A 285,751-nucleotide genomic window follows, 5' to 3' on the forward strand; every position below is an offset into this window, starting at 1 on the left:
GGTGGGAAGCCACATCCCCCGACCTGCTCAGTTTCCAGATGAGCTTTAGCTCCTGAGACAACTCAAACTAAGAGGACTCTTTGGGCTCCATGTCGGTGACTATAGCACAGAGCCTACGACCGTCAGGACAGGATTGGCCCAATTGCTGTCCCCACCCCTCCTCCCTGCAGATGTGCTTTGGAATCATTCTTACAGAAGATGTGCATTGAGATGTACAATAGGGTGGGGTAGTGTGCTGGTCCCGAGGGTTAACCGTGCGGCGAGGTCTGAGTCCAGTCTGAGGTCGAGGATGCAGTATGGAGGCTGTCCGTCAAAGCTGAAGCGGGGTCCAAGGCAGGGAGTCGGGTGAGGTCAGGAACTCTGGCAGGAGAGCAGGACAGGGTGCAGTCAGGAACAGGCTACCAACAATGTTGATCCCGCAACCTGGGACTGGGGCTGGCTGGCTTTTATCTGCCCCGAGGCACAGGGCGGCCCCGGTCCACAGGTGACTCGCCTCTCCTGGCCTGGAGGCGAGCACTCCTTCTGTGGGAACTTAGTTCCCTCCGCCTCTCTGTCCTGAGCCTCAGCAGCTCAGGAGAGGCTGGAGGGTTACCGGACCCAGAGGCAACCTCAGCTTCCTCTGACGGGGCTGAGAGTGGAGCACCTGCAGGCAATGGGTCCTCCATCACCTCAGGAGCCAGAGCAGACTCAGCTGGTGCCTGCACCTGAGGATCCAGCACAGGTGAGGACCCTTCAGGCTCAAGCCCCAGCCCCGGCTCAGCTGGTTCTGGAGGCGGGGAATCCTGTGCAGGCTGGGATTCCTCAGGTTCTGCCTCCGAGTCCGAATCCCAGGCCATCACAGATAGATTGAGTGGGGCAGGATTCTGGACTGATCCACTTCATACTGCATTGTGTGAGGGGGTGTAATCTTCTCCATGCAAAGAGTTCCTTGCCTGCAGCAGCTCAGTACATCAGGGAGAAGATTATGCGTCTCCCTCAATCTCCCCCAATCTATGTGATGTGTAGAAAGCCCCTAAATATATTGATTTTACAAGACTGCTTGGTAGACAACAGCATTTTATGAACACGCAGTTTGAAATATGTACATAGCTGGGCTCAGCTACAGAGATCAAAACAAATGCATGAAAACATCCCCTTGGCCATAATCCCATCCTCTCTCTTACCTACTTCTTTTCCAGCCCCACCAGCAGGTGCTCCAGAACCACTTGCCCTTGGCTGGTACAGACCTCCCTTAATCCTGATTGATAGCCTTAAGTAGCCAGCAACCATTCACAGCAGAGCTTGGGAAGGCCTGTTCAGCCCTCAATGGGGTTTTGAACCGGCAAAGTGGCTCTTTGAAGTGGAAATGAAGAGCTGGATGGGGGATGGAATGACAACTGAGACACTGTATTGGAAGACGGTTGCTTCTCTCAACCCACAAGAGGAATGACATCTTTGCAAGGTGGAAGGTGGGAGCAGGGGGTGGAAGAAGAAGAAGAAGAAGAAGAGTTTGGATTAGATATCCTGCTTTATCACTACCCGAAGGAGTCTCAAAGCGGCTAACATTCTCCTTTCCCTTCCTCCCCCGCAACAAACACTCTGTGAGGTGAGTGGGGCTGAGAGACTTCAAAGAAGTGTGACTGGCCCAAGGTCACCCAGCAGCTGCATGTGGAAGAGTGGAGACGCGAACCCGGTTCACCAGATTACGAGTCCACCGCTCTTAACCACTACACCACACTGGCTCTCAGTGGGTGAGAGGATGGGGCTCATTTCCTGCCTTGCCCATGCTCACAAAATGAGCAACAGATCCACAGATTCATGCATTGCAGGACTAGGTGAAACCTCAGGGTCACTTCCAATTCTACAAGTCTCTGATTCTGCATGTGTGTAACAGGGACTCTTCCCTTCTAGAGTGAATGATTTGCTTCCTGAGCATGAGGGCCCAAGTGTCAGGCTGCTGGTTGGAAAAGGGAAGCAGTGGAGGTGAGAGAAGGCCCGATCACCCCAGCTAGTACTTTCATGAGGCAGCACGGACCTGCTGGACTCCCGACAGTCCCAACAAGCATGGCCAGTGGCCAGGGATTATGGGAGTTGTGTTGTAACAACATCACATGAGGCAATTTCCCCATCCATGTCGTGCAACATACAGTCGTCAAATAATAATAATAATATAATAATTTATTTATTTATACCCCACCCATCTGGCTGGGCCTCCCCAGCCACTCTGGGCGGCTTACATAAAAACCAAAAATACAGTAAAATATCACAGTTAAAAACTTCCCTGAACAGGGCTGCCTTAAGATGTCTTCTGAATGTCAGGTAGTTGTTTATCACTTTGACATCTGCTGGAAGGGTGTTCCACAGGGCGGGCGCCACTACCGAGAAGGCCCTCTGCCTGGTTCCCTGTAGCTTTGCTTCTCGCAATGAGGGAACCGCCAGAAGGCCCTCGGCGCTGGACCTCAGCGTCCGGGCAGAATGATGGGGGTGGAGACGCTCCTTCAGGTATACTGGACCGAGGCCGTTTAGGGCTTTAAAGGTCAGCACCAACACTTTGAATTGTGCTCGGAAACATACTGGGAGCCAATGTAGGTCTTTCAAGACCGGTGTTATATGGTCTCGGTGGATGCTCCCAGTCACCAGTCTAGCTGCCGCATTCTGGATTAGTTATAGTTTCCGAGTCACCTTTAAAGGTAGCCCCACGTAGAGTGCATTGCAGTAGTCCAAGCGGGAAATAACCAGAGCATGCACCACTCTGGCGAGACAGTCCGCAGGCAGATAGGGTCTCAGCCTACGTACCAGATGGAGCTGGTAAACAGCTGCCCTGGACACAGATTTGACCTGTGCTTCCATGGACAGCTGTGAGTCCAAAATGACTCCCAGGCTGCGCACCTGGTCCTTCAGGGGCACAGTTACCCCATTCAGGACCAGGGAATCCTCCACACCTGCCCTCCTCCTGTCCCCCAAAAACAGTACTTCTGTCTTGTCAGGATTCAACCTCAATCTGTTAGCCGCCAAGTCTAATGGAATCCGTTCCGCAAGTCCGTTTGACTTCCAAAATGTTCAGAAACCAAAGCATGGCTTCTGATTCACTGCAGGAAGCCGCGGAAGCCCCGTCGGACGTTCAGGTTCCAAAGAACGTTTGCAAACTTCACTTCTGGTTTTGCGGCATTCAGGAGCCAAAACATCTGAGTACCAAGGCGTTCAGTATCCAAGGTTCAACTGTATTCTTTTTCTTAGGTGCAAATGTTCATTTGGGACCCTACCAGTACTGCATGCAGGCCACGTTGGACTCTGGACCTCATGGTCCTACCCACTTTTTAGATGCAATGTGTATTACTTACTCCCAAGATGTGCTATGCCTTGCTGCATTGGGGTCCCTCCTGATTCTGCTGATTTTGGCCCTGGGCTTCTGCCCCAAAGTCCATCTCTGAACTGAAGGTGGCAAAGAGAAAGCACTTTCCCACCACACAGTGCTGTCCAGCAGTGCTCTTTAAGAGTGCTACACATTCTGCTTTATGTTGGCCCCCCTGGGGTGATCTTAATGAACTGTTGGCAGCTTGCTGTGATCTACTTGCTTGGCACTTTGCAGATAAAATCGCTCGCATCCATTCCAGCTTGAGCACCACCTCAGTGACGGTACAATTGCTAGATGGCCCACGAGAGGCATCTCATCACTATTGCTCGAATTTCTTTCAGTTCTTCTGGCCTGAGGACAAAGACAATGTCCTTGGCAAGGTGCAGTCTACCACCTGCATGTCTGGAGATGAAAGTGGATATGGTCCCAGCAGCCTTGAATTAGGCATTTGCTAATTTGTTTATCGAATATTTTAAAACAAATACATAGCTTAGCAGTCCTTGAGTAAATCCAGCAGAGTTGAAATAGATAAGAGTTTTCAATAGATAACAAATTGGATGATTAAAACGATGTGGCTTACGTGGAGTAGTAGAAAAGCAAAAGGAACCAGGAAAAGGGTGGAAGGGAAGTCGTATGGTATAAGTATACAGGCTGTATTTGGTACAAAGTTGTAAATGGGACAGGGAGAGGGGAGGGGGGTTAAATATGCTCTTTGTTCCTGTTTTTGAAGATGCAAATAAAAAGGGGGGGGGGGTTAGGTGTTTGCTAGGCCACTTCCAAGAAGCCCTCATTGGATCCAGATCGTTCTTCCAAATATCAGCCAGTGGTGAAAATCCATTAAGGCAAGGTGTGCAAGGATCAACTCCAGGCACACTTGGTTGACAGCCAGTGATTACTACCTTCACTGTTGGAGGCAGTATACTTTGGAATACCGGTTGCCCGAAACTATAAGAGGGCAGAATCCTGCTTGCCTGCTTCCCATATGCATCTGGCTGGCCATTGCGTGGCGAGTTCCCACCCCCCCAGTGGAAATAAAGACACATGACACAATTATTTAAGGTTAATGAGCTAAATATGGCCACGACTTTATTGCTTACAGGTGATGTGCGGTATTGGCTTAGGCATTGGTCCTGACCTACTATCCGGCTTCAGCCCGTCTACTTGAAGTCTGGGAAGGGTTAACCACCAGTAGGGGGAGTCCTGCTGATGCACATCAACTAGGAACTCCCCCGGGGTCACCGCTCAAGGCCGTGCCTTAGGCCCTCACCTCCATAGGCTTTGGACAGGGCCACGCCCCCTGGAATCCTATCGGACTACCCTTCAATATGCGGGGGAGGCGATGCGCTTCCTGTTCTTATCTGGATTGACTTTAACTCAGCTTCTGCCACAGGTGTGCCCTGAAATCTCCTGGAAGCAGTGCAATCTTGTTGATTCTCATGGACCTCTCAGAGGTTTAAGTGTGGTACCCTTCTGAAATCAGTTGTGAGTTGTGCCAAGAGATGAGCACCTTGGAGAAAAAAAGAAGAAAAATAGAAACATTCCATATAACAATCTTAATCCTCAGCATAAGGACAGCTGTTCATTCATTAGCTCCCAGTAATATAGAAGCACCCATCACTCTTCCTGGATAGTGAACAATTAGCTTAACAAAGGATGGACCCCCCCAGCATGGACCCCCTCCTACATTATGTAGGGTCTCATCCCTACTACCCACTCTTATAATCAGATATTAAAAGCTGTCACACTCTGGAACCACCATAGGATGGTGGGGGTGGGCTCAAGTGGCAAGTCTCCTTGGCACCGCCAACCGATTGGCTAGAACAAAGGGGCAATAGCTCGGCGACCTACCCAAGTGGCAGCTGTGGCGTCCTATGAGCACTGAGCATGACAGAGACTGAGACAGGATTGGTCACGAACAGGTATCTTTCTAAACCCATGCAGAGGGTGCCCTGGAAACTGGCTGTCACCCAAATCCGCTCCTTAGTCCTCCCACGCAAACATTGGGAGGTTTTCTGTGCTAGGGGGAGGGCGTGCTATTTTTAAATTTATTACTACTCCTCTCTTTGTTTTCCTTTTGAAATTTTTCGCCCCTAAGAATTTTGCGCCCAGGACAAGAGCCCCAGTGGCTCTGCCCACACTGGGGACGATGTGCATGGTCCACAACTTTCACTCCGGCCGAAAATGTCATGCCCTTTTTCTTTTAGATATAAATAATAAGTCTGTCATGTTAGGAGTCAGTACTTTTGAGAGCTAGCGTATTTGGCAGGCCTGAGCAGAGGCCCACCCTTCGCCCTGGTCCCCGAGAGGAGAGAAAGGAGGGGGTCGGTGGCAGAGAACCCCAGGCACAGAATTGGGCTGCCTGTGACTATTTTAAGTCTCCGAACATCAGCGCTGGAGCTACAGCTGTCAGAACCACTTAGTGGCCAGGGCTGGGGTTCCAGGGTGTGTGTGCAGGATGAGCACCAGTCCTTGCAGGGAATGGAAGCCTCTGCCTAGCCTTACTCCTCCTCTGACAGCCTCTGCCTTTTAAGTGCTGCATCCTGGTTGCTTTGACAACTGCAGCTAAGCAAGCCACATTCACCAGCAGCCCAAACAGGCCTTCTCTTCTTGCCTCTTTTGCTTTCTTTGGTGCCTTTGCCTGGCTCTGGTAGGAAAGGAGGACAGCCCAGCAAGGAGAGAGGTCCCTGATGTATTTGCATGCCTCCCTCCCACTGCACAGTTTGGCCACCCTTTTGAACGCATGGTCGCAGTGATGGGAGAATACAGGTGATGGGTAATGCTGTAGCAGCAGCTGCCTGGGCGTGGAAGATTGATTCACCTGTAGTTGGTATTGTACAGAAGTAGAGTGTTGGTTGTTGTTTTTCCATTATTAGTTGATCTGCACCCCCAAAGAAGCAGTGGCGATCGTCTGATCTATGGAGGAGTTCAGGTCCAGACTGCAGAACATTAGGCCCGTTGGAGAATATGCTGGTGGGACATCATCCCTTTGACTGCTGGTTGAACCAAGATTCTGGGGCATCCTGCTGCAACTGCTGTGAAAGGAGTGTGTGTGTGTGTGTGTGTGTGTGTGTGTGTGAGTGATGTTTTAGAGCAAAAGCATAGAGCAAGTGTTGTTTTTTAAATTCTTTCTCAAGCACTCACCCAGTTGAAGAGATATTAGCTGATTAATTGAACATTATAAATGGCACAATGAAGGCAAATGACAAAGTAGCCTTTCCTTTACCTCCGTGAGAGATGTTGGGGCCTATTGTCAAGGCTAAATTTAGAAGAAGAAAAAGGAGAGAGACTTGGCTAAGAGGTCAAAGTCCATCTGACTCAAAGCCAATTGGCAACACCCTTTTTTTAGGTCTGTTGCAGAACCAAAGGTCTTTTTGTCCCTGAAGACCTGGGCATTGTCTCGCAGCCTTCCAAGGTGCTCTGATAGAGCCATTCAGAGTGCTCGCTATGCTGCCACCCAGCAAGAGTCTGGATGCCAATTCTTCAGCTGCCCTTTAATAATAATAATAATAATAATAATAATAATAATAATAATAAATTTTATTTATACCCTGCCCTCCCTGGCCAGAGCTGGACTCAGGGTTGCTAACACCAATAAAATCACTGTAAAATCATAATGGGGGGGGGGGACCAATTTAAAATACAGGTTAAAATCCAATTTAAAATGCAGCCTCATTTTAAAAGTAGCCGATAGATCAAGACCATGAGTCCAAACCAAAGGCCAGGCGGAGCAGCTCTGTCTTGCAGGCCCTGCAGAAAGATGTCAAGTCCCACAGGGCCCTAGTCTCTTGTGACAGAGCATTCCACCAAGTTGGGGCCAGTACTGAAAAGGCCCTGGCCCTAGTTGAGACCAATCTAACCACCTTGCGACCTGGGACCTCCAAAATGTTTTCATTTGTGGACCTTAAGGTCCTCCGCGGGGCATACCAGGAGAAGCTTCCCCCTTCCACTGTTCTACTGCTTTAGCATCTTCCCATGCACAGTCTCCCTAATGTAGCCGCCACCTTCTCAGCAACTCTTGATCAATTACCTCCCGATGCATCACCTTTCTCCTTGACTGTGTGACACGACCTGCGTTTCAATGCGCAGCGGCCTGCAGCTCTGTCTGAATGGAATCCTTGGGTACCAGTTGTTGTGAATTACTAGTGTGTGTAGTAGATGTGCTGCAAGTACATCTCTCATAAAAATATGCAGAGCATGCTCCCAACTTGTGCTGAAATAACATTATCCAGGAGTGATTGGCAGGGGTTGGGGGTGGTGGCAAGGAAACAGTTTAACCTCATTCCCCTCAGGCTACCCTGTTTCAGGTTTCTGCTGCACCCCTTTACGCCTCCCTGCAGATCTGCAGGCTTGGGGCCCTGGTGCCTCCCTCTCGGCCCGCTTGCAGCGTGCTGCAGCCTCCGTTGCATCCCAGCCCTTCCTGGCGGTTTTGCTCCGCTAGCCCTCAGCTCAGCCTGCTCATCTTTGCCAGCGGAAGAATAAACATGGACAGCTTTGTATGGAAATTAGGCCCCAGTGCTAGTGCCAGACGCTAATGTTAAACCACAGTCTGCTGACAAAGCTGAAGGAGGATGCTGGGCTTTTTCCACAAGAGGCAGTTCTAGCTGGATTCCCTGTGCAATCAAAAATGGCCCTGGAGGAGGGGCTGCTGCTGCCGCCGCTGCTTCTGCTGAGGATTCAGCCAAGACCAGATTCATGCTGGTGGGAATCTTCAGCCTTGATGTGCTTTAAAATGTGCTTAGTTTTCAAGCACGGACCAGGCACCTGTGCTGGATGATGTGCAGGCCAGATTAGGGCCCCCCTGTCCAGGGTGCTGAACACCAACTGATCACACCTCTGAGTTATCCTCATTTATTTTCATGTTCAAGGGGGTGAAGCAAGTGGAAAGAGAGTCGGCAAGCCCTGGCAAAAGCAGGGATTCTTGAGTCACCTTCCTTTGATCTTGGTGACAGTGTTCACCTACGTGTGCTGGCTAGGGCTGTGATCAGGACAGCTGTGGGAGGCTGGTTACCCACAAGAGCTGACATGCAGCTAGCTGTCAATCAAGTATTTACATCTCTTTGTCATCTCTGAAATAAATTCTCTACGTGATGTCATTAAAGACAAAACAAATGAAAACCTACAGTGGTGCAACTGAATGCAAACTAAAACAAAACTAAAACCAACAAGCCAGCTTAACTCTGCTCGCAGTTCCATAAAGAAACCTATCACTATCCACAATAGTCACAACTTGGGCTTACTCAAGGTGAGGTCGTGCAAGCCCTCACCTGCTAACAAGGCTCTCTTCTGCCCCATGCATAGGCAGAACACCCTCTTCCCCAAGAAGGTGAGCATACATACATTTGAGATTTTAATAGCAGGAGGAGAGCAGTAACATCTCCTTGGGCATTCTGCCTTTGACCTGAAGGTTGCCATAGTAATGTATAGTCCTGTACATCAAAGTCCTGCTGTCAAAGATTTGGCTGGTTATTTTGAATCAATGCATGGACCTCTGCAGCTCCTGGCCATGTGCCCATCTCCTCTCTGACCATTTTCACTTCCAGGTTCCTTTTTCCTCCCAGACTGCTGCCTCATTCCTCCAGATCAGCCCCCCTTCCTTTGCAGTTCTGCCTTTGCAAGCCCCTACAACCCCTTTCTCCCCATCTTCCCAGGTCCTTCTATCTACTCTCCAAGATCTGAGCAGCTCAGGCAGTGAAAGGCAGAGATCCCTCTGTCTGCCCCTTTAGGGCAGCTCAGCCAACCACAGTCACTGGCTTCTGCAGCACCACAAATTTTCTAGTGCATGTCAACGTAGGTTGAAGGGACAGTTGAAACAGCAAGCTGCAGAACTGGAATTCATTAACAGAGCCAGAGATGAAGAAAGATTATGGGTAGTTCTCTCAGACACCTGACCAGTAATGGTCTCCCAGCTGATGTTACTAAAATGGTCTAACGTTCATAACTGGATGCATTGGCAAATGTGGGTTATGTTCAGATAAGAAACTGAAACCAATGAACAGCCATTCCTACACAAGCACTAGCTCCTGTACCACACCGCCATGGCCTGGCTGGAAGCAGAGGAATGCTGGGTGGCACTAGCTAGGGAAGCAAGAAGGGAAACCCCCAGGAGAAGGTGGCTCAGAGCCAGGGGGTTGGTGGTGAAATGACAATGAGTGGTCAGAGGGAGAAGAAGGAGCAGACTGGGAGGAGGAGGTATCAGAAGCTGAAGAGATAACAGGGTTTAGTGAGCAGGAAGAGGCTGTGGCAGAAGGCAGCCCGGAATTGGAGGCAGAAGCAGAGGGGGTGTGTGTCAAGGGGCAGAGGGAAGGCAGGCTGCTGAGAAGTCAAGGAATCTCCCCCCTTCTGCTAAGACCAGCTCCCCTCCTACTTGGTCTCCTAGAACATGGAGAGGAATGAAGAGAGAGGAGCAAAGAGAGACAAGAAAACATAGCCATAGGCTGCTGGGGAACGAACCTAGGGAGGAGTCTCAGAGAGCAGTGGGAAGTGGGGGACCTTCAATCCTTGCAGCTGCCTCATGGGACAAGACCTACTAGAAAGAGTTGCTGTGATCACTAGGCCTGCACTGTTTCGGTTAACTCCACTGACACCAGGTGTTTTATTGCTGACCTACTCCTGACTCCAGCCCTCCCCCACTCACACACGAGTCCAGTGGTTGGTAAAAGACTTTGCATGTCAAAAGGAAAAGCTGTCCCTACTATGATGCATAGGGATGCGGGTGGCGCTGTGGGTTAAACCACAGAGCCTAGGGCTTGCCGATCAGAAGGTCGGCAGTTTGAATCCCCGCGACAGGGTGAGCTCCCGTTGCTCAGTCCCAGCTCCTGCCAACCTAGCAGTTCGAAAGCATGTCAAAGTGCAAGTAGATAAACAGGTATCGCTCCTGCAGGAAGGTAAACGGCATTTCCGTGTGCTGCTCTGGTTCGCCAGAAGTGGCTTAGTCATGCTGGCCACATGACCCGGAAGCTGTACATCGGCTCCCTCGGCCAATAAAGCGAGATGAGCGTCGCAACCCCAGAGTCAACCACGACTGGACCTAATGGTCAGGGGTCCCTTTACCTTTTACTATGATGCATAGACAGTGAGAGGGGGAGGCCTGCTGCCCCCCATTCCCCTTTCTTGTGCTTCCCTGAAGGGCTCAGTAACCTAACTCAGGATTTGCCTGACCTCCCACACTCTGTGGCAGGTGGCCAGGCAGGGAAATCCCTCGCATGATCCTGTCCCAACCACAGGGGACTAGAAAGGCAAGTGGTATTTACAGCAGAGGCTAGATGGACACCTGGCATCCTTCAGCCCTGGAGAACCCTGCTTTCAGCAGGGGCAGGGTTAGGGTTGGGCTACATGCCCTCCAAGGTCCCTTCCAACTCTGCAATTCTATTATTTGTTGTTGTTGTTGGGGCAGGGGAAAGAGCCAGCACTATGAAGTAGATGAGCAGGGGAAGGAAAGCCTCCTGGGGCTATCAAGGCGGCCACTTTGAGAAACAGAATATTGAACTAGATCACATCACACAAACCAATTTCCGGCCTTTTTAACAGGTTTTACATTGACATCATGGAAGGGGGAAACACAGCACATGCTTTCCATGTCATTTTTGTCCTGAAGTGTAGCAAGGGGAAACTGGAGAAGGAGCCCTTTCTGACCGCTGTGTCAGCTGAACTATAGATGCTGCCAAGCTTCTTGCCGAACGCAGAAGGGGCACCAGCCCGGAGACCTCATTGTTATCACTTCAGTGCCAGGCAAAAACATGTATGTTTTCCAGGACTCTATGTTAAAGTGTTCTTTAACTTTAAATAGGCAGTCAAATTAAGCTAAGTTAAAGCATTCTTTAACTTATATTTATTTGACTGCCTATTTAATTTGGCTGGTCTTGTTATATTTGGTTAATTTGCAGCATTAGTTTGTATATTGTTGTTGTTGTTTGCTGACTGCTGGGGTTTTTTTTGTTTCTTATTGCTCTATAAGCCACCCTTGGGAACATAAACCTGCATTGAAGGTGTGGCATATGATTCTTTAAGCAAGTAAATGTGTGAAAATGACCATTTAGACATTAAAGTAAGGTCACTTGCTAACCCACCGAAAAAGGCTAGTTTGCAACAGCTCTGAAATTTGGCTGCCCTCACTCCCGTCTCTTATATCCTCTCCATTCCCTGCCCCATTGCAAGTAGAGCTGCTTCTTCTTTGTTCCTTAACCCAACCATCCCCTGTAATATTCCCCAGTCTAGCCATATGGCTCCTTGTGGAATATACATCTTTCCCCAAGCCAGTTTCTGGGGTCACAGCTAGCACCTGACTCCTTGACGTGACCCAAGGGGCCCAGGCCCAGCCTCCTCATTAGAGAAAAGACATGTTCCTGTCCCCAGTTTGGCTAGAGGAGCCCCAAGAGTTAGGGGCAGATGAACCCTTGCTGGGATAATTGCTGGCATATGTCTTCCTCTCTCCAGCATCCAGGCTTCAGAGGGAAGAAACAAAGTCAGCATCCCATAGACAGAATACAATAAGCCTGGAATTGGAAGCCCTCACCGCTGCCCCCAAACAGGGAAAACATGGATGCTTAGACTCTGGTCTCAAGGAAGAAAGGTTCCCGTGTGTTAAGGATGAAATTGGGGCCCATAGCAAGGGGAGGGAAAGGAATAAGAGGCAAGCCCCCTCTTCCAACAGGCAACTAAAAGGCAGGTGTGATTCACAAAGTGATGGGAGTCTTGGAGAAAATATCCCGACTTCTATCAATGAAAGAGATATTGGAATCGTGATGGGAAACTACCGTAACTGAAAACATGCTGTGTCAATCTGCTGTGGCTACGAAACAGGCATGCTAAATGCTGAGATTATTAGAAGATGGAAAGTGAAACTGCAATTGAAAATAAAACTGCAAAGGCAAGAAAACTATGCTATGGTCACTTTTGGCACAATTTACTGTACAGTTCTGGAGGAACCATCTACAAAAGGATATAGAGCTTGGAAAGGTGCAGAACAGAGAAAAGATTGAGGATTTGGAGCACCTTCCCTGTAAGCTAAGTATATTTACTTACACACACACACACACACACACACACACACACTGCAGATCTATCACAATCGAAGGTTAGAAAATTATAAACTGTTGACTGGAAGAGAGAGGGAGAGGAGAGATCCTTTCTCCCCACCTGCTCCACATATTGTCATAAGTTCTAGCTGGAGCAGAGGTGAGGAACCTGTGGCTCAACAGACATTCTTGGACTGCAGCTCCTGCCATTGCTAGCAATTGACCATGCTGGCTGGAGCCAATGGGAGTCAAGCCCAAGAACATACGGAGTGTGGCCAGTTAGCCACCCCACTTCTAGATCTAAGACTGCACTGTGAGTGTAGCTATTCTGTGTGAAATTATTTTGAGCAGGCTCCTTTAGAAACATGGGAAGTAGAAGTAGAATGTTACTGAGTTTTGTTCTCATCTCAGGCAGAAGAGTTACATCAGAGGCTTACTTCTATCGATTTCTTTAATCTGTTACTTTGCTTCAGTATGAGCCTTGCGGGCAAATTAATCATCAAAACAGGTAAAGCTCATCCCAAACCCAGCAAGCTGCTGCTACAGAATTAAGCTCCAAACTTCTCCAAGAGAGGGAGAGTCAGAATCCATGGAATACCCGTAAGTTAATGTGATCTAGTTAACTACAGCAGCATCAGATTTGCGGGGGTCTACGCCCCACCCCTTTGCCAAGAAGCATGGAAAGGAAGTCAGAATTCTGCAACAGCAGAGTGCCTATTATTCAGTGAGAAATAGATTACCTGCACAAGAAGAAACAAGGGATAAACCAAAGACTGGGAGCTGTCTCTGGTGCTGAAATTGATTGTGAGCAAGAAAATGGCAGAGGACCCATCGCCTCTGGTTCTATCCTTGCTCTGAGGTGGGTGGAGGAGAGGTGGTCCTTCAGAAGCCCCTATGGCAGCAGCTGGGGGAAGGGGGCACCACTGGGACCCTCTTCTTCCCCCCCTCCTCTCAAGGCATGTTTGTTGCTCAGAAACCCCCATGGGCACCCTGAGTTAAGCTGAATCATGTTTGGAAGCCCCAGACATTGTTGATTCATGTGCCCCACTCCATCCTCTTCTTCAATTCCCAGAGCCATAGGAGCAAGTAGCAGAGAGGCATCTCAACATTGTGCAGGGAAAGTTAGCTGCACTATAACTTTACCTACAAGTGTGGAACTGGGTGCTTGTGCCACAAATGCTAAGTGTCATGTGCTTAGGGAATAAACACCCATATTTTGATGTGTTGGGGAGCAGCGTAGGCTCCTGTTCTGCTGAGGGATGTGGTCAGACCATGCATTCCAATAGAGCCTTTGCTTGATGACAATGGGGTATATACAAGCCCTGCCCCATGGGGTGGGAACCTCTGGCTATCCAGATGTTATTGGACTGCAACTCCCACCATCCCTGACCACTGGCTATGTCCAGATGTCCATGTTCCCCACTCTTGCCCTACCCACTTGGTTTACTTACCTAAATAGGTATGAGCTGGTAACACTTGGTTGGCACTGGGTTCAAGACAGAGAGATGCCTGGGCTCCTCTTGAGACATAGGTTCTTCCAGATGTTATGCACTGGGAGGCAGGGATTCATTAACCACCAAGATACATTTTTTGGTATGTTAAAGCAGGTGCTTTGGGGCTTCTCATAATGTCCTTCTTTTCTAGGTACATCTATCCAATTCATTGATGCATTCACAGCTCTTCGAATAATAGTGCAGCAGTGTAAGAAAGCCATATGAGAATGAACACTAAAAGTAGAAGTTCTGATGAACTGGACTCTGGTCCATGAAAGCTTATGCCATTTGTTAGTTTTTAAGATGCTGCAAGGCTCAGGATTGATTCCGCTGCAACAGAATAACACAGCTACCCCTCTGGAAATGAAAAGTGATTCAAATGAAGAGAGAGAAGTAACCATGTCAGAGGAAGACAAGCTGGGCTTCAGTAAAGGTGAGGAGCTGCAGCAAGCAAGAGAACACAGAACACAGAATTTTGCTGAGTGAGAGAATGGCAGTCCTAGACAGAGAATGGAAGTGGGAGGGGAGGGAAGAGAGGCGCTATGGTGCCATGGTGTTACCAACAAGTAGCAGAAGGCTGTGGGTACAACTAGGGACAAGGATTGACTGAAGGACAGAGGGAGAAAGAGGAAGGAAGGAAGGAAGGAAGGAAGGAAGGAAGGAAGGAAGGAAGGAAGGAAGGAGAACACAAGTGAAAAGATAAATAGATAGGAGAAGTAGGATTTATAAGAAAGCTGTCAGGCTAGAGTAACACACCCAAGCATTCACTTCAGTCACTTGAAGGGTACTGAACAGATAAAGGTTAGGGAGTGAGTGGCACTGTGGTCTAAACCACTGACCCTCTTGGGATTGCCAATAGTAAGGTTGGCGGTTTGAATTTGCACGACGGGATGAGCTCCCGTTGCTCTGTCCCAGCTTCTTCCAACCTAGCAGTTTGAAAGCACACCAAGGCAAGTAGATAAATGTGGCAGGACGGTAAACGGTGTGGCAGCTGTGGCAGGAACGTAAACGGTGTTTCCGTGTGCTCTGGTTTTCGCCATGGTGTTCTGTTGTGACAGAAGCGGTTTAGTCATGCTGTCTGCGGACAAACGCCGACTCCCTTGGCCTGAAAGCAAAGATGTGCACTGCACACCATACTCGCCTTTGACTGGACTTAACCATCCAGGGGTCCTTTACCTTTATCTTTTACTGAACAGTTATGCTGACCAGCAGAAGATATCATCTCATTTTTGCCATGCCTTGCTTATTTGAGTAAAAGCAAGGGCAACTTGGGGTTCCAGGCATTGACATCTCTGGACATTCTCAGCTTGGCATTTCCCAAAAGGAAAAATCACACCATCACTCATGGAAGAAACACATGATTTCAGGTACAGTGAATGACCTCCTAAGTCAAGTTATTTTTGGAAACCAAACAAAGCAGGCCAGTTACATTTCAAATTAGACAAAGAGACTATGCAGCTGAGTCATTATGGTCTGAAAGAAGAGAAAGTGATCATCATTACAGGGGATACCTGAAGGGAGTTGTCTGGTCCAACTACAGAAGATAATGGCTGTGGAATGCATGCAAAACCCTTGGTGAACTGAAAACAAGAGGACTCAGCTTGGCAATTCAGTATAAATCAAGCATTATTTCTATGGCCAATATCACATATTTTTATAAATACACAAAAAGGGAGATTTTTACTTAATGGTTCTGTGAGGTATGACATAGTGCTGTTACTTGTCCCGAAGATGTGGAGGCTTAGTGATTTACCGTATTTTTCGCTCTATAAGACGCACCAGACCACAAGATGCACCTAGTTTTTGGAGGAGAAAAACAAGAAAAAAAATATTTTGAATCTCAGAAGTCAGAACAGCAAGAGGGATCATCCGCTGCGCAGTGAAAGCAGCAATCCCTCTTGCTGTTCTGGCTTCTGGGATAGCTGCGCAGCCTGCATTCGCTCCATAAGATGCACACACATTTCCCCTTACTTTTTAGGAGGGGAAAAGTGAGTCTTATAGAGCAAAAAATATGGTAACTAGATAAAATCCCACTCAGGTTTGAAGATCAGAGAAGCAACCCGCATCCCCGTTAGGAATGACAGCCATGGAAGTAGCTGTTAAGACCGAGCAAATGTCCTGATCCATCTGCATTGTAGAAGATGCTTTCATGTTGGGGTGACTCATGATCTGGAGAATATGCAGCAGAGCGTTCACAGAGAAATTCAGTATTCCAAAATCCCTCTGTTGATTCATAAAACTTGGGTTTCATCTTTCTTTTTCTTTAGAAAATTTGTATCCCACCTTCCTAATGCATTCACATTGCAGCTTACAACAATTAAAATGCAGTGATTTTACATAAAAAATACACCCCTCCTCCTCCTCCTCCTCCTCCTGTGATCACTTGTAGTCAAGTAAGATTGTCTTCCATGAACTTCCATGAACTACCATGGTCTCAATAGTGAGTCCGTAAGTGACTGTGGAGGCCATTTCTGGATCCACACGTCCTTCCACTGTGGGAACATAGGTCTCCAGGCAGGTGTTGATCACGGTGAGAGTTTGCCAAACATGCCTTTCTCTTAGCACGCTTCTCCCTTTCATCCTGAGTTTCATCCTGAGTTCAAAGCCCATGACACCTTTGGTAAAGGCTGTTCTCCAATTGGAGCTCTCGCAGGCCAGTGTTTCCCAATTGTCAGTGTTTATACTACATTTTTAAAGATTTGCCTTGAGAGTCTTTAAACCTCTTTTGTTGACCACCAGCATTACGTTTTCCATTTTTAAATTTGGAATAGAGTAGCTGCTTTGGAAGACGATAATCAGGCATCCACACAACATGACCGGTCCAACGAAGATGATGAAGAATCAATAAAAAATACAACAACGACATAACAACGGAAACAAGCTCAGCAGATAAAAAAAAGATTAAAAAAACCTAAACGGAGTTTGTCATGTCATGTGCTAGGGAAGACAAAAGCTTTTCAGAATAGAAACATTTACACTAATTGGAGGAGTCCTACTGAACTTTCTGGGATCTGGTCATTTGAAGCTGCCTTATATGGAGTCACTCTAGGACACAGTGCTGTCTTTTTTTTTAAAAGATATTTATTAAGGTTTTCAGAGTTTATACATTATAACAAAAAGAGAAGAAAAAACAAAAATGCAAAAAGGAAAAGCAGTTAAAAAAGAGAAAAAGAAGAGAAAAAAAACACACATATAAATTCCATTTACTTATTTTCTTTTAACTTACTTTCCAGACCTCCTCATACCACCCTTTCTTATATTCCAGTTTAAATTGTTTGATCAGCAAATCCTCACCATTAGATCTTTTACTTATCTCAAAACCTTATTTTCTATCTCTTAAGCATTACAGCTGAAAACCACTTAATTACTATCCAACATCCTTCTAGCATTCCTTAATTTTACAGTATTTCTGCAAGTAGTCTTTAAACTTCTTCCAATCTTCTTCCGCCGACTCTTTTCCCTGGTCTCGGATTCTGCCGGTCATTTCTGCCAGTCCCATGTAGTCAATCATCTTCATCTGCCAGGACACAGTGCTGTCTTCTCTGATTGGCAATGGCTCTCTAGGGTCTCCAGTAGACTTCTTTCTGAGCAATGTCACTTGATATGCCTTTAAGTGAAGCCGCTTCAGTTGAGCTTGGTACCTTCTACATGCAAGGCATAAGCTTTGTCACTCAGCTACAGCTTCTTACAAATTGCCCATCAGCTTTAAGCTGATAAGGAACCCAGGTGAGCAGCCAATATGATGGTTGCTAAGCCTATCATGGAGGTGGGAGGTTGGTCGACAAGGGCCCTGGTGACATGTTTGCACAGAAAGTTACCTTTCCCTGTGCCCACTCCACAGCTCCCTGCCCTCTGCAGCAAAGGGATCACTCTCCTCCATGATGAGCAGGTGAGATTCTCTGCAACTACCTTGCTCCCAGAGGTGTTTGGATTGTTAGCATCACTGACAGAACCCACTCCAGCTCCAGCTGCATCTTGGCAACTGCTCTAACCTTCTCACTTGAAACTGAAAGTGATTTCCCAGGCCTCTGCTGGGTGGATGGTGAGGGGTTCCTGCTGACAGTCCTCTCTCCTCGATTTCCCCCTTGGAGTTTCCCTTTAAAGGACTCTGTTGAATGCCTCTCTTCCTACATGAAAGCAAAAAACATGCGAGAAGAGTGGGCGTGGGCGTGGTTGGTTTTGGTTCCTCTCATCCGCAGCGCAAGCTGTGTGGTTTGCAGATCTCCCCAGTGGAATAGGCCCGGCACAGCTATAAATCACCGGACGTGGATACAAAACCGTTACCTAGTTATGTGTGTTTGTGTGTGTGTGTGTGTGTGTGTGTGTGTCTCTCCCTTCCCTCCCTCCCTCCGCTGAGACTAACTGTAATCTTCTCTTCTCTCTCACCCTCCATCAGAAATGGCGATGCTGCTGAAAATGAGCAGATGCCCACAAGACACAGCACGATACCTCCTGAGTGCAAATGAGGTAGGGGGCTTCACTGAAAACCAATCCTCTTCCCTTAGTTGTGGCAAATGTCCCCACCCACTTGAAAGCTGGGGAGGGGGGGAAGATAGAGGGGCTGGAGGGGCAGAGGTCGGGACTCAGGGGGTGCCAGAGATGGCATCTGTTTAAAATGGTTCACATTGATCCTCCGAGTGGCTAGAAGCTCAGCTGCAGGGCGCCAAAATGGTGGGAAGCAGTGAATTTTGCAGATGAGAGCTTGACATTTTTGCTGGCTGCTTTCTCTTTGCTCTGCACAGGAGTTCCTCTGGTAGGTGGAAGTTGGCAGGGCGAGGGTGGGGGGGGAGGGAGATCTGTTGATCACCACAGAGGAATCACAGGGCTACACAGGCTCAGAGGATTGAAGAGATCATCCACAGGGAAGCTAGATGGAGAAAACAGCTGTTGGTTTTTGGTGAAAGGATGTTGTTATGTGTAACCCTCCTCAACAGTCTGACCAATGTTGCATAGCAAAGCAGAGGACAGGGCAAGAAGGAGGAGCAGGGCGACATACCTCTAAAGATGCTTCCAAGAAACAGAAAGAGAGAGAGAGAGAGAGAGAGAGAGAGAGAGAGAGAGTGAGTTTTCAAAACAAAAGCTCTCCAGAGGTCCAATAGGCTGTTTCTGCTGGAACATGACTCCTGGGTGCTGATCTCAGTTTGGCAAGGTGTGTGTCTGTGGAAGAGAGCAGCGGGGAGCCTTGTTTTCGTTCCTTTCTCAACCACAGCTCAGAATGCAGAGTCTGATCTACTGATACAGGAAGAGGCTACTTTTGAAAGGAAGTCACATGATAATAGGGAAGGACGTTTCGGGGTGCAGGACTTCTGGAACACGCTCCTGAGTCTGGGGTGATTGTTCTCCTTGTGGTTTAAATGAGTACTTATAGGGGAAGGAGCAAAGATCTGCGAAAGGCCCTGTGTTCTGACCTACAGCCATGGTCTCTCTTCCATCCCAGTTCAACCTTCTCTTGCATGAGAAGGAACTGCATGATGGGCCATGGAGAAGGACAATATGGTCCAGCAGTTTCAGAATCACGACTTGGTGGAAGAGCTATGTTCAAATCCCACTTGCAGAACTACCTTGGCAGCCTGTTTTCCAACCTGCCTCAGTTTTCCCATTTGTGGAAACGGGAACAAAGCACCCATTGCCTTCCACAGCATGGGGAAATTGAGTTTATTGCAGTAGAACTTTTTGGTTTCTTCTTGAAGTGCTATATAAGGAGTGATAGCAATTGGCTGGTAGTAGGACTAAGGTGATGTTGTGTAGGCACTATGGTAAATGATGGGGTAGGGGAGCCAGAAGCCACACCCCCTAAGTGTGAGTATGGAGCAAGATCTTCCATTCTGTACAAAAATGTGGCACTTAATGTAACAACTTCATGGTGAGAACCAGCACCTATTTTTCTAGAAAAAGAAGCCCTGACTGCAGGTCTGCAGGTCTGGTAGAGTCAGAGGTCAGTGCCAGCCAGCCTAGATTCATTATGGCTCTCTCAACAGTTATTAACCTTCTGCTCTTTGAGGGAAGACTTTGATGGGGGCGGGCAGTGGCTTTCCATTTTTCGATTTGTACAATTTGGTCTGGTGATCATGGCAAACACTGAGGCCCTCTTTCAGACCCACTTAGCGGTAGGTTGAATGACAAGCAAGGGTGGTCATATTGGAATAAACTCAGAGATTTCCAAGGTCATTGGCTACTGGAAGGTAAATAATACAAGCAAGAGATGATAGAAATATGTATGCGTGGCCTGCAGAAGAGAAAATTGCAGGTAAGGCCATGCTGGCAAAAACAAAATGACAGAACCATGACAGAATAATTGTACAGCAGACCTACTGAGAACATGATTTCAAAGGCTTAATACGGTAGAACTACTAGAAACCAAATCAGCACATGGTTGTTGTTCTACAAAGAACTAGAGATCATACTGTACAAATCTTGCTAATGTTCTGCCACAGATTTTTCTGTATGCACCCCATCTACAAGGGCTGCAGGGAAGAACTGGGATGTGCCCTTCCCTCCTGCCGACTCCTTGTAAATAAAAAGGATTAGTGTTATCTAGTGCTACCCAAATCAAAACATCACAAGTCAAAGAAAGAGAGGCTGAGACAAGTTAAAGTAAAAACACAGGCCACCTCTAAAGATAAAAAATGCAAGTGCTGGCCAATCCTGGAACAAGCAGCTGAGCCTACAAACAGCCACGTTTTTAACTCATCAAACTGAACAGCAACAAACAACACATTGAAAAGACCAAAAAAAGCCACCCTAAAACAAGCCTACCAACAAATTTCTGGGACACGTTTGCAAACAGACGACCTCGCCTGGTGAAACACGGCAGTACCAAGGCCAATGGAAAAGTGACAAGAGGCACACAGAGAGATGAAAACACATACATCCCCCTTGCTGAAATTAGAAATTCTGCAGTCCCTGCAATTCCACATGCTCGACTCCAGTTTGGTGAATACTTGTGTCCAGGACATTACCCAGGATCAAAATTTGGCAGCAAAATTCTGACGCTGTAAGAGAAATTAGTCAATTGGAAGATTAGGAAAGGGCTGTTAAGGACAATCCCCAAGTCTGGATGGTTCTCATGCACTCTAACAAAGTACACTGATAGGAGGGGCCATGGCACCAAGGGCATGCAGAAGATCCAGGTTCAATCCTCAGGATCTTCAGGTAGGACAAGGAATGATCCCACCCCTCTGAGTGATGCTGCAAGTCAATATTAAGCTAGATGGATTCAATCAGTGGTGTTTCCTACACTTCCATATTTTTATTGGAGTGCAGAGGTTAAGGGGCTGGGAAACCCTTGTTTCACATGGAGCCAAGAGAAGTGTATTTACACTACAGATTTCAATGGGTTCAATAGCTATTCCCTCACCATGGGGAGCCCTGGGAATGATAGTTTTGTGTGAAGGGGGTTAGCAACCCCACCAAGAAGGAAATCATCAGCATCTTCACCAAACTACAAATTTCAAGATTATTTAAGGGAAGACCAAGAAATTGCTTGAGGGTGGGCTTCTTCTGGGGGGAGCTGTCTAGGCAGGTAGGATCCTTAAGCAGTAGCTGCCTAGTCTGCCCCCCCCACTTAGTTTATGGTTACCAGATTTTTTTCAATGATTCCGGTGACATTCTTTAATTATTATTTTTTAAGCTGAGTAGCAACAGGGAGTCAGTAGTGGGGATGGTGAGGCAAAAGACCCTGGGCCCAAGCACACATGCATATTGTATAAAGGTGCAAAGCTCTTCTTTCGCACCCTGTGAAAAATAAATGCGCAGAGTTTTTAAAAAACTGGGCAACGGCCGCCCACCCGCAACTCCTGGGCCTCCCCCAATCAGTCAAAACAAAGAGGGAAGGGGGCAGGAGATCTGTACCGCCGCACGTCCTCAGTTCCCCTTTGGCAGTGGTGGCAGCAGGGGCAATCAGCAGCCTGGAGCCATTTTTCCTCACTGGAAGTCCCCATATGCGCACAAGATACATCATATGGGGACTTCCACCAAGGAAAAATGGCGGGCACCACGGCAGCGAGCAGCTCCTGAAGCCAGCCAGAGCCAACTGGTACCAGGCTGGCTCTGGGCTGCTGTGGGTGCCACTGCCATGTTTCCCAGGGACAGATTTGCAAATCTGGGGACATTCTGGGAACCAGGGACATCTGGTAACCCTACCTTAGTTCTAATATACCTGAATGGATTCTCAGGTGCACAACGCATCTCTGGGATACTTGCTAGAGTAGGGAAATAATAATGTTCAGGACCTCTGTGACAAAAAAAATATTCTCAGTTATATATTTTTTAAAAAACAAAGCCAAGTTCAGACTTGCCTCAGGCAAACAAACAGCTATCAGGTATGTTTCATTTAGAAGCCCTCAGTGTTGGAGAAACTGTGGGTCTCTTTATAATAGAAGGAGCTCAGTTGTTTTTTAGTTGGATGAGTAATTCTGTCTGGGGGTTTACCAAGCTGGTGCCAAGAGATCACCCAGGACACTAGAGTCTAAGTTGAACTGTACAGGAATATGGCACCTGATTGGGTATGATATGCCATTAAATAACTCAGTTGTGTGAGCCGGGGTGTGCAACTTCCAATGTAATGCTTTTACATGCAAAATGGGCAAGCGAAAGTTCAGTTGTGAGGACAGCTATTTTTGAGTTCCCTGACCTAGCTGTGAACACTTGCTTACTCCACAGTCGCCATCTTGCTGTCTGTGCCCACTGATTCTTGAATACCAGGGAATCAACTTTCAGCTTCAAATCTAAGCGTGGTTCCCTTGTGAGAGATATCTGCCCTTTCTCCCTTTGGCCAATTCAGCATGCATGTATGGGCGCCACCTCAAAGCCCTGCAAGAGAACCGGAGTCTGGAATATACATTCTGGATTTCAGTTGGAGCAATTTCCTTTGCAACCAGAATCAGTTTACCTGGCATGGCTGGCTCTTATTCCAAGTGTCCCTTGCCAATATTGCAGAGGATGTTGGAGGGCAACTAAAGAATTGTCCACCACTGCTGCAGGGATGCTGCTGTGGGGGGGGGGGGCAACTTGTGGATCCCGTGCAGCTTCACATGGTTTGATAGTTCTGCTCCAGCACTTTCTTCATTGTTCCAAGGAAGCTAGTGTGCGTATGTGAGGAGTGTGTGTGTCTTCTCTCTCTCTCTCTCTGTCTCTCTGTCTCTCTCTTAGAATCATAGAATTTCAGAGTTGGAAGGGACCTGAGAGTCATCTAGCCCAACCCGGGGCAATGCAGGGATTTTTTTTGCCCAACGTGGTGCTTGAACCCACGACCCTGAGATTAAGAGTTGCCATGCTGTACTGTCGGAGCTATCCCAGCTCTTTCCTCCTCCTTCCACCATCTCCCTTATCTCCCCCCACCCCGCTTTCTGGGGCAGGAGGCGCGAGAGATTTCTCTACCACCTGTTCTATGCGCCTTCTATGGCGCCTTCCTCGCTTTATCTCCTCCCTGGGCTGGTGGGTGGTCTAAATGCCCGTCTGAACGGGCGTCTGCAGCGGGGGGCGGGGGCGGGGAAGGGTTCACCATCGGAAGATAAAGGAAAGGGAGAAGAAGCAACGATTCAGAGGGGGGCGCTTCGTCTCCTTTCCTTCGCGCATTTCGTTTTGCCCATCGTTACCTCCCCACGCAGCCTCTCCACCGTGTGTGGTGGGGAGGGGGGGTTTCTAAGCGGAGCAGGGAGGAGCGCGCCTCCGTGATGGCTCGCCGCCGCCAGCCAATGAGCGGGGGCCCTGTCAGTCTTGGGGGGGGGCTCATAAAAGCTTCTGGCCCGGCAGGTGGGGGGCCACTGAGGGGCTGCGCGGGCGGCGGAGCGAGCCCAGCTGCCGCGGCCGGGGCCCCCGACGGACTAGCGCCTTGCTCGCGGCCAAGGACAGGCCCCGAGGGGGGGCCCGGAGAAGAGAGCGCCCGCCCATCCCCCTCTTCCCCCCCCCCGCCAAAATCCCCGGGTGTAAATAGTCAAGGGCGTTTAAAGGACCATTGTGTGTATCTCCGCGAGTCGCTCGCCTCCCGTCCGTCCCTCCTCCGTTCCCCCCCCTTTTTAATTTCCCCCCTTAAAAAAAAATAATCCGCCCATTTCTCTCTCTCTCGTTCTACTCCCCCCCTCCCGCGTTCTTTTCTTTTTCTGTTTTCTCCGCTCCGTTCTCCTCTCCTCTTAACATTCCTCGCGGCTCCCTTCTCCGGGCTAAATCCCGCTTCGACGCCCATCCTTTCTCCTTTTCCACTTCTTCCGCTCCTTCCCCGCCTCCCTTCTCCTCGGGAGGGAAGCTGTTTTTATAAAAAGAAGGGTTTTTCTTCCCTCCGCTTCTCCCCCGCCCCCCCCCCCGGGACAGCAATTTATCCTCGCTTCCTCCCTCCCCCCCACCTCACCCGGACGGTTCCCCCCCCCTTATTTTGTATGCGCCACCGTCGCCGGGGGGTCCAACTCGCCATCGATCGGGAAGGCAAGGCGACCCCCGCCCCGCACCCGGGGCCAATCCGTTCCGACCCGCCCCACCCGAGGAGGAGGAGGAGGAGGAGGAAGAAGGGGGCGAAGAAGCCCGATTCTAGAGCCGTCCACGGAGCCGCCGCCGCCGCTGCCCGGCAGGATCCCGGCGCGCCCTAAGCATGGTCACTGTAGGTATTTCGCGGCTCCGGCGCTCCTTTGTATGCTTCGGGGGCGGCGGCGGGCTGGATGGATGGATAAACGGGGGAAGGGGGAAATGTAGCGGAGACGGCGCTCCGGAGAGCCCTGCCCCTCCCCGCTGCTCGTTTGGGGGAGCTTTGGCCTTGAACGGGGAGGTGAAAGGGAAGGCGAAATCTCTGCCGCGGTGGCTCTCCGCGGGCGCACTCGCCCCCTTCGCCAGGGACACGCGCGCGCACAAGGGGGGCTCTTTGGAGACTCGGGAGCCTGAAAGGATCCATACGACGCCCTTCCTTCCACCCAAAGATTGCGGGCGGGCGGAGAAGGGCTAAAGAGCGTGTTCACACGAACACACACACACGTATCTGGATTGTGTCAGCTATAGTACATTGTGCAGGTCCGAGAGAAGGGCGAGCCTCCCTCGGGTTTTCCTTGGGGAGGGTGTGCGTATTCGAGTGCACGGCCGAAGCGGAGCTTGCTGCGTCTCGGAGGACGATGGAATCGACCATAACACACCAAAGCATCTATTATAATGGGGGGGGGGTTTCCTATCCGTGTGGTTGATTTTTCCCTTGGAGGGGAACGGTTATGCAGATACAACAGTCCTTTCCTGCACGCATCCATCACCGTGGAGGTCGTGCAAGAAGAGGAGAGAAGGACATTTTGCGCTCCCCCCCCCCCGTTGCCTCCGCAGAGTGGCCCAACTTAAGGCAGATTTCTAGCTCAGCGGTTTGCAATTCTGGATGCAACCCGACGGGTTTCGAGAGATATTGCGCGTAGGAATTGGGAGGGGAGGCGGTGTCTGGGGGTTTTGTGCGCCTCGGTCGCTTCGGGGTGTGTCTCTCTCGAGCTGGCCGCGGGCAACCGTTGGTGCTTCGCGCACGTCTGGCTGCCGCCATGCAGGCGCGCGTAAGGCACGCCGCTTTCTTGGCTGGGTGGGATCGCCGCCCGCGGGCCACCTCGTGCTCGACGGGGCCGGGAAGGCGCGCGGTGGCCCTCTCCGCATGCCGCCCTCGGGCGCGCATCTCCAAGCGGCTCCTCGGAGGCGAGGAAGGAGCTGCTGCTGCCCGCTGCCTCCGCCAACGGTGCCTTGGAGAGGGGGAGGGCAAGCGGCGAAATGAAAGCGATCCGGCTTGCCACGGGACGGGCGGGGGAGCCGACGATGCCGTTGCAAGGGGGCTTCGTCTATCTAGAACCTGCATTTCTCCGCTGCTGCTGCTGCCGCCGCCGCCCCTCTGCACGCAAGCGGGGGAGGGACGCGCCGCCCTCCTTGGCGCGTTGCATTTTGTTGCGCGCTTGCAAATGCCATCCTTTTGAAAAGCAGCATCGCGCTCTCCCTCTCCCCCCCCCCCGCAACCTCGTCCTCTCTCCTAGAGAGACGTTCCCATCTGGGCCCCACCCCACCCCCCGACCCACCCACCCCCCGCGAGCTGGAGAGCCAGTCTGCAGGCAGGGGGATTGCAGGCGAACAAAAGGAGCTGGCGGCAGCATTTCAGGGAGGGGTTTAAGTGCCTCCCCCGACGCACAATCGGCTTGTACTGAGGCTGTTGCAAATGCTGCCAGGAGGAGGAGGAGGAGGAGGAGGAGACGGGGTGGAAATGCGGAAAAGGGATGGAGGGGACGCGCGCGTGTCTCAGGCGGCGGGAGAATAGGGGTGTGAGATGGCGAGGTTGGGTGAGCAGTAGGGAGGAAGGTGGCAAGACCCAGCGGGCTCCGTGTGTGTGTGTGCGCGCGCGCGCGCGCGTGCAAGGGAAGCATGGCATGGGTGGGTCTGTGACCAGACTTCCCTCTGTGCAATATGCGCCTGGTTGCAGGTAGGCGGGGTGGGGGCAGATATGAGTGCCTGCTTATGCCACATTTAGGGTTTAAAAAGGCGGGGACCACCGTAAGGGGAAAACAGCCTTTGTAGATGACACAAAGCCATTTTGACCTTGTAGCGATTGCTCAGTTGTGCACTCCTGCCGTACTGCAATGTGCACCCCACCCTCTGGGAAGCATGGGCATGGAGGGAGAAAGGAGTGGGGTGTGTGTGTGTAGGGCTGGAGTGGTGGCTTAGATGCATGTGTGCTTTCTTTCTGTAATAGCTGTATGCACCGCATCTCACTTGTGGGTGTAAAGGCAGGAAGGGGGGTGGTAGAGATAGAGAGAAAAGCCACAGGGTCAGCAATGCAGCAGAGAGAGAGAGAGAGATGGAGAGGAGGGGGAACTGGGTTCTTAAAGTTACAGTGCAAGAAAATGGCAGCTTGAATAGCCTTTCCCCACTCACGCAGGCAGGTTAAAGGGTCGACTTCTGCACTAGGGAGGCTAATCTGTGCCAAGGTTGGGCACACTATTTCTGCAGGCAGTTTGGATGGGGATCTGTGGGGCCTGGAGCAGGAGGGGGAAGGCCTTAGCTTGACGCCAGACAGGTTGAGCCACCATCCCTTATTCCTGGTGAAACTCCAGCAATCTCCACAATATGGATTACAGGGCAGAAAAGAGAGACTGTCATCTACAACCCTTCACACCCTGGTTTAGATTTTGAGGCATTGTGTGAGGGAAAGGGAGAGGGAGAGAGACCTGCAATAGCTACTTCTACATTTGGCTAGTGGCAGTATTGTCTTCCCAAACGTGGTTACCAACACCATATTTAAAATAAGCAGCGCTGTTGTGATGCCTTCGTGTAGGTGTCCATGTGATGTCTAGTTATTAATTACATTTGCCCTACAAAAAGCTTATGGCATCATAAATCAGTTTCCAAGACTTCTAGTTGTCTTTTGTTCCATCAGACTGTCACAGCTGCCCCCCCCTTGGGATTTGGCTAACAAAATCTTAAATTGGTTGGTCTTCCTCTTATGTAAGGCCATTGCTGTTTCCGCTTCACAGATGGTTAAACTGAGTCTGGTTTCTGATCAGCTGATGGTGACTGGGATTTGAACCCCGAACCAAGGTCAACCGTGCAGTCCATTGGAACCAATCGACTCCTCTTGGATTTTGTGCTGTGTGTGTTGTTTTTATTTAATATGGAGCTGCATGCTCTGTGTCTTCAGTCAACCTCTGGGCGAATAATTCTATCACCTGGGCTTCCTAAGGCTGTGAGATGAAATACCGATCATGTAGAAACATAGAGTAGCAGGGTCATCTAGTGTAACCCCCCTGCAATGCAGGAACCTCAACAAAAGCATCCATGACAGATGGCCACCCAACCTCTGCTTTAAAACCTCCAGGGAAAGAGCAGAACTGAAATCCTGCAGGGTGTAGCTAAAATGGCCTTGACCAGTACATGGTCTAAGCCTTGTCCTTTAAGCTGGCAAGGAGTGTGCAGTCTGCCAGTCATTCCAGAAGGCTCTGCTCTGCTCTGCTCTCTCTGTCTGTCTGTCTCTTCCTTCCTTCTTCAGCTCTTCTTTGCCACGTATGCTTTCTAAGGCTCTCCGCTACCCACCTTTAGCTGCCCACCGAAAGACCCCTTTTGGGTCTTTCCTCCCACCTGTCACCTAGGGGCACAACCCAATCCTGGATCACTTGGGATGGGAAAGAAAGGCAAAGGGAGAAGGGGAGATCACAGGAGACACAGGAAACAGCTTAGGATGTTTCAGCCTCTTTGCAGGAAGGACTCACAAGGTTCTTCCTCTGCCCAGGGCCTAATCCCTTCCCACGTCAGAAGGCCTCACCCAAAGCTTTTAGTGTGGTGCTAGCAGCCAGGGGCAGGTGGGTGGGGTGGAGCAGGAATGCCCCCGAGTAGCAAGTTCAGACAGGAAATTGGCCCTTTGGGGGTTCCATCCCTGTTTCTACGCAAGGAAGGAGCCAGCCGGCTGGGAGCCAGACCTCCTCGTTTCTGTTAGTCGTTATGCGCAGCTTGGGGAATGGGACTTAATTGTGTTGTGTGAGATGGTCGCAGCTGCTGTGCTTCACCATTTGGCGTGGCTGAAGCCTGGCCCAGGCTCTGTAAATAAACATGCTGTTTTTCACTCCTCGCTTTCCTTGTTTCTCCACTGTCTTAAGGCACAAGGTGGCAGCAGCCTTGCCATTCTCCCCTCCTTCCTGACCCTAGTAAATCAGGGCTACAGGCAGGGAAAGTGTGGCATTCAACTAAGTGCTCCTGTGTCGTGGGGTGGGGGAAGAACACAGCAGCTCACAGGGTGAGCTATGTTCATTAATTTCAGTGGGTCTACTCTGGGTAAGACTTGAGCTGAATAAACTTGACATTTTCTCAGTGTTATCAAATGGCTTTGTAATTAGTAGCCAACAAATGACCATGTCACCTGGGCTGCTTGTGGTTTATATGGCTAGACTACAACATGCCAGGAGTGCACATAATCTTGTGCAATATCTTGGATCTGGTACAAACTGCACGTTCTTGAGAAATGCACCACTGAAATCTTGGAGGGTCTTTCATATGGAAACATGGAGTTGGTATCACTGACTTGGCTGGTTATCCCAGTGTTGCTATCTTACTTCTAGATTCTAGGCATGCTTTGCTATGTCTCCTAAGGCTTCTCCTCCTAACACTTGGCAAAAACAAAGCAAAAACTACAGAAGTCTACAAAAGCAAATAATTGTTTCATTGCAAAGTGTGCCAGTTTGGAATTTATTTCTGTGTGTGAAATTTGCACACTGAACCTGGATACTTGGTGCATAGTATGGATGGATCTGATTATCAGGTGAGGAACCTGTGGCCTTCTGGATGTTGTTGGACTCTGACTCCCATCATCCACAGCCAGTATGGCTAGCAACTAGGGATGATGGGAGTTGTAATCCAACATTTGGACGGGTTCTTTAGCAGTGTCCCACATCTTCTGATTAAGACCATCAGGAGTCCACAGGTGACCTAGGCAAGTCGCTTGGAGACAGGACGGCAGCGCACACTCTAGGATTAATTTTAACACATCACCTGTAATCAGCATTCGAAATTTGGCAGGTGCATTTTGCACCTGCCTGTCAACCACTTGCGACCAAGTTCAGGCGCCAGGATGCTCCCTGACATCACCATCTGGAGGTGCGTGCCTGAGGATCCTTGGATCTTGACTGTTTTCACACACTAGCAACACATCCTGTAGAATTCCTTTATTTTATCTGCATAATCAGAACCGAAAAGTCATAATGGAAAAAATATGATCTTTGAGTTGTCTGGCCCCCAAATGGCAACTAGGCACTCTGTTTTGGCAAATGTAACCTGGTTTAAGTAACCATTTGGCACCTAGTTTATATATCTGAGTTTTGTAGCACTGTCTGCAGTACTGGGGAAACCTCCTTGGTGACATTACAATGCATTTTAGGGTCCACACCCCTTGGATAGCCTAGTGTGCCATTGGGTTTTAAGCGTTCCTTGTTTCCCCATAGTCGACCGCCTTGAGCTTTTGGGGTTGGCACTGCAGCAACCTGATATATTTGCTGGTCTTCCACCCTTACAACATCTTGACAATGTTCCACATCCACTAAAAAATATCCACACCTAATAAGGACCCCATGATCATGTGCAGAGATTATGTTCTCTTTGCTTTCTTGAGACATTATTGTGGTTGCCATTAGCTGTTTTGTGTGGTGCATTTTTTATTTTTTATTTGTCTTAGGGAGAATGATGTGCCTGTGATTTTCACCTCTCCTTGGGGCAGCTGGCCTTTAATTCAGTTCTTCATGCTCTCTGGTTGTTTCATGCAAGCCCAGGGTGGTGTTTTGGGGCCATTTTTCAGTTGGCTTTTGATTATCATCTTCTCCTGTCTCATATTTCCAGTGGTTGTGATGGTTCTTGGCAGATGCAGTTTTCTGAGGGTTGTCTTGTTAATTCTGGTCCTGGAACTAGAGTCGCAATAGACCATGTAGTCTGGATTGGCCACTCTGTAACTAAACCAAATCCAACAGATGCCCCATTCAGCCTCTCCTTGAAAGGTTTCTACAATTTTTGTAGAAATATGACACACTTAGAATACTACAAAGCACTGTGCTTTATATGCTCAATAATATTATAGGCAGCTGGTTCCATTATGCACTAGGAAGTTCCCCCCATTGTGTCTGTGTGTCTTCTAAAGCTACCTGCTTATAGGTACTCCATGAATAATTGCAGCCCTTTGTGTTTTGGCATCATTCTCTTGGTGGCTGAAAAGGGTGCTTGTTTCTTCTGGCCTTTGGTTGCTATTTTGGGCTTACATGTGCATGGACTTGCAGGACTTGCAGTTGTTTCTAGTTAGTCTTTTCCCGTAACTTGCTGTGCCCCTGTTCCAATTGTGCCCCAGAACACATTCCTTTTTGGGGGCAGCCGCCAGGAACTCTTGCAGAAGGGATGCCCTTGCTAACTTTTGTTTGGTGGGATTTCCCTGCAACTTCAAGCCATTCACTCTTCTTGCACCTGGATGCATCACTGGTTGTTCCTTCCCTTCCTTGTCGGTTTTCTAAAGTCCGACTCAAAGCACTCTGGCCCTGCCATTGCTCAAGAGGCTGCCATATTCCATGGCTTTCAGTCACAACTCATTAAGTTCTGTCCCAGAACATTTCAGATTCAGCACCATGAAAGCTCAAATTCTCAGAATGAAACAAATGACGTGAAGATCAAGTTGCTCACGTGTCTATTTTACACAATAGGATCTGTGCTCAGGATTTTGGTGTTCAGGATTTATATATGATGCCGAGCAGGGGAACAGAAAGCATGAAGGACATAGAGGGCATCAGGACTACGCAATGGATGGACTGATTGATGCCCAACCCTGACCGCTGGAAACTCATTCCACCTTTGGCTTCAGATGTTTAGTTTAACTGGATCCTGCCCACATGGTTTTAAGTGAAAACCTAGAGCCATATTTGCTGCATTAAAAACAAAATCTGTGGCAGCTTAAAGATGAAAAGAATGAAGAAGGATTATCTTTTCATAGACGAGAGCTGGGGAGGGCAATAAAGGAAATCTGGATCTTCTGATGGATCACTGGATGATTTGCAGCAGAACGACTGGCAAGAGTTTCTGACTCTTAATTGTTAAATAGCAACAACAAAATGGCATCCCTCCAGCCTTCTAAAGTAGGCCAATCCCCTAAGCTGCAGTAACTCACTCCGGTACAGATTTGTATGTTTATGTGCAGATCATCTCAATGCTTGGGTCCCAGTAGACCCTTCCCCTGACCTACCATGTTCAGCTGGTTGGGCCCTCACCAGCGAGCCACTATTTTGCAACTTGCTCTGGTTGGTTCTCCTTAGGATTTGAATAAAAACAACAACAAAGTAGAGCCCACAAGCCTGAAGCCTGCCCTTACCCTGGGCTTGGAGGCAGTTTAACCAGATGCACAAAGTGTTCTGTACTCCAAGCAAGCACAACACTTTTTATCAGGTTGGCCTCTCATAGCCCCTGAAAGCGGATGCCACAATAAATCCGTGGGTCTTTCAGAGTCTCTTCCAGGGCTTAACTCTCAGGTAAGCGTGCATGGGATCATAGCCAGAGACTCAAACCTTCAGATTTCAGAAATGTAGGCTTATACCTTATTGTTCATCGTGACCCCAGTTTGACCCAAGAGTTTATTTTGCCCCCCTCAGGGGCTTTGGAGATCTTTGGTGAGGGCGATGAGAGAGAGCTGCTTTCGAGAGCCCCATCCCACCCAGTGCAACGGCCATAATGCTCATGGTGCTGTACGGACATGTCGTTGGGCAGTTGCGCTACTAAGTTGGCGATGGACGCTGACTGGGGTTCCTGAGGCGTAGCTGGAAACCGTCTCCCCCCTGCAGCCCCTCCTTCATTTCTAAACCCACTCAATGGGCACCGTCGGACTGAGCAAAGCAGCTGGGCCTTATCACGCAGGGAGCATCGCGGCCTGGCCTCACAGCACCCTGAATGCTCAATTTCACGCTGTGCATGAAATATTCAGTGCTTGCTGCCATGTTTGCGTGAGAGGGAGCAGGCGCACCGTTTCTCCTCCCCCACCGCTGTGCCTTCTGCCTATCCATTATTCAGCGGCTTTCATCAGGTCCCTTGGCCCTGCCTCACAGACAGGCAGAAAGGGGGGGGGTCTCCTCCTTTCTGCCCTCAAATCTCTTCCCTTTTCTCCTCCCCCACCTACCGCCCCCAGCTGTTCCATCACAGTGGCTTCCCTTGTGCTTTCAGCAATGACCAGCAATCTAAAGGGCAAGCGACCTGGCCAGTTCTGGTGACCAGGGCTCCTCGGTTCTGAGGGAAGAGAGCGGGGGGGTCTAAGGGGATGCTTGGAAGCAGTGGGCAAGCAAGCGGGCACTGGCAGGAGTGAGGCTGGGGGCCAGAACTCTTCTGAGTTCTGCTGCCAGCTCTAGGAGGAGAGGAGAGGAAAGAAAAGGAAAGAGCACTGCTTGTTATATAACTGCTGCAAAGCTCCACTGGACAAATCGAAATGACTCAGCAGCTTGCCTTCCGCTGTCTTCTCTGAACAGTAAGGAAACACGGGTATCTGCTCCAAATCACAACCCAAGTGTTGACAGATGTGCAAGCGATGGTGGTCGCTATCCCCTGCATGTGGGTGCAGTCCATTTGATGGCGATGCTCTTATATTCTTGCTCCTCGTACATTCGCTTTACCTTTGTTGTGCTCCAAGGACATCAGGGCAGGCGGTATATATATAATCTCCTCACTCCTCCTCCTTTTAAATAATAGTCACAGTGACCTTGTAAAATAGGTAGGCTGAGATGGAGCCTGGCCCAAGGTCATTTGCTGAGGTTGGAGGTCAAATGGGAATGAACCCTGCACTCTCCTGTCTCGGTTCCAGTACATTATCTGATTGATGGATTATGTGTGTGGGTGAGCTCTCTCTGTGCTGAAGGACAGTTCCCTATTGGCCCTGCATAGCTTCCAGTTCTTAGAAGCACAAGGATGCTACACAATTCCATATGCCTCATTTCTATAGGATTTGTTAGGCACCATGCCTCAGCACACACTTGTGCATCATGGATGCATTACAAGATGTTTATGTACCCCAAGGTTGTGATTTTGTGTGTTAACCTGACAGACTGTCAGTTGTGATGTCCAGTCTCTTCATATCGATCCAGGCATGCGCCAAATCCAGTTCTACTGGCCCCAGAATGCTAGGCTTTGAAACTTTTCAGTGGTGAGAGCACTTCCTGATCTGTCAATAAAAAAAGCAAGAAGTGGGTGGTGTGGAAAAGGAAGGTTCTGATCCGAGAGGTACTAATGTTTGCTCAGAATGTGAGAGTAATGAGGTGTCCATTTGCATTTCCTGTAGTCAAATCCAGGTATCCACAAAGCAGCACATGGCACCAGAAGCAGCATTTAGTGCACATGTGGCTGAAACTTCACAATGCATTGCAGACTCTGCATTTTTTTCTAGCACAGTATCGGAGGCTTCCAGCAACTAACCTTATGCAGCCAAATAAGCCTAGGCCTTAATGATCCCTTTGCTGCTGTGAACAAGCAGCGTGGGGGGGTGTGCCCACCAAAATCTGCATGCCGCACAATTTGTGCTTCTTAAAAAAATTAAGTTCAGTGAAAGTCTTCCGCTTTCTGCTATGATGACGACATATGTGTTGTCTGCTAATACGTCACAAGAAAACTTGCAAGGTGTCTTCTTTTTGGTTTTAAATACTTAAAAATATGCTCAGTGTGTTGACAGATGATTAAGTGGGCATTGCTTTTCCAGTCACTTGAAAGGGGTTTAATTGCTCCCAACCAGTTAATTGGTTTAATGTTGCAGACCTACTGAGAGCAGGTTTAGAAATTTAAAAGGCTTGGCTGAGCAGAAGCCCTTCAGTCAAGCTAGGGACTTGACGACACTCTACCGAAATCCCTGTCCAGCAGCTGAAATGCTAGTCAGTGCTCTTACCAGTCTAAAGTTTCTCAGAGGGAGCAGATCTATGGGCTCCTGGTTGCATTATAATTTCATATTGCAGACCTTCACTCATGAACATAGTTAGTGCATGATCTAACGCTGAGCGTGACATTAAGCTTTCCTGGTGTGTGTGTTTTGCATGTCATTTTCTCAAATTATAATCTCAGAGCCATATTCATGTATGCACACATGTGTGCTTTGTAAGGTGAGATTGATAGGTCCGCCCTCCCCCTAGTGTATGTATGCTTGGAAGACAGATCCTCGCTTCTGCTTTCAAATACTTGTGCTGGTCTGGAAGAGAAGATTTACATAGCTATTTTCCCTTAACAAAATGCAGACAGCCTTCCCTCTTTTTTTGTGCCGCTTGTGTAATAATATTGAACTTTCCAAAGGGCAGCGCAGTGGAAGGACGGAAAGGCAAACAACACTATATAGAATTTATTTGAGAAAGTTACCTCCTGTGCAGATACGCTGAGCAAAAATCTGTTTACTATATAGATTTAAAAACTCTGGGTTAGCGAGGATCCCAGGAACCATATGTGAGTGGGTGTCTACTCCTCCATTTTATGCTATGCTACAAGGAAATGGTCCACCCAGTTTGACACCTCTGTTCCCATATTGCTCAAACTTCCTCCCCCAGGATAGGTTGGGGGGGAAAGGGAAGTTGGGTTTCCCTCCCTTAAAGAACTTGGGAGTGTGAAGGGAAGGGAATGTAGCTGCCATGACTAGGATTGTAGCCCCTATGTTCAGCTTCTGATTAATAATAATAATAATAATAATAATAATAATAATAATAATAATATAATCCTGCCCATCTGGCTGGGTTTCCCCAGCCACTCTGGGCAGCTTGCAGCACATAAAGAATTGTAAAACAATACAAGGTTGCCTTCAGATGTCTTCTAAAAGTCAGATCATTGTTTATTTCCTTGACATCTGATGGGAGGGTGTTCCACAGGTTGGGGGCCACTACCGAGAAGGCCCTCTGTCTGGTTCCCTGTAATCTCACTTCTTGTGGTGAGAGAACCGCTAGAAGGCCCTCAGTATCCGGGTTTAACGATGGGGGTGGAGATGCTCCTTCAGGTATACTGGGCCAAGGTCATTTGACTGGGCACAATTGGGAATCGGTCAAGGCATCTGACCAGATAGGACAGCAAGGAATACATTTTTGTAAGCTTCTATAAATCATTTGTGTTCAGACCTTCCGCAACCTCCTGGTTACTTAATCCAGGGCCTGAGAGCTAAGACTTCAGTGGGTCTGAACAGAATCCTTTGGGTTGGCCAATTCATTGGGAACTTTGGGTTTTCATGAAATGAAAGCAAGTAATTTAATTTATTACTGTATTTATTTACTACTGCGGAGGGGTAAAGGCAGTGGCTGGTTATCTTTCTTCAGTGCTGAAATGACTTGAGCAGCCTCTTTAGTACTACCTGTTTTGACAAGGAGGCGGCATCACCATTCATTTCCCCATCTTTGGCGGCAAATTATCTTAAACTGTTCCTGAGGATCCTGAAGCAGCACAAAGTTCACTGAGCAGAGCTGTTTGTGGAGGAAGGGGGAAAATAATCTGGTGGTTTTTTTCTACCTCTTTGGGCCTGTGGTGGTTTAATACTCATGGACAGTGCAAAACTTGACTCTTGTTTCTAGCAGGAAGATTTTGAAAATGGCTCTTTTTCTGAAGACTGCTGATCCATTTTTTAAAATCCTAATTCGTTGCCAACCAATTAAGGTTTTTTAAAAATGGATCAGCGGTCTATTTTTTGAACCGATGAATAGATTTAAATACATTTGCACACTGGAAAACCTCCTTGGATTGTGGAGGAAGCACGACAGCATCTCAACTGCGAGAGCTTATAATTTAGCTAACAATAGGTGCCAGCCATCGTCAGAAGGAAGATCCATCTTTCTTATTTTCCTCTTCACCAAAATTGAAGAACGCACAAGACCCTCCTCACATTAATCCATTGTGGGATTACCTGGCCTGTAGAGATCACGGTCTCATCCTTAGTGATGATGCTTCTTGTGCTTTAAAAGACCCATGAGAATTCCTGCTGGTCATTCCAAACCTAAGAATTAGCACTGAGGGTCAAACTGCAGGTCAGAAATGGACATCATAAAAGTGTGCGTTTGCAATGAGCCACCATGTTTCAGTTGCAGAAAGCAAACCCTGGAAGATCCCCATCCAGGCTGGCACCACCCTATGAGGAGGTGGATTTCCTTCCCATGCCATTTCCCTACTGAGCATCACCTCACCAGTACAGTGGTATCTCGGGTTACAAATGCTTCAGGTTACATACGCTTCAGGTTTCAGACTCCGCTAACCCAGAAATAGTACCTCGGATTAAGAACTTGGCTTCAGGATAAGAACAGAAATAGCGCAGTGGTGGTGCGGCAGCAGCAGGAGGCCCCATTAGCTAAAGTGGTACCTCAGGTTAAGAACAGTTTCAGGTTAAGAACAGACCTCCAGAACGAATTAAGTTATTAAACCGAGGTACCACTGTACTTCGATTTGCCCCCGGAAGTTCTCTTTGTAGTTAACAGCAGTGTCAGGGCAATTGTGGTGGTGCGTGCTGAAGGGCAGGGGAGACATAGCGCGATCCTAATCCACATCCGGGCCCCATAGCAGGTTCCTTTGGAGGAAATAATGGTTGCAACATCACAGCGTAAAGCAGTGGCACCAACTTGAACAAAATACAGTGGTACCTCAGGTTAAGTACTTAATTCGTTCCGGACGTCTGTTCTTAACCTGAAAGGTCTTTCAGGACTTGTGTTATATGGTCTCGGCAGCCACTCTGAAACAGTAGGCCACTTTTGAAAGTGGTGAAGAGTTGGTTCTAACTTCTCATGTTGTAGTTGGGTACCAACAGCACCCATCAAGTGCTCATAGAATCATAGTATTGTAGAGTTGGAAGGGATTTCAGTGGTCATTTAATTCAACACTCTGTAGGAATCACAGTTAAGGAATCCCTGACAGATAGCCATCCAACCTCTGCTTAAAAACCTCCAAGGAAGGAGGTCCACTACCTTCCAAGGGAGTCCATCCCACAGTCAAAAAAAGTTAGAAAGTTCTTCCTGATGTTTAGTTGGAATCTCTTTTCTTGTAACTAGTTTCCATTGGTCCATCTTCTACCTTCCAGAGCAGGAGAAAACAAGTGTTGAAGGTTTTGCATATGTAAAAATTGCTTCATGGCCCCTTATAATACTAAGAAGCTTCTCCACACTCCCTGCATAACCTCTAAGTACTATATAGAGGCATTTACCAAATTATAATGGGATGTGCTCATTATAGGTAGTCCTTGTGTGCAACGTGTAAAATGAGATTTGGATTAATCTCATGTCAGTTTGAATTTGTTTTGCATCAGTTGTCCAGTAAGATGTATTCAAGAGCTTGCTAGGCTGCTCATGAACTATACACTAAGGAGGGATTTAGCCCAACGGGATGAGCATGAATGTGGAGGATCTTCCCTCTCCACTTTATGTTGGAATAGTTTTGACTAAACTTATTTGACTAAGTTTCAAGTAGTGCTTTTACAGTACACTTGGTAGCTGAAGGCCAAAGCACTTAAACATCCCAGCAAAATCAAAAAGGATAAGGGCAGAATACACGAGCCAAGCAGAGGAAGTTCAAGGTAAAAGATTCCTAATTTGCAAGAGCCATTTGGCAATGGAACACAACTTTTTAGGGAGGCCATGGAATGTATTTTGAAGCTTTTAAAAGATGCTGACTTGGTCTTGAAGTTGTTTCCATCTTGCATAGTTTAGGAGGCCACATTTCAAGGTGTCATTTTGAAGTGGCTTGGACCCACACATGAATGGCAAGAAGCCACTAGCTCCAGGTTAACATGCTTGGGGACACTTGACTCTCGTCCCGTTGCTAAAAGCAGTGCAGCCATTCTTTGATTTCCCTAGTGTTAATGGCAGCCCGGAAAGCACTGGAGGAGGGGAGGAATCATTGCAAAAGTGCTGCAGTTATTAGCGCATCCACGCTGCAGCCTCCAAACATGGCAAGACAGGCATGTGTGCAAGTGTGAAAATCATACAAACATTTTTTAAATGCAGTTTTTGCATTTAGAGTCTGAGTCATATCAGGGATTGAGGGTGTGGGAAATGAATTGAGGATTAAATCTGTAGGTGTAAATCTGAACCTTCTATCCCATGTGTGTGGGAGAAGTATTAAAGCAAAGTAAAGCCTTTTTAGCAGAGTAAAAACACTTGGAAGTTTTGCAGTTTATTGAAGCTTAGGAATTAGGCAGTTATACCCTTTTATCCCTTCTATTTGTGGTCTCTTGGCCTTTCCCCCTTCACCACCGTTGCAGAGAATGAACCACGTTTTTGTAAGATAAACAGAAAAAGGATTTACTTACATTTCAGTGCAGGCAGCAAATACAGCAGTGTGCAGAAAAATACTTCTGAGTTACAGTAAAATAATATGCATTTGTGATTTTGGCTGCAAACCCCAAAGGGGAAAGTTTTGTCAGTTAGAGGGCTGAGCTGGGTGATTCTTTGACAAAGGTGTGACTGACTCAGCCAGGAAAAAATGGTTTGTGTTTCACAAACAGGCATCCCGATTCTCAAACCAGAGATAATTGGAGGTTGGTAATTAGTTCCAATCTACATTTAGGCTGCAGCAGCTGGTATCTTCTTTTGTCACCTATTGAACTGACTAGGGCAGAGAGAAACATGGCTGTTGTATTCCACTGAAGCACATGGAACGAGTCTAAGTTTCATGACAGAAGCAGGCATTACACCCCAGTTTCATTGACACACTCTGCTTTGAGGTGCCACTCAAAGGTTGTCGTCTCCAAGCAACTATTAGGTTGTGCGGTTCGACAAGGGAGCAAGCCTGATATAGCCCCAGGTTCTTCCTGCCTTGCTGGAATAAGTTTTGGATCCTTTTCAAATGGAAATGGAGGAACTTAGGTTGTGTACATACTGCTGGCTTGAAATGCAGCTAGGTTACTCTCTCAAAGCTGGCTTGGGGAGAAATGCAGAGGGTGGAATTCAACATAGCAGTAAGTAGGGTACTTCCCCACTCTCCTCCCCACACACCTCCTAAACCTGTCCTGGGGATTCCCCTAACCCTCCGGAGCAGATTTAATGGTTACCCAGGGTGGGGACAAAGGCCCTTTGAATAAGCAGGCCTCGTTTTGCTTGCACAACAACTTAGTTGAACCCACCCTGAATTTCCAAAGAAAACAAAGTACAGTGGACCCTTGAGTTACGTACCACTCTGGATGCATAACTTCCGGGTTTCCCCCCGCTCACATGCACAGAAGTGCTCTATCATGCTGTGCATGTGGGCAGAAGCGGCGCCTCCAGTTACTGACTTTTTAGGTTAAGTACAGACCCCCGGAACGAATTTACCGTATTTTTTGCTCTATAGGACGCACTTTTCCCCCTCCAAAAATGAAGGGGAAATGTGAGTGCGTCCTATGGAGTGAATGCAGGCTTCAGGCAGCTATCCGCAGACCTTCGGAGCCCGGTGGGAGTTCCCGCCAGGCTCAGAAGGCTTGCGGATAGCAGCAAGCTCCGGGAGCAAAGGCGAGGTTGTGCGCAACCTGGCCCCGCTCCCGGACCCGTTCTGTAAGTGGACCGTTCTGTCCACTGTAAGAAATTCCTCTGTGTCCCCATCAGCTTGGTGTTCTTTTGTCCTAGTCATGACACTAATATCCCCACATATTCTAGTCACACAAATCATGTCCCCAGCCCTGGTAGTGTTGGTTTGAAAGTCCCACAAAGAATGCAGTCATGTGCTGAAGCTTCCCTACAGATTGTTGTTTTCTGAAGCTTCATTTGTACAAACAGAGAGCCTGGAACAAACGTGCTGGTCCTAAAGAATGTGTGGAAAGTGGCAAAACGTTTCTGAAGTGGTTCAACCGGTGGGCTTCTGTCACAGAAATAGGTTGGGAAGGGAGTGGTGGAATGACTGGCTTTGCAGTAACAAAAACTGTGTTTATGGTATGAGGAAAGCTTTCCCCCATGTTTCCCATGAAGACTTTTAGGTGGTAGGCGGTCAAGTTGTTGAGTCAACACAGGCCCCTTCCTGGCTTTAACCTCTGTGCTGTCGCGATTGCCAGGATGCGATTCCAGGGAGACTTCTTATGGGTGCCACCTCAGTCTCACAGACAATGCTCTCTGCATGGATTATTCCTTGGGAGTGCAGCTGTTATTCTCTGCCCAGCTCATGAGCTTGGGAAGGGACCACAACTCAGTGATACAGCACATGCAGAAAGCTCCAGTTTTTATCCCTAAAATCTCCAGTGACAATTATCAGGTAAGCAGGGAGAGGAGAGAGACCTCTTCCTGAGTTCCTGGAGAACTGATGCCAGTCAGAGGAGGTGGTATTTGGACTAGATACAGCTACCTATGCTCACAGTGGGTCCTTGCCTACTGAACAGGTGGTAAAAACACTCAGGGGTTGGTAGAAAGTAGAGTACAGCGGTACCTTGGTTCTCGAACGGCTTGGCTCCCAAGCAAATTGGCTCCTGAACTCCGCAAACCTGGAAGTGAGTGTTGCAGTTTGTGAATGTTTTTCGGAAGCCGAACATTTGATACGGCTTCCAATTGAGTTCAGGAAGCTCCTGCAGCCATTGGAAGCCGTGCCTTGGTTTTCGAATGGTTCCGGGAGTCGAATGGACTCCTGGGACAGATTAAGTTCGACAACCAAGGTACCACTGTACTAGCAAGTTTCTGGGGGGCTACTTACTCCCTAAGGACACAAGTGGCGCTGTGGGTTAAACCACAGAGCCTAGGACTTGCCACGGTTCGAATCTCCGTGAAGGGGTGAGCTCTCATTCCTCAGTCGCTGCTCCTGCCAACCTAGCAGTTCGAAAGCAAATCAAAGTGCAAGTAGATAAATAGGTACCGCTCCAGTGGGAAGGTAAACGGTGTTTTCGTGCGCTTCTCTGGTTCACCAGAAGCAGCTTAGTCATGCTGGCCACATGACCCAGAAGCTGTACGCCGGCTCCCTCGGTCAGTAAAGTGAGATGAGCACTGCAACCCCAGAGTCGGCCACGACTGGACCTAATGGTTAGGGGTCCCTTTACCTTTTTACTTACTCCCTAGTGGAATGTGTGATGTTAGGGGGAAAGGTAGTACCTCTGCTGGGGGACACGCTGTGCTCCTTCTGGGGTAGGTTGTCCACCTTTGGTTCCCAGCCTGCCCATTTTGGAGAAGGAAAATTCTGGTCCTAAACTTCCACTGGCTTGTGGGATATCTTTGGGAGAAGAAAAGCTTAAAGAGTAAACCCTACACAAATCTGGAGTGGAGTCTTTAAGATGGTTGGATAGCAGCTTGTACACCACCTTCCAGCAAAGGCCAAGAGGAGAGACTTGTCATCTGGGCAGCCCAGGACCTCCACACGCACTGGCCAGTCTTGTGCCCTGGAGAGGACACTTTGGTGCTGCTAACACAGTGATTTGACTTCATCCCCAGAGGCCCTCTCCAGTGTCTCTCAAGACAGACAGATGCCAACAACTTATCCCCTACTTGGTTGCTGGAACAGAAGTAGCAGTGGGCCTTGCAGAGTTCTTTGGGAGCTAGACTATGTCATGCTATTCACACTTTATTAAAAAGCCTATTTAAATTGGCTTCTTTTAATCTGAAGAAAAGGGAAACATGGGCCCCTAATTTGGAACGTGCTGTTGATCTGGACCCTGCGCCAGTTTCTGCTGAAAATGGTACCTTCTTGGCTTGACGTACTTGCTACTAGGGTGCCTTAAAGGAACAGGACAATTTTCAGCAGGAAGATGTCAAATGTGGTCCCCATTCAGATTGGGAGTTTGCTCCCAATCATCTTGTCTTCAAAATGCAAGTGTCCTGTTTAGATTTTTTTTTTAAAATTAATGTAATGTGGTATTCCCTTCAATATTTTTCAGGAGGAGTGCATTGTCAGGGTCATTTAACACAGACTGGTTGTTTAAGAGGATTAGACAGATTCTTAGAGGATAATGCTCTATTGTTGACATTGGAATAGTAGTGATGGCTAGTAGCTTCTACATACCAGTTGCTGGAAACCATAAGCGTGAAGGATGCTCTTGAACTCAGATTCTTCCCTTAGGCCAGAGTTTCCAAAACTTGGGTCTCCAGCTGTTTTGGGACTACAGTTCCCATCATCCCTGGCCACCAGTCCTGCTAGCTAGGGATGATGGGAGTTGTAGTCCAAAAACAGCTGGAGACCCAAGTCTGGGAAACCCTGTCTTAGGCATCTGGTTGGCCACTCTGAGGATGCTGGACTAGACAAGCCACTGGCGTGATTTAGCAGGGCTGCTCTTACATTGTTAAAAGCTGGTGAATGTGATTTTTTTCTTTTCTTTGTAAATTGTGGACCAAAGGGCAAAAGTTAGACCATGCGGGTCCGAAATGTTTGGCCTGATTATTTTTTTTGTTTAGGTCCCAGCTTAAAGAGTTCATTGAGTAGCTGTGACTGCTTGTGGAACTCAGTGTTAATCTGGATACCTGGCATCTCTTGACAACAAGACCTCAGTGAAGGTTACGGTATCTGTTGTTATGGAAGAAGCTCAAGTCTGCAGCAGCAGCTGATGGAGAGCTTCCTCAGCTGGGAGGGGGACCAGCTGGGAGGCTGTGGGAGTAGCAGTCACGTCCATTTCGTCATGATGCTCCCTGTTGATGTGAGCAAATCATGCGTTCCAATGCTGAGAAGAGAGGCTAAGGAACCAGGTTGCTGTTGTTCCTTTCCATTTGTGGCAGCAGCCTCAATTCCATTCAGAGAGAGCTCTTCCTCTGGTCACAGAAAGCTCATTTGCTTTCCCCAGCTTTTCCTCATTCTGTCTCTTGCTCTGCAGTGTCTTGTTTTCCTATTTTCCTAATCTCAGTTATTTGGCTGCATTAAGCAGCTCTTGTGCAGCCACACAGAAGTGACAGTTGGGGCCTGAATGTGAGGTGTTCTAAATCTTGAAAGGGACAGTGTAGCACGGGACTGTTCCCCAGAAATGCAATTACGCCTGGGATTGTTTTGCATTGAGATGGGTGCTCTGTTGCAAAAATGAGCCATGTTAGTGTATAGATCACAGAATTTTAGAGTTCGAAGGGACCACGAGGGTCATTCCACACCCTGCAATGAAGGAATCTACTGCCCAACGTGGGGCGCGGACTCACAACCCAGAGATTAAGTCTACTGATGGAACTATCATATGTGTGAGTACATCAGCATTATGCCAGTGGTCAAAGGGGTGGTGTGACTCCCTCAATAAGGAAAGGTTAGAGAATTTGGGACTTTTTAGTTTAGAGAAAAGATGAATAAGATGTGGCATGATGAAAAGTTGTTTATGATTATTATTATTATTATTATTATTATTATTATTATTATTATTATTATTAATACTCCGCCCATCTGGCTGGGTTTCCCCAGCCACTCTGGGCGGCTTCCAACAAAATAGTAAAAATACAATAAAAAATAAGACATTAAAAACTTCCCTAAACAGGGTTCCTTCAGATGTCCTCTAAAAGTCAGATTGTTGTTTATTTCCTTGATATCTGATGGGATGGCATTCCATAGGATGGGTGCAACTACCGAGAAGGCCCTGTGCCTGGTTCCCTGTATCTTCACTTCTTGCAGTGAGGGAACCACCAGAAGGACCTCGGAGCTGGACCTCAGTGTCCGGGCTGAACAATTACGCATGGCATGGGGAAATTAGATGGAGAAAAGGTCTATCATAAACTTAGAAATTGTGGACAACAAAAGAAGCTGAATGTTGGAAGATTTAGGACCAATGTTAGAAACTGAGATATGAAAGCTAGGAGCTAAATGGCACCTTAAACCTACGTTATGGATGCAACACTGCAATGTCTAGGTACAGTTTTTTATAAGAAGTATGCAAAGCTGAAAATGAATGAACTGCAGTTAAAAAAATTATGTTCATTTTTCACATGGTCTAGTCCTTCCCCTTCTCACCTTCCCCTAATATTCTTAAGAGGGTCTCTTCTCCAGTCTTCAGAGAGTAGCTGGAAGTGGGGAGGCAGAAAAAGGTCCCCCTTTCCTTCCACTCTGCAGTTTTAATCTGAAATCTTAGGCACAGTACTGCGTCCAGAGCTCAGAAACTGCTTGTGCTAATGAAATTCCCTGTCTCAAAATGCGCCTAGAACAGTAGGAGTTTTGAACACTGTTTAGGACAGAAAAAAGAAAGTACTTCTTCACGCAGTGCATAGAACGAACTACGGAACTCCCTTTCACAAGAGGCAATGGTGACCCCTGCCCACGTCTGTGATTTGCAGGGGTTTGAACTAGTTGACCCTCGGAGCCCCTTCCAACTTCTATGGATGATCTCCTGGGATTCATGAGCCATAGGTGGAGGTCCTGCACACATAGACATGCCTATGTTTCGATGAGTTACAGGTTACTGTTCGATGTTACTAAGCAATTGCAGGTTTTGCTGAACTGCTGGAGATCATCCAGCAATCTGCCAGTAGATCCAGTTTTACATTCCTTCTCCTCCCTTTTTGAAAAGGGTGAATAGTTGCCTGTGTTGCTAGGTGCAAACTCTTGAGAGCAGCCCTGGGCATGGTTCTGCTCCCTAACCACATTTTGCTCAGTGGGCCTTGTGTGGGACTCCACAGCTACTTTTAGTTTTTCACAGTATTGTGAAGTTCAGACATTTCACATCAGCAGCTCAGCAGCTCAGTAAACCATCAGCTTTGTCATAAAGTCCTACATAGTCCCCTCCTGGGTTTTCCACTGCCTGGGCTGTGGTGGCAATAGAGCTGTTTGGATTTCTTCTTCTTCTTCTTCTTCTTCTTCTTCTTCTTCTTCTTCTTCTTCTTCTTCTTCTTCCTCCTCCTCCTCTTCCTCTTCCTCTTCCTCTTCCTCTTCCTCTTCCTCTTTTTCCTCTTCTTCTTCACCATCATCATCTTCCTCTTCTTCCTCCTCCTCCTCCTCTTCTTCTTCTTCTTCTTCTTCTTCTTCTTCTTCCTCCTCCTCCTCCTCCTCCTCCTCCTCCTCCTCCTCCTCCTCTTCCTCTTCCTCTTCCTCTTTTTCCTCTTCTTCTTCACCATCATCATCTTCCTCTTCTTCCTCCTCCTCCTCCTCCTCTTCTTCTTCTTCTTCTTCTTCTTCTTCTTCTTCTTCTTCTTCTTCTTCCTCCTCCTCCTCCTCCTCCTCTTCTTCTTCTTCCAGGCTTTCCCCCACTAAAACAAGGGTGAGGAATGGAAGACGTTGCTTTTAAAAATAAGGTGCGATTTTTCACATAATCACAAGGTTCCCGGAATGGAGCTGTTAAGTACATACACTTTGAAGGCTTCCTCTTTGAGATGCACAATAAAAGCGTGAGAATAACTCAGCACCAAATGGGGATGGGCTAGAAGGCAGTAAAGCTCAGGATATCTTGGTTGGTGGGGCTCTCGGAGATAATGTGAGGCCTTGGAGTCCAAGCTGGAAGAAATCTCTCTGCATGGTCCAGTGCTGGGAAAGACATGTGCACTTCTAGGGGTCAGATATGCCACATGGCAGCATGTAATGTAATGCACAGCGCATTAGCTTTTCCCTTTCCCATCAGGTATGGGCCTGCTTGGGTGAAGTATGTGAAGGCATCATCTATACCAGGGGTCAGCAAACCTTTTCAGCAGAGGGCCGGTCCACTGTCCCTCAGACCTTGTGGGGGGCCAGACTATATTTTTTTGGGGGGGGGGAATGAATGATTTCCTATGCCCCACAAATAACCCAGAGATGCATTTTAAATAAAAGCACACATTCTACTCATGTAAAAACACACTGATTCCCTGACAGTCTGTGGGCCGGATTTAGAAGGCGATTGGGCTGGATCCGGCCCCCGGCCTTAGTTTGCCTACCCATGATCTACACCAACCCCAGAGCTCTTGTTTACAAAGCTGCCTCTCAAAGCAGTAAAGTTATAAGGAAAGGATTATTTAAAACTCACAGAAGTTTGCAGCAGTGCATCTAATTTTGAAAATAAGAAATCAACCTAGTTTTCTCGTAAATCATGATTGATGGAATAAAACATATTTACAGGTTATCTTTTAAAAAAATAGATCCAGTGAATTTCCGGGAGGTGGGGGTGGATCCCACAATATATGCGTTTACTGAAAAAGTTATGCTTCTAGCATATTAATCTTACTTTAGATGCACGCAACACCTGAAGCAGCATTTATGCATTATTTTTAGTATACTATAATATGTGTGTTTGCATATGGTAGGTGAACTCTATTCCAAACTTAGGGAGCTTAGGACTTTCAAAGCTAAAATCAGCCCTTTGGGTGATATCCAGTTTTACTCATAGCTCCTGTTGACTTGGCATCTCAAGTGCTCCCACCAACTGAGGAAATGAATGACCTAGATGCATTTCAAGCTGGTAATGTATACACAGCAATACTCAAGAGTAGATCCATTGAACTAAGCTGACATAAGTGACTGAAGTCCATTAATTACAGCATGTCTCCTATAAGTCTGACTAACATTGAATATTGCCTCTTGAATTCATGACCTCGAGTGATTTGGCACTTTGAAAGCACCTCCCAGAACAGAAGAAAAAGTTTCATTTTAGCAGGGGGTTCAGGGCAAAACATTGTTGGCAGCTAGACTGGTGACTGGAGCGGCCACTGAGACCACATAACACCAGCCTTGAAAGACCTACATTGGTTCCCAGTACGTTTCCGGGCACAATTCAAAGTGTTGGTGCTGACCTTTAAAGCCCTAAACGGCCTCGGTCTAGTATACCTGAAGGAGCGTCTCCACCCCCATCGTTCCACCCAGACATTGAGGTCCAGTGCCGAGGGCCTTCTGACGGTTCCCTCGCTGCGAGAAGCCAAGTTACAGGGAACCAGGCAGAGGGCCTTTTCGGTAGTGGCACCTGCCCTGTGGAATGCCCTCCCACCAGATGTCAAAGAGAAAAACAACTACCAGACTTTTAGAAGACATCTGAAGGCAGCCCTGTTTAGGGAAGCTTTTAATGTTTGTCAGACTACTGTATTTTAATATTTTGTTGGAAGCTGCCCAGAGTGGTTGGGGAAACCCAGCCAGATGGGCGGGGTATAAATAATAAATTATCATTATTATTATTATTATTATTGGGACCAAGAAGGGGTTCATAGAGGTTTTTAAGCAGAGGCAGGATTTCCATCTCTCATGGATGCTTTAGCTGAGATTTCTACATTGCAGGGCATTGTATAAGAATAATTTTATTATTTATATCCCACCCATATATTGCACTCCAACTCCCATCAGCCCCAGGGTAGCATAGTCAGGGATGATGGGATTTGGGGGTCTAGCAACATCTGAAGGGCCACAGGTTCCCCATCCCTGATATGTGCATCATCATGCACTCATTCATGGTCACTCATGGCTAAAGTAACTCCTACAGATGCAGTTCTTATTTGAAGGGCCTTTTGATTTCCTGAAATAGAGCAGGATAGATTAGAGAACTTAACAAACAGTCCTGTCCCAAACCCTGAAGACTGGGGAAGCTGCGAGTCATTGGTTAGTAATAATTATTTCTGGCTATGGGGAAGCATAGTGTTTGGGTTCTTCTCACTAGTGTCATGAAAGCAGAAGTAAGAGAAAGTTAACAATGGGCTATAGCAGGGGTGCCCAAACTTTTTTCAAAGAGGGCCAGATTTGATGAAGTGAACATGCATGAGGGCCGACCAAAGTTGTTGAGCTTTTTACGAATGAAGTTGTTGACCTTTTTTTTAAACAATTTTACCATAAGTTGCTGTGCTTTATAAGGATTTTATACTGCCATGGGGGCCGGATTAAATCGACCAGCTGGCCAAATTAGGCCCCCGAAATGGACTTTGGGCATGCCTGGGCTACAGAATGCAGAATGTGGCTCAATGCAATGCCAGCACGGAAGCAAAGTAACTACAAGTTTCAAGATCTCATTGTGTGTCGTCGATAGTCGCCTGCTGGGACAGGCTGTCCTCAAGGGTCTCTGGGTGTTGTGTAGTATTGTTTATTAAATGGAAGAGGGCATGAATTCAGTTGCCCTTCCCCATTTGGACGGTGGATACAGACAACATCTTTGTCTAAAATTCATTGGAGCAGGGAGAGGAGCTGCATGTGCAGCGTGACACCCGTGTAAGGTGCATGCAGTGTTTGAAATTTGCCAGAAACGTTTTGCACCGTGCTTTCAACCACTTGCGACTAAGTGAAGATGCTCAGGCACCAGGATGCATGCCTGGGAATTATTGGATCTGGACTGTTTTCACACACTAATACCCCACCCTTCTTAAACTCTATCAGTTATATTTTATCTGCACAATCGGAATGAATTTCTGGAACTAAAAGGCTTTTTTCTGTGCAGGAGCAGGAGCAGTCACCATTATGAAAAAAGTTGGGATAAGCCAATATCGTATGTGCACTGTGCCTGGACCAAGTGGCTTTTCTTCTTTAAGTTCTCAAAGTTCTTAATCTAGTTCAAGGTTGTCATCTGAAGCAGCCAGTTGTTTAATTGAGAATCAAGCACAGTCAGTCCATCACTTGAAAAATAAGATTTTAGAGCAGTCTTGCTCCAAAATGGCAACTAGACATTCCGTTTTGGCGACTGCAACCTAGGTTTAAGGAGCCATTTGGTGCCTAGCTTATATATCTGAGTTCCTAAGAAACACAGAAGCCCGATTCCACATGCTGTATAGCTCTCACTTCCCAATTATTTTCGGGAGATACGCTCTTAATGTGCCATGTTAATACAAACCCTTGCTTATCGTTGGGTGCTTGAGAGCCACCCCACAAAGGAAGACCCTGCATGCACATATTGCCAGGAGTACCATGCTCAGAAAGCCACAGGAAATGAACATTCTCTGCCCTTGAGGTGTGTGTGTGTGTGTGTGTGTATGAAATAAATCAGTGTAGAAAAAATTGAAAATATATATACTCCGAGTACGGTGGATTTTGCCTCTGATTAGGAAGAACATGGGACGTGGGTGGCACTGTGGGTTAAACCACAGAGCCCAGGACTTGCCGATCAGAAGGTGGGCGGTTCGAATCCCCGCCATGGGGTGAGCTTCCGTTGCTCAGTCCCAGCTCCTGCCAACCTAGCAGTTCAAAAGCACATCAAAGTGCAAGTAGATAAATAGGCACCGCTCCGGCGGGAAGGTGAACGGCGTTTCCATGCGCTGCTCTGGTTCGCCAGAAGCGGCTTAGTTATGCTGGCCACATGACCTGGAAGCTGTACGTTGGCTCCCTCGGCCAATAAAGCGAGATGAGCGCCGCAACCCCAGAGTCGGCCACGACTGGACCTAATGGTCAGGGGTTCCTTTACCTAGGAAGAACATAGTGTATGCAGTCTAAATGCTCAAATATTAGAGAGGACAATCCAGGAGTCCAGCTTTGCAGAAATCTCCTCCTGCTCCACCTCTCACAGTGTAGAAAGAGAACCAGGAATTCTGACTTTTCTTCCCAACTGCTGCCCAATCATGAATGACCCAGTCCCCCCCCCCCCCGCACGAAGCAAACCTTCCTCTCCTTCCCCCACCCCCACTCCCAGCCAACCTTCTCCTGCTTCTCCTCCCCGATTGTCTTCCACTCTCCCTGCAGTTTCCCTTTCTGGAGAGGAGGGAACTGTGTGTGTCATTGTTGGGGTGGGCGTGTCGGATGCATGTAAGAATAGCAGCATTCGGTGGCTGGCAGTCCTTGTGCCTCCTGTCGCCTGGGCACTCAATGCTGTATTGTCCCCAAGGCTCGGCTGGGCAGGCCATTGTTTTGCATGCCGTGCTTGTCTCCGTGTGGGGAGAGGGGAGGAATAAAGGTGGCAGGGGGGGCATTTGTGTGTCTGCTTTCCCCTTACGATTCCCCCCTTATTTTTGCACAATAACATATTATGATGATGCCCACGTTTTTGATGCAGAGAGACGGATGGGGTCAGGACTTCTGAGTTTGTGAAACTGGGCATGCAAGGCCCAGGGCATTGGACTGTAGACTTCTTGGAATCTTGAGATGGCCTGGGCCTTGCATTCCCAGTTTCACAAACTCAGAAGTCCTGACCCCATGCATCAAAAACGTGGGCATCATCATAATATGTTATTGTGCAAAAATAAGGGGGGAATCTTGGGCAGTGAAGAGGTGTGGTAGTGGACAGAGGGGGTTGAGGATTTCTTCAGTATCTCTTGGCACTAAACTTCACGATTCTAAAACGACTTTCAAAGGTAGTTTAAGCTGGCACAGTCTGCAGACAGCCTTGACAGTTCCTCCCCCAAATCCTGGGATGATAATAAATGTGATCTCTCTCTCTCTCTCTCTTTTTATGCATCTTTTCGGTGGCTGAGCAAGTAGGGCACATTTCTGCAGTCACACTTAGCAAGTGGCTGGGTGTATGTCTCTGTGTGACAGGGAGGGAGGAGGAGAGGATAGGATGCCTGATTCTCAGTGCACTCTGCCAGCCCAAATGCCCTCGCAGGCACCTGAGCCTTGACCGTGCAGAGCTCCAAGAGGGCCAGCCAGGGAACGCTGAAAAGTCTTGCATTTCTAGCAGCTGGAGCTGGATGGGGTTGTTACAGCACAAAGACACGAAGCAAAGGGGAGAGAGGGGGTTGTATCTGTTAGCTGAAGCATGTCTGCCATGTCAGAAGGCACCCTGTTCCCCCACCCCATTGAGAGCATCGGGGGGGCAGCTCCTCCTGCCAGGGCATCTTTCTCCCCCCCCATACAGAAGAAGAGGGGGGCTCTTCATCGGCAGTCAGATAAATTCTCGGGGGGAGGGAATATGTCCTGCTATTCAGGTTCCAGCCTCAGAGGCCATGGAGCACATCCACAGGCTGCATCCTTAGCTTGATGTTCCATTGATGACACATTATGGTGGCAAAGACCCCGGACTCGAAAGTTCTCTGCTCTTCTCATCTTCCTTCAGCCACAGACAGGGTTGCCATACATCTGGGGAAACCCTTTTGGGAGCCAACATGCCCATCTGGGCGGAGTTTTACATTTTAAAGGAAATGTCTGGGTTTTGGGGGCTCAGGCGGCTCAGGTTCGGACTGCTCTGCACGCCACAGCTGCTGCCAGCCTGAGTTGGGGAAAGAGGTGCATGTGGCTGCTGCCACCATGCCCATGCACCTCTTTTCCAGGTTCAGGGTGGCAGCGGCTCGGGCTGTTCACTTTTTTGCTCCTCAAAATTAGGGCAACCCTAGCCACAGACTAATGAGGTGGCCTGAGAGGGCCAGTATTTCGTCAGTTGTCCTCATTTGCAAAATGGGCGTAATTGTACCTGTCTGCCTTACATAGGATGCGGGTGGCGCTGTGGGCTAAACTAGAGAGCTTAGTGCAAGTAGATAAATAGGTACCACTCCGGCGGGAAGGTAAACGGCATTTCCATGCGCTGCTCTGGTTCGTCAGAAGTGGCTTAGTCATGCTGGCCACATGACCCGGAAGCTGTACGCCGGCTCCCTTGGCCAATAAAGTGAGATGAGTGCCACAACCCCAGAGTCGGTCACGACTAGACCTAATGGACAGGGGTCCCTTTACCTTTACCTTTACCTTTACCTTACATAGTTGTTGTACCGATTCCTCAAAGTACATTCCCCCCTCACTTTCAGGGTTTCATCTATGGCTTCTTCCAGAATACTTCATTTCATTACTCCCCTGGCTTGCTTTTCTGTCCCCCAAACCATTTCATGCTATTGATCATGCTGAGTCCTTGTTGGACTTTTTTGGAAGTCCTGCCACCGTTCTGGGTTGTTTTTTAAAAGGGATGTGTGTGTATCTGTAAACCTTGGAGTTCCCCCATCTCTCCCTCTGTTTTGGCTGCGTTAGGATAGGCATTTGGAGAATGTGTATACATTAATATTATGTAAATTTGCACCTCACTGTTCTTCCAAAGAGTGCGGGACAGTGTTTTCGCTTTGCAACATCACTCTGAGGTCCACTGATTCGTCTGAGGTGGCAAGTGCCTCGTGTCCAACATCTTCCAGTGAGCTTTGTTTAGGATGCCCCCAACTTCCATAATCATGACGACTGGTCATGCAGGCTGCTCTGTTCTGCTGCACTGCACGCTGCTCAGTATGGCCGTTTGCTCAGGAAGTCTTAGGATGACATGAGAGGACCCCTGTCAGTTTACAGCAGGCTTCCTCAACCTCGGCCCTCTGGATGTTTTGAGACTACAATTCCCATCATCCCTGACCACTGGTCCTGCTAGCTAGGGATCATGGGAGTTGCAGGCCAAAAACATCTGGAGGGCCGAGGTTGAGGAAGCCTGGTTTGCAGGACAAACTTTGGCCTGACCCAAGGGGCTGAGTTATAGATTTATTTAGGTGTTGAGAAGACACAATGAGCGGGTATTTTCAGATGCACCTATCTGGCTTGTGAATGCTCGGGGACAAGGTGCATTTCCTGGGGCTGTCGTGAATGGAGAAGGCCCTGTTTAAGAAGGAAAAAAAGCTCCGAGGAGCAGGAGGAGGAGGTTTACTATTGCCAGCGTTCTTAGTTAAGCTGTTACCTGGCATAGATAATTTCTTAGGTAAAACATGCAACATACCCAAAATTTATTGCAAAGTATAGTGGTACCTCGGAAGCTGAAGAGACAGTGGCGGAGGAAACCCCTTGGGCACCTGGAGCAGCAAACATGATGTGCACCCTGGGGTGGGACAATCTGCCCACAGGGGCGCACCGATCCTCCCGGGGGTGCCAGCGCTGCCTGCCAATTGCGCAAATATGCCCGGTGGCAAGGGCTGCATGCTGGGCGTACAGTGGACACTCGGGTTGCGAATGTGATCCGTGCGGGATGCACATTCTCAACCCGCAGCGTTTGCAATCTGCAGCGGCACGTCTCTGCACTCATGGGTTGTGATTCGGCGCTTCTGCGCATGCGCAAAGCACGATTTAGCGCTTCTGTGCATGTTTGATGGCCGAAACCCGGAAGTAACCTGTTCTGGTACTTCCAGGTTTGGGCGGTCTACAACCTGAAAAAATGCAGTCTGAAGCGTCTGTAACCCGAGGTATGACTCTATTTGCACGAACAGCGGTGGGATTTTCATGACGATTGCACCAATCGCGAAAATCAGCCTGCTGGGGGTGCCCGCGCCGCCATGTTGATCCGCCCGGGGGCATTTTGTCACCCCCCTAGGCATGACACCCAGGGTGGACCATACCCACCCTTTGCGACGCCCCTGTGAAGGGAATCGATTCCGGAAGTCCGTTCGACTTCCAAAACATTCAGAAGCTCCTGCAGCCAATCAGAAGCCATGGAACCAGCGTCGGACGTTTGGGTTCCAAAGAATGTTCACAAACCGGAACAGTCACTTCTGAGTTTGTGGCGTTTGGGAGCCACAGCGGTCAACTTGCAAGGCGTTCGGGATCCAAGGTACGACTGTATATTTAGGTACAACTGTACATATATGTATATATTTTAAAAAAACTACTCCATCATACCTCCACCCCAGATTTCAGGTGTCTTTGTGTTGGCTCCCGACTTCCTCTCTGACATTGCAAGGGGTTCTATAGTGCACTGCTCTGGTTGCACGATGCAGGTGGGAGTGGGACGGAGGTGGGACTCCACTTGGCAGACATGTCCCTGAATATTTCCTCCTCCACAATGGTCTCTGTCAGCTGACGAGCTTGGCTGGGAGATGGCAGCGTCATGCAGCTGTCCAATTTAATTCAGGGATGTGCGCTTACCTCTGGGATGGTTTAGATCTGTATCCGATGCTTCCTGGTGAGCTTCCGAGGCTTCTGGCCCCTGCAGTCTAAATCCCTCCTCCAGCCTGGCCTGCTTCCCTCTGCATTGCAAATGGGTGTCACTAGGTTGGGACACTGAGAAGCATCTCCTGTATGGTCAGTCGGATGCTTAGCTGTAAGGGATTTTTTGCAGTTCCATTCCGGGATCACCATTCAAAGTCGGGAAAGCAAAACATCGTAAATGGGTGCCACTTTTGATATCCCCGATGGCAGTCGTGCAAATACCACATAAAAACAAAAACTAAGCTAAACTAAATCCCATTAAGCAATTTTGCTCTGGTGAAATGAAGGAAGCTGTAGTTACCTAGTAGGTTTTGGTCTCCAACAATACAGTAATTTCATCTCTTTGGGTGGTGTTCAGCTAAGTTTAACTCATAGTGGACCCACTGAAAATAATAGACTTAACTTAAAAGGTAAAGGACCCCTGACAGTTAAGTCCAGTCGCGAACGACTCTGGGGTTGTGGCGCTCATCTCGCTTTAATGGACGAGGGAGCCAACGTTTGTCCGCAGATAGTTTTTCTGGGTCATGTGGCCAGCATGACTAAGCCGCTTCTGGCAAAAACAGAGCAGCACACGGAGTGGTACCTATTTATCTACTTGCACTTTGACGTGCTTTCAAACTGCTAGGTGGGCAGGAGCTGAGACAGAGCAATGGGAGCTCACCCTGTCGCAGGGATTCGAACTGCCGCACTTCTGATCAGCAAGCCCTAGGCTCAGTGGTTTAGACCACAGCACCACCCGCGTCGCTTATACCTAACTTAGCCATCGTCTAACATTGTGTATGCCATCAAATGCCAACAGTGTCCTTCAGCTCTCTATATTGGACAAACAGGCCAAACCTTGCGCCAAAGAATAAACGGACATAAATCCGACATCAGGAACCACAAGACAGAGAAACCAGTAGGAGAACACTTCAATCTCCCAGGACTTTCTATACAAGATCTCAAAGTAGCTGTTCTATTACAAAGGAATTTCAGAAATAGACTGGAAAGAGAAGCTGCTGAATTGCAGCTTATCACCAAACTTAAAACCATGGAGAGACCTGGTCTGAACAGAGACATTGGATTCTTATCTCATTATACATGACAAAGCCATTTTTTACCTTCTCGCCCCTTGCTTTTTCCTGTAAGACCTATTGCAGTCGTTAAGAGTCGTCAACAGGCTCATCACAGCTATCTGCCAATCACCCATTCCCACCACCCTTCTGAGTAATACCCCTCCCCACCTTCTCACTATATAGAAAGGTCTGGTGACTTCTGTTTCAGTGTATCTGAAGAAGTGTGCATGCACACGAAAGCTCATACCTAGAACAACTTAGTTGGTCTTTAAGGTGCTACTGGAAGGAATTTTTTTTATTTTGTTTTGACTATGGCAGACCAACACGGCTACCTATCTGTAACTTAGCCATGTTCATTAATTTTAATGGGGCTTGGATACCACCCTTCCCTCGACCCCATTAGGAAAAGCCCCAGACCATCCTTTAGTCCCAGGAGGTCACAGTGGCAGACAGAGAGGGAAAAAACACTTCACCTTTGCAATGGGAGTTTGGGCTCCTGTGTGTGTGCCAAGAACATAAAATTTGACCAAAGGTTCCTTCTGGAAAGGAAAGGGCTTTTTAAACCTCATGGTATGCACCCCACCATGCCCCCAATATATAAGATACTAATAGCTGTTAGGAGCTCAAACAGGTCTGTATTCCCCTAGTCTCTTTTTTTGTGTCTCCTCCAGTTGACAACCATGGCTCTGCATTCTGTGATTCATCCGTCCTTGACATTCCATAGGTCCTGGAAGTCTCTGAGCAGTCTTTATTCAGTTTCATTAAAACTGCATTTCAAGATGCACAATTACAGGGAGGAAAAAACAATAGACCAATTAAGCACCTAAACAAAAAAACAAAACACAACCAACTCGGGTGGAAATTCTAGGGGACAGGTAGGCATGTAATTGCAAGAAAACTGACCCTTGCAAGACCTTTTTTTTTAAGCTTTAGAATTTGCAAACTAAATGCTTTTGCAAATCTGGGGAATCTTATTTCTGAGTGGCCTGTTCCACTGAGAGAGGGTTTGACAGGTCAGAGGAGGATAGAGGAATAGACACACTATCACAAGCTTGCTTGACTTTGCAGTTGTTTTGGTTGGCGTGTGCGATGGGCAGTTTGGATATTGTGCAGTTCAACCATTTTATTGTTTTGTTACTTCATATTCTCTCTTGATTGTTTGGCTTCATAAGCTGCTTTGGGCTTAGATCTTTATAGAAAAGTAGGCTTTGCCTTGTTAAAAATAATAACCACAATGGTGTCCCTTTTTCATGGCACCTGGACCATCCAAGGTCAGAAATGGTGGACTTCCATTAGAAAGGTTTTCCTTCCATTGCTGCATCTACTGGGACATCAGTGCCAACCAAGTTAGGCATCAGTATGCCTAACTTAAGCTCCTTACTTACATATTTATTACATTATACAGTTGTTTTTAGGAAGCATTACCACTCAGAAGCCTTCCAAGTAGCCTCTATGTTTACATCCTGTTCTTTATCTTATTTTCTGATCTGAAACACACATACACACCCCTGCCTGGATTACTGCTCTTGAGTGGTTTTATTTTAGATTCCATATTCTGTTTATGGTTCAGTCCCTCATCTTAAAGTTTACTTGCTACACCTTACCTTTTATCATAATTTTGTCTTTAAAAACAACAACAACACACACACACCTTCCAGAACATGTCATCCGATGAAAAGGCATATGAAATTCAAAACACATCAGAGCAACAGGAGCAGCAACTAATAATACTTAACAAAAACTGCAAAGAGAACAAAATGCGGTCAGATCTTTCTTCTTCTTTGTATTGCTCTCGTTCTTTTCTTTTTATGAAAGTGGGATCTTTCCCTTCCTCATTCTTGTTTCTGGCGTTAATCTTTGGAATTCCCTCCTAACTGCTAGTGAAATCAACCCAGCCTTCTGTTCCGAACTGTCTTGAGTCCCATTTATTTCAGATAGTATATTCTTAATTGTTCAGCACAGGATGATTTTTTTGTCTCCTTTTCCAATTCTCCTTTTTCATCTCTTCCCCCCCTTTTCATTGCATGTATTGCTATTTTTCCATAGTCAGCCTGTGGGCAGCATCCTGTCATCTTGAATATTTTGGTACAGCGCCTAGATAGTTTTTTAGATTCTTGATGCATAGCATTTATGATTGCCAGATACAAAGGTGTGTCACCATGAGATAATATTAAAGTAGGTACAAAATTTGCTCCCTTGTGCAGTGGTTGTTGGTTGTTGCTGTTTATCAAATTTATATCCCACCCTCCCTCCGGTGTGGTAAACGGACCCACAATTTAGAACAAAGCAAAAACAGCAACATCTAAAAGCAGTTTCAGTTACAAACACTATTTCATTTCGTAATCTTGGGGTTGTTGACTCCAGCTGTCAAGAATCAGGGTGCCATCTTGAAAACCATTTATTGATCATAGCTTAGTGTGGACAGAGGAACATTGGAAACCTGTTTAGATACAGTGCTGACCTTTGGGGAGCCATCATTGCTGGATGCGAAAAATGAAAACTGGTGTTAAGATTTTTGAGCGGGATCTTAGCAGTTATTTAGAAGGATCCTGCTGCCCGTCTATATTCCACGTGTGCTATAGAATTTTGCCAGTCTTCTGCACGTTTGTGGCTATTTGGGGGGCAGCAACATACAATATGTAGAATTCCATGCTGATGTCCCGCTTTTATTTCTCCCCCACCCCAAACTAGAGCAATTCCTTGCAACGGTGGCTTCTCTACCTTTGCGAGATTTGTCGAGGCACCCTAGCAAAGAGTGCTGCTGTTAATACTGGCGTAGAACAAAATGCCTGGTTTTCTTGTTTACATCCTCGTTCTCCTGCTTTATATCAAACCGGGCTCTTTTTCCATCAGTGCCTAGCATTGTCTAAACTGGCAGGGGCTGCCCAAGGTCTCAGGCACAGAAGGGCCTAATTCTCATCAGCTGCTACTATCTGGTTCTGATTTTTCCAGCACCTCGCTTAACTGCAGAGAATGCAGACATCACTTTAAAACACCCGTACCCTGTAAAAAGGGCGCTATCTCCATAGGGGCAGGGGGCTGAACAAGAGGGGGAATGTGTGGGTCCCAGCTCTCTAATCACAGCTTCAAGAGCCGCACCTATGGTGTTTACAGACCCCATCCGTCCTTTAGCAACCAGATTAGGGGTAGCAGCTTAAGCTGCCATGGCATCACACAGTGAATGGCTGCCATGGCAACCAGGCCTGCAGGCCCCTGGGGCCAGCAACCTAGGACAGATGGCTGTCATGTGGGAAAGGGGGTCCGGGTGGACAGGGGGCTAGAGAATAGACCCTGGGGGTGTGCATATCTCAATCCAATTCCCAACCCCATGCTTTCCCCTGCCAACATATGTTTGTTGGCAAGAGAGGGGGAGTAAGGGGGGCAAATCTCATTGTGTGGCTCTAAAGAGGATAGAGAGTGAGGATCATCCCAATTAAGGGCTTAGCAGGGCTAAAGTGGGCCAGAGCTTGAAAATGATACCAGATTAGGCTGTGTGATCCCAGCCTGTGGGTAACTGGGGGAGCACAATATCTTGTCTGGAAGGAAAACAGGAGGTAGCTGTTCCAAAACTGAGGGCTAACAGCTCCCCAAGACCTTCCTGCCTAATCTCCTTTCTGCCTGACCTTCCTGAAGTCTTTCAAATTATACACTGTTTAAATATTTCTGTATAACCAAATACAGTGCTTTTTTTCTTAAAAAAATGTTTAGGGGTACTCTCATTTTGACTCAAGAAAATCTCAATTTTATAGTTCATATAGGGAAAGATCAATACAGTAAATCGACAAGAGTACAAAGATTCACAAAATGTTTAGGGATATGTGTACCTCCTAGAAAAAAGCACTGACCAAACGTTCTAGTGGTGAACCGCCCTGAGATCTTCGGATGAAGGGTGTTATACAAATTTAATGATGATTGATAATAGTAATTTGTACCTCACTCTTCCAGGAAGCTCATGACATCTCTTCTGCTCACTTGTTTCATTTCTGCACAACTTTGCTTCCATCTTAGAACTCAAGTGATGACGAAAGCTAGCAGCTTGACACTCGAGATCTAGCAAGCTTCAGCACTAAGTGGGAATTTGAGGTGATGCCTTTTAATTTGAAACCCAGTACTCAAATCACTGCATCACATAGTTGACTTCCTGTCCCAAAATGAAAGAACCATGCTTTTGTTGTTGTCGTTTAGTCATTTGGTCGTGTCTGACTCCATGGACCAGAGCACGCCAGGCACTTCTGTCTTCCACTGCCTCCCACAGTTTGGTCAAACTCATGTTAGTAGCTTCGAGAATACTGCCCAACCATCTCGTCCTCTGTTGTCCCCTTCTCCTTGTGCCCTCCATCTTTCCCAACATCAGGGTCTTTTCCAGCCAGTCTTCTCTTCTCATGAGGTGGCCAAAGTATTAGAGCCTCAGCTTCAGGATCTGTCCTTCCAGTGAGCACTCAGGACTGATTTCCTTAAGAATGGAGAGGTTTGATCTTCTTGTAGTCCATGGGACTCTCAAGAATCTCCTCCAGCACCATAATTCAAAAGCATCAATTCTTCAGGCATCAATTCCCAACTTAGTAACCTTCCTGAACCTGGTTGTACCCGGATGCAAAGGAGAGCAGGACTTCTTCTCCTTTTAACAGTTATGTTTTAAAAAAGGAAATTTCAGCAGGTGCAGCTTTGCTTATCCCTACATTACAGTCTGCACCTGCCAAATCTCCCTCTTGTGCACAGCTATTAAGAAGGAGCAGAGGTGCTCCTGCTGATGTCCTTCGCAAATGAACATCTTGCATCCAGGAGGGAGGCAATGCTTATTTTTCTTAAATCTCTGGGACAGCACAGTGTTCTGCAGGTGCATCTCTGTCCACAGAACATATCCTGGGCTTGAAAGCTATTTTGCACCATGTCTGGGGCAAAAGGAAAAACAAAAACAAACAGCAACAAAAAACCCTAGCACAGTTACCATAAGATTACGTGCTAGGTAATGTATGGATAAACACTCTAGGCTCTAATGTATATTGGCCCAGCATAGATAAAGTTTGGATTTGGGAAGGGGGAAAAAAGAGTTTCTGGAGAATTGCTTCTGTCAGCTCCATCCTTGCATCCATTTCTTTCTCTGTGTCATTCTCCGGTTACATAAATAATTTGATTATTTCCCTGCTCACGCATGCTGTCTCTGGTGAGAAGCATTAGACATCCTGTTATGTCTAAGCTGGACTTCCAAAGCTTTAAAAAAATTTCTGGAAATTAAAAGTGAGCGCAGTGAAGAGCAGCGAGGGTGCTGGGTCATGAGAACACGTCTTGCATAAGGAGACGAGGAGTGTTTGGTGCTCCTCAGGCAGGCAGAGCCTTCACAGCAGCCACGCAATGTCATCAGCGGCATACAAATGCTAGCCTGGATTTCCCCCCATTGAATTGGGATTTCTACTTTTGCCCGAGTCCTGTTTGTGATACCAGAACGACCTGTTTACAGTATCAAGTACCTGTCTTGATAACTCTGCAGCATGGTTTAGATTCAGCATATCTTCTACTCCCAATTAAGTCTCATTGAGTTCAGTAAGAAGTTACTCTGCACTTAAAGCCACAGTCCTAAACATGCTTAATGGGGAGTGAATCCTGTTGAATACACTGGGCATTACTGCAGACAGAACCTGCACAGGATTCCCCTTTAGGCTTGTAGCCTTAAGGAGCCCATTACTTTACTTGCAAGATGAAAACAGGTTACTTTAACAAGTCAATCTGCATTATAAGGATGGAATTGCAGAATTGATGTAACCCTTCTGCATTAGCAGAACTAGTGGTGGTTAAACACAATATGTCTGGGAATCACTATAGGGTAGTGATCCTGCAAATCTGGCACCCTGAAGGATGCTGTTCATCTCCTTGCATTGCTAACTCCCAGAAGTGACCTAACCTGACCACTGTCTCCTGGTAAGCTACAGTGATATTATAGACTGGAGGTCAAGTGAACATTGCTGCCCCACATTGTCTTCTGCTGCTTCCTGTGACCCCAAAACTTTGGAATAAGATTCTGGTTATGACCTATGAAGCCCTAGGTATCTTAGGCCCAGGCTGTCTGAAGTACCATTTTCTCTCTGCTCAGGCACAGAAATGTCTGGGGGAGGCCCTTCTCTCAGTCCCACCCACCCTTACAGGCACGTTCACAGAAGACGGCCATCTTGGAGGCTGCTCTTTGACTTTGGAATTCCCTTTCCAGAGAAGCTACACTTGGCTCCCTCCCATCTGCAAGTGAAGATGGTTTTATTCTGAAGTGAAAGCTTAACGAAAGATCTGTGCTGCTTTTACTATCTGTAGTTTAATAGATTTGTTTTAATTCCATTATGGCTTAATGACTTTTTAGCTATCACTTTTTACAGTGGTACCTCAGGTTAAGAACTTAATTCATTCCGGAGGTCCGTTCTTAACATGAAACTGTTCTTAACCTGAAGCACCACTTTAGCTAATGGGGCCTGCTGTTGCCGCTGCGCCACTGCTGCACAATTTCTGTTCTCATCCTGAAGCAAAGTTCTTAACCTGAAGCACTATTTCTGGGTTAGCGGATTCTGTAACCTGAAGTGTATGTAACATGAGGTACCACTGTATATGTTTTTAGTTTTCTGTGTTCTTATTTATGCTGTTTTAATTTTGGCAATCTATGTTGAGTCTCAGTTCTGGGGGAAAGGTGATGATGATGATGATGATAAAATGGGTGCCCCATTTTTCTTCAGTTTTCCTGGGTCTTTAAAATAAAAAATATTATCATTACCTTTCTTCATATATGAATTGCTTTCTCCGAAGCATATTGAGGCCTTATTCACAAGACAACAGAAACACACAACAACTATCAGTCTCTGCTGCCTGCTACTCATTTAAGTCTCTTTCATATCTGCGTGTTTCTATATTTTGGGGCTGCTTCACAGATTACATTTTGAGGTGGCTACCTAAAAATGCCACGAGTAGCATTTCAAACAGAGCTATCACACTCCTAATGGGGAGCTTTGAGTAGCTTCCGCTTCCTGTTGGTGATGCTCACTGGCAGAACATGCACATCAGCCCTGAGCGGGTATCATATCCTTTTTAAATACTGTGTAATGTCTGCTCTATTTGCAGCATCGTGACAGTGCTGCTTTCTTCCCTTCCTGGTGGTGATACTTTAGGGGTAGGGCTGGGTTGAGTTGAAAACTGAAGCAGGGAAGCCAGCTGCTTCTATGGTGCCTGGCTTTCATGCTGCATGTGTTGCGCAGAATCATTGGTGGAGGCTGGTCAGCAAATTGTTTGCTGCTACACAGAACTATGGAGAGCGATTGCAGGCTGTGTGATGCAGAGCCATTTTGAAAGAAAGCACTTGGCCGTGACAGCTTTATGTACCTAGGATAAAAAAAACTCAGGCAAAGGGCATAAACCCACTCACTTCACAAAGAGGGAGATGAGACCTGAGCCAAGAACCCCCAATACAAAGCCCAGTCTGGAGAGCCCACAGTGTCCGACCAAAAATAAAACAACATGGGATTGATTCAGATATTGAAATCCCAAGGAGCCCCAGTTCATGTAGCAAAGGCCCTATTCATGCAGTGCTTTTGAGCATATTAAAGGCAATTGGCCCAGGATGAAAGTCTCAGTGTGTCTCTCACCATATAACCTAAGGTAGCTTGAACCAAGATGTGGTGAAATTAGAAATGCACACGTCAGAGTATTTGAGTCTCAGCACACCAGTACTCTGAGAAACCCATCTAGTATTGATTTCTAGATGTTAAAAATGATGGTGCAAACAGCCACCATGGTGGAGTGCAGTCTGAAAGCCTGAGTCCTTTCCCTCTCTTATTTTTGGATTTTTGACGCTGAGTTCTCAAAGCCATTGGGGGAGAATATGTATTGATAGTGAGACTGCATGTCATTGATTGTCTTTGGAAGCAGAATTAATGACAGGTCCTGCAGGCAGCGAAGCATTTTCCTTTGATGCTATGCAATCCTGGCCTGAAGCTGGAGATAATAGCAGAATCGATGGCCTGATCAATAGTTTAACAGGGAGCCATTGCACTGCTAGCAGAACAGAAGTCTGCTGGAAGGCAAAAGGGAACTGAGCCCGGGCACAGAGGCTTTGTGGAAATCAGGACAAATGTGGGAGGAGGAAACTTAATTGTGCCACTATTGCTTGAGGGAGGCACCTGTAGAATGCCTGGATTGTTCTGCAGATGCAATTGATTTCCCCATCATGCTCCCAACTCTAGGCAACAGACTGTTGTTGAATTGGTGTACTGTATATATTAATGGATTCATTGATGCAAATGAAAAAATGGTGAAGTTGCCAAAGACTATGTGACTTCTGACTGCAGTGATGGGGAACATAAACTTCATAATGTGAAATACAAATAAAATTTCTGGATAAAGAAAATAATAAAAGGTAAAATGTACAGGGTGACTAATGTAAGCAATGGTAGTTGTAAATGAATATAGACAGATAATAAGAATTGTATATACAGGAGGATTTATTTGACTATAGACGCCCTATGGACAAATACGAAAGAAGAGCAATAATATACAAAACGGATGAAGACAATGCGAAAAAGTTAAATGTGGGAGCAGGTGTAAATGTGAAATGTAATACAATATAGGTATGTGGAGTGTACAAATGAAAGTCAATAAAGAATATTATGAAAGATGGGGAACATATATATCTATACATGTGGGACATAAAAGGTAAACAACCCCTGGATGGTTAAGTCCAGTCAAAGGTGACTATGGGGTTGTAGCGCTCATCTCGCTTTTCAGACCGAGGGAGCTGGTGTTTGTCCACAGACAGCTTTCCAGGTCATGCGGCCAGCATGACTAAACCGCTTCTGGCACAATGGTACACTGTGATGAGTGCCAGAGCACACGGAAACGCCGTTTACCTTCCCACCACAGCGGTACCTATTTATCTATTTGCACTGGTGTGCTTTTGAACTGCACGGTTGGCAGGAGCTGGGACAGAGCAGCGGGAGCTCACCCCATTGTGCGAATTCGAACTGCCGACCTTCTGATCGTCAAGCCCAAAAGGCCCAGTGGTTTAGACCACAGCGCCACCAGCGTCCCTGTGTGGGATATATCTGTGGATGGATGGGGAGCTGTGGCTGACAGTGTGGAAGTTCAGGACGTTCAGGTGCAGTACTATTCTTCTCTCTCTCTCTCTCTCTCTCTCTCTCTCTCTCTCTCTCTCTCTCCCTCTCCCAGTCAGAGGTACTTTGGGATAGTTTGAAATTCTCCTCCTTCATGTGGATCAGCATATACAAATGACCAATGGGCAGATTTTTCTTCTTGCCTGTATTCCACACACTCATCCCAGGAACTTTCGTTTAGGGATCAGTGGAATCCCCTCTGTATATTTTGTGTGCCTGTGGATCTGTTGCGCATGCTCAAAGGCTCTCTGCCCCACACTTTTAAATCATCACTTCATACACCTGCGGTTCCACCCCTGTGTTGAAAATGGCTTTCAGGACTGTATTACTTGGTTTTATCAGATCCCACAGGGTTATAGCAGAGTTGGTAACCTCGGTTGTGTGTGTAAGGAAGCAAACATGTGGCTCATCTGAGCTGACATTTCTTCATGGCTGGTGCATTTATTAATGGGGGAGGGTGTTTTCCATGTCTGTCCTCAACTCCAGCATTCCCTGGCAACTTTGCTTTGAAAAACAATACTGCTTTGTTTGGTTAAATGGGCTTTTGATGACCAGGGAATATACCATTTAACCTGTGTAATTTTGGTGTGTGTGTGTTGTGATTTAATGTATTGTCTCCTGTCCTGGGCCCTTGACATGGAATGGGCTATAAATAAAAATAAGTGCAAATTCAGTAATACAGTGGTGCCTCGCAAGACGAAATTAATCCGTCCCGTGAGGCTCTTCGTATAGCGGTTTTTTCATCTTGCGAAGCAAGCCCATTGACAGCTTAGCGGATTAGCGCTATTAGCGGTTTAGCGGCTTATCAGCGGATCAGCTGATAAGCGGCTTAGTGGCTTAGGAAAAGGGGGGGAAAGGGGGAAAACCCCCGCAGGAACTCGCAATACATTTCGTCTTGCGAAGCAAGTCCATAGGGAAATTCGTTTTGCGAAGCGCCTCCAAAACGGAAAACCCTTTCGTCTAGCGGGTTTTCCGTCTTGCGAGGCGTTCATCTTGCGGGGCACCACTGTAAATAGTTGTAGAATGCCTTTTGTGTGCTGCACCTCACATGTATTATCCCCTCCATCTTGGCTCAGTGGGATAAGTGGTACCTGAGTAGCCAGGAGGCAAAATGCCTCTCCAACAAAACAAAGCTTGTCAAAGGAACTTCGGGATGGTTCAGAACAGGAACCCTGATCCATCCAGACAAACCTATGGCCAACCAGATCCTTCCCATCACGACATCCCTGAGATCGCAAGCAGAAACACCCAAGCCTGACACTGATTATTGGGTTCTGCTTTCAGTTCCTTCATAACAGTAACCCCCTCCCCCCACTCCCTCTTGTTTTCAGCAGATAATCAGCACAATGGAGACCCAAGTGTCCAATGGTCCCACAAGCAACAGTTCCCTCCCCAATGGGCCACTGATTAGTGCCAACGGCGCCACTGATGACTCCAAAACTAACCTCATAGTCAACTACCTACCCCAGAACATGACACAGGAAGAATTCAAGAGCCTCTTTGGAAGTATCGGAGAGATTGAATCCTGCAAGCTGGTTAGAGACAAAATCACAGGTAAGACAATGTGGCGGTGGGGGGCGGGGAGAGGGAGAGATCCTGGCTCTGGTTTGACCCAGACATCACGATAAGCCACAGTATGATGATGATGATGATGATGATGATGATAAAAACCAAACAGCTTTTGAAGAGCTCCAACTGGTTCCATTCAAACTGAGTTGATGGTCAACCAAATGGCGAGTGGGATAGTGTACATTGGGGCAAACAGAACTCCAGAACTCCATGTACAGTGATGGAGTCAGAAGTGGCAGTGACTTAACCTGAAATTGTGGCAGATAGCTCGGTTAAAAATGTCAACGCCATAAGGCAGCATCTGTGGAAAAAGAGGCCTGGAGACCCAAATCCCATGAAGGAGGTAAATATGTTAGGCATAGTAGGTGCTGACCTTTAAAGCCCTAAACAGCCTCATCCCAGTATACCTGAAGGAGCATCTCCACCCCCATCGTTCTGCCTGGACACTGAGGTCCAGCGCCGAGGGCCTTCTGGTGGTTCCCTTGCTGCAAGAAGCAATGCTACAGGGAATCAGGGAGAGGGACTTCTCAGTGGTGGTGCCTTCCCTGTGGAACGCCCTCCCACCAGATGTCAAAGAAATAAACAACTATCTGACTTTTAGAAGACATCTGAAGGCAGGTCTGTTTAGGGAAGTTTTTAATGTTTGATGGTTTATTGTGTTTTTAATATTCTCCTGGGAGACGCACAGAGTGGCTCGGGAAACCCAACCAGATGGGTGGGGTGGTAACAACAACAACAACAACAACAACAACAACAACAACAACAACAACAACAACAACAACTGGAATTTGCTGCCATAAAAAGTGGCAATGGGCACCTGGTTAGCTGGCTTTAAACTGGGATTAGAGAAATCCATGGGGATTTTTCAGTGGCTAGGAAGAAGGGCCATATGGAATCTCAGGAGCACTCAGTAGTGGTGGTGGATGGCTTCCTGGTACTGCCACTTACGAGGAGGAAGAGGGGTGATGCAGTGGAAAGGTTGGCACTGTGTGGCCCTCGTCCCTCCTCTGATCCTCCTTGGCAAATGGCAGGAACTCGTCTGCCAGGAGGGCTTGAGTGTGCAGCTGTGCCCTCCTCGCTGACTGTTCCTCCAGACCAGTGGAAGCACCCCTCTAAAGACCAGTTAATAGGAAGCAGCAGCAGAGAACATTATAGTCACCCAGCCCTGTTTGTGGGCTTCCCAGAGGCATCTGAATAATAATAATAATAATAATAATAATAATAATAATTTTTATTTATACCCCGCCCTCCCCAGCCATGACCGGGCTCAGGGCGGCTAACAACCAATAATAAAAACAAGTTGATTAAAATTAAAATTAGTAGGATTCTGGGCTAAAAGGACCTTTGGTCTGATCCAGCAGGCCAGTTATTATGCTTAGGATGGTGGGATTTCATTTACAGCTTGTTGTGGTACATGAATTAAGCTTCTCTGTTTGTTGTGGACCGGGCCAAATTTAGGTTTGATGAACCCCTCAGCTACTGAAGGTAATGGGCCCTTTATATGTCCAGCTGTCCTTTGTCAACAACAAATTGCCACTGTTTTTTGTGTTGAATATATGCTATAAGGTAATTTATGGACCTAATAGGTATCTAAAGCCATTTGCACATGTTGCCATGCAACCCGTCCATGCAGAATGTAGGCACCCTATATATAGAAATGAGCAAACCATTGATATTTTAGGGAGCAGGCTAGCAGGCGGGGCCCATTACTTTCATCATAGGAGCCTACACAGCAGAAAACAGTGTTGCAGTTTGTATGTTTTATTTTAAATGTTTTTTATATTATATTTTGGAAATATACATCCAGGGTTTTTTTCCTTTAAATTTTTGGGGCCCCCAAGAGAGTGGGGCTCTAAGCTATAGCTTGTTTAGCTTATACGTAAACCGGGCACTGGCTGTGGAGGCCTTAAGGAGCTTTTGGTAGATTGCAAATGGATCACAGGCCTGGAACTGTAGTGCATTTGTGCTGCTCTCAGGATTTGCTATGTCGTCATTTACTATCGCGATACACCTTTTTTTTTTTTTACGATAATGACAAGCTAGCTGTGGATGGAATATGATGAAAAGAGACTATAGCAGACCATGAGGTGGCATGGAACTTTTCTCCTGACACCGGTATTAAAGCTGCTGTTTACCAGGGGCCGGGGCATCACAGGGTGGCAGTGAGATTGTGACTGCCTGGGCACCTTGGCACCTCATGATGTGCGCATGTGGCCCTGATGCCACAGCTGTTCTCCCACTCCCTGTCTCAACCTTGGGTAAGCTCTTACTGATGCCAAGGTTGGGAGGGCAGCTCCACAGGCTGCTACTGAAACCAGACGTTGAGGTACCGGTTCAGATTACCTGTTGCATTGGCTTGTTGCTGGTGTTTGTTCAGAGGGAAGGTCAGATTTGAGCACCTGATATTTACAAATGGCAAAGCTGTGTCTGAATTCTCAGCACATTTGTGCAGCAAGTAAATTTGACAGCCCCCTTTGGGGGGGGAGAATACTAGCTTTGATTTGTGGCTTTGAAGATAGCAGTTTGTGACTTTGAGTTTGGTTTGGGAGGGGGCATTGTCTTGAGGTTCAAGTATACAACTGAATAAAGAAATAGTCTGGTTTCAGGCCATCTGGTCCTCAGAACTAGCTACTTGATTTTATTGTTATTACTTACTTCCATTTAGTTTGCATGCGACCTTTTCATGTGAAATACAGTCAATCAGATCCCAAATGCCTCCGTTTTGGAACGTTTTGGCTCCCAAACGCCGAAAACCCAGAAGTAAATGCACCGGTTTCTGAATGTTTTTCGGAAGCTGAATGTCCGACGTGGCTTCTGCTTGAGTGCAGGAAATTCTTGCAACCGATCGGAAGCTGCACCTCAGTTTTTGAACATTTCGGAAGCCAAAAAGGCTTCCAGAATGGATTATGTTCGACAACCGAGATTTGACTGTATTTCCAGAGAGGAAGCCTTCTCCTTTTGCAGCTGTTAAGGAACAAATGAAGCCAACAGGACTTTAGTAGCACACCTTTCTCCCAGTGGCCTCCTTTGCGCAGGAAGATATGTCATGTTGATTATCAAAGGCCACTCAGTGAATTTCAAATTAAGCAGAAATTTGAGCTTAAACTTTGCACACCCTGTACTCTAGTTAGGCCTGATGGGGATCTTAATTTAGCCTGCAAGGCTGTTATCCCCAGGCCATGGCCACCTGTCCCCCACCTGACATCATACAAGATATCAGGTGCGGGGAAGGCAAAGATGAAGATCTTTGCCGAAAGCAGCATTTGCAGGCTTTCCAAGGTCAGCTAATTGTCTGTGCCTAGCAAACTGCCCACACAGTTTGAATCAAACTGTGCAGCAGGCAGAGTCTCAGCAAACAGGAATGCTTCACCTGACATAATGGTGACATCAGGTGACTGTCAGGTGGGCAGCTTCATTCTCCTGTCAAAATGGCTCATGGGGTTTGCAGAAGATCTGGTTCCAGCCCACTGACCTGATCCAGTTCCCTATGCTTGCTCCAAAGACTGCCGTTTAATCTAATTGCCAAATCCAGGAGAGCAATTGTCACACCTCTGGACTGCTGATATCCAGGGTTTTCTTTCTCTCCTCCTTTCAGATCCAGATGCGATAGCTTCTATTTACTGTTTCTAGGTAGTTTTAGTATGTAATCTGTCCCCTGTTGTGTTGCCACCAACATTCTATAAAAGCAAGAAGGAAGTCCAAGCTAAGCGCAGTTAGCAATTTATTTGGCTCGAAGTCACATTCTGTTCTTTGCTAGTATTAATCCAAAACTCATCCAGGTGCACCGAGCTTCTGTGCAACACCTTGGCAGTGTGTGACCGGCCACATAACTCAGAAGATGTAGTATATACTTAGAAATCCAGGCAAAATCTGACTCTTAAGTAAAATATCAAGTTTAATCAAAGAAAACTGAAATATCGACAGAGAATTTGTAGCATTAAAGGAAGGAAGCACATGCACACTGACAGATTGATAGGCATTGCTGGGATACAAGAGGGTCAGCATAGCATGGAAAGTACATTGGAATTGCATGAGGTTGTATTCTTAGGGTGCAAAACTAAGTTCCCTGGGAGGGTGTTCCAGGAACAGTAGGGTATAGTGGAGCTCTCTGCAGCTGGAGAGGGAGGTGCCTCGCTGTAGTAGCATTGCTCTTCTGTAAGCACCAGTGCTCCAGCGGTAGGTATGCTCCAGTTTGCCTTCATATTGATACCACTGGGAGGAAAAACACAAAACGGGTGGAGCAGTACAGGATGGCAGGAGAAAACTCTGCCCCCCCCCCGCCACCTTCTGGCATGAGCCCAGAGAGTTCTGAATTTGGTGGTTCTTGCACCACAAATTCATCTCCTCCTTGCCCCATTGGATTGTTCTGCCCAAGCCCAAAATACCCTGACTGCAAATTGTCTGTTCCTGACCTGTAGTCGTTTCATGGATGCAGAATGAATGTGGTCTCGCTGGAAACAGCAGCAAGTTGAAAGGGGCAGTCCAGAAACTTAGTAAGATACTTTATCAAATTTTTTTAAAAAAATCTCAAAAACTAGAAAGAGGGACTGGGTGGCATATTTTATAGCGAATTCCAGTCTTTCCCCCCTTTGGGGACTGTAATGTAGATTCCAGATTTAAATTCCTGAACTACAAACTTTGTCACAAGCAAGTTAGCAGGGAAATGTGTGTTTAGTTCCAATTAGTTGGAATGTTTCGATTGTGCACTTGGATGTAGCCTTTGTCACATGGAGGTGAAGATACCATTGTCATTCACTAGAAACCAACCTTCTTCAATGGGGGTGGGCCTTCTTCTTGCCCACTGAGTGTCAGAATATGGCTGTCTGTTGCGCTAGGGGCAAAATGAAACTTGCCATGGAAGATGCCTTGAAGCATTTCCCAACATTATTTGTGTGCTGTTTGATTTTTGGTCATTGTGGGTAAGCGGAGCTGTTGTTTGGAAAGAGGGGTTGGCTACCATCTGAGGCAGAGGTCCAGATGCTTCGCTTCTCAGCTGCTCTGCTTCCAGAAGCACCTGGTCACTTGTGGGCTGAACTCTCTGGTCTGGCATTGCTACTACTTAATTCCATAATAAGGCCATACTTAACCACCATTTGATTGAGGTTGTAGGGGGCGACTTGGTGTGCATACTGAGACCTGGGTGGGTGAACTGGGTGGGTCTGACCAACTCAGCTCTGCTACCTTGGGACATAGTACAGTACTAAGCCAAACCAGCGAATCTGGGTCTGTGTGTCACCATCGTCCATAGGACTTCCATCCCCTTTACCAAAAAAACTATTGATCTTCAGGTGGGCTTGGAGGACCATGCACCTGGTATTGGGCCAGGGGAGCATACTGGGAGTGTACCAACCACTTTTCTTCTGCCCAGCAGCCTCCCAGACTGAGTTGGCCAAAGTGATCTCTAGCATGGTATTGGAAGCCCTAGGTGACTTTAATATCCACACGGAGGCTGCTATAGAACTAACTCAGAACTTCATGGCCTCCACAGCCACCAGGGGGCTGTCTCAAATGGCCATCGGGCCAACTTACTGCCCTTAATTTACAGACTTAACCCAGAGTGATGTGAGGCGTGGCCTGAAGTTGGGGTGTGTGCAGGGCAAATCATTGTCATGGTCAGACCACCATCTGGTAAAGTTTGGACTGGTGATGGCAGTTCCCCCCTGCAACTGTGATGGGCCCATTTGGAGTTTCTGCCTTGAAGTCTGATGGAAACTGATGGATTTCTGAATGTTCTGGGGAACTTGGCAGCAGAGGCCGATGATCTTGTCCAAACCTTGGTTTCTATTGTGGAACGGTGAGATGAGACACAGCCTCTTTGGTGTTGTAGAACCCAGTATGCTCCCTGGTATTTGGAGGAGCTGTGGGCTATGAAACAGGCTGGACAAAGTCTAGAGCTCAAGCGGTGCAGAAGTTCCCTTGAGGGGTCAACCAAACACTTACTGTGCATCTTTTTTGCCTACAAGGCATTGAAGAAGATGCATTTTGTGCCTCAAGCAGCTCACCACTGGAGCTCTTCTGTGCAGTTTGGAACTGCTGACTCACACTGGAGCCCCTCAAGAACCTGCTTGAGACCAACTGGCTGCACATTTTGATGATAAAGTTGCTTTAACTCTGCATTTGTGGCAGGTTCCGATGGCCAAGCCTTGATGTGTGGTGAGATCACCTTCCACTTAAAGGTGCTTTTGGCTCTCTGCCCAGCCATGTTGTCCCCTTGATCCCTGTTTCTCTTAGCTTACTAACTCTAGCAATGGAGCTATGACTGGTTGGGTCCAGAGTGTGGTTAATGCTTTGCCGCATGTTGGGATGATCCCTGTCACTTTGGAGAAGGCGGTGGTCCAGCCAGTTCTAAATAAACTAGTACTGGACCCATTGGTTTGGACAAACTAGCTACCAACTAGCCACAAACCCCCCTTATTTAGGGAAGTTGGTAGATGGTTATGGTGGAACAAGTTCAGGCATTCATGGATAATACAGTCTTACCTTGGTTTTCGAACAGCTTAGTTCTCGAATGTTTTGGTTCCCAAACGCCGTAAACTGGAAGTGACTGTTACGGTTTGCGAACTATTTCTGGGAGCCAAACGTCTGATGGGGTTTCCACGGCTTCCGATTGGCTGCAGGAGCTTCCTACAGCCCATCAGAAGCTGTGCTTTGGTTTCTGAACATTTTGGAAGTCGAACGGACTTCTGGAACGGATTCCGTTCAACTTCCAAGGTATGACCGTACAGACACATTCAAATCAGGATTCAGACTTAGCCATGGGAACAAATTGATTGCCCTGATGGATGACCTTTATTGACAATGGGACAAGGGGAGTGTGAACTTCCTGTCACTCTCTCTTTCTCAATTTCTCTGTGGCTTTTTGATAGCATTGTGACCACGGTATTCTCCTGGAATGGCTCTGTTGGTTTATATTGTGTTACAGTGGTTCTGCTCCCTGCCTCTGTTCTGTCTTCATTTTGGAGAGTAGCACTAGACAAGGGTCAGCAATTTTTTCCAGCGGGGGCCAGTCTATTGTCCCTCAAATCTTGGGGGGGGGGGCGGACTATATTAAAAAAAAAATTAAAAATGAACAAATTCCTGTGCCCCATAAATAACCCAGAGATGCATTTTAAATAAAAGGACACATTCTACTCATGTAAAAACACGCTGATTCCCGGACCATCCGCGGACCGAATTTAGAAGGCGTCCTGAAAGCCACACTGTTTTGTTTCCAATGCTATTTAATATCTAAATGAAGCACTTTGGAGAGTGGTCATTAGCAGATTTAGGGCAAGGTGCCATCACTGTGCTGAGGACACTTAGCTCTGTTTTCCCATCACATCTGACTCAGAAGAGGCTGTGCAGACCCTGGATCAGTGCCCAGTTGCAGTGGTGCACTGGATGAGGAGAAATAAACAAAGTCTGACTCCGGGCAAGACAGAGCTCTGTGGGTGAGTGGCTGCCATGTTTGTGAACTTTGCCTGACCTGGACAGGGTTGCATTCCTTCTGAAGGGGCAGATATGCAGAATCCACCTTTGCCGCTGGAGACACAGGTGGCCCCAGTGGCTAGGAGCATCTTTTATCAGCTGAACTCGACTGCTGCAACCATAATTTGGGCACAGGAGTCCAGGTGTTGGTAATTTCAAGGCTGGACTAGTTCAGAATGTTGCAGCACGGTTGCTGGCAGGGGTGAGAACCAACCAGAAAATTATACTTCTGCTGAAAGATCTGCACTGCCTGCTGATTTGTTACTGGGCCAAGTTTGGGGTCTCATTTTTAAGTATACGAAGTTCTTAGAAGCTTGGAACCAGTTTACTCAGAAGAATCGCCTGGCTCCATATGGGTTTCTTTCTTTTTATATGTATAAAAAGGACCATGCTCTGGTCCATGGGGTCACGAAGAGCCGGACATGACTAAATGACTAAACAAACAAAAAATAAAAAGAATAATTTTTATTACTTTTACAAATACAAAGTTATAAACAGAGAATCAAAAAGTATATCCATATAAAGACATTCCTCTGAATCTCCGGACTTCCTCCCATCCCCTCCATGGGGTCTCGTTATAAACATTTAATACTGCATATTCTTCCATACTCCGATTTTTATAGATTTTTATATCAAACCATATTGTCCATGGTAATTGTTAAACTACAAGTGATATCAAAATCCTGCTAATGTTTCCATCTACTTACAGTGGTCTGCTAAATAACTTACAATTTTCCCCTATTCTTTTATAAAGCTTTTATCCTCTTGGTTTCTGAGTTTTCCAATCAGTTTTGCCATCTCGGCATAGTCCACAGCATGGACTATAGACCATATGTGGCTTCTTAATCATTTTGATCTGCAGAACTTGCACTTTTCCAGGGGCCCAGATGGTTGTTTCAAATTTATGAGGAGTTGATATTTTGGTGTGGCATCACCAATACTTTGGAACTCACGGCCTGTTGACACCCACCCCATACTGCTGTTTTGTTGTTGTTGTTGTTTAGTCGTTTCCGACTCTTTGTGACCCCATGGACCAGAGCACGCCAGGCACTCCTGTCTTCCACTGTCTCCCGCAGTTTGGTCAAACTCATGCTGGTAGCTTCGAGAACACTATCCAACCATCTCGTCCTCTGTTGTCCCCTTCTCCTTGTGCCCTCCATCTTTCCCAACATCAGGGTCTTTTCCAGGGAGTCTTCTCTTCTCATGAGGTAGCCAAAGTATTGGAGTCTCAGCTTCGTGATCTGTCCTTCCAGTGAGCACTCAGGGCTGATTTCCTTCAGAATGGAGAGGTTTGATCTTCTTGCAGTCCATGGGACTCTCAAGAGTCTCTGCTGTAGAGACATGCTAAATTTTTTTTTTTTAATTTCAGCAAGCCTATTCAGACATAAAACATAGCTACATATGCTTGTTTTAAAAAATATTTGCTTTCTCAGTGTATTGTTAATAAATATTGTATATTATTTCATATACACTGCTTGGAGATTTCTTTTTTATTGAGTAGTTTATATATTTTTTCTATCCCCCCCCCCTAAATAAATAAACAGCCATTGTGGGAATAACAGTTTGGATTGGGATTGTGGTGCAAGAAATGAGGACTTAACCCTTTCTCATCGATTCCATTTCTCTGATGTAAATTGCTCACCCCCTCCCCTCCCAAATTACTAATATACAAGCATCTAGGACCCTCGTACCTACGGGACCATCTCTCCTGGTATGCGCTGCGGAGGACCTTAAGGTCCATAAATAACAACACTTTGGAGGTCCCAAGCCTCAAGGAGGTTAAATTGGTCTCAACTAGAGCCAGGGCCTTTTCAGCACTGGCCCCGACTTGGTGGAATGCTCTGTCACAAGAGACTAGGGCCCTGTGGGATTTGACATCTTTCCGCAGGGCCTGCAAGATGTTCTCCCCTGGCCTTCGGCTTAGAATCACTCTGACCCCTTATATAGGATTTGGTATATAAATCTTAGTTTGGATTTTTTGCTGGCCCATGTAGGACCAGCATGGATAGCTGGCTCGGGTGAATATCTGAGGTTTCCTCCCTTTATGGTCTTGATCTATGGGCTGCTACTAAAATGAGGCTGCATTTTAAACTGTATTTTAAGCTGTGTTTTAATTAACCGTTTTTCCCCCCATTACGTTTTATTGTAATTTATATTTGGTGTTAGCTGCCCTGAGCCCGGCCCTGGCCGGGGAGGGCGGGGTATAAATAAATTATTATTATTATTATTATTATTATTATTATTATTATTATTATTATTATTCTACAACTAATGATGGTTCCAGGTGGGAGGGGAAAATTAGCATCAAGAGAATTGACATGGGAAGGGATTAAAAACCCTCCCTCCCTCCGCTTGCTACAGTCCTAATCGCCCCTGCAGCTGCTCACAGCCTGGGCAATCAAAATATGCTGGGAAATGCAAGCTATATCTCGTTTTGCCCTTAGGCAAATAGGGCAAAATGTAATTTCCACAATTACAGTTAACATTAATTCAGACACTGAAATCTGGGTATCTTAAAGCTGCTGTATCATGCGTTAAAAGTGATGAACCTTGGAGTTTCTATTAATAACATTTATCAAATTGGATATGTTATTTTAATTGTTTTTTGAGCTGTGCAAAACGTCAAATGAAATCTATTATTTATAGCACAGAGGCATATTTTGTCTGATCTCATATATAAAAATCTATAACTCTTGAGATTGTCCTCTGCAAGTGTAACATTTTGGTGATTTTGCAGTTTGAAGGCGTCTTCGGTCTGTGTCTGAAGGTGCAACTTTTGCTATGATGTCTTAACTTTTGTGAAGTCAGCAGCACAACGCTCATGGCACGGTTGATTTTAATATTAACGAATCAAAAAAGAAAATTGACAGAATCTTGTTAGAGAATTAAAAAGTGTCACACTACAATTTGCATTTTCTGTTATATGTCAGCGGATCTTACACATTTTTCTACTAAAACCCGTATACTGGTTTGTCTGCTTGCTGCAAGCCCCCACATTTTCTTACCTTAAAGCCACTGTGTGGAATAGAGGTGGGGGGACCTGATGGGATCTCAGCTCCTTTCTGCTCCAGCCTGCAAAACTGTCAGGCAAAGATGATGTGAGCTGTGGTCCCATCTGTGAGAGGCTCCCAGATTGAAACTCAACCATTGCCCTGGTTGTGATTGTTGTAAACAAAATCTGTCCTTCTTCCCTTATGGGGTATCCAGGAGCCCATATAGAGTCCTTAAGTGGGTTCCCTATCGGTAGGAGAAAATAACAGAGGCCAACCAGAGAATATTGAGAAGCAAAGCAGCTACGAAGCCTGATCTTTATTAAAGTTGTTGCAACAGGGTGCTCCCCTCACACGCAGGAGGAGGGAGGAAGACCCAGAACAAAGGTGTGCCTGCCCTTATACAGACATTTTAAATTCCCTGCTCTGGAGCTCAAGACCACCCCTCCATACATCATACATACATCACAGCAGGGGTGTAACCCAAGACCACCCCCCACAAACATCATACCACAGAAAAGGCAGTCTACAACAGAAATTTGAATGTTTTTTTCCTGTCTGCCAGGTTATCTGAGAATGCCTTATCTGATTGCCTCTCCCAGTAGTCTGGCCATTCCTTTGAGATGGTGATTACCCAATTCCTGAGACAATGGGAAGGTTCCCTCACCCCCTCCCTCCTTGCAGAGAAAACATTTGGTCAGTTTGGGAGTCAAAATGGTTTCAGGGCGGTCTCCCTGTGCTGCTCCAGAAATGTGGTCCCCATATCTATGTACGTGCTTGGTTGGTACATTTATGAACATTTATTATATATATATAAGACTTTAAATTTTTATTACATGACGTAAGCAAAGCTGCGAGGGGGGGGGGGCGGCGGTGATGTGCACGTAGTATTACTTGGAAGTTTTTGCTTAAGAGTCTGCAGCACTTTTTTAAAAAGGCAAACCACCTCTCAGTTTAAATTTCAGAATTTAAGCAGATGAGTAGGTTTCCTTTTCAGCATGTGAGGAACATTTCAGAGAATTCCCCCAGCTAGTCATTGTCATCAGCATAATCAAATGCTGAACTGGGTGGTCCTGTATCTGTCAGTTTGGCAGTGGAACAGGGCCACCTACAGACAGAATACTTTCTTCCTGCTTCCGCAATAGACTCCCCAGGTAGCAGCTCAAGGAGGACTGAGCCTGCATTGTAGCCTCCATCAATGCTGAGGATGTCAGCTGGGGAAAAGAAAAGGTGTGGGGAAGCAGTTGGCCTGCTTGAGGCCCTAACCGAGAGGTAAAGGTAAAGGGACCCCTGACCATTAAGTCCAGTCACAGACGACTCTGGGGTTGCGGCACTCATCTCGCTTTACTGGCCGAGGGAGCTGGTGTACAGCTTCCGGGTCATGTGACCAGCATGACTAAGCCGCTTCTGGCGAACCAGAGCAGCACACGGAAACGCCGTTTACATTCCCACCGGAGCGGTACCTATTTATCTACTTGCACTTTGACGTGCTTTCGAAGTGGTAGGTTGGCAGGAGCAGGGACCGAGCAATGGGAGCTCACCCCATCGCGGGGATTCGAACTGCCGACCTTCCAATCGGCAATTCCTAGGCTCTGTGGTTTAAGCCACAGCGTCACCCACGTGGGCCCTCCACACAAGCTCAGTGCCAGATTTATGTATAATCTAAACAAGCTATAGCTCAGGGCCCCACTCTCTTGAGGGCCCCCAAAAAAATTAAAGGGGAAAAAAACCTGGATGTACATTTCCAAAATATAAGATAAAAAAACAAATAAAATAAAACCTACATACAGCAACAACCGTTTTGTGTTGTGTAGGCTCCTTTGATGTAAGTACAGTGTTACCTTGGGTTATAGACGCTTCAGGTTACAAACTCTGCTCACCCAGAAGTAGTACCTCAGGTTGAGAACTTTGCCCAAGGATGAGAACAGAAATCGTGTGGCAGTGGCGCGGTGGCAGCAGGAGGCCCCATTAGTGAAAACGCACCTCAGGTTAAGAACAGACCTCCGAAACGAATTAAGTTCATAACCCGAGGTACCACTGTAATGGGCCCCGCCTGCTAGTCTACTCCCTAAAATATCACTGGTTTGCTCATTTCTATATATAGGGTGCCTACATTCTGCATGGACTGGTTGTATGGCAACATGTGCAAATGGCTTTAGATACCTATTAGGCCCATAAATTACCATATAGCATGTATTCAGTGCAAAAAAAACCAGCAACAATTTGTTGTTAGCAAAGGACAGCAGGACATATAAAGGGCCCCATTACCTTCAGTAACTGAGAGCCTCATCAAACCTAAATCTGGCCCTGCATACAACACACATGCTCTCACGCATACATACAGAAACACAGATCACCTTCCCCATTTTACACGCAGATACCTCCTCAGCATAGTGCTGCGATTGGTGCAGAAGCTTTAAGCCTCAGTAAGCTCACTGCTGCGGTGCGGACATTGCCCCGTTGCAACTTTGGGCTGGGTGGAGTGGGTTAAACCTCTCATCCTAGCTCAGTGTTGTGATTGGGGGGTGTTTCCAGTGGGGGGCTGGTGAGTCACTTCAAAGGGCTGCCCAGTTTGATCTGGCTTGTGGGTTCATTATATCTGCCCTGATGGTTTATAGCAACCTGGAAGTGGAGATTAAAGTCGGGGCATGCATGCAATGAGGTTTAAAAAAACAAGCATGATTCCCTTAATAATTACTTTATTGTTTATACCCTGCCCATCTTGCTGAGTTTCCCCAGCCACTCTGGGTGGCTTGTCTAAAAACATAATAAAAACATCAAGCATTAAAAACATCCCAATACAGGGCTGCCTCCAGATGTCTTCTAAAAGTCAGATAGTTGTTTATTTCCTTGACATCTGATGGGAGGGCGTTCCACAATGGGGGCGCCACTACCGAGAAGGCCCCATTAGCTAAAGTGGTGCTTCAGGTTAAGAACAGTTTCAGTTTAAGAACGGACCTCCAGAACAAATTAAGTACTTAACCCGAGGTAACACTGTATAGCTCAGTGTTTCCCAACCTTGGGCCTCCAGCTGTTTTTGGACTACAACTCCCATCATCCCTAGCTAGCAAGACCAGTGGTCAGGGATGATGGGAATTGTAGTTCAAAAACAGCTGGAGGCCCAAGGTTGGGAAACACTGGTATAGCTAACAAAGCAGCCAATACAGTCAGAAAACACTTTTCGCAATCTTGATGGAAAATTCACTGAAATAAAAAAACCCGGGTGCTGTCTTCTAAAAGTCAGATAGTTGTTCATTTCCTTGACATCTGTTGAGAGAGCATTCCACAGGGCAGGCGCCACTACCGAGAAGGCCCTCTGTCTGGTTCCCTGTAACTTCGCTTCTCGCAGCGAGGGAACCAGCAGAAGGCCCTCGGAAGAGGACCTCATTGTCCGGACTGAACGATGGCGGTGGGGACGCTCCTTCAGGTATATTGGGACAAGGCCGTTTAAGTGACCAAGGAAATAATGAACCGTTCCTCACACGCACCCTGGAACCCCTGCATAATCTCTGAACAGGTGGGAGGTCTAAACAGCAGCAGCCCAGAGGCCCAACACATTTTCTTTGAGTCCCCGCTTGTTTCTCTATTAAGGCCTTCTGGACTAGGGACTGTTACTCAAGAACTGCTGCTTCTATTAATAAGAGTCTGTGCCTTTCTGAAATTAAATGAGGCCCCCTCCGATCAGTAGCTTGATTTTTAGTAGTGCTTTTGTTAATGTTAATTTGTTGTCTAGTGCTCCTGTTAGCCCAAAACAGGATTCTGGGACTAGTTTCCAGATCACTCTCATTCTAATAGCCGATGGAAGGGTTGCTAGAGCTGAAACCAGTTTGTTTAAAAATACTCCTTCGAGAATTTATTAGCAAATGCTGACCATGGTCATGTTTCTGACACCCAGTTACATAATGATGTGAGACCCTCCTACTAGGGCTCTGGGACCTGAGTTTGTAGGTATTCTTAGGTTGTTGAGGATGGTTGTGTCATTGGCTGAAACATAAGGCGTGTTGCTATGCCCTCCTGAATTCGCCTATAGGGTGCATTGCCCCTAGACCATCGGCTTCCCAAACTTGCATCTCCAGCTGTTTTGGGACTACAGTTCTCATCATCCCTGACCACTGGTCCTGCTAGCTAAGGATGATGGGAGTTGTAGAACAAAAGCAGCTGGAGAGAGACCCAAGTTTGGGAAGCTCGGCTCTAGACCATTAGCTTCCACATCTGACTAAAGTGGATGAAAAGAACCAATTAAAAAATTGCATGCTGCCCCAAGACTGAACTACAGACAGGGTGTGGGAGAGCCAGTCTCTGAATATTTTTGGTTTAGCTAAAATGCTTGGTAGAAGCTGTCTTCTACCAAGTCAGAGCTTATCCACACTTAACCTTTTGCCCCACAATTTCTAGGGGCTTTCTTTGCAAAAACCTGCTCTTTACTGCTGAATCAGAGCAAACAGTGATTCAGGTTTTCCATGGAATGCCATTTGTTCTGATTCAGCAGTAAAGAGCGAGTTTTCTTGGGGAAAGGATGGGGGGGAGGGAATCAAAGTGCTTGAACCTTTGCCTAGAAAGCTCGGGGCAAAAGGAAGTCTAAATGAGCCCCCAGACAACTGGTCCAGCTATTCAGTAGTTTCAGCACTGATCGGCAACAGTTTTCCAAGCTTTTAGGCAGAGGTCTCCCAGCCCTATACAGAGGTGTCAGAGACTGAAATTGCAAATGAGGTGCTGTACCATGGTGCTATAGGCCTTTCCCATCTATGCACACCGTACTTGTGTGAATTTGATTGGACAACATTATATAATAGACAGGCACCATATCTGTTGTATTTTCGGTGGCCTGCTTGAAGACTCTCCTCTTCCAACGAGACTTTTAAAGTGCAGATCCTATCCAGTTTCTCTGTACTGGAATAGTTCTTAAGATGCTTTAATTGTTTGATCCCTTGTGTGTTTGTCACCCTAAGCTCCTTTGCAAGGAAGGACAGGGTGTAAGATTAATAAATATGTAAATACAATAAAGAAGCCATGGGTGGGGGAGAAAGTGTTTAACTTGTGGACCATTTTTCTGATCAAATTTTGCTCCCACCAAGCTGCTTCCTCACCTGCAGGATATAAATATCGGATCCCTGTATCTTCTCCCTTGCTTGAGAAAAACACAAGTGTGTGAGGGTCAGTTTGGGGAGGGGAAAGTGTTAGGCACGACTTTCCCCCATCTCTGCTGTGGTCAAATTTGCCACCCCCACACCTGCTTTTCAATAAGGAACCAAAAAACCCCAAACCATCTGGAGATGGTCCACAGCTCTCCTAAATCATGTCTTTTGTGGCCCCCAGGATAACTCAATAGGCCACACTTTGTATTCTGAGCAACGCAGGCAGGAGCTGAAGGAGTGAGGGGCACAAAATAATATACTGCAGTATTCACAAGATAGTTCTGAACCCACTGAAAAAACCCTTATATTCCAATTTTAACCTTTATATTCAGATGTTAAAATTGCATCAGACTTCAAGAGCTTTAAGCTTTCGTTTCAGCTCTTTTGAAAATGCTACCTTCACGTTAATTATTCACTTCCCCTTTGGTTTGAAATAAACCTCCCTTCTCCTTTTCTGTGTCTCTTCCTTCCTTCCTTGGCATCTCCTCCACTGTAACCTCTTTCCCTTCTTCCCCACCAGGGCAGAGCTTAGGCTACGGCTTTGTCAATTATGTTGACTCCAACGATGCTGATAAAGCAATCAACACGTTGAATGGGCTCAAACTACAGACAAAAACAATCAAGGTGAGGAGGGCTGGCGTGGGCGGGCAAGCTGCCCTCAAGGTGCCTTCATGAAAGGAAGGCCGGAATGGATATCTGAGTTCAGAAGGGGCATGGACCCTCTTTCCTTTCATGCACAGTTGTGTTTCACTGCCAGGGACTGTGCTGAGGAGGAATGGTGGGAGCCTCCCCCCCCCACTCAGGATCCTGAATCTTCCCAGCAGCCATGGGACAGTATAGATTTGGAACAATGGTTTGCAGAGGGGCATAGTTCAAAAGGCAGAAGTTGGGAAGAACTGGGTGATGAACAGCTAGGACAGCCTTTCTCAACCTGTGGGTCCCTAGATGTTGTTGAACTACAACTCCCATCACCCCTAGCTAGCAAGGCCAGAGCTCAGGGATGATGGGAGTTGTAGTCCAACAATATCTGGGGACCCACAGGTTGAGAACCGCTGAGCTAGGAGAAGAAGAACTGGGAGAGAGAGAGAGAGTTAACAGACTTTGTTTCGCTGGAAAGCATCCATCTGCTCAGCCCAAGGTCAAGGAGAGCAGATAAGGTGGCTGCTCAGAAAGCACAGTGGTTGCGAGATCAGGTTGCAAGGAGCAGAAGTGACTAGGGAGGAAGTGGGTGGAACCCTTAATTGGGAGCACTTTCACTCCGAGGAATGGATTCTTTGTTCTTTTGCTATGATCATTAAAAATTCTAACTGGTAAGAGACTCCTTTCACTTTGTTCTGTTTATCTACTGACGGGGGGGGGGGGGAGGAAGCCGAGTCCCTGAAACCTGACATTCACCCACTCAGGGCCTTCAGCACAGAATATGGGGTCATCCAGACATTCTTTTTGTTGTTGTTCCAGGCGTTTTCCCCAGAACTCACATTTTACCACTGAATTGGGGCAAATGGCAGACGGGGTTTTTTTTCAGACTGACGTTTGCAGTAAGACATTGATGTTCCCAGGGAAAGCGCTGGGACAAACAAACTGCTCGGACACAGAGCTTTAAAACCTGGACCTGTGCCTAGAAAAGTGACATGAAAGGATGTCTGGATGAGCCCTAAGCTATACATCTAATCAGGGTTTCCCATACTTGAGTCTCCAGCTGTTTTTGGACTACAACTCCCATTATCCCTAGCTAGCACCACCTGTGGTCAGGGATGATGGAACTGTAGTTCGAAAACAACTGGAGACCCAAGTTTGGGGAAACCCTGATCTCAACGAATCCGTGCAAATGATGGAAGGAGGCCAGAGTCTATGAAGGGGTGTAAAGGCAGAGTCTGGGTGGCAATATTGCTAGTATTGTTAATGATTATTGTTAAAGGTAAAGGTACCCCTGACCATTAGGTCCAGTAGCGGACGACTCTGGGGTTGTGGCGCTCATCTCGCTTTACAGGCCGAGACAGCTGGCATTTGTCCACAGACAGCGTCCGGGTCATGTGGCCAGCATGACTAAGCCGCTTCCGGCGAACCAGAGCAGCGCACGGAAACGCGATTTACCTTCCCGCTGGAGTGGTACCTATTTATCTACTTGCACTTTGACGTGCTTTCGAACTGCTAGGTGGGCAGGAGCAGGGACTGAACAACGGGAGCTCTCCCCCGTCATGGGGATTCGAACCGCCGACCTTCTGATCAGCAAGCCCTAGGCTCTGTGGTTTAGACCACAATGCCACCCGCGTCCCTCTTATTATTATTACCACACAATTAATATGCATGGCACTGTGAAAAGAGAAGTTCCTGTCTCAGGTTGCTTACAGAGGAAAAGGATGGGAGATGGATGTGAAGGTAGGCAGGGGAGGAATAAAGGAGGAATCCTTGGCTCCCCTGGAAGAAAGTGGAAGCTGCTGGGGTTGAAGTGGGAGGTGGAAACAGAAAGCTTTTTCTTGAGAGTGTTTGTAATTCTGCCCTCTTTGCCACCAGGTGTCCTACGCCCGGCCTAGCTCAGCCTCCATCCGTGATGCCAATCTCTACGTGAGCGGCCTACCCAAGACGATGAGCCAGAAAGAGATGGAGCAGCTGTTCTCGCAGTATGGGCGCATCATCACCTCCCGCATCCTTGTCGATCAGGTCACAGGTATTAAGAAGTGCATAAGTACCCTGCCACCAGTGCCACTGGTGGAAAAAGATTGCCAAAGGGACTTGAGCAGAGCAAGGAGAGGATTTATCATAGTCCTGGGGGTCCTTCAATCGGAGCAGGAAGGGTTGTGCCTAATTGGGCATGTGCCTATAATGCTATCATTGTAGGACATCATGTGCCTTTGCATGGGCTTGCGCTCTGATTTGCATATCCTTTCTATCGCACTTGGTACATGGGCTCAGGCCTTGTCCACACAGGCAAACAAAGGTTGATTCTTATGTTGAGGATCAGTGGAATTTTGCCCGGATTCCATATGCATTCTGCAAATACCCCAAAACACTCTTGCTTATACAGTGGAACCTTGGTTCTCGAACTTAATCTGTTCCAGGAGTCCGTTTGACTCCCGAAACCATTCAAAAACCAAGGCGTGGCTTCTGATTGGCTGCAGGAGCTTCCTGCACTCAAGTGGAAGCCTCGTCGGATGTTTGGCTTCCGAAAACTTACTTCTGGGTTTTCAGCGTTTAGGAGCCAATTTGTTCATCAGCTAAGCCGTTCGAGAACCAAGGTTCCATTGTATTGCCACTTTGCATTTCCCAGGGCTAAATTAATTGTAATCTGGGGCCTGGATTGAGCCTGGACACTCATTTTCCTCTTGCTCGGTGCCTCAAATTCTGTGATAATGTCACAGGTAGCAAGAAAGGCTTGGACTGAAGGGTATTGTGCATGGCATTTTTGCACGTAACACTAAAAAATGGAAAGTGTGAGTGCAGTCATGGAAAAAAAGGGGGGGATTAAAAACTCATGTGTTATACAGATGCGCTCAGCGGAGAGCCAAAATTGGCTGCAGTTTCTTGTTGAGTGTACGCACAGCAACAAATCTGGGTGTTTTTATTTTGCAATGTGTGGAATGGGACACATGCCTGTACAGTTCAACTCTATAGTTGCGTGTTCCTCTCAAAAAATCAGTATGTGCCAGACTTAAAATGAGAAAAGAATACACTATTACCCCTCCATAGATTTTTTCTCCATTATAGCAAGGTGGGAGGGCGGGGGGTGTACATAGTATTGGCTTTGCAAGCACAGATGCAAACCCAAGGACGTGTGCTAATAATAATCATAATAACAACATCATCATCAACGTACTTTTCGCTCCATAAGACACACTTTTTCCCTCCTAAAAAGTAAGGGGAAATGTGTGTCAGCGGCGTAGCATGGGTTGTCAGCACCCGGGGCAAGGCAAGTAATTTGCGCCCCTAACCTGCCGCCGCTGCCAGCTTCTTCTTGCTGCTGCCTGGGCTGGGGTATTTACGGTAAGGTAGCCATGGCGGCGGCAGCGGGTCCGTGTCAGGTGATCTGAGGCGAGTTGCCGCTGGCGCTGCCGCCCAAACGACGCCACTTGCCCGGAGGAGGAGGAGGAGGGCAGAGAGGCGAGGAAAATGCAACATGGCCCAGCAGCTGCAGCAGCGGCGGCGGGGCTGTGAGGAGGGGCTGCCTGGCGCGCCCTCCGTGGCACTGACGCGTGGGGACTGCGGCGAGCGCTGAGAGCTGCTGCCTGCCAGACGCCTTCAGCCCAGACGCACGCACAGCTCGTTGGTTCCGCGAGACATGGGGCTCTGCTACAGCCTGCGCCCGAGGCTCTTCGGCGACTCCGGAGGCGGCGAGCATGCCCCCCCAGATGTTGCGCCCGGTGCGGCCGGCCCCCCCATGCTACGCCACTGATGTGTGTGCGTCTTATGGAGTGAATGCAGGCGGGAGGCAGGCAGGAAAAGCCCCCAAGAGCTGTACACAAGCTCCGCGTGCTCTTTAAAGGGAGCGCGGCTCTTGCTGGCTTTTCCGCGAGGTGGGGGAAGAGACTGAGGGGCTGCCCTCTGTCCCTTCCCCCACCTCCCGCAAAAGCCAGCAAGAGCCGCATGCTCTTTAAAGAGCCGCGCCTAGCGTGTGTGCGGCTCTTGGGGGCTTTTCCTCCTTGGGGAAAAGCCCCCAAGAGCTGCAAACATGCTCCACGTGGCTCCTGAAAGGGAGTGCTGAGCAGAGCCTGGGATGAATACAGACTCTGCTCAGCGCTCCCTTTAAAGAATATTTTTTTTCTTGCATTCCCCCTCTAAAAACTAGGTGCGTCTTATGGTCAGGTGCGTCTTATGGAGCCAAAAATACAGTAGTAATAATAATTATTATTTATACCCCATCCATCTGTGGGTTTCCCCAGCTACTCTGGGCGGCTCCCAACCGAATATTAAAAACACAATACAGCATTAAACATTAAAAACTTCCCTAAACAGGGCTGCCTTCTGTCGCCAGATGTGGCAAGGACCGCTAGCTTTAAAAGATGGCTTTAAAAGGGGGATTGGAAGAAGTCTACCAAAAACTGTTGGTTGTGACTCTAATACAAGTTGCTCTGGTGGAGACAGCACTAGAGAGCTGTTGCCTTCAAGCCTTCTTTGTGTACTTCCTGGAAGGACTTGGTGGCTAGTTTTGGAAGCAGGATACTGGGCTAGATAGATCTGCTTCATCAGCAGAATCCTTACAAGTTCTTATGAAGCAGCCATACACAGATGGAGCAGGTTTTAAAAAAGAGGACACCTATTAGGATCCTCCTCTGAAGTAAGTACAGGCATAGGCTGCACAGACTGTCTTTTAGAGTGCATTATGGCACTCTACATTATGGAATGCATACATTTTTTAAAAAACAGAAATATTGTCCATTCTCCTGTAGGGGAGAAATGTGATTCTGTGTGGGTTGTCACAGCCCATCTCACCACTGGCAGGAAGTAACCTTTTATTTGGAGAATATACACGGGTGGTGCTGTGGGTTAAACCACAGAGCCTAGGACTTGCCGATAAATAGGTACCGCTCCGGCAGGAAGGTAAATGCTGTTTCCGTGCGCTGCTCTGGTTCGCCAGAAGCGGCTTAGTCATGCTGGCCACGTGACCCGGAAGCTGTACGTCGGCTCCCTCGGCCAATAAAGTGAGATGAGCGCCGCAACCCCAGAGTCAGTCATGACTGGACCTAATGGTCAGGGGTCCCTTTACCTTTACTTTACCTTACCTGGGGCAGTGACAACACCTTTATCCCCAGTTCCACCTCTTGTGAACCACCCGTAGGCACGGCAAAAGAGAAGAGACAGGAATGCTATTTTGGAAGGCATTTTTTCCTTTGTTTGTTTCTTGATCCCCTTTCTGCTCCATTCTGCTGCTCCTAGCGGGTTTTCCTTTTCTCCTGGCTCCAACCACTTCATTGGAGATGTGATAGGAGACATTCCTAGTATACCTGGACCCAGAGGATCATCCATAGTGGGGAGTACACCAAGAGGAAAATCAGAGTGTGGTTGCTATGTAACTAGGGAAGGGAAATGGGGAGGAGAGACTCTCCTGTCACCCCAAGTATGTGGAGGTACAAATAATGTGAAATTCTGTAAGAATTCCATCTGCTTTTTCCTGTTTCTAAAGCACTTAGGGCACCCTTGCTTGGTCCCCAGAATCAGCACCTTTCTAACTCTTTGTAAGCTCGAACTGTAAACTCTCCATCCCAGTAGGGCTTATTTCTCCATCCCTTTATCCCATCTCTTCCATGATGCTGCTGTGTGTCTGGGAGCGCAGAGCTCAACCCTAGAACATGTCAAGCAATAAGTCAGAAATCACGGCTTTCTACATATGTCAGGTGCTCTTCCTCCACTGAGTAGCTACACTGATCCATACTACTTATGGGAAGGACTTCAAGCTGAGACTGTGTGGGTGCCAGGCTCCCCATAACTTCTTAGAAGTTATTGAATTCTCATCTGTATTGTTTGGAAGGTTTCAAAAAATCCCTTTCCAGAACAGATTCTGTTCGTGTAATAAGAAAACACCAGATACAATACACCACATAATTTTGGACTGCCCTTTTCTCGACACCCTTCGCAGAGATCTCCTAGTGAATCCCACACAGCTCAAAATATTGACTTGCAAGGAGTCTGTAATCCAATATTTGTTGAGGGATGATACTTCCAAAACTACCAAGATTATTTCGGGGTACTTAGCTGAGATATTTAAAGCTTAATCTAAAGTCTGATTTATCCAATGGTGGCTATCCAGTCTTTTATATATTGTATGTGTTTCAAACATTCAGGGACACTAAAAAGGAAAATTAAACAGATGTTACAAAGAATGCAAGGTGCTAGGGGAAAAAATGCAAGAAGTGTCTGTCTTCAGATGAGTGATATAGTCAAACCTCAGCTCTCTTTTGGAACATTTCGGCTCCCGAACGCCAAAAACCCAGAATGAAATGCTCCGGTTTTCGAACATTTTTTGGAAGCTGAATGTCCGACACGGCTTCCGGTTGAGTGCAGGAAGCTCTTGCAACCAATTGGAAGCCGCGGCTTGGTTGTCGAACATTTTGGAAGCCAAACGGGCTTCCGGAATGGATTACATTTGACAGCCGAGGGTTGACTGTACCATACTGTAGCCCCACATTATCAACAAAGCAGGTGCCCTCACCAGCATTCATACGACACCCATGCCATTCTGACTCCTACTCTTCCAGGTGTCTCTAGAGGAGTCGGTTTCATCCGCTTCGACAAGAGGATAGAAGCTGAGGAGGCCATCAAGGGGCTGAACGGGCAGAAGCCCCTAGGCGCCAGCGAACCCATCACAGTCAAGTTTGCCAACAACCCCAGCCAGAAGACAGGACAAGCTTTGCTCACGCATCTGTACCAGACCACAGCTCGGCGGTACACGGGACCTTTGCACCACCAGACTCAGCGATTCAGGTGAGACACCTTCCCCTCTCCTCTGCTGGAGGGCTGAGAGTTCAGGTTGTTCTTCTCCTCACCCGGTCCCTGGCAGCTGCCGCCCTATGCTTGGGGGAAACCTAGGACTCAGATACCCAGCCTCATCATTTGCCTGTATGTTAGAGCGGAGTGTCCACAGGTGTGGCTAGTCTCTAAGTAAACACAAGGCAAAGGTGTGTGGTTGAATCCTCTGCCACCTTCCAGTGTCCCTTTAGCACAATCTCACTGGCTGTTCCTTAAGAGATTGCCTTCTGTAAAGCTGACCCGTTGGGCTTGGGCCTTGTTCTGGTACTGCTCTGTGCACTTCCTTAATGTACTGTGGATCAGTGCACCTTGGGGGGCTCCTGGATTTCCTCCTGGACTCCCTCCTTCTCTTGAGCCCATGCCTTACATTTGGGTCTTAATAACGAGGCAGACAGGAACAGTACCATTCAGTGGCTACCTCATGCTGAGTTCTTCAAGGCAGGAAGGGACCAAGTTATGAGTCTCTTTCAGATTGTTGCTATGCTGAATTGGAAAAGATTACAGGGCATCTGGTCTACCAGATGGTTAGAAGCGGTCTGTGTGCTCCAGTGATGCTCACCTGAAAACTGCTAGGATTGGTGGTGGCGAGGCCAGGCACTTCCACTGTGAGTGGGCCTCTTTGTGCCGAGCTGCGTTTTCCCCTAGTAGTTTTACTGACCCTGCCGCTCCACTCCAGAAGTAGCCACACCTCAGTATTCAGTAAAGGGACGGTTGTTGATATAGCTTGAGGTTCTGCTGGATCTAGAGGGCAGTACCAATGTGTGCCATTTGCCAGTTGTATTGTGTTCCTCAAGGCAGGGTTGGGACAGATGAGCGTCCAGATTCTTTTTGTGTGGGGCAGGTCCTGTAAGAAACAGGAAATTCTTTTTGTACATTGTTTTGGGAATCATGATCCATGAATTCTCATATACAGTGGTACCTCGGGTTAAGTACTTGATTCGTTCTGGAGGTCCGTTCTATACCTGAAACTGTTCTTAACCTGAAGCACCACTTTAGCTAATGGGGCCTCCTGCTGCCGCTGCACCACCGGAGCACAATTTCTGTTCTCATCCTCAAGCAAAGTTCTTAACCCGAGGTACTATTTCTGGGTTAGCAGAGTCTGTAACCTGAATCATATGTAACCCGAGGTACCACTGTACCCCATTTCCTTTTTTTCAATTTGTAGGTAAGATGGGGAGGGACAGATTATGAGGGCCACCTGAAGGTCTGCAGCAATCCCTAAGCAGCCCCTTAGCCCATTTGGATTTGAAAAGTCTTAGGCAAACTGAAATAAAGCCTCAAGGCTGTTAACCCCCCATTCCCCGTGATTTGGCATTGAATGCCTGGTTGCATCTGAACTCCAGATCTGCATCACATGTATGTTTTCTCCCATGTTTTTCATTGATTTTTTTTGTTATCTGCTGTTTCACACGTGATATTTTTCCCACATGGCATCGAAAAACACCCTGTGTACACCTGCTGGGTGTGATGATGGTGTATATGTCTGTTTTCGATGTGACTTTCATGTGTGGCAGCGTGCATGGATTAACACAGATTTATCTTCATGCCCAAGCAGGAAAAAGAATCATGTGCGAGAGAACTGTTCACTTCTTTTTCAAAGTGATGTCATTTGAGACTCATTATGTGGTACCTACTCATCACATATTTATTCAGCTTCATACTGTCCCCAAATCTCTGAAGTTGTTTATCTTCCTAACGCTCTAGGATGGCTGGTAGTCCCAGCTAACAGCTTGAGAGCTGAGAGGGAAACTGAGATACGAAAGCTAGGAGATAAATGGCACCTTAAACCTAGGTTATGGGCACACAACGGAATGTCTAGGCAGGCTTTTTTATAATGAGAATACAAAGCTGAAAATGAATGAACTGCAGCTAAAATATTATGTTCACTTTTCCCATGGTCTAGTCCTTCCCCTTCTCACCTTCCCCTAATATTCTTAAGAAGGTGTCTTCTCCAGTCTTCAGAGAGTAGCTGGAAGTGGGGAGGCAGAAAAAGGTCCTCCTTTCCTTCCACACTGTGTTTTTAATCTGAAATCTTAGGCGCAGTACTGCGCCCAGAGCTCAGAAACTACTCGCGCTAATGAAATCCCGTCGCAAAACGCGTCTAGAACAATGGGAGTTTCAAACACTGGAAATACCCAGGCTTTGATAACACAGGGAAGTTCATAGCTGAGGTGGAACCTAACCTAGGTCTTGAGCTCTTCATGTTGCCCACCAAGCAGTAGAAGTTGTGTTGTGCATCTCAAGCTAAATAGCAAGATTAGAGCACTCGCTGCAGGAAGTGGCTGTGTTTTTAAAATAATTCAGCCTGCTGCATCCAACTGGCACAGGTGGGGAAAGTGCAGTGGCAAGGAGAAACACACAGAGGCTTGTATTAGGTGGCGGTGCTCATCGTGATGGATTTGGGCATAGGCTGTGCATATTTGACCCAGGATGTGGGTGGCGCTGTGGTCTAAACCACTCAGCCTCTTGGGCTTGCCGATCAGAAGGTCAGTGGTTCGAATCCCCGCAACGGGGTGAGCTCCCGTTGCTCGGTCCCAGCTCCTGCCAACCTAGCAGTTCGAAAGCACACCAGTGCAAGTAGATAAATAGGTACTGCTCCGGCGGGAAGGTAAACGGTGTTTCCAAGCATTGCTGTGTTTTCGGTGTTCCATTGTGCCAGAAGCTGCTTAGTCATGCTAGCCACATGACCCGGAAAAACTGTCTGAGGACAAACGCCGGCTCCTGTAAAGCCTGTAAAGCAAGATGAACGCTGCAACCCCAGAATTGTCTTCGACTGGACTTAACTGTCAGGGGTCCTTTACTTTCTTTTTTTACCCAGTAGGAAAGGTGGTTTGGATACTAGAATCTATATCAGGGCTTGTGGAGGAAGCTTGTGGTAGAGCGGGTGAGCAGCTGTGCCCTTTGGACTTAAAAACATTTTGAGTGCAGCAGGGAACAGAGGTTTTTCTAGCCTTGCTTCCCCAGAGGACTGTTATGGGTGTTTCCTTCGTTTCTTGGAGAAGGAAATTGCTGCGATTGGGAGGTAGACTTCCTGAACTATTCTGTTGCCCGTCTCCGTGAGGCTGAACCGGTAATAATCTCCTTTTGCTGCCTTATCATCTGAGCAGAAGACATTTCTGTTGCACTCATGTGCCTCTCTGTCACCTTGAAGGGTTGCTTCGAAACCAAAAAGGCCATAGGTTTAGATATATCGATATTGTAACCGGAGCCTAGAAACAATGGATTTTAAAATCTATATATAGAGAGAGAGGTTAGTTGCCACTTTGGTGTCTGAGAACAGGAAACTGAGTATTTTGAACAGTATCTTGCACAATCCTACCTTCTGTTGCCTCTCCACATTCCATGTCCTTCAGGTGGTAGGCGAGTTCTTCATATTTCTTTCCTCCACCCACCCACCCACCTTGGCCATACTCTGTGTCCACTTCTTGCTGGGATGGGAGCCCAAAGGATTCTGGGCTGTGTCTGAGAAGAACCGACTTGGAGTAGAGGGTAGGCCTGTATATTGCATTGAATGTGCCTAGCCCCAACAACCCCCTCCCCGCCTTCCTGTTTTGCACAGGCATCAATGGCAGCTTCTCTTCCTGGAGCAAATAGCACCTTTACAGCAGGGAAGGATTTTTTTTTTTTTTGTCAGGATGGTGGAAGTGGGGCTGGGTTAACCATGCACATACAAACACACGCATGCTATGCCATGCTACGGGTGATATGATAGTTTTACATACAGTGGTACTTAATTTGTTCTGGAGGTCCGTTCTTAAGCTGAAACTGTTCTTAACCTGAAGCACCACTTTAGCATATGGGGCCTCCCGCTGCCAGAGCACGATTTCTATTCTCATCCTGAAGCAAAGTTCTTAACCCAAGGTAATATTTCTGGGTTAGTGGAGTCTGTAACCTGAAGCGTATGTAACCCAAGGTACCACTGTATTGTCTATTTTGGCCCTAAAGTGTGGCAGGGGCTGGGAGAACTCCTCAGGGTAAAAGGACTGCTCAAAGTTCAAGGAGATTCTTGTATCCCAAAGCCCTGCCTCACTTTTGGTTGAAGTTGTGATGAATTTAAAGGAGTGGGTTTTGGCTTCCAGGCATGTTCTATGGTGCCACTGAGTGCTCTGTAATTGTTCTGTTTGCCTTCTCCCATGGAGAGCAAAATGATCTTGGGTTGCTAGTAGGCTAGTTCAGTTTCTGTCCTGAAAGGTCTAATGTAAGCTGCCATACCCAGGTTTAGAATCTGGTGATTCCTTCTCCTCTTTCTTAGAGATGTCTGTGGTGAATTTCCCTTTTAACCCCATCAGCTAATGCAGGTACATTCCGACAATTCAGGTAGAGAGAAACCACCAAATGGAATTACAGTGGTACCTTGGTTCTCAAACTTAATCCGTTTCGGAAGTCCGTTCCAAAACCAAAGCGTTCCAAAACCAAGGCATGCTTTCCCATAGAAAATAATGCAAAATGGATCGATCCGTTCCAGACTTTTAAAAACAACTCCTAAAACAGCAAATTAACATGAATTTTACTATCTAACGAGACCACTGATCCATAAAATGAAAGCAGTAAACAATGTACTGCGGTCACACTGTCAATCAATCAGTAGCTGAGCTGGGTTCCACACAGTAACACACTAAAAAGAGCCGCAAAAACAAAAACACAAAATAAATAGCAAAAACAGACAGAGCTCAGCATAACACTCAAAACAGAAGCATGGCACCCAAAATGGAAGTGTGGCACTCAAAACTGAAGTTTTGGCACTCAAATTGGAAGCATAACACTGAAAACGGAGCATGCTTGACTTCCCAAAAAAGTTCGCAAACTGGTACACTTTGCAGTGTTTGGGTTCCAAGTTGTTTGAGTACAAAGGCTTATGAGAACCAAGGTACCACTGTACTGTGTAGAAGTGAGGAATACAGTTTTCCAGAAGGCCATGTGTCTAAGCCCTTCCCAAAAAGTGGGATTATCAACCCAGCTACTTTCCCACAATCCAGGTCAACTTTTAGCTATAGTATCTAAAACATACTTTTATCAGAAAGAAAGCAATAACAATACACTAGGAAAATTAAAATAGCCTCTCTGCCTACTAGATGAGGAATTTTGTGCTGCTGGAAGGCTTTTCTGATATCTCGCTTCTTCCTTTGGTCCAAAAGCCAATTTAGGTCCCAACAGGCAGGATAAATTTTGGTTCGGTTTGGTGAAGTAATGGACTGAATTGTAGGTTCAGGTCACTTATGTTTGAACTCCCTGCTCATACATATCCGGTGGACCCATTCGCAGATGATGTTCATAGGCATGGCATCTGCATGGTGTACGACATGCCATAACATGACACACATGCAAAAGTCATACATATGCATGGAACGTGCGGACGTAGATATTTTCTGTGTCTTGGCTCATTAAACTTCCATTTATGATGGAGCCACAACATACATGCTAATAAACACATACATGGATCTGGGAGATGTTATGTTTCACCCATTAAATGCTCTCTCCCGCATGTGCAATCTAGTTTATTAGAAATGCACCTCATAAGTAAGGCCTGAATATCTGCACTAGAAAAAATACTCCCAAGTCCTATTACTAAGATATAAAAATTGTGCTTCTGAAATGTGTATACTGTATGCAATTGCACCATTTGGGGAGTTCTTAGCAAGATTTTGCCTTTCTGCATCGCATTCTTTGAAGAGATGAGATTCTGGAAATCCAGATATGTGTAGCTGATGGGATGAGGGACCATTTTAAAGGACAATAGAAGCAAGAAGGCCAATAAGGAAAAGTACTAATGCTGGTAGCTTTGACCACTGGAAGCTCAGGCAACCTGCAGGTTTTCAGATCTTTGCTAGCAACTATTAAGACTAAACTCTTGCCTTTAAAAAATAAAGAGTAAGGCAAGCTGCCGAAATTCCATGGCATGATGGTAATCATGCAGATTCTTAAGCAAATGAATTGAAGAAAATTCAGAGTTGCTGCATGAAATTTGGACACAGCTCTGCAGAGGAAAGTAAGTCCTAACAAGAGGGGGTGGCAAGTTGTAACTGTAAATATGTTTCCCATGTTCTGTTCTAGGTGTTCTCTCTCTCTCTCTCTTTTAAAAAATGATTGATTATTACCATAATCATCATCATCATTTCTGAAATGCAGACACCGTTGCCCTTAATTAATTAGTGCCTGCCCATTACCCATGCATCTCAGTATGTGAAAAACAGATTATAAACAAACAAAATAGATGGAGATCCTTTCCCATTGCTGTTCAGCATAGATATATATATACATAGATATATATATATATTTCCAAACCTAAGACATTTAAATTCCTCCAGGGCCTCCAAGTGCAAACAGCAACCTGTGCTTAGTCTCAGGAAGCAAGCGCTGCCTTGCTGCGGCACTAATGGCCAAGCCAGATGGCACCGCAGGACCCTCTTGTTACGAGATCGTCTACTAACAATGGCCTCTCCTCGTCTTCCTCTTCCTCCCACAGGCTCGACAATTTGCTAAACATGGCATACGGCGTCAAGAGGTAAATAGCCTTCAAAAGCCTACGCTCCTCGCCACTCCCCCCCTCCCTCCCCACCTTGGCCCACAGCACAAGGCTGGATTTTAAAAAGGTGATTGTCAACTCAGCCCCAGAGGCGAGAGCCCCTACCCCACCTCGGCCTTAACAGTGCAGCCGCACTCATCCTTTTAGAAAGCAAATGTGGGTGTCATGATTAGACATAACATTGGTAGTCTCCTAAGGTATCTGACTGTTTTTCTTAACCTTAAAGGAGAAAAAAACGTAGACAACTTTATTTGTGGTTGCTTGGTTCAATACCCACCCCTCCCCAATACTAATTTTTTAATTTGTAATCATTTCCCCTCTTTTTTCTTATTCCCCCCACCTCCCTCAGCGAGCATGGGAATTTAAAAGTACTATAAAAGTTAAAACAATAGAATCCCTCCATCTTCTGCCTTAGGCCTGTGGAATTTGGGTTTGTGTGTCTTGGGGGACACACTACAGACCTTTCATGCCTCTCTTTTCGTTCTGTTTTGGGTTTGGTTCGAGAGAAGGGTTTGCTGTTTTGCTCAGATGACTGGCTGTTCTTTATATAATTTTTTTTTTTTTTGGTCTTGTGTTTATCTGTTGTCACTGTGTTGGGTGCTTCTTGGTTTCATTTAGTTGCGTTCCTTGAAGGACAGAAATTAGACAGTTGCTCCAAAGGTGAATTGGGAAGGCGGACAAACTTTATACCAAAGACAGATACATCTGAGAGCTAGAAGGCTGTCAAACATGTTACAACAATTACTGTTTATATTTCACGTCCCAATCTTCCTTCAAAAGCTCAGAGCAGCTTAAATGGAGCTCTCTGTAGTTCCACATGCAGGCATTGAGCAAGCTCATTCCTTCTTAGGTCCAAAATTCCTAGGCCCCAAATTGAGCCTGTGTCGTTTTAAGTGGTTGCTATGCCAGCATCCTTCATGAGTGGTCCAGTCTGCCCTGGAGATTCCTGGCAATGCCCAGCTGTTTCCTCAGATTCAGCAAGAAGAAGCTTGACTCTTCTGCAGAACTGCCTTCCTTCACGCCTCCTGTTCCCAACAAGATTAGAGGGGAGCGTTGTTGTTCACAGAGAATTTTCTATGCAATAGCACAATCGTGTGCATGTGTTTATTCTGACGTAAATCCCACTTAAGTCAATGGGGCTTCCTTCCAAGTAAATGAGCATAGAATGATTGCCGCTGAAGTCAAGTAAATTAGCAGACACTTACACGACTGCTCTACTGCAGCAGGCTGGAGGTTGAAGATATTCTCTGCACAGAACCACTCCGATACATTCACTTCAACCTGTATTAGGAAAGCTTAGTTGCAGCAGGCAGGTAGTATTGGTGAGCCATTCAGCAACGAATAACAGTGTGTTCTGGATCAATAACAAAAATTACACATCCATATACAGAGTTGTGGTGTGAAACAACCCAGAGGGACGCAGGTGGCGCTGTGGTCTAAACCACGGAGCCTCTTGGGCTTGCCGATCAGAAGGCTGGCGGTTCCAATCTCTGCAATGGGGTGAGCTCCCATTGCTCTGTCCCAGCTCTTGCCAACCTAGCAGTTCGAAAGCACGCCAGTGCAAGTAGATAAATAGGCACTGCTGCAGCGGGAAGGTAGATGGCATTTCCGTGCACTCTGGTTTCCGTCACAATGTCCCTTTGCAGCAGAAGCGATTTAGTCCTGCTGGCCACACGACCCGGAAAGCTGTTTGTGGACAAACGCCGGCTCCCTCGGCCTGAAAGCGAGATGAGCACAGCAACCCCATAGTTGCCTTTGACTGGACTTAACTGTCCAGGAGTCCTTTACCTTTTACCTGAATCAACCCACAGATCCAGGTTATCCAAACATTTCAATTTTCTTTCTTTCTTCTCCCCCAAAACTGGGGTGGACAAGGAAAGGGAAGGAAATAACTGGAGCACAGGTGGTCACCAGCAACATGTCAGAAAACAATAGCTGGCTGGGCGGGGGGAAGAGAAAGAGACATAGGGAAGTTTGTACTATACCTGTTCCTCACAGCAAGCTCTACCCCACATCCTGGGCAGGATGCACCTAATGAGTCCCATCACTGGAATCCCTTGTGCAATGGGCTTTTCCCTCCTCTCCCCCTTCCCTGTGCCAGAATTGGCTTTGGGGGGCTTGGGAGAACCCCCATAAAGAGTGCTCAGGGGTGGAGAGGGGGGGTCATTTCGTCTGGCAAGCTGAAATGCTTGAGCTGACTGAACAATTGGAAGAGCACAAGATTGAATTCCTCCCTGTTTCATTAGAATCATTTCTAAGATGTTATTTGCTACCATGAAGTTTATAACTTGGTGTGGGGTTTTTTTAATTTGTTTTTCTTTAAATGGAAAATGAGATTCTCATTGTGCCAGATTCTGCATGGGATTCCAATTTCAGGTCTTGCATGATGAACTCATTCATGCACAGGAAAAGTCACAGTCTTCTTTGTTAGGAGCCCTTCCATTTTACCCTTGAGGTTACTTCGTTATTAGAGCCAAGAAACCTTAAGGTCAAACAGGGAGACTCGTGGCACACTTGCAGGCTGAACCAAACTGGGGGAACATCTAGCACAGGCAGAAATACCCTTGAAAGAGTATGAATTAAAATGTCACCTCACCTAAAACTGTGGGGGAAATTACAAAGGTAGGCTTGTACAGAGGTACCTTGGTTGTCGAATGCCGTGGTACTTGGACGTTTTGGCTCCCGAACGCCGCAAACCCAGAAGTGAGTGTTCCAATTTGCGAATGTTTTTCGGAAGCCGAACGTCCGACGTTGCTTCCGCAGCTTCCAATTGAGTGCAGGAAGCTCCTGCAGCCAATCAGAAGCCATGCTTTGGTTTTTGAACTGTTCCGGGAGTCAAATGGACTCCGGGAACGGATTAAGTTTGACAAGCAAGGTACGACTGTACATCAAATTCAACCTGAAGGATCCAGGGCTTTTGGTAGGAACTGCCTGTGCCCTTTCCCTCCTGCCCCTTGGAGCCAAGGCTTGTAGGAGTGAACTGCCGGTGCCTCTCCCTTTCCCCTGAGAAGTAGGCAGCGCTTTTCCTAACCTGTCCATATTGCAGTGAGCTCATGCTGGTAGAATGCCAGCCTTACACCCAAAGTAGTCCTCTCTCCTTGATCTCCAGGTTCTCTCCCATCACGATCGACAGCATGACCAGCCTGGCGGGAGTCAACCTGACAGGGGCCTCCAGTGCCGGCTGGTGCATCTTTGTGTACAACCTCTCCCCAGAGGCCGATGAGAGTGTCCTGTGGCAGCTCTTTGGGCCTTTTGGAGCAGTCACCAACGTCAAAGTGATCCGCGACTTCACCACCAACAAGTGCAAGGGCTTTGGCTTTGTCACCATGACCAACTACGACGAAGCAGCCATGGCCATCGCCAGCCTCAATGGCTACCGACTGGGCGACCGAATCCTCCAGGTTTCCTTCAAGACCAGTAAGCAACACAAGGCATGAGCGAGCGAGCGGGGCGAGAGAGATGGCGGGAGGGGTGGGGTGGGGTGAGCGGCAAGGATGCTGGAAAACAGCCCTCTTCCCCGACTCGCCACGAGAACGGAAATGTTCATTGACTCAAATGTTGCAGAATATTTAAAACAAAACAAAAAACCGCCAGACACCGTGATCTTCTCTGGGAAGCAGGAGGCTTCTCCCGCTCCCCCTCCCCTGTGCCCGACAGCCCAGCAGGGAGCACGGACGTGGCAACATGTCAGCCACCTTTTGAAAACCGATCCCTGCTCTTGGCAATGTGCAGGGGAGACATCCACTCAGAATAGAACACCTCTCTGTTTCTGTGACCCTACTGCGCCCCCCCCCCGGTCCCTTGTCCTAGGCTTTTCTAATATACTTTACCCAAGTCAGAAGCTTTCCCCAATCTTCCATCCTTCCTTCCCTCTTTGAATTCTGACCCCTTACGTTGTTCCTTTTGATGGGCAGGTTTCCTGGCCGTGGGGGGGACGGGGACGAAAACCACTCTCTCCTGTAAGGTGGGATATAGAAACACTCCCGACTCTCTCCCCCCCCCCCCCCCATATTGCGGATCAGCAAATCCAAGAATTGTCATGACTGCTTTTCTGAGCTAGCCTAGGGGGGAGGAGTTACAACAATCCAGCTCACCACTTTTGTCCTTCTTGGATGCAAAAAAAAATAAAATACAAAAAAGTACAAATGTGGTGGGTGGACAATGCTCTCATCTCATCCCTTGGTCTAAAATGTTAGCGATATTGTTTGTTAATCCTACCACCTTGCCTGGCCCTTAATTAGAATGATGTTGTATTTGGGAAATAAACCCAACCCCATATGTCCTGAACGGGGGTCCTTCCTGCCTTTCCCCAGAGAAGCCTCATTCCCTGGGGGAAGAGCAAAGGCCCCATATATATTTTTTTCTGCTCTGTTTTGCATATCAGGTTTGATAATTTGCTTACGTCCTGGAATTATTTGGGATTAAAGTAAGAGCGTGGGTCATGGAGATAAGCAAGCGAGAGAGGCCAGGGACCTGGCACAGTGTCCAAGATTCCTAGTCGATTAATCAGGTTGTGTGGACTAGATGGGTCAAGTTTCTTTTTGGGTCAGAAATATGGACTTGAATCAGGTGGTGGTACAATTTAAACCTGCTGTTTTGCCTCCTCTCCCAAAATCAAGCCTTTCATTCTTTCATTCTTTCTTTATAAATTTTTAGGCGAAGAATTTGTTAAGACCAAGCATGGGGCCATCTGAGAGAGAGAGGAGGGAGCCAACCCCCCACCCCCAAACTCTGTTAGTTGACTATCCTGATAAGCTAGAAAGTTGTTTTTGATTAAAGGGGGGGGGGTACAGGAGTGGGAATGGGCTGGTGGGTGAGTTTTCCCTTTCTCTTTTTCAATGTTAGATCAATCTAATGACTGAATGAAAGGGGGAAATGATACATTAAAAAGCCTGAAATGGGAAACAAAACGAAAACAACAGCAACGTTTAGAAAGATTTTAAAAAAATCTATTTTTATAAAAAAGGAAAAGAGACCTTGTTGGAAATTTTTACTGGGATTCTTGAACTTCACACACACACACACACACACACACACACACAAATTCAAAGGGAGAAATGGAAAGCAAGTCACTAAGTGCTACTGCTCTACACACACCAGTCATTCATTCCCAATGGCCTTTCCAGACAAGTGATGGGGATGTCCGTATTGTATCAGATTTCACAGATACAGGTAGCTTGGAGCCACACAAGAGTCTCCATATAATGAACTGGGATTTTGGCATCAGCTTTGTTATGGGATTGATTGAGTTGGGGGATAGCCATAGTTCTGAGCTGGGACGGTTTCTTCCTGGAAGCTGAGCCTTTCCTTCCCTTTGCTAATTCCACCCAGGTTTGCAAAACGACGGCAGTGCAGCAGTTGGGGTTGAGCCTGGCTTTGTTGCAGGGAGGGTTTAAACGCCAGCGAAAGCAACTGAGCCCACCAGCACAACTGTGGCGGCTCACAGTGACTGAAGGCATTTTTAAAAGCTTTAAAAGCGTGAGAATTAGAAAGGAAACCAAGTTCAGTTAGTGCCGTATAGACAGGTGCTGGGAGCAGGACAGAAAAGACATGGCTTTTTCCAAAGGGTGGTGTACCAACAGATGCCAGCTGCTGCCAGTTGCATAGCAGCAGTTTCACAAGTACCCCAAACAGCAGTGAGTAAGGCCCATGTGCTTTCTCCACACCAGAAGCATGCTGGGAAGGTAGCTGCTTTTCTTGACCTATCGTCTTTTTCCTGCCACACCCTCTCCCTTGCCCGCATCCCCAGTTGCCTGGAAAGCCTTTGAGAGTCTTGTGCAGGAGCAGCACTTAGTGTCTCAGATCCCAAAGGTTTTGGATTGTTCTGTCCCTCCCTTAGCTGGGCAGAAGAAGCAGCAAATTGCTTTCAGGATTCTTTTTTCCCCTAGCCTTTTTTATTTTATTTTAATGCTTTTCTTGTCTTTGTGTGTCTTGATAGGGGCTGCGGACAGGGCAGAAGGGGGTGCAGTCACCTTACGGCTTTTTGCAACCTCCCCACCAGACTTCTCTCTAACCCACCCAGCCCCTGCCAAAGGGACAAAAAGCCTAGGAAACACTTTATTTCTTTAAAAAACAACAATGGTTTAGGCTGTGTGCTTAATACCAGCATTAGTTTTACACACGTCCATTTTCAGAGTTGTTTCCCCGCTAAGATTTCTTTTGGCTTTTTCATCGGAAAAGCCATCGAGTGAAATTTAAAAGAAGCACCCCAAAACAGTTAGTGCTGCTAGAGCATGGAAGCTGATTTGTGCAGATAGGTTTGGTTCTGCAGGAAAACCCTGCTGCTGGTGGGTGGGGAAAGAGGGGCTCTATTCACCCACCTCTCAATGCATGCCTGATATCTACCCTTAGCAAAGAGACAACATGGTCCTCAATGGGGGCACGGTTGCAAGCAACTCCTCTAGCTGTTGCAGAGGACGCAAAGCCTGAACTGTCTCAGATGTCACTGCCCACTGCTGGCGTGCCAAGGCTGTTATGCATGATGCTGCAAAACATCTTGGAAAGAAGAGAGTTAGATCCGCAGAGGTCCGTGTACGACGCAATGGACATCAATTACGGGAAAGTAGATTAACATTCAGTTTCCCAAAGGCAAGGCAGCTTGATCCAATTTGGGAGGCTCCTGGGCAGTCCATTCAGTGTAGTGCTATAATGATGGGCTAAGTGCAGGGGCAATCAGAAGAAGGATCATGAAGGAAAGGCAGGGAGCCTCTTATTTTGAGGGGCGTCTCTTGTTTGACACTGACTTCTGGTAGTATCCCACATCCATATACTGTAACTAGAGTCCACATCTCCAACAGTCTTAAAAATTAAAGGGTTCTCTTTATGTTAATTATGGATCCAGCCGTTTCATGTAAGAGACCAAGGACAAGTTGGATAGGCGGGGAGTAGGGAAAACTGGTCCAAAGAAGGTCATGCATCTGGAGGCTGGGGAATCTGCAAATGCTCCCCCCTAGGAGCCTGGCATTGTACTTCAGAAGATGCAACAGAAGTGGAGACAGGCTGACTTGGGGCCTGGGGGGGGGTGTGAGATTGTCTGTCTTGGCATTTTCTGAGGAAGGACTAGAAAGGGAGCAGCGAGCACTTACTAGGGAGGCACCAATTCTTCTCCTTCCCCTACCATTTGAGTGGACGCGAGGCAGAACATTTTCCACTTGCCCTTTCCAGGCAGCTTAATGCAACCAAATAGGTCACCTCTTTGACCCCCTTCGCTGTTCAATGGAGATCTCGGGGCTGTTTTGGCAATGTCTTTGCTCTGCTTTGTCCATGTGGCTCCCTAGAACAGCTGAGCGCAAGTCACACTTGGCCAAGGGAACTGCACGGCCCGGCTTGTGGGGCAGATGAGTCCAACTTGATTCCTGGTGGTTGCTATCCACCGGGGGTGGGGGTGGGGGTGGGGGGGTGATGGTGATGCCACAAGGGATGGCTGTGCCACGCCTTCCTTTTCAATAAGGGGCACAGTTTTCTGTTCCTCCTCCGCCTTCCTAGGTGGAGGCATTGGCAAGACCCAACAGTCAAGTGTCCATCTGGGCATTTGATAACTCCGTGTTCATTCTTTCTCTTGGCTCACTCAAGTCAGTTCCGTTTCCCACTCGCCCTCACTCCGAATTAGCCACATGCCCTGGCAGCTCTGAAACGGCACCACCCTTTCGCCCTCAGCCATTCTGCTAGATTTAGTGCCTGCTCTGCTGTGGCTGGTCCATCCCCGAGAGAGAATATGTCCCCACAAAGCCAATCACCTCTGTAAAGCAACACTGCACTTTGCCACAGTGGACTGCAGCAGCCGAGGTTGTCTTCTGATTTTCAGCAGAAGGTCTCTGGTGCGCTGAGCTGTAGGAGAAAGGATCGGAGCTCTTTCCACCATGCTGCAAGGCAGTTGTGGAGCAATCTGACCCGTAGGAAGGCCTTGCAATTCCCATGCTTTAAGATTTCTCTCAGGGGGCTTCTCTTTTCCTCTTGGCAGCAATAAACCTTCCAGTCTTTTGAGATGCACACTCCTGCTTGGGTTCTTGGTCCGAGGCAGCATGGGCCAGTGGTCACGGCATGGGCCAGTATGATTGCTTTGTGCTCATCTCGCAGGAGGGTGAGCGCCTCAGCCCACCTTTCTGGATCCTTGCCAAAGACATGCTTCTTGTCTGCTGGACATCTAGCTTTCAGCATGACATCTCCGCTCCGATTCTAAGCTGATGGCATGTTTTCCCCTCCACCCGATGTCTTGTGGTATCTGATCCATCGTGAGGGAGAGATTGGGGGGAACCCTTTGTCCATGTTTGGAAGGAAAAGGTACTTAACCAGGTTCCCCAGCAGAGATTTGGGTGCCAGTTTGGTGAAACACAACAGCTAAGTTTCAGCTAAGATGCCCTTTGAGGCTAAGCATTGAGACACCTCCTCAAAACTTCCTTCGGTCAAGGCACCCTATAATGCTCTTGGGTTGTCTGCAAAAATTGCAGGCAGCAAGAGCTTTTTTGATGTAGCCAGAGTGAGCATATGCATATGTGAGTGAGCACCTCTGCACATGCTTAAGGAAAAGGACGCATGTGCTCTCTGGCTCAAAAGGGAAGCCAGGGTGAAACTAGGATTCACCCCACTGGAGCGCAGACCTTTCAAACAGCTTCTGCTTCCGGCTTTGCCATCTAAGCTGTGACTGAGTTACTATCATGGCACCTAATGGCATCCTAGCATAAGCATCACCCCTGCTTGTTAACCATGATAGTGGGATGGTGGAACAATGCTTAAGGCTATTCCCTGATCAAACCCTGCAGGGACTGTGTAACCAGCCACCTATCCCACCTGGCCCTCCTGGATTCAGTCTCCGTCCGATTAAATGTCCTAAACATGTTGGCAAGTCTAAGGGCGAAATAACCCCATCCACCACCATCTTCAACCAAATAGACCTTGTGTGTCCGAGGCCGTGTTTATTTCGCGGAAAGCTAAAACTACACTGTACGTAACACAACCCTTGAAGGGAAGGAACTTGCTGCTCCAATATCTCACACCTTTGTCACGTAGGCCTCGATTCGAAGGCTTGGGGGAAGCTTCCCTGACAGTTCTAAATACCAAATCTCTTCCCATTGACCGTTGCCCATTGTAATTCCACCCCCCCCCCCGCGTTGTTGTTTTTTAACAACGGGATTAACACGCCTGAGGGTGTCATCTCTGTTACTGTATGTAAGTTTCCTGTGATATAGGAGGTGCTATCATGGAGTGGGTAGAGGGGCAGAGATGAGGTTCTTGGCACAGGCGAGAGTGTTCCACCTTCGGACCAAGACATCTCTTGCTCCATGGTCCTCCACAGGGAGCCTTCATCCCTTTCGAGTGTGTATGTTTGTTGAATGGGGACAGGCCAAAAACATTCACTTGGGACAGTTCCTCCACAGCACTGCCCAGCTTATTTTTTATTTATTTGGTATAATAGCAAGAAATTGTTTTTTTTTGGGGGGGGGTGATGGTGGAGAGAAATCTACTTAAGTTTTTCACTCATCCGGCAGCCACAAATGCCAAATACCTTTGGAGTTTTAGCCATTTCCGTGGAGGCATTGCCCGGTTTCTCAAATTAAAGCCAAAAGAGCCCAGGATGATTTTTTTAAAAACGTCTGAATCTTGCTCTCTGTAGGGCTGCTGCTTAAAAATAAAAAAGAATTTTTATTTTATTTTATTTTATGGTTGTCTCCCTTCAGAATGGAGCCTTCAAGTGGGATTAATCTGTTTGTAAGGGTTGTACTACACTGACATCCATGTCCATGTTGCTTTTTTTTTTTATTCCCCCTCCGCATACTTCAAAGGGAACGAGAAGGGAAGTTTCTCTTTAAAAAAAAAAAACTTAACTTTTAAAAAGGGGACGCAACTGCTACTGCCTTTTCCCGAGGCATCTCTTTGGATCTGTGTTCACAAATCACATCCTGAAAATGCACATCGGCTATTTTCCGTTCTTCTTTTTAAAAATTTATTTATTTATTTATTTTGGTTTGCTGAAAACAACGAAGTCATCGTTGGCACTTGTGGAGCAAGGGACTTTTATTTTCTTTTGCTCTCAAGCAAAAAAAAAAAAAGGAAATAAAATGAACAACATTTAAAAGACGAACTTAATGATAATTAAAACATTTTAGCATTAGTTCGAGTTTTAATTGTTTAATGATTTAGAAATTAGTTTAGGATTTCTTGATTTTTTGACAATAAATGTGTTCACTTGTGTTTTGTAAGAGTCTGTGGCAGCTTCTGTTTGCGATAAAATGAGAAAAAAAGAACAAAAAAACTGGCACCATTAACTCTTGTATCTTTTTGCGAATTTTAGCTTCTTGTAGTTTTTAACTTATTGTTAACTTAAATATTTATTACTGCCTTGTAAAAGTACATTTGTGTATATTTATGTTCTCATCAGAGTTGCAAGTTAAAAGGGAAATATTTTTTAATTTGCTGAGAAGTGATTATTCCTAATTTATTTATTAAATAGCAAACAAAAATTGAAACAACAACAACAACAATAATAATATAAGCTTAAACGACAGGCTCTCCAACAGGGCAAAGTGCACAGAGGTAATTTTTTCTTTTTCTAAAAAAAAACAACAACCTACAAATGTGGCATTTAGAACAAAAAAAAACTTTATAGGCAAGTTTGTTTGTGGGGTTCGATGTTACATCATCTACTTTTGTCTTGTTGGGAAAAATACATTTGAGTCTTCATCCTAATAGAAAGTAAAGGGGAGGGTGGGAGGGGGAAAACATGTAGCTTGTCATTTTCTCTATTTATTCTTGTGTTTTGTACCCTCTGCCCTTTACATGCTGCCACTCAGCATCCCTCCCACATGTTAAAAAAAGTTATTTCAGTGACAGTTTGCTTCTTTTATTTTAAATATTTGAGCAGGCACCACAGGCAGCTGAGATGGGCTGGCACAAAGGAAGTTTTTGACCCACTCTGGCTCTGATTCACTGAGATCTTTAAGCACAAGGGGAGATCTCTAGTCACGACAAATAATCTGCTGGATGGCTGGGAAGCGGGAATCTCCCAACTCAGGAAGAATTTCAAATGCGATTCACCAAACCCCTGGCAACACTGCAGAAAGGGAAGGAGAGGCTACTTGCTTGGGTTAGTAATGATATAGCGAGTGACTTTGGGAGCCACCAGTAAAGGAAACTGAAATCAGGCAAAGTATACAAAATCTAAAAGGTATATATGAGAAAGCTTAGAGCCGAGTAACACATTTGAAAATAAATTCTCTGAAAATTTAAATAATCAGGATGGCATTAGGTCAGCTTTTGCCAAGTTGGCGCTTTCCAGATACTGGGACTGCTGGGAGCTATAGATCTACGTGCTGATGGAACAAATGAAAAAAAAACTGAGCTCATGCTACTCTTTTGAGGCATTTTCTTTTCAAAAAAGCCCACTGAACTTAAAAAAAAAAACTTGCATTCTTGGCTACTGAATGAAGCTACTTCAAATCCAAGAGGGGCCAGGGTGGCCTTTTCTTCAACACAGCAACACAGGCCTTGAGAGGGCTGTTCCTCAAAATTCATCTTGGGGGTTTCCCGAAACTTGGGTCTCCAGATATTTTTGGACTACAATTCCCATTATCCCTGACCACCACTGGTCCTGCTAGCTAGGGATGATGGGAGTTGTAGTCCAACAACAGCTGGTGACCCAAGTTTGGGAAACCCCGGATTAGATGAAGGCTAGACGCCCCCCCCCCCCATCAGGTGGCTTAGTTACTTTGATTTGTGCCCTGCCATGTGGCCTCCTTAGAAAACCACTGCAGTAGCTGAAGAACTCCTGGGTGGGAGGGTCTGTTCCTGGGCTGTTCTCTTCTATCACTGGGATTAGCCTTTAATAATCTTAGAAAAGAGGTCATGTTGCAAACTCTTTACACTAGCAAGCCACAAAATTCGCTGGATTGTGGATTCCAAAGTGGACCCCTGCTCCGAATTGTACATGACTCCTCTCTGAAACTTGTTTGGCAGCATTCAGACCCACCTCCAGACAAAAGGAGTGCTGCCTTGGAGCAGGGGTCAGCAAACTTTTTCAGCAGGGGGCCAGGCCACTGTCCCTCAGGCCTTGTGGGGGGCCTGACTATATTTTGAAAAAAAATAATGAACAAATTCCTATGCCCCACAAATAAGCCAGAGATGCATTTTAAATAAAAGGACACATTCTTTAAAAAAAAAAAAAAATTATTAACCGGCCAATCAAATCAAATCAAATCAAATCACATAAATTCCGAATTACAAAGCCAAATTTTAAATTTTGTTGAGGGGACCCATATTTCAAGATCTGAAGGGGGATTCTGATCATCTTCTTGCTACTGCATTAATGTCCAAATCAGTCCAAACAAAGTTCACGATTCTATCCAGTCTTAACTTGCTGTTTCCACATCACCTCTTGTTCATATATTTTCTCTTTTTTCTTTATGATCTCTTCTGATAGTCTCCTTAAGCCGATAAACACCAATAATAATCCAGTGTGAATTTTTCCGTTCTTCCAATCCTCGAATCGAGATGGTTTCCATATATCATCGCCTTCATAGATAACAGCGCTCTTTCCATCATTAATTACAGAACTGTCGTTCTTAAGTCCTACTGAGGAGTTTCACCCACAATATAAAAACAGCTCTATTTCTCTATTTCTCCTCTCAGACTTAAGTCCTCTGACAGAACTTCCCAATATGGCGACAGCACTTTAAACTGCGTCATACCAAAGCCCTTATACATTCCACGCTCTTCTCAAAACATGCTTTGGTTCGAAAGTTTATCTCCACACAGCCTTAAATCCACAGCTTAAGTCCTTAAAACGACATTTCTGACTTGTGTGTGGGGGTTCTTGTTTAATCACATATAAGAAAGAAAGTAAGGTTTTTTCCCCCCTCCCCCATCAGTCCCTTTGCCATACCGAGTCTTGGCGTATCTTCTCGTGATTTATACTTGCTCCTTCGACTCTTCTTGTTTTATCAGAGATCTCTTCTGTTAGCAGTCTTTACTCCCCCTTCTTCCTTGAAATATGTGCATTTGCTTCATCCAAATTGTTTCTTTTGAAGTTCTTGCAGCTAGTGGCGCGGATCAGAGACGGCGTCCAGGAGCGCCGAAATCCCACAGGAGGGCATTGTGCCTAGTGCCCCCATCCCCACAAATCCGGGGGTGGTATAGGGCACAGCAGGCAAGGGCAGTCCCACCCCACAATCCTGGGGGGGTGGGGAGGCTATTTACTCCCATCACAGCCTCCAAATTACCTCGTGTGGGTCGGAGAAATGTTATTGTCAGCCATCTTCTGATGCGCCCCCTAGTGCCCCCCCCCAATAAAAGGACACATTCTACTCATGTAAAAACAAGCTGATAAATCTGCGGGCCGGATTTAGAAGGCGATTGGGCCGGATCCAGCCCTTAGTTTGCCTACCCATGCCTTGGAGCGTAGAGCAGGAAAAATAGCACAGCCCTGTAGCTGTAACAAGTCCTGTCTTCTCAATACCACTCAATATATGCAGGGAGAAGCATAAACTACCTGTGTGCATGATAGTGGGAGTGGAAAAGGTAGAAAAACTCCACCCCTACAAAGTTCTCTTGGTGGGTGGGAAATGGAAACCCACTAAAATTCTTTTGCTACCCACAACACAGCCTAGAGCCTGGCTCCCTTTGCAGACCATGCAGCCACCGAAATAACTTGTGTGCTTAAAGAACTGTTCTGAAACAGAGCCACTGAGCTAAGCTGCAAATTGGAAAGCACAGCTCCTTTAGGGAGCTTTGCCTCCAGTTCCAGCTAATTTGGTCAAGACACTTTTCCTTTGGCTAGCCAGCTCAGATCCTGATTAATTTCTTCTCCCGCAACCACACCCCTGCATCTGACTCCCTTCCCTGCATCTCGACGAGGGCATTTAGTGGCAAAACGAAATTCTCTTTGTGATCTGTTGCTTCTAAAATGGTCACAGCAATCAAGCCTCTTCTCGACTATATTTTTTCAAGTAGCAATAAGTGCCAGTTTGAGTTTACTAAAAAAAAAAAAAAGCGAAGTGGATTGAAACGGGGGTTGGAGCAGGGGTGGGGAGGGATAGAGAGAATTCTGCATGCCAACGAAGGCAGACACCAGAGAGCAAGCGAGCGAGCGGGGCTCGTGGCATTTCCTTATGTTTGCTAGGCAAATTTGCTTCCAAATGATGGGTCAGGGTGCAACATTGAAGGGAGCAGAGGGTTTAAAAAATTGTCTGTCTGTTGTAATGGCGAGATCCTAATAACCTTTTTACATGCCCTCCACCCTCCCCACCAATGTATTTAGTCATGGGGCATGGTGGGGCTCAGGGGAAAAGATAACAGGCCTGGAGTACCTGGCCCCCAGAGCCTCTTTAAGCTTCACATGTGTATTGGGACAGTTTTTAAAAACAATATTTAAAAAAAAATCATGAGAGAGTGTTGATGTGGGAAGGGTTTAAAAAACTGCTGTTAAAAAAAAGAAAAAAATGACACTTTGCATTTAGTTTAGAATATTTATTACTGGGATTTCAGGCACGGCGGCTGTATGAATCTTTTACATGGAATTGTTTAATTATTTGTACTTTTCATGCCAGAAAATAAAAAGTTCAGAATCTTATGAGAGTCCGCTTGTCTGTTTATGTGATAGAGAATTCTAGCAAGGCAGGACAGGGCATGATAAAAGTTGTCCTCCCTTCCAGAAGGCACCAACAAAGCACACATTATCCATAGAAACTGTTTCATGTCGTTCTGAATAGGAAAAAAGTCCCGTGCCCTTTGCAAGCAAACACCTCTCTCCTCTTGCCAACAAATATTTTGGCAGTGTGTTTAATTTACATATCTACATCAGAGCAAATGCCCACAGTTGCTTCAGAAGCGAAGCAACTTTTCCAGATGAGAATTAGGGATGAGAAGCACTTTAACCACAGAAACACCCCCCAAAATCAGAAGTGTTTTGATGTACTGGGACAGAGCCCAGTGTTCATATTCATACGCCACACCCCACAGTTGCCTTTGACTAGGCTTAACCATGCAGGGGTCCTTTACCTTACCTTTTACACATATAATATGAACATAGCGCAAAAAGTCTGTTTTGGATTGAAGGCTGGCTTGCACAACATGATGGGAAAGTCCCAGAAGGCTTGTAAATTTTGTGTTAGCCAGGGAGGAGAAAGTACAGTGGTACCTTGGGTTAAGAACTTAATTCGTTCTGGAGTCCGTTCTTAACCTGAAACTGTTCTTAACCTGAAGCACCACTTTAGCTAATGGGGCCTCCTGCTGCCGCCACACCACCACCACACGATTTCTGTTCTCATCCTGAAGCAAAGTTCTTCACCCAAGGTACTATTTCTGGGTTAGCGGAGTCTGTAACCCGAAGCATCTGTAACCCAAGGTATCACTGTATATCTCGGCTGGCTCATGCAATCAAAGGACGCAGCCATGCATGTTCTCATGGCTGTTAACTGTTGGGATAGACACACACAATATACAGGCTTGTACATTTACTGAAGCAGATGCTCCACTTACTCTGGGTTACTCATACGTACTGGGGGAGTCAGCAGTAGTAACTAGGTGGTACCTGTGGTTTGTCATACAACTGAAAAGAAACAACACTGAGACGGGCTCTGCAGTTGGTGGGGGTCTACCTGCAGTGGATCCCATTTGAGTTCTATGAGAAAAAGTAAACAGGAAGCAGTTAACATACAGCAAAGGAACAAAGCCTGATCCTTTGTCGAGACAAGCACATTTTAATCTCAGTTCTCAGCGGTTTGCCCAAACTCTGTCTTTTACTTACTTCTATAGTGGTCACAATGCACTTATGTGGGGGGACGGGGACTGAACACTGACACCTGAGAGCTGTTGCAGTGGATGGTCTGTCCCCACTAACAGATACACTCTGCATATTTAAGTCACTCTTGCAGGAACAATGAAAACACCCCTTATGGAGGGACATTTTATTAGCATAAATAAAAAAGAGGTCACACTATGGCAACCAAGCATAGAAGCAAATGAATGGGGTTGGTAGAAGAGGTGCTAACTCAAGTTTTGCCCTGTGCATGAGAGTCAAGTTTACTTGAAGTGTGTTTCGGCGGGTGGGGGTGGGGGGAATGGTGCTTGTGGGATGTGGGGCACAAGAGTCTCGCCCATCCATCCTTCAGCGATCAGAGGATTTGAACCAAAGGAAGGGAACTGAGGGGAGCGCATACACACACACCAGTTGAGATCTGGTTTGAGAACAGATGCTTCCATTTAATGTCTTGTTTCGCCAGCAGAAACCGCCTACGTCACCCCATGGGTGTGGGAGAAACACCTCCTTCCCCTCTGGAAAGATTGGGGGGGGGTGAGATGGTGTGCCCCTCCCCCATAGATAACCAACTGCACATGCTTCCCTGCTTCTTTGCCCAGGGGAGGCTGAACCCATACAGTAAACATGTCCCCAGTCACCAGAGGGGCCTTTTGTCAGACCTACCCCCCAACCCCCTCTTCCCAGCACCAGGCGCCTTTTGGGATAGGAGCTCAGATGGGAAACAATGGTGGCTGGGAGGGAAGTCGCCTCCCTTTTTGTTATGGAAATGCTCCGGCTTTGACAGCAATCAAGGGGAGCAGGTGAAAGGCACCCGCGCTGCCCTCCCCCAAAACCTTTATCAAGAGGAGCGTAGTAGCCCTGGGAGGCCCAGTTCCCCAAAGGTGGAGGGGGGAGGAGGAAGGAAGAGGAGGGCCTGTTGGGTCTAATGCATCCTGTCGAAGTTTCTGCCAGCCCCTCCTGGAGAAATGACACATGCGGAGGCCACTGATAACAGCTGCATGAACGGAAGGCAGACATAAAACTGGCCATGTTATGCCATCCCCCTTTCATACAACCCCTTCCAAACAACTCTCCGAATCTCACCTTTGAGGCCACAGACAGAAAAGAGCAGAGACGTTTATTGGAAGGGAATGTGGTGGTGTGTTTTTTTAATAAGAGTTCAACATCAGACAGCAGATTAAAACAACAACAACCAGGCTGTGATTGGCAGCGCAGGGGGCAAGCTAAGGAGCAGGTTCTTTTCCCAGTCTTCTTCCTTCAGCTGTGCAAAGTCTCAGACAGAGTGGAAATCTGGCTCAGAACAGAAAATGCTGGCAGGAGAGAAAGCTTCAGGGGAAAAGGCCTGAAGTCTCTGCATGGCTGAAAAGTAAGCGCTCTTCCCTCCACAAAGAAGCAACCATTAAGAGGCGGAGGAAGCCTTTTCCCCAGCAAGAAAATGGCCCAAGCAGCTGAGCAGTCCTGTGTGTTGTGCATGATCTGGGCAGATGGTGCCCTGGAAGGAAAAAAAGGGGGGCACACTCAATCCCCAGTGTTTCACAGGGTAAACATAATTATTCAAAAGCTCCAGAGTCCACTGAGGAAGAGCAGCGCGAACAGTGGAGAAAGGATGTCGGGGGTTCATGTGGGGGAGCTCCAGGGGGGAAGAGAAGTAAATTTTGCAGTGCTTCTTTGAATCATGTCGATTAGAACCTGGTCCCACTGGCAACAGCTCTTTTGCAAATCTGCAGGAGGGAAATCGCAGACAGGACAAATCAGCCAAGGGAACAGAACTGACAGAGACACTGGTCTTCCTTCAATACATTACAAAAATAAGTTCCGATTAAGGAGAAGGGGGCAAGAGAGGCAAGCGACCTGAGTAGTTGCCAAGTGGTGTAAAGGGTGGAGGAACCTTCTCAAAAAACTCTGCCCCCCTTTCCCAGCGGTGCTTTTATTTACTTTCTTTACGTACACAAAATTTATACACCACTTGATTGTATTAAAAAACCTAAGTAGTTTACAAGAAATATTAAAATCATCAATGAAAACAGCAAGCACAATTTAAAAATGTTTTGGTAATAATTAAAAGCAAAAGTAAGGGATTACAGGACACCTGCCCGGTGTCAACAGGCAGGGGGTTCCAATGTGTAACTGCTGCCAAACTAAAAGTTTTTGTCTGTACAACTTAGAACATGGCTTTCCTTCCCCGTTTGTCAGCGCCCATGGCTACTGTGTCATCTTGAGACTTGACAAAGGAATTCACCTGCCAGCCTCAGAGTTCATCGTGACCGAGGTCTTTTGGCTCCTGGCAGGCTGCTGGGGTGATAAACTCCATCAAGTACTCGCAGCGGCTGGGCTCTGTCGTCGATGTGACCACTGTCTCCTTGCCACATGTAAGTTTCACCTTGGAAGGAGAGAAAACAGGACATTGGCTACCCACTATGGAGTCTGTGGCTTAGGACTGCAGCTGCTGTGCAGGAGCCCATCGCTCTTACCGCTGCCTGTGGCATAAACCCTCCCTTACTCACTGTCATTTCTTTGCAACAGGCATGGGGAACCTCTCTGGTCACTCCTTGGGGATGCTGCCGAACTACAACTCCCATCATCCCTGGCTATTGACCATGCTTTCAGACATGGATGAGTTGTAGTTCAGCAACACCTGGAGGGCCAAAGGTTCCCCACACCAGCTTTACAACGTACTAGCAGCAGTGTCAGCCAACCATGATAGCCAACTCAAGTTTCTGCCAGCTGAGACAAATCACTGGGCCTGTTCAATGTGGGATGGGAGAATTCCTACTCTGATCCAAGCAAGGCAGACCAGCCTAATCCTGAACTCGCACAAAAATCCCCCATCCATTAAATCTTCCCAAGGGAAATCCTATTATGTTGGAGTAGATGAAGTGATTTGTTGTTTATATACAGCAGAGAGCTGAAGAATCAGAAGTTATTTAATTTCTGAACTGTATCTTTTCTATTTTCTCTTGAAAGCTTTTTCCTATCTTTTTTCTTATCTCTCTTACTTTTTCTTTTCCGCCATGTTTTTATATTACTTAATGTTGAACAAAAAATATATTTGAGATTAAGTTTTGTATTTATAAACTCTAATAAAATTTATTTTAAAAGATACAGAGGGAAATCCTAGGACATCACTGAGGCAAGGAGTGAATGAATGACTTAACCACGGTCACTGCCCCATCCCCTCAGGCTGGTCTGCTAAAACTGGCAGCCCAGCCCCAAATTTTCAGATGTTCCAACAGGTAGCCAACTCTGCTTCCTACTTACTTCTTAAAAAGTGCACCTCTTCTGTTGGACTGCCCTCTTCCCACTCTCAACTAGGTTTCCTTCACTAACTGGGATCAGGGAGTCCACATTAATGACCACGTTTTGGAGTAGAAAATAAAGGTTTGGGGTTTTCCGTTCCAGTTGAGCCAGAACTTGGGTGTGCTGGAAACCAAAAAGCTTCACACAGCCTGCAGACAGGGAGGCATACTGTCAGCTGGGTGACAGGCCACTTTGCTGCTACTGGGCCTTGAAAAGACAGCTGTATCTTGCTGGTCACCCGACCAAGCTTGCTGGTCTCTCAGGACTACGTGAATCACTTACTGTGGTGGATCGGTTGGGGCCTTGCCAGCAGCCTGTCCCGTGTTCGTACTTCATGACACCAAATTTGTTATCCTCTGGACCGCTCCAGGAGCCCCACGTGCTGGAAAGGAAGCAACAACTCAGAGCACCCAAAGTAGCCCCTGCTAATCCTAACCTTAGGGAACATTTAGAACCAGATGGAGCCACTTCTACACAGGATGAATCTGCTTCAGGGTTGGCTGGTCTCGGGGGCAAGGATCTAGCCACCAAGTGAGGTCCTATCAGCACAGCTGAACATTTTCAGGAAGTTAAAATAGGCATCAAGGTGTTTTTAAAACAGCACACCACACACATGAAGTTTTCTTCCCCGTTTCTAATTGAGTAGGTATTCTTACACTGACTGATGCTAAGGGGAAGGGCTTTATTATTCATACTGATAGTAGTGATCATTATTATTTTATTGCTTATATATTACCTGCCCTCCACCTTAAGGTCTAAGGGCGGGTCACCACATAAAAACAACTTACAGTTACAGAAATAAGGTGGGTCCTAAAAATATGCACCTCACGTGTCAAAAGCCAGGACAAAGAGGTGTGTGTTTCAGAAGTGACTGATGTACATCATCATGGTTGTAATCCTAATCCTTACAGCCCTATAAGGTAGGTCAGTATCATCACCCCCAAGATGAGGATTGTTACGAGGTGTCCTAAGGCTGAGAGTTTGACTAGAATAAGGCCTCCTAGCATGTTGAAGAGCAAAGCCAAAGTTCAAACTATACACTTCCTGATCTGTAGCTCAGCCTCTGCTTAGTCACTAAAAAACTGCAACATCTCCCTGTTTAGCTTGGGAGGCTAGTGACCTCAAACTGTTGTGAAACATGTTGAATCCTGGAGCACTGGAGTCTCTTACCAAGCGGTCAGCAAACTTTTTCAGCAGGGGGCCGGTCCACTGTCCCTCAGACCTTGTGGGGGAGCCAGACTATATATATATTTTGGGGGGGGGGTGTGTGAACGAATTCCTATGCCCCACAAATAACCCAGAGATGCATTTTAAATAAAAGGACACATTCTACTCATGTAAAAACACCAGGCAGGCCCCACAAATAACCCAGAGATGCATTTTAAATAAAAGGACACATTCTACTCATGTAAAAACATGCTGATTCCCAGACCACCCACGGGCTGGATTTAGAAGGTGATTGGGCCAGATCTGGCCCCTGGGCCTTAGTTTGCCAACCCATGCTCTTACCCAAGGCTGGTCTCCGAGCCGCCATGTTTGGGTTTCTGAGACACTCTGCTAAAGGGACAGAGGCGATAAATATATCTGAGGAGGAAAAGAGCATAAAAGAAATCCATGAGATCCCTGAGCCATATGCTTTGAAGTGCCGATAATTAGACCATTAGACCTGGCTTCTAAAACGATGGCACCCAAGGCAAAATATATTTGGAAAGGATACTGCTCGGGGTTAGATGGAATGGGAAAGCATAGCAGGAAGAAGACTAGGCCCCTGATCTATCCCTTGCTTCCAATATTATTTTGCTATCAACACCAGAGATTTAAGAATGTACGAGATGAGCTTCCCATGGAAACACACAGAATACAACTATGTGCAACCTTTTAAAAATGATCTGCTTACAAGGAAAAATACTGAGCATCCAGAATAGAAGTCTTATTGGTCTATCAAGTAAAGAACAACCTCCAACTTGCCAGCCAAATCAAATCAGGCCCCCCAGGTTTCCTAATTTGAACCACATGGCCCTTTCCCTCTAACCCATATGCCACCAGGTCTAGGGTGGGTGATGGTGTCACTACACAGGAAAACCAGCAGCTTTTTGGTGCACTCTCAATGGTTCTTCTGCAAGCAGTGCCTGTGTTTGGCCCCTTTTAAATTTGGCCCCAAATGCCAGCCCCGCTGTGATCTGCTATACTCAGGAGTCCCTGATTAGAGCTTCCAAGTGGTGATTGCATTCGGCATGGAATCAAAATGTGCTATCAAATGCAAGCCAGCTGGGATTGTCTACAGTTGCAAGTTTCTGACTGAAAAAAATCAAACTGTGCAGGCCAAGAAACATTTTTTCTTTGCAGGTCTGTTCGATGTCAAGCAGGTCTCCAAAGGGAAACATCATGGTGACATCAGGTGATTACAGGTGTGTGGCTGTGCTGGCTGAGGCTGTTAGGAATTGTAGTTCAAAATATCTCAGCAGCATCAGGCTGGCAAATACCGCACTAGCTGGCTTACTATGACCTAAGCTTTAGAAGGCAACACTCTCCTGCTTAATCATCATGGTGAGGTGGAACACTGATGCCTATGATAACTCTTCTTACAAGGAGTCCTGCTTGTCCCCTAGTTCCCTCTCTACAAGGCATCTCCTACTGTACAGCCCATGGCACAAAGGAAGCCCAGCTAGGAGCAGGGCCTTAAAGGGCTGGGCCATAACTCCCATCTTTCCCAACTACTGGCAATGCTGGCTGGGCCCAATGGGAGTTGAAGTCCATCTGGAAGGTGACACATTCCCCAACCTTGGTCCAAAGAATTGCAAGCCTCTTAAGAACATTCACATCGCAAAGCTATCCTGCCCAATCACCAACATCATGGCCAAGAGGCACCCAAATTCCAGGCATTCAAAATGTTGGGAGACATGGGAAGAACCTAAACCAAACTTTGACCCTCAATACAAGATCCAGTTTAGAAGCTATAATGAACATTCAAGAGCAGTTATTTGTACGGGTCGTACCTTGGTTTTCAAACAGCTTAGTTCTCGAATGCTTTGGCTCCTAAACGTCGCAAACCCAGGAGTGACTGTTCCAATTTGCGAACTATTTTTGGAAGCCAAACGTCTGACTGGCTTCCGTGGCTTCTGATTGGCTGCAGGAGCTTCCTGCAGCAAATCAGAAGCCACGGTTTGGTTTCCGAACATTTTGGAAGGCGAACGGACTTTCTGAATGGATTCCGTTTGACTTCCAAGGTACGACTCTATACCTAAATCAAAGAACAGCACCTCTTCTCTTCTGACTGAGTGGAGAACCTCACTTCCCCAAGAACTAGTAAAAAATGAATTCCGATGGAGCCTTATCTGCCTAAATTTTGAGTCCCTGGCTCCAATTTTGGAGCCTTCCATCTTCAGTTTTGAAGGGGGTGCCTTTCTTCTCACCCTGAGCTGCCCCAGCAAGCTTGCCAAAAGCTAGCCACCTTGTTATACAGGAATTTGCCATACTACCAAGCTACAGATTTGGGGAGTAAAAACCAGCTTCCTTTTCATTAATAATGCTAGTCTTACAGTCAAGAACAGAAGCAAAGAACCTTTTGGCCAGATCTCCATCTCCTGCCGCTCTACAGGCTAACCCTGGCAGGTGGGCAGGCCACCCACCTACTTTTTGGCACCTCTGGAGTGACGGCTTGTAAGACATACAGTTCAAAGAGAGCACTCCAGATGTCATAGGGCTGAGCAGAGAGAAGAGAGCCACTCCCCAGAGGAAACAAATAGTCAAGCAAGGGACACAGGCACCTACTCATTAGTGGTGAGTTCATAGCACTGGCCGTAGAGGTAAGAAAATTCACCATGAGGTCCAAAATCAAAGGAGATCTCTTTCTCCAGGCTCCTGGGAGAGGGAAGGAAGAAGGCGACATTGTTAAAAGAAAAAATACACACAGGCTAACAGAACATTTGATGGAATAAGGTTCATGGGGCTAGGGGGTTACTGGAATATTCCTGGGCCAATTTTAACAGAAATACAGGCGGGATGTTTTGCTCAGAAGGCAAAAGTAATCCAGTCAAAAAAAGGCTGAGAATTGCTGACCACTAAATCTGTCTTCATACTTTGAAATTCCTACTATTTAACAAATACAGGAAAATATGGAGAAGGCATAAGAGGAAAAATGTGGCTTTTGGCTCCAAGACCAGAAGAGAAGGAAATGTTTATTATATTTTTAACTGAACATTTTATCACATGGGATATTGTGATTTGAAAATTCTGAAGGCTGCTCTGAGTTGTGCCTAAGCGACAAGAAGCATGGATAGAAATTTAAAACAAGCAGGCAGACCTCCTGGCAGCCTTTAAGTGACTTTCTCTAGACAGCAGGCTCATAACTTTAAGGGGTATTTCCAGGAGTGGGAGGCTGTGCAGTTGATAAGGACAAAGAGTAAGAAGCTGTTGCAATCAAGGAAAGGTTTTGCGGGATACATGCGTTCTGTGGAGATGAAACCTCCTCTCAGGACACACATTATCCCAGAAAGGCCAGCAGGAGACGGGTGTGAGACAAAGATGGCAAAACGTTTCATGCTTCTCACAAATTGTCTTTTTTTAAAAAAAATGAAAAAATGATTTTTTTAAAACAAGAGGAACTGACGCCGCCATATTGCTGAGCCAGTTCAACGGTCCATCTAAGTGAAGCATGGCCTCCCCTGGTGGGCAAGACCTTTCCAGATTCTGCAGCGAAGAGGCAGAGGGCCGTGTTACCCGCTCTTGAGTTACAGCTCCCCCCAAGCTGCCAACGCCGGGGAGCTGAGAGAAGACGGCCAGTGTGGCAGCAGGTCCCTTTTGCTTCACTGACCACCAGGAGTCAAGTGTTCTCCTGGCGTCGGTCTCCTCTGCCCTCTTCCGCTGGTGGAAGGCAAGTCCAGCCTGTGTCAGGGGTCAATGGCCTTTGCCCAAGCTCTTTGTTAAGTGGCTGTCTTTGTTCCTTGCCCTTATCTGCCTGTCCTCCCAGGGGACCCCACGGAGCAGCAAAGGGACTGGTTGGGGAGGCTGGATCCCATGGTTACCGCCCTGTCACCAAGGCTACTCCTAATTACGGGTCTCTCTCTCCCCCATGCGCACAGAGAGATGCAAAGCTCTTTGTTTAATAAAAGACCTGCCATAGCAGCCACTTTGCCCTGGTCTGATCAACATAGCTTTTAGGAAGAAGGAAAAACTCCTGTCCTCTCCTCCCTTGGTTTGTTGTGGCAGGACATGCCAAGGTGGGCACTTGGGTCCTAACCCAGACTTTGCCTCGGAGCCTTAAGCCACTTCTCTGTCTGCAACAGCCCCCCACCAGCAACCAGGGAAAAGTGGGGTAGCAGCGACTCAAGGCTGTGAGACACTAAGGATAAGGGTGAGCAAGTACATTCGGCCATGCTGAAACTTTGAAGGGAGGGCAGGTAGTAGCCCTAAATAAAAGGGACCGTGAAACATGCTCCTTCCTTTAGAAGGGAAAGATGCCTTTCATTACTTAAAAAAAGAGAGCTTGGAAAGATGACACCAACAAAACAGGTCTCAGCTGTGACTCCAGACTTCCATTAGCTGCTTACTTAGCTGACACATTTTCTCCAACCCCTACCCCCTTAAAAGCCTTCCTAATGGGACAAGCCAGAGATCTCCCTGGGGTGGGGAGGGGCAGTTTGCACTGCAAGCGCAGCAGAGTTATGGCTGGGTGGGAAATGCCCCATGTGGAGCTAATTCTGAAGAGGGACTTCAATTAAAGCTCTTGTTTTGCACCTGCTGTTTTAGGCCTAGTTCTCCCTGGGGGGATAAACATGTGTTTTGGCTGTATCACTTCAGATGGCTGGGGGGGTGGCTCGTATGACTAAATGTTCCTCCACGCAACTCCCCCTGCCCCCGCAAAACACACCCTTTCCTGAGCAGAGGAAACTAGCATATCAGAAAGGAGGGCTCTAGCCTACAGCTCCTTGACATGCTTGCTGCCTATCTGCAGAGACGGGGGCTTGGGGAAGGTCGCTCGGATAAACTGTTGGTCATGCAAGCCCCTTCCTGCCAGCTGAAGTGCTGCAGGCATGGCACACACTTACAAACTCAGGAAAAAAACCCTAGGTCTGAGTGGCCATAATTGTATACTTTCTAAGGACTCCGGCTCACGACAGAAGCAGGTTAATCGCTCTGCCTGCACACTCTCTCCAGAAATCAGAGCCTGCTGTCAAGGCTTGCAACCTCTATGCCTTTCGAAGTTCTGGACCAAAAGTTGCTCCAGAGGCATAAAGTCTCTGCTGGTCAGGGGTGAGGAACCTGGGCATTCGCCAGATGTTTCTGGACTACAACTCCCATCATCTCTAGCTCTGGATAGAGCTATGGGAGTTGGGAATCCCACATCTGGACCAGGTTCTCCACCACTATCCTAGACCTACCCATCAAGGAATATTGAGATTGGCCATTGATACTGGGAAAGCAGCAACAGTAACACACTAAATATCAGGCTTTCCCAGATATATCTTAGCAGTTCATTACTCACTGGTGCCTATATTTTAAGTATTTGATGTATTGTATTCCTTGATGCGTACCGCTTTCATATTCCTCTATGACTAAACGGCATATAGATTTGTGCAAATAAATAAATGAGAAGCTACTCCCTGAGCCTGTTCAGAGGTCTTGGTCAGACTAGGGTGCCCCCATGGGCAGCTCACAGCCTGCCCTTGATGTGGGGTGGGGGGAATAAATCTGTAGACTCTCCACTTAAGATGATGTTAAAGTCAGTGCACAGGAAGCTGCAATACTATGCCCGGAATAAATTACATTTTCATAGATTTAATCTGTATAATTTATTCTGCTTCCTTAAAAAAAACCAAAACATATTTATAGGGAAGAGTAATAGATGTAACAAGAGGTTCATTCAGACAAGCCCTTCATAGCCAGTTGGCGGAATAAGATTTATTTTAGCACACTCCTCTCGGACAGAGAAGCTCCTGCTGGACTTCCAAGCAAGCTAGTGGAAGATTTGTCAGAAGCAACAGGGTAAATGGTCTCAGGGACAGAGCATGGAAATTGTGCAAAAACCTTTGGCCGGAAAGAACTGGGTGGTTGACTTGAGCAATGCGCTGTATCACAACAAAACCTGCATCCATTCTAACCACTTGCAAGTGACTATAGCCATTCCGAAGATGAAGTGGAGAAAGGAAGGAACGGCTGATAATACTTATTTATCAGACTGGGAGTCAATGCAAAGTAATAGAGCATGTCAAAAAATACCACCATGCCACAATGGGTATGTGAAGAGACTCTGAAGATGCGGCCAGAAATCACCAAGCCACAGGGTCCGTTTAGTGCCTCTGCCACTGTACATCCCCCTCCACTGAGAAGGCAGCAGAAACCAGCAAAATATATCCTCCCCCAATAGCTAAATGAAGTGTCTGTCACCAAGGTCAGCCAAGCTAAGCATGCCGAGGTCTCCCATCTGCTCCCTGCATCAGCCCTCCCAGCCTAAGAACTCAGGAGTGGCGTGATTACGGCAATAATTATGTATGCAATCAATAGGAGACAGCTTGAAATTTATTTCTGGCTTCTATCCTTCTCCCCCTCCCCCACCTGGGACCGGGGAAAGGTGGGGGGAGATGCGATTTGAATGGCAAGTGGCATCAAAGCAATGCCCAAACCCCTAGAGCGAAGCTGTACAAAGCGCTCTTATCTTCACAGTAAAATAACAAACAGTAACCTCTCCTAACATCCTAGCTGAGGATGCATCAACAAAGTAAGCAGCAGCAAGAAAGACCAGGCAAAGGATAGGATTTTAAAAACCAGCCTTTTTAACTCTTTAAAAATCACCCTTGTGGTTCTCAACAGAATTCCCATGGACCCCCCCCCCCAGCGCAGGGGTCCTCAAACACCAGCTTGCTGAGCTCCCCTAACTAAGGGGGGTGCGGGGAGAATGGCACATTCTTCTTTAGAGGGTGGGTAGCAAGGTGGAGGGGATAGAGAGGGAGGAGGAAAAGCCATATAGATTATTTCATGACAATGAAAATGGTCCAGGAGCATAGCTGTCAATGTTTCCCTTTTCTTGCAAGGAATCCAATTCAGAATAAGGGAATTCCCCTTTAAAAAAGTGAAATGTTGACAGCTATGTCCAGGAGAAAGGACCTCCCTGTCATCACCCCCCCCCCCAAAGACTTTGCCTACTGAAGCCAAGTGTACTACCTATCCCAACCATTAGGTATCTGGGGAAATCACACAAACAGCTGGCTAGGGGGTACAAATTGCCATTGCTGGAAGCCAATGGGGAAGGGTCAGTGTCAAGCAGAAAGAAATATTGCAGGCCTCAAGGAGAATTCACCCAAGGCAGGGGTGAGGGAACCTCCAGCCTTCACAGCTAATTAGGCCCATCAATCCTCCCCATTTGGCATGCCAGGCTGTTTTGGCCAAGCCATGTCCCCATACCCTACGCCTGACATCACATATATGACACCAGGCATGAGGCAGGTAAGGACAAAGCTGAACTAAAAAAAAAAAGGGGGTTCCCAACAGTTCTTGTAAAGTATTGTGTAGTGAAGCCCTTGCTCCGTGCTCCACCCAGGTTATGCCTTTGCTCACATGGCTTGATTTCAAATGGGGATGGGGGCAAAAACATCACCCAGTGCCATTGTGACTGAAAGGTGAGAGGCCTTCCCAACCTGTCAAGCTTGGCTCACCAGTAAGGTCTGCCAGCAAGACTTGGTCCCCCTAACTCTGGTCGAAGGGCTTTACTTACCCTTGCAAGTGACATGGATTCTGTTCTGCCCCTCCTCCAGAGGGAAGCCCACCTCACCCTTGAGAGACTGTGGCTGCCATCCCAAAGCCATACCTGATAGACTCCTCCATTTCTTTCAGGGACTTCTCTACCTCTTCAAACTGCTCTCGGGCCTTCTGGGCAGCTGGAAGACATACAGGAAAGTAAGCCTGGCTGCAAAACTGAATGAAAAACGTAACTCCCGCCAACTTTTCTGCAGAGTTCACTTCTTAATTAAACCAGCCCTGCTAATCAAAACAGTCCAACCCCATAGGGACACAGGTGGCGCTGTGGTCTAAACCACTGAGCCTCTTGGGCTTGCCGATCAGAAAGTTAGCGGTTTGAATCCCCGCGACGGGGGTGAGCTCCCATTGCTCGGTCCCAGCTCCTGCCAACCTAGCAGTTCAAAAGCACGTCAAAGTGCAAGTAGATAGACAGATACCGCTTCGGTGGGGAGGGAAACGGCGTTTCTGTGCACTGCTCTGGTTTTGGTGTTCCATTGCACCAGAAGCGGCTCAGTCATGCTGGCCACATGACCGGGAAAAACAGTCTGCGGAGCGGACAAACGCCGGCTCCCTTGGCCTGTAAAGCGAGATGAGCGCCACAACCCCAGAGTTGTTTGCTACTGGGGTCCTTTACAACCCCGTAGCAATTTTGCAAGGTGTAAATCAGGACCCTACAAGGCCTGTAAACAACCCACTACAGCAAGCTTCAGCAAACAGTAAGATTGAACTCTGGGCCCCTCATGTGCAAGCTGCTGGGAGCTGTTCAGCTGATTCTCAGTGGCAAACGTGCGAGTCCCTGGCATCTTGCTTGACAGTAAGATGAAATACGAGGTCATACTATCAGCACAAATAGGATGCCATTTGCCTTTTAAAACTTTCCCCCACATGGTAATCCACGATTTCTCTCTTACATTGGTTCACCTAAGTATGTCATGTAACTGACCCATCCTCCTGACCCAGCTACTGATCAATATAAAAGGTGTTCAAGGAATCATTCTCTCTGCTCACTATCTATCCAACTCTACCTCATGTGCTCAGCTGAAGGCCACAGGATCCTGGCCCATAGCCTTGGATGACTAACTATGACCTTTATATCAGAATGCCAACATGCTAGGAGAGATGAGAAATTCTGTTTCACAACTAGATGGTATGGGGAAAATCAGAAGGAGGGTAAGAAGATTGTTAATGCTATTCTTATACAATTTGCAATCTAGAATGTTTTCTATATTGCCATTTTGCATTGTTTCAGGGTTATTTTCTTTTCTTAATAATATTATCTTCCGTATGAAGATAATACGGCTTACACGAAGCACCGTACACCAATTAAGATGCATTTCAGCTACAATCTTGAGTTTAAGGCCTTTCATCACTAGTTATGCTTTATTGAGCTGCTATTGAGTAAGTATGAAGGCAGATTAGAGTGCCCAGTTAACTGCACCATAACTAGAAATTGAACAGACAATGCAGAGGATGGTGATAGAATAGTATAATGCAAAGGCACAGAAAAATATATCACCAAGGACAAGTGCTCCACAGTAAGGAGTACAGACAAGCAGACAAATATAGAAGTAGTCTTTTTCTTTACAATAACTAATGTATTTGATAGAAGTAGCATCAATTCGTAAGTCAACACCCAGCTTGGGCGTTGCATAACTAGTTAGCATGCCAGAGTCTCGTTCGTTATCTGAATTAACCAGACAAATCGCTCTATCCAAATAAGAATGGCCATGCACCACATGGAAAAGCTTGTCTGGCCCAGACACAGAAAAAATTGACAGATCGATAGCTCTTTCTTGATTTTGGGGGTGGTGGCGCATGGCTGCTCTTAGTTGGTGGAGCAATTTGTCTGATTAATTCTGATAACGAACAAGACTCTGGCATGCTAACTACCGGTAGTTATGTGATGCCCGAGCTGGGAGTTGACTTATAAGTTGATGTTACTTCTATCAAATACACGAGTGACTGTAAAGAAAAAATACTACTTCTATATTTGTCTCCTGGTCTATACTTATCGTGGGTGACTGGAAATTGGCCAGGTAAGTGCTAACATTGATTGCTTGGTATCAAATTAATACCAAGTTGGCTAGTATTCATTCCATTTTATAGGAGAACCCAGACTGAAAGCAGGACTTTCGAGATCTGAACTGCACCAGTGAGGTCCAAATTTCCACCAGCTGCACTGCATTGCTTTCGCCTTGCAAGCACATTTGTTCTTTGCCTAGGGAGTTTAGTTGGCTTGCAAGTAACCAGCACAGAGAAGCCTTTCACATATATGAAATGGGAGATGCTCTGGAAATTCAACAGCCGCAGCAAGAAATGGCGAAAAAGCAACTGACTTCAACACTGGGCCCTGTCCAAAGGAAGGGGAGAACACAAGAAATGATGGATCTGCGGCTCAAATTCAGTCTATTAATAGCTACCTAAAAGGGCCATTTCCTTCTTACTGCAGACCACGAGCTAACCACTGGCCAATTTCTATCCTTCTGGGAAACAGCTTAAGAGCAGTGCAGGAGATGTCATTCATCTCTGCCCTCTGCAAAGAGGAATGAAGCTATGGAGCACAAGAATTTGTAGTGACCTTGCAGCCCAGGACTTTTCTTTATATTATATTATTATTATTAAAGGTAAAGGGACCCTTGATCATTAGGTCCACTCGTGGACAACTCTGGGGTTGCGGTGCTCATCTCACTTTATTGGCCGAGGGAGCCGGCGTACAGCTTCTGGGTCATGTGGCCAGCATGACTAAGCCGCTTCTGGCGAACTAGAGCAGCACATGGAAACGCCGTTTACCTTCCCGCTGGAGCAGTACCTGTTAATCTACTTGCACTTTGACATGATTTCGAACTGCTAGGTTGGCAGGAGCAGGGACCGAGCAACGGGAGCTCACCCCGTCATGGGGATTCGAATCATCGACCTTCCAATCAGCAAGTCCTAGGCTCTGTGGTTTAGACCACAGCGCCACCCGCGTCCCTTGTATATATATGGGCATATTTTATTCTAAATTGAAAGATAAAAAAAAATGTTGGTACCTATGCCCATATATCTGTAAAAGTTGCCCCAGACTTTCAACCCTAAGTAGCTCCTTACAAGGGTTGGGAGGATAAGGAGTAAATGTATTCTCATTTTGTATTTTTGTTGTGAACTGCCCTGTGATCTTCAAATGAAGGGCGCTATACAAATTTAATTAGAATTAACAAAAACAACAACAAAACAACAACAACAAATTTAGCACGCCTCTCTGGAAGAATTTATACAAAATAATGGGAATCGGGGATACACCACCACCACCACCTAGTGGCTGTCAACTGAAAACTGTCCATACGTCTCAAGTATATGTCACAGTCCACTCCCCAACGAGCTGGAATTACTGAAAAGCAGAATTAACTCGTTTCAGTACCTATAACTAATGCAAAGGGAAGAAAAGTCAAATCAGAAGTTAGACAAACAAACATGTTATAACCCCATGTCCATATTGTGCGTTTTGATGGATTCGCACCGCTGCAAGGAGAAAACCACACACAGAGCTACTCCCCCTTTAGCCCACGTGAGCTACTTCAAAGAGCAAGTCCAGCCTATTGATTGCCTTTTGCTTCATGGACATTACATATCTAAGAAATGGTGCCTGCTTAGCAATGCTAATGGCAGTGATCTATTCCGATGGCGCACATTCCCAGAACACAAAGTGCAGACATGCCTTTGGCTGCCCAGTTCATTTTATTACAGCTATAAAACAGCTTTTGGCTACGTCTGGTACATTTTGACAAGCTCTGTTCTACAGCATCGACAGATCCTGCTTGGAAACTGGGTGGACTTGGAAGAACCTCTCAAGCACCCTGGGTCAACTTGGTCTGCTGCTCCTTTACGCCCCAGCCTATATTTTCGCAACAGTAAAAAAACACAAAAAGCACAAAGCTCCGCCTTCCCAGGTTTACTGAAAAAGGTGCCTCTGCATAGCTTTGGGTAAACTCAATCTTCCAAAAGACCAAGCACACCTGGGTCACTGGGAAAAGAGAGCGTCACATTAAAGTAAAATACGATGCTGAACTGCAGGTTGGTGAGCCTTTTTCAGCCAGAGGGTCACATGCCCACCTGAACAATCACATGGGTTATTTTGAGGGGGGGGCACATGCCAGTGGTGAGTGGAGCAGTATATATGACTCTTTGCTCTGTACAGTAGGCTATAGTCCAGCCACATGAGAGTTTGTGGTTACTACATCTGCATCCCTCCATCCAAGCAGGCAAGAGGTATTCTGAGCAGTACAAGGTCACGTTCTGTTTAGGCCGAGAAGAGTAGCCTTGGGAGGAGGAGCAGCCTGCAGAGAATCCTAAGGGCCACATAAAGAGGGCTTGAAGGGCCTGAGGTCACCCCACCCCTGCTGAAGAAGTTAGATCACCTCACTGGGATACCAAAGGCTTGGAAGGCCACATGAATTCAGGAAGAGAAAGTGGAGGTGTGGCTACATGACAGCTAAACAAAAGGTGGTTCCATGATGACATCTATCTGGAAGGAACTTACTGGAACACTAAACACAAACATCCTCCTCCCCCGCTGCCTCGTGCTATATTTAGACTCAAGGTGATGCTAAAGTGTCTTTGCCCTTTCCATAGACGCGACTCGACTTTTCCCAACAGAGCAAAAAGGGTCAAGCAATGCAATAATTTACAAAGATTCTACTCCAACGTTCAAATACAGAAATATTTTTTTGAAAAATCAATACACACTGAGTATACAGCATGGAGAGTAGCCAAAAGGGTGAGCTATGGAAATTCTTGAATACAGCTAGTGAAATACATAACTACACGTACACATCTGGGTCTGTCCCTCTCTCTTTCTTTGGTGCCATGCAGAAAGTTTGTATGATGCCCATTTCTCACCCACAAGGCACTAGATGGTTCCATGACAGGATTAAACCACTCATCTCACCCCCGATGGAGAGAAATGAAGCTATCAGTGGCTAAAAGCCATGATGGCTATGCGCTGCTTCCACTGTTGGAGAAAGTATTCTTCTGAATACCAGGTGCTTGGTATTGTAAGTTGCTCTTGTGCTCAGGTTTTCCCATGGGCATCTGGTTGGCAACTGCAGCAACAGGATGCTAGACTGATCCAGCAGGGCTCTCACGTTCTAAGAGCAGCTTGATTTGCCCCATCTTGACTTCACACCTCTCCTTCTCATGTTCAGATACTTGTTAAAGCAAGCAGCTACCTGTAAACTCCTGCTTGCCTCGTTGACTAGTGTGTGAGAAGAAAGCTCTAAGCAATCAAGACATGACCAGTTAGCAGCATCAAGTGTTCATGAGACCTCACGTTGGACAAGGTCAATTGGATCAAATACCTTCCTTGCATGATAAAAAGAAATATTGAACAGCTCTGATTTTTTTTTCCAGAACTTTCTCGAAATGAGGCAGCTCAAAATTTTCAGCCATGTGTTAAAAGCTGCAGCTCACCTCCTCTCGGAGCAAATGGCTTTTGTTTTCTGACCTGGTAGAACATCCATCTTGCTTGAAGTTCTTAAGCCTCTTTATGGCATTTATTTGAACAGAAAGAAAGCAGTAACTTTCTTTTGTACCATTGCTGGTTGACTCCACTTGGACTTGACCCCTTTTGGAAAATAGCTGTTTTCTGCACAGCATGTTCACGGGCAGGCCTGCACACACTAAAGACAATCATGGTGTTTCTTGCATTTGAAAGGATGTTCTCTAAAGAATAGCTTACCTTCAATTAGAGCTTGTGTGGCTTCGTCATAAGGGGGCATCGTCTCCAGTTCATCTTCTGACGCTTTGACATCAGACGATGGCTTGGGGGAAGGGACCTGTGGAGACATTGAGGCAGAAGGTGGCCATCGTCACTCCCAGTTCAAAAAGCATCCCACATAGACCATAAACAAGAGGGGCAGAGGAGACTGGGAGAAACTGACAAGCGGGGATCGGCCATGCTTCACACCCTGAATGATTTTGTGTGACTGAAATGTGCCCAGAAGGGAATGCAGCCCTCAGGCTGAGGAAGGCCCTGCTTTGGAGGATAAGAGAGGCTCAGAGGGAGCGAGATGAACAGAGGACCCGCGCTGAACTCTCATGCACTTCCTAATGTTAAGCAACAGCAACAAAAATTCTGTGTGAAACTGTAGTACTAGCAACTTGCCATTCTTCTCATTACACCAGGCATAGCAATTTGTCAGGCTTTAATATTCCACCCTGTCCCAAGATCAGCAAAAAGCTCTGGAGGGGATGAGCCCCTGCTACCAGCATGGCTACTTTTCCACCCACCCTCTATAGTAGTGTTAGAAACTGAGATATGAAAGCTAGGAGCTAAATGGCACCTTAAACCTAGGTTATGGGCACAACAATGGAATGTCTAGGCACGCTTTTCTTATAACAAGAACGGAAGGCTGAAAATGAAGGAACTGCAGCTAAAATATTATGTTCATTTTCCACATGGTCTAGTCCTTTCCCTTACCCACCCCCCTAATATTCTTAAGAGGGTCTCTTCTCCAATCTTCAGAGAGCAGATGGAAGTGGGGAGACAGAAAAGGTCCTCCTTTCCTTCCACACTGCGGTTTTAATCTGAAATCTTAGCAGTACTACACACAGAGCTCAGAAACTGCTCATGCTAATGAAATTCCCTGTCTCAAAATGCGCCTAGAACAATGGGAGTTTCGAACACTGGTCTATAGGCTTGGGGTCAAAATTCTTTACTCAACGCCAATCCCTCACCACCTTGCTCCATGACCAGCTGCTCTCTAGTCAAACATCCTTGCAAATATTGTATTCAGAATAAAGTGTGCTAAAATAAAAACACATATATTTTCCTATGGTGTGTGTGATCTTGAATGTAAAATTTAAGTTAGGAGAGGGGCGGGGGAGAAGAATATCCCTGTATATTTCAGTTGTAGACTCCAGAAACTCAGTTTAGTACCTTCACCTCCTCATCAATGCTGTCTTCCTCAGGTTCTTCATCTTCATCCTCCTCGTCATCATAATCGTCATCAGGAGGTAACTGGTCCACGTGGGCATCGGGCTGAGTATCTGGCTCCTCATCTGATGGGCCTTTTGGTGGGGGTTGTACATCAACCAAGCTCTGGAGAGGGGAAAGTTGAGTTTAGCCCATCTTGTAACTCATGGCTGCCCTTAGTTAGCAACTGTGTTTGAAATTCTCGAGGAGCAAGGGAGAATGGATACCACGGATGTCACTCAGGAACTCCCAGAGCCAAAGTGGCCTGCCTTTCCATGAAAGACCCACTTCTCCAGTAGCTGCAGATGGAGCCACGATTAATGCCTGCCAAGATGCTTCTAATTCTGCAGTCCAAACAGTTCTGCCAAATGCTCCAGTCTACTTATGCTTACCATTGATATCCTGCCTTTCTAACCAACTAGGAATTCAAAGCAGCATATAATATATCAACACTACATAATTTATACTGTGTAACCTAGGCTCCTTCAGGAAGGATGGGCGAGATATAAATTGAGTAAGTAATATACGTGAAATCATCACAGAAATTTTTCAGAACATATTGATTAGTCCAAAAAGTGATGTACAAAATGAAGAAGAGTTGAAGCACAGTAATGACATCAAGCCAAGCATGGAACAAAACTGTTTCAGAAATCAATTCCCCAGAAAAGGTCATTCAAACTATTTGGATCTGCGGTAGAGAAAGACAAGGTTGGCACACTGACCTCTGGTCTGTACTTCTCCTTGATCGCTGCCCACACAGTGTCCTGGAATCTGGCCACATCCGCCTGCAAGGAATTGTCCAGTAAAGTCTGAAAGAACAGGAAAACTGTATTTATACACAGCTGCATATGTCCCAGGGCTAGCCCTTCTCTCTGCCAATCACTTTTGGGGGAAGAACCTCATTTGTGATGCTCTCAACCATGCAACTCTACAGAACCAAGAACACAGATTGGGAGGATTTCCACAGTCTCTTCCATAGCCATGATGGGTTCCCTTGGGATGAAGAAATGATGTAAATTAATAGTTTCGCCTGATCACCTTATCTGTCTCCTGAGAAATCTCTATGCGGGACAAGAAGCTACAGTTAGAACTGGATATGGAACAACTGATTGGTTCAAAATTGGGAAAGGAGTACGACAAGGCTGTATATTGTCTCCCTGCTTATTCAACTTATATGCAGAATTCATCATGCGAAAGGCTGGGCTGGATGAATCTGAAGCCGGAATTAAGATTGCCGGAAGAAATATCAACAACCTCAGATATGCAGATGACACAACCTTGATGGCAGAAAGTGAGGAGGAATTAAAGAACCTTTTAATGAGGGTGAAAGAGGAGAGCGCAAAATATGGTCTGAAGCTCAACATCAAAAAAACGAAGATCATGGCCACTGGTCCCATCACCTCCTGGCAAATAGAAGGGGAAGAAATGGAGGTAGTGAGAGATTTTACTTTCTTGGGCTCCATGATCACTGCAGATGGTGACAGCAGCCACGAAATTAAAAGAGGCCTGCTTCTTGGGAGAAGGGCAATGACAGGCCTAGATAGCATCTTGAGAAGTAGAGACATCACCTTGCCAACAAAGGTTCTTATAGTTAAAGCTATGGTTTTCCCAGTAGTGATGTATGGAAGTGAGAGCTGGACCATAAAGAAGGCTGATCGCCGAAGAATTGATGCTTTTGAATTATGGTGCTGGAGGAGACTCTTGAGAGTCCCATGGACTGCAAGAAGATCAAACCTCTCCATTCTGAAGGAAATCAGCCCTGAGTGCTCACTGGAAGGACAGATTGTGAAGCTGAGGCTCCAATACTTTGGCCACCTCATGAGAAGAGAAGACTCCCTGGAGAAGACCCTGATGTTGGGAAAGATGGAGGGCACAAGGAGAAGGGGACAACAGAGGACGAGATGGTTGGATAGTGTTTTCGAGGTTACCAGCATGAGTTTGAACAAACTGCGGGAGGCAGTGGAGGACAAAGGTGCCTGGCGTGATCTGGTCCATGGGGTCACGAAGAGTCGGACACGACTAAACAACTAAACAACAATAGTTTCAGCAGCCAGCAAAAAGAGCCTAAAAACACACTCTGAAAGTAGAGCAGGTTCAGTGTTACTGCCACCTTGTGGACACCTTAGGCGTACATAAATAAATAAATAAATCACACACTAGTAAAAAAGGGAAAAAAGACTGAAGTTGAAATAGAAAGGTTTTCTCCCATGGGCTAATTTCCTTAAACATACATTCCTTAGATTTGTAATTCTTGATGCACTTTAAATTTGAAACAGACTTAGTCATCCCCCCTCCCACCAAAATGGCACAGAAGACCCCTTGTAGCATTGCACTGAAAAGCGCCTGAGTTTTCAGGTCAGCAGATAGGCAAAATGGAGCTTCTAAAGCACTTATGGGACGACTCTTTTTACAAAGGTTTCCAGCTTTCGCTTAAAAGTGTGCACCTCTCGTCACTGGGGCTGAAAAGGTGGCAGGAAAATGACGATTGTGCTTTACAGTGTACAAGAAGAGAGAAACATAAGTCAAAAAGTAAGATTTTGGATAGACACCACTGCACTAAAGGTTCAAGTATTATTATTATTATTTATTGAATTTATATACTGCCCTATACCCGAAGGCCTTGGGGCAGTACAGTGGACGCTCGGGTTGCAAACATGATCCGTGTGGGATGCACGTTCGCAACCCACAGCGTTCACAACCCACAGCGGCGCATCTGTGCATGTGCAGGTTGCGATTTGGCACTTCTGCGCATGCACGACCACAGAAACCCAGAAGTAACTTGTTCCAGTACTTCCGGGTTTCAGCGGGTCCGTAACCCAAAAAAATGCAACCTGCAGCATCTGTAACCCAAGGTATGACTGTACTGTTAAGAAAAGATCCAAGAAAAATCTGACAAAGGAAGTGAGCTATTGAGCACACACAGGACATATTGGGAATGGCTGGAAAAAAGTAAACTAAAGCAGAGACTTCAGTATAATGTCTATTGACACCTTCCCCCACCCCAATATACCCCCAAGCCCAGCAAGTGACTTCTAACCAATATGGCGGGTGGGGGGAAGGGAGGTTCACAGCCGGGCAGTATTTGGACACTCTTGGTTTGATCTACAACTTTGTCTACTTCCAGACTCCAGCCCTACTCCAAGTGACAAGTGGTCTCATCTTAACCTAGCTTTTGGTGGGAGAGGGAAGAGAACGGCAAAGCACAGGAAGTGCATGAAAGCAGAAGGCCTAACAGAAAGAACGAAGGATAACCATGAACAGCTGTTTTCGCTTGCATGAGAAGAAAAGCCCCCCTCTACAAGTGCACATTCCCCACCATACCTGGGCTTCCGATTCTGAAAGGATCCCATCACCATCTGCATCTAGTTCAGGGTGCGTCTGGAGCTCAGCAACAGATATCCTGAAGGCACAGGAGGGCAATTAGGGTACTAACCATGCCTTTCACAACTCTGCATACACAAAGACTGATATAGCAGTCCCTGTGGCATGTGTACTCCAAGGTTCCTAGCTTTCATTTTACGGAAAAGAGCAAGTTTTTAGCCCTCATTATTTCTTGAAGACTTAAAGCATCACTTAGGGATGCTTTTAAGTTACAGGGTATCTTGTCTCAGAGCAATGGGATTGGGTTTGTGCCCTCTCACCAGTTTGAAACATCTTACAGACAATTAATGCCTCCTGAGCCAACATGGCCCTTGAGATGGTAACAATAAGTGCTCCTCTGCTCCAAATAAATCCAGGAATAGTTAAGCGCTAGAATTTGACGTCAGGACACTAAGGGATCAGCAGCTGGATCAACATCTGTCCTGCCACATGCCTTTGACCACAGATGACAGAGTCTGTGAACAAGCTACTGAAAGGGGGAATCATCTCACTCACGTGCCATCTCCATCATCATCCAGCTCGTGAAAGGCTTCTTCTGCTTTGGCTTGATCCCTCACTGCTCTTTCGGCCGCTTTCTGTTCTGTTGCAAAGTGGGCAAATAACAAGTTCAACTCACTCATTCATTCATTCATTCAATGAATCTAAAACCCTGCAGACTTATTTGCCTGATAAATGCAGTCTTTGAGAACCACCAAGAAAACACATGCCATCCATGCCCTAACAGAAAAAGGGAACAGAGAGTCATGCCCAACATTTATTCTGCTTATTTTTCATTTCAAATTCATTCTCAACACATGGCAACGTACAAAGATGAAAAACAATTTAAGTGGCTTGATGACTACCCAAGAACTGTGCAGCTCCCTCTTCCTGAAGCCCTGCCAAACATCTTCCAGAAGTATTGCAACAGCTTCATATTGGTCTGTTTTTAATGGCCGGCGTTAAGCAGGTGCAGGATAATTTCAATCCATTTCTGGATGCTGCACTAAGTATTTCACCCAAGCATTTCATTGTATTGCTTTTATCATGCTGAACTGTTGACGTGGCAAACACCCCGAGCCCCTGCAAGAGCTGGGCTTGGAACTAAGAATGTGAGCAGCGCAGACAAAGGCACCTCCAGCCAGTGGCGTAGTGTGGGGGGTGCAGGGGGGGCTGGCCACACCAGGCACAACATCTGGGGGGGGGCGCTCGCTGCCTCCGGAGTCGCCGAAGAGCCTCGGGCACAGGCTGCAGCAGAGCCCCATGTCTCGCGGAACCGACGAGCTGTGCGCGCGTCCGGGCTGAAGGCGTCCGGCAGGCAGCGGCTCTCAGCGCTCGCCGCGGTCCCCGTGCAGCAGGGCCACAGAGGGCGCACCAGGCAGCCCCTCCTCACAGCCCCCCCCGCCGCCGCCGCCGCTGCAGCTGCTGGGCCATGTTGCATTTTCCTCGCCTCTCTGCCCTCCTCCTCCTCCGGGCAAGCGGCGTCGTTTGGGCGGCAGTGCCAGCGGCAACTCGCTTCAGATCACCTGACACGGACCCGCTGCCGTGGCTACTTTACCGTAAATACCCCAGCCCAGGCAGCAGCAAGAAGCTGGCAGCGGCGGCAGGTTAGGGGTTGGGGCGCAAATTACTTGCCTTGCCCCGGGTGCTGACAACCCACGCTACGCCGCTGCCTCCGGCTGCAACTCTAGCATCCCATCTGCCCATCAGTGGCAAGGCAGAAACTTCCAGGAAGCTATTCTAGGACATGAGGGTAAACCCATCCATCATAAAATTCTCTAACCTCCTATTAAGGCAGGGCTGGGAAATCTGTGGCCACCTGTTTGCTATGGGACTCCCCACTCAAATCCATCTTAAGGCAGCATGGCCAATGATCAGGGATTCTGGAAGCTGTATTTCAACATCTGGAGGACCACAATTTCTCCTGCTTTAAAAACGAGGCTTTTGGCTGACAGTGCCATGAAATCCCCTCGCATGGTTGAAGTGCACTCACCCTCCCATGCTTTCTGATGGATATCCTTGGCTTCTTTTTCAGGTTTCTCAGCAGCTTCTTTTAGTGACCTCAGAGTCTCCACTTGCTCCTCCACAGACTTCTTGCTCTCCTGTAGCTCACTGAGCTTTATCTAGAAGTGTTTGGGGGGTGGGGAGGAGAGAGAAGAGGTCCTCTCAACAGTCCAAGCCCAAGGTGTGTACAGAATCTCTATTACTTGGCTCCCCACCCACTAGAGGTCACTTCTAATGCCTACCTGAAAAGAACCATAGCTTGGCTTCTTCAAGTGACTCCAAAATGCTCCTGTGAGAGGAACGATGCCTAGGCTCATGAGCACTGGTGGCAATGGCCACTCTTCCCCTGTATTGTCAGCACAGTGTTTCCACTTCCTAGGCCAGCATCCTCACCTGTTTTTCTTCCTTCCTCTTACTTGCTTCCTTCATCAGGGCCTGCTTGATTTCAAAGCCTTCTCTGGCCACTTCAGCCATCTGCTTTAGTGCCTCCCGCTCCTTTCGGCCCATTTCTCTGCACAGGGAAAGGAAAGAGACAGCTGGAGCTGAGCCCCAAAGACACCTTCCACCCACAGCACCAACCAGTGCAGCAAGAGAGACCCTATTCTAGAAGGGGTGGGGAGCAAGCTTTTTTTCAGGCATAGAGTATATGACTGGAAATGACAGCACAGCAGCAAGCTACAACCCAGGCAATGTCAATGATGACCAACTTGGGCTGCGCAGCCAGAGTAAGTGCTCGCATTAAGACACACAATGCAAGTCCTCTTATTCTGAATGACTCCATATTCATAAAAGTTTGCAGAATTATGTGACAGCAGGACAAGAGCTATGGGTAGCCTGACAAATATGACTACTCTGCCCAATTTATTTTGTGAATTTATTACAGAGTTTAATAATAATAATAACAACAACAATAATAATAGTCTTCAAATACATTTTCAGGGCAGCTTAGAGTAAAAGGTTAAGAAAAAAACCCTAAAATAACTAATAAATCAAAATAAACTAAAAATAGCATTAAAATGATCATTGGAAAATACTGCATCAAAGTATTTTAGAATCTCCACCCCTGCAAACCTATACAGCTACTGCCCCATTTTTCCTTTCATGATATTTACAAACATCAAGATCAATATAATACAATACAATACAAAATGTAGGACCACATTATGCTTCGCCAGCACCAATGACAAACACGTGAAAAGAAGTTATCAGGGGAATGAAGAATTGTTACCTCCCTCTCTGTCTTTAAGAGTGAAAACTTGCATTGCACAAGAAGATTATGTTTCTCGTGCTTCCATGCATTTGTTTTATTTGTTTTATTTTTTGGAGTTTGGTTTTAGCTGGCATCATTATTTTGCAGCTGCATATTTTTCTGGCGATCATGTTTGAAATGTTCTTTTGTGAGCTGTACTGGACCCAAATATGGCACAGACAGGCCAGGAACATACTTAAAAAACCAAACACCTACAACCTACAGCACAGCAATTTGCTGTAGCCGCCCAAAAGCTGAGACGTTCTATTATGCAAGATAATACAGCGAACTATCAAGAAAATTTGCCTTTTAAAATGTCTCCGATTGATTAAGACTGAGTTGGTGTTCTGTTTTTAATACTGAGATTTATTATTGTAGTGCCCTGTAATTAAACAATAGAACTGTTAAGTGAATTTATTTTTTTGAAGATGGGGAGGATCCAAGTTTCCCAGAGGTTGTGCAAAATTATTTTGGGAGCTGCTGCTGCCTGGGACCAAGTGTACATTTATCCTCTTTCCTTCCCCAAACTAGCCCAAACCCAGTCTGGAGCTGCCTCTGAAACAGCAGTCCAAGGAGAGGAAAAACTTCCCGAAAGGATATAGGCCATGCCTTACTTGCAGGTGTTTTCACACACGATGCCGCTGTTGTACTCGTCTGTTGCATCACAGCAGTCTAAAGGCAAACAACAAGGAGAGCCATTAACATTCACTCACTTGGGCTTGGCTGCCTGCAGCCTGAAGTCTCCCACCCACATGAGCTAGCAAAGCTTACCACAAATTCCATCATTGACACGGGAGGAGGGGATGTACTGAGGTCGGTAGCCAGCATTGGAGCAGTGGAAACGGCCACTAGGGCATGCAGCAGTTCCTGGGCAGAGAGATAAGATACTAGTGAATTCCTTAACAAATCGTGGGATAAACTGGCCATGTTGCATTTGCCCATGCTATGAAGTTAGTCACTATGACCACTTTGTCTTGTTTTACCATTATGAAGAGTTGGATGAAGGATCTTGCAACAAGAGAAAGATACAGTGGTGCCCCGCAAGACGAATGCCTTGCAAGACGGAAAACTCGCTAGACGAAAGAGTTTTCCGTTTTGGAGGTGCTTCGCAAAACGAATTTCCTATGGGCTTGCTTCGCAAGACGAAAATGTCTTGCGAGTTCCTGCGGGGTTTTTTTTCCTCCCCCCCCCTTTTTCTAAGCCACTAAGCCGCTTATCTGCTAAGCCGCTAAAAGCCGCTAAACCGCTAATCCGTCAATGGGCTTGCTTCGCAAGACGAAAAAACCGCTAGACGAAGAGACTCGCGGAACGGATTCTTTTCGTCTTGCGAGGCACCACTGTAATCCAAAGGTCACTGTCAGTCACACACAAACATACTATTCATATCCAATCTTCCTCATGCTTCAGCTTCTCCCATTAATTCTTTAAAAAATTGCAGCAAACCTATGTAACATATTCAGACATAACTTCTAGTCTAAAAAGCCTTACTCAAAGTATTCAGACATAACATCTGGTCCAAAAAGCCTTACTCAAAGTGGCATTAGGACATATCATTTTCACTCTTGACTAATGTTGAACATCCAAGTTTTCTGCACGAATTTAATGTATCAATTTCATCTCCCCTGCTCCCAATTTTCAATGCAGATTCTTGCCAAAGTTGCAAGCTGGATGACAATATAGATCCAGCTCTGCCTCATGCACCACTAGCAACTTTGCACCTCAGCTGGACCAGGACCTGCCTATCATCTAGGCATTGCTGATAACTCAGTTGGTAGAGCGTGAAACTCCTAATCATAGGGCCATGGGCTAAAGTCCCACACTGGGCAAATGATTCCTGCATTGCTGGGGGTTGGAGTAGATGACCATTGTGGTCCCTTCCAACTCTCCTATTCTGTGATTCTACAAGTGGTATTGATGTAAGGTAAAAGAACAACAACCCCCCCAAAGTCCAGATGCAGATTCCAGAGCTCCCATGGGCATGTGCTTGCCCCTCTATTGTGTGAGGAACATCTAATCCAGTGGTGCCCAAACTTTTTTCAAGGAGGGCCAGATTTGATGAAGTGAAGGGCCAAAGTTGTTGCGCTTTTTTTAGGATTCAAATTGTTGAGCTTTTTTTTTTTTAGGGTTGAAGTTGTTGAGGGGTTTTTTGAGGATTTTACCCCATAAACTGCCGAAGGGGCCGGATTAGGCCCCCAAAACGGACTTTGGACATGTCTGTGGTCGAGCCTTTGGCCAACAAGGGAATTAAAGTTGTGCTAAAGGTGGGAAAGGAGATTGCAGAGGAGCTGAACGGATTATTTGAATCTGTCTTCAGAGCAGAAGACTCGCGAGTAACATAAAAGTAATAAGGTGAAAAAGGAGAGATGCGAGCCAGGAAGGGCGACGGAAGGGTCCGGCCGGGCGGCGACTCACCTCGCAGGCGGTGCGCCATCCCTTTGGCCCAGGCGAGGCGGCGGCGGCTGCTCGGCGACCTCCTCGCCCGTCTCTTTGTGAGGGAAACGCGGCGTCGGGGCGCCTCTGGCGGAGCAAGACCGCTGGCCTTCGCCTTCGCCTTCCTCCTTTTCACCGCGCCGCCTGCGCCTCCGCTGCCTCCCGTTATCAGCGGGCCCTCCCGGGCGTCGGGCTCCGAGGGCGAAGGCGCCTCTCCTCGGCCCCACTCCACCACGCCCATCTGCAGCACAGGCCCCGCCACCGCACTCCCTCCAGCCACCCTGGCCGCTTCGCCCGCGTCCTCCTCGGGCTTGAAGCCCGGGTTGTCCCGGCTCCAGGCCTGCCTCGAGCAAGACGAGAGCGGCGGCGGCGACGAGCAAGACGAAGGAGGAGGAGAAGGAGAAGAAGCGCCGACGATGACTCCGCCGCTGCTGCCCGGCGGGTCCCGCAGCCGCCCCAGCTCCAGATGCTCCAGGCCGCTGGGAGGGCAAAGTCCCGCCATGGCCCCCCGACCCTGGACGAAGGCCGCCGCCTCATAAATTTTCTCTCAGGCCGGCCGAGTAACGGCGCGGGAAGGGAGCGCCTTCGCTTTCTCCACCGCCCGCCTTCCAGCCCCCCATCCCTGCCCACAGCGTGCCACCTCGCAGGGGGAAGCGGGCAGGCCGGGCTGCGTGTGTCTTTTGGCCGGGAAGCTGCGGGGAGGGGAAGAGTGGCACTCCCCACACAGCCAGGAGCTCCTGCGGCTCCTTCCGAATCTAATAGGGTTTTGTTTTGTTTTGGTCTCTCTTTTTGCAGCTTCAGGTCCCGACACAACTGTCCTAGGCTTCGATTAGGATGGTAGACTTTATTAGCGAGAATAAAAGGTGAAAGCGGCGGCTACACGGGCCACATGACGAGGTCTGGCAGGCCGGATTCGGCCCGCAGGCCTTGTGTTTGACACCCGTGATCTAATCTGTCCTGATATCTGATCTAAAACCTCCCACCCAGCTATGACTTGTGCTGTCTCTCTCTTCAGCTAATATGTTTGCTTTTAATCCAGGCAAACCATATTCTGCTTTTGCAACTTTGTGCATTGCATGCCTTGTACATTTTCACACATTCAGGGAATAGGAAACCCCATGAAGTACAATATTAGCAAGTATCTAATTACAGCAGCAATAAGCAGCATGTTTCATTGGCGGAGGCAAGGTGTGTGAGTGGGGCTTACCTGGTTCATCTGATCCATCTTTGCAGTCACAGTAATCATCATTGACTCTATCAAAGGCTATTGTTGCTGAGCCATCTAGACAAGTAAATGGCTTCGATTCATCATAGAAGTGATGGCCTGAGAAGGACAGCAAGAGACACTTGGTTCCGAGAACAAAAATTGCAGAATGCAAATACACCAATCCAGAAAGGCATTCAAGGCACAAGCCAAACAACACAAATTTGGGGTGATGGGACAAAAACAAAACACCAATAGCAATATCATGGAATAGTCTTCCAACATCCCCAGTCACGTATACAATACCAAATCCTTAAACACACTCGCTCTCTCTAAATCACCCATGGATAACCATAGTGATGTGGTGGAGAGGGGAAGATTGATATTGAACTGAGGGAAACTGCAACAGGAAACGGAAGGGGAAGGACACCTGTGCACCAAAATAGGATGAGTTTACTTTTTAGAGAGCTTCAAGGAACTGTTTATTCAAAGCCACTGAAATAATATTAAGCTGTGAACAGTAGTTTCTTCTTCACCCTTGTCACTGTTCCACTCAAAGGAGGCTGTATTTAGTGCTAGGAAGATCTGCAATCATTTGAGGCTCAGGAGCCATTCAGGAAACATGACTGACCTTTCACAAACCGACACTAAAACACCATCTTCTCCCCAAAGCCACTCAATGATTTGACACATTCTGGCAATCCATCTCCTAGAAAATGCAACCAGTAGTGTAGTGATACCTACTTTGCCCTTCAATCAGGGCACCTGCTAATAAGATGAATTCACCTCATAGTTAAACTAATCCAGAAAAGCTACACATTCAGATGTAAAGTCTCTTTTCCACCACATGAGGAAGAAAGAGCACAAGGGAGGCTTAATACACTTTGTTTCGTGTAATGAAAGTCTCAGCATTTTATGGAAAACAGTTCCAGTGGGGAGGGGGGGGGGAAGAACAGTGGAATCTGAAGAACGAGAATGTGATTACAAACCTCAAGACCAAGTCACTGGGGCCACTGCCACTGACTTTCAAAAGAACTGAGATTCCTCAAAGAATTATGAGAATTAGGAAATGCTTCCAAGTTTAACAATTTTACCAGAAAGGAACAGCAAGTCATGAAGAAGACAACCCTTCTCTACAGGAAGTAACTGTGTAAATGTGTGGATGGTTGCAAATGTCAGGGCTCTAGCACCAAATGAAGTGTAGAACTAAGAGAAGGAAGCAATGGTAGCCCTTGGAGTCTTCCCTCATTCCTCCATTTTTCAACCAGGAAAAAACAAACAGTGAATATACCAAATGCAGGGTTTTGCTAAGAAATGAAAGTGGATGCACAAATTTATAATACAGACATATTGTTTCCATTCTCCACATCAAGAGAAGGAGTTGCTTGCTGGTGGAACAATGCTTGGCATTTTATCTGCTGGGAACTCACTTGTTAAGGAGACGCCCCGTGGGCGCTTCACCTCCACAGGAGATGCTAGGCCCAAAAGCAAGAACAACAACAGGGGAAGCAGCAGCATGATCCAAAGGCAAAAAGCAGCAGCGGCTCCTGAAGGAAAGGGAAAAACAGAGGACTGTTGCTACAGAAGTTTCCATGCTAACAGAAATAGGTGAAGGGGCAAAGATGCAGAATTCTGTCCCCTCCACTCGCAACCCAAAACACAATTCCCTTCACATCTCAAGAACATAATTTGAATTCATAAATTTTATTTGACCCAAGTATGCTCTACAATTTAGAAAATATTCCAGTTTCAAAAAGAAATTAAAACACACTTTTATCATCTTTCTCAGGGCTCAAAACTCAGGAGGCTGATATCAAGGCATCTTTTAAGTACAGTGGTACCTTGGGTTACATACACTTCAGGTTACATACGCTTCAGGTTACACACTCCACTAACCCAGAAATAGTGCTTCAGGTTAAGAACTTTGCTTCAGGATAAGAACAGAAATCGGGCTTCGGCAGTGCAGCAGCAGCAGGAGGCCCCATTAGCTAAAGTGGTCTTCAGGTTAAGAACAGTTTCAGGTTAAGAATGGACCTCCGGAACGAATTAAGTACTTAACCCGAGGTACCACTGTACCTTTAAAGGTGATGCTGTAGTGAATTCTTTTCAACTTCACACAAGATGGGTACATAAAACATTTTGCACACCTTACTAGAAATTGTAGTTATTTTTCCATCACTGATGTTTAAAAACTACTCCAGTTGCTTTTATTTTGGTGCACCCCCCAACCCCAAAAAAGCTTCCCATTTTCCAAAAGGGCCACACCCTAAGACCTGGGTCACTGAGGATTGTCAAAACATGAAACAGGATTCTGGGTGGGAATCAACAGGCACTACTAACTCTGACTCTCCACAAACATGAGAGCATTTGTTAGTTGCCATGGGTGGGCTAATAACCCCATGGGGGAATTGTTTGGGTTTGTTACTATGTTATGTCTTTTTGTGTTTTTATAGAAATTTAAGAAATAAAGTAAATAAAGGCTTCTCTTTAGAATAGGCCACCTTTTCTGGCCATAACATATACAACTACCTGCAGTGGAAGTCTACACCGTCACTGCCTGTTATTATCTATGCTACAGCCAGCACATAGCACCATCTGTAGGAAAGCCTCAGATGGCATCTCTATGGTAACTACATGCTCCGGTCTTCAGAGAATATCATTGTCCAATCAGTTGCTATATCTGGGCTTGAGAAAAGAATTGGGTTGGGATCTGAATAAAGAAACAGCAGCACTTGCCTCCTATCCAGCCTTGGTCTTTCTCTGTGCCTGTCAAAGGACTTGAGGCAGAGTATCTTCTTATTCTTATTCTTCCTACTAGTGGTTTGAGTGAGGCAGTACGAGTCCCCCATGCTCCTTCTGCCTTTAAAGCCCAGCTGTGATGAATATATGGGCCAACATTTTGACCAGCACGTTACCAACATCCATTTTTAAAAGGTAAAACTCCATTTTGGGAACCAGGTAGCAAAGCTTTTAATTCTATTGAACGTGTGCAATTCTTTATCAAAGCATACCTCTTTCCACCTACTTAAGAACTGGCCAATTTTATAGCCTGAAATGCTACACTCAAAGCGAATTTCCCAATTTCTGTCCAAGATAACCTCAGAGAGGTATAAATTAGAAAGTCTGCTCTGCCTCAACAAACTAGCATTCCAGTATTTGGAGTGCTAAATTCAAACCAACCTTCATTAGTATGAAAAATGGAAACTCTACCTAATATAAAACTGCCCTGGTCCATTTTCCTAAAGTCCTTTTTAAATAATAATAATAATAATAATAATAATAATAATAATAATATTTATTAAGAGTTTAAAGATTACAAAAAGAAAAAGAATTAAACAAATCAATATAATACAATACAAAAACAGAAACAAAAACACTACATAAAACATTGAATTAACAAAGCAAAACAAGAACAATTAAAAACACTTCCAATATTTTCAAGCTTATATTTCATTCACTTGTTTCATTAACTTCCTCATGCCTTTTTGTATTCCACTTCAATTAACTGTTTCAGCAACTCCTTTCCATCTTCCTCTGTTTTCTGTCCTGTAATTAATCTTAACATATTCTAACCTTGTTTTTTCCCTTTAATACATTAACAGTCTATCTGTACCTAGCTCCTTATAACATTTCTGCCAAAGCCATATAACTTCATTCCACCATTTTTCTAAAGCTCATTAATTTTACAATATTTCGGTAAATAATCTTTAAATTTTTTCCAATCTTCTTCCACTGACTCTTCTCCCTGGTCTCGGATTCTGCCAGTCATTTCCGCCAATTCCATATAGTCCATCAACTTCATCTGCCATTCTTCCCGGGTGCCTTTTCCTAAAGTCCTGCTCAGGACCACAATACATCAAGGACCGCCTCTCTCCATGTGAATCACCCCAGACTCTGCAATCACCATCTGAGGCACTTCGTCTGGAAGGTGGCAACCAAAGACTGTGGCTGACTGTGGAATGCTCCCCACCCAGGGTGTCTCGCCTGGTGCCTTCACCAAATATATTTAGCCACCAGGAACAAACTTTTCTCTTCAACCAAGCCTTGGGCTGTTTCACAATCTTCCAAATGCGGTTATGTGGGGGGGGGGGATGTCATTGGTTTGTTTTACAGTGGTACCTCAGGTTAAGTACTTAATTCATTCTGGAGGTCCGTTCTTAACCTGAAACTGTTCTTAACCTGAATCACTACTTTAGCTAATGGGGCCTCCCGCTGCCACCGGAGCATGATTTCTGTTCTCATCCTGAAGCAAAGTTCTTAACCCGAGGTACTATTTCTGGGTTAGTGGAGTCTGTAACCTGAAGCGTATGTAACCTGAAGCATATGTAACCCGAGGTACCACTGTATTATGCATTTTATGTTCACACTGAACCTGCGATCTCAGAACAAAGGGCGACATACAAATCTAATAAATAATAACAATACAGTGGTACCTCGGGTTATGCACTTAATTCGTTCTTGAGGTCCGTTCTTAACCTGAAACTGTTCTTAACCTGAAGCATCACTAGCGAATGGGGCCTCCTGCTGCCGCCACACCGCCAGAGCACGATTTCTGTTCTCATCCTGAAGCAAAGTTCTTAACCTGAGGTACTATTTCTGGGTTAGCGGAGTCTGTAACCTGAAGCGTATGTAACCTGAAGCGTATGTAACCCGAGGTACCACTGTAATACAACAAGGAGGTGTCTTCACTGGAAACCATCTGTGGCCTTTTAAATTGGGGTGGTTTTTTTGTTTTTTGTTTGTTTCCGTTTGTTACCATGCTGAGTATTTTTGCGTTTTCCTATTGCAAAGCGCCCTGTGGTCTTTGGATGAAGGGCGACTGCCGACATTTAATTCGAAATGATAATCAATGTTGAAAAAACACAGAACCAAGACAAAAACAGCACGGAATCCCGCACCCCCATTTTGAAGCAGGCAGGGTTCTGCAACGTGGCGAAGCCCAAGGCAGGATCAGCCCCGCTGCCACAGGCAGGTGCAGTGCGACCTGCCCGCCCCCCGCCCCCCCCCCCGCGCAGCGGCCCTGGAAGTCGCCTTTCCCCGGCTCTTCCTTCAGCGCCCCTCAAGAGCAGCCTCCGGCGCTCTCCCTCCAGGAACCCGCACCCCCCTCACAAGCCCAACAGCCTCCCTCACCGACGGGGCGCGGGAATCCTCGCGGAAAACGGGTCCCAAGTCCAACCGTCCGAGGAAGCGGAAGGGGATGACGGGAACATCCGCTTCGAAGTGCGCGCGACCGCGTGTGGGGGCGTGCATGGCGGAAGCGGCTCCTGTCCTTTTCCCTCAGGCGCTTTCTCGAGGACTTCCCCTTCCTTTAGGTGCCCATGGCGAGAGTGGCGGAAGTGCGTTTTGCTTGTTCCGCCCTCCAACGGCGCTGCCTCGTGTGTTTAATGACCTGGTTCCCTTCCCCCCCCCCGCCAAGGGACGACACCAATACATTTGCTCGCGTTCCCCCGCACGGCGACGGCGAGGATGGCCGCGGATAGATTTCAGCTGCGGCCTAGGAAAAGCGAGACAACCTGACCTTCCTCCCGCCATGCCTTTCGCGGGTCGCTTCCCTTGGCCAATGGGCGCTTTGCATCGGAGGAGCTGGTCGCCATGGAGACGGATGCAGGCGAAAGGATGCAGCTGATGGTCGAGTGAGGGGGAAGCAGCCTGGCGAAGCGGGGCAGGGGGAAGACAGGGAGGCTTGGGGACGGGGGCGGCGGTCGTGTGCAGGTGGGGAAGGGACGAGCAGACCCTGCTTGAGGTGGTAGGAGAGATACTCCGCCATGCCAGTGACACAAGCCCTGCAGGGGATTAAGCCCCCGGTCCACGACCAGATTACAGAGCTGCAGAACAAGATACAACTCCTAGGTAAGGGATGCCTGGCTGCTGAGGGGAGAAAAGCGTTCGGAAGTGGGCGAGGAGGCATCCCGTTTTGAGTAAGGCTGCTTTTCTGTGCACACTTACTTGGGAGTAAACATTAATTCACTTATAAGTAAGTGTGCATAAGCTACCAGTATGAGTTTGACCAAACTGCGGGAGGCAGTGGAAGACAGGAGTGCCTGGCATGCTCTGGTCCATGGGGTCACGAAGAGTCAGACATGACTAAACGACTAAACGACAACAAGTGTGCATAATATTATATATATAATATATATAATATACCAAGTGTGCATAATAAAGGGACGCGGGTGGCACTGTGGCTTAAACCACAGAGCCTAGGACTTGCCAATCAGAAGGTCGGCGGTTCGAATCCCCATGACGGGGTGAGCTCCCGTTGCTCGGTCCCTGCTCCTACCTACCTAGCAGTTCAAAAGCACGTCAAGTGCATGTAGATAAATAGGTACCACTCTGGCGGGAAGGTAAACGGCGTTTCTGTGCGCTGCTCTGGTTTGCCAGAAGTGGCTTAGTCATGCTGGCCACATGACCCGGAAGCTGTACACCGGCTCCCTCGGCCAATAAAGCGAGATGAGCGCCGCAACCCCAGAGTCGTCCGCAACTGGACCTAATGGTCAGGGGTCCCTTTACCTTTACCCAAGTGTGCATAATATTGAACTGATTGCAAATTGTCATGCAGGACCACAGGTTAGGTGCTAGGTTGGCCCAGAAAGTGTTTTTCTGTTTGTCACAGCAATTTTTTGATTTTAAAAAAAGCAACAACTGTGGCGTGTTATGTATTGGGGAAGGATCATAGCACCTGCCTTTTGTGTAAAAAATACCCCTGTGTTCAACCCACGGGGTCTCCAGGTAGGGATGGGAATAGAAGCTGCCTGAAACCATGGAAACCCATTTCCAGTCCAAGTAGATAATGGTGAGCAAGATGGACCAATGATGTGATTATTTTAGATGTAGCAATCACTCAGCAGAATCCTCAGGGACAATATTCCATTGCTTTGTTCCTTTTTGCAACATCCTGTAAATTATGTCATTACTACTGTTTTGTTAATGGGAAGGCAGAAAGGGAAGGGCTCCCTCCTAAAGCTACCCATGGGGAAAATGGAACATCACATTTATCTATTCATTTGTGGTTGGTATAAAGGGGTGTGGGAACATGAATGTTTGTCAAACTTCCCTGTTTGAAGGCTTCAGGCTAATTCTTATACACTGCAGATGACCAGACTCCTGGCTGTTGCATTTCAGAGCTTTCCCACTTGGATTTCTAACTAACCAGTTGCATGTAGTAGTAGTAGTAGTAATAATATTAATAATAATATTTATTATTTATGCCCTGCCCATCTAGCTGGCTTTCCCCAGCCACTCTGGATGGCTTCCAACAAAATATTAAAAATACGATAAAACATTAAATATTAAAAAACTTCCCTAAACAAGACCGCCTTCAGATGTCTTCTAAAAGTCAGATAGTTGTTTATTTCCTTGACACCTGATGGGGAGGGTGTTCCATAGGGCGGGCACCACTACAGAGAAGGCCTTCTGCCTGGTTCCCTGTAACTTCGCTTCTCGCAGTGAGGGAACCGCGAGAAACTGGCACAGTTCAGCCACTGATGTGGTTTTGCAGAAACAGTCTTAAAAATAAATAAAATTGTATGGCACCTTTCCAAAGTTAAAACCATGCTCAAGGCGGCTTACAACATGAAAAGATGTTACATAATTACAAACATAAAGTAGTCATGACCAATAAAGAAAACACATGAAAAAGTACACAGCCAAATTGAACAATTTCCACATAAATCATAATATATAAAAATAAAGATACAAAAATTAATATCAGTAATAGCAACTAAACCTCCCTAAAAAATACCCCAGCCCAGTAGTCTGTTCAGCAGCCTCAGCTTTTGTAGCTAGAGGCCAGTCAGTCAGTCAGCCCGTCAGGGCCCTGCCCTTCTAGGCCAGGTGGAAAAGGCTAGCAAGGCAGAGAGCAGGTCTTCCAGGACACACAGCCAAGATGTTGCCTCTTAGGAGCAGCAGAGAGGGAGAATGTGAGAACATACTATAGCCATGTTTGTGCTACTACAAAGTCGAGTTAGATGCTAAGTAGTGCTGGTTTCATTGGGTTGTATTCAGCACAGCATGTACTGAGTTCCACTCATACAGCAGGACTTCCTTTCTCTGTGCACCCCCTAAAATCTGTTCCAAATGGTCCCCCCAGTCCTCTAGAGCAGATTTTGGGGGCCCACAGGGGGCTGCAAAGGAGAGGCAAGTTTCTTTGCTCAAGCAAGATGTCTGTTGTGCTAGTAGAACGGCAACATTGGATATACCGGTAACCCATTAATCCAATTGACTGTGCCAATATCCATATTTCTAGTGAGCACCACAGTCTAATTAATATGTTCATGTCTTGTACATCCAATACTAGTACACTTTTTGTTGAGGTCTAGAAGTGGAGGGGCATCTGAAAGGTATTTATACTGCCACAGATGTATGATTGGCCTACAATATCTATTTTTGTGGATGGGAAGGAACTACTGAGAAATTTAAAAACACTATTATTTTCAGACTAGAGATACAGACCAAAGCAAAATGCTTGAAACCTCTAAAAGGAGATTGGATTTCCTATTAAAAAGAGGCCTTGTGTTAAGCCTTTTTTGTCCTTGGTTACACTCTTGATTCTAATGAAATACTAAATTCAACTCTCAAAGTATGTCATGTGGTAAAGCATAATTTCTGTCATTTCATTCATTATATAATGTAGCTGCCATAATCACATATCTGTGAGAGGATATGAAGATGACTAAAAGTTACCCAAATTGGCAACTACTTCCACAAGTTTGGCTTTGCTGCTGCTGCTTTTTTGGATGAGCATAAGCAGAGTGGTTTTATTTGTCCTCGTTACAGAAGGTGATCGGAAAGCCTACTATGAGACCACTCAATGGAACATTAAGAAGAACAAGGAGTCAATTTTGCAACTGAGAAAGGAGAATAAGAAGTTGCACAAAACATTGGCACATCTCCTAGCGGTGAGCCTCATAGCTATATTTCCCCCTGTTTCTAGCAAGTGGAAATAATGAGCAGAATTTATGATATCAGCTCATGCTGGCACTCATCCCAGACCAAGATCTCTTTTCACTTTGAGATAAGGGCCCCAGCTCTACAGTTCTTCCTTAGGGGTACTCTCATTTTCCTACTCATATTGAAATATTGCCCCTCAATGATGCCAAATTTAGATTCACAAAATGTTTAGGGGGTATGCTTACCCCTGTGTCCCCCCCAGAAAAAAGCACTGCTTAGGCATGAGTGCTTTTTGGTGGAAAGATATAAAAGCATACATTGTCCATACTTTTACTCTATTAGCAGTCACTGCACAATCTATCAGGGATGCTTCTCAGGAATTCTGGACATTTTGTCCAGGGGCCAAAGTGGTCAACATGGATTTTTAGGTGTTTTTATATCACCTTCATGTGTACATGCTGAAACCAGACAATGGCATTCTATAACCTTTGGGCAATTTGAGATATTTGACTCCAATGTTTGAGTTACCAAGAAAGCTGGAAAGTGTCATGCGGCAAATATTGTTGCTAAAAAAAAATTTCAAGCAACATGAATGGTTGGAACTCAAGCAAATCAACAACTTTATTTCAATTTCTGCACTTTAAGATAGTGACTGTATGTGATACTGATTTTGCTGCCCGATAACAAGCTAAAGCTACTTCTGGATACCTTAGACTTTCAAAAACTTCTCCTACCGGCCAAACAAGTTGTATTTACAAATATTGAGAAGAAAAAGCACATGATTAATGTGTTATGTTCAAAATGTGTACAGTGTGTCAAAGAAAATGCATGGAAAATATACATGTGCTAACCTGTTCAAGTGTAGCAGCTCAAGTCCTTTGCAATGTTGTCTCTTAGCATAGAGACCTGAAAACACACGAGGAAGCATACATTATTTTGTTGCAGCCAGTAATCTATGTTGTCATTGTGTGTCATCACAAATGCATCAGGGCTGTTTCAGATGACAGTGGTGTGTTTGTTTTGCTAGTAAACTACTCCTGGAAGTTTAATATGTCAGGGAAAGTAAGCACGAAAGTGACAAGCCATGGAACACAAGTCATTGGCCTAGGGCAAACTGCAAAGAAACACAAAAGTATTGCTCAGAGTCTGTTAGCAGCACATTCTGAATCTGGCTGTGACACTCTGGGACGCTGTCAAGGTGCTAAGGAAGGAACCATGATGAATAAGACGTTGGAACGGCTGTCAAGCCTAAGAATGAACGAAGGAAACACTGAAGATGTTCTCAGTGAGGCTATAACACTGGTTAGTAGCTGTTATCACCTTTTTCAGCCTGAAATCCACATTCCCTTCCAGAGGCAGAGGCAAATGTGGGCAGACCAACAAATGTGAATGATACCTTGGTACAGTAGGCAGTTTTGACACACACATGCACACCCCTCTCTAGCCTCCAAACAAGCAAAAAGCACCATCAGTGTTCAGGGACTGGCTCCAGCCAAGCAAACACACTCAGGGAGGGTGCAAAGTTGAGCTAGTAAGAGGCATGGGTTGGGGCAAGTCCCATAGGAGAGGTCTGAGGTTCCCCATCCCTGGTCACATTAATGCAGACATGCAAGCAACAAGTGTGGTGGCTGGAAACTCCAAATGCACATTTAGTAGGAATATATTCACAGAATTGTAGAGTTGGAAGGGACCACAGAGATCATCTAATCCAACCCCCTGCTGTGCAGGGATCTTTTTGCCCAATGTGGAGCTTGAACCCACAACCCTGAGGTTAAGAGTCTCATACTCTACCAACTGAGCTTTCCGTTCATGTGCACCAAAGCTTGCTTCACTATCACCACGGAACCACTGGGGAAATGTCAGACATGCTCTTTCCCAAGCCATGGTATGGTATTCATCTGCCAGCTCTGATCCACCACCCAACTAAGCTTTGGTTGGACACACAAGGAAAAAACAAAATGTTCGGTTCCAACTGAAATCCCACTAAATGTACGTTCTGTTTCAAAACAGATGCTAGAACTCATCAAATGTAACTATCATTCTGCTAAGCCTTGGAAGAACAGCCCCTTCCCATCTCTCAAGTCTGGAGAAAGATGGGGGTCTACCTGACCTCACACTGAGTTTGTCGCACCAGATTTAATAATGTGCTCGCCAATAGCAAGATGGGAAAGGCCCTTATGCACCCTTAGTTTTTATAATTTTATTGCATACAAAGAGTGGGCTGGATATATAACTTGGGACATTATCAACCTTCATTCTTCTGCTTGTGTATGAGTGGTTTTTCATTAGACCATTATCTGAACTTGCAAAAAAATATTTGGACTCATGCAACACTGCTGATAATCTACTTACTTTATCAAACCTTTATTAGGCATTATGGAAATAAAACCTTAAAAGAGAAAATAACATATAAAAGCCTTGAAATATATATAAAAAGGCAGCAGTTTGCTAAATGCATATATATATATACATATAGAGTCAGTGGTTTTCCTTGTTAACCTGCTCCTTGGAGGACTGCTACCAAAAACTCGGCTACCCCCGCCGTTACCCTTTGGTCAACGTCGGATAGGTAGAATCCCACACATTCACCTTGCTGCGGTTCCAGACCACCCAAAAGAGGGGACAGCACGCGTTGACGGAGCGTACTGTACAATGGGCAATGAAGGAGAATATGCTCTACAGTGTCCGGGACATTCATAGAGCATCTGCAGAGTCTCTTGTTTCTAGGAATGTTTTGATATCTTCCCCTGACAAATGCTGAGGGAAAAACATTCAAACGGGCCAGCATAAAAGCCCTACGTTGGGCTGGGATTATTAGTTTAGTGACGTAATTGGCTCTGCTATCTAAGATATTTAATTCATAGAATATGGGGGAGCAAATTTTGTTTACAGCTGCCATAATATTTTGTCTCTCGACATCCTTTAGTCTAGTTAGGATATTATGGGAAATATATTGCTACTGCTGATAATCAGTTCCCTTCCTATTCCATCTACTAGAGGTGTTTGTCACCTGGAGATCTGTGTGCTGCTTCAGAGTTGGTTCAAAAAGACGTTGCCTTAACTATTTCTTGCATGTTTGCATTTAAAGCATTCCCAGTGTTTCCTCTGTTTTTTAAAAAGATTGGAGAAAGAACTTTGGCTTTTGGTGAGGAAGAGGGGGTGTCGCCCTACCTTTCTGCTTGTAAAAGGCAAGCTCTGTTCCAAGAAATATGCTTCCATCTTGTATGCATCTTGGATTTATGTCAGACTTTCAGAAAAGGAAAACAGTTATTTGGGGTTTTTTTTCAGGGAGAAGAAAAAGTCATCAAGGCTGCATTCCACGAACATCCAGCTGAGCAAGGGTCTGTGAAAAATAAAACTGGAGAGGTAGGTGGTGATCCCTGTCCCGTTATATCATTGCACAGAATGAAAATGCAAAAACTGAAAACCCTGCAACACAAAGGAAAAACAATGTGTCTATTGGGCAACAAGTTTTTCAGGTTTGCACATTATTTCAAAAACCTGCAGTATCCGTTTGCTCAGAGGAAATAATAGGACAAAAAAAATTCACACAACATGAAAAGCTTTCCTCAATTCAGTTTTTTATAAATTTATTTTTCATTTTCAGCTTATACAAATATTTTGACAAGGAAAACAAATCTTTACAAATCTAACTTCCCTTCCCTTCGAATCCGCTCCCTTCCTTTCTGCGGTTATTTACCGTATTTTTCGCCCTATAGGACGCCACGTCACATAAGGCGCACCTAGTTTTTTTGGGGGGGGGGAAATAAAGGGGAAAAAATTATTTCCCCCCCAGGTGCGGGGCTGGGGTGGGGGAGGCCAGCCCGAGCTTCCCCCGACCCCAGCCCCCAAACAGGCAGCTCTCTGCAAGCTGTGGGAGCCCAGCGCTGGCTCCCGCTGCTTGCTGAGAGGTCCGTGAAGCCTGGACGCGCTGAGCTCAGCGCGCGCAGGCTTCAGCACGCAGGCAACTCTCCGCAAGCAGCGGGAGCGCTCCCGCTGCTTGCGGAGAGGTCCGCGAAGCCTGGAGAGCGAGAGGGGTCGGTGTGCACCGACCCCTCTCGCTCTCCAGGCTTCACCGAAAGCCTGCATTCGCCCCATAGGACGCACACACATTTCTCCTTCATTTTTGGAGGGGAAAAAGTGCGTCCTATAGGGCGAAAAATACGGTATTTCATATCTTTTTTATTGCTGCATATCCAATTCAAATATATTTACAAATTTTCCTTTATCTTAAAGCCTTCCTCAATTCAGACCAGTTTCAGCTTTATTAAAACCTATTCTTTGTCTCCAGTCTAATTCACCCTCACCTGGATGACTGTCCGCACAATTGTTGAGGCTTCTTTAATTCTTCTCCTCTTCTCTCTGTTCCAAAGGGTGCTATTCAGATCATCAATCACCGGCTATGTGAGAAAATCAATCAGTTAAACAACCTGAAGCATCAGGTGGAGATGCGGAAACGCAGGCTGGAAGAGCTACAGCTTCAGTATGGTGTTAAAACAAAAGAGATCACTGAAATGCAAGAAATGGAAGAACGGAATATAGAGGCAGCTAAGGTGAGTCAAATCTGAATCCTTTGGAAGGAGGCGGCTGAAAAGCTCCACCATTGGTTCCCTCTCACCAGGCTAGAATGTTGTTGTTGTTGTTGTTGTTAAATTTGTATACCATCCTTTATCTGTAGATCTCAGGGTGGTTCACAACATAAAATTACAATATAAAAGACATAATACAAATGCACAATACATCAGGCTTCCTCAACCTTGGCCTTCCAGATGTTTTGAGACTACAATTCCCAGCATCCCTGACCACTGGTCCTGCTAGCTAGGGATCATGTGAGTTGTAGGCCAAAAACATCTGGAGGGCTGAGGAAGCCTGCAATACATAATTCGTAATAAAAATAAGAGAAAAAACAAATCATTGCTGCAGTGCTGTTGCCACTTCTCTCTCTCTCTCCCTCCCTCCCTCCCTCTCTCTCTCTCTTTGAATGCTTGCAGAGGACTCTTGTCATGGGCACCTCACCTTTTATATATGCAATCATTGATTGCATTCTGCAGAAGTTGGACTCCTACAGGTATTATTAGTTGTAGTATTCCAAGTGGAGTTGTTCCTTCTACCAGAGTCCTGGTTTAGCTAAAAAGAAAGCAGCTCAATTGTCACAAAACTTGAGAAGAATCTTAAGTTTATTTGTGCCTGAAGGTGTCCTGGGTTCTCTCTATAGTGACATATCAGTGCAGTATAGTGACAGATTAGTGCCGTGGAGTGGGGAAGCTAAAATGTCTGGATTCCCTGAGTCCTCAGGTCTCTTGAGAAGAAGAACCAATGATTTTGCAAATGGCTCATTTCTGCTTTGATTTCCTCAGATTGGAGTAAAGCTGCTCTCTCAGGTAACACAGAGAGCAAGTTCTTATCACAGGGGCGGCTGTAAGGTTGATGTGTCATATCTGTTCCTGCAGCTCCTCTCCCTGAGATGCAGTGATGAATTCAGGATCTCTCATGTTTGGTCTCTTTTGCTCTCTGATTGTTACTAATTAGTAAGGAGGCATCAGTGTGATGTTTGCATGTCCTTGGCATGCTGAAGATCTCTTTGGAAAAGCACTTTTTCTTCCTAGAACCCATGAATGGCAGTTCTTAGAGTTTGCGCCATTCTCTCATAATCATAGAACTGTAGAGTTGGAAGGGACCCTAAGGGCCATCTAGTCTAAGCCATCTTCCTTGTGACAGCCCTTTAGATATTTGAAGCTGGCTATCATATCATCATAGGGACGTGGGTGGCTCTGTGGCTTAAACCACAGAGCCTAGGATTTGCCAATCAGAAGGTCGGCGGTTCAAATCCCCACAACGGGATGAGCTCCCGTTGCTCGGTCCCTGCTCCTGCCAACCTAGCAGTTCAAAAGCACGTCAAAGTGCAAGTAGATAAATGGGTACCGCTCCAGTGGGAAGATAAATGGCGTTTCCATGCGCTGCTCTGGTTCGCCAGAAGCGGCTTAGTCATCCTAGCCACATGACTCGAAAGCTGTATGCTGGCTCCCTCAGCCAATAAAGCGAGATGAGCGCCGCAATCCCAGAGTCGGTCACGACTGGACCTAATGGTCAGGTGTCCCTTTACCTTTATCATATCATCTCTCAGTCTCCTCCAGACTAAACATGCCCAGCTCCTTCAACCATTCACGATAAGGCTTGGTTTCCAGGCCCTTTATCATCTTGGTTGCCCTCCTCTGCACATGTTCCAGCTTGTCAATATCCTTCCTAAATTGTAGTACCCAGAACTGGACTTGGGACTCCAAGTAGAGTCTGACCAAGGCAGAATAGGGCATTGGAAATAAGAAGAAGAAGAAGAAGAAGAAGAAGAAGAAGAAGAAGAAGAAGAAGAAGAAGTAGTTAACTGACATTTATAGTGCAGGACATCCTGGCAATCTAGATCTGGTTATCCTAAATCGGATGTCATCTAAGAATGGCAGTTTTACTCCCAAGGCAAGCAACTGCTGTAGAAGAGCAGGACTGATCTGGACCAGAACTAGAGCAGGAATAAAGGACTGAATTTCCTCCCTTTCCTCCCAAGCCTGCGGTTGCAATCCTGATGAGCCCCTCCTGCTGCTGCTGCTCTTTATCAAAGAAAAAACAACCAGTTGCTAACATATAATGTAACGTGTAATTTGACTCCCCATTTCTTTCTGGCAGCTTATATGAACACACCGCAAGAGGGAGGCAAAGAACCACTGCATTACTTTCCTTAATTGTCCCCATTCTAGCTACTTAGCTGTAATACATGCAGTAGATTGCCCAGTAGGCAGACTTAAGCACATGCTTTGGGCACTAGCAAAACAGGGGAACAAAAACAAGAAGAAGAAAATGTTTTTGGGAAGAATTGGACATTCGATATTAAAAAACAAAACAAAATTAAAATATTCTGGGGATGCATTCACAAAGAGATAAAAAAGATGTTCAAAATCTCTATAGAAAAAAAGCCAGAGGAATATTTGCTGGGCATTTTAGGAAAAGATATCCCACAGTATAAGAAAATATTATTCTTATATGCTACAGCCGCAGTCAAACTAGTCTTGGCAAAAAACTGGAAAGGAGGTACTACCCCCACAAAAGAAGACTGGTTGAATAAACTATGTGAATATATAGAACTGGCAAAATTAACAGCTGCCGTAAGACACCAGACAAATCTGAAATTAAGGAGCGTATGGCAATGTTTTGAAGACTATATGAAAAAACATTGGTCTAAAGATAACATGTTAATATGCATAGATTAAGTATGTATAGCTGAAATAGATAGAATTGATATATTAGGAATATCAGGGATAATATATGAAAGATGCAATGGTAAAAAGACTGTAAAAATAAAGAATGTTGAGTTTTGGGGAAGGGAAGCTACAGGGGGAATTATTGTTTTCTTTTGCTTTTATTTTATTTTTTATGTTAACTTATGTTAACTTTTATTTGTGTGTGTGTGTGTGTGTGTGTGTGTGTTTTAAGCAAGAAAACCAATAATTTTTTTTAAAGTAAAAAACAAAACAAAAAAACCAACCAATTGAAATAGTCACCGCTGGGGGAAATCAGAAGTTGGTTAGACTTACACTCCACTACACATTTTCCCTCAAGTTTCTGTTCTCTATTACTGATCCCCACCTAAACCGGGAGGCATCCTACTCATGTAGTTCAAAATAATGCAAGGAAGTCAGATCCTGTCATGTGGTGTGATACAGTGGTTCTTCGGGTTACAGACACTTCAGGTTACAGACTCTGCTAACCCAAAAATAGTACCTCAGGTTAAGAACTTTGCTTCAGGATGAGAACAGAAATTGTGCAGCGGCAGCAGGAGGCCCCATTAGCTAAAGTGGTACCTCAGGTTAAGAACAGTTTCAGGCTAAGAACAGACCTCCAGAACGAATTAAGTTCTTAACCCAAGGTACCACTGTATATCTATATTTTGATTTCTTTTGTTTTGAAATTTTGTTTTATGGTTTACTATTGGTTTTATTTTGAATTACATATGGGGGCACCATAATCTTTTCAGTGCTTGGAGCATCTAAGGTCTTAATTCTGTCTTGTAAATGGAGCTGTCCGAAATTGAGAAATTGCCGTACGTGCCCTATTCTCAGATGAGGACATCAAGACAGAGAGAAGGGAGATGAGATACTGAGGACAAAAGCTCAGTGCCTGAGCTCCCGAGTCTTAATTCATCCACCAGACCTCTTTACTGTTCCTGTTAGTGATATGATAGGGATGCTCTTCCACTTTTAGCCCTCTGATATGAATGATTTATGCACTTGAATATACAGGCAGGAGCTACACTAATACACACCTTCACAAACCCATGAACAAAGTATGTATTATCCAACCTGTGATTAATATACTCAGTACATTTTGGCTGTGAATGGGCAAGAGCTCAGAGCCATAAGATTCAGTGATGTGGTTTGCTTTGTGCGCATAAGCTCTCAGGTTCAATTCCTGGCATTATCTGACACAAGAGGATAACAAGGCTGTAGACCCTCTGCAATTCAGAGCATACAGTACTGGGGTATGAAACAGTTGTCTGGGTTGGCATGGAGCTTCATATGTTCATATGAAGGTTCAAATCAAAGCTTAGCATGTCCTGCAGCTAACTGCATGTGCGCTTGTGTGGGATGTTTTTATCTACAGGAGGAAAATTGTTTAATAGTTTCGAAAAATAAGCATTTTTGAAAATGTAGGCAAACATCCTCTATCAGATCATAGAATCATAGAGTTGGAAGAGACCACAAGGGCCGTCGAGTCCAACCCCCTGCCAAGCAGGAAACACCATCAGAGCACTCCTGACATATGGCTGTCAAGCCTCTGCTTAAAGACCTCCAAAGAAGGAGACTCCACCACACTCCTTGGCAGCAAATTCCACTGTCGAACAGCTCTTACTGTCAGGAAGTTCTTCCTAATGTTTAGGTGGAATCTTCTTTCTTGTAGTTTGGATCCATTGCTCCGTGTCCGCTTCTCTGGAGCAGCAGAAAACCGTGTGCAAATACATGAATGTGTTATCAGATTGAAGTATTGAAAGGATTATTTTATTAGATGGTAAGAGCACATAACTTGGTTGCTGTATAATGACACAACATCGCTGTGCTCTAATTTTTCAAATGCTAGAGTATCTTTGTTTAAACAATCTTAGGCACTTATATTGGTGTTTGATATCTTTCTATATCTCATTATCTTTCAATATCTCATTATTTTTCTAAGAGAGAGATTCAAGCACCATTTTGCACATCCAGTTATACAAAACCTAATGCTTAGCACCTACTGTAGTCAGTGCTTTCCCCCCTCTCATTTTGACTTAAGAAAATCACCATTTTATAGCTCAAATCAGGAAAAAATAAATACAGTAAATGGACAAAAGTACAAAGATTCACAAAATGTTTAGGGGTATGCATCCCCCTCCATCTCCCCAGGAAAAAAGCACTGACTGTAGCTAAATGAATTGAAAAACAAGCAGTTGCAACCAGCAGATCACAGGAATCTGAATAAAGGTATCACCCAAATTTGCAATATCTACCACTTGTAAAACAAACAGAAGAGATTCTTGGAACTTGCCTCAGAAAGCGGGGGTTTCTAATGTATTCTGATTACTTAAATAAAACTTGTTTGAGTAAAGGAAGTAGGAAGACAGTGGTTGTATTCAACCACGTTCTTGTTCCCTCAATCCTGTCTGTGCATGAATGTCATTAGAGGAGAAGACCACACATGCCAAACAGGTGACTTTTCTCACCCACCACCCATCCTGCCTGATCCTGAGGTCTTGCGCCGGGGACTATTCTCCACTTGCTGGCTGAGCTATACCAGCATTTTGTTTTCCCTTCCAAGCTGGCAATGTGCCAGGTCCGTTTTTTCCTTGTTCTGTCACCATGGAGCGATCACCATGTTTGCTCACCTTGAAGATTCCCTACAACTCAATGAGGTCATTGTAAAAATTTCCACTGTCTTGTAAAGCACTTGGGATGGTTGTCAGTCCAGCCATATGCAATCTGAAGAACGTGGTAATGGAAAGATTAGACTATAGAACCTGAAAGTTGCTTGCATCCCTGCAGCTGTAACTTGGGGAAAGGACATCTTTGAACTAGATGGGTTTTTGGAGAGACTTCATCCTACTGGCTGCTAGCTCAGTTTGCTGTTCTTTATATCCAGACACTGCGAACGCTGGAGAACCGACTGGAAAAGGCCCGATTTAAGACTGATGAGGCCCAACGCATCACCGGCATGTACCAGAAGTTAAAATCGCATATGCAGGTGAGACACAGACACACTCTTAGATAGGAGTGGGGAAACTTTTCCAGCCCAAGAGCCAACTTTCTTCATGAGTAATGTTCTGGGGGCTAAATGGCAGGTATGGTTGGACCAGAGCCTCACATGTAATCCATCCACCTGCACATTTGCCTCCTGTTCACCCACAGGGCAGGAAAGTAGGTTAAACAGAGAGACTGTACTCACCCAAGGTCACAAAGTAAGCTTTGTGGCTGAGTGAAGATTTGAACCCTGATCTCCTAGGTCCTAGACGCACTGAATTAAGTGGGTTAGGAGCCATTGAGGGAGTTAGATGATTAGGGATTTGTGTTCTGCAAAGATGAATGAGGCATCAAGGCTGTTTGCTCCACAACCACCCTGGAATGCTTCATCCCTTTTCTAGGAGCAGAGCCTGCACTTCCAGAACAAGCTGGATGCTATGGAAGCTGAGATCTTACGCCTGCGCAACGAGCTTAAGGACCTGGAAAGCGTGAACACGGAAGCCCAACATGCTCGTGATACAGCCAGGGTAGGGAGTCAGCACAGTGTTGGATACAGGATGAAGGAGCAGTTATGGTTTGTGGCTACTGTGTGGTGAGGAGCAATACAGTCGTACCTTGGTTCTTGAACGGAACCCGTTTCAGTAGTCCGTTTGACTCCCGAAACCGTTCGAAAACCACGGCGCGGCTTCTGATTGGCTGCAGGAGCTTCCTGCACTTAATCGGAAGCCACATCAGATGTTCACCTTCCAAAAAAAGTTCGCAAACTGGAACACTTCCGAGCTTGCAGCACTCGGGAGCCAAAACGTTTGAGTCACAAGGCGTTCAAGTACCAAGGTATGACTGTATATACATGTTCAACTTGTATAATAATTAAATAATACAAGACCTCCCACTGTAAGGAGATTCTCACTAGGGGCTGCAGTTATAATTAATTTTATTTGCACACATATTATTCATTTCACATATTTTACTCTGATCTTAAGAGTCATACTTTCAGATAACTGGGGGTTTGTTCTGGAGACTTTTTAAGCTTTTAAAGCAAACATATTAGCCTAGAACTCTTATTTAAAAGAAATAAAATAAGAGTCGGGTGCCACTGGATTAACCACACAACTCTAATTGTGATCTAGTGTTGAGTAGGTTAGGAGAGAGCACCAGGAAGTGGTCCTCAGGGAACATCACAACATCCCTGAGATCGGTGTCTCACCACATCAATGGGTGTATTGGGCTGTCCAAAAACAGGCCTAAGAGGCGCAGAGATGTTCACAGTGCATCCTATTTAGAGATTACGAGGACAGGACAGAAGCTCACCTTCTCTTCCCTCCAAAATGCAGGCACAGCTCCTGAACCAAGAAGAAATCATCTACCGAGAACGGAAAGTTCGTGATAAGAAGATGAAGGATCTGAAGAAGCTGACCGAGGAAAAGAGAGCGCAGAATGAGCGTACAGAGAGACGGGTACTGTGGGGTTTTCTTCTCTCCATTAAATGGCTGACACTCCCCAAGTCTGTCCCCTGTCTTCAGACTCACAATAGGCCAAAAGGATATTTTGCCTCTTAGATAGCTTCTGGTTTTCCTGGTGCTAACAGCAAGGACTTAAATCTCAGAAGTGGACTAGATAAAGATCGCAAGTGTCTGAAATGGGCAAGCAGCCACTCTCTGACTCTGAACAGGCCTGAATGTGCTTTAAACCTTCTGTAACGAGAAAAGAGGAGTTAGGTCTTATTATTATAATTCTGCCCCCACTAGCAAATTCTGTGGTTTTGCTGCATCTGTGTGAAAGTGCAGAAGTCATGTTTTTAACCCAGGACTGGGGAACTTTGTGGCCTGCCAGATGTTCCTGTATTACAATTTGTATCATCCCAAGCTGGCTGGGGCTGCTGGTAGTTAAGAGTCCGACAACACTGAGAGGGCTATGGGTCCCTGCCCCCAATCTAATGTCAGCCAGGGATCTGAGCAAGGTCCCATCTCTTTCCCAGGTGTGGCATTATGGCTAGTCAAGTGAATTTTTGGTCCTTCAGCACTGGCCACAAGGTTTGGCAACTGAACTCAAGCCCTGGGTATGGAAATTACTAGACTGTTTAGGATTGTTTCATTACCCAGCGGAGGCTCAGGCCACTAAGGGCATTTAAAAACATTTTAGAGGCCAACTGTTGCAGCATGAATCCCTCCCCACCTCTGCTGTTTCCTCTTCCATCTACGTGTAAAATTTTGTTAAATAAACAAAAAGTTGCTCGCGAAGAGGCTCAGTGGATGATTTTTCTGAGCACCCGATTGATCTCTGCATCCAGTTAAGAAATAATTAGTTTATGTAGCAGCTGAGCAATTATATCCTCCTTTATGAAGTGGGGCTACTTTGTTTATTCCCTCCCATGAAAGGCTTTAATCAGGGTGTCCTGACTAATCTGAGGGTGGGCTAATGTGGATGTGATCAATGACTTAGAAGATCCTGCCAGGGGAAAAAGCAGGACGAGATGATCTTGAAGCTCTGTGCCTTGATTACCCAGAGGCCCTTTCACATATTGCCACCTGAACTGCGTTCCAAGGGAATTCTCGGCCCCTTTTTAATTTAACATCTCATTGGCTGGGTGATCTCATCTATACTCCAAGGAAGGTGATCAAAGGTCTTCTGGTTGCCACCAGCTGTCCAGGGCCGTGACACAATTGTAAAGGGGAGAGGCAGTAAAGAAGGGAAAACCATTAAACAGATGAAAACACTGGCAGGGTTATTGTAATAACCTTCAGTTTTATAGGAGTATATATTTAAAGAAGATGAGTAAATGAGCAAATTAAGTTAATTTGGATATGCAGAAGATATTAAGAACAAATTTAAGGAACCGCAGAAAGAGGGGGAAGGAAGTCAAGTTTTGAAATGTCAAAATGATTGTGAAATTAGTGAAATGTATAAAATTAGTGAAATGTATAAACTTGAAAAGTATAAACAAACAAAGGCTAAAAATAGAAGAAGGGAAAATCATTCAAAATGGGGGGGGGGATAGAAAGAAATCTAGTCAGTTCAGCATACAATAAAATGAGGCAGGAGAGGAATTAAAAGCAAATCAACAATCAACTGGCAAGGCCTTAGCATAACAGAAGCCATTTTGAGATTTTTTTTCTTGGGCTATGTGTACTGTACCTTGTCCACATGCACTCCATTTGTTTCAGCAGTCTCAGAAGGATCGTGTCCCATTTGGAAGTGACGACGTACTCAAGGAGCCCCAGGTCAAGAAATCAACTATCCTGAAAAGCAAACAAGCCATGTTCACTGCAGCAGAGGCCTTTGACAAGATCCGAGTAGCCACTGGCGTCACAAATGCAAATGTAAGAACTTTGCCCGCTGCCTCCTCCCAGACTCCTTCCTTTGCTGAGAGAGGGCAACATTAGGTCCCTTTCCAGACTTAAGATGCTTGTTATTTCTAGCTCCCCAGTCTGAGATTAATCCAGTCAACAACATTAGTTGTTTTGGTGTGGATCAGGTTGCTCTAAATGTATCTGACCTGCCTCACATTCACTGGCAACGTATTTAGGAAGTCCAGCCAGTGTTCCAACACTGTCAGGGTTTGCACCCAAAGATTCAGAAGGAGAAATAGGCAGCTTGCTGTGAGGGGGAGGAGTCTGTTTTATCACTGTATAATTTGCAAAGTAGCCCAAATTCAACCTCCAGCTTGTCCAATGAAACAGAAACAAAGCAAGTTCAGGATACACCAACGTGCAATTCCTGCTTAATTTTCTTTCCGAAAGGAGTTCCTAAGGGGAGGGGGGGATGCTGTTAATTTTGTTGCCCCCAGACAAACTGCAAACAGAAGTGAATTCAGCCACCCTTCTCAGATTGGGAGAACAGCTTTCTGGTTACTCTCCCTTCTTTCAGGCAGAGGACCAAATAATAAAACTCAGAATTGATCTGCATCTTTCCCCGCCCCCATTTTGCAGCAGCTCCAGCACATCCCATGACTGTTCCCTGCTGATATGCAGTTGACGCCACAAGTCCAATTGTTGCTCGGGGCACTAGTTATTCATGTGTGACGGCAAAACATTCTCTGCTCTCCATGTACCAGCTGCTGCCAGCCAATCAAAACTTAGTGATCCTTTTCTCTTGCAGGCTGTGTTCTTCTGCCATTCTGGGCAAATTCCATTCATAAATTTATTCCTTGCCCTTAGTTGATTTTTCTCATGACTTTGGTCTCTACTTAAATATCCCAAAGACGCCCTGGTTTTGTTTTTTGTTGTTTTTTTTTTTTTTTAAAAAAAAAGCATTTCTAGGAAAACCGGATGTCCATTCCCATTCAGGTCTTCTGCACTGTGAACCCAGCAGGAATGCTGCTGTGCCCGTAGAAGGCTCGGGCTTGCAGCCAAGCTATCTATGCACAATCAATTGTTGCTTTTTGGCAGGAGCCAGACCTGCAGACAGCCACCCACTGACGTAGTTTAGAGGCACTTGTGCTGCAGGTTCCTGGAGGGCAAAAGGCCAAGGACATGAAATCTGGATCTTTTCCAGTAAAGCTGAGGGACTGGAGAGGATGTGCTTGTGGCAGGGCTGGATTAATTGAACCTATAAAGCCCGGTATGTTGATGAAAATCATTGGATGCCCCTCCTGTTGTCCTCTCCAGTTGGAAATTTTTGACCCGCTTCCTCCATGCCTGAAATTTCAGAGCTGTGTCTTGTCCTGTAAGCAGCATTGCCTGTAAGCATGACTGTCCCATGAGTGACACAGACCATTTTAATTTACTCTCAAGCTGCTTTTTGGACCCATTGCAAATCCATTTGATCACAAGGCACCCAAACTAGACAGGAAAGTTTCAGGTTGGTTCTAGAACCAGGACAACTGTCTTTTGCAAGACTTCTCTGTGCTCCAGACTTCTCTGTGCTTCTGTTAGCTTCTAAGCCAAAGAGATACCCCATTCTGAGATTGCCACACTTTGATGGTGAGCTGGCAGTTTTGCATTGTCTTGTCTCATGCCCCTGTGCTGCTGGTTGCTCTCTTAACTTGGTCTGCTTGAACTGTAAGAATTCATCTTTTTGGGAGCTTGGATACCAGCAGTTGGCTCTAGCAGAGACAGGAGACTTTGCTGTCCACAGTGGTTTCCCTATTGAGGCTCCTTTTGATGCGTGCAGTAATACCTCTGGTTGCGAACCTCTTTGGATTACGAATTCTGCTAACCTGGAAGTAGCTGCTCCCGGAAGCAAACTTTGCCCCGGGATGCAAGCAGAAATCACGTGCCAGAAGCGTTTGCACACAGCGGGGGCCCCATTCACAAAAGCGTTCCTCAGGATAAGAACAGCTTCCAGTTACAAACGGACCTCCAGAACGAATTAAGTTCATAACCGGAGATACCTCTAGATACAAACGGGATCCGTTCTGGAGCCCCATTCGCATCTAGAAGCAAACGTAACTAGCGACGGCACATCTGCGAACATGCGCGTCGCTTTTTGCCACTTCTGCGCATGCGCATGACGGCATTTTGAGCGTCTGCGCAAGCAGTGAAACCCAGAAGTAACGCGCTCCGTTACTTCCGGGTTGCCGCGGAGCGCAACTCGAATGCGCTCAACTTGAAGTGTATTCAGCCCGAGGTATGACTGTACTGTAGGAGGCAAAAGGGCCAGACATGACCAATAAGATCTGCAGGCTTGCCTCAGGGCTGTGGTGGATCCTATCATTCCACGGCTGCCTCTTATTTGCATGGAAAGAGTAGTATGCATGCCGAGCAGGCAGGGGCCAGATTCGTACAGCTCTGATACTTCCATTCATCCCTGTGAAATCTTGACAGGATGTTATGGCCTGCTTCGCGGCTCAAGAAGAAACCTTCAAGCACCTGGAGGAAATGAAGAATGAGAATGAAGAGTCCCTGGTGCGACTAAAAGAGGAGAGGGATGTATTGCAACGTGAACTTGAGCACACCAAGTACTCGGGAGAGGCCCGGAAGGTGGGGTAAGTTGGCTTATCCACTTGTATCACTTGGCTTACAGGCAAGAGCACGTGTTGGCGATCCGCCATGCAGAGTGTGCCAGTCCTTGCTCCCTGACCCACATGAGGGTTAGGAGCTGGGGGGGCTCAAGGGTTCTCTTCTGTGAACCACCCCACCCCCTCTCCCACCCCCAGGGCCCAGAACCTTATGAAGGAGTTACACGCGCATCTGCAAAAAGAAGAGAAGAGGCGTGATGCAACCCGGGAAGAGCTGTCCAAGGTGAACAAGGTTCTGCTCAATGCCAAAACTGGAGTGGAGCATTTGGCCTCCAAAGTGCAGCACATCAAGCTGGTGAGTGCACAGCTGAGCATGTCCTGGCTCTACAGCAGGCAGCTCCCCACCCAACACACAGCGTACAGCTCAATCAATACCATAACCAAGATCGTACCTCTGACCTGCATGATGTTCCCAACAATCTGCACTACTTGGCAGCACCATAATAATAATAATAATAATAATAATAATAATAATATCATCTTTATTACAGATAGGTAGCCGTGTTGGTCTGCCATAGTCAAAACAAAACAAATTCCTTCCAGTAGCACCTTAAAGACCAACTAAGTCAGTTCTTGGTATGAGCTTTCGTGTGAAAGCTCATCTGAAGAAGTGTGCATGCACACGAAAGCTCATACCAAGAACTGACTTAGTTGGTCTTTAAGGTGCTACTGGAAGGAATTTGTTTTGTTTTGATCATCTTTATTGTCATTGCCCCCCCTCGGGGACAACAAAATTTACTTGGCTGCTCCATCCACCCAGGTAGGGCACTCCACACAAAATCAGAACAACTATAAAAAGACTAATTACAATACAGTATAATACAACAAGGAAGATTAGATGACTTTCAAAGTCCAGGCTTCCCATTCAGGGCCGAGATCGCTCTGGAGAAGAAGCTGTTCTTGAGACGGCTCGTTCTTGTCTTCATCGTCCTGTATCTCCGTCCCGACGGCAGGATCTCGAAGAGACAGTGACCAGGATGCGATGGATCTTTTACTATGTCCAGTGCCTTCCTATGGCACCTTGTGGCATAAATCTGCTCTAAGGTGGAGAGTGGGCAGCCAACAATGCTCTCTGCTGCCTTAACAACTCTGCACAACCCCATCCTGTCCTGGGTAGTACAGCTTCCGTACCACACACATAAGCCATAAGTGAGCACGCTCTCAGTGGCACAGTGATAGAAGGCAAGCAGCAGTTTCTGCGGAAGATGGTTTTTCCTTAGGATTCTCAAGAAGTACAGTCTCTGCTGCGCCTTCTTCACAAGCAGGTTGAGGCTCTCCACTGAGGAGGAGAGTCTTGGAGGAAGAAAGCAGGGGCTAAGGGTTATAGCAGGAGCTGTGAGGCAGAACTCCAGGGTTATGTTCACCTCACTGAAAGATATGCTTATAGTAGGGTAACAGGATTTTGCCTTTGTTCTCTCCCTGTGTGGCCCTGATCAAGTAGCTGTTCCAACAAGTTCATAGGTTTCCCTGCTGTGCTCTGTTGGGCAGAAGCTAGTGAACATCTCTTCTTCTCCCTAGGAAGATAGCCGCTTTGCTTCTACCCAATTGAACGAGAAAGCCAGTGATTATGTCCTTGACCTCCTGGCCCAGACAGAGGAGAAGCTGCTGTTCCTTATGGATTCTCTCAAGGATCGAGACAAGAAGGAACTTCTCCAGAGAATTGAAGACGTGGAGGTGGGTTCAGATAAGGTTGAGAGGGCCAGACTAATTTGTCTTCTCAGTCACCTTTGTTGGGATTCTACACAATGACATATTCCTCAATTCACCAGGCAGTGATAATCCACATGGAATTATGGGGTTTAGCTTCCTATGGATAAGAGGGCACTGAGACTTGTGATGTTTTTTTCCTATTTGCTTTATTTACGAATACACAACTGAGCATTTGGGGAGCAGACTCCTAAAGCAGTCAGTGCAGTTGCTAATTCTGCCTCCGTTCTCCAAAGGGAGCAACTTGTGCTTCCCAGGCACACTCCTGTCTCAGCTAAGCACTCAATGCTCTATCCTTGCCCTGCCTAAATTCAGACTGGCTCCAAACTCTTTGCACTTCTCTTTAGCCCTCCATTTTCAAACTCTGGTAGGTTCTGAATTCCGAGAACATAAATTTCTCAGCCATTATGGCTGCATTCCAGTTATCAAGATTCTTCTATTTAATCCCTGACCCGATCAGGTGACATTAAGGCAAAACATGAATCAGTCAAAGTTACAAAGACAATAAATTTCAAGTCAGGCCAGAATTGCTGAGCTACGTGGTCTGCTGGGCTTTGCCCTAATACACAAGGAAATGAGTTGCCCCTCCCCATTTCCCATGGTCCCAGTCTAACCTCTGTCCTATGTTGTTGCAGTTCCATTCTAAACTTGAGAGACGGCTGCCTGCCTACAATACGAGGGTCAAACTACCCACCGCACAGAAGCCAGACATGTATTATGGTAAGTCTCAGCAGCAGGTATCCAAGTTTTCTAACACATGGCCATTGGATAGAAGCTACATTGCACAGCGAGAGCCTTCCCTGTAGGCAAATTCTGTTGCCTCCTGTCTACTTCTGTGCTCTATAGCTGATAGTTTTGGGTTCCATATACTGAGCTAACTTCTGCAGGTGGGTGCAATGCAAAGCAATGCACATGCAGCTTAGTGGACTGTGGCTGTGGACAGTTTGTCGTGTTAGCCATGCCACAGTTTTGTGGGAGCATAGAATGTGCTTGTGGGCATAGACCTCAGCTTCCTGAATTTTTTAAAAAAGTTGTTTTGAAAAGAGAATTTGTAACTTGTGGGTGTGCGGGTAAGTTTTAATGCACGTATACAATGCCTGCTAAAATTTCTGAAATCGGATAAATGGCTTAATTAGATTTTCAGCAGAGAGGGGAAATGAGCAAAATGATAATGACTTTTACAAAACACTGAACATTATACAAAACCAGAGTAAATATGCATGTTTACATACTTTACAGAATTTCTTCTTTTAAAAAATCCAGAATTTGGACTACCTGGGCACTGAATTTCTCTCCTGTATTGCACAGAGTTCACACAGCCCTTTTCTTAGCACACTGTGGGCTCTTTGGTAGTTTTAAGTTACAGGTTCTCTGTGGGTGGCAGCTATGTGGCACAGGTCTTCTCTGCCTACGACATCATTGGCCTTGAACACATGGCTATGGGGCATTGGCACACCTATGTTTCCCTTTGTGACGTCACAGATGTAGAGTACTTACCTTTTTTTGCCTTTGGGCTATGGGCTTTGTTGAGGGGCAGCCTTTCTCCGTGGCTCTGGACTTGGTTATGATTCTAGTCCCGTGTCACAGTGCAGGACTTGGAACCTTAGTCTTGTGACCTCATGCGTGATGATGATTTTATTTATTGAATTTATACACCGCCCTATACCCAGAGGCCTCAGGGAGCTTCACAAAACAAAATCAAAATATAAAACCACAAAATATATAATCAAAATACAAATAATAACCCCCCCCCCAAAAAAAACCACCAACAACATTTTAAAAGGTCATAGGATGTCAATCAAATCAACCACCTGGTTAAAAAGGAATGTTTTTGCTTGGTGCCTAAAGATATCTAATGAAGGCGCCAGGCAAACTTCACTGGGGAGAGCATTCCACAGACGGGGAGCCACTGCAGAGAAGGCCCCGCTCTCGTGTTGCCACAAACCCTTTGGTCTCTTTGCAGATGAGGAGGATAGCGGAGAGGATGATGCGGATGTGGTGACCCGTGCAGCCCTGAAGCGTCAATCCCAGCAGATAATAGAATCGAAGACCAAACGTCGCACCCGCTACAGAAAGAAGGAAGGGAAGCTGCATCCTATGTAGCCCCGCTCCATACCTTCCCCTGACCCTGCAGTCCTCCAGAGTCCTTGGCTATTAAAGGTGCCTCCCAGCCACTGATTTTCCGTGTGAGCCAGTCCCACACTTCACTCCCGCCAAGTCTGCAGGCCCCAGGAAAGGAGAAACATGACCGCTTTGTGGATCTGTTTCCCATGCTGGCAGAGAGCAGGCAGGAACCTACAGTGAGCTCCAGCCAGTGCATAGCTCCTGCACTCCCTGCCTTTCAGCTCTCACCTATGTGAAAAGCATGGGGTCTTCAGTGGGTGGGGTGGCTTGGCCCTGGTGTTTGTCAGGAAGGAAGAGGGTGCACCTTGCCCACCTCCCAGATAAATCAGACTCTTTTCCAGAATCTCTCAACCCTGAGCAGAGATACTCCCCACCGTGCCTTTAGTTTGACTGATTTTCCCCCTTGCTCCAGCCACAATCACCCCCCTGGTATATCTGGATGGAGGTGGGGGCTCAGAGTCAGTTACACTCTGGTTGCGGAACGGGGTTACTATGTGCTGTGTTTGCTGTGTATGATGCAATAAACCCTGTTCAGGCTGAGTTGCCTCCTTGTCTGTGCTTTTGTCAGCGATGGGGTGGACTGTAAACAGAGATCAGGCTGGTATTGCAAAGGCTAAGGAGGCCTAAGGATGGTTGGGAGGCCAAGCTGTTCATTTGGTGCAAATCTTCTGGATACAGGCTTTTAAAAAAGAAGCACAGCCTGGTTAGTTGATGTTAGCCAAACAGGTGTCCCTCAACTTCTCTGCTTACTCAGTGGTAATGCCAGATCCACAGTGTGTGGCTGTCATTTCAGACAATCACACCCACTGAAAAATAGTGAATTAAAGGACCAGAAACTGTATTGTGGGATCTCACGTATCTCTAATCCACATGGTGCACTCCTTCTAACTGGGCTTGGCCCAGGTTTGTTTGTATTGCAAACAAAGAAGAGCAGGCAGCCTTCCTTGGTTGTTTAGATCCCATGTTATGTATCCCTGATTGGCTGGGAAGCTGCTGTGGAGGCGAAGAATGTCCCCATGGGGGGAGAAAAGGCTCTGAGAGAGCAGAGGTGTGGGGAGGGAGTGGGCTGCAACACCCAGAACAAAAATGCAGAAGGAGTTGTAGTGGGTGTGCTAAGATAAAGTCGTGTGTGGTCTCATGGGCAACAATTCAGCAACTGCTCCAGTACAGTGGTACCCCGGGTTAAGTACTTAATTTGTTCTGGAGGTCCGTTCTTAACCTGAAACGGTTCTTAACCTGAAGCACCACTTTAGCTAATGGGGCCTCCTGATGCCACCGTGCTGCTGCCACACTATTTCTGTTCTCATCCTGAAGCAAAGTTCTTAACCCGAGGTACTATTTCTGGGTTAGCGGAGTCTGTAACCTGAAGCGTATGTAACCCGAGGTACCACTGTAAACTATATCACGTAGATTTTCTTTGTATAGTATTTGTTTCTTCTGTCCTGGATGGCAGAATCATGCACTCACAGAATAATAGAATTGTAGAGTTGGAAGGGACCCCCAAAGTCATCTAGTCCAGCCCCCTACAATGGAGGAATCTCAACTACAGCATCCATGGCAGAGGGCCACCCAACCGCTGCTTAAAAACCTCAAATAAACCTCCCGAGGCAGTCCCTTTCCACTGTCAAATATCTCTTGTCAATTTTGATTTCTATTCCTTTCAGTCTACAAAGACCCTTGGTGCAGCTTCCATTAAAAATGAATCAGATTTATCCAATCACTCAGGGGACTCGCATTGCTCCATGGTAGCATGTCCTCCCCACCCCCATCCCACCCCCTTCATTAACGCTGCAATATTCACTCGGACTGTGTGCACATTAGTGGCATAAAACAAAGCAAGGGTGTTTTCCTCTGCTGTGTTTCAAGTCACATTTGCATGTGGCTGGACACACCAGAGAGGGGATAGGGGTGCCCAACTGATGTGCATTACCTGATTTGTTTTCCCACACTTGCAATTCTATCCCCCTGCTCAGCTCCTGTTCAAGGAATCTGCCATCTGCATATGCACAGATGCTGTCTGAACTGAACACAGCTCAGCTTAACTGCATCTTGCATTTTCAAGTTGGATGGAAGGGGGGGGGGAGGAATGAAGGAAGATAGTTTCTCAAGAAACTGCAGGATACCTATGGATTTTGGCTAACATCATGTGCACTTCAGACATCAGTGGGGCGAACTCAGTGGGACTAATTTGGGAGTAGATTGCGCTGCAAATCGTTGTGCCTCTTCTTACTGACTCTCACTGAGCTGCTCTTGGACACAGCAAATGGTACCCACTGGCCAAGAGCAGGGAGGGAATAGGCAGTTGAAGTGACTTGGTTAGTTGCTAAGCCACTAGCAGGTGTTTGACTCATTTTACGACTCCTGTTTGCATTTTATCATATTACAGTTTTATTGTCGTGATGCCTATTCAGAAGCTGCCCTGGAAACACTCCTGGGCAGCACAGAATTGTGAAAAATAAATATTCTCTGCTGTCCAGGGACTCAGATCAGCTGGCAACAAGGGAATGCCAGGGGTGGACTTTGGTAATCATTCGTTATTTGACGAGGCCAAAATTTGGCACCCCAAAATGGATCTTCACAGTTTTGCGCCCTCTCAGCTCAGCACTCTGTGGGGGTGGGGAGTCGGAAGCCCCAACACTGCCCTAAATCCACCGCCAACACCCAAGAATGGCAAATGCGCACACTCCCTGATGAGAGCCAGTTTAGCAAAGCAGCTGAGAAACTACCGTTGCAAGCAAGGAAGCCCCGGGTTCAAATCTTGCCTCTGCCACCGGCAACCTAAATAGGTTTAGACAAGCTACTATCACCTCTTCCCCTGTCAGCTACTTGGGGGGTGTGTGTGTGTGTGATGCTTTGCAGGGTTGGTGTGAAAAATGCTTACGATGACATCTGTAAATCCCAGCTAATAGTCAAAAGCCCCACAACAGGAGAAACCAACATGGCGCCTCCAGGCATTGCAGAACTACAGTTCCCACCTTGCCAAGTATTATGAATTACTCTCATAATTACTCTTGATAAGAGTCCTGTGTAATATTGCATTGGACGAAGTGAATATTGTTTATATATAGGAGAGAAATGAAGAATTGGAAGTTCTCTACTTTCAGAATCTTATTTTTCTGTCTCAGCCTATTTTCTACACTCTCTTTTTCTTTATTTCTCTCTTTTTCTACTCCTTTCTCTGCCTGTCCCCCTTTTCTTTCTTCATGTTCTTATTGTTATCTAAATCAAAGCCTTAGTTCGGTTAAACCAGGCAGAGGGCTTTCTCAGTAGTGGCGCCCGCCCTGTGGAACACCCTCCCATCAAATGTCAAGGAAATAAACAACTATCTGACTTTTAGAAGACATCTGAAGGCAGCCCTGTTTAGGGAAGTTTTTCATATTTGGTGTTTTATCGTATTTTTACTATTCTGTTGGGAGCCGCCCAGAGTAGTTGGGGAAACCCAGCCTGATGTGTGGGGTATTAATAATAATAATAATAATAATAATAATAATAATAATAATAATAATAATAATAATATAATAATAATAATAAGGGATATATATTTGATATTAAGCTTTGCAATTTATTTCTCTCAATAGAGAGAAACTAATAAAACTTGCTAGAAAAAAGGGGGGGAGCCTTGTGTTAAGAAATGAAAAGTAAGTAGAAATGCCGAGGGGAGGAGAGGAGGCCTTTGGGAATCTTTTAGGAAAACTCTCTCTTGCGTAGCTCCCTTGGGATTCTACCCCCATCCTTAAGACTCGAAGGAAGAGGTCCCCGGGCACCAGGCGCAAGAAGCCAACCTGCACCGGCCCGCACTGTAAGGCTGCCCGATCCGGGCCGGGGCGGAGGAAATTTGCACGGCGGCTCCGCCTCCTGCTGCCTCTGAGCTCGCTGGCGAACCGGACGGCTCCCGAGGAGGAGTCCCCAGCCCGGGCAGGAGCTTTCAGCCCCTCCTCGCAACAGGGCCGGGCAAGGCGCCTGCCCCCATCGCCTGCCCCATGCAAAGCCCCCGGAGGGACCGGCCGAGGCTGCTGCTTCCGAGGAGACCCGACGAGGATGGGCAAAGCGGAGATTGCAATGGTAGGGAGGCGAGGCAGGGGGGTTGGGGGTGCAAGGGGGCGCGCAGATGTACAAAAGAGAGCGGCTTGCTCCTGGAAGAAGAGGGGGTTTCGTAAAGGGCACCTTTTCCCACGCCTGCGCTTCACCTGCAGAATTTCCTCTCCCCCCCAGCTCTTGAACCCAAGCCCTGCTGGACTGTTCTCCAAATAGACACTTCCCCCACTTATCACGCTTTCATCGTCGGGGTTAAAGGCTGCCTGAGAAACAGCCGATCCGCAAGGCAGTTAAGCCTCCGCCAAGGGAGCCCAGGGCGCGTGCCCGCGGGTCTTCGGGTGCTGCGGCGCGTTGGGGCTGATCCCGCTTTGCAGCGGAGGGAAGCCTCCAGGGCTGCAAGACCCTATGCCCATTGAAGTCAACGCGGCTTTGCACAAATCTAGGACTGGTGCTCTGGAAGCCGCAACAAAGGCTGGTACCCTCTCGCCATCTTCCCCCCCAATGCCAACTGCAGCGAAAGTGTTGCACGGCGCAGCTGTGATTTAGGATGCGAGGGAGGGATGGCTTTTATGTAGGGTTGTGGTGAAGGTTCGGATATTGAAAGCGTCTCTCAATGAGAAACAGGAAAGTGTAGAGCATAAACTGAAAAGCAAAAGAACTAACTCCAGAGGCCAAGCTTCTAATCCCTTGCTCTCAAATTCTTTTAATTCACACACACAGCCCTGCTTCTCACGATGCTTCTCCTGGAGAGTGTAATTTAGGATGCGAATCCAGACCCCCCCCCCCTCCGCTGTTCATAACACCTTCTCTTCACTGGAGATAGGCCAGACATGTGTATATTTAAATAATGCAGAATAGGAAAGAGCTATACAAAGAGGGAAACAATATCACCACATGTTTAAAAAGAGGGACGTGTTTTGGGACTTTGCAGATGGATTTCTACATATCCTAATATTTATAATATGAATTTCTGGTACGGTATTTGAATTCGTAATTTTTACAATATTTGGCAACAGGATCCAAAGTGTGTGCATGTACACACACACAGAGAGTTCATATTGTGGCTTTGCAAAATGCTTAAAGTTAGTTGGCAATCATGCATTTTGTGCATCAATAATGTTGCTATTATTCACTGATTTTGATATATTTATTATTTTCCTAGTTCAGCTCTCTCAGTTATAAATGATGTTTCCAAGTAATGCAGAGCCACAGTTTTTAGGGGTGGGGAGAGATAAAGGGTGTTTTGTGTGTGTGTGGTTTTTTTAAAGAGAGAGATGCCCCTTTTTCGCTTCTGTGCCCCTTCTAGTGAGAGCTGGCGAAGGGCACTTGTGCTGCCTTTGCCTTCAGCCACTGGTACCTGGCACAGATCAGTGCAGATGGTTGTGGTGTTACATTTCCACCTCTTGCAGGACCGGTCTGGCGGCTCTGCTGAGCAGGAAATGTCAAGGAAGGTCACAGGAACGAAGCTGGAGCAACTGGATGGGGTGCAGAGACCAAGCGGGAGGAATTCCTGTCCCCAGGCAGGGCTTTCATCCTTTAGCGCAGTCACGTCCAACTCCCAGGAAACTGCAGAACTGGCAGAGTTGCTGAGCTTTTTCTAGGAAGCCAAAGTTGTTGAAATTTATCAGGGGGTCCAAGGATCAACACGGATCGACCAGGGACATCCCTACAGGACTGCCTCCCCTGGTATGTCCCACGGAGGACCTTAAGGTCCACAAATAACAACACTTTGGAGGTCCCAAGCCGCAAGGTGGTTAGATTGGTCTCAACTAGGGCCAGGGCCTTTTCAGTACTGGCCCGGCCTTGGTGGAACGCTCTGTCACAAGAGACTAGGGCCCTGCGGGACTTGACATCTTTCCGCAGGGCCTGCAAGACAGAGCTGTTCCGTCTGGCCTTTGGTTTGGACTCAGTCTGACCCTTATGTTTCCCTCCCCTTATGGTTTTGATTTATGGGCTACTATTAAAACGACGCTGCATTTTAAATTGTATTTTAACCCGTATTTTAATAAACTGGTTTTTGTTTGTTTGTTCTCCCCCATTATGTTTTATTGTAATTTTATTGGTGTTAGCCACCCTGCGCCCAGCTCTGGCTGGGGAGGGTGGGGTATAAATAAATTATTATTATTATTATTATTATTATTATTATTATTATTATTATTATTATAATATTGCGATCGACCTGTTTGTAGTGGGTCTCCCCCATCTCACCTTACCTGGATAGGAGGGGGTTCAGCTTGGTGGCATGGCATGGAACTCTGAGTCCAGATATCATCACTCCAGGAGAGGAAGGAAGGAACACTCTGGTCCTTCCTACACCCAAATCAAAGAGTACTTTTCTCCTGTGTACAGACAACATTGGTAGATGACAGCAGTTGCATTCTTCTTCCCTGTGTGCTTTTCTAATCAGCAGCAACCACTGGGGATAAAGCTTCTGACAGGCAGAGTGGGAAAAGCTGCTATGTTAGGTTGCTGTTAAACAAAGCAAAACAAAAGCACAAGAGCAGGGACAGAAAAAGAGGCCGCCCCATAGGTACAAATTCAGGGAGTGAATCCTAGAAGCCAGCCCAGTGCCTGATTTACGTATAAGCTAAACAAGCTGTAGCTTAGGGCCCCTCTCTCTTGGGGGCCCCAAAAAAATTAAAGGGGAAAAAACCTGGATGTACATTTCCAAAATATGAGATAAGATAAAATAAAATAAAACCTGCATACAGCAACAGTGTTTTGTGTTGTGTAGGCTTCTATGGTGTAAGTAATGGGCCCCGCCTGCTAGCCTGTTCCCTAAAATATCACTGGTTTGCTCACATCTATATACAGTGGTACCTTGGTTCTCAAACTTAATCTGTTCCAGAAGTCTTTTCCCAAACCAAAGTGTTCCAAAACCAAGGCGAGCTTTTCCATAGAAAGTAATGCAAAACAGATTAATCCGTTCCAGACTTTTAAAAACAACCCCAAAAACTTTGAATTTCACTATTAATATACTTTTTATTAATTGTATTTCAGTTCAACTATTACTTTGATAAAATACATATTTTGTTATGTGCAAATGGCTTTAGATAACTATTAGGCCAATAAATTACCATATAGCATATATTCAACACTAAAAAAAAGTGACAATTTGTTGTTGACAAAGGACAGCTGGACATACGAAGGGCCCCATTACCTTCAGTAGCTCAGGGCCTCATCAAACCTAAATCCGGCCCTGCGCAAGCCCATTGAGCACAGTTCAGTGGACGGTTTTCCCCTGGAAATCCCATTGAAGTGGAGTGGAAGAACACAGCCCTGCAGAGTCTTTAAAATATTCGGATATTTTGGCAAATCAATAAAAAGTGTAATCAGACACTTCTAAAATTGTAACCATGTTTGCTACTTTTATTAAAGAAGTGGGTTCTGAAGTTCTGTAGATTGGTGACTGTTTTGAAGCCAATTGACATTTCCCCCAAAACTCTTAAGATACTCAATCAAAAAAATAAATTCCAAACCCAAAGGGCTATTGTATAAGACAATATTAACATATACCGTAATTGGTTTCCTGTACTCTAGCTGAGACGATTAATAAAAATAATAAATCATTAAAAAATCAAACTGAACCAAATTTGGAGAAGAACTTCTCTCCCAGCTCAAATTTGCATGCAAGACCCCCCCAACCAGCCCAGATTTGTGCAATATTGATTGAAACATTTCCCCCTCTGTATTGTTTAGATATTTTAAGAGAGTAAGGTGCAATCCTAAACACACTTATTAGGGAGCATATCCCAAAGTACCGGTAATTGTGAATGGAACTGGGCTGGAAATGTACTAAATGTAACTTAGCATTATTATCTTCAAATCAATTAACGAGAGCTGAGATTTATTTTTCAAATGCTACAAATTTGAAAGTGCTAAAAATGAAGCTGTGGTTATGAATTTAAGTGATTTTTGAAATTTATCTGAAATTGCATTTCAGCTCTAGTTTCTTCCCTAGCTGCACTCTGGGCATATTTCAAAGGAGGGGAGAACATTTGTAGCTTTGAAACAGTGATGGCACCCAAAAGATAAGATAGAATAAAATTGGGGGGGGGGGCAGCACACAAAAAGGCCAAAGAGCAGCGAGGGGAGGGCAGTAAATATATGAAAAGTGCCTTTGCTTCAAGGGGCCAGCAACAGGTGGACAGATGGGGGCAAGCTACTCAGATGGGGGCTCCCCCTCCTCACTTCCTCTGATACCACCTGTGCTATTAAGGGGGATCATAAGCAGGTGAAAAAAAAAAAAAAAAGACCCAACAGATTTTATATGGCATAAGCTTTTGCGGACTAGAATCCTTTTCATCAGATGCATATAGCTTCAGGTTACAGACTCCGCTAACACAGAAATAGTACCTCAGGTTAAGAACTTTGCTTCAGGATGAGAACAGAAATTGTGCTCCGGCGGCGCGACAGCAGCGGGAGGCCCCATTAGTTAAAGTGGTACCTCAGGTTAAGAACAGTTTCAGGTTAAGAACAGACCTCTGGAACGAATTAAGTTCTTAACCCGAGGTACCACTGTATTCACATAGGTGCAGAGGGGGAAATGGAAAGCTTACGATGGGGCTAAATGATTGAGAAACGCCAAAAGCATAGTCAGTGGCGTAGCGTGGGGGGTGCAGGGGGGGCCGGCCGCACCGGGCGCAACATCTGGGGGTTAGGGGTAGGGGTAGGGTTAGGGGGCGCAAATCCACGAGTTAGGGGGCGCAAATCCATGGGTCAGGGGGCGCAAATTACTTGCCTTGCCCCGGGTGCTGACAACCCACGCTACGCCACTGAGCATAGTGTGCAATGATTCAATTGCAGCTTAAAATGTATGCAAAACAAGCACGTGACCATTCACAACAGCAGTAACCCGTGATGACAACACAAGCTTCTTAGCAGCGTTAAATCAGGGCCAGACTAAAAGTGACTTGCATTGTGTAGCTGGTCTTTGTTTCGCAAATAGGTGGCATAGGGTGGGGGCCCTCAGCCAGAATACTAGCTCCCTGCAGCTACACTGTGTGGGGTTGGTTTTAGGCCAGGGGTTTACTTCGCCTGGGCCGCTTCACTCCAGCGGAGATCCTTCGGGGGCTGGATTGTGCGTGTGCATAAGCTCCCACGCCCGCAATTTCCAGTGTGTGCGTCTGCGCAGACACGATTTCCAGCCCCTGCACCTGGGCAGACGCGATTTCCAGCGCTGCGGAAGCAAGTCCCCATGCCGCGCTGCGCCGGTTTAGTGCAGCGAGTGGGAATGCACCAAGCAGGCAGCTCAGTTCGGGGGTGGCTTGTGGGCCGGTTAAATGACTCCCGTGAGCCGCTTGTGGCCCACGGGCCTTAGGTTGCCTACCTCTGGTTTAGGCTGGCCAGTGGTGTAGCGTGGGTTGTCAGCACCCAGGGCAAGGCAAGTAATTTGTGCCCCCTAACCCGTGGATTTGCGCCCCCTAACCCTAACCCCCAGATGTTACGCCCGGTGCGGCCACCCCCCCCTGCACCCCCCATGCTACGCTACTGAGGCTGGCCTTTGATGGTGAGGATTGAGTTGGGAAAGGACGGGTAATCAAAGTGAAGGAGATGAAGCCTTCTTCTCTTTGACTGACCGTTGAACGTTGGTCAATTAATAACGGCCTTGAATCCGCAAGCTCCATCTGTGGCACCAGCAGCCTACGGAAAGGAGAAAACATTGTAGAAACCCAGACAGTGCCATCTATCTGAGCCACCAAGTATGATGCTTGAATCACTGTGATAAACAATAATGGCCACACTTGCTTGCAGAACACTAAATAGGAAACAGGACAGAGATTTGCCCCTCATCCATGCATAAGCCTCTTTTCTCACCCCCAGAAATCTCCTGTTCAGCTGTGCCCTGAGCCTTTTCCTTTGTTTTGGAGATGGAAAAGCAAACCCGCCAGTCTTCCTTCTCTGATAGTGGGACTCCATTCCCTTGCGCACTTCACACAAGTTTATTTGTTACTTATTTATTTTTAAAACATATACCCCAGCTTTCCATATTGGATGTTCAAGGCAGCTACTACTGACAAAACAACATAACTGCCACACCATACAACAAAATAAGATCAGGGCCAGCTCAATTTATTTTTCTGCCTGAGGCAAGATGGCTCCTCCTGCAATTCCATGCACGGGAATGTGACAAGACTGGCTGTTGAATAGTACTTCAGTTCTGGCTGCCTTCATCACACCTGGGGCTAGTTTAGGAGGCACAGTGGTGCCCCGCAAGACGAATGCCTCGCAAGACAAAAAACCCGCTAGACGAAAGGGTTTTCCGTTTTTCGAGGCACTTCGCAAGACGAATTTCCCTATGGGCTTGCTTCGCAAGACGAAAACGTCTTGTGAGTCTTGCGATTTTTTTCGCTTTCCCCCCCTTTTTCTAAGCCGCTAATAGCCACTTTGCCGCTAAGCCGCTAATAGCCGCTAAGCCGCTAATAGCCGCTAAGCCGCTAATAGCGCTAAGCCGCTAAGCCGCTAATAGGGTTGCTTCGCAAGACGAAAAAACCGCAAGACGAAGAGACTCGCGGAACGGAGTCTTTTCGTCTTGCGAGGCACCACTGTATAAGAACGACCACATGGTCCACACAGCTCCAGCATCTCACCACTGCTCTCTGCTCCCCAGTATTTACCGCTGAATGGGTGGAAGCCTCCCTTTACCTAACAATAACATTTTCTTGGCTCCCAACTCAACTCTTTCCAGCTCAGTTTAGACCTTGCTCTACACAACTGGTCCCCAATTAGCTAAGTACTGTTTTTCCAGAGCCAAGCCCTGGACCCCCTACTTTTGAAAATTTTGATATCTCTATCATAGCTTTTGGTATGTGAATGGTGCCACGGCCCCTCCCGAGGTGGGTTACGTGGACCCCCTGGGTTCTGCAGACCACCAGTTGGGAACCCCTGCTCTACACTGCCATATGCATACGGTTCCAAGAAGCCCAAAAGCTGCATCTTAGTTCTGCTTCTGTTTCTTCTCTGCCTCTCCCCAGACACCCCTTCAGCAGTGGGGTGAAGAGGCAGAAGATGGGGCCATCTACAGCATCATCCTTCACCGAGTGAGGACAGAGCCCATCGCCAACAAATCGTGTCAGCTGGTATGTGGCAGCTTCCCTTATAGGGAACACCGGATCACTCCTTCTATGCTAAACTGGTTTTTATTATTGGACAGCAGAGGGGACACATGCATGGAAAGTTACCATATTTTTTGCTCTATAAGACTCACTTTTTCCCTCCTAAAAAGTAAGGGGAAATGTGTGTGCGTCTTACGGAGCAAATGAAGGCTGTGCAGCTATCCCAGAAGCCAGAACAGCAAGGGGGATTGCTGCTTTCACTGCACAGCGATCCCTCTTGCTGTTCTGGCTTCTGAGATTCAGAATATTTTTTTTCTTGTTTTCCTCCTCTGAAAACTAGGTGCATCTTGTGGTCTGGTGCGTCTTACAGAGCGCGAAAAATACGGTACATCTGCCTCATGCATGCAATCATGACAAGGAGCTCTCCTCTCTTTCCCTTGCTCCATCTGATACGGAGGCTGAGACCCTACCTGCCCGCAGACTGTCTTGCCAGAGTGGTGCAAGCTCTAGTTATCTCCTGCTTGGACTACTGCAATGTGCTCTACATGGGGCTACCTTTGAAGGTGACCCGGAAACTGCAATTAATCCAGAATGCGGCAGCTAGACTGGTGACTGGGAGTGGCCTCTGGGACCACATAACACCAGTCCTGAAAGACCTACCATTGACTCCCAATACGTTTCTGAGCACAATTCAAAGTGTTGGTGCTGACCTTTAAAGCCCTAAACTGCCTCGGTCCAGTATACCTGAAGGAGCATCTCCCCCTCATCGTTCAGCCCGGACACTGAGGTCCAGCGCTGAGGGCCTTCTGGAGTTCCTTCACTGTGAGAAGTGAGGTTACAGGGAACCAGGCAAAGGGACTTCTCGGTAGTGGAACGCTCTCCCGTCAGATGTCAAGGAAATAAACAAATAACTGACTTTTAGAAGACATCTGAAGACAGCCCTGTTTAGGGAAGTTTTTAATGTTTGATGTTTTATTGTGTTTTTAATGTTCTGTTGGGAGCCGCCCAGAGTGGCTGGGAAAACCCAGCCAGATGGGCAGGGTATAAATAACAAATTATTATTAAACTATTATTATTGCAAATTTGGGGACCCCAAGATTTGTTGTAACCTTTTCAGAAGTGATGGGAATCATTGGAATCTCCTGGATCAAAGGCAAGATAACTCCAAAAGTATCAGATTTTCCATGTTAACTAAACTGATTTTTCACAAATAGGGTTTTTTTTTTAACTATGCAGTTCCCACTGAAGGGAGGTTACACCACTACCCTGTGTATTAGACAACGATAAGCACCTCTTCAATAGGTGTCAGCTATGTGAGTTCCTCCCACCTCATCGTGCCTGTCCCTTTCCCAACAGGATGTCTCCAGCACACCAGAGTGTCCCTTTGTACAGTACCGCACGTGCAAGAAGCGCCTGTTGCGGGCTGCTACGCTCCCCAGGCTGGTGGAGTGGCTGGTGTCTGCCGACGTGGAGGGCGACCGTGGCTACGTGGCCAGCTTCCTGGCCACCTACCGGGCCTTCGCCAACCCTGCGCAGGTGCTGGATCTGCTGCTGCCACTGGGACCGGACAAGTGAGGCACAGGGGTAGAAGGTGGGTGGTTTGGGCAGGAGGAAAATGCTGCACAAGGTGTGCTCCCGAATAAGGAGCCCGGAGAAGGGCTGGTTCTTGATTCTGGCAGTGCGGCCAATTGAGAAAAGCAATTCTAACCTGGCAGGGTATCAGAGTGATGCCCACCTTGCTTTTCGCCCTGTAGACATGTATATACAGGGTGAATTTATTTGTTTCATGCAATTAAGTGTTCTTTGGAAAGGGGATATATAGACATGTGGGTGCAGTACGTATTATTGTCATTGAAATTCTACTCAATATTGATCCAGAGCAGAACTCCCAACGTATAGTTAGCAGAGTGAAAACTGAAACACGTTGCAGGATTCCCAAAACATAGACCAGAGGCAATTAATATTTCATCCAGCAGAGTTTTACTGCTACTGAAGGCATATGAGCATAATGATCACAAATCCAACACATCCAGGATTGGCCCTGTCCATAAGAAATCCAGTTGCAGCAGACTTCACTTACACTTAAAATAACTTACAATAAGTCTTAACATTCACACTAAGCATACTATGTACAGAACACCACACCAGAAGGAAAAGAGGTAGAAAGAGAGAATGAAACCCAGGCTCCTTCTGGCCTCACTATTATAGTCGGCATTAGCTTGACAGAAGGGATAACAGGACCAGTTTAAGCCAGCTGTACGCAGCTTCTCTGAAGGAATAAACCAAACATCAGGAACCTTCTGCTTGTTTCTTTCACACAGAGAAGCTTCCAGAACCCTCTTGAATTAAGTAGAATAGGAAAGATCTCTACACATCAGATCAATACATTCTGTAATAAGAAATGCAAACTGACAGATATAGGCAGTGCTTTCCCCCCTCAAAAAATGCTTAGGTGCACTCTCAGTTGGACTAAAAACCCCCACCATTTTATAGTTCAAATTGGGAAAAATAAAGACAAATAAATGGACAACAGTACAAAGATTCACAAAATGTTTAGGGGTATGCGTACCCCTGCGTCCCCCCAGAAAAAAGCACTGGATATAGGAAGAAAATACAGTGGAACCTTGGTTGTCGAATGTAATCAGTTCTGGAAGAATGTTCAACTTCCAAAACACTTAACAACTGAGGCACAATGGGTGGTCGGGGAATTCAACTGAAAAAAATTGAGAAACGTGCCTTAGAAGCTGTTTGACTTCCGAGGCGTATTCGAAAACTGAAGCAATTACTTCTGGGTTTTCGGTGTTCGGGTTCCGAAACATTTGGCTACTGAGATGCTCGAAAACCGAGGTTCCACTGTACAGGGCAGTGACTGTTTTAGGTGCATCCAATATGTGTACAGCTGAGGACGTGGGCATCGTTCCGAATCCAGGAATGACCCCCAAAAAGGGGGTAGAAGGGGGCAGGGGTGGAACAGAACGTTTGGGGACTTTTGCCATGGTGTTTCAAATATATGTGATTTCACTTAAGCACAAGGTGCCTTGGAATGTGGCCTCTGCGTAAAGAGGGAGTTGTCTGTAATGAGATGCCAGATGGGCAGTGAAGCTTGGTGAAGTCTGTCAGGGAACTGCCATCGGAGCCAGAGGAGGAGGGAGGGCTCCAGAGGGATGCCGGAGAGCGTCCCAGGAGGGAGAGAGGCAGCCCATCTTCTGGGGAAGGAAATCAGCGTAGCACCAGTGGAGAAGGGGGGCAGATGGGGGAATCGGCGAGGGGGCTCCATGACTCCTCGCTGGAGACCAGCGGGGAGAGCACGGGTCCTCCGCTGCCCACACCCTCCTTGCGCAGAAGGCTTCCGCGCAGGGAGAGTAGGAGGAGACTAGGCGTCAAGGAGCTTCTTTGCTGGAAGGAGTTCAAGAAACGCCCTCTGACGGATTCTGCCAGCGATTGAGGCAGCCACGGATGAGTGGCTGTCTGGACAGAAAGGGTTCACCCAGGTAACCCAGCCAAGCGTGGCACCGATTTACGCACAAGCATCCCCTAGAACCATTACAAAGTCCGAGCAGCACAATCTGGCAGGACGCATAAGGAGGGGCACCCTCAGGAAGAAATCCTGGTGAAGGCAGCATGGAATCATCAACTCATAGAATTGGAAGGAACCTCTGGGGTCCTCTAGTCCAACCCTCTACAGTTCAGGAATCCCAACTCAAGCATCCAAGACAGATGGCTATCCAACCTCTGCTTAAGAACCCCAAAGGAAGGAGAGTGCACCTTCCAGGGTAGTCCGTCTTGCTGTTGAACAGCAGGCAGCTTATCTGGGACAGGAAGGGTTAAGGCAGCCTTTCTCAACCTGTGGGTCCCCAGATGTTTGGGAACTACAACTCCCATCACCCCTAGCTAGCAAGGCCGGACTCAGGGATGATGGGAGTTGTAGTCCAACAACTTCTGGGGACCCACAGGTTGAGAACCACTGGGTTAGGGGCACCGGGAGGGGGGGAGAGAGAGGGGTCAGCAACCTTTTTCAGGCATGGGCCGGTCCACCGTCCCTCAGGCCATGTGGTGGACCAGACTATATTGGGGGGGGGGGTGTGTGGAATGAATGAATTCTATGCCCCACAAATAACCCAGAGATGCATTTTAAATAAAAACACACATTCTACTCATGTCAAAACACCAGGCAGGCCCCACAAATAACCCAGAGATGCAGTTTAAATAAAAGGACACATTCTACTCATGTAAAAACACACTAATTCCTGGACTGTCCGCACGCCGGATTGAGAAGGCGATTGGGCCACATCCGGCCCCCAGGCCTTAGGTTGCCTGTTCCTGGATAAGAGCCTAAGCAGTTTGTGAGTACAGTGGTACCTTGGGTTACATACGCTTCAGGTTACAGGTAACCCAGAAGTATTACCTCTGGTTAAGAACTTTGCTTCAGGATGAGAACAGAAATCGTGCTCTGGCGGCGCAGCAGCAGCAGGAGGCCCCATTAGCTGAAGTGGTGCTTCAGGTTAAGAACAGTTTCAGGTTAAGAACGGACCTCCGGAACGAATTACGTACTTAACCCGAGGTACCACTGTACGTGTGTTTGTGTATGGCTGGTTCCTGACTCTGTTTCTGTTCCGGCTCCAGGGCAGTGCTGCACGTATTGGAACTCTGGCTGCAGCATCACCCTGGGGATTTCTGGGAGCCCCCCCAGCATCTCAACCTGCAGAGAACCTTGAGCTTCTTGCACCAATCTGCTCGTGACTCCCCAGCGCTTGCTCTGGCAGAGGGGCTGTGGCAGTCCCACAAAGACAACGAGGAGGAGGAGCGCAGGAGGGCAGGTGCAGCTGAGGTAGAAGGTAAGGATTTCTCCTGCCCTGGGGACATGACGGCCCAGAGCAGACGGCCTCCGAAAGTTTGTGGCTCAAGTCCAGCCCCTGTCCCCACCCATGACCTCAGCTCCTCAGCCACATGCAATTGTCCTCAGGGCCATCCTATTCAGCCTATTAGATGCCATGTCTGCATTATAATAATAATATAATAATAATAATTTATTTTTTATATCCCGTCCATTTGGCTGGGTTTCCCCAGCCACCCTGGCCGGCTCCCAACTGAATATTAAAAACACAGTACAGCATTAAACATTAAAAACGTCCCTAAACAGGGTTTACTTCAGATGTCTTTTGAAAGTCAGATTTCCTTGACACCTGGCGGGAGGGTGTTCCACAGGGCGGGTGCCACTACCGAGAAGGCCCTCTGCCTGGTTCCCTGTAACTTCACTTCTCGCAGTGAGGGAACTACCAGAAGGCCCTCGGAGCTGGACCTCAGTGTCCGGGCTTCTTCAGGTATACTGGGCCGAGGTCATTTAGGTCAGCACCAACACTTTGAATTGTGCTCGGAAACATACTGGGAGCCAATGCAGGTCTCTCAGGATCAGTGTTATATGGTCTCGGCGGCCGCCCCCAGTCACCAGTCTTGCTGCTACATTAGCCAGCTATCCTATATGCTGGAGCCCATGACTATTTGGTGTCCTCTTGGCAGCCTGTCTGTGGGTGTGTGGGTGTGCATGCCAAAAGCAAAACCATCCCAAAAGCTAAATTAGCCCTGGGCTGCCTCTCACTGCATCTTTCCACCCTGCAACACTCACTTGGTCCAATTCAGCATCAGGACCACCATCTGCAGTTATCTGAAAATCTAAATTCTGTGATGGGGGAAAAGAAAAGAAACCAAATAGCATCGAGACCTTTAATGTGCTGTCACAAAACTGACTTTTCTAAGGGGATCGTCTGCTCTCTCTCTCTTTTTCTCTCCAGAAATCCAGTTTAGATTATTAAATACAGTGGTACCTCAGGTTACATACGCTCCAGGTTACATACGCTTCAGGTTACAGACTCCACTAACCCAGAATAGTGCTTCAGATTAAGAACTTTGCTTCAGGATGAGAACAGAAATTGTGCTCTGGCGGCATGGCGGTGGCAGGAGGCCCCATTAGCTAAAGTGGTGCTTCAGGTTAAGAACAGTTTCAGGTTAAGAACGGACCTCCGGAATGAATTAAGTACTTAACCCGAGGTACCACTGTAGAAAGCAAACAGACTTGGTCAACCAGATTCCACCATGAGCTCTCAAATCAAAGGTGTTGTAGGAACCAACCCAATCTTATCACATGTATCATTCCAGTTGGGTAAAGGCTGGTCTGTGTAGACCAAGAGCAATCGGTGGGCGCACAGGTGACCTTTAACCTTTCTAACCTTTAAACTTACTTAGCTCAAGCTCTTCCTCTGGTGAAAATAGTGCCATTATCCACATGGTGCAAAATGAGGTAGTATCATTTTGAACGGTATACTTCACACTGCAGGTAGGAAGGGTGTTGTCCTATATTTGAATGCTTCCTCACATAAAAAGCTCCCTGTATATAGCAAACGAGAATTGTGTCTCTGATGTGCTAGTGTATCACATGCAGAGAGGTTATTTTTACATTGGGGAACATTAAAAAATACGGATTTAGAAGGCGATTGGGCCGGCTCCGGCTCCTGGGCCTTAGTTTGCCTACCCATGCCTAAGAGAGACGCTCCAAAGATTGTCAGTTTCCTTACGATAGTTTGCCCCATTGGGTTTTATATCTTCTGAGCAACAGAAGATGTTTTGTTGTGTTTTCAATATTTTGTTATTGCTGTTGTTGTCAGAATTTTCTGCATGTACTGGGTCATGCCTCCCCTTGATCATGTGCTATTTATGGTATAGACTTTTTGGGGAGGGGAGGGATGTTTTGTAAGCCGCATCAGATTTTGCTGCAGGTTTTGAGATCTGCCAGTGATGCACTTTCTGGTACGGATTTGATTGTAGAAGCAAGTCAAGCAGTCTCCTGGCAAGGGGACGATCTCTTTAGGGGCACCAAGGGGCACCTAAGGCTCTCTTGCAATTCTGGGACTCAGCCCTCAGAGGATGCAAAACTAGCACATGACCTGTGAGTTGTCCCTGAATTCTGCATAACCTTTTAGGAGATCCTGGGGGAATGCACATTTCTTGGACCAGTGAAAGGTCCTCCATGCACACAAGTGTGTGGCCCTCTTCTTCCTTCGTCAGGGTTGGGCTTGCGCACATTCACTCAGGTGGCCCTTGTCTCACTGCCCGACAGGAGGGGAACCCACAGAGATGGGGCTGCCACAGGTGATCGGAGAAGCAGCTGGGACAGGTGACTGCGAGGAGACACCATCCCTTCTGTCCTTCTCGGTGGATGAAGTAGCTGAACAGCTGACCCTGATGGATGCAGTGAGTAAGAGGGGTCAGGGACGGCAAAATGCTTTGGGAAGTAGAAAACAGCATTAATGGGGGGGGGGAGTGGTGTGGCTCTCGGGCTCTTAAATGTTATTTCCAGCCAGGGTGGATTTGATTTAAATCAAATCAATTTAAATCACTAGTCATTGAGAGTTGATTTAAATCATTTTTTATGGAAAGACTCATTCTTGCTGGTACAGTCATATCTCGTTACGTCTGCTTCATGTTACGTTCTTTCAAGTTACGTCCCGTGGTGACCTGGAAGTACCGGAAAGAGTTACTTCCAGGTTTTGCCGCATGCGCAGAAGCGCAAAATGATGTCTCGCGCATGCGCAGAAGCAGCGAATCGCAACCCGTGCGTGCACAGACGTACCGCTGCGGGTTGCGCTCTTTTCATGTTGCAAATGGACCTCCGGAACAGATCCCATTCGCAACCAGAGGTACCACTGTATAATCTTAATATTTACAATCAGATGAAGTTTTCATTTTTTGAATAATAAATTTTCAGAATAGTTTTCACAGTTATATCAAAAATTACTGACTTGGTTGTACTATTAGAAATACATAGACAGATGCTTTTGAAATTATTATGAGGTTTAATAAGTTAACTCTTTATATTTGGACAACTTTTCTGCTGTATTTTATTGGAAGGAGAAATATAATCATTTCCTTAATAACAATTCGAACAATTTATTTAACTAAAACAATAACATTATAGCATAAGTATCCATGTTTGTTAACTGATGTGGTTAAACATTTTTTTAAAAAAAACTTAGACTGAGTTTTAGCATGCATGAAAAACTTAAAACAAATTCTTATTTCCTGATGAATAGCCTTTGGACTATAATGTAACTTAAACAGAAAACTATCTTTAGAAAGATTTTTCGTCCAGAAGCATTTTATTTTAAGAATCCAATTTAAATCAAAAGAATCCAATTTTTTTAAAAAATCCAATTTAAATTTTAAAAATCTGATTTTTTAATATATTTTCCAGATATAGGAGTTGAAAGGTAATGAGAGGTGGGTGATAGAAGCCAGGAGTCTGTGACTTAGATCTAGACTTAGTTCTGCCAAGAACAAACCCATTGCAATCAATGGGATTTCAGTCACAACTAAGTATGTCTATGTCTGGATTCCACACTCTGCCCTTTCCAAAGCCATACCATTTGTGATTGGACTCTGGTGAAAGGAAACAGGGACTGGGTCAGCCTTTATGGTTCAATGTTGTGCAAAAATATATCATCCAAGCAACTACAAAAGAGAAAGCAGTATGGACAAGCAAACAAATACACCACAGAAATAAATCACAGAAGTCTCCCCCCCCCCCAGTATTTTTCTTTATAATAATAATAATAAGTTATTATTTATACCCTGCCCATCTGGCCTGGTTTCCCCAGACACTCTGGGTGGCTCCCAACGGAATATTAAAAATACAATAAAATATCAAACATTAAAAACTTCTGTATACAGGGCCTACAGGTGTCTTCTAAAAGTTGTATAATTCATACAAGGGAAGGCATTCCACAGGCAGGTGCCACTACCGAGAAGGCCCTCTGCCTGGTTCCCTGTAACCTCACTTCTCGCAGTGAGGGAACCGCTAGAAGGTCCTCGGAGCTGGACCTCAGTGTCCGGGCTGAACAATGAGGGTGGAGACGATCCTTCAGGTATACTGGGCCGAGGCTGTTTAGGGCTTTAAAGGTCAACACCAACACTTCAGTCAATCGTGCATTAGCAGAAGCAACATCAACTCGTAAATCAACATCTGGATGCTGTTCTGATATAACCAGCGTTTCTTCCCACAAAGGGTTTAATCATCGAGCTGTACAGTAGAGTCTAGACAATATCTGTCTCTCTGCGCATTTCTCCCATAGAAAGAGGCTATGCAGCCTTCTATTTGCTAGCCTTCCTAACAGTGCCAGTATATTACTTCCTTGCATATTGTGACGTGGGTGGTGCTGTGGTCTAAACCACTGATCCTCTTGGGCTTGCTAATCAGAAGGTTGACGGTTTGAATCCCCATGATGGGGTGAGCTCCCGTTGCTCTGTCCCAGCTCCTGCCAATGTAGCAGTTCGAAAGCACACCAGTGCAAGTAGACAAATAGGTACCACTGTGGCGGGAAGGTAAACGGCATTTCCCTGCGCTCTGGTTTCCGTCAGAGTGTCCTGTTCTGCCAGAAGTGTTTTAGTCATGCTGGCCACATGACCGGAAAGCTGACTGTGGACAAACGCTGGCTCCCTCAGCCTGAAAGTGAGATGAGCACCGCAACCCCATAGTCGCCTTTGACTGGACTTAACCATCCAGGGGTCCTTTACCTTTTACCCTGTATATTGTTTATAGTTCAATGGTAGAGAGTTGACTTTGAATCTTGGAGATCTGATCCAAGATCCAAAGCCAGTGTGGTGTAGTGGTTAAGAGTGGTAGTCTCGTAATCTGGGGAACCGGGTTCGCGTCCCCGCTCCTCCACATGCAGCTGCTGGGTGACCTTGGGCCAGTCACACTTCTCTGAAGTCTCTCAGCCCCACTCACCTCGCAGAGTGTTTGTTGTGGGGGAGGAAGGGAAAGGAGATTGTTAGCCGCTTTTAGACTCCTGAAGGGGAGTGAAAGGCGGGATATCAAATCCAAACTCCTCCTCTTCTTCTTCTTCTTCTTCTTCTTCTTCTTCTTCTTCTTCTTCCTCCTCCTCCTCCTCCTCCTCCTCCTCCTCCTCTTCTTCTTCTTCTTCTTCTTCTTCTTCTTCTTCTTCTTCTCCTCCTCCTCCTCCTCCTCCTCCTCTTCTTCTTCTTCTTCTTCTTCCTCCTCCTCCTCCTCCTCCTCCTCCTCCTCTTCTTCTTCTTCTTCTTCCTCCTCCTCCTCCTCCTCCTCCTCTTCTTCTTCTTCTTCCTCCTCCTCCTCCTCCTCCTCCTCCTCCTCCTCCTCCTCCTCTTCTTCTTCTTCTTCTTCTTCCTCCTCCTCCTCCTCCTCCTCCTCCTCCTCCTCCTCTTCTTCTTCTTCTTCTTCCTCCTCCTCCTCTTCTCCTCCTCCTCCTCCTCCTCCTCCTCTTCTTCTTCTTCTTCTTCTTCTTCTTCTTCTTCTTCTTCTTCTTCTTCCTCCTCCTCCTCCTCCTCCTCCTCCTCCTCCTCCTCTTCTTCTTCTTCTTCTTCCTCCTCCTCCTCCTCCTCCTCCTCCTCCTCTTCTCCTCCTCCTCCTCCTCTTCTTCTTCTTCCTCCTCCTCCTCCTCCTCTTCCTCCTCTTCTCCTCCTCCTCTTCTTCTTCTTCTTCTTCTTCTTCTTCCTCCTCCTCCTCCTCCTCCTCCTCCTCCTCCTCCTCTCCTCCTCCTCCTCCTCTTCTTCTTCTTCTTCCTCCTCCTCCTCCTCCTCTTCCTCCTCTTCTCCTCCTCCTCCTCCTCCTCCTCTTCTTCTTCTTCTTCTTCTTCTTCTTCTTCTTCTTCTTCTTCCTCCTCCTCCTCCTCCTCCTCCTCCTCCTCCTCTTCTTCTTCTTCTTCTTCCTCCTCCTCCTCCTCCTCCTCCTCCTCCTCCTCTTCTCCTCCTCCTCCTCCTCTTCTTCTTCTTCCTCCTCCTCCTCCTCCTCCTCTTCCTCCTCTCCTCCTCCTCCTCCTCTTCTTCTTCTTCTTCTTCTTCTTCTTCTTCCTCCTCCTCCTCCTCCTCCTCCTCCTCCTCCTCCTCCTCCTCCTCCTCCTCTTCTTCTTCTTCTTCTTCTTCTTCTTCTGCAGTGGCATTGGGGTGGTCTTCTCTCTCATCCTCCCTCTCATTCTCCTTCCCCAGGAACTCTTCCGAGCAGTGCTGCCCTTCCACTGCCTGGGCTGCGTGTGGTCGCAACGAGACAAGAAGGAGAATCAGCACATGGCTCCCAGTGTCCGAGCCACTGTGGCCCAGTTCAATGCAGTCACTAGCTGTGTCATTGCATCTCTACTGGGAGACCTGACTCTGCGCTTTCCCCAGCGGGCGCACCTGCTAGAGAAATGGATCGACATTGCCCAGGTAAAAGCTTCTGTGTCCAGTGAGCTAGCTGGCCTTAGTATTCCTTGTTTCCTTAGCCCTGCCACTACAGTGGTACCTTGGTTCTCAAACTTAATCCGTTCCAGAAGTCTGTTCCAAAACCAAAGTTTTCCAAAACTAAAGCACTTACTTTCCCACAGAAAGTAATGCAAAATGGATCAATCCATTCCAGACTTTCAAAAACAACCCCTAACACAGCAATTTAACATGAATTTTACTATCTAATGAGACCATTGATCCATAAAATGAAAGCAGTAAACAATGTACTGCAGTCACACAATCAACCAACCAATCAATCAATCAATCAATCAGTAGTTGAACTGGGTTCCACACAGTCTCAAAAAGAAAAACAAAGAGCCGCAAAAACTAAAACGCAAAATAAATAGCAAAAACAGACAGACCTCAGCGTAACACTCAAAACAGAAGTGTGGCACTCAAAATGAAGCACGTTCAGCTTCCGAAAAGAGTTCCCAAACTGGAACACTTATTTCCTGGTTTACAGTGTTTGGGTTCCAAGTTGTTTGAGTACCAAGGCGTTTGAGATTCAAGGTACCACTGTACTCCTGTCAGCACACAAACCAACATATGGGATTGTACCTCCAGCCAGCTCCACAATTTGTGAATATTACAAAAATGGGCCTACATAATAGCTGCACAAGCCAAAGGCACAGACCCCTTCAACTTTTCATTGCAAAAGTAACAGACACACTGACAATGTAAACTTATGATGATATATCAAAATATAGCCAAAACAAGTGGCATTAAAGTGAGGAACAGTAATGGATTTGAAGAATGTTTAATTATCATCTGCCTTCTAACTGATCTGTCAGTTTAATTGAATGTAAATACATGTGTACCTTATGAAAACCTCAGTACTGTGGGGGTTGAGGGTTGAGATCCTGACAAGTGCAAGATTACTTGAGTTTCTTTTACTAAATAAAAGCTGCCAGCTATTGTTAGAAGATAAGGTCTTCTTTCTTCTGCATTGTGGTAATAGCTTGCACAATGGCTGTGTTTTCTCTTGAGTCACAGTCCACACGTCAAAAATGGTTTGATTATCAACCAAACGAATCAAAAGCTTGCAGCTGTACTCAAAATGCAGGAACTGCTGTTCAGTTCAAACTCCAATCAATCCAATCGCTGGTGTTAAATCCTACCCCTTTCTTACTGAAATATTTGTCATTTCCCCTCTCCCAATTCCCCAAATGGTACGCCTGCCCTCCAGCGATGTCGGGCCCTCCGGAATTTCTCCTCGCTGCATGCCATCCTCTCTGCCCTACAGTCTAACTCCATCTACCGACTGAAGCGGACGTGGGCTGCTGTACACAGGTGAGGTTTTTGGTGGCACCATTTTTCCCTAGAAGAAAAGCCCTGGTTAAAAGTGTGGCACTTTTTCCCCCTTTAACCATCTTTGTAAGAATGGATTCCAAATATCATTGAATTTGTCCATGGCAAATCTGCATTCATATACAGGTTGTTCATATGTTGCGAGTTTCTGTAAGTCTTCAATCATAGAAGGGAGCTGCATTTTTATTTTTCCAATTCATCGGTATCAGTCTTTTTGCTGTGGTCAGGGCACGGAGAGTCCACTCGCATTGTCCTTTTGTGGGGTTCCATGTGCTGAGTGTATAATTCAAGAGGATATTTTGCTCTGTAAATGTAAGGTTGTTCCGTACAGTTCTGTTGATGGTTTCAGTTACCTTCTGCCCAAAATCTTTCAATATAGGACAATGAAAAAACATGTTTTAGAGAAGTATTATCCCAGTTGCATCACCAACAGTTAGATGCCTTAGATAGCCCTTTTTAAAAACAAACATAATGGGGTCCACTACATTATAAATATTTTTGTTGTTGTATGAGCCTCAATTTAAGGTCCAGAGGCACCTTTGCTATAGCAGTTAAAACAGTTTCCCACTGTGTCGCACTTATTGTAAGCACCTTTCCCCCCCCCCTAAAAGAAAAGTATTGAAAAAGGGTAAGGGTAAAGGCTGGGTAAAGTATGCCATAGTAGACTCTTGCTTCTCTTTGGAGAGAAACCACAGGGCTCTGGCAGGTTCAAGGATCGTCCCCAACCAGGACTGGGGAAGAGTTTTGCCTGCGACCTCAGAGAGCTCCTGACAGTCTTTTTCTTTTCAAACAAGATTTTTATGAAAGCTTTTGCATAATACAGCAGGATAAAAGAAATTACAGTGGTACCTTGGTTTGCATACGTCTTGGTTTGCTTACATTTTGGATTACAAACACGTCAAACCCGGATGTGTGTGTCCTGGTTTGCAACCTATTTTTGGATTACGAACAAAATTCTTTGGAGGCCCCACTGGCGAAAGCGCGCCTTGGGTTACAACCTGTTTTGGTTTACAAACAGACCTCTGGAACGGATTATGGTTGTAAACCAAGGTACCAGTGTAATCTAAATAAAAACCCAAACAGAGAGAGATGAGCTCCTGCCAGTCTCAGTTGGTGGTTTCAGTTGATACAAGCCCATCCATGGAGAATTAAGCAGAATGAAATGGCCGCCTAAGGCAGGCTGTTTTTCTTGACTCCTACAGATTTTCCCCTCTCTCGGAGGACAGAGCTTTTTGTGCCACGCAGCCTGCCCTGTGCTAGTCTGTAGGGGCAGATTTGGGGCAGCGTGACTGGTTCCCCCACTCTGACCCCCAAGCTGGGGGGGGGGGGACGCCGCAAGGCATCACAACTACGACGTAGTGCACACACAAAACAGGAGACAAGAGGCGGGGGTGTCAAATTTTAACCTTGCACAGGGCGCCGCTGAAATTTGAAAGACCTCCTAGCCTGCTGCCCTCTTTCCACCACGAAGGATACTCTCTTGCAGCTACTGCTAAAAAAAGATTCAGCTTCCAGTCCAGTCAGTCTTCTGGAGGTGTGTTTGTGCCACTGTCTTTGCCCTTCGCCTCAGCCTGCAAAACAGCTCGGACTGGCTGTGGCCTCTTGCACTGAGCCCTGTGCCAGGGAGCTGCAAAAACTGAGCCTGACTTCTCTCCCAGGGACACCAGGGGCTCCTTCCGAAAGCTCTCGCAGATCTTCTCCGAAGACAACAATTACCTGAAGTGCCGAGAAATCTTGCTGCAGGTAGCAGAACTGCATCGTTTGAGAGGAAGAGGAGAGCAATGTTGTGTGTGTGTCTGTGTGTGTCTGTGTGTCTTTTTATGCAGGATAATGTGCCCAGAAGGATGTACAGTGGACGCTCGGGTTGTGAACATGGTCCATGCAGGAAGCACATTCGCAACCCGCAGCACTGCGTCTGTGCACGGACGCACGGGTTGCGATTTGGTGCTTCTGCGCATGCGTGGCCGCCGAAACCTGGAAGTAACCTGTTCCGGTACTTCCGGGTTTTGGTGGGTCCATAACCCGAAAATATGCAACCTGAAGCGTCTGTAACCCGAGGTATAGCTGTAATGTATTGTCAGTGTTGTCAGGATGAGGAGAGGGTTCAATAGCATAGGAGCCAACTCCTTGGGGCCAAGGTCCCCCTCCCCCCAAAAAATATTTGTGATTTCTCTGAGGTGGGGTGAGGACTTGAGCAGGGGCATAGCAAAGGGGATGTGGTGGGTGCGGTCCACCCCGGGTGTCCCCACTGAGGGGGTGACAAAATGGTGGGCGGCACTCACTGCAGGGCCTGTAGCATGCCCGAGCTACGTGTCTCTCCTGGGAGTGACACACTGGCTTGAGCGCCCACAGGCTCCCTGCTTCCCCAAACAGTCCGCCTATTGCCTCCCTCTCAGCTGTAGGGCAGCTGAGTGGAAGGAGGCAGCCAGACTCCTCGGAGGCCCTGCGGTGCCCCTATGGGCGGCTGGCCCCTCCCCCAGGTGCAGGGCACGCCAGCGGCGTAGCGTGGGTTGTCAGCACCCGGGGCAAGGCAAGTAATTTGCGCCCCTAACCCCTAACCTGCCGCCGCTGCCAGCTTCCTCTTGCTGCTGCCTGGGCTGGTCGGGTGTGGTTCTCTCCCACGCTGAGCGCTGCGCTGGGCAGCCGCTGCACTGTCCCTCCCCCAGATAGTCCCTCCCTCGCTCTCTCTCCGCTCCGCACCGCAACGCACGCCTGGCACCCTTCCCCTCCACAGTGGGCAGCAACCCGGCAGCTCGGATCGGATTCGCACAGCCAGCACTGCAGTGAGAGAGAGTGAGTGAGCCAGGTAGGGGCAGAGAGCTGCGAGTGCGAGCACCCCCCCCCAAATGTTGCGCCCGGTGCGGCTGGCACCCCCTGCACCCCCCACGCTACGCCACTGGGGCACACGCGCCCCCCCAGGCGCCCGATCGGCTTGCTCCGCCACTGGACTTGAGGATAGTTGCCATGTTGTGTTAAGTGTTACCCAGGGGCATTAAGCCACCATGTTTGGAGCAGGGAAAGAGTTATTCTCTGTTCAGTGTGAGCTACAATTGGCCTGGGTGCAACCTCTTTTGGTTCAGGGGCTGCAGCAATGAGAGGCACCTGCTGAAATGTCCCGAAGCCTTTGAGTTCTTAGATTAGCACCTGCTGGGAGGGTCAGTTCTGTACAGTTCGATCAAGGTACATCGGACATCAGCTGAGTTTATCCTGCAGCCTGTCTCTGTGTCTCTCGCAGGAAGGAGGTATACAGGGCTCCCGTGATGGATGGAACAGCTCACAACCCCCAGCTGGGGCATCTCCAAAGGTGAAGCATCAGACCAGGGTAGTGGTGAGAGCCATACTGCCCCCCCCCCCGCACCAGCCAGCTGTCCATCCACTCTGAGGGAAATATGTGGGAATGTTCAGGGTGGCAGGAGAGGATATATTGTTTATTGATATCCTTCCTAACTTGTGCTGACAAGTTCCTTTATGTTGCAGAATTACATTCCCCCCTTTTTATATGCACAGCAGATAGCTGGTTGCAGGCTCGTGTGAGCCTCTCACTATTGCACAATTTAATCTGTCTCAGATTGAATTGTACGTTCCTGGCAAGTCCCCTTGAATCCCTCTTTAAAGAATAAAGACCCCACAATCTTATTCAAAGTCAATAAAAGAAGTTTACTCACATCAGTTCACAGTTGGCTTCCTGAAGGCAGACTTAGTTACAAATATGTACATGTGGATCTACCCCATGTGGGGGAATAATCCCAGTGCTTCTGCTAGGTGAGAGCTAGCAGAGCAGTCCTAGCTAGAAGCTGGTCAAACGAAGAAGGAAGTAAAAAAGGGGGGGTGTGCTGCATGACTTGTCCTTTTGTTACCTGGACAGGTTAGGTCACGCCCACCTTCTATCACATGCAAAAGGAAGGATGCTCCAGCCAGGAGGAACAGGAAGTTTCGACTGGCTGGACCAAACATTCCCTCGCATGTCTTCTCTAGCATTACAAGGAATGTTGTACTTGACTGCCTCTCATGGATCACCTCCCACAAAATATACATAAAGGGAAGGGAAGAAATACATGTTTAATGTACCTCCCTCACACTTTAGATCCTGAAAACCAGACTCTCACCAAAGAATTACTTCCACCAGAGTGTCCACACTCTCCCTCTTGTGTGAAAATACTACTTAAGATTAGTCAAAGGTATGGTTTCGAATTGGATCAGGAACTGCCTGTTGAGATTCCTGCATCGCAGGACGGTGGTGCTCAGGATCCTTTCCAAATCTACAATTCCTTGATTTTACAGTTCTGTGAAAGTCTGCACATGATATGTCATCAAATATGACTTTGAAGAAGTGTGATAGAAGAGAAAGGGAAACTTTTTACTTGAGAGAATCACCTTCTCTCATATATGCCACTTGACTGCTTTGACCTGTAGAACTGGCCATGCTGCGAGTGGCACATAATATTCATTATGCACCCGCAAGAAATCCGTCTTTCAGCATGGCGACACCTGCCCTTTGGAATTCCCTTTTCTCTTAGAAAACTAGAGTTGGAAGGGCCCCTGAGGATCATCTATAGTCCAACTCTCTGCTATGCAGCTGTCCCAGATGGGGATCAAACCTGCAACCTTGGCATTATTAGCACCACACTCTAACAAACTGAGCTATATCGTAATTCTGTATCCTGTACCATCTTTGTGTTTTGTTTCAGAGTGAGTGGGGATAACCCTAAAATTAGTACCTAAAAAAGACCCCCCAAAAAGAACGTGGTGCTCTTTTGATTGATTTTTTTTTTTTTAGCAAGAGTAGTTGTCAGCTAAAGGTTTTGCTACTGCTCCTAACATTCTCTCCTCTCCACAATTACAAATATTTGAGATTTTTACATTATAGCTGATAATGCATACATCTGCCAATTTAGCAGTCTTGTTTCAGCTTTGTTTTCATGCATGCACACACACGCACACACACACAGAGAGAGAGAGAGAGAGAGAGAGAGAGAGAGAAAGAGAGAGAGATTTGCACACATCCGCCTCTTTTGAAATCCCCCTGGAGTGAACTTGCTAGTAAGAAGGGAAACCCGACAAACAGTGAAAACCACAGCATCCTTTTCCTTCATTCTGGACACCATTGGCATATGGGCCATATCTTGCTAAGGAAGTGTCACCAAATGTTTTAATTTCCCAAGGGAGGGTGGTGCACTGGGCAATCAAAGGGCTGAGTGCGTTAGTCCCATTGTGCTTTGTTGCAGGCTCCCACCATCCCATATCTGGGCACCTTTTTAACTGACCTGATAATGCTGGACACAGCACTACCAGATTTTGTGGAGGTGAGCATCTTGGGGAAGAAGTGGTGGCACGAGAACATCCCTTGCCCTGTTCAGGGCGGCTGAGCATACTCTGGCAAATGACTTCCTGTTGATCCCTGGCCATTTGGGTTGGGCAGCTGTTTCAGATCAACCCTTCAGGGTGGTTCGGGGGTCACGTAACCACTGGCGGAGGAAGGGGGTGCGGTGGGGGTGGCTCACCCCAGGTGTCATCCCTGGCGGGGGGGGTGACATTGCTGCGCCGCCCCCCTGAGATGCTCACCACACACCCCTGCGGCACCCCCCTTGGACGCTTGCCCTGCCCCTGCGGGCAGCTAGCTCCGCCCTGCAGGTGGCTAGCTCCACCCCACTTGTCTAGCCCCGCCCCCAGGTGCACAGCTCTGCCTCTGCACATAACTCAGTTTGTTCAGTGAATGAAGCCTTTGTCTCCTCCTTTGGGGTTTCCAGTACTTTTTTCTGGGGGTACTTAAGGGTAGGGGAGTACTGGCACTCCCCCCCCCCATTAAAAGTGTGACGCTTACTGTAACAACTTCATGGTGAATACCAGCACTTTTTTTTCTATAAACAAAAAAGCACTCAGGCTTTTCAAATGCTGGCAGCCACATGGGGCAGAGGTTTTCAACCTTTTTGAGTCCACGGCTCCCTTGACCAACTCCATTCTTTCTGCGGCACCCCTGCCCAGGAGCCCAGTTATGCCACCCCTTGCCTGTAGAGCTGGCAGCCTATCACTCTTTTTCAAACACCCTCCCTTGTGGAGGGTTCCCTCATCCTCCTCTCCTCTCTCCTTGGGAGTCCTCAGGGCAGCTGCTGCTGCCGCCGCCCCTGGTCTCTGAGCTGTACCCCCTGCCCCAAAGAGAGGAGTCTCTTCACACTGCCCCATAGAGGCTTGGGAAACACCTCCTGGGCAGCCTCAGAGGCACCATTCACCTGCACTGCTTGTAGCCGGGGCTGCTGCAACAAACAGCTGTGCAAACCTTTGGGAGGCAGAGACACAAAAGGGCATCAAAGGAGGGAGGGAAGGAAAGAAAGAAAGAGGGACAGAGGTCAGTGTTGCCAGCGGCACCTCTGACCATCATTCAAGGCATCCCAGGGCACCCCTGTTTGAAAACCACTGATGTAGGGTGGTTCAAACAACGCTGCAGCATGGTTTGTGTCTCCTGGTGTTGCTCACAATCCCTGTCTTATTTTTCAATCCCACAGAGCAACCTCATTAACTTTGAGAAGAGGCGCAAGGTAAATCCAAGGTGGAAAAGCTGGAGGGGGGGTTGGGAGGGATTCTGCATCTCTTAGCTCAGTGCCCAGAGCTGGGAATGGAGGGGAATGATAGGATGTGGAACTGGGAGGAAGAGTACTGCCTTTCAAACCACAGGAATGCAAAATGTGGTTCCACCGCCCACCTCACTGCTATGTCTTTTCCCTCCCAGGAAGCAGTGATCCTCTCCTGGATCTGCCAGCTGCAGGATTCATGTCAAGAGTACCATCTTTGCCCAAACCCATCCTTCCGTCTTGCCTTTCACCAGCACCAGCAGCTCTCTGAGGAGCAGAGGTGGGGAAAGGTGTTGGATTCTCTGCCAAGGAAGAGAATGGTTGATAGTGGGTGGCAGCCAACTAAATAAATGCACGAGTGGAATGACTACTGCTTGTGCAATAGGACTTTCTCTCTTTCCCTCTTGCTGATCTGCTCTGGAGGATTGAGTCCCTTTGCACAAGCGTAAGTTGTTCCAGTTGTGCAAAGTGCTACTTACTCCTGCAGTGAATACAACCTAGGAGCTCAGGGTGATGTACATGGCTCTCCCCTATCTCGTTTAATACTCACAGCAACCCTGTGAGGTAGGTTAGGCAGAGACGCAGTGACTGGTGAGCTTCATAGCCAAGTGGGGATTTGAACCCTTGTCTCCCACATCCTAGTCAGACACACTAACCACTGCACCACACTGGCTCCTGGTATCTCCAAAACGCCATGGGGACAGAGTGGGATAGGGAATGTCACCTATCTCCTATAGCAAAGCTGTTTTCCCACTGAGATAGCAACTCTTCACTTATCAGATACCTAAAAATGCACAGGGAATGTGCACCCATCCTCCCTTCCCTAGGCGCCCAAGCTCAAGAGCAAGAACAATCTCCCATCTAAATCCATTGCCCCAAAGTTCACACAGTGGGCTACACAGCTTATTATTCATTTATTATTATTCATTTATTTATGCCCTGCCTTTTTCCCTGATGGGACTCAAGGCAGCTTACAGATAAAAATAAGAACCACTAAGAACAAAGAAAAACACACACACACAAACACATACCCCACATACTAATAATTACAATTATAAACAGCATGGCAACAGTCCTTTCCTTAAAAGTACTCAGCTCCCAACAACCTGTTGGAACACAAAGGTCTTCACCACCTGACAGGAGGACGACAAGGAGGGAGCCAGTCTGGCTTCTCCAGGGAGGGAGTTGTCTGGAGGCAGCCACCACCGAGAAGGCCCTCTCCCATGTCCCCACCAAGTGTGCCTGAGAGGGTGGCAGGACCAAGAGAAGCTAAAAGGATGAGATTTTTCCTGGCCTTCCTGCAGTCCCACCCCCAAACCAGGCTGCATAACTGTGAGGGTGGCACAAGGCAGATGCCAAGGGAAAAAGCCAAGCAGGTCCTTTTTGAGAAATTGCAGGGCAGCAGGATGTCAGAAGCGACAGTTGAACAGAGACACACCAACAGAGAAGAGTGGGAGGCCATGCCTGGGTGGATATAGCCATTCTTCTGCTCTCCTCCCTCTGCAGCTACCGAATTTCCCGTGTGATTGAGCCACCAGCCGACTCCTGTCCCAACTCGCCGAAGCTGCATCGCAGCCTGACCAAGCGCTTCAGTTCGTAAGTCAGCCTTCGGGTTCCGTGAGGGGGGCACACTTCCTGCGCCTGCTCCTTGGGGACGGCCCATCCCATTTCACCACCCGAGGCAAGATGGGAAGGTGCTCCCTCCTGCCAAAACCTCGCTTGCCAGGGTCACATGGGATTCTGCTGCCCGAGGCAGGTGCTTCAGTCTACCTCATGGGTGGGCCGGCCCCGCTGCTCCTTCCCTGCTCCTTTCTCCTTCCTGCCCCCTGCTCCTACCCTGCCATGCTTGGGACAAACTTCCCTTCTGTCCGTTGACCTTCGGCCTCCTGGAGAACCCCGTTCTGTGTTGTTGTTTTTTGAGGCAGAGCAAGTGAAGCTGGAGAGATTGGGCATTGCCTCCCACTAGGCCTCGCCTGCCTCCGAAAAATCGCATGTCCTGACAAGATTACACTTTTGCAGTTGGGCCGCCCTTGGGTTAAAAACCAGCCTGGCAGCCTTCTTGGCTGAGGTTCCTCATTCCTGATGTAGAAGAATGGCTGCTTTACCTAAGGGAAGGGATCACTCACCTCCCTCCCCAAAGTAGCTATGTTTTTCTGACAAGGTTATTGCATCTTGAACAGCTGTCAGGCAAACAAATCTTTTCCTGGCCTACAGGTACACTACTGCATACCCTCCAAGTGTCCTGATTTTCCAGGGACAGTCCCATAATTATGAAAGCCATCCTGACTTATATGATTTGATCGTAGATTTTCTTTTTTAAAATCTTCCAAAGAATAAAATAAAATAGGGATGAAGGGGTTTTCTCAGGGCAGCAGATGGTGCATGTCCTGTTGGTGTGGTGTTGATAGCATTTGCCCTTCTTCTCGTAGGAAATGCTTTGGGGGGGGGAGGAGATGACTAAAAATGGGGGGTCGAGAACGGTCTGTTGCGGGCAGTGAGAACTGTCCCTATTTTCATCTGAGGAATGGAGGGGTATGTTGTTGGAGAAAGCACCGCTTGCTAAATTCCCCTTCACTGCGTAAGACCTAGGAGTCCCAAGTAAAAGAAATAAAAGTTGGCAACCTGACTTTTCCCAAGAGTTTGGAGCACTCAAGTTGAGAGGCAGTGCAATGGCCGAGGCCACACCGTGAGTGTATGGCAATGGATGGATCTGCTGGTCCATGCAAGCCCAAGATTTATATTATTATTGTGTTCAGTGTCATGTGTATTGGTGATGAAAGAGATTTGTTCTGTAGAAGACATAAATGGTTCCTTCCTTCCATATTTATCCGTACAACAATCTTGCAAGGCAAACTATGCTTGGGTTGTCAGGAGTTCGGCCTACACTCGAGTAGGACCCTGGCAGAGACACATGCCCGACTAGCATGTTCCCACCCTCCTGGTCGATCGTTCGGGAGCTTCATAAGCTTTCTTCTCCCTGAACATCACAGTGACCGATGCCATCAGATATCGGCACACTTAGGGATCCGCAGAGTCTTCGCAGTTCGCATCACAGACCTCAGCAACTCAGCATTTGGGCTAATCTACTTTATTTACATAGAAACACACACGGAGCACTGCAACATGGCTCCCTCTCTCTCTAGCATCAGACAGCAAAGAGAAAAAGAACAAAGGACAATAGTCCCACTTCACGGGACACAGAAACACAAATATCCTGTCTCCGTCACTTCCCACTTTGTGGAGTCAAAACGTATACCGCCATGTGATAGACAACAATCTTATGACTGCAATCATGGAGCGGGAATTTTAACATGGGTATGCTGACTGGCCCAAGGTCACCAAATGAATATCATGGTGCAGTAGGGATATGACCCTGAAGCTCTTGTCTGATACACAACTAACCACTACCCGACAGTGATGCTCCCACACCTGAGTCACTGTCTCTGCTCTTCCTTTGCAGACTTCTCCTGGGCTCAGAAGCCTCTGCTGCTTCTCCAAGCCCTGAGAAGCCCAGAATCTCACCGCTGGGCTCCTGCAGCAGCCTTTCCTCTGAAGATGCATCCAGCACCCCTTGTTCACCAACTCGGGGACTCCCCACTAGCAAGGTAGCTTATTTTTCTTTGTAAAACCATTTCTGTCCCGATCTCTTGGTCCCTGAAACAACTCACAATCTTAGAAGATCTTGTTATGTGACCGAGACAGCTAACAAGGGCATAACATAAAATGCAGAAGTCTGTATGTTGCTATAAAACAGAAGGAGAGAAAATAATCAACACAAACCAAATGCCTGTCAAAATAAACCACCTGGGACAGAGCATCTCAAAAGGGGGCAGCAGAGTCTCTTTGGGGAGGGGCCTCCACAGCCTGGGTGCCCACACCCAAAAGGCCTGCACTTTCTTCACTGCCAGTTGCACCTGTGATGGTGGTGGAATATGGAGCAGAGCAAGGGGCAAGCAGAAGAAGACAAATTCTCTTGGGGATTCGTAATGCAGTTGCCACAGAGAGTGCAAAGAGACGGCATCGCTGAAGGAGCGTCTCCACCCCCATAGTTCTGCCCGGACGCTGAGGTCCAGTGCCGAGAGCCTTCTGGCGGTTCGGTTCCCTCGCTGCGAGAAGCCAAGTTACAGGGAACCAGGCAGAGGGCCTTCTCGGTTGTGGCACCCGCCCTGTGGAAAGCCCTCCCACCAGATGTCAAAGAGAAAAACAACTATCAGACTTTTAGAAGACACCTGAAGGCAGCCCTGTTTATGGAAGCTTTTGATGTTTAACAGACCATTTTTGTACAGTGGTGCCCCGCAAGACGAATGCCTCGCGAGACGAAAAACCCGCTAGACGAAAGGGTTTTCCATTTTGGAGGCGCTTCGCAAGACGAATTTCCCTATGGGCTTGCTTCGCAAGACGAAAACATCTTGCGAATCTTGCGATTTTTCCCTGCTTTCCCCCCTTTTTCTAAGCCGCTAAGCCGCTAATAGCCTTTTAGCCGCTAAGCCGCTAATAGCGCTAATCCGCTAAGCCGCTAATGGCCGTGCTTTGCAAGACGAAAAAACCGCTAGACGAAGAGACTCGCGGAACAGATTCTTTTCGTCTTGCGAGGCACCACTGTATTTTAATATTTTGTTGGAAGCTGCCCAGAGTGGCTGGGGGGGTGGCCAGATGGGCGGGGTATAAATAATAATAATAATAATAATAATAATAATAATAATAATAATAATAATAATAATAATTGTTGTTGTTGTTGTTGTTGTTGTTGTAGGCTGATTTCATTTCTAGCCAAAAATGAGCCCACATTTGAAAGGAATAGATATTAAAAGCTACACATGTGAAAGGAATAGATATTAAAAGCTATCATTATAATACAAGAATGGTGTACAGTGGTACCTCGTGTTATGGATGGGATCCATTCCGGAGGCCCGTCCGTAATGTGAAAAGCCCGCACCTTGAAGCACCGTGTCTGTGCAGACGTGCAGTGCGATTTGGCGCTTCTGCACAGCAAGCAGCAAAACCTGGAAGTAGCCCATTCCAGTACTTCCGGGTTGCCGTGGGATGCAAAACGAAAACACGCAACCTGAAGCGGACACAACGTGAGGTATGACTGTAATAATTTACCAGTCATTTTTTTATACCTGTGGCAGAAAAAAAATGTTATGATTGACCAATAAATACAAGATTTAGGGAAGTCTCCGTCCCACTCTCCCACCCACCCCACTTCAGCAATATAAAATGTTGGGATGCATTCCTGGTGCAAGTTCATGCCATCCAACTTTTGAGAACCAAAACTAGGATTTGCATCTTCTGGGATGTGCTCCCAGGCAAGTCATGTGACCCATGCCTCACTCTCACCCAGATAAAGTGTTGTGGGGTGTTTTTTTGGGGGGGGGGGAGTGAGAGCGCAGCACCCAAAATGGCCTCTGTGCTCTCATGCAAAAGATGGGATGTCCAGGGCACTTGGTAGGTATTCAAGCTTTAATCAAATGCCCTTGATGGAGCCACTGATTAGTACAGTACTTCACTTCCAAGACTGGTTCTGGGGTGTTTAGATTCTAAACAGACATAGAGAGATTCTCATCTCTGACAGCTGGGAAGAGCAGATCTCTAGATATATGTATTTTGTAAATAAATACCTTTTCAATGTGTCAGCGGGAGGGGGGGAGGGGAGGATATTGGTACGTTTTGCGTGTTCATTTTGTATGTTTATACTGTGAACCGCCCTATGGATCTTAGGATGAAGGGCAATATACAATTTTAATAGATGATAGATATAGATAAATAGATGATAGATAGGTGATAGATAGATAGATAGATGATAGATAGATAGATAGATGATAGATAGATAGATAGATAGATAGATAGATAGATAGATAGATAGATGATAGATAGATGATAGATAGATAGGGAACCCAGAAGACAGCACACCTCCCATGACATCCTGTTTCCTCCACACACTACTGCCTCTGTTCCCCTCAGTAGGGTCCCCTATCACCCCCACTCATCTCCTCCTCCTCTGGGGAATATTTATTTTAATTTTTATTTTTTCGGGATTTTTACATACATTATATTACAGTGGTGCCTCGCAAGACGAAATTAATTCGTTCCGCGAGTCTCTTCGTGTTGCGGTTTTTTCGTCTTGCGAAGCAAGCCCATTAGCGGATTAGTGCTATTAGCGGCTTTTAGCGGCTTAGCGGCTTAGTGTCTAAGCTGCTATTAGCGGCTTAGCAGCCTCAGAAAAAGGGGGGGAAGGGGGGGGAACTTGCAAGAACTCGCAAGACGTTTTCGTCTTGCGAAGCAAGCCCATAGGAAATTCGTCTTGCGAAGCACCTCAAAAACGGAAAACTCTTTCGTCTAGCGAGTTTTTCGTCTTGCGAGGCATTCGTCTTGCGGGGCACCACTGTATCGCCTTCAAATTTTTTAATTTCCCGTACAATTTTTCCTTCCCCTCCCTTCCCACCCCCCCATATCCATTGGAAGGGTTCAAACAATTATCCACAGGTATAGCGTCTTTAGGTTCCACCGAATGTCTTTTGTTCCAATAGTTTCTGTCCATTGAAGATAGGGGTAGCAGGAATCATTCTATGGGCTGTGCCTTGGAATGTTCTGAGGTCTGCTTCTATTCTTGAGTCTTCCCCTCTTGTTTATTGGAGCTTATTTTGATATTGTTGGATAGGCTGGCCTTGAAGACCAGTCATGCTTTCACCTTGGGTCACCACAAGTTGTTCAACTACAACTCCCATCATCCCTAGCCCCAGAGCTAGAGGTCAGGGTTGATGGGAGCTGTCACCCAACGACATCTGGTAACCCACCAAGAGCCAGCTTTCATTTAGCACCGATGCACATATCAGCAAGTGAAGTGTCAGAAACTTCTGAGCAAGATGTTTTGATGGTGTTGGTGGCCAGAGAGGTAATGGGAATGTGGGGCGGAATGGGAGTCACAACTCATGGATTCATCTCCTGGTCCCCTTTTTGGTTGTCTTCTCCTGACCAGAATCTGTCTGTACCGCAGCTAAGGCCCTGCCTTCCGCTGGAGCAGCCCCCACCATCTCCCATCTCCAAGCAACGAGGGACAGAGTCGCGCATCATCCGCGTCAGCATGGATGATGTGCATGGCAACGGCAACCTGTATCGCAGCATTGTGGTGAGTTGACAAGGGAGGGACACAAGCTGCCAGGAACATCTGGACATGACTGGATGGTGTGCATCATGTCTGCGTGTGGGGGTGAGGATTTCCGGGCAGGGGAGGAGCGCATAGAGGCCCTGCACAGTGAGGGCAACAGCCCTGGTTCAGCAGCATGGGCAAAGTCCCAGAGGAGCAGGTAGCGACACAAGGGCAGGGCAGGGCAAGGGTCAGATCCACCAACTGAGGCAAACAGTGTCATAGTCCTGTGCTGCCAGCCATGGCAGAGCTCAGTGGAGGGAGAAACAAGCCAAGCAATTGAGTCTCGGTGGGAGAGTACTTGCCTGGAGGCAGAGTCCAAGGTTTAATAATAATAATAATAATAATAATAATAATAATAATAATAATAATTTATTTATACCCCACCCATCTGGCTGGATTTTCTCAGCCACTCTGGGTGGCTTCCAACAAAATATTAAAATCCAATAGTCTGTCAAACATTAAAAGCTTCCCTAAACAGGGCTGCCTTCAGATGTCTTCTAAAAGTCTGGTAGTTGTTTTTCTCTTTGACATCTGGTGGGAGAGCGTTCCACAGGGCAGGTGCCACTACCGAGAAGTTCAGTCTAGTCCTAAGGTCGAGAGTGAAGTGTAGGTGGGTTCCCATGAGGCAAGACGCAGTGATAACAGCAAGAACCTTTATGGATCTACATAACTGGGAAACAGGGGCAAAGCAACTGCTTATATACATTCCTGAAAGCCTGAGCCACTCCCACTCCCAAAGTGATTGGCTGTCTAAACTTCCAAGCTGCGAATCACAACTTTGCCTTCTGCTCCTTCAGGCTGCTGCTCAGCAGGTGAAGCCAACTCCTGGCCCATGACAAATGGCTTCATCCCACCTCATGCAGGTTAGAGCCCAACAAACGCCAAGAAAGCCACACGTACCCCCCACCCCTGGTTTAGTCTGACACTTTTTTGATTCGGCTAGCATTAGGTAAGGTAAGTAAGGTAAAGGGACCCCTGACCATTAGGTTCAGTTGTGGCCAACTCTGGGGTTGCGGTGCTCATCTCGCTTTATTGGCCAAGGGAGCTTCCGGGTCATGTCACCAGCATGACTAAGCCGCTTCAGGCAAACCAGAGCAGCGCACGGAAATGCCGTTTACCTTCCCACCGGGTATTTATCTACTTGCACATTGATGTGCTTTCAAACTGCTAGGTTGGTAGGAGCAGGGACTGAGCAACGGGAGCTCACTCCGTCACAGGGATTCGAACCGCCGACCTTCTGATCGGCAAGCCCTAGGCTCTGTGGTTGAAGGCGTTTTCACTACTTTTGTTAATATTCTCTCCTGCCCCTCTCTGGACACCTTCTGTGTTGTGTTGCCACATTGCTGGGCCACCCCTGTGCCCTCTTCTGTGGCTCATTAGCAGATGACTTTCCCCCACAGATCACCAGCCAGGATAAGACCACGGCTGTAGTTCAGCGTGCATTGCAGAAGCACAACTTGGAAGGGCACTCGCTGCACAACTACCGGCTCCTGCAGTTGTTGGGAGATGGTCAAGGTGAGGAGAGGGATAATAATAAAAATAATATTATAATAATTTATTATTTATACCCTGCCCATCTGGCTGGGCTTCCCCAGCCACTCTGGGCGGCTTCCCAAAAAATATTAAATTACTGTAATACATCAAACATTAAAAGCTTCCCTAAACAGGGCTGCCTTCAGGTGTCTTCTAAAAGTCTGGTAGTTGTTGTTCTCTTTGACATCTGATGGGAGGGCGTTCCACAGGGAGACGCCACTACCAAGAAGGCCTTCTGCCTGGTTCCCTGTAACTTGGCTTCTCGCAGTGAGGGAACCGCCAGAAGGCCCTTGGCGCTGGATCTCAGTGTCTGGGCTGAACGATGGGGGTGGAGACGCACCTTCAGGTATACTGGACCGAGGCCGTTTAGGGCTTTAAAGGTCAACACCGGCACTTTAAATTGTGCTCGGAAACGTACTGGGAGCCAATGTAGGTCTTTCAAGACCGGTGTTACGTGGTCTTGGCGGCCGCCCCCAGTCACCAGTCTAGCTGCCGCATTCTGGATTAGTTGTAGTTTCCGGGTCACAGGACCCGGATGGAGAGAAAAACACTCATGTTCTCGTTCTCTCTCTCTCTCTCTCTCTCTCTCTCTCTCTCTCTCTCTCCTTCAAGAGCTACTGATCCCCGACAGCGCCAATGCCTTCTACGCTATGAACCCCGCTGGCCCCCACGACTTCCTCCTCTGCCCCAAGGAAGGAACCCCCAACTCCATTGGGACCATGCAGCCTGGTAGCAAAACCACACTCCACGGCACCCCCACGCACAAGGACCGTGGCACCGGAGCTTCATCGTCTTGCAGTTCTCCACACCTAGGCCCTCCTGGCCTGTCCCCACATGGCTCACCATCCCCACAGCTCTGGCTAGCTTCGTCTCTCCTGGCACCCCCATTTCCATCTCCTTCGTCCAGGCAGCCGCCAAGTGACCCCCCAAGCTCTCCTCCATCCCCCCTGCCACTTTCTCGCCACTCACCCTTCGGTCCAGCTCCATCCCATGTTGTTCTGCCCTCCTCCTCGCAGAAGCCAAAGACTCCTTCTTCTTCATGCCAGTCGCCCCTTTGCTATTCCTCAGGGTCATCCCTTGGGTCAGGGTCCCTCAGTCACTGTGACGTCCCTCGCCTTTCAGCTTCCCAAACTCTAGAAGCTCTGAGCAGTCCTGACCTAGAACTGGGCCCTCAGGGCCATAGCTAATCTCCGAATAGAGACGCCCCTCCTACATGAGACTACATGCAAATGGCCAGGAAAACTGAGTGCCCCACGAGGGAGCCATGATGTTAATGGATTGGTCACTGTGAGGTTCTGTAGCTGTGCCCTCCCCAGCCTCCCCTCAGTAATCCTAGAATCGTAGAGCCAAGAGAGATGGGCTTACAGGACATGCAGTACAAAACACAACTGATGCAAGCCAGGTAAGCAAAAACCTGCCAGCGGAGATCAGACGTGCCACAGGTTGCCAGTGTCCTGGTGTTTTGTATCGTCCCCCCCCCCCTTTCTTGATTTATGACATTTGCCACCAGTGACTTTATTTTATTTAATAAAATTTTTATTTGATTTTTGTTAAGTATAAACATGTAACAGAAAACAATTCCGAATCCAAATATCGAGATTACTCTGAATCTCCTGACTTTGCCCCATCCCTTATATGGGTCCTAGTAATCATATTTACAAATCAGTACTTAACCAAATTTTTCATCCTTCTATATTATCCATACTTTCCATTACTTTACAAGTATGGTTAAAATCCTGCTAATGTTTTAACCTGCTTACAGTGGTCTCGTAAATAAATTATGAACTTTTCCCATTGTTTCTTAAAGTTCTTGTCTTCTTGATTTCTGAGCTTCCCAGTTAATTTCGCCATTTTGGCATAGTCCATCAACTTGGTTTGCCATTCTTCTCTCGTCGGGGTTATCCCTTCCATCTCTGGGCTAGTAGCATCCTTGTGGCTGTTGTCACATATATAAACCCCACGGCCTTTGATTCCCAGTTCAACCACCAAGCAAGGTTGATTTGATTCCCCCTCTTGTTCCTGATGTAGATCTTCATTCACCTCTTTGTTCCCAGTATAAATCTCAAAACAACAACAACAACAAAAAACAACCCACTTATTCCTGATATAAATTTTCCCTCCCCCTTCTTCCTTGGCAGGGAGGGGGAGGGGGAAAACATTCTGTGGCTTGTCTCAGGTGCCAAAATGTCTTGGGCCAGCCCTGAGTGAGACAAGCCATATTTTGCAGAGGAATGCAACACCTCACTCCCTCCAGAATTAAACACTGTAGTCAAGAGCAGAGGTGGGTGGGTGGCAGGGAGGCCTAGTGGTAGCTCCTGTCTGACAGTGAGCTTGTAGCTGGAAGTATGTGTTGGACTTCCAGACCTGTATTAGAAGCAGAAGAAGGAGGAGGAGGAGGAAGAGGAGTAGCAGTTTGGATTTTACATCCCGCTTTATCACTACCCTAAGGAGTCTCAAAGTGGCTAACATTCTCCTTTCCCTTCCTCCCCCACAACAAACACTCTGTGAGGTGAGTGAGGCTGAGAGACTTCAGAGAAGTGTGACTGGCCCAAGGTCACCCAGCAGCTGCATGTGGAGGAGCGGGAAATCAAACCCAGTTCACCAGATTACAAGTCCACCGCTCTTAACCACTACACCACACTAACAGCTGACTTTGCATGAGACTCACCCTTCAATAAAATAATTTGCTGAAATGCACGCTTTCAGGATTTCGCCAACTCTATCTGTTCTGCAGAAGCTGTGCACTTTGCCCTGGCAGAGAGAACTAATAATAATAATAATAATAATAATAATAATAATTTTGTTTGTACCCTGCCCTCATCGGCTGGAGGAACCAGGAACTAGAAGAGTAACACAAAAGGAGGTGGTACGAAAGCAAAACCTGACCGAGAACTCTCCTCTTTTAGGTTAGGGAACCAGACCTAGAATGGCTGCTCTTGCTTTCTGCACATTGATAGCAGCCATCAATCAAATTTACAGTGGTACCTCGGGTTAAGAACTTTACTTCAGGATGAGAACAGAAATTGTGTGGCGGCAGCAGGAGGCCCCATTAGCTAAAGTGGTACCTCAGGTTAAGAACAGTTTCAGGTTAAGAACGGACCTCCGGAACAAATTAAGTTTTTAACCAGAGGTACCACTGTATTATCAAAGCTATCAGTCCTTACAAAAGCACCATTCAACCCAATGGAACATATTTCACATCCTACTCCACAGGACTGACTTCCAAATTGTAATGTTAAACTCTAGTGGCAAGTGATTTTAGACTGGGTGTCAGGGTGCTGTCAGCGGCTACCGGCTGGTTGCCCAGGAAATCATAAAGACAAGGAAGAATTTCTTGCCATCACTCTTTACAGAGAGAGGCTATAGAACCCAGCCTCTTGAATCTCCACCCTCAGTCTCTCCCACTTCCTCATGCATCACTTCTACGGGTGCTGCCCTCTGCCCTCTGCCTTTGAGCTCTTTGCTCTCCTACTTTTAAGGCTTGCCGGATTCTGGGAGATGGAGGGCTTGGAATCCTTCCAATGACAACGTGTCCAATCCTTCCAATGTCAACTACTGCTGTGGCTCTGCCTGCTCCTCCTCTCCCATTATTTCCCAACTTTCCCCCTCATCTGCCTCTGAGTTGTGACCTCCTGCAAACCACTGTCGTAAATCTATACTGTCTTCCTCAGGAATGGGGAGGCAGTCTCCACTATCCCGCCTCTGTCCAGCCCCTGCCAGTGGGATTTGCAAAGCAGTCAAGGAAGGACTTGCCGTATTGGCCTGAATATAAGCCGCACCTGCAAATAAGCCACACCTTTAAAATTCGGGGGGGGGGGAAGAGAAGGAAAAAAGACAATACCCAAATATAAGCCGCTCCCTTAAAATTGGGTTACAGGTTGAAAATTGCTGTGGTTGGTAGAATTGTAACTCCGAGCTAATTTAAGCCTTTGATCTTGCAAGCCCGCAAAGGTTACCGTACAATTGCGCAAATCACAAATCGCTATTCAATTGCCACAATTCCGCAGGCACGCACACCCGTTCAATGGTAAATGAACAGTCTCAAGCTCGCAAATCAGCAATAAAACGTATGTCTGTTTCAGCAGCGATATCATAAAAGCCAATTTTTGTAAGGTCACGAATATAAGCCGCACTTTAACTTTTCATGGCCGGAATTTCGGGGGGAAAGTGTGGCTTATATTTGGGCCAATACGGTAAGTGCTTTGTTCAGCCTTAGCAATATCAATGGGCTATTCAACTATGACTGCTATACGTTCAGGTTTCCCTGTTACAGTTTTGAGTTAATGAGCATATAAACAATCCCTGGTCCTGAAATCCCTAGCTATGATTTAATATAATTAACTATAAATTTCTAGCTAATCATTGGGTAACTGTAGGTAGGCAGTGAGACAAAGGATAGGAAGCAAGAGGACAAGAATGAATAAATAGACAGTTTTCACAATGGAGGAAAGTGAGTTGTGAGTTATTATAACCATTGATATTATTCATAAATATTCTTGTAAGCAGTTGGAAGCCAAATTTGCAATGATACCAAAATAGTCAAGTTCTGATTAATTGATTAATTAAATTATTCACAACTCGGTCTTCATTGTTCACACATTCCCAGAAGAAAGAACAGCATCAGAATACAATACAATATTAAATGTTTCATTTAAGTACAACTGAATAAAATCAGACTGTATACTAACAACATAACTACATCAGCCAAGTGAGGGGCACCGACTTAGCCCAAATCTTGCGTTTACCAGATAATAATAATAATAATAATAATAATAATAATAATAATAATTTATTATTTATACCCCGCCCATCTGGAGATAACCAGAGCATGCATAACTCTGGCGATGCAGTCTGCAGGCAGATAGGGTCTCAGCCTGCGTACCAGATGGAGCTGGTACACAGCTGCCCTGGACACGGATTTAACTTGTGCCTCCATGGACAGCTGTGAGTCCAAAATGACTCCCCGGCTGCGCACCTGGTCCTTCAGGGGCACAGTTACCCCATTCAGGACTAGGGAATCCTCCACACCTGCCCGCCTCCTGTCCCCCAGAAACAGTACTTCTGTCTTGTCAGGATTCAAACTCAATCTGTTAGCCGCCATCCATCCTCCAACCGCCTCCAGACACTCACACAGGACCGTCACCGCCTTCACTGGTTCTGATTTAAAAGAGAGATAGAGCTGGGTATCATCCACATACTGATGGAACACCCAGCCCAAACCCCCTGATGATCTCTCCCAGCGGCTGCATGTAGATGTTAAAAAGCATGGGGGAGAGGACAGAACCCTGAGGCACCCCACAAGTGAGAGCCCAGGGGTCTGAACACTCATCCCCCACCACCACTTTCTGAACACGGCCCAGTAGGAAGGAGCGGAACCACTGTATGACAGTGCCCCCAGCTCCCAGCCCCTCAAGACGGTCCAGAAGGATGTTATGGTCAATGGTATCAAACGCCGCTGAGAGATCCAGCAGAACTAGGAAACAGCTCTCACCTTTGTCCCTAGCCCGCTGGAGATCATCAACCAGTGCGACCAAGGCAGTTTCAGTCCCGTGATGAGGCCTGAATCCCAACTGGAAGGGATCCAAATGGTCCGCTTCTTCCAGGCGTGCCTGGAGTTGTTCAGCAACCACTCGCTCAATCACCTTGCCCAAGAATGGAAGATTTGAGACTGGGCGATAGTTGGCCATCGTGGACGCATCTAAAGATGTTTTTTTTAAGAAGCGCTCTAATAACCGCCTCTTTCAGCGGGTCTGGGAAGCCTCCCTCATGGAGGGAAGCATTCACCACCCCATGAAGCCCATCGCCCAGCCCTTCCCGGCTAGCTTTTATAAGCCAGGATGGGCAAGGATCAAGGAGACAGGTGGTTGGTTTCATTCGTCCAAGCAGCCTGTCCACATCCTTGGAGGTAACAGATTGGAATTGATCCCACGCAATTTGACTAGACAGGACTCTAGCACTCTCCCGCCCCGGCCCTGCTCCCACGGTGGCGTCTACCTCTTCCCGAATCTGAGTGACTTTATCTGCAAAAAAACTTTGCAAAATCATTGCAGGAGATCATGTGGCCCGTACTGGGCCCCGATGTAGCAGGTGGTTCCGCTAAATTGCGGACCACCTGAAAAAGTCTGCTGCTGCTGTTTTCTGCGATGCAATAGAGGCGGTGAAGAAAGTCTTCTTCACCGTCGCTACCGCCACTTGGTAGGCTCGACATTGAGCTCTAACCTGTGTCCGGTCAGCTTCAGAATGGGTCATCCGCCACCGGCGCTCTAGCCGTCTCAACGATTGTTTCATTGCCCTCAGATCCATGGAAAACCACGGGGCTGTCCGGGCTCCATGCAATCGGAGAGGGCGCTTTGGAGCCAAACAGTCAATAGCCCTGGTTAACTCCACATTCCAGCGGGCCACCAGGGAATCAGCTGAAAGTCCATCAACATGGGATAAAGCATCCCCTACCACTCTCTGGAAACCATTTGGATCCATTAAGTGGCGGGGGCGGACCATCCAAATCGGTCCCACCTCCCTGCAGAGGGGAAGGGTCGCGGAGAAGTCCAGTTGCACCAGGAAGTGGTCTGACCATGGCACTTCTTTCGTTTCGCTTTTACTTAGTGTCAGATCACCAACATCCATAGAGGTAAACACCAGGTCCAAGGCATGTCTGCGGCTGTGGGTTGGGCCAGACTTATTCAGGGACAGCCCCATGGAGGCCATGCTTTCCACGAAGTCCCGAGCGGCCCCTTGTAAGGTCGTGTCGGCATGGATGTTAAAATCCCCTAGGACGACCAATCTAGGTGTCTCCAGGAGAACATCCGCCACGACCTGAAGCAGCTCGGGCAGGGAATCCTTGGTGCAGCCGGGAGGTCGGTACACCAGAAGGAATCCTGTACTGCCCCTATTGCCCAACTTCCAGAACATGCACTCAGAGAACTGGGTCTTCCCAATAGGACGCCTGGTGCAAACTAATGACTTCCTGAAAATCACTGCAAACCCCCCCCCTCCCTGCCCACAAGGCCTGGGTTGCTGTGCGTAAGAGAAACCTGGTGGACAAGCAGCGGCAAGGACAGGCCCATCTGCTTCATCCAACCAAGTCTCTGTTACACATGCCAGGTCAAATCCTCCATCCATGATCAAGTCATGGATGGCAGTGGTCTTATGAATCATTGACCTGGCATTGGTGAAAACTCAAGGAGACGGCAAAGAGCTTTTGTCAGAATGGATGACTAGGCAACAAAACAGCAAATCGATTTGCGAAATAGACAAGGCGATGCCCAGTGGGGCAATTTATGTTGTTGCACTTATTTATTTTCTAGCTTTGCATATACATGGGGTTTATGTATGACCAACAATGTAGGACTGCAATACTAATCAAGTCAACACATAAATGAAAACATCAATTCTGTTTGTGGTGGTGGTGAATAGGGCTAAGAATTAGGATGAAATAAAAAAATGGGGGGGGGGTTGTTAAGGGAAGTGGAGGTGGGAGAATCAGCCAGTATGCCGTTAAGGGAAGTGGGGGTGGGAGAATCAGCCTTTGTATGCCGTTGCTGCATTTAGAATATTTTGTGTGCAGGTTTTTGGCCACCTCAATCAAGAAAGGTGCTGTAGGTACAGAAAAGGGAGCAGAAGAGTGTGAGCAAAATGATCAAGCGATCAGACCACTGGGGAAGTCTAAATTGTTCAAGGGCTTTTGATTCGGGGGGTGAGGACTAGGGGCCGCAATAGAAGTTTATAAAATATAAAATTACTCATGATGTTGAGAAAGTGGATGGAGGCATTGGGTAGACCAGAGAGTAGACTAGAAACAGATTTGACCCAATTTAGCAGAGCTCTGATCTCATTAGGCCTATTATATATCACATATACTTTAGAGAAAAGGGAATGGGCTTTTTTGTTGTTGTTGTGGCTTTTAAAAAACTAAATTGGGTCAGGGGGAAAAGTTCTTTTTGGGGGTGGAAGCAGCAGCAGCAGCAGCTATATAACAGCCCAATGAGGAAGGGAATCAGATAAGAAGGCATGGCTTGAATAACTTCATGAGGATGTTTTCAAAAAGTACAGAGTGGCTGGGATAAACAACCGCTGTGCAGGAGACCACAGAGCTGCTAGAGCCTTATCACTGCCAAACACTTTTTGTTTGTGCCTACTTTTCTCCCCAAGGCCCACACCTCCCAAATCTAGCACTGGCACAGAGGCCGCTTGCTCTAGTGACCTGCTCTGGGGTTTCGCTCACGCACATGAACAGGGAGTGGTCTTTGGAAAGTCTCTGGAAACGTGAGACAAGCCCATGTGCTTTGCCGTTCCCCATTTTCTACTCCCTGAAAATGTCGCCCCGTCCCTGGCATTGTTGGTCAAAAGATTCCTGCATTGCGTGTCGAGGTCCCCAGGGCCACCCCAAGAACTCACACATCACACCAATATTTTTGTTTAAGGTTTTTGGCATAATTTTGGCCACAGCTTTATTAAAATACAAACATGTGAGTGGTTGCTTAGGCATTGGTTGCGACTAGTTGCCCCCACCGTGGGGGACAGTCTGACATTCCGCATGCCTGCGAAAGTCAGAAAAGGGGAATACACTTGGGGGTAGCGACGGAGCAGGGAACCTGCCCTCAGCCCACCCCAAATGCAGCCAGGAGCTCTTGCAGTGGCCCGAGCCCCCTTGACAGGGTGGGCAAGCAATAGTTAGCCCCTGATTCCTTTAACGGAATCCCTTGCAGCAGCAGCATTAGAGGGGCAGGCACAGCCAATCCATGCCCCTCAACCAACTAAACCATAAACCAATGCCTAACCACAACCTTACAAGTTGTGACGATTTGCTACGCAGTAGGCAAAAACCAAATGGCCCCAGCCAATCAGCCAGATGGACAAAATTCCAACCGGGCCCCTGCCCCAAGAGCAGATGACCCCATGACAGGTATAGCAAGGTCAAGCGAATAATCCTAATTCTAGGGAGGGAGGGACGGGCAATCCGATGCACGGGTGGAAAGAGGAAGCCCTAGCCTCGTGCAAGGAGTTTTAGCATTTCTGGCTGTCAAACAACAAATGGCAACATTAACTTCGTCACAGCGACAAGGGAAGCCCAATCGCATCAGTGGCCAACGGTCAATTAGCCCGCCCCACAACTTTGGAGTGTCCTGGCGGCCCCACCGCAACACGTGCTCTCCATGAAGGAGAACACACTTTGCAGGAAGTTGGACAAGATGAACTTTGTCCCTTCCAGCACCGTGATTCTATGATTGCAGGAGAGCTCCTTCACCCCTGGTTGCTGAGCTTTCACTTCTCTAATAATAATAATAAAAGTAATAATAATAATTTTATTTATATCCCGCCCTCCCCCGCTGAAGCCGGGCTCAGAGCGGCTAACAACAGTAAAATAACACAGTTTACATAAAATCACAATCAATTAATTGAAATACATTCTAAAATCGATTCATTCTAAAGACCTACTTCCCTGTGTTTTTCTTTGGAAACCAATGAGAATGGCTTTTTAAAAAATCACAAGACGCTCGCAAGTGGCTGCACATATAACATCCGTGTTACAACAAAACCAACCTGATAACGGAAAAGCACACAAAATGAATATTATGAACAATTGCCATCCCCCATGATTGGGCTATCCTATATGTAACAAATGGAGGCAAAATCCATAGGTTTAGCTGCACCCCAAGAGACCCTTCATTTATAAGTCAATTTTTTCCAGAAATAAGACCATCATTTTATGGAACTTTGTATTTAAAGAAAAACCCAAGGACACGCTTACACGCTTAAGTGTGCAAGGACAAAAGAAGTAATTATAATTTAACAGTTTTCATGTTACTCTATTTTATCAAAGCAACTAGAAAAAAATATTATGTTGGGAAGATTTCACATAGGTGAAGGGAAGCAGTGGGGAGGAGGGAAGGGTTAGGTTGAATTTGGGAAATAAAATAATATATGGGACAGCAAAGCATATAACAGATTCTTATAGAATAGTAATATATTGTAACCAGAATATAAATTTAAAAGGGGACGTAAATGTACTTTTAGTATTTTCATTATTGTAATAGTTGTTATTATTTCTATTATCGGTAGAAGGCAATGTTAATTTAGGCTTCTTCGTTTTGCTGTCTGTATAATTTTGTTTTTTATGCCAATAAAAAAAATTAGAAAAAGAAAAACCCAAGGACTCCTTCCAGCCCAATGATATGGTCAAATGAGCTGCTATTAACAGAAAAAAATGGATGGCTGTATGGCAGCCATTTCTCCATACTTCTCATGTCCACACCTTAAGGAAGGAGATGAAGAAATGGCTGTCGTACAGCCATCCGAACACAGACCTTCCAACTGCGCTACCCAAAGCAAAGCAAATGCAGCAGACCTGTTGTTTTTCTTCTCTCAACCTGGGCACCCTGCCTGCAGTTCATTGGAAAACAGCTTTTCTCTCCCTCCCTCCCTCCCTCCCTCTTCCAGGGCCGGCCCTACCCTTAGGCAGGGCAAGGCTGGGGTCTCAGGCGGCAGATGCTGGGGGACTGGCACAGTGTGTTGGAAGAGGTGGGTGCACTTTCCTGCTACCCTCAGGGGCAGTGGAGGGCACTGAAGGATTCAGCTGCCCTATACGTAGACCAAAGGGGCCATCTTGCCCTCCACTGCAGGCAACAAAATGCCTTGAGCTGACCCTGACGTCTTCTTTTCTTCCAATTCTCCATGCAATTAATGTCCCAGAGAGGCTGCCTACCTGGAAGTCACCCTTCTGATCCGGCAGGCCTGCAATGTACTCTTAATAATAATAATAATAAAATAAAATTTTATTTATATCCCGCCCTCCCCAGCCGAAGCCGGGCTTAGAGCGGCTAACAACAATAAAAGTAACCCAGCGTTCTAAAATCAATTCATTCTAAAATCACTTCAAAATCAAATTAATGGCAACCATTGGGCTAGAATTCTATGAGGATTACCGAAGGAGGGAGTCAGACTGTGCCTTGGCCAAGGGTGTCCTTTGCACATGATCAGAGGCACTGATGCATGTTACCACCACGTCAAATATTCCAGGGCTTAGCCTGAGCAGTGAGGACAGGCTAGATGCCAGAAGGAGCATAGAATGCGTGGGCCTTGAATTTCAGTTACCCTCGTATAAAGTTAGCAATAAATGTTGGAAATGCAAAGCAAAAGAGGGAACATTTTATCATATGTGGTGGGAATGTAAAAAGGTGAAAAACTTCTGGGAGATGATATATAATGAGATGAAAAAAATGTTGAAATATACATTTATTAAGAAACAGAAGCATTTTTACTTGGCATTGTAGGAGATGATATAAACAGAAAGGATTGTAACTTGTTTTTATATGCAATGACGGCAGCAAGAATATTATTGGCACAAAAATGGAAGCAAGAAGAATTACCGACAAAAGAAGAATGGAGGATGAAATTGATGGACTATGCAGAACTGGATAAACTCACTGGAAGAATTCGAAACCTGCGGGACCAGAGATTCACAGAAGACTGGTGTAAATTTATGGACTATTTGAAAAGTAATTGTGATGACCAGATTACGTTTGTAGGTTTGCAAGAAGTTTTGTGAGGTAAATTATTTCAATTATTGCAAAAAATGGTTAAAGAGGTGGATTGTGAGTTAAGATAATTAAAGGCAATAGGAATTTAAGAAATGCAGAAGAAATGATAAAAATGGTGGATCATCAGAGGTGCTGATGGAAGTCCAAAAAGACTGTATAAGATGTGCAGTTCTGTGGAATGTATAATAATTGGTATGTTGAAATTAATAAAAAGTATATATGTAAAAAGAATTTCAGTTCCCCTCTGTGTAATGGCGGTAGAAATACACTCTTATTCTGCCAGTCTATCCTCAGAGAAGGAAGATTTCAGGAGAAATATCCAGGGAGGCTGATCCCTGACTTCTCAGCCTCTGGTCAGAGTTGCTGCTTTTGCTGCTGCTGCTGCTGCTGCTGCTGTTGCTGCTGCCGCTGCCACACAGTAGAGCCCACCCTTTATCTGCAGCCTCCAGCCGGGAGCAAGGCAAGGGGTAAGCAGCTCTGACAACCAGATGCAGATTCGCAGAGCAGGTGGAAGGACACATTTGGCGGGGAGACTCTCCTTCAGCCGTGCAAGCATGGAGCGAGGCTGGAGACACGCCGCTGCCCTCTGGGTCCTGGTTCTCTGGGCCTCTGGCTCGTCTCACAAGGGGCTTGGAAACCTGGGCGCCAGCTTCGACAGCAAAGGTACCATGCTTGAAGATAGGGCTGGCCACCTGGGCCCTGTCAAAGTGGGGGTGGGGGCGTCAAAGGGGATAAGAGAGCAATTGCCAAGGTGGGGAGCTGGGGGGCAAGGAGTGAAGAGAACTCAAAGAGAAGCTAAGAAACTGCCTGTGAATGTACTGTGTGTGCCCAACATGCAACTGGTTAGACAGAGTCTCTTTCCAGTACAGTGGTACCTCGGGTTACATATGCTTCAGGTTACATACGCTTCAGCTTACACACTCTGCTAACCCAGAAATAGTGCTTCAGGTTAAGAACTTTGCTTCAGGATAAGAACAGAAATCGTGCTCCGGCGGTGCAGCAGCAGCAGGAGGACCCATTAGCTAAAGTGGTGCTTCAGGTTAAGAACAGTTTCAGGTTAAGAACGGACCTCCGGAACGAACTAAGTACTTAACCTGAGGTACCACTGTACTCTGGATTGCACCATATGGCAGTGGCGCGATAATAATAAAATATGAGGCAACCTCCGCAAAATCGATCTGATCTGATCTTGCCTAGTTTGTGTACTTCATCTGCTCCTCGCGGTTCTCATGTAAACTTTCTCTCTCTCTTCCTGAGCTTTAAGTGCGATGAAACACTGTTCTCAGCCGCGTTGAAAGCAGAAATTTTGCAGCTTGGCAGACATTGCTCCTTTAAAGAAAAATGGAGATCTGAGGGGTTTAACTCGTGGAGCAGGTTCTTGTAAGGCCTGGTGGATTCTTCTTGTAAATTTGAAGTCTCTCGGCTTAAAAAGAAAGAAAGAAAAAGGATCCATCCTTTAACTGTGGACACCAGTGTTGGGGTAACCTGGAAGGGGAACAGGTTGAGGCAAACCGGGGGGTGAGAATTATTGGGTCTATTTCTGTTGAAGGTAGGAGGTGGCCAATTCAGAGGTCAATGAAATAAGGCACCAATAAGATATCCCCAAAGTTTGAGGTTCTAAATCTGCAGGCTTTCAGATCTTTATATACTGTGCAGTATGTTTGTTTTCCTGTGGGAAAGAATATGTCTGTGGACAACCCTCTGTTCAGTCCAGGCCACACATCCCTCGCAAATAGACCTGAGGGTGTATTAACAAAGCAGATGCAAAATTTCAGAGTGCACAATTTCCAATGTGGCAGTTTTGACATCCCTGTTCCCCTCAGACAGCTGAAGTTCAGTAGTTAAAGCTCACAGGGTGAGGAAATACATTGTTGTTTCCTGACTTCACCCATGTAGTCATTAGATTTGTAAGCCCAGTAGTTAGATGTGTGGGATTTACAATGGCGGCAAATGCTCTCTTGGAAAGTTGCAGACCCATCTACCCAAATGGGAAAAGTAGAAAAATAAAATGTGAAATGCAGATTTGCTTCCATTGGGAAGATTGAAATATGTGAGCAAGAAACTACTTTGACCCTGTTGTTGTTGTTGTTGTTGTTGTTGTTGTTGTTGTTGTTATTTTTCTGGTGGGATTCCACATCCATAACATGTGTGTTCCTACTTTGTTTAAACATTACTTGCCTAAATATTGAGATACTTTGTAATGAATGGCTGCTGTCTAGACTATAAAACACATGTGATTTAACAAGTCTGCCTGTGCTTGGCTTGTTTGCCTAGGGGAGTCCAATATAGTTCGTTCAGTTTACTTAAGGTCAATTCAATGCTTGCTCATTATTTTATGACTGCAGCATCTAGTGAGAACTCACCATATAAAAATGAGGTTTTTTGTATGGTTCTTATTTGACTTGTGTCAAATTAAGGAAGCTTTGATTCTACCCTAGACCTCTGTTCAGTTTTGAGCTGCAAATTGTCAAGTGCAGAAGAATCGAGTCATGTACCATTGGGTGGGGGGTCAGTCCTTCCACTTAAGACAAGTTTCCAATCCTATGCCTAAATCCAACAAGAGGAAATTTACCTGTTGCCTCCGTTTCTGAATGCAACTTTTCAACAAGGGAAGTGTATGAGTGCAAAGGGCATTTGCTTGCCTGGGCTTTTACATCAAAGCCCTAGCCAGATAGCTCAGTCCGTAGAGCGTGAGACTCTTAATCTCAGGGCTGCGGGTTCAAGCTCCACACTGGGCAAAAGATTCCTGCATTGCAGTGAGTTGGACTAGATGACCCTTGTGGTCTCTCCTATGAATCTATAAGCTGTACTGTATTGCTGTAAGGCAAAACAACAACACCCCTCTCCACAAGGTCCAGAGGCAGATTCTAGAACCCCAAGGGTTCTAGACTCTACTGGTTTTGGAAGTTCTTCCCGAAGTCTAAAATCTAAAACCTCCCAGCCAGCTGCCGCTACACCATCTCTTCAGGTAATACGGTTTCTTTTGATTTGGGCTGAACCTATTCTGTTTTTGCAGCTTTGTGCATTTTCCACATTCAGGGACACACCAATCTCTACATAAGCAAGCAGCCATCCCACCTCTTGTAGTTTCAGCAGAAGCAGATTTCATTTGCTTTTGTCCTCCCATTCCTGCAGCCTCCATTTCGATAACAAAAGAAGTGCAAACCTAGCCAACAACTTAACAACTGCTGTTCTCTGTTGTTGACAGTTTCCCAAGGGATGCTGTTTCTGTAGTGTGGAAAACTGGGGATGGAGGAATAGGAGAAATAAGGAATTGTATTAACTCTGCTTCTGTTGCTCATCTTGAATCACCCCCCCACACCATTTTGCCCAGCCCAGCCCTTGTCTCCACGTGGCTAACTAAAAACCATTGGTCTGACCCCAATGGGTGAGGCTAAGGATTCCTGGCAGACCCATATAAAAAGTGGGAGGGTGGAAGAAACAAATGGCTGCCCCCTCCTCTTTCCTGTACTTTCTCCCGCGGCCTAGACTCTACTGGGACTGAGGGTGTGTAGCCAGCTCTTATCTCGGGGAAACAGATGCCAGAAGGAGGTGGCTGTAAGAATTCTGTGTTTGTGTGCGTAACGTAAGGAAGAGAGCTGGGTCATAAAATACATAGCTGCCGATCATGTGACTTTGCATATGACAGTTTGTACTGTTTCCCTTAAAACAACAACAACAACAATCCAACAAAATCTGGATTCTATGGCGGTAATGAAGTTGCTTTCATTACCAGAAGCCTATCTGAAGGCATTTAAAGTAAGAAGAGTAAAGACAAGAATATCTTTGAGAGTACACAGAGTGCTGTTCCTTTGCTGCTGCTGCTAATTTATTCATTTATTACTGTATTTCATGCATTTGTAAGCCCCCTTCTCTGCAAAAAGGGCATGGAATGTGGCATGTAATAAAGACAGCATGAAACGGCTGGGCAAGATTAAGAAAGGAATTAAAAACGGGATTTCTGTGCAGAAAATGCAGAAGGTTGCTGGGACCAGAATTCAGCTTCCTAAAGATCAAATGTCCCATTATGTGCAGCATGTGGCTGTCACTAAATGGAACCTCATTTCTGTGAGCCCCTGTGATGTTTAGCTAAAGATGATAGGATAATATTGTACGAGAAAGTTCCCCTGCACCTCCTACCCTTTCTTGGCTGCAACTTTTGAGGGTTGGAAGAACTTGGAGCAGAACAGCAACTCATCATTCATCTCCTTGAACAAAAAATTTGTAGAATCACAGGAAGGAGACAGAGGAAGGTGGCAGGCCAACTTGTTCTTCATCCCTCATTTGGGTCTGAGAACCTCCTCAGATTTCAATTTTTTCATTAATATTTTTTTTAATAGGCTACATCTATGTTCCATATATGAAATTTAAAAACAGTATGACAACCTGTAGTAAAAAACCCCCCACAAAACTCCACACTGTTAAAGGAACTGTACACCCAGGAATATTGCTTAGAAACCTACCCCCCCCCCCAAGTAGTTAGACATCAGATATGGATTAAATTCCACTCTCACAAAATGTATTAAGTTGCTTTTACATTTTAAAGCTGTTTTAAGAAGCTTTATGGGGAGGTGACCCACAAAATGGAAGAAACAAACAAAACAAAATCAATGGTCACAAGGGATCCTACAGAATTTCAATTTTAAAAGCAAACAAGGTTCTAGTCCTTTAGGTCAGGGATGGGCGCTCCCTCTGCACTTCGGAGGCTTCGCGTTGCTATCGCTGAAGCCAAGGAGCCTGCATTTGCTCCATAGGACGCACACACATTTCCCCTTAATTTTTGGAGGGGAAAAAGTGTGTCCTATAGAGCGAAAAATACGGTATGTTTTTCTATATGTTGGAAGACGCCCAGAGTAGCTGGGGCAACCCAGTCAGATGGATGGGACGTTGTTGTTGTTGTTGTTGTTGTTGTTGTTGAATAGGACGTCCCTATTTTCTTTGGAGAAATGTTGGAGGGTATTTGGTAACGTTATGCCTGTCTGTCTGCTTTGCACCTAGCTGCGTATCTGTTGACGGAGGACCGTTCGGACCTCAAGTGTTTCACCCAGCAGCTGGAAGACCTGGCCTGCTTCTGGGAGACATTTGTACCCCCGAAGGAGCAAAACAACCAGAGCGTGTACAGCTTTGGATACAAATATGAGTAAGTGTGTGTATAAGCCGCACCAGAGCCAGCCAATCTCAGAGGCTCAGCCTGATCTACTCTACAGATCCTCTAAGAGCCTGAGGATGTTATGGGGGTTTCACCTAAGACTTTCTGCATTGTTTTCATTTTATGTTATATTTATATAGTGCCTTACCTCTTAGGCACTCAAAGCAGCAGCGTATATAGAATCATAGAGAGTTGGAAGGGACCCACAAGGGTCATCTAGTCCAACCCCCTGCAATGCAGGGATCTCAGCTAAAGCATCCATGACAGACAGCCATCCAACCAACCTCTGCTTAAAAACCTCCAAGGAAGGAGAGTTCACCACCTTCCATTATATTCCCTCCATGAGGACTACCATTCCAGTCTGACATAATCATTAGTAACAAATAGTTCCAACATATGAGAGTATGCAGAATTAACTACACAATATATTTCAGGGACATTCAGGCTTAACATATTTTATCTTATTAAAATTTATCCTTATTAATTATTATGAAAAATATATAAAAAAGGAGAAGCTAGTATTACAGTTTCGGTGCTAACAAGATGCCAAGGGAAGCTATACTTATATCGACAATCTGAAAACCTGGTCTGGTTTTTCATTATTGTTACTGTACTATTGCAAAACCTAATACATAGCTTCCGTTTATTTTTGAAGGCTTCTTTGTATTTTGATGCATCTGTACACAATACAGGTTTTCTTTTTGCAATATCTCTGACCTTTCCTAAATCTAGGATGCGTTACTCCCAAATTCTTCCCTCCCACATCTCTCTTCTGTTTTTTTTTTATAATAATATTTATTGAGTTTTACAGAAAAAAGATTCACAAATACACACACAAAAAGAAACAAAACCAAAACTTAAAAAGAAAAATTAAAAATCCCTTTTTCAAATATCATACCATTCATTAACTTATTTTCATGACTTCCTCACATCTCCCTTTTTTGTATCCCATTTAAAAATTTAAACAGAAAATTCATATCTTCTTAATTTTACCCTTAGTTAATTATCCTCACGAATTTTAACTTCTAATCATATTGCTAGAACCACTTCATTTCATCCCAACATCATTCGCATTCAAAAATTTTGCAATGTTTCTGTAAATACATCTTAAATTTCTTCCAGTCTTCCAGACTCTCTTCTGTTTTGAAGGACTCCTGGGAGATGCATCAAAGTGGTGTTAGCGGATCGTGCCTGTGTAAAATATATACAGAAGTGCCAAAACAGGAAAGAGTCGGGTCAGAATGAGGGTCGTACCTGTAGTATTAGTCAAATAGGTTTCTGTATCCCAAAAGTCCCAGGAGCTTGTATTTTACCCTCACATTCCCCAGATGCTAGAAAACTGATTTTTATGTTGCATAAAACAATAGATCTTGAAATGTACTAAAGGATTCTGACAGTAAGTGCTGTTTGACAGTGGAATGGACTCTCTTGGAAGCTGGTGGACTCTCGTTCCTTGGAGGTTTTTAAGCAATGGTTGGAGGGCCACCTGTTATGGATGCTTCAGTTGAGATTCCTGCATTTCAGGGGTTTGGACTCGGGGTCCCTTCCAGCCTTTCAGTTCTACGATTCTATGATAAACATGCCTAAGATTTCTCTGTGAGTGTAACTACTCTGCGTGCAATTATCTTGAGTGGGCTCCTTTGGAAACATGGGAAGTAGAAAGAGGAGGCTGAGGTGGTGGAGGAGAGAGAATGGGCAGAGAAGAAAGGGCACAGAAATAGGAGCTGCTGAAACGAGGAAGGTTGACGTTCACATATTGATTTGTGAGAGACGCATTGTCTCTCTACTTCACGAAGAAATTGTATGTCTCAAAGGAACGGCCATTCAAAGGATGGACGAACCAAAACAACTTTAATGCAAGTGCTTTATGGAGAAGAAAGCCAGTTCCACAGCAGGCTGCTTCTTCAAATGTAGAACAGGAACTCATGTGCCTGAGAGCTGACTAGTATGGCAGGCCAGGAGAGCCCATACAGTACAGTTCAGTATGTAAAATTTAGTCTTATGCTGACTAGCGTTGACAATGAGCTTTACAGGTCAAAACTGCCCTAAGGGACGTTGGCCTTGACCTCAAGAGCCCCCCCCCCCTAAATTCCCATCTTCTTCCTTCAACCCTACTGGGCACAATGCTTGCAACAGAAGCTGCTTCCCATACTTTAAATAATAATACAGTATTTCCCGCCTGCTTTCATTCAGGGACGACGACTCTTTGAAATTGTGTAACTTGACTGTGGAGTACACACCCCGGAATACAACGCGATACACTTGCTTCTTTCCGAGGCAAGATGTTTCAGCCTTTTCCCCTCTTGAGATCAAGGTCTTTGATGGGCGCTCCCCCAAGAGCACTCTGTACAACAGAACGATCTTTGTGGAAAAACTACGTAAGTTCCCAATGCGGGGGGGGGGGGGGGATGGGCCTTGCAAGAAATGACCTCCAAGTCTTCCTAGAGTGGGTGAGTAGGTGGGAACCTGGAAGCAAGAAGAATGTAGATCAGGATCATAGAATCATAGATCCTGAGGATTGTCTAGTAGCTAAACCCCCTGCAATGCAGAAATATGTAGTGGTCCCTTACGGGGATCAAACCTGCAACCATGGTGGTAGAACTCTGGGTTATTTGCTATAGGTCAGCAAAGGTTTCTGACTCCCAGTGGATTAACGATCGCAGCAGCAAAACGATCCCTTTCCACCTGAATTAGGCTATCAAAACGAAGAAAGCGCAAGAGGAATAGACTTTTGTGCAACAGAACGGCGAGCTCAGTTCTGTAAGGAAAAGAAAACAAGTTCAGAATGTGCTCAGAGGCACCCTAACCCACACCACACATTTAAACCAATTTAACAGCTGTGACTTCCCCAGTGGCGTAGCGTGGGTTGTCAGCACCCGGGGCAAGGCAAGTAATTTGCGCCCCCTAACCCGTGGATTTGCGTCCCCTAACCCGTGGATTTGCGCCCCCTAACCCTACCCATAACCCTAACCCCCAGATGTTGCGCCCGGTGTGGCCGGCACCCCCTGCACCCCCCACGCTACGCCACTGGACTTTCCTCAAAGAATCCTGGGAACTATAGAATGCTAAGGGTGCTTAGAGACGTCCCACAGAGCTTCATTTCTCAAAATGCTCAACAAACCGCAGCACTTCCTCCCCACTAGTATAATCCAGATTCCAGACTACCTGAGTCTAAGGAAGACTTGTGTTTGTGTGGGGAGGACTAGCAATGTTTTGGACTACAAGCCCCATTAGGCCCAGCCTGCTTGGCCAAAGGTCAAGGGTGATGAGAGTTGTATTATAACAACGTCTGCTGGGTACCAAGTTGGTGAAGGCTACCTTATCTATACCTTTACTACAACAGAGGCAGAAACTGGAGAGGTGAAGCTTTCTGACCTCCATTCTAAAACCTGTTCAATTCCTATATGTTTTACAGCTGTTAAAGACACAGAAACATTGTTCAGAGTGAGTCGTAGTGGTCAGTACTTTTTTCTGGGGCTTAAGGGCGCTTAGAGTGCTTTTCTTTTAAATGTGCTTGTGCACATTTGCTCACAAGATCACACTGAGTTCAATGGAGCTAACTTAGGGTTGCCATGTGTCCTCTTTTTCCAGGACACGTCCTCTTTTTCAGGGGTAAAATTTCGGCCCAGGTGGATTTTTTAAAAATTGGCCAAAATGTCTCTGGCTATACTTTCTGGATGAGACATAGACATAGCTGGTGGTTGAAGACTTGCTTCTCTTCTCGTGCCCACCCCCACCCCATAGTCATAGATCACAGCTTCTATAGCCTACATACAGTAGGGGTATTTAAAATGAGAGTCGTTACAGTGTGCCCTTTTTTGCTATTCAAAATATGGTAACCCTAAGCTTACTCCCAAATAAACATAGCCTGTAGTGCCCAGCCAGTAGATCAGCTGCACTCTTTGCGACCATAAACTACTTGGGGGTTTTTTTGCGGGGGGAGGAACAGAGGCTAGCAGTGCAATCAACTGGAGGAGGCAAGATAACATGAGTTTGCACTAGATAGGAAAGAGGGAGCAGTTGATGTAGGCTTGGCCAAGCCAGTAGGCTTGGTCTTTACTGAAGATTGTCACGACAGGACTCCCACCTGCCACCAGGTGAAACAAGATGGAAGCCCCAAACAAAAGAGAACCCAAACTTTTATTAGCTGCTAATTCCCATGTTACACCCCCTCCCCACACTACATCACTAATACATCATGGTTACATCATGAAAGGGGAGGTCTGGTGGCAGTAATCTGAGCATCCTGGACCCTGCCCTATGGTTCCCCTTGCCCTCCACCAAACACCCATCAAGTGTAACAAAAGAGATATTTACATTTCCCTGTTTCCCAGCCAAGTTAATCACACCCTTTTGTCTTCATCTGGGTTTGGTATTTCTGGAATGGCTACCTGCTTGGCACTCAGGTATCAGGATGCCAGGAATTATCACTCAGGCAGAGGGGCTGCTGAGTAGCTGAGCTCACACATCTATATGAATTTCTGAAGTTTTCCCAGTGAGGCAGTACATAGGTACATTTATCAGTGGATTGTTACATTTGGTATTGTGCAGCAGAGGCCCTTTGAGTAGATAGGAAGAAACTGTGATGAAATGTTTTGTGGGAACAAATCACAAAAGTCACAAAAGTGATTGTGCTGATTTTCGTAGTGGGCTGCATGTGCATGATATCTGCTGGAGGGGCAACCCCTCCCAACCTATACATAAATTCCTGCAACAGTGTAAAAAGAAAGAAAGAAAGACCTCTGTTCTGTCGCCACTGGGCTGTTCTCACATCCTGCTCCTTTCCTCTTCCAGTTTTCCTGGACCCGCCCTCTAACCTGGCAGTGCAGCTGTTGGGGCCTCCGGGACAGCTGAATGTGAGCTGGCAGCCCCCCATTCAATACATGGACAATAGCATCCGCTATGAGATGGCCATCTTCCATAAAGGTAGCATAGTCCAGCGGGTAAGTCGCTTTTGTCCTTTGTTATGTTGTAAACAAAAATCTGCCTTTCCCCCCCTTATGGGGTATCCAAGAGCCCATATAGAGTCCTTACATACGTTCCCTATTGGTAGGAGAAAATAACAGAGGCCAACTAGAGAATATTGAGAAGCAAAGCAGCTAGTAAGCCTGATCTTTATTGATCTGTTGCAGAGGAGGAGGAACCCAGAACAAAAGTGTGCCTCCCCTTATAGAGACATTTTAAATTCCCTCCCTGGAGTCCAAGACCTCCCCCAGAAACATCATACATACATCACAAAAGGGGTGTAGCTCAAGACCACCACCCCCAGATACGTCCTACCTACATCACAGAAAGGGCGGTCTACAGCAGAAATCTTGATTGTGTTGTTTACCTCCTGTCTGCCAGGTTATCTGTTAATGCTTACTTGATTGGATACCCTGAGGAACCTGGCCAGTCTTTTGTAATGATAAATACTTAGTTCCTGAGCCAGGTCACAGGCTCACACCCTATTCATATCTTAAATGTGCCCTTAAGACAGGATTTGTGAAGGAAAAGACAATGGGGAGGCTTTTCCATTTTCCTTTGACCTTGCAGAGAAAACATTTGGTCAGTTTGGGAATCAAAAACAGCTTCAGGTCGGTCTTCCTGTGCTGATCTATGTACGTGCTTGGTTGGTACACTTATGAACATCTAACATACCGTATTTTTCGCTTTATAGGACGCACCGGACCATAGGAGGGGGAGAACAGGGGGATTTTTTTTTTCTTGTTCTCCCCCTCTAAAACAAGGTGCGTTCTGTGCGTTCAAGGTGCGTTCACCTGAAGCCTGCGGAGCCCAGTGGGAGTTCACGCTGGGCTCCGGAGGCTTTGGGTTTCTTTTGACCTGCTCTTTGGGGCTGGTGGGGGGAAGCGCCAAAGGCCAGGTCGAGGAGCAGTGCAGAGGTGGCGCGCCGCCTTCCCGCTGCCCCCCAAGCTTGTGGGGCTGGCAGTGGGGGGAAGCACTGCTTTCCCCCACTGCCAGTCTCAAAACCAGGTCAGGGAGCAGCGCGAAGGTATATCTAAGACCTCAAAATTCCTATTACAGTTACCTGGCTTTCGAAACTCCCTTCTTCCCTCCCTCTGACCTCTGCTTTCCCCCCTTCTGCCTCCAGGTGGAGATTTCCAATGGGCAGACATATTACCTCCGGAATCTCAAAGGAGGAACCCGCTACACGTTGGCTGTGCGGGCCAAGCCAAATGGAGTCAGCTTTGATGGCTTCTGGAGTGGATGGTCGCAGACGGCGTCGGCGATGATACCCAGCGGTAAGTGGTCTTCAGGCAATTTTGGCCGCAGCCATGATGCAGGGCCAGTTGAAAATAGTCACTTAATTAGCATGGAGCGATGCTCATAAAACCAGGAGAAGCTGGGAAGCTGCTTTTAAGGAAAAATGAAACAAAAACCAAAGCAGCATTAAAATAAAATAAAATAGGGCACCTTCTGAGAACCCCACCCCCAAATCAACAAGAACAAAAGCCTCAATAACACTGGAACCAAAATCCCAAGCCTAAGGAATCCAAAACAGAGCACAGTTCACTTTACATCTGTCCAGCACGTCCATTCAAAGAGAATAGGACCTCTGCAAAAAGATGGGAGAATTCTCCCGCCACTTTTCAATTCCCAACCTTGGCTTCTTCCAGAGAGCTATTTTCTGCCGAGATGGTGCATAAATCAGTGGTGCTGATGGAAGACAGGTGATTGCTGTTGTGTGTGTGTGTGTGTGTGTGTGTGTGTGTTAGATAGATCCACTGTAGATGGAAGAAAGTCCCTATTTCCCTTGCATTTCTAGAAGACAATGGCAGCCTGCAATTCTTTTTCTTTGAGGAGATATCTGATTGCCCTGGCCCAACCAATAACAAAACTCGGATATCAGTGGGGACGACCAAAAAACCCAGCTTGTTAAGCTTGTGGGAGTATTGTTGGGGGAGAACCAGGATCTGAAGTATCCAAAGCCATTTTGGTTCCCTAATACAACCCCGAATCAGGGAGAAATTTAGACCACTTTGGAAACTGGTCTAAATCTCTCCCGAAAATTTATGTTATAACAGTTAAAATTGTAAAAAATGAAACAGACGTAGGGTTGCCGTATTTTGAAGCACAAAAAAGATGATGCTATTCGACTCATTTTAAATACCTTGACTATATGTAGGCTACAGAACAGGCATCCCCAACCTTTGGCCCTCCAGATGTTTTGGACTACAATTCCCATCAACCCTGACCACTGGTCCTGTTCGCTAGGAATCATGGGAGTTGTAGGCCAAAACATCTGGAGGGCCGCAGGTTGGGGATGCCTGCTGTAGAAGCTGTGATATATCACTGAGGAGGGCAGGAGAAGAGAAGAGGAAAGCAAGACTTCAGTCACCTGTTATATCTATGTCTCATCCAGAAAGGATAGCCAGAAACATTTTGGCAAATATAAAAAATCCACCCAGACAGAAATTTTACCCCTGAAGAAGAGGACGCGTCCTGGAAAAAGAAGACACATGGCAACCCTATCAAGAGTGCCCCTCCAGTCTCACTTCCACCCTGCTTGTGAGAGCCTTGCAGGGCTTTGAATGGGCAATGATGTGCGCGCACGCACACACACACACTCCATCAACTCGCCATAGTATTTCATAAGGTAAAGGTAAAGGGACCCCTGACCATTAGGTCCAGTCGTGACTGACTCTGGGGTTGCGGCGCTCATCTCGCTTTATTGGCCAAGGGAGCCGGCGTACAGCTTCCGGGTCATGTGGCCAGCATGACGAAGCCGCTTCTGGCCAACCAGAGCAGCGCACAGAAACGCTGTTTACCTTCCCACCAGAGCAGTACCTATTTATCTACTTGAACTTGGATGTGCTTTCAAACTGCTAGGTTGGCGGGAGCAGGGACCGAGTAACGGGAGCTCATCCCGTTGCGGGGATTCGAACCGCCGACCTTCTGATCGGCAAGTCCTAGGCTCTGTGGTTTAACCCACAGTGCCACCGGCGTCCCAGTATTTCATAGTAAGGGTTAAATTGAAGATCATAAACTATTGGTGCTGCTTGTCATTTTGCTAGACTCTGCTTGTACTTATATTTACCCCATATTCTTAGTAAATTTGCTATGACGTTATCCTTGTTTAAGTTGATTTGCAATATTTCATTAGTAAAACTTGTAGATTAAATTGTCTTAAGAATGGTTCAGTTTTAGCCCCAGTCATCTCTAGATTGTGTATCCATTCTTTTAGCCATTTAAAGGCATTGGCAATATAAATATAAATTGGAAATGATATGCCACCCTTATTTCTTGTCCAGCAATACAACCTATTTAATTAATTCTTGGCTGCTTCCTGTTCCATATAAATTGCACAACTAGGCTTTGCCACATTTTAAAGTAAGATTCATTTACTCATCTTGCCAAAGCCTGAAAAATGGCATTTAATTGGGGCAAGATTATAATTTTAGCCATGTGGTCAAATCAATATGTTTAAGCTATTCCATTGTTCTGCTTTGGAACTTCTTTTCTTTTATAACTTATTTTCTTATATAATCTTCCCCAAATTATCTTCATAGAAATGCTTTCACTTTTTCTTAATATTATATAAATATAACACAGATCTCATACTTACTCATTGGTGATCTAATTTTGTTCTTTTTTTAAACATCACTTTGTATATGTAAATATATATTGATTATTTCTGTTTTGTCCTTGTTAATTTTAAGGCAAACAAGAAGACCAATATTGAAAAAAGAATCTTCTCCAGCTACAGATAGAATTTACAATCTCTATTATTGTTTAGGCATTGCTGTGAAGACAGTTACATACCAGTTATTTTTCTGTGTGCAGTTCCTTTGTTTTCTGCATCTATTACCACACCAATGTTTCTTATGCTTCTTAAAGGTTCCAAATGGAGAACAAATAATGAAAATGACAGGACATATGTGTCTTTTTCCAGTACTCAGAATGAATTTGATATTTGGTCATCAACCCCTATCCTTGCAGTTGGGCTGTTATTAATAATGTTAATCAAAGTAAACATTTTTTTCTCTAAAGTAAGCTTATAATGTTTTTAAAAAAGAAAATACCGTTATGTTATCGAAAGCTTTTTCTGCATCAAAACCATTAATAAAGGCTGTGATTTTACTTTCTTTACATGCATAATTGTGTTTATATTTTTCCATACATTATCCTTCAAATATCAGTTGGATATAGACCCCGTTAATCTCCTATTCATTTCTCATCTGTTATTTGTTCTCATTTTTGCAATCTTTCATATTTCCCATTCTTCCCTCAAAATAGATTTTTCTTCCAGTCTATTGCCATTTATTTCTGCATTTCCTCCTGTTTGCCTTTTGGAGTCTCTGTTTCTCACTTTTGATATACAAAATGCTTTATCTTTTTAATATAATCCATTCTCAAAACACGTTTTTCATGCTTAACAACAAAAAACATCCAAAAGTATGGCCCTTTAATCCAGATGCTAATATTTCACTTTCTGCTTCACAATCAATATTGCATTTTACTTTGGGCATCAAACATTGCACCTTAAACAAGAATTATAATTTACCCACCACCAGTTATTACATTCAGCTGGATAGCAGCTGTGAGAGTTTTACCTAATGGCTGCTTTTGTACAATACTCCAGTGAAAAATAATTCTATTATAAATACAACAGCAGATACTACCCAGAAAGTGCAGTACTATTTCACTATAAGCTCAGCCACAGATATTGCAGCATGTAGTTTAGCAATTTAGTACTTGCCAGTGAGAGAAATATAACTACTAAACATACCTGGGATAGCTCAGTAGACCATAAGACTCTGAATCTCACGTTTGTGGGTTCAAGCCCAATTTTTGCAAAAAAAAAGTACTACATTGCAGGGGGTTGGACTAGATGACAGTCATGGTCCCTTCCAACTCTATGATAATTATCTACCATGCATAATTACTGTGTTTCTATGTTCTTGACAAGTTCGTTTATTGTTCAGCCCAAAAGATAATGGCCTTTATTAGTAAACAGCTCCACAGGATTTAGTTCATTAAAAGGTCCGGTATTATTTTATTGGAAAAGTAGAACTTCAGCAATTTGGCAATACTAAGTTCAATAGTTGTTAATGCTCCTATTTCTAGTCCAGGACTAGGTAATCTTTGGCCCTCCAGTTGGTGATCTCTGTCCATTGACCATGCTGGCCAGGACTGATGAAGCTGGAATCTACCTACATTTGGAGGGCCACAGGTTCCCCACTAGCTTCCTCTTCCATCCACCTTTTTCTATTTTCTTTAAGCAGTCTATTTACTTTTTTCAGTTATTTGGTTTAAGCAGTAGCAACCCTGTATGGTGGGTGTGGATTCACCCTCCCCAAACCGGTGCCACTGCAACTTACCTGGACAGGCAGGACATGGTTGTGATGAGGTCAGGGCTGCATGGTTTGCTGGTGTGCCCATGCAAACTCTATTGTCACCCTGCCATGCCCCAGCTCATTCATCTACAGTGACCCTGACATCAGGCTGAGTGGTTCCATCATACCACAGGGACCTAATGTTGAAAGAGCTCATTTTTCTCCACCTTCAGTCCCCAGTGTCTTCCACAAGCTACATCTGCAGCCTCTCCTTTGCTGTCTTCAAATGCCATCACCAAGCACAAACTTGACACCATTGCCGCATTGTTATGGGGGGCGGGGTGGAAGCCTCCCTCAGTTGTTGTGGTTTCTTTCCCTTCCAACTCCCGGCTGGAGCTACAGCTTACCTTGCTCACAGGTGGTTGCTGAAGGCAGGTGCAGCTCATAGTGCTTTGACAATTCTCACTGCACTACCTCTCCAGATAATATTTTCTAATCTTCATTATCTGGGCCAGGAATGGAGGGGTGGCCATAGAATGGTGGGAGACTTAGTGGTCAAGAAGAATACATGTTAGAGCGCTCAGTTGACTAGATGATGTGATGTAATGACCACAGTTGGCCTACTCAGGAGATTTCAACATGGTGTTCTGGCCTTGTATGTCCTCTGAAGTATTTAACAGTCATGATTCACTATCTACCAGGACATCTGAAAAGAACCAGGTAGTAAGCTGAAATCCAGGCAAGAGCATATCACTGGTTCATCCTACCATGTCCACTGTCAGAAGTATGTGCTTTCTCCATGTAGTGACTATGTAACAGAAGGTTGTTTGAAGGAGACTTGGGTACCAACCAAAGGGTTTTTATAAAGTGCCTCTTGCTAGGCTAACCTGTTCTTCTGACTTGCAGAACTGGACCCCCTCATCCTGACGCTGTCTGTCGTTCTGGCGCTGATCGTTCTGCTGTTGGCTTTCCTCACCTTCATGTTTAACCGAAGGTAATGCCCAGTTCGTTTATTTTCCAACCCTCCTACCCACCAAAGGGTGGGTGGCCTTCTTGAGTACCGGGACCTTGGCCATCAGGTCTGGAGGGACTGTAAGAGCATTTTCAATCGCAGCAGTTGGAGCCATCAGGAAATGCCCTAAATTGAGGAGTGGGACACCTGTGGCCCTCTCAGTGTTGCCGAACCACAATCAACAACACTGCTGACCATTGGCCAAAGTAACTGGGGCTGATGGGAGTTGAAACATCTGGAAGGCTACAGGTGCCCCATCCCTGCCCTAGTTAGTTTTCATTACTAAGGTCAGTGATTTTTTTCTTTTAAAAAATGTTTAGGGGTGCTCTCATTTTCCTACTCATATTGAAATACTGCCCCTCAATGAGGCCAAACTCAGATTCACAAAATGTTTAGGGGTATGCGTACCCCTGTGTACCCCCAGAAAAAAGCACTGACTAAGGCAGGGGTTGTCAACCTGGTCCCTACCACCTACCAGTGGGCGTTTCAGGATTCTATGTGGGCGGTAGGGGGTTCTACAGCACAAGCTGAATCCTCCTTCCATCGAGCTCTGGTAGGCGGTACAGAAACTTTACCATCAAGAAAGATGCAATAGTGAGTGGTAGGTGTAAAAAGGTTGACTACTCCTGGACTAAGGTGGTGATGGAGTGGGAATGACTTTTAACACTTGTGATTGTTATGCACACTCTTACTAAAGTCTGTTCTCGCCTATTATCTTCCACCAGATTTTTGAAGAAGAAGATCTGGCCTGCAATCCCCACCCCAGAGCGTGAATTCAAGGACCTTTTCACAATTTACAAGGGGAACTTCCAGGTATTACACTGGCTGTAGTTCCTTGTCTTCATATGACTTCTCCCTTGGCTTCCTGTATTATCCTGTTGCAAAGCCTGGGGTGCTGAGGGTCCTATGTTTCGTCAACTGTTTTGCAGTTGTTGTTTTTACAATTGATTTGTGTATACCGTATTTTTCGCTCTATAAGACGCACCTTTTCCCTCCTAAAAAGTAAGGGGAAATGTGTGTGCGTCTTATGGAGCAAATGCAGGCTGCACAGCTATCCCAGAAGCCAGAACAGCAAGAAGGATTGCTGCACAGCGATCCCTCTTGCTGTTCTGGCTTCTGGGATAGCCGCGTGAAGCCTCTTCAGGGCAGGGGGAGCGTTCTTCCCTCTGCCCTGAAGAGGCTTTGTGTTGCATTCACTGAAGCCAGAACAGCAAGAGGGTTCGCTGAGCAGCGATCCCTCTTGCTGTTCTGGCTTCTGGGATTCAGAATATTTTTTTTCTTGTTTTCCTCCTCCAAAAATTAGCTGCGTCTTATGGTCTGGGTGCGTCTTATATTGAGAAAAATACAGTAAATTTTATGAAATTAGTAAATAAAAGGAGTGTAAAGAAGAGAGAAATATATAGTGTCTGAAAACAGGGTTAAAGGGAGCCAGGTGTGGCCTTCCTCACCTCCCACCCCTTGATGCTGATATTCCCCCTTTCTTTGCAGCTATGGCTGGGGCATCAGAGCACCTACCTGTGGTGGAGCCAGAACTCTCCTTACCTGGAGGAGCAGCCGTTTTTGGTGGAAATCCTGTCTGAATGCGATGTTCGCAAGGTGGATGGCCCTCCCGTTCCTCCGCTCCTTCCCCCCAAGGCACGTGGGATGGGGGAATTCCCTCGCAACCCAGAAGTCTCCCAAGATGATTACCTGATACTGGATGAAGACTTGGTGCCGTGCTGCTTAGGAGGGGGTGCTTCCCTGCTCTTGCTGGCCAGCAACAGCAGCGAGGGCACGGATCCGGCCCTCGACGCAGGAGTAGGGACACCAGACAACAGCCAGGCCTCTTCTAGCTTCGAGTACACTGTGTTTGACCCCAGCTCAAAGAGTCTGTCCCCACAACATCGCCACATCGAGCCGCAGCTCAAGAGCAGTTACCAGATGGTGTCTGACTCTGGGATCTCTGCCGACTATAGCCTGGTGGAGTCCAACGCTGGCCAGATGAGCTTATACACCAACCTCTGTGATGGAGGGCCGCAGCCATTCCTGCCCACCTACATTGTGTGCTCGTAGCAGCAGTGATCAGCAGGAGAACTGAGGCAGCGAGATGCTATCCCAGGCGCCTGGCACCTCCCACTTCCTTCCTGGTTCTAGCAAAACGCCAGGGAAAGCCAGTGGACACAGCTGTGGGGCCTCCAAAGCTCCAGTTGGGCCCAAGTCGCTCTTGGAGGAGGAAGAGAGGTTTGCAAAATGCACGGAAAGGTGATGAAGGACGTTAAGAAGAACTCTGCTGGATCAGGCCCATCTAGACCAGCATCCTGTTCTCACAGTGGCCAACTGGATGTCTCAACAGGAAACCGTTGAGCAGAAGACGAAGCAGAACATGAGCACCACAGCACTCTCCCATCCCCCTGGTTTCCAGCAACTGGTGTTCAGAAACATTTCTACCTCACAACTGTGGAGGTAGCGCATAGCCATCCCGGCTAATAGCCCTTGATAGCCCTCTCCTCCATGAATTTGCCGGATCCCTTTTTTAAAAAGCCGTCCTATTTTGAATGAGGAAGGGGCAGGAGGCCCACGAAAGAGACTTGCTGTTCCCACAACAACCCTTTGAAGCACTCCTTTCTAACATTAAATGTGCTGTAGCATCTTTCTTTCATTTGTACTCACCCCCAGGCAAGTGCGTTCTACAAGGGGACTTGGCCAAAAGCACACCTAGAGTTCTGGTGTGGCACATCAGGTTTGCAAGTAGCAGCGCAGGCTTAAGGCTTGAGGTGTTTGTAGACTGAGGTGTGGACTATTGTGGGCACTTGCTTGCTAACCAGGTAGCTAACCTTCTCCCACTCCACACTCTTCTGATGAAACTCCTTCCCCTCTGACCCTGCTCTGTTCCTTTAACTACCAAGCTTTTTGGCCCATTATACTATGTGCCTACTTATTGCAAAAATATGTATGTCCAAATGTCAGAGTTGGAACTGGTGTCTTTTGGGAGCTGAGGGGGTACGACATGGAAGAGTGTGCAGAATGAAGGAGTCTCGTTTCTGCTACAATGCACTGTGTGGTCTTTGCTTACCTTCCTGTAAAATGGGCAGGGCGTTTTTTTCCCCAGCTGGAGCTCAGTCCTGGCACCTCTCAGGTGGGTGCCATTGCCATTATAAGAGAATGAGGGAGGTGTTCCCAGTGAATCCCTGCACCTCTTTTTCTAGAAAAATAACACTGAAAATGGGGATTTACAAAACTAGGCGAACAAAAGACCAATTGAAATGCTAAAAGCGGCTGTCTTTCCCTTTTGGCTTGAATAAGCGCAGTAACCCAAAAACTCAAAGAGAATTGCATGGCTATTCTGCCAGCTGTTTACTGCCATAGGGCTTGCATGTGGGGCAGAGAAAGGTGTGGGGAATGTACATGCCCTGTTTAGAATATTACTGTTATTTTCCTTGTGTCCGAACTATCCTTCGAAGGCACAGATCAGCATCAGGTGCTGGTGCTGGGAGGACTGTATAATATCTGAACTCTCACAGGTATGGCCACAAAGATTTTGTAATTATCCTCTTGAATTTGTGTACCAAAACAGAAACTGGATATATTTTTATATACTTTATATACTCCAAAGTGTTTTTTTTAAAATAAAAATAAAAATATAGAAACAGTGTTTTTGCTCATTCTGACTCCCTTGTCCTTGTGGGAAACAAGATGATATCTTAACGTTCACCCAAATGTTTTCCCCATTCCCTTCTCTTCTTTCCTTTGTTGCCCAGAACTGCTTTCCCCATTTCACGAGCACCAAATCAGACCTCCGAGTTAGGAGGATACAGGTGTGGGGGTGTGGAGTCTCACAGCAACTGGGGTGCTCCTGAAAAAGACTCCAGCTAGCCTGGAAGGAAGGGACGCGGGTGGCGCTGTGGGTTAAACCACAGAGCCTAGGACTTGCCGATCAGAAGGTTGGTAGTTTGAATCCCCGCGACGGGGTGAGCTCCCATTGCTCGGTCCTTGCTCCTGCCAACCTAGCAGTTTGAAAGTACATCAAAGTGCAAGTAGATAAATGGGTACCGCTCAGGCGGGAAGGTAAACGGCGTTTCTGTGCACTGCTCTGGTTCGCCAGAAGTGGCTTAGTCATGCTGGCCACATGTCCCGGAAGCTGTACGCTATAGAGCGAGATGAGCGCCGCAACCCCAGAGTCGGCCACAACTGGACCTAATGGTCAGGGGTCCCTTTACCTTTATAGCCTGGAAGGGCTTAACAGGGTAGGGCAGGAGAAGGGAAAGGCCATTCTCCATCCCCTCTGAAAACATCCCGTTGTCCTACAGATCACTGACAGTTCCACTGATGTTAGTCATACTCAGAATAGACTCAAGTTTCCTCAGCTCGTTGATTTCAATGGGTCTACCTCAGCACATGCCCTAGTTGGATATCACCCACTGGGTTCAATAGGATTTGCTCCTACGTGTGTATAGGATTGCAACAAAAAAAAACTGGGTTTGGGGGCTAACTACAAGCCCTGAAGCTAAATAAAGAATTTGCCAAGTAACAGGAAGTTTTTGAAGAAGGTGGAGCTTCTGATTTCCCCCATTCTCCCTCTCCCGAAACCTCCCTGTACACCGTAGGTATGATTTTTAACCTTGTGGTAAACTGTTGGGAGATGAGAGAGCAATCAGGGGCTTAGACCAGGCAGGCAGGCAGGAAGGCAGCTGCTTGTCAACACTCAAAAAAACGTTATGCCCAACCCTTACGCCCTCTGAAAAGAGCCCACCAGCACAGCAGGCCCTGCCCTGGCCTTGCTGTTGTGATAGGGCTTATCAGTGTGGCAGCAAGCACCTCTGTAACCGTTATCAGGGACGCAACTTGCAAAAAGTGGCAGGAGACCAGCCCACCGCTTGCTGATGTTGGGCAAGCTCCAGAACAGAACCAGCATAGGCCCTTGTTTCTGGGAGAGGGGAGACCCTTTCCCCTGTTCCGTGAGATGTTTTTTGGGGGCTCATTGCAATGGTCCCCTGTGGCTCTGCTTTGGGCTGGTTCATGAGTCATGTCCAAACAGGCAGCTTAAGCCCAGCTGTGTCTGTTGCAGCTCAGGCCTCACCTTCCAATAAGGTTTCCCTGGCCACCCCAATATTTTGCCAGAACTGCCTTTAGAACCGCAGGCCCTTTGAGAAAAGAAAATGGCTTGAATCCAATGGTCTGTTGAGGAAGTGGAGCACACCGCAGACACCATGTTGTTTCTGGGAAAGCTATGGGGCTGCATCTGGTGAAGAGGGGTGTGAAACCTACAACAGTCCCCCTTCCTGTGTCTGTGGTTCCAGTACAATGGGACACAGGTGGCACTGCGGTCTAAACCACTGAGCCTCTTGGGCTTGCTGATGAGAAGGTCGGCTTTTTGAATCCCCGTGACAGGGTGAGCACCCATTGCTCTGTCCCAGCTCCTGCCAACCTAGCAGTTTGAAAGCAGAAGAAGAAGAAGAAGAAGAAGAAGAAGAGTAGTTTGGATTTGATATCCCGCCTTTCACTCCCTTTAAGGAGTCTCAAAGCGGCTAACATTCTCCTTTCCCTTCCTCCCCCACAACAAACACTCTGTGAGGTGAGTGGGGCTGAGAGACTTCAAGGAAGTGTGACTGGCCCAAGGTCACCCAGCAGCTGCATGTGGAGGAGCGGAGACGCGAACCCGGTTCCCCAGATTACGAGACTACCGCTCTTAACCACTACACCACACTGGCTCTCGCCAGTGCAGCACGCCAGTGCAGGTAGATAAATAGGAACCACTGCAGCGGGAAGATAAACAGCATTTCCCCTGCGCTCTGGTTTCCATCACAGTGTTTCGTTGCGCAAGAAGCAGTTTAGTCATGCTGGCTGCATGACCCAGGAAGCTGTCTGTGGACAAACGCCGGCTCCCTCGGCCTGAAAGCGAGATGAGCACCACAACCCTATAGTCGTCCAGGGGTCCTTTACCTTTTTACCTTTACAATGTGATGCACATGGTGGGATGCAAAAACAGCTCAAGCCACCATAGGAAACACAGCAGAAATTACAGGGTACAGAATGTCCTTTCAGTTCATCATGGGCCCATTACAGAACAGGCGATCGGGACATGATGCTACATATTGCTGAGACTGTTTTCAGACTAAGCGGATATAAGGAGCAGAGAGGGGAACACGGTGATTTCCTGGTGTTGGAAGTCCAAATTCTTGCAGTGCTCAAGTGGTACAAGTTTTGCTCCAAAGCCAACCAAGCTCTGGTTAGTGTAACCAACCGCGCCTGCCATGTGCAAGCATGGCTTCTTTTGCAGCTTGCATTGCCTCCTGCTACCTTTCAAGGTGACCCAGAAACTACAACTAATCCAGAATGTGGCAGCTAGACTGGTTACTGGGAGTGGCCGCCAAGACCACATAACACTGGTCCTGAAAAGGCTCCCAATATGTTTCCAAGCAAAATTCAAAGTGTTGGTGTTGACCTTTAAAGCCCTAAACAGCCTTGTCCCAGTATACCTGAAGAAACATCTCCACCCCCATCGTTCAGCCTGGACACTGAGGTCCAGCTCCGAGGGCCTTCTGGCGGTTCCCTCACTGCGATAGGCAAAGTTACAGGGAACCAGGCAGAGGGCCTTCTTGGTAGTGGCAGCTGCCCTGTGGAACACCTTCCCAACAGATGTCAAGGAAATAAACAACTACAGTGGTGGCCTGCAAGACGAATGCCTCGCAAGACGAAAAACCTGCTAGATGAAAGGGTTTTCCGTTTTCGAGGCGCTTCGCAAGACGAATTTCCCTATGGGCTTGCATCGCAAGACGAAAACGTCTTGCAAGTCTTGCGATTTCCCCCCCGCTTCCCCCCTTTTTCTAAGCCGCTAATAGCGCTAAGCCGCTAATAGGGTTGCTTCGCAAGACGAAAAAACCGCTAGACAAAGAGACTCGCGGAACGGATTATTTTCGTCTTGCGAGGCACCACTGCATCTAACTTTTAAAAGACATCTGAAGGCAACGCTGTTTAGGGAAGTTTTTAATGTTTGATGTTTTCTTGTGTTTTTAATATGCTGTTGAGAGCTACCCAGAGTGGCTGGGGAAACCCAGCCAGATGGGCGGGGTACAAATAATGAATTATTATTATTATAGCTAGTTGGCAGTTATTTTGGGTGGTGTGGCTTACTGATTCATGGTGAATGCCACCCTGGAACTGTTCCCTGCTGCCTTGAAAGAGGTGATGGAGCTGCCACTCCTAAAGGAACTGGTCCTGGACATCTTAGACTGGGATAACTACTGACAAATACCCTTGGTTGAGAGAAGGTGGTGGGGAGACTAGTGGCCGGGCAGCTGCAAGCATGTGGCAAATTGATCCTGCAGATGGTGCTGCTCTACCCTGAAACACAGTGGCACTGAAACCATGAAGACAGGCACCGGGACCAGTGCAGGGCAGCAATATGAGCGGTGTACCCAAATCAAGACCCATGTGATATATTTCACCCCAGGGGAGCACATTTACAAGAGCGAACAAACCTAGAGGGAACACAAGAGGGATTTCTCACATCGTGGTGCACTGAATGCGTGCCATGCACTAGGTCACAACTCCCTAGGAAGAGCATGTGCTTTGTATACGCTTTTGACTATTCTGGGAAGCAAACATGAGACATGACAAACATACAGACAACACCGCACCACTTGTGTGCAATTGACTTGCACACAACTGCACATATGTACCTTGCCGGGAAATAACTAATTCAATACTAACCTGGAATGGTGGGAGAGTCCTAGTGACTCACAAGGAAACCCTCCCCAGAGTCCAAAGTCCAGGGGGAAAAATGCTCCAAGGGCTCCAAAAAGGTGTGCAGGAGCTATCACTGCAACAGCTGTTGGGCAGGAAACTGTACTTACCCTGCTTATGTGCATTTCGCTTATGCACACTGATGCTCAGAATGTAAGCCCTGCATAAGTGGGGAATTGTCTGTATGTGAAAGACCCAACACCACTTTCCCTATCTGTTGTAGTGTAACTAAAATAGGTCAACGGGGGGATAGAGATCTCTCTCTCTTTATTTGCTCAAGGTAACACAGTGGGAAGAATCCAAAAGGCACTTTTGCTCACCCATTCCATAGGCAACTGTCCACATCTTCCCCTCAGGTCACGCTCTGAAAACCATTTCCCTCACACCGTACAACTGGATTTTTAAAAGACGAAAAAACAAACAAATCCAGAAGTGTAAGATTTAATCTCTTGGTGTTCTGTTTGCCGAGTCTTAGGGCCCTGTTTCCTTCCAGGGCTTTTCTCTGCAACTGGCAAAGCGAAAAAGGTACATTTCATGTTTGCGATCGGAGGTGCAGCCGGTCTCCGGTGTAAGCAGAGTCGATGGGGAAGCTGAAATGACTCTATAGTACAGCATTGGAACTTGCTGCTCGTCAAAAAAAGGCAACCTCTCAGCCCAAAGCTGGGAAGAAACAAACAACAAACTGGAGTAAGAAAGATGTTATCACCTGGGATGTGAATGTATGCGTTTGAGTCAGAGGTAGTTGATTACCTGAACACAAAAATGACTCAACTAAGGACCACCAGAGGCCTAAGATTGGGAGCCGAGAAAAGGATGGGCTTAAGTCTCAGGGGGTCGATTGCTCCTCGAAGCTGTGCACCCATCAACTTCCCCTTCGCACGGAAGCACAGAAATCCTCATGTCCCCTTGTGGATCGAATCTCACCAGCCATTCTTGGTCCTTAGTTCCTGGCTGGGAGAGATGTGCTCTAATCAGCTTGGTCATGCCCTGGCTACCTGAACCAGCAATCTCCTCTGTGCTCGGATGCAGCCAGCACTGGGCTGGAAAATAGCGCTCAATTGCCGAGAAATACTCCGCTTGTTCCCCAGCTTCTCCAGAAAGCCTCATGGAAACGACAAGCTTGCAGCCTGCAGCAGATTCCACGGGGAGCTTCTGGCTGAAATGGTTCGCCGTGTCCAGCAGCAAGGCCACAAGCTGAGCTGCCATCGCTGGGCTGGAGCAGCTGCCCAAATATTCCTCCAAGCCATCCAGAACGACTAGGGAGAGGGAGCAGGAAAAAGTTTCATGCAGGGAGGCCACCAGCTGAAGCAGCTCCTGGAATGATGGCGGGTACAGGAAGTGGATTCTCTAGGGAAGGAAAGGGAAGAGTGTTAATGGCCAATTTGTAGGAATGAATAAGCCACACTACAGGCCAGGGCAGTGGTTGCCTCATTTGCATATTACTTTGGTAATATGGCCATAGCTGTCAACTTTTCCCTTTTTTAAAGTGAAATTCCCTTATTTTGAATAGGATTCCTCGCAAGAAAAGAATATGGTGCCCTGAGCAAGGACAAAATTTGTTGTGTCCCCCCAAATATTATTATTTTGCATCCCCTCGACTCCGTGCCCCGGGGGGGAGGGGGGGAACCACCTGCACCACCCTAAACCCCCATAGCATGGAGTCGAGGGGATGCAAAATAATATTGGGGGGGGCACCAAATTTTGTCCTTGCTCAGGGCGCCATATTACCATATTTGTCCCCTGGTGCAGCAGTGAACTTCGGCCTTTCAAATTTCAATGGCACCTTGAATGAGGACAAAATGTGACACCCACCCCAAAAAATATTCCTTATTTTCACAATAATTCATTTTGGTACAGCTGCTTTTTTTTATTAATCTCAGTAGGTACCCACATAAATCCTGTATAGGTATTTTTGCTGTTATTATTCACTCCCTCAGCTGATCGCCCGCCCGCCCACCGCTCCCTAAATCCGGTCCCGCAATCTGGCCTCATGGGTGGGCTGCTGGTCCACCTACCCACTCGCCCACCCACCTGGATGGCTCCGGCTCCGGCTCCGGCTGCATCTGCGCCTCCAGCCGGCAGGCGCTCCAGAGGCCGCGGCGCCAAGAAGAGCGCGCGAGCCGGCGAGGAGGAGGAGGAGGAGGAGGAGGAAGCAGCGCCCAGCAGCGCCGCGCGGAACGAGAGCGCCGAGCGCCCCGAGCCAGCGGGACCCAGCAGCAGCAGCGCCGGCCGCGGCAGGAGGAGGAGGAGGCGGCTAGCCGGGTCGGCGCCCGGAACCGGCTGCTGCTGCTGCTGCTGCAGCGCCGACATGGCCGGAACCGGCGACCGGGTGGCGCGCGCGCGCCTTTGCCGAGGGGAAGCCGCAGAAAGTGGGCGCGGCGGCGGCGACAGCCAATCGGCGGCGCAGCGGATGGGGATTGCTCCGCTTTGGTGGCTGGGCTGGCTTCGCAGCCGCGTGGGAACGTCCCCTAGATGCTAGAGGCAGCTGGATTCGGGGGATCGGGGGTGGGGTTTTTTTTGTTTGTATTAAGTTGTGGGTTGACATAGCAGACGACACAGCGATTTCTCCAAGTAGCTCTTTATTTCGTAAGCTGGAATAGAACTGACTGCAAACAGCTCAGCCGGCCTGCTTTTATAGGCAGCCGGCTGTCAACATTGTAACAACAACAGCCCAGAGTTCCCGCCTAAAATAACTGACGCGGACCTGAGGGAAAACTATCTACAGACCTGAGTGAAAACTATATACAGTATCCCCCTGCTGGCCCAGGGTGAAACTTCACTACATAACACCCCTCCCCACCGAGACAAGGCGTTAGTTACAATCGTAATGGTTTCCTTATATACAGCACTACGCGTAATGGTTCAATTAGGCACAAAAGCATATTGGTTACATTTCCCATACTTAGACCAACAGTGATACATGTCCAACAACATAGTCCTTTAAATAAGTTGGGCGCTTGGGAACTCTGCCAGACCGCCGGGGACTGGTAGCCAAGTCCGGAGGGCCACACAGTTCTTGCTGAGGCTGTGGTGCGACCCTAGGTGGCGTTGGAACCAACTCCCCTGGATCCGCTGCTGTGGGTGGAGCCTCCGCAAGTGGAGTGGTCTGAGTCTGTGGTAAGTCTGGCAGACCCTCTGAAGCAGCTTGGTTCGGCTCCACGCTGGCAGTTTGCGAGGGAGGTGTAGGTGGGGCCTCGCCATCTGTACGTGTCTCTTCTGGAGCCGCAAGCGCAGTTGGGGGCACCTCGGTAGTGTCCAAGTCCCCAACCCTGCGCCTAAGCTGGTCTATGTGCCGTCGCCACAAGCGTCCGTCTTCGAGTGCCACCTGGTACGAGCGAGGTCCAGTGACTCCCACTACTGTGGCTGGCACCCAAGGAATGTCCCCCACATAGTTCCGGGCAAAGACCTGGTTTCCTGGGACAAATGACCGTGGCGCGTTGACACAGCCTGGGGGTTCAGCCACGGCAAAGTCCGGGTGTAGCTGGTCGAGCGGTGACCTGAGGCGGCGGCCCATAAGCAGTTCAGCAGGACTCCTCCCTGTGGCCGCATGAGGGGTGATGTGTTGCACGAACAAGTATTCGGCGACCCGCTCATGCCAGTCTCCCCGGTCCAGGCGCGCCAGTGCCTCTTTTGCCGAGCGCACCATTCTTTCCGCTTGCCCGTTGCTGGATGGATGAAAGGGTGCCGTTAGGGCATGGTGGATGCCCAGTCCCAAAAGATACCGCTCAAACGTGCCTGACGTGAACTGTGGTCCGTTGTCAGAGACAAGGACATCAGGACACCCATGCGTTGCAAACAGGCCTCGCAGCACCCGGATGACAGCTTCGGTAGTGGTGGAGGGCATCAGGGCGACCTCCAGCCATTTGGAATAGGCGTCCACCACTACCATAAAGGTCCGGCCGTGAAAGGGGCCAGCCAGATCAATGTGCACCCTCGACCAGGGTGTCTTTGGCGTCTCCCAGGTGTGTCCCTTAGCTGCCGGTGGTGCAGGCCTCGACTCTTGGCACGCTTGACAGGCGGACACCCAGGCAGTGATGGCATCGTCCATATTAGGCCACCAGACGTAACACCGAGCCAACGCCTTCATTTTGACAATTCCCGGGTGGCCAACGTGCAGAGCCTCCAGGACGCGCTGACGGAGTCCCTGGGGAATCACGACGCGGTCTCCCCACAGCAGACAGCCGCGATGAGCTGAGAGTTCATGTTGTCTGGTTGCGAAGGGCTGGAACTCCGATGCAAAAGGCCCTTGTGGCCACCCCCTCCACACCCAGTTGAGCACCCGGCTGATGGTGCGATCCTGGGCAGACGCGGAGGCCACAGTGGCAGCTGATACAGGCGCTGCCGGAAGATCCTCAATCAGAAGGAGCGATGAAGCTGGAGCCGTGTCTTCCACAAATGCTGGAAGAGGGCAACGGCTGAGGGCGTCGGCATGGCCCATCGATTTCCCCGGGCGATGGATGAGCCGGTAGTGGTAGGCAGCCAGGAAAACAGTCCATCGCAGCATGTGTGGCGAGAGGACCGGTGGAGTTGGACGATCACCGGCGAGGAGGCCCAGGAGTGGCTTGTGGTCAGTGATGAGGTCAAAAAGTCCTGCCATAGAGGTATTCATGGAACCTCTTCACTCCAGCCACAAGTGCCAATGCCTCCTTGTCGAGCTGGCTGTAATTCCGTTCCGTCAGAGATAGTGTCCTGGAAAAGTAGGCGAGTGGTGCTTCTCTTCCATCTGGAAAACGGTGACTAAGGACAGCACCGATGCCAAAAGGTGAGGCGTCGCAGGCAAGGACCAGCGGCCTGGATTCACTGTACTGTACCAGCACACTGTCTGATGAAAGGAGAGCCTTAACCGCGTTGAAGGCCGCCGTCTCCCGATGACCCCAGGCCCAAGGCGTCTTTGTACTAAGGAGTCGGTGAAGAGGCTCAGCCACTGTGGCTTTGTGGGGCAGGAACATGTTATAAAAGTTCAGCAGCCCCAGGAATGCCTGCAACTCCGTCTTGTTCTTTGGGGTGGGGGCCTGCTGGATAGCGCGGATCTTGGATGTGGTCGGGTGAAGGCCGGAGGCATCGATAAGATAGCCCAGGAACTCTACCTGTGGAACGGCGATCTGGCACTTCTCCCTCTTTACCTTGAGCCCGGCCTCTTGGAACCTGGTCAGCACGGCACGGAGGCGCTCGAACAGCTGCTGGTGTGAGTCTGCAGACACCAAGACGTCATCAAAATATGGTACCACGCCCGGAAGCCCTTGCAGGAGACGCTCCATAAGGCTTTGGAAAATGCCAGGAGCCACACTCACCCCGAACTGCAACCGGCGGCAACGGAATGCCCCCCGGTGGGTGACGATCGTCTGGGCTTCAGCAGTGGCATCATCGACTGGCAGTTGTTGATAGGCTTGGGCAAGGTCCAGCTTAGCGAAGACCTTACCCTCACCCAGGGAATGCAGCAGGTGTTGGACAACAGGAACCGGATAAGCGTGCTGCTGAAGTGCCTTGTTGATCGTGCACTTGTAGTCAGCGCAGATTCTCACCGACCCATCTGGCTTGACAGGCGTGACGATGGGGGTTTCCCACTTGGCGTGGTCAACCGGCTCCAAAACTCCTTGGGCGATCAGTTTGTCCAGTTGTTCGTCCACCTTAGCCTTGAGAGCAAAGGGAACCCGGCGTGGCTTTAGCTTGATGGGGGCGACTTGTGGATCAAGGCTAAAGGAGATGGGCGTACCTGTATATTGCCCCAAGGTGCCGTCAAAAACCTCGGCAAAGTCTTTGACCAGACCCTCAGTCTCTGCGTTAGAGATGCAGTTGATGCCGGTGACTTCCAGGCCGAGGGCATCAAACCAGTCTAGCCCTAGGAGGCTTGGCCGCTGACCTTCGACCACCACCAACCGGAGCAGGCCCGAAAAATCCTTGAAGGCAATCCGGAACCGGCCAACGCCTACCACGGGAATGTCGTTTCCCTGGTAGTCTCTCAGGTGTACGCGGTGAGAGTCGAGCTGCCTTTTGGACACTCTGGGTACCAGTCTTTTGATGGTGCTCCACGACACGATGGACAGGGCAGACCCGGTGTCGATCTCCATGTCACATGGAGCTCCTTCAATGAGCACCGTGACGTTCAGCTTGCGTCGCGTAGGCGAGTCGGTTTGGCCAATCGTGGTTCCAGACGGGCAGCGGCAGTTGGTGAGAGCGAAACAACTTTCCTTGGCAGACTGGAGTGAAGGCTTGGACTTGCGAGTCGATGAAGGGGGGGTGTCAGACGGAGCCGATCGGCAGACCTTAGCGATGTGGCCCCTTCTGGAACACTTCCTACAGATGGCGTCTCTGAATCGACACTTGGCACGGGAATGGTTGCCTCCGCAGCCGGCACATTCCGGTTGGCCCTTGGACTTCTGTTGGAACTTCCTGTGCTCCCGCTTTGTCTGGTGCACGTCATCGCCTTCACTGGAGGATGCCTCATCACTGCTGGCCTCTTCATGATGCACCGGAACTGGCTCCCTAGCAAGACGCAGGCTGCTGCACTTGCGGATCTCCTGGGCGGAGCGTTCAGCAGCTTCTGAGGCCACAGCCTCCTCAATGGCTTTCTGCAGCGTGAGGTCTGGCTTGGCGAGGAGACGCCGTTGCAGATGGATGTCCCGGACCCCGCAGACGATTCGATCCATCAGGGCATCGTCTAAGTCTCGGAACTCACAGTGCATTGCAGCCTGTCGCAGGGCGGTGGTGTAGTTGTTGATTGACTCCCCCTCTGCCTGGTTCCGGTGGTAGAACGCATGGCGGGCAGCAATCTTGGACGGCTTTGGTGCGTAGTGGTTGCGGAGCTTCTCTTGGATCGTGTCCCATGGTGTTGCCTGGACTGCTTCGGGCGCAACCAATGCTCGGGCCGTCTCAAACACCTCAGGCCCACAGAGGCTGAGGAATAGGCCCCGCTTACGATCCTTTGATACTGCTGTCAGCTCGTTGGCTTGGAGGTAGCAGTCGAACCGAGCGAGGTAGGAATCCCATGATTCAGAGGCTGGCGCAAACGGCGGTAGAGGCACAAGAGAAGCCATGATTCCGATGCCGATGTGAAGGGCGATGGATGGAACACAGTGCTCTAGCCAGAACAGTCAGCTCTGAATTGGTTCTGTCCAGTGATTTCGCTCAGTGATTTCGCTCTGTGATTCAGCTCAGTGATTCAGCTCAGTTCAGAGGCTGGCCGCATCTGGCTGTGCTCTGATGTCCATCCATCCCATCCTCGTCGCCAGTATTAAGTTGTGGGTTGACATAGCAGACGACACAGCGATTTCTCCAAGTAGCTCTTTATTTCGTAAGCTGGAATAGAACTGACTGCAAACAGCTCAGCCGGCCTGCTTTTAGAGGCAGCCGGCTGTCAACATTGTAACAACAACAGCCCAGAGTTCCCGCCTAAAATAACTGACGCGGACCTGAGGGAAAACTATCTACAGACCTGAGTGAAAACTATATACAGTATCCCCCTGCTGGCCCAGGGTGCAACTTCACTACATAACAGTTTGTCTCGTGCAACTGATCCTTTCTGAACGGGGTGGAGGGAGAAGACAGGTCGCCAAATCGGGACATCGGCACCGCGCTCCTTTTACGCACGAGTCGCCTCTCTTTGGATTGGGGTCTCTCTTTTTGGCGATCTCACTGCTGCCCGCCCTTAAGGAGCTCCAACTTTGCTAATATGGCGCCCTCCTTTAAAAGATGTATTTTCACAATAATTCATTTTGGTACGGTAGCTTTTCTTTACGTTTTTAGTAGTAGAATTAGTAATAGTATTTTGCGCCTGCTCGGCTTGGCACCCTGTGCAGGGAACCGCCCACACTGCCCTCAATCCGGCGTTGCCATTATTTTTGTTTATTCAGCTCCTAGCAGGTCTCATCAAGAATTCGGAGCAGGTAGTGGTTAGGCTGCTAATACCAGGTCACCGAACCGAACCCCTATTTGGAGTAGCGTGCTGCGGCACCCGCAAGAGTTGCGCAGGGTCAAGGTCTGGTGAGCAGATGGTGCCTAGCTAGAGTTGGTCAGGTTCGCCCCCGGGACATGGGTGCAAAAATCGCGCCTCTCCACTGGTTCATGCCTGGGCGGCGGGGCAAGGCGCGCAGGCTTCGCGTGGGCAGTCGCAGCAGCCCTAGGGGACCCCCTTCCCAGTCAAGCCACAGCGCTATTTATTAGAAGTGCGACTTTTTTTCGAGTTTCTGGACCATGGACTGTCCCAGACTTTCGCTGAGAGGTTTGGAGGCTAACTGATTGACGGCTTCCTAACGGCTCCCAAGGCAGGAGGAAAATACTGGAGATTGCTTCGTTGTTCTGGCTTTCTATTCGTTTCTTTAAGGTGATATTCCACTTTCTCCATAAGAGATTAGTTGCTGTGAAAGTCTGCAGCAAAACCAACCCATTATTGTGGTGGGAATACAAGGCACAAGGGAGTGAAAGGCAAACCCGGATTTGAGGAATGTTGTCTGCTTTTCAGGTGCATTTATATATCTGCTTAAGTTATCATATTAAAGATGGTTGAAATGAGCTTGTAATGATTGTATGTATACTTGGTTGTTGTTGTTGTTTTTAAAAACCTTGCTTATCTAATGGATAAATAATAAAGTTATAAACTACCATGTTCAGTATTGTTGAAATGAGCTTGTCACAATCATATGCACCCTCAAATAAAAAAAGAAATCTAAGAACAAATTAAAATTTAAAATTGTAGAATGCTTATACATTGCATTGATCACAACCTTTCTTTTTTGCTCTGAACATCCCGGGGGGGGGGGGTGTTGAACTCACCTACCCACCCACGGCTACCCTTCATAGGAAGGAGCCTTGTCATATGGCAAGCAATGCAGGGGTGGGGGGCAGTGGCGTAGCGTGGGTTGTCAGCACCCGGGGCAACGCAAGTAATTTGCACCCCCTAACCCGTGGATTTGCGCCCCCTAACCCCCAGATGTTGCGCCCGGTGCGGCCGCCCCCCCCGCCCCCCCACTACGCCACTGGTGGGGGGTATCTCTTGCCCAACAGGGTCCTAGAAGAGAACACACTCTTTTCGCACCCATCCCTTCGATGATTTGGGTGGAGGCGTAAGTCACAAAACAGGCCCATCATATTTATTTAACGCCAGGACTTAGTTTTGGGATGTATAAACTAGATCTGTATCAAGATCGTGTGAAGCTGCCCTAGACTGAGTCAGTTCACTTCTAATTTGATAGGCAGCTGTTCTTCAGGCAGAGAGAGCAGGTGCAGAATTCACTGGCCAGATTGATTGGGGCAGGGTAGTCCAAACACGAGTTCTGGCATGACTGCACTGGTTACTAGTTACTTTCTGGGCTCAGTTCAAATGCTGGTTTTGTCCTAAAGCCATATGTAACCCCAATACCTTCCACTGTAAGTGGATTCAGTGACATGGATGTTCTGCAGGTAGTAAATAGCTCTCGGGGCTGGTAGCCATCATTGGGCCTTACCTAATCCAGCCTTTCTCAACCTGGGGTCCCCAAATAGACTACAGCTCCCATCAGCCCTAGTTAGCGGGACCAGTGGTCAAGGATCATGGAAGTTGTAGTCCAACATCATCTGAGGACCCAGGATTGAGAAAGGGTGGTCTAATCTAATCTCAGTAGATTTTCTGAAGTTGGTGACCATCATGGTATCTTTTTTATTTTATTTATTATATTCATCTCCCAAGGAGCTCAGGTTATTGAACATACCGGTAGTTCTCCTTACCATTTATCCCCAGAAGAATCTTCCGAGGTAGACTAGGGCTAGTGGCTGGCCCAAGATCACCCAGTGAGCTTCCTCAGTGGGGATTTGAACTCTGGTCTCACAAATCTTAGTCTGTTGCACCACACTGGCTCTCAATAAATCAGTTTATGTGCTATATAGAAAAAGTGCTTCTTTTTATCTGTCCCTGAATCTTTTACCATTCAGCTTCAGTGGATGGTGCCAGGTTCTAGTACAGTGGTACCTTGGGTTACAGACGCTTCAGGTTACAAACTCCGCTAACACAGAAATAGTACCTCCAGTTAAGAACTTTGCTTCCGGATGAGAACAGAAATCGCGCGGCGGTAGTGGGAGGCCCCATTAGCTAAAGTGGTACTTCAGGTTAAGAACAGTTTCCAGTTAAGAACGGACTTCCAGAACAAATTAAGTTCTTAACCTGAGGTACCTCTGTATTACAGGAGAGGGAGAAAAACACTCCATTTTCTCCATGCCACAAAAAATCTTCATGCATCTTAATCATGCCCAGTTACCTTTTTTAACGAACTAAGAAGCCACAAATGCTGTAACCAGGTTTTTTTCCCCCAGCTGGAACTCACGGGAACTCAGTTCTGGCACCTCTCAGGTGGGCATCATTGCCATTATAAGAGAACAAGGGAGGCATTCAAGGTGAGTTCTAGCACCTCTTTTTTCTTAGAAAAAAAGCACCGGCTGTAACTCTCTTCTCACTGGGGAGTTGCCCTCGAGTCTGCAATTCCTTGGGATTTCTCCTTGCCCCTCTCCAGGCACGCAGGCTGCCCTCCTGCACAGATACATAGTTCACCTGTCTTCATTCTGACTTTGTGTTTCAGAGGTCATTTTGAGACATGAGGGGCAGGCAACAAGGGGCTTAATTAAAACATTTAGCAGTTACTAAATGCTGGTGCTTTCAGCAGACCGGTGCCACCATCTGCTGCATGCTTGGCAGTGCTGAGGCATGGAGATGCATGCAAACCCTCACCATCTGTCGAGCGCATGAGGATGGGAAGGGAGGGCTGAGGTTCCTCCCGCGCACAGCAAGGTAGGAGCTGGATTCTTCTTGGTGCTTGACTTAAAGGCAGGTGTGATGGCCTGGGAATCTGATTCAGAAGCTGAATCTGAGGAGTCCCAGCCTGCACAGGAATCCCCACCTCCAGGGCCGGCTGAGCCGGGGCAGGGGCTTGAACCTGAAGGGCCTTCACCTGTGTTGGATCTTCAGGAGCAGACACCAGCTGAATCCGCTCTGGCTCCAGAGGTGATCGAGGACCCATTGCCTGCAGGTGCTCCTCTCCCAGCCCTGTCAGGGGAAGGTGAGTCTCCCCCTGGGTCCAGTAACCCTCCAGTCTCTCCTGAGCTGCAGAGGCTCAGGGCAGAGAGGCGGAGGGAACTGGGTTCTCCCAGGAGGAGTGCTCGCCTCCAGGCCAGGAGAGGCAGGTCACTTGTGGGCCAGTCAGCCCAGTCCCAGGTTGCGGGAGCAACGACGTTGGAAATCTGTTTCTGCCAGCACCCAGACCTGTTTCTCCGGAGTTCCCGACCACGCCCGGCTTCTTGCTTTGGACCCCACTTCCCCCTTAGTGGGCAGTCTCCAGACCCTCGACCCAGGACCGGACTTTGACCATGCCTCACGGTAACCTCCCCCGGGACCAGCACAGCAGGTGGGGGAAGAGTCAGGTCTTCTTGCGTTAGATACTGTCCTGCTAGATCCTAGGCACAGGGGAGCCATCTGAGATGTCAGCAGCAGCTACCGCCATATGATGGTAGCTCCGCTATGAGCGAAAGTTTGGGAGCTTTTTAGGTGAAGAAGGAGAAGAGTTTGGACTTGATATCCCGCCTTTCACTCCCCTTAAGGAGTCTCAAAGCAGTTAACAATCTCCTTTTCCCTTCCGTGGTGTGAGTGAGGCTGAGAGACTTCAGAGAAGTGTGACTGGCCAAAGGTCACCCAGCAGCTGCATGTGGAGGAGCGGGGAAGCGAACCCGGTTCACCAGATTACGAGTCCACCGCTCTTAACCATTACACCATGCTGGCTCTTGAGAAAGAGAAGCAAGTAAGGGAGGCAGAAGACAAAATAAGCAGCCCTTTGATCCAAATTCTCAACTTACCAAGACCCAAGAGTTCAGTTGGGTCCAACTTTCTTGCAAGTGCTGAGGTTCTCCTCTGCACACGAGTATTTTACTAAATTGTTTTAAGTGTGCACTACATTATTTTAGGGATGCGGGTCATGCTGTGGGTTAAACTACAGAGCCTAGGACTTGCCGATCAGAAGGTTGGCAGTTCGAATCCCCATGACGGGGTGAGCTCCCGTTGATTGGTCCCTGCTCCTGCCAACCTAGCAGTTCGAAAGCATGTCAAAGTGCAAGTGGATAAGTAGGTAGCGCTCTGGCGGGAAGGTAAATGGTGTTTCTGTGTGCTGCTCTGGTTCGCCAGAAGCGGCTTAGTCATGCTGGCCACATGACCTGGAAGCTGTACGCCGGCTCCCTTGGCCAATAAAGCGAGATGAGCACCGCAACCCCAGAGTCGGTCCCAACTGGACCTAATGGACAGGGGTCCCTTTACATTATTTTAAGTGTGCAGTGTGCTACAATGTAAACCTAAAGGTGCAATACGGATGTCTACAAACACACATATCATATAAGTCTGCTTGGTCAGGGAGTGAGGATTGATGGACAGGGACAGATCTAGGTTTGCCCTGTGAAATCACCCTTGGAACAAAAGGTCTGGCCAAGTCACAAAAGCTTCTGAATCAACATCTCACAGCAATGGGGTCGGCAGGCATATTGTCAACTCACAGAAACTGTGGTTGCCCAGATAACATTTCCAGGTATTAAAAAGGTATGTGTGGGGGGGGACCCAGGAAGTGGGCATCATGTGCTATATGTGTGATTACCAGAGAAATGTCCTGGGTGTTGTGTCTATGACAGCAGCACTGCTGTCTTTATCAGGGCTGCCATACATTTGGGTTTTCCTGGACATATCAGGGAATCAGACTGCAAAAAGAAAAAAGAAAAAAATCAAAAAAATCTAGATGGGTTTTTGCTTAATCTGCAAAATGTCCAGGAAAACTTGGACGTATGGCAAGTAGGGAGATTTTTAAAAACATCTCTGGGGAGATGTTCCCAAATAAAGCTCAACAACTCCCCACCCCCAAAAGGCTCAACAGTTTTGTGCAGATTTTCACTATTGGGAATATGGCAACCCTACCTTTACTGACTTTGCAATGGGTGCAAACAGCAGCCGTTTGAAACAGCTGCAAAACTGTGGAAGCTTCTTCCAGAAGAGGCATGGAAACCTATCTCTTTGTTGATTTTTTGAAAAGCATTCTACGACTTACCTTTTAAAAAAGAAAGCTTCGATTGAAGTGCTATTTCCATGGCTACACAAGTGATTCATATTCTGTTTGATACGTGTGTGTGTGTGTGTGTGTGTGTGTGTGTGTGTGTCTGACTGTCTTTCTTTCTGTGTCAGTGTGTGTGTGTGTGTTTGTTCTGATGTAAACTGCTTTGAAAGTTTGGGGAAAGCAGTATGCAGGTATTCAAATAAAGGGATAAAATGAAGGAATTGGAGGCAAGTGAGAGGCGAAGAGGCATTAAGTGGAAAATAGTTTGTATAAGACATCCTTCGTGTTGCTAGATGCACTTTCAGACTCTACAGAATCAGCCCAGGGAGCAGTTTAAAGCACAAAAACATTTTAAATTGCTCATATCTTCAGAACACTGCGCAGTCTTATCCAACTGATGGCACCTCATTGCAGGAGGCTGATGGACTCCTAAAAAGGACAAAACATTTTAAAGACTGTTTTGTATTCTATAGCTTTCCTATTTACTTTATATTTACCCAAACAATATTTTATGTTATTGTACAGTGCATTTGGCTTTGCTATGCCTTTGGTGGAAATGGCTGGATGATAATTTTTAAAATAATAATAATAATAATAATAATTTTGCAACACAGCACTCAAAAGTATTTCAGTGATTGTCCTGAAAGAGATAATAATTCCAAGGAGGCGGCAATTGTTTCCTCCCCTAAAGATTTCTCACTTTTCCCATTTCAGTCCGGGGGGGGGGGGAGAAGAGTGAATAATATTGCCACTTTCCCACTCTGAATTTCCAGTTCCCTCTCTCCCGCCGTCAGCCCTTCAAATCTTTTATCACTTCATTGTGACCAAGACACACATCAGATTATTTTGATGGACATGTCATTAACTAACAAAACGCTTTCACCTACCCACACAGGCGAGTCCCTTTGCTCCACCCCCTCCGCTCACAGCTGCAAGTGTGAGAGACCAACATCTGATTTCCGTTCAGGGTGGGGGGCTATGATGTAGCAAAGTGCTGCGGCTTCCTCGGTGGGGGTGGGGCAGGTCAAGTGCAGTTTTCTAGCCTTGCCTGTCAGAGCTGCCAATCACCTTTAGTGCTGCCCAGCAACCACGTTGCCTAGTGACTGCCGATCTGGTTGCCAGGTTACGCAGAGAACTCCTTTCAGGGTTCTGATGGATAGACTTTTATAGTTAGCAAACCAGCACCCCACCCCCACCCCCAACCACCACCCAAATCCTATCATCAACCCACTTAAAAGGTTATATTAACCCTTAATTATATTTTTTCTGCATTCCTCGGCAAATATAGATGCCACAGCTCAGAGACAACCAGTAAGATGGAAAGTGATGCTGTGTGCCTCTTAGGGTTTCTGGGTGGGAAATATAGCGACGTAATTCCACTTTCCTGAGAAACTTATTCATTCCACAACACTCCCCTCCCCATCACTCTGTGTGTGTTCTTGTGTGTGTGTGTGTGTACATGTATAAAAAAGGTAAAGGTAAAGGACCCCTGGACAGTTGAGTCCAGTCAAAGGCAACTATGGGGTTGCAGTGCTCATCTCGCTTTCAGGCCGAGGGAGCCGGCCTTTGTCCACAGACAGCTTTCCAGGTCATGTGGCCAGCATGACTAAACCGCTTCCGGCACAATGGAACACAGTGATGGAAACCAGAGCGCAAGGAAATACTGTTTACTTTCCCGCCACAGCGGTACCTATTTATCTACTTGCACTGGCATGCTTTCGAACTGCTAGGTTGGCAAGAGCTGGGACAGAGCAACAGGAGCTCACCCTGTCGTAGGGATTCGAACTGCAAACCTTCTGATCGGCAAGCCCAAGAGGCTTGGTGGTTTAGACCACAGTGCCACTCGCGTCCCACTATATGTGTATACACAGAGCTCACACCACAGACTGACCTCATTATGTGCACTTTCATAGACACATGAATGGCACCAAATCTATCTGCACATGAGCAAACACTCCTATGCCATTTCCCAATATGAGCACCCACTAGAGTAGTCATCAATGATCAATCTATCTCTAGATAAAATATAGGGTAGCCCTGATTTTGCTGTCAGATGTATATGGTATCTTTTGAAGGGTACAGCTCCAAAGCTGGCAACTGTGGAAGGGATGACATTGGACTCAGAAGGTGTATAATCTGCCTCAGATTCTAAGATTCCCTATTTTTATAAAGAGTAAGTACCATAACTTCAGTCATAGAGCTTCAGTATGCTGATGACAATGTAGTGTTTGCACTCCAGAGGATGACTTCCAAACCATCCTAAATATCTTCAAAGAAGCTTACGGAAAGCTTGGCCTATCGCTCAACATCCCAAAAACCAAAGTGCTGCACCAACAAGCACAAAGCAACCCGTTTGCAGCGCCACAAATCCAACTCAATGGCTTTGTTGGAAAGCGTTGGTCACCAGAGAAGCGGACACGGAGCAATGGTTCCAAACTACAAGAAAAAAGATTCCACCTAAACATTAGGAAGAACTTCCTGACAGTGAGAGCTGTTCGACAGTGGAATTTGCTGCCAAGGAGTGTGGTGGAGTCTCCTTCTTTGAAGGTCTTTAAGCAGAGGCTTGACGACCATATGTCAGGAGTACTCTGATGGTGTTTCCTGCTTGGCAGGGGGTTGGACTCGATGGCCCTTGTGGTCTCTTCCAACTCTATGATTCTATGATTCTATGACTTCTCCCACCTGGGCAGTTATCTTTCCACAAGGGCTGACATTGATGCCAAAATCCAGCATCGCCTGAGCTCTGCAAGTGCAGCTTTCTCCCAATTGAAGTGCAGAGTGTTTGAGGACTGGGACATTCACAGGGAAACCAAAATGCTTGTTTCCAAAGCTCTTGTACTACCAGCCTTACTGTATGCTTGTGAAACATGGACAACTTATAAACACCATCTCCAACTCATCGAAAGAGTCCGTCATTGGGATCTCCAAATAATTTTACATATCACTTGGGAAGACAGGTGAACTAATGCCAGTGTACTGGAAGAAGCAAAGCTCACCAGTGTTGAAGCAATGACTCTTCAACATTAACTTTGCTGGACTGGTCATGTTGTGCGGATGCCTGATGAACGTCTTCCAAAGCAACTACTCTATTCCAAACTTAAAAATGGAAAGTATAATGCTGGCGGTCAACAAAAGAGTTTTAAAGACACCCTCAAGGCAGATCTCTAAAAAATGTAGTGTAAACACTGACAATTGGGAAACACTGGCCTGTGAGCGCTTCAGTTGGAGAACAGCCTTTACCAAAGGTGTCATGGACTTTCAAGAAGCACAAACTCAGGACAAAAGGGGAAAATGTGCTAAGAAGAAGACATGTTTGGCAAACCCTCACTGTGACCAACTCCTGCCCGGAAACCTATGTCCCCACTGGGGAAGGACGTGTGGCTCCAGAATTGGCCTCCACAGTCACTTACAGACTCACTGTTAAGACCATGTTGATGGAAGACCATCTTACTAGGCTATGAGTGATCACCAAAGAAGAAGAATCTGCCTCAGATTCTAAGATTCACAATTTTATAGATAGTATGTTTTTAGTCCTCAGCATTCCAGGCAGGCTTCCTGGTGTTCAGTGAGAAACAGGGCTTTCTTCCCAAAGTTTCTCTACTCTGGCAAGGGCACAAAACAAAAAGACACGCAGATGTGATGATCATTGTGCTTGATAGAGTTTGCATACTTGCCCTTATTCTGAAGTTATATCTGCATGGGAAGTCTTCCACACTTGAACAAGCTGCCACATAAGCAGCCTGTTTTTAACATCTATTCCCCATTCCTCTTGTTAACTTTGTTTTCATCCACTGTACCTGTGCATCTGTGTGCACGTACAATTCAACAGCATCTATCAAACATGAGTTCACTCTCTGCATTTATTGAAATTGGCTTCTCCCCTGTGAAAGCTGTAACAATTCTCCCAGTTAGGATTTCCAGCAGAGCAGGAAAACACCAAGCCTGGTTTGCTCCTGTGTTTTTGACAACATCCTGATATGCAAGAATTAGCAGGTGATGTTTTTTGAGGCCTGGGGATAAACAGGAGCACTGATTAATGCCTGCAGAACCAGCTGCGATTAAAAGCGCACAAATGTGAGAGTCAGTAAAAAAACTCCACAGGGTCAACCAACCTTTCCCCTTTCTCTCTCTCCTTTTCTCGCTGTCATTTCATGATAAATGAGAAGCAACTCAAAGCTACTTGTGGTTGCAGGCTGGTCTTAATCTGAGCCAGATTCCACTCCATCACTTCATTTGAGTGACACAGTCAGCTTTGAAACACAAAGAGCTCCTGAAGCACACACAGTCATCCTTTAGCCACCAAGTAACAACAGCCAAGGGACACGGGTGGCGCTGTGGGTTAAACCACAGAGCCTAGGACTTGCCAATCAGAAGTTCGGTGGTTCGAATCCCCGCAACGGGGTGAGCTCCCATTCCTCGGTCCCAGCTCCTGCCAACCTAGCAGTTCAAAAGCATGTCAAAGTGCAAGTAGATAAATAGGTACCGCTCTGGCAGGGAAGGTAAACGGTGTTTCCGTGTGCTGCTCTGGTTCACCAGAAGCGGCTTAGTCATGCTGGCCACATGACCTAGAAGCTGTACGCCGGCTCCCTCGGCCAATAAAGCGAGAGGAGTGCCGCAACCCCAGAGTCAGCCACGACTGGACCTAATAGTCAAGGGTCCCTTTACCTTTACTTAACAACAGCCAAGTTCAGCTGTTTCCAAGCAAGTTGAACCTTTCCTCTGCAATGTGTCTTAAGAAATGGACTGCTGGTCATGGAGTCATGCTTGGGCCAGGGGGCCTCTGTGGCAAAATACCCCCTTTTTAAAATAAAGATTTTTATTTAAAAAAAATTAAAAGCAAAAGCAAAGACAAACAAAAAAGTTGCATAGCACAGGAGCCATGCAAAGGTTGCCTTTTCCAAACAAACAGGGAGCAGTTGATGTAGAGAAATAAAAGCAGCAAAGCACAACATGAAAACCCAATTTCACCAAATTTTCCCATTTGGTGGGAGAAGAGAGTTTCTGAATTTCATATAGGAGAGTTTCATATTTCTGAACAGGATGCATCAGAAATGAAATGCTCTTGATCTTCCTTACTCTTAGAAACACATTCTTGGTGAGTTATTTAATCTGCGATAGCCAGAGTTCACATCTTCTTGTGCCACAGGAAAAGGTTTCGGTCCTGTAGTGCCTTCCATTTCTGAAAATGTAATTTAATGAACCAGATATTGATTGAAAAGGGCTCCGAGCGTTTGAACCAGCAAAAACAAAATAAAAGGTAATTTGGAGAAACGTCTTGCATATCCTCCTCAGACCATTAGTGATTTGGAATTGGATGTTGTGAAAAGCAGAGAAGGATTGAACAGAATGGTTGATTCAATTACAGTGCATTTGGCTGGGGCAGATTGCTCTTCATCCTCAGATCATGTTGTTTTTTGTTTTTGTTTTTAAATGGAATGGGAAAGAAAACAAGCATGGAAGCAAATAAAAATCTCAGTGATGGATTTCCTTCGTTGACCAAAGTGTGCCCACAGCATTACCACCGCCAGTCCCATTGCAAAAACACACCAGTTCACTCTGCCTTCCTAGGGTGGGATCCTGTCTCTTACCTGTTTTCCTATCATATCAGGGAGCCAGTGGGAAATCTGGGACTGCTCTGGTGCAGCCCCATTGTTGGGGTCGATGGCTTGGGTCTCTTATCCCAGGGTTGACCCTGGCATACCCTCCAACATTTCTCTGATGAAAACAGGGAAGCCCTAAGGAAAAGCGGGACATTCCAGGATCAAACCACCAACCGGAATGGCTTCTGTAAATCTGAGACTGTCCCTGGAAAATAGGGACACTTGGAGGGTCTGTCCTGGCATCAGAGCAAGAGACTGAGCGGCTAAGAATGCCATTATTTGGACTAGAGGTGTGCTCTAGCCAGTTTTGCAAGGACCATGAATTCCAGATAGGGGCGGAGGAAGGGGGTATGGTAGGTGGGCCACCCTGGGTGTCACCACTGAGGGGGCGGGGTTGACAAAATGCTGGGCAGCACTCACCGTGAGACTTGCAACATGCCCGAGCCACACGTCTGTCCTGGGAGAGATGTGGCGGCTTGCGTGCACAGGCTCTGCACTGCCCAAACAGTCTGCCCGCTGCCTCCCCGCCCCCAGTTGTAGGGTGGCAGAGTGGGAGGAGGCAGGCTGACTTCGCAGGCCCGGCGGTGCACCTACAGGCACCTGAGTCTGCTTCCTCTGTTGCTGATTCCAGAGTTGAAAAAGCACCCAGCTGCATTACTGATTTGGACACATCAAGCCAGTAAGAGCACAGGAGCATTAATGAAGCGCTGCTGGAACAGATCAACGGCGGTGACGTAGGAAGGGGGGGGTGCGGTGGGTGCAGACCACCCCGGGTGTCATCACTGAGGGGGGTGACAAAATGGCTAAAATATGTGTTTTTAAAATAAAATTTTAAAAATTGGGCTCACTACACTTTTTGGGGGGGAAATAATATTGCAGTGGATGCTCGGATTGCGAATGTGATCTGTGCGGGAGGCACATTCACAACCCGCAGTGTCCGCAACCCACAGAGCCGCATCTGCACATGCACGGGTTGCAATTTGGCACTTCTGTGCATGTGCAAGCGCCGAAACCCGGAAGTAACCCGTTCCGGTACTTCTGGGTTTCGGCGCGTCCATAATGCTGAAACACACAACCTGAAGCGTCTGTAACCCGGGGTATGACTGTATTCAAAACGAGTTTAATAACTTCATCTGACAAGTAATTAACCTCAACAAGTCAACATAGTATGTACTGAAACTTTTTTGTTCAGTCAACAAACACAATGAGATTCTAGAAGATCTACAAGCAGGGCATGAAGGTAATAACTGCTGCAATTAGAGGTATATTGCCCTTTGAACATTCCAGATAGAATCCTAGAATCATAGAGTTGGAAGAGACCACAAGGGCCATCGAGTCCAACCCCCTGCCAAGCAGGAAACACCATCAGAGCACTCCTGACATGTAGTTGTCAAGCCTCTGCTTAAAGACCTCCAAAGAAGGAGACTCCACCACACTCCTTCGCATATGTGAGACCTTTCCTCTGCCCATGGGTGGAGATCATTATGAGGATAAAAACGGAGGTGGCAGGGTCCGTCTCTGGAGGGTAGGAGCTGAACCAATGGCTTCAAGCTACAAGAAAGGAGATTATGCCTAAACATCAGGAAGAACTTTTTGAAATAGCGCCGATTGTGACTGGGGCAGCAGTCGCTGTTTCCTTACATCCCTATGCAAGGCACTCCTCTGCACTCCTAGTGATGCCTTCTAGATGCTGTGAACTCCAACTCCCATCATCCTTGATCACTAGCATTGCTGGCTGGGATTCATGAGAGTCCAGAACATCTCTGGGGCACCATGTTGCCTGTCTGTGATGTAGACAAGACTGAACTAGGTTGATCAGTAATGTCACTCAATATCAGGCAGTTCCTGTTTTTCAAAGCATGGACGTTACCTTTTACCCAGAGGTGGCCACGGGGCCATTGGCTCTCGAGAATCACCACTGAGTCCAGATTGGGGGTGGATGGCTTTTGGGTATGGCGCCCAGGAACCAGATGGCTGGTCTCCATCTCCCCAGAAGGCCAATGCAATGCATCTGCTCAAAGACAGAGTAACATCCTTTTAGTGGCTCAGATGATCTGCCTCTGTAAGGAAACAGACATGCCCTGGAAGTCTGGTGTCCTGCCAGAACTGAGTCATTATCAGACCAGGCTGGAAAACAGTGGAGCCTGGTGGAAGTTAAATTCTCTGTTAACAGCCAACAGTTGCTGGTACAGTCTTTCCCGTTGATGGCACAGTCCCTGAACTCCAGCTGCTACAATCAGTCCTCCTATGAGTCTCCCATGCCTTTTTAGAGCCGGCCCAATATTCAGGCCTACATTTCCATGCGCAAAAACAACCACCTAGTTCAGGGGCGCCATCTGGGGCTGAGGAGCCATGGCCCCCCCAAAAAAACAATTTTTTCATGTATGCGACAATGGCCGCGAGAGTTCTGGTAGCACAAGGATGGAAGACTGAAGAAACCCCAACTAAAGAATCATGGCAAGAAAAATTGATGAACTATGCAGAACGGGGCAAGGATAACTGTGACTTTAAGGATGAATGGGAACCCTTTATAAAGTATCTGAAGACGCAACAAAGCGAACTGGACTTCTTGGCAGGTTTTGAATAAACATTCACAAACTTTTTATTGATAATAATCAGCTAAATAGTTTGAGGATCTATACAACTTTGTAACATGCAGAAAACAGCATTCTTAGGGAAACCAAAGACTGGAACTGAGGGAAGCCGGGGGGTGGGGGTGGGTGGGTTCTGTGGGGGGGGGGAGGGAGGAAAAATGGGGGGGGGGGACAAGGATTATATGTTTTTGGATAATATGTCTTGTTATAATTTTGAATTAAAAAATGCTTTAAATAAATATAAAACAACTGAAAACAACAACAACATTTTTTTCGAGGAGGGGGCCAGGCCTCCTCAAAATTCTGTGGTGGCCATGCGTGAACACCATGCGGCATGCTCACCTCACTCCCGCATGCCACCCAACATGCTGACATCACTTGTGCATGCCGCAGGGTGTTCGCGAAATGTCAGCACATCGCATGGGGTGCCCAAGTGACACCAGCATGTTGAATGCTGTGCATGAGTGACATTAGCATGTTGCACAGCGTGCGCACACAGCATCAGTGTGGCACACGGTGCCAGCCCCCTCAATCGCAGGGGCGAGCCAGCACACTTGATCTAGCTAGAAGGAAGGCCGACACATACCTAAGTCATGCTACCTGCCTGCTGCCTTTAGCTCACACCCCCCTTTCTTGTTCTGGCACTAGTGGCAGCTGGGTGGGTCACTGAGGTCAGGGGCACACTTTCAATTTTCAGTGTGGCACCCTGCGGGAGGCCAAAATTCACCACCCTCTACCTCTTGCCTTCTGTTCTGCCCAGTGGTGTAGCGTGGGTTGCCAGTGCCCAGGGCAGGGTGGGAGGGAGGAAAACGGATGGAGTACTTGTGCACATTCAATTGCCTAATGGTGTCTGCATCACCCAGGAGATCATAGCAGCAGAGATAAGATAAGCAGAGTCGTTCCATTGTCCGGAGTGGTCACTTCCTGTTTCACAGGAAGCCATTTTCAACAGGGCCCAACAACGGAAGCACACAGCTGTATTGAGGCAGCACTGGGTGTTGAAATTTTGTGCCCTGAACAATTTTGTGCCCGGGGCAACCACCCCGTGGGGCTCCCCCATCATGCTATGCCACTGGTTCTTTCCAACTTGCTGCATAGTACAGTGGTACCTCAGGTTACAGACACTTCAGGTTACCGACTCCGCTAACCCAGAAATAATACCTCTGGTTAAGAACTTTGCTTCAGGGTGAGAATAGAAATCGCACGGCGGCAGCGGGAGGCCCCATTAGCTAAAGTAGTACCTCAGGTTAAGAACAGTTTCAGGTTAAGAAGAATGGACCTCCAGAACGAATTAAGTTCTTAACCTGAGGTACCACTGTAGTTGCGGAACCCTGCGGTGCCCCCTAGGCTTGGTATCCATTGCAGTGGAACTGAATGCTCTACCCTAAATTGCCTTCGCTGCGGTGGGGCAGATTAAATGGTGAGTGGGTCACAGCTTGGCAAGACTTGGAGGACTGCCAGGGAGTCACTGCCTTGCACAACTGCAGCAGTTGTGCAAGTGTGCGATCAACGAGAAGGGGCAGGCCTGGCAGAAGAGAGACCACTTGCCTGATCAAGAGGCTCTGTGGACCAGAGACTGAAGTACAGGAGCTGGATCACTGCCTTTATGAATGTCAAAGGATAAAGACATTTCCTGGACCTGGACCCCTCGTGTAAAGAACCAAACACACATGTACACACAATGCTATTTTCAAACTTAGCCTTTTAAAAAAAACGATTGTTGAAAAGGTTCGCAAATTTACAACAAGGTTCTTCAAAAGATTCACCCTTCAGTACAAATCCTGAATCAAAGGCTCCCCACACAGTTTTCTATTCTTCAGTATGATCAAGTCAGTCTCCCACAGAGTAAGTGTCTGTTATCTGACAGTGTTCTACCTGCCTGCATGTTTAAACCATATATATTTTATATAGACGAGGTGGGTCTTAAGCTATCTGTCTTTTCTTCATCCCCGCCCCCCCCCCGCCACTCTTCCATTGGTGAGACTGGGAGTTGGTGAGAATGAGCAGATGAACCAGATCTCCTCATCTGCAGCAAGTGAAAAATCTCTTCTAGGTGACTAAGCTGGGAAGCCCTGCAGGAGGTTCCTCACATCTTTTTATTTTTTTTATTTTTTTAAAATAATATTTATTCAAATTTTAAAGGTTGCAAAAAGAAGAGGGGGAAAAAATAAAAAATAAAAATAAAAAAGACAGAAAAAATACAATCAATTAAAAAAAGAACAAATCGAACCTTTACATAGCTTTCTTTCCTTTACTTATTTCCTTGACCTCCTCACACCTCCCATTTTTGTATTCTAATTCAAATTATTATTTCAGCAAATCCTTCCAACCTTGTTTTTATCTTAATAATTTGTCTTAATATACTATAATTTTACGTTCTCTCTTTCACCAATTCATTTTTACTTAATCCTTTATGTCATTTCTGCCAAAACCACATAATTTTCTTTTTCCAACATCTTTCTAACAATCCTTAATTTTACAATATTTTTGAAGAAAAACTTTTTCCAATCTTCTTCCACTGACTCAGGAGGTTCCTCACATCATTCCTTTCACACTAAAAGGGATATATTTGGTCAGGTGGGCTAGTAATTATTTTTGTGGGCTAGTGATTCTTGTGGACTGATTCACAAACCTGGGAATTTGAAGCTGTGAGCTTCTTTCACCAGGAAATGAATACTGAAGCCCTACAGTCTGTTAATCCTCACCAATGGTTCCCTGGCACCTGTTCCTGCCTGGGGGACTTTATTGAAGATCTGGCAGAGTGTGTGGGTAACTGGGAAGAGAGCCATTGGGTAACTAAGTTTGCCATACTATATAATATATGCCCCTTGGGAGTAAGTCCCTTGAATTCATCGAGACTTAATTATGATGAAACCTTTGCAGGGTTCCTCTATAAGGCTAAAGTCCAGTTGCTCCAGCAATGCAGAAATGTAGGCGCTGTGGTCTAAACCACTGAACCTCTTGCCGATCAGAAGGTTGGCGGTTCGAATCCCCACGATGGGGTGAGCTCCTGTTGCTCTGTCCCAGCTCCTGCCAACCTAGCAGTTCCTGCCAACCTTTAGCAGCGGGAGGCCCCATTAGCTAAAGTGGTACCTCAAGTTAAGAACAGTTTCAGGTTAAGAACGGACCTCCGGAAAGAATTAAGTTCTTAACCCGAAGTACCACTGTACCTGATAACAACTGCATCTTACTTAAAGTCACTCTTACGTATGAGATCATCAAGCCACACATAAGAATATGCTAATAGGTCCCCACCTCCCACCCCATTGCAGGGGTGAGACTGCCCCGCATAATCAAAATCTTTCCAGGGAGTAATTTGTCCATGACACCTGAGTAAGATGGAACCCAGCCTATTGTTGGATCTTTCCCAAACCACTCTGTAGCAAAACCAGATTAAACAGAAGATCTGCCACATATTTTGGGCTCACAATGCACTGAGAGAACCTCATTGTTGTCCTGGTGGCCATGAAATTCTGAGCTCTCCCAACATAGATAGTGAAGTCCTCCAATATGATCTTCAAGACTACCCCAACACCAATAGGGTAGACAGTGCACCAGGAAAACTACTGTTCTGTTTCTCTGACCCAACACCAGGCACAAACCCTTAAATCCTGCTCCCAAGAAGATTGGTTGCCTCGTGAAAAGATGGAATTTCCATGGATTACGGTGAAAAAGCAAAAAAAAGAACCCAGCCAGCCTTCTGACGTGTGTTGATCCAGCAGCGAACATCAAGGCAGACAAAGTTGGCTCACCCAGCTCATCCACCCAGGTCTCAGTAATCCACTACAGGTCAGCCCCTTCAACCACAACCAGATTCTGTTTTTATTATGGGCTGCACTAGCATCCGAAAACAACAGCACCAAGTGGGAAAACCAACAGGCATGGCAACCCAAATCTCATGCAGGAAATGGGGCAGTGGGCTTTAAATATCTGTGGCCCCTTCCACCACCCAGCCCCATACCTCTTCCTGCGCCAAAACCTTGTTAATAGTAGCACCAGCTGAACCGCACTCCACAGACCCCACAGTTCATCACTCCTAAGGCTGCAAATGAACAGAAAAGGCAAAATACTAGGGTTCCAATAATGCAACCGCAATCCAAAATACAGTGCTACGGTGCTTTTAAGTGGCCAGAGAACCACAGCCTTCAGTTCTCATCAAGACAGCAATAGTTTGTAATTTATTTGTGCTTATATACATAAATAGCTTACCTCACAAGAAAGTGCTACTGAAGTCAAAATTGAACCCCTCATTGCATGAATTTCCACAGGGCACAGTATACACATAGCCCATCTCCCAAATGATAGGTAACTCTCAGCTCATACGTATGTGTAGCTCAACTACCTCCCCAACACTCACATAGGGCAGTTCTCTTGGCTAAGAGATTCCACCCTCTTGGACCCAGACTCTCACCTAGGATTGAAATCCTCTCAACCTATTCCCAACCTTCAAGAGGGTGGTGCTCCTGCCATTGAGTAAATCCCTTTGGTGATTGCCCTTTGGGGTCAATGCACTGAGGGTGACCTGCTGTGTGCCTTGGAGTTGACCTATATCCACCCCATCATGGAAGATGGATAGCACAAGATGGGGCATACCCTCCCATGAAACTAGCCTGAAGGGTCTTAGAATGAAGGGCATTAGGTAAAGGTAAAGGGACCCCTGACCATTAGGTCCAGTCGTGGCCGACTCTGGGGTTGCAGCACTCATCTCGCTTTATTGGCCGAGGGAACCGGGGTACAGCTTCTGGGTCATGTGGCCAGCATGACTAAGCCACTTCTGGAGAACCAGAGCAGCACACAGAAACGCCGTTTACCTTCCCGTCAGAGTAGTACCTCTTTATCTACTTGCACTTTGACGTGCTTTCGAACTCTTAGGTTGGCAGGAGCAGGGACCCGTTGCGGGGATTAGAACTGCCAACCTTATGATCAGCAAGTCCTAGGCTCTGTGGTTTAACCCACAGCGCCACCCACGTCCCTATAGAATGAAGGGCATTACCAGACACTTATGAGCCCAGTTCTGCTGAAAATAGCTTCCTGTCCCCAACAAAGGGAGGTACCAGATGCTTCTGAATACACCTGCTCAGCTTGCAAAAGGCCATGGAGATTCCAGAGCCAGCTAGCCAGGTGAGCCATGCCATGAAGCTGTGTTACAAAGTCAACTTTGAAGACGGTTCGGAAACTTCAGCTAGTGAAGAATTCAGCAGCCAGGTCGCTCACCGGAGCAAGACAGTTTGAGCACATTACACCAATCCTGGTTTGACTGCACTGGCTACCAGTTAGTTTCCAGGCCCAATTCAAAGTGCTGGTTTTGAGACCATCTTCTGAGGCCCTCCTTCGTGTGCCTCCTCCTTGAGAGGTCTGGAGGGTGGCAACACGAGAACAGGGCCTTTTCTGCAGAGGCTCCCCATCTGTGGAATGTTCTCCCCAGGGAAGTTTGCCTGGCACCTTCATTATACATCTTTAGGTGTCGGGCAAAAACGTTCCTTTTTAACCAGGCCTTTGGTTAACCTGATCGACATCCTATACCCTTTTAAAATGTGACTCTTTCCGGGGGGGGGGTGGTATTATTGGGGGGGGGATTTATTTTGATTTTATATATTGTGATCTTTTTTGTGAACTGCCCTAAGACCTCCGGGCATAGGGCAGTTTATAAATTCAATAAATTCAATAAATAATAATAAAATAATAACATTTCACTGGAACAGAGCTATTCACATTCTATCTAAAAGGAACCAACTGGATTGTCCACCTGCCTTTCCGAGGGAAGAGGAACATATCTCTTAAATACGTGGTTGCAGCTTGTATCCTATTCTGTTCTTAGAATCCTGTAAAGCTTTCAGCAAGATATAGTAGCAATGAGTTCTACAGACTAAATACGTCAAGCAGGAATCTGGACAGGAAGTCCAAGGCCTGGGAGAAGATGATCCCAGTGAAGTTTGTTTATGTGTAGGGTTTCTTCATTCCATTTGCTTTGTTCAAAGAAGGCTGGAAGAAACACTGTGTGCTCTTCTGGAGGCGGAGGAAGCGGAAGAGAAAGGGAGAGGCAGGAAAGCACCTTCCAACAGTTGCGGAGACGAATCAACTTCCCCTCAACTACGCGTATTCTCAAGCAATAACAACGCCATCTGTATTATATACCCAAGAATACCCGTCATCGAAGGGGGCTAGTCAGTCAACCATTCAGCTGGGTCCTCTTCAGCAAAGTCCCACAACGGGAATGGTCTTGAAGGAGGCATCTTGGCCTGTAAAAAAAGAGACAGAAAAAGAAAAGGAGAGGCATCTTCTGTTGGCTAGTTTTAGTTCTGACTAGACAAAGTGCCCTCTTGCTTAACTGGGCACAATTTTCTATCCCTGCTGTCTTAAAAATAATACAGTCATACCTCATGTTGTGTTCACTTCAGGTTATGTCTTTTCAAGTTGCATCCCACGGCAACTTGGAAGTACCGGAATGGTTACTTCCGGGTTCCGTCGCTCACGCATGCACAGAAGCACTAAATCACAGCGCTTTTGGATGCAAATGCTTCGAGTTGCGGACACACCTCCAGGATGGATTATGTCCACAACTTGAGGTTCCACTGTATAGTCAAACCTCGGTGTAATGGTTCTATGGGTTGCTTGTGCGTAAATCGGCGCCACGCTTGGCTGGGTTACCTGGGTGAACCCTTTCTGTCCAGACAGCCACTCATCCGTGGCTGTCTCAATCGCTGGCAGAATCCGTCGGTGGGCGTTTCTTGAACTTCTTCCAGCAAAGAAGCTCTTTGACGCCCAGTTGCCTCCTACTCTCCCTGCGCGGAAGCCTTCTGCGCAAGGAGGGTGTGGGCAGCGGAGGACTCTTACTCTCCCCGCTGGTCCCTGGCAAGGAGTCGTGGGACCGCCTTGCCGATTCCCCCATCTGCCCCCCTTCTCCACTGGTGCTACGCTGATTCTCTTCCCCAGAAGATGGGCTGCCTCTCCCCATCCCGGGACGCTCTCTGGGACCCCTCCGGAGCCCGCTCTCTCCCTCCGGCCCTGATGGCAGTTCCCTGACACTCGGTTATCAAACATAATCCGTTCCGGAAGCCTGTTCGGCTTCCGAAATGTTCGACAACCGAGGAGCAGCTTCTGATTGGCTGCAGGAGCTTCCTGCACTCAAGTGGAAGCCACGTCGGATGTTCAGCTTCCGAAAAACATTCAAAAACCAGAACACTTACTTCCGGGTTTTTGGGAAGCGGTCGGGAGCTGAAACATTCTAAAATGGAGGCATTTGGAAACCAAGGTTTGACTGTAATGATAATGATGATGATGATGATGATGATGATGATGATATGCCACCCATCTGACTAGGTTGCCCCAGCCATTCTGGGCAGCTCCCAACAGAATATTAAAAGCACAATAAAACATCAAAAATAAATGCACCCCCTCATTCTCTTAGATTCAGGCAGATGGCTAGGGCAGCTCAGAAGGGTCCCTGTGCAGGTAGAGACCTGGATGGAAAGGTTAAAACTTGCTTCCACTACAAAGGAGACTGTAATGGCCTGGGAATTGGATTCAGAGGCTGAACCTGAGGATTCCCAGCCTGCACAGGAGTCCCCACCTCCAGGGCCAGCTGAGCCGGGGCTGGGGCATGAGCCTGAAGGGCCCTCACCTGTGCCAGATCCTCAGAAGCAGATGCCAGCTGAATCCGCTATGGCTCCAGAGGTGATCGAGGACCCATTGCCTACAGGTGCTCCTCTCCCAGCCCCATCAGGGGAAGGTGAGGTTGCCCCTGGGTCCAGTAACCCTCCAGCCTCTCCAGAGCTGCAGAGGCTCAGGGCAGAGAGGTGGAGGGAACTAAGTTCTCTCAGGAGGAGTGCTCGCCTTAAGGCCAGGAGAGGTGAGTCACCTGAGGTTCGGGGCCGCCCTAGGCCTCAGAGGAGGTAAAGGCCAGTCAGCCCAGTCCTAGGTTGTGGAAGCAACATCGTTGGAAACCTGTTCCTGCCAGCACCCTGGCCTGCTCTTCTGGAGTTCCTGACCATGCCTGGCTCCTTGCCTTGGACCCTGCTTCGCCCTTGACGGACAGCCTCCAGACCCTCGACCCAGGACCGGACTCAGACCACACCGCACGGTAACCCCCCCCCGGGACCAGCACAGAGACAGATTGAAGAAAAGGAAATAAAATTGACCCTGCCCCATAGCTTGACCAATTATGGCTAGGAGCAGCTAGGAGCTAAGTGGAGACACAGAGCCAAAAAGAACTGTAGACTTGTACACACTGGTTAGCTTTCATTTGGCCTTGAAAAGACTGGCCAGCTTCCATATTGACTTGGAAAGCTTGTTTTGGGCTTCTCAGAAGTATGTCAAGGTAAGAAGCGGGCAGATGGAGGGCTGAGACTGAGAGACTGTGGCTTGCTGAAGGCCACACCAGGAAGAAGCGAATTTAGAGGATCACAACCAGTTCATCTGGGCACGGAGCCCTGGGGATGCTGGGGTTCAGGTCAAAGTTGCTGAGCTTTTTTTAGGGGGGAAAGTCCCTTTTTAGGGGGTTCAGGTAAACTGAGGAAAGGGGAAAAGGGAAAAGTCACACCCCCATTAAAATCGCTAATAAAACTATCTGCCTCACAGCAAAAACTTGACCAGTTGGACACCCCTGTTGTAGAGGATGCTGCAACTATTATTTAGAATGCATCACGAGAGGCAGGGAGCACCAAATTTTGGTGTCAGACAGGGCACCGCTGAAATTTGAGACTCCAAGCTCTGACACTGCACCAGGTACTTCCTGGGTCACAGTTGCTTTGGCCCTGTGTTGCACCAACGTATCAAGGAGTAAGTCCCACTCATTTCAGTGGGACTTTACTCTCAAGTGTGAGTGCACAGGATTGCAGCATTATGAGATAACTACATGTTCAGCTGGGACACGGGTGGTGCTGTGGGTTAAACCACAGAGCCTAGGGCTTGCCAATCAGAAGGTCGGCGGTTCGAATCCCTGCGACGGGGTGAGCTCCCGTTGCTCAGTCCCTGTTCCTGCCAACCTTGCAGTTCGAAAGCACGTCAAAGTGCAAGTAGATAAATAGGGAAGGTAAACGGCGTTTCCGTGCACTACTCTGGTTCGCCAGAAGCGGCTTAGTCATGCTGGCCACATGACCCGGAAGCTGTACACTGGCTCCCTCGGCCAATAAAGCGAGATGAGCGCCGCAACCCCAGAGTTGGTCACGACTGGACCTAGTGGTCAGGGGTCCCTTTACCTTTACCTTTAACTTACATGTTCAGCCACAGGTCAAGGGTTGGGACCCATGTTCTTACCAAGGGGCAGGGGAGGTTTAACACAAATGTAGACGAAAGAGGCTTAGTCCTTTCTCCACCTACTGCAACCACTTGCACCTTGTCCCTTTCCCTTACTCAGAAGTCGCTGGTTATGGATGAGCCTGCAAGGAAAAAGCAGCAGGGGGGGGGGCAGGGTTAAGTTCCTCCTGCCAGCTGCTTCTCCACAACAACTGGTCCTCTCTCTCTGCTGATGTACAGCTGCTGAAAGGAGACCTGGATCTCCAGACCTAATATGTATTCCTAGCATTAGCCTAGTTGTTGAGAAATGCTCTGAGGGCAGCTGGACTGGTGACTAGGAGTGGCCGCTGAGACCATAAAACATCGGTCCTGAAAGACCTACATTGGCTCCCAGTATATTTCCAAGCACAATTCAAAGTGTTGGTGCTGGCCTTTAAAGTCCTAAACAGCCTTGGACCAGTATAAATGAAGGAGCATCTCCACCCCCATTGTTCAGCCCAGACACTGAGGTCCAACTCTGAGGGCCTTCTTGTGGTTCCCTCACTGCGAGAAGTGAGGTTACAGGGAACCAGGCAGAGGGCCTTCTTGATAGTGGCACCGCCCTATGGAACACCCTCCCATCAGATGTCAAGGAAATAAACAACTATCTGACTTTTAGAAGACATCTGAAGGCAGCCCTGTTTAGGGAAGTTTTTAATGTTTGATGTTTTATTGTGTTTTTAATATTCTTTTGGGAGCTGTCCAGAGTGGCTGGGGAAACCCAGCCAGATGGGCGGGGAATAAATATATTATTATTATTATTATTATTATTATTATTATTATTATTATTATTGGTGCTAATAATAGCACCTGCCTGCTGTGTAGGTGATATTAGCATGTTGATATGAGCCATCCAGAGTGGCTGGGGAAACCCAGCCAGATAGGCAGGGTATAAATAATAAATTATTATTATTATTATTATTATTATTATTATTATTATTATTACTACTACTACTACTACTACTACTACTACTACTATCCACACTTCAGCTTGGGTCTGAGAGGTTTTGCCTTTGCCCAGCTGCTTCCCCCCAGAAAACCCACTCTTTAGCGCTAAATTGGAGCAAGCAGCAATCTAGAGAAAACACAACTGATGTTTGCTCTGATTCAGTGATAAACATTGGGTTTCCCCGGTGGAAAGTGTTGGGGCAAAGTGGAAGTGTGAATGAGCCCTGTCTTTCCTTCTTAATTCCCATTTATAGCTATATATAACAGCTGAAAGGATGAACGCTTAATTCTAGTTTTATGAACTGCCCATTCATCCATTGGTTTTTCCATCCATTTGGGCTCGATGGACTGACACACACATTTTCGTTGACTTTGGGGTGTGAAGCTGGAGTATCTGGCACATTTATTTATTATCTCACTGGATGGCTCAGTTGGTTAGGCTGTGGTTCTGATAATACCAAGGTTGCAGGTTCGATCCCCATATGGGACAGCTGCATATTCCTGCACTGCAGGGGGCTGGACAAGATAATCCCCAAGCTCCCTTCCAACTCTATGGTTCTATTTATTGCATTTATATTCTGTCAAGCCACCTAACGCAGCTTACAATTAAAAATAACAGCATAAACAAATGCTACAGCAATATCCTGAGCTGATTGCGCAAGCTCCTTGCCCTGGGCTTCCTTGCATTTCCAACATGTAGTCTGTTGGAAGTTAGGGCTCATCCACACAGACCTTTTGCCCTGTGCTTCCTAGGCACAACTCCACGCTTTCCTGATTGGTGTCTGAGTGCCCTTTATTGCCTCGTTGCTTTGCTGGGAAAACCTGCTCTTTAATGCTGAATCAGAACAATTTGCAATCGGGGTTCTCTGTAGATTGCTGTTTGCAAGATTAAATAAAGTAAAAGTGGATGGCTAATTGGTGAAAGAGAGAATGGAAAATTACAGTATATTAAGATAAATTATTAGGATAGAAATAAAGATGAAGGATTTGCTGAAATATCTATTTGAATTAGAAAACAAAGAGGGGAGGTGTGAGGAGGTCAAGGAAATAAGTCATAGAAAGAAAAATTATGTAAAGGTTTAACTTTTTTTCTGTTTTGATTGTATGTGTTTTCTAATTATTTTTTTCCTTTTTATCTGTTTTTCCTTTTTTTATTCTTTGCATTTTTTCTTGGAAATGTCTTGTTTTTCTGTATTGTGTTTTCTTCTCTCTTTTTTTGTAATGTTTTAAAACCTGAATAAATATTATTCTTAAAAAAAAAAAAAAGATTGCTGTCTGCTCCAATTCACTGGTAAAGAGCAGAATTTTGTGGGGAAAGTGAGAGGCCCAAAACTAAACCAAAACCAAAAACCAAAAAACACACACATGTGCTTGGACATGGAATTTTAAAGCACAAATCTGTGCCTAGATTGTTTGCCCCCCCCCCATTGTCCCATTCATGGTGCAGCCCTATACCCACTTAAATGGGAGTAATCCCCGTCAAAATCAACGAGACTAACTTCTGAGTAGGATTAAGTATAGGACTGCACTATTGCCAGTTTTCCAGGTGTGAAAAGAAACAGCTGGCCATCCCCTCTGCCTCCCCTTCCTCCTTCTTGGCTTTTTAGCAGATCATAGAACTGGAACTACTCTGAAACATATTTATTCAGGGCAAGAGGAATGGAGCGGATATCAACGTTTGTACAGTACCCAATCCCCACAAATGACAAAAGTGGTTCTCATTACAAAGCTGTGGTGTAACGTTATTTTCTCTCAGCACATTCTCCTCATTTTTGCTCAGACCTCCAAAACCTATAGTGGCTCTTTGACCCATTTCCTTGCCCAGGTGCAGGAGACAAGGCTCTTTTAGACTGACAAACACAAACACACACACACACAGTGGTACCTCGGGTTACATACGCTTCAGGTTACATACCCTTCAGGTTACAGACTCCACTAACCCAGAAATAGTGCTTCAGGTTAAGAACTTTGCTTCAGGATAAGAAACAGAAATTGTGCTCCGACAGCGCGGCAGCAGCGGGTGGCCCCATTAGCTAAAGTGGTGCTCCAGGTTAAGAAGAGTTTCAGGTTAAGAACGGACCTCCGGAACGAATTAAGTACTTAACCCGAGGTACCACTATAGAGTTCCCACTATGACACTGAGACAGTCAGGGCCTTCCACAGTCAACACTGAGCATCAACCTAGACCAGGGCTTCTTTACTAATAGCCCGGTCCTACTAGTGCAAGGAATCAGACACAAGGACTGCAAGGATGCTAGCACAACTTCATCACTTGTGGCATCATGCCAGCTTGGAGCTTCGCTGGTGGAAGAGCATAATCTGATATTACTTGGGCTGGTACAACAACCTCTAGATATGGTCCTAATTCAGCACAGAAAAGTTAGAGAAGAGAGGATAGAGGGTTGGAGGAAGACTGGGGCAAGAGATGGCTCACGCTCCACCCCAAGTGGCCTTTGTGTCACCTTTGACCTCTTACAGGAATTCCTTACACTGTGCTTTCAACTGACGGGCATCAGAGCAAACCAACCTGGCCTTCAGTTGACTCATAGGGGATGCCAGAAATGCAAGGATCCCAGTGAACCTCCTGAATACTGCAGATGGTTGTGCAAGGCTGCCCAGGATCAGAGACAACCTGGTACAGTGGTACCTTGGGTTACAGATGCTTCAGGTTACAAACGCTTCAGGTTACAGGCTCTGCTAACCCAGAAATAGTACCTCGGGTTAAGAACTTTGCTTTAGGCTGAGAACAGAAATTGTGCGGGGGCGGCGCAATGGCAGCTGGAGGTTCCATTAGCTAAAGTGGTACCTCAGGTTAAGAACAGTTTCAGGTTAAGAACGGACCTCTGGAACGAATTAATTTCTTAACACGAGGTACCACTGTACCTGATAACAACTGCATCTTACTTAAAGTCACTCTTGGGTATGAGGTCACCAAGCCACACATAAGAATGTGCTAATAGGTCCCCACCTCCCACCCCCATTGCAAGGGTGAGACTGCCCCACATAATCAAAATCTTTCCAGGGAGTGATTTGTCCATGACACCTGAGTAAGATGGAGCCCAGCCTATTGTTGGATCTTTCCCAAACCACTCTGTAGCAAAACCAGATTAAACAGAAGGTCTGCCACATATTTTGGGCTCACAATGCACTGAGATAACCTCATTGTTGTCCTGGTGGCCATGAAATTCTGAGCTCTCCCAACATAGATAGTGAAGTCCTCCGACACGATCTTCAAGACTACCCCAACACCATATAGTGGGGGTGGGTGGGTGTATGTACACACACACACACACACACACACACACTTGGGAGTACCAGCCCTACCTTTAAGTAAAGTGAGGTTACCTCAGGCAGTGCATGCTAGGAAATACTGGTGCTATCAGAACTGTTTGGGCCTGTGCCCTGTATCTTAAAAAAGGTAAATGACCCCTTGATGGTTAAGTCCGAATTAAGCTCTTAACCCGATGTACCACTGTAATGTCATCTGGGCTTGGAGACATGCAGGCCAAGGCTAAAAGGAAAAAGCAAGAGCACGTGGGGGGTGGGAAGGAGAAATAGCACAAGGTTTGCCTCTCTCAGCCCCCTCTCCCAATTTTTAGTCCTACAAAGTGTTTGGTGCATAGTACAGAGGCAATGTACTATGCACCAAACACTTTGTAGGACTACAAATTGGGGGAGGGGGCTGAGAGAGGCAATTGGGACGTGGGTGGTGCTGTGGGTTAAACCACAGAGCCTAGGACTTGTCAATCAGAAGGTCGGCAGTTCGAATCCCTGCAATGGGGTGAGCTCCCGTTGCTCGGTCCCTGCTCCTGCCAACCTAGCAGTTCAAAAGCACGTCAAACTGCAAGTAGATAAATAGGTACCGCTCCGGCGGGAAGGTAAACGGCGTTTCCATGTGTTGCTCTGGTTCGCCAGAAGCAGCTTAGTCATGCTGGCCACATGACCCGGAAGCTGTACGCCAGCTCCCTCGGCCAATAAAGCAAGATGAGCTCCGCAACCCCAGAGTTGGCCACAACTGGACCTATTGGTCAGGGGTCCCTTTACCTTTACCTTTACAGAGGCAATGGTTTGTTCGGTGCTAGACAATGGTTTGGACTTAAGGGAGGACCCCCACTGAGTCTCCATGGTGTGACCTATCCCACACTTTTAGATCTAGTGCCCTAACAAAGGCAGTCACTAGACAAACACGGAACACCAATTACAAAACAACGGCTTTCCAAGTATGTACAGAACTGTATGGTATACATTCATTTGGAGGAGAGAATTTTACTACTCCCTTTACTTCACCAGATTTCTGATCAGGGATGCAGATACGTAGCAAACTGCCCCTCAGTACAATGTTACAGACTTAAAATTACTATGTGTGCCATATGTTCACCTGTCAGCTGGTAAATGGCCCACTATTCCTACCACTTCTATAGATGAAGAGATGGAGGCAAAATAAGTGTTTGGAACCCAGATCTCCGAAAATGATTGTATGCATCAGGCCTTCTCTTTTTTCTTGGATGACAAAAAAAAGGGAACTGTGGGGAGGAAGGAAGGTGTCTACGTTTTATGGGGAGTGGGAAAAGCTTGGGAATAAGGACTGATGGGTTTCGTGGCTTCTCTAAAGGTAAATAGTTTCCTCTTGTTGTTTATTCCTCTCCCCCCCAGCCCACCTACTTTCCAAACCTCTGTTGCCAGGCACCCTGAAAGCAAAACCTTCATAGTATTCTGCTTGTTGGCTGAAGTTTCCTTAGGTTGTTGAAGCAGCAATCTGTGTTGGCCCAAGAGCTTTTGCTTCCTGTAAAGGTAAAGGTAAAGGGACCCCTGACCATTAGGTCCAGTCGTGACTGACTCTGGGGTTGCGGCGCTCATCTCGCTTTATTGGCCGAGGGAGCCAGTGTACAGCTTCCGGGTCATGTGGGCAGCATGACTAAGCTGCTTCTGGCGAACCAGAGCAACGCACGGAAACGCCGTTTACCTTCCCGCCGGAGTGGTACCTATTTATCTACTTGCACTTTTGACATGATTTCGAACTGCTAGGTTGGCAGGAGCAGGGACCGAGGAACAGGCGCTCACCCCATCGCGGGGATTCGAACCACCGACTTTCTGATCGGCAAGTCCTAGGCTCTGTGGTTTAACCCACAGCGCCACTCGCGTCCCTTACTGGACCCCAAATGGTGCCTCCCTGCTGGGGCCAACACTTTTTAAAAGTCTTGCTACAACTTTCAGACTCAAGCCTCCAGCCTCCCCACCCTGATGTGGGTTGCTTCACTCTGATGCATGGCAGGGTCAGCCCTAGCAATACTGGACCATGTTAAATTCAGGCCAAGCTATTTTCTACTCCGTTGCATGCTTGCTACAGCCCTCAAGTGCCGCTGAATTCCAGCACCAAGGCCAGCTCCCATCTGCCCACTCCGCTTTGAAAACCAAACAAACCCCACACTAATAATTGCTGAGAGCCTGGGTGAAATGCTAGAGGCTCTGGCAATGAATCCCATTGATGGACGACTCCAGATCACACCTCTAACATCCAGTCTGTTGCGCTGGTATCTGACGAGGGCCATTTGCACCAGGCAACGTGAGATGCAATCCAGGGGGAATTGGAGATACTGGAACCATCTGGCAACTGGGTTCGCTCAGCCTTGGATCCATATAGCCCCAGGCGGAAGGATAAGCTTTAGTTAACTTCTCTCGCTCTCCCTCCCTCCTCCCCACATGCACACTGACTGCCGATCAGAAAGAAGGCATGTTTTTGCTCTGGTGATAGGAAATGGAAGGTGAAAGGTTTGGATGGAGGAAGCCAGACCAGCTCTTTCTGCCTTATATCATATGGCCTCCCTGTCCCCTTAAGGCTTTAATAAGGGCTTTTCTATAAGTGACTTAAGATGCAACTTTGAATGCAAACATTTCTGAAGATCAATATCTTCCCAAGACAAATCAAGCCATCTCTAGCGCTGGATTTTCAGAAGAGTATTTTTTGTTACTCAGTTTTTCCTTAGTAATCCCATCCCCCCCCCCCAATCCAGAGATTCCATTGGGAAACTGTATGGATAAGTAGATTTAGGAAGAATGCATTTTAAACATAAAAATAAATAAAGCATTTTAAAATGTTAAGTTCACAAAGGAGCATGAAGCCAATCATTTCTTTTTTAAAAAACACACCAAAAAACAGAACAACACTGCTGTCATTTTTAATGTTTTTGTCTGGCCTTTTGGCCCAACAGAAGCCTCCAGGGTCGTTCTTTAGATAGAGAAATTGAGGAGGTAATTTTAAAAAATAATAATCCAAAAACATTAAGAACCTCATATCAAGATATTGGAAATGTTGGGAATACCTTTAAACCATTCTTAAAGATGGAAAGAATAGGAGTACATTCTTGCTTCCTAATTAAATTCATACAAAAATGCATACACATATACCTCCCACAATTTCATGGTCGTGAAGCAGGTTACAGAAATGACATTTCAATCCCTCTCCTTCTTCTCACAAGAGTGTCAGTTGGGAAAGCTGGTGGAGGAAATATTAACTCCCCCCCCCCGGGAGTGGGGGCTAAGAAAGTCAGGTGGGGGGAATTAATAAAGCGGCAACACAACACCACAACACACACACGGGATAAGATTTTGCCATGGGAACAGAGGGAAATACGAAGGTGTTAAAAAAATAATTGGAGCGGGGTAGGGGGTGGGTGGGAGTTCAGAGCAGCCCTCTTTCCTCTCCCCCTGCCACACCTTAGCAATAATGCCATCTTCCCGGAGCAGCTGAAATACACCAGGAGACCTGTCCAGTCTGGAACACGCAAGAGCAGAAACGTGGGGCGGCGGGGGGGGGGGGGAGAGAAGACAAATCGGGGTTGCCTTGAAATCTGGAGGCTCCAAGCAGAGATTCCGCCCTGATCGAAACCGAGAAAGAGACAAGACAGACATAAGCCCCCGACTCACCCTTGTGGGTCTTTCCCCCGTTTCCTTTTTTGGCCTCTCCAATACTGATGGGAGCTTCCCAAAGGCTGCCTCAGCCTCTTCCATCCTCTTCTCTTCTCCGCGGTCCATTCCCAGTTGAGGAAAGCCCTGGATTTCTGATGGAATCCCATCCTGGTGTGTGCATGGAGATTACGCCCTCCTCCTTCCCTCTCTCCCTCCCTCCCACCTCCTTCTCCTCCCTCCTCTCTCTACGATCCCTGCCGATGCTTCCTCTTTCCCACCCTCCCTCGTCCAGAAACCTCCATGTTTCTGGGAGGGGAGGGGAAGGGAAAACACACCACCCATCCTATTCCCTTCCTGGCTCCCGACCCCACATCCCGGAGTACAAAAACGGGGGAGCGAAAAAACCAGTCCTCCTGCGCCTTGATGGACGCGCGCACAGAGAGGCGCAGCCCTGGCCTAGAGCGCAGAGAGATGCCTGAGAACCACCCCACCCAGCTTAAAACACAATCTACCTTGGCAGACATGGGGGTGGGGGGGGGCGGGAAACGCACCCCATGGAAACAGGAGGTGTGACCCCCCCCCTTGCCAAAAGCGACTTCAAGCCCAGAAAAGGGCTGGGCTCAGCTGCCATCTAGCCTGGTGCCACTTTCCCCAGGAGCCCAAATGCCCCGGGGGTGGGGGTGGGGGAGAGTGGAGATGTCAGGAGGGATGGAAACTTAGCTGGGCACGTGGATGCCGCCTCCCCCCCCTCTCTGAATTTGGAGTGGGCTGAGGCAGCGTTGGCAGCTGCTGGCAGGCAATTCAGGGAGGATGCAAACGTTATCTTTTCGAAAATGGGTTTCTTTGCAGGGGTGGCAGAGATAGAAGTATGTTTTCTTTCTCACTTCTAACGGATGTGGCAGGCAGGCAGGTGGGCCCTGCAAAGGGGGGGGGGCATGTGCCAAGTGAAGAGGATGCAACTGAGTTGTGTACTGGGCTTGCCATGAGGCGAGGCACCCTTAAGAGCTGGTGAATTGGGGGCAAGGCAAACAGACCCGGCCCATCACATGGGCAACCAGCCACCTAAGGAAGTTCTCCTGAACAAGCTTCATAGAAACCAGCTTAAGGTGCAGAGAAGTAGGAGCAGAGTCACTCAGAGGATCAGGAACGTGGTGAAGCTGCAAGAAAACCCAGCAAAAATGTGACATTTGGCAACCTTCTCCAGTTTTGTCACTCAGTTATTGAACATAAATTTTTATTCTGGGAAATGGAATGGTTTACACTTCCTGGTCTCTGTTTTTCGTTTCTCCATTTTGGCAGGTAAGCAAAACATCTCAAAAGCTGTCAGCTATCCTGTACTCTATAGTTGTTGTTTTAATGTTGAAAGTCAAGAGATGTCAGCCATCTAAACAACTCATGTTTTAAAGTTTAAACCTCCCATTAAACCTTTCAAATGTCACCTTTCAAAAGTCTCAATAGTGGCATATTAGGTCTGGCCAATTTTCAGATCTTTGCAGCTGCTCATTTCAGCTCCAGTGCAGAACTAGGCACTATAGGGCAGGCCAAGACGTCAACCCCACTCTAATCAGCCTGTGCGGAAGGTTCCCTGAACAAGCCCTATTGGGACTGAAGTTGTGCAAGAACTTGGACCTGTACTTTTCAGGGTGCCTCTGTAGGTCGCCTTGTGTATTCTGTCCCCCCAGCGGCAGGTACAGATCTGTCTGCTTTCTCTTCTGTTGTCCTTAAGGTTGCCCAGACCAACTTTACACTTAGCCTCCTAGCAGGACCTACAATCAATATCCCACCATGCTTGGCCTTTCAGCTGTCAAATAGCCCTGCTTCCTCACCCCTTGCTTGTCAGATTTCCCCAAACAGAGCATGTTGCAGGCAACCCACTCCCATTGATTGCACTTAGATCAAAGGTGACCCTGCACGTTCCATGTGCCCAAAGATGTTCGCAGCTAGCCAACACATTTGCTTCACCACACTCTGCCAGCTGGGACGTTGCTATTTCGCATGCCTAAAGCTCTGGTTGGTTGATTAACGAATCTGGAAATAACAGAGGGAGAGAAGAAGGCAGGAAGGAGACTAGATGTCTCTTCAGAGGAAAAGAGTCACTTCATGTTACAAGATTTTCTTCTTCTTCATGGATGCAGGAACAAAACACCTGTGAGATCCCTTTTTACACCAACACCCACCCACATGTGAGATGATCATGCTACAATTGTCCATGGGTCAACACAGGAGCAGGGCCCAGTCCACAAAGGGGAGCTAAGTGTGCAAAAATACAGAACTGTGTAAAAGCCATTGCTGGTGCTTCTGGGAGAGATGCAGTATTGGAGAGGCAGCTTATAATTATACAACTTTCCAAAGACATCTGATGGCAACCCTGTATCAGGAAGTTGTAAAGGTTTGAAGTTTGCTAAGTTTTTTAAAAAAATAATAATGTTGGAAGCTGTTCAGAGTGGCTGGGGCAACCCAGTCAGACAGGCGGGGTATGAGTAATACCGGTAAGTTGTTGTTGTTGTCATCACCATCATCAACTGGGCAATGCTCTCTTGTATTCTAGGGGATGCAAGCAAGACCCATCAGTTGTCCACCCAGAGTATAGACTCAGTCCATGCAATGGTAAAAGGAAGGATGGGAAGGAGAGAAGCAGCAGTCATTAAAAATGTCTTAATGTCTTATTGTTATGTTGCCCAGTGTATGATAAGATACAGGAACATTATTGATGTTCACCAAGAGTAGCAAAATAAAATAATAATAATAATAATAATAATAATAATAGAAGACCTGGGGCTCACCCTGTTGCAGGTAAAAACCTGTAGGTGCTTAGCACACACACACACACACACACGCGCACACACGCACACACAGACATGAAGTGAAATAGGCACATACACGATCTTCCTAGATGATGATGCACTGCAAACAGATGCAAGTTTTTGCTGCAGTCTTTCACACCCACATATGAGGAATGCCACGTGTGGAGTGGCTCCTTGCCCAGACCAAGACAGGGGCACAATAACACACTACCAGACACAAATAAATGCTCAGAGAGAGATACATGCAAACATTTCTCTTCCCCTTACCCTTCTCTCTGCAGAAATGCACACATCAACATTAGAGATAGTACAGTGGTACCTCAGGTTAAGGACTTAATTCGTTCTGGAGGTCCGTTCTTAACCTTAAGCTGTTCTTAACCTGAGGTACCACTTTAGCTAAAGGGGCCTCCTGCTGCTGCCACACTGCCGGAGCACAATTTCTGTTCTCATCCTGAAGCAAAGTTCTTAACCTGAGGTACTATTTCTGGGTTAGCGGAGTCTGTAACCTGAAGTGTCTGTAACCTGAAGCGTCTGTAATCCAAGGTACCACTGTAATGCATTTGTTCACATGCCACCCACATGCTCAAGGGGTGGCATGAGAACATCTGAAGAGGGTCGTTTTCTTTGCTTGTCTTGCTGTGCCATGCTTACCCTCCACCCCCCAATCCATGCTTCTGAGCACCACCCCCACCCAAAATCACCTGACCGGGCATTTGCAGGCAGCATCCCACCCTGCCTGTCTCCACCTAGGATGATGGACTGGCTTTAAAAGGCGAGCCCCTGGGAAGGCAGTGATTGAATCATGGTCTTCCCAGGTGATCCATCTCATGTACCCACTCTCAGCTAATGGGAGATTAATGGGGGGAAATG

General features: G+C 46.9%; 6 protein-coding genes and 3 long non-coding RNA genes across 26 annotated transcripts; 4 read left to right on the forward strand and 5 right to left on the reverse strand.

Annotated features, from left to right (window-relative positions):
• Window positions 1-23,605: 23,605 nt before the first annotated feature.
• Window positions 23,606-100,222, forward strand: ELAVL3 (ELAV like RNA binding protein 3). 6 transcript variants are annotated; one of them, XM_081845433.1, is made up of 8 exons: window positions 23,606-24,432; window positions 65,367-65,589; window positions 81,717-81,820; window positions 83,711-83,864; window positions 88,387-88,612; window positions 95,121-95,159; window positions 98,269-98,597; window positions 99,837-100,222. In XM_081845433.1, exons 1-8 carry the CDS (start codon window positions 24,424-24,426, stop codon window positions 99,872-99,874), a joined length of 1,122 nt encoding a protein of 373 aa, XP_081701559.1. In that variant the 5' UTR covers window positions 23,606-24,423; the 3' UTR covers window positions 99,875-100,222. The 6 variants fall into 6 exon arrangements, with proteins under 6 accessions (XP_081701559.1, XP_081701561.1, XP_081701560.1 ...); XM_081845435.1 differs by having other exon boundaries at window positions 98,290-98,597; XM_081845434.1 differs by having other exon boundaries at window positions 23,607-24,432; window positions 65,370-65,589.
• Window positions 57,208-58,541, reverse strand: LOC309332665. Its single transcript, XR_014152288.1, has 2 exons — window positions 57,882-58,541; window positions 57,208-57,375 (listed from the first exon to the last, which is right to left on the reverse strand). It is a non-coding gene; the product is annotated as an uncharacterized lncRNA (long non-coding RNA).
• Window positions 100,223-105,730: 5,508 nt separating the features above from the next.
• On the reverse strand, window positions 105,731-145,425 carry PRKCSH (PRKCSH beta subunit of glucosidase II). Of its 6 annotated transcripts, none has more exons than XR_014152066.1 (19): window positions 145,282-145,423; window positions 141,582-141,698; window positions 140,155-140,271; window positions 137,289-137,384; window positions 137,132-137,189; window positions 135,662-135,779; window positions 135,258-135,387; window positions 133,784-133,868; window positions 133,229-133,307; window positions 130,630-130,716; window positions 129,872-130,033; window positions 128,672-128,768; window positions 123,029-123,098; window positions 117,997-118,086; window positions 115,735-115,809; window positions 114,508-114,607; window positions 113,168-113,308; window positions 110,701-112,649; window positions 105,731-105,859 (listed from the first exon to the last, which is right to left on the reverse strand). XR_014152066.1 is itself a non-coding variant. In XM_081845252.1 (18 exons), exons 2-17 carry the CDS (start codon window positions 141,667-141,669, stop codon window positions 113,177-113,179), a joined length of 1,578 nt encoding a protein of 525 aa, XP_081701378.1. In that variant the 5' UTR covers window positions 141,670-141,698; window positions 145,282-145,425; the 3' UTR covers window positions 109,623-112,649; window positions 113,168-113,176. The 6 variants fall into 6 exon arrangements, 4 of the variants coding, with proteins under 4 accessions (XP_081701378.1, XP_081701377.1, XP_081701375.1 ...); XR_014152067.1 differs by having other exon boundaries at window positions 110,649-112,649; XM_081845252.1 differs by lacking the exon at window positions 105,731-105,859 and having other exon boundaries at window positions 109,623-112,649; window positions 129,878-130,033; window positions 145,282-145,425.
• A 175-nt stretch (window positions 145,426-145,600) lies between these two features.
• ODAD3 (outer dynein arm docking complex subunit 3) lies at window positions 145,601-169,620 on the forward strand. 4 transcript variants are annotated; one of them, XM_081845218.1, is made up of 13 exons: window positions 145,601-146,001; window positions 148,924-149,045; window positions 152,326-152,403; window positions 153,411-153,590; window positions 159,193-159,294; window positions 159,692-159,817; window positions 160,625-160,747; window positions 162,455-162,610; window positions 165,056-165,216; window positions 165,388-165,544; window positions 166,768-166,923; window positions 167,592-167,676; window positions 168,920-169,620. In XM_081845218.1, the coding sequence occupies exons 1-13, from the start codon at window positions 145,917-145,919 to the stop codon at window positions 169,057-169,059; spliced, it is 1,671 nt and encodes a 556-aa protein (XP_081701344.1). In that variant the 5' UTR covers window positions 145,601-145,916; the 3' UTR covers window positions 169,060-169,620. The 4 variants fall into 4 exon arrangements, 3 of the variants coding, with proteins under 3 accessions (XP_081701344.1, XP_081701342.1, XP_081701343.1); XM_081845216.1 differs by lacking the exons at window positions 145,601-146,001; window positions 148,924-149,045 and adding an exon at window positions 150,036-150,339; XM_081845217.1 differs by lacking the exons at window positions 145,601-146,001; window positions 148,924-149,045 and adding an exon at window positions 150,047-150,339 and having other exon boundaries at window positions 162,458-162,610.
• On the reverse strand, window positions 153,347-162,532 carry LOC309332547. The gene is made up of 3 exons (XR_014152160.1): window positions 162,426-162,532; window positions 160,602-160,702; window positions 153,347-153,437 (listed from the first exon to the last, which is right to left on the reverse strand). It is a non-coding gene; the product is annotated as an uncharacterized lncRNA (long non-coding RNA).
• A 3,323-nt stretch (window positions 169,621-172,943) lies between the features above and the next one.
• On the forward strand, window positions 172,944-209,819 carry RGL3 (ral guanine nucleotide dissociation stimulator like 3). Of its 5 annotated transcripts, none has more exons than XM_081844999.1 (17): window positions 172,944-173,142; window positions 180,090-180,194; window positions 181,527-181,741; window positions 184,794-185,005; window positions 187,282-187,415; window positions 191,184-191,399; window positions 192,643-192,746; window positions 194,423-194,507; window positions 196,000-196,068; window positions 197,990-198,067; window positions 199,265-199,297; window positions 199,489-199,610; window positions 200,837-200,926; window positions 202,791-202,935; window positions 206,310-206,459; window positions 207,881-207,995; window positions 208,626-209,819. In XM_081844999.1, the coding sequence occupies exons 1-17, from the start codon at window positions 173,119-173,121 to the stop codon at window positions 209,198-209,200; spliced, it is 2,472 nt and encodes an 823-aa protein (XP_081701125.1). In that variant the 5' UTR covers window positions 172,944-173,118; the 3' UTR covers window positions 209,201-209,819. The 5 variants fall into 5 exon arrangements, with proteins under 5 accessions (XP_081701125.1, XP_081701127.1, XP_081701128.1 ...); XM_081845001.1 differs by having other exon boundaries at window positions 184,794-184,987; XM_081845002.1 differs by having other exon boundaries at window positions 184,794-184,987; window positions 187,285-187,415.
• A 10,168-nt stretch (window positions 209,820-219,987) lies between these two features.
• On the forward strand, window positions 219,988-239,614 carry EPOR (erythropoietin receptor). Its single transcript, XM_081845265.1, has 8 exons — window positions 219,988-220,213; window positions 224,549-224,690; window positions 226,893-227,077; window positions 229,494-229,642; window positions 230,791-230,941; window positions 235,883-235,970; window positions 236,714-236,801; window positions 237,477-239,614. Exons 1-8 carry the CDS (start codon window positions 220,039-220,041, stop codon window positions 238,038-238,040), a joined length of 1,542 nt encoding a protein of 513 aa, XP_081701391.1. The 5' UTR covers window positions 219,988-220,038; the 3' UTR covers window positions 238,041-239,614.
• A 4,346-nt stretch (window positions 239,615-243,960) lies between these two features.
• SWSAP1 (SWIM-type zinc finger 7 associated protein 1) lies at window positions 243,961-246,193 on the reverse strand. The gene is made up of 2 exons (XM_081845573.1): window positions 245,742-246,193; window positions 243,961-245,057 (listed from the first exon to the last, which is right to left on the reverse strand). Exons 1-2 carry the CDS (start codon window positions 246,018-246,020, stop codon window positions 244,530-244,532), a joined length of 807 nt encoding a protein of 268 aa, XP_081701699.1. The 5' UTR covers window positions 246,021-246,193; the 3' UTR covers window positions 243,961-244,529.
• A 22,857-nt stretch (window positions 246,194-269,050) lies between these two features.
• Window positions 269,051-270,253, reverse strand: LOC309332634. The gene is made up of 2 exons (XR_014152268.1): window positions 269,915-270,253; window positions 269,051-269,560 (listed from the first exon to the last, which is right to left on the reverse strand). It is a non-coding gene; the product is annotated as an uncharacterized lncRNA (long non-coding RNA).
• Window positions 270,254-285,751: the final 15,498 nt, after the last annotated feature.

The sequence above is a fragment of the Podarcis erhardii genome, assembly GCF_964252035.2.
Source record: "Podarcis erhardii genome assembly, chromosome: 17".
In the NCBI taxonomy this organism is placed as follows: Eukaryota; Metazoa; Chordata; class Lepidosauria; order Squamata; family Lacertidae; genus Podarcis; species Podarcis erhardii.

Coding starts and splice junctions, on each gene's coding strand:
- ELAVL3 (XM_081845433.1), top strand. Junction 83,865..88,386: donor CCTTGTCGATCAGGTCACAG/GTATTAAGAAGT, acceptor CTACTCTTCCAG/GTGTCTCTAGAGGAGTCGGT. Junction 88,613..95,120: donor CACCAGACTCAGCGATTCAG/GTGAGACACCTT, acceptor TTCCTCCCACAG/GCTCGACAATTTGCTAAACA.
- PRKCSH (XM_081845251.1), bottom strand. CDS start 141,669: ATGCTGCTGCTTCCCCTGTTGTTGTTCTTGCTTTTGGGCCTAGCATCT. Junction 123,099..128,671: donor CACACAAGCTCTAATTGAAG/GTAAGCTATTCT, acceptor TATGTCTTCCAG/CTGCCCAGAAGGCCCGAGAG. Junction 115,810..117,996: donor TATGAACTCACCACTAATGA/GTAGGTGCCTGT, acceptor TTTCCTCCTCAG/ATATATTTATCGCCTCTGTC.
- ODAD3 (XM_081845216.1), top strand. CDS start 150,088: ATGTCAGGGAAAGTAAGCACGAAAGTGACAAGCCATGGAACACAAGTC. Junction 152,404..153,410: donor TGAAAAATAAAACTGGAGAG/GTAGGTGGTGAT, acceptor TCTGTTCCAAAG/GGTGCTATTCAGATCATCAA. Junction 165,545..166,767: donor AAGTGCAGCACATCAAGCTG/GTGAGTGCACAG, acceptor TCTTCTCCCTAG/GAAGATAGCCGCTTTGCTTC.
- RGL3 (XM_081844999.1), top strand. CDS start 173,119: ATGGGCAAAGCGGAGATTGCAATG. Junction 180,195..181,526: donor CCAACAAATCGTGTCAGCTG/GTATGTGGCAGC, acceptor CTTTCCCAACAG/GATGTCTCCAGCACACCAGA. Junction 185,006..187,281: donor AGGTGCAGCTGAGGTAGAAG/GTAAGGATTTCT, acceptor ACTGCCCGACAG/GAGGGGAACCCACAGAGATG.
- EPOR (XM_081845265.1), top strand. CDS start 220,039: ATGCAGATTCGCAGAGCAGGTGGAAGGACACATTTGGCGGGGAGACTC. Junction 220,214..224,548: donor CGCCAGCTTCGACAGCAAAG/GTACCATGCTTG, acceptor CTTTGCACCTAG/CTGCGTATCTGTTGACGGAG. Junction 235,971..236,713: donor ACCTTCATGTTTAACCGAAG/GTAATGCCCAGT, acceptor ATCTTCCACCAG/ATTTTTGAAGAAGAAGATCT.
- SWSAP1 (XM_081845573.1), bottom strand. CDS start 246,020: ATGTCGGCGCTGCAGCAGCAGCAGCAGCAGCCGGTTCCGGGCGCCGAC. Junction 245,058..245,741: donor CCGGAGCCGGAGCCATCCAG/GTGGGTGGGCGA, acceptor TTCCTTCCCTAG/AGAATCCACTTCCTGTACCC.